General features: G+C 35.5%; 1 protein-coding gene across 1 annotated transcript; it reads right to left on the reverse strand.

Annotated features, from left to right (window-relative positions):
- Nucleotides 1-18,665: 18,665 nt before the first annotated feature.
- On the reverse strand, nucleotides 18,666-205,369 carry LOC149532696 (fumarylacetoacetase-like). The gene is made up of 15 exons (XM_089807770.1): nucleotides 205,108-205,369; nucleotides 187,630-187,708; nucleotides 149,468-149,526; nucleotides 149,234-149,358; nucleotides 124,706-124,780; nucleotides 109,793-109,868; nucleotides 109,030-109,129; nucleotides 108,752-108,811; nucleotides 108,573-108,643; nucleotides 90,500-90,562; nucleotides 90,242-90,306; nucleotides 48,841-48,937; nucleotides 48,501-48,626; nucleotides 19,119-19,189; nucleotides 18,666-19,019 (listed from the first exon to the last, which is right to left on the reverse strand). Exons 1-14 carry the CDS (start codon nucleotides 205,315-205,317, stop codon nucleotides 19,127-19,129), a joined length of 1,269 nt encoding a protein of 422 aa, XP_089663896.1. The 5' UTR covers nucleotides 205,318-205,369; the 3' UTR covers nucleotides 18,666-19,019; nucleotides 19,119-19,126.
- Between the last annotated feature and the right edge of the window lie 82,989 nt (nucleotides 205,370-288,358).

The raw sequence follows: 288,358 nt of genomic DNA on the forward strand, positions 1-288,358 counted from the left end.
AAGAAAAAATTTGTTTTAATTGGATAGCTGATTCACCCCCCTCTTAGATATCTTGGTGGACTTTACTTTCTAACAATTGGTATCAGAGCATTAGGTCCTTGAAGGAAAATATTAATGGCTTAAGGAGATCTATGGCCAATCATTTCAAAAAATAAAGTCTGATGTTTGATGGAGTTAACTATGTGATGTAGTACAAGGAAGGAGAATCCTCAAAGGAAATGTCCTAGCCCCCAACAAATAATCACACAACGGAAACACAACAACAATATACATGATCTGATACCAAATGCAACTCTTTATTTATAAAATAACTATTACATGCAATGTGCCCAGTTGTAAGGCCTTCTGGGTTACGACCAAATATAGTAGAAATTAGAATAACAATTCTACAAGATCCCTCAAGATCCAAACTCAAATCCAAGCCTAGCTAGTCTAGTAGAAACCTCCAAGATCTAAAAATTGTGCTCGCAAGCTACCATACAACGTCCTTGTTTCTAAACTGTAGCCACTAGCTCTTCTCAAACTTTACCCAAAACCCAAGTGTAAACTATCTCACATTCAACGCTTTGTCCACACTTAGGAAAACTTCTCTCACTCAACTACTCCATCTTCTCCATGCTGGATCAATATCATAATGACTTAAGACTCCACAAGACCCATATACTTATACCCAACTAAGCCACAAGTCGGCCTAGCAATTACAATGTGGCCATCACATTAAAGGAATATGATCTACTACTCTTGTTGGGAAAACTTACATTGATGATGTTTATTTTGTTGATGGTCTGAAGAAACATAATCTTATGAGTGTTGGATAGTTATTTCATAACGTATATCAATTAAAATTCATAGAGAAGATGTGCATTATCAAGGATAAAGATAGTAAGCTGATTGGTACTGGTACAAGAATAAGAGGTAATATTTTTTAGTTGATTCCTACTGAGATGACATGTTTAGTTACTAAAGTTGATAACAATTGGTCATGGCATGATATGCGAAGAATGTGTTATGGAAAACTAGAAGAAAAGTTCTTTTTCGAGAAACAATTTTACTACATTAGTGAAGTTGGAGATAGTACACACATATTTGAGCAGTCCTACAAAGACAAGAGCCTTCTATGGTGAGCGGTATTTTATGATTCTTGTTGATGATTTTACTAGGATGATGTAGGTAGCATTTCTTAGAGAGAAATATGAAGCATTTGAGAAGTTTAAGGTATTTAAGAATAGTGTTGAAAATGAATCTGGTTTGAGGATTTAATTTTTAAGATCTGATAGAGGCAAAGACTTTACTTCAAAATAGTAATAGTTTTTATGAAGTCAATGGCATTAAAAGACAATTTTTAGCCCCTAAAACACTTGAGCATAATGGTATAACAGAGGAGAAACAAATCAATAACATAGGCAATAAGAGTTAAGATGTTTGAGAACAATGTTTCAGAGATATTCTAGAGAGAAGTAGTTAATACAACAACATACACCATAAATAGAGTACAAATCAGACAAGGCATTGTGAATAATAATTTGTATTTGAAGGAGATTGAGAATTGTTTACTAATTATTGAAGTGTTTGTGGATGATATAATCTTTCGAGGTAATGATAAATCAAGTGAAGCATTTGTTGGTGAAATGTAGTATTTCTTGGGATTGCAAATTGTGCAGAATAATGATAGTATTTTCTTATCACAAACTACATATTTGAAAGACTTGTTGGAAAGATTTGGTTTGGAAAGTTGTAAACCTATTGGTAAGCCTATGCTAGTTGATCACAAGTTATCTAGCAATGATGAGACACCTACTATTGAACAAAAAAGTACAGATCTATGATAGGAGGCTTACAATATTTGACTCACACAAGACTGGATATAGCTAATGTAGTTAACCTTGTTGTGAGATTTCAAGCTAAGCATCAGTAAAGAGGATTTTTAGATATTTGAAGGGTACGCTTGATTTTGGGTTATTGCATGACTCATCAAATGACTTTACTTTATGTGTATATACTAATGCAGACTGGGTAGGCAATATGGATGACAGAAAGAGTACAAGTGGTGGAACATTTTTCTTAGGAGGATAAGATTGGTTTCTTGGATAAGCAAGAAACAAAATTGCATTTCATAGAGCACATCAGGAGAAAAGTATATAGCAGCAGAAAATAATTGTAATCAACTCATGTGGATGAAGCAAATGTTGAAGGACATTAGAGTTGAATTTACAAAGCATGTTATCATACGTTGTGATAATATAAGTATAGTGAGTATGTCTAAGAATCATGTTTTACATTCAAAGACAAACCACATATCTATTAATTATCATGTTTTGAAAGAGAAAGATGCTTGGAGTAGTTTAGTACAAAGGATAAAATAGCAGACATATTGACAAAGCCTTTACCAAAGGATCTTTGCCAATTCATTTTCATATTTCTTTTTTAACAAAGGGCATTATATTTGATTATGATTGTGCCTCTTACAATGAAAAAATACATTTGAATTAACCCATACTTCAATGTCCCAAAAAAACACTTCTTCATTGAATACTGGAAAAGTTTTACTCGGAATATCAATTTTAGGGTTAAGACTGATAAGAATTTTTTGTCCTTAAATAGGGGAGGGTAACCCTCAAATCTTCAATTTAGAGTTGACCTTGCCATAATTTTCTTCATATCCCCTTTGGCAAACCATGGGAAGGAATGCAACAAACACTACCCAACATTCCAAAATCCTTTTTTAATGGATTCACTCTTGCATGCCACAATATTTGAAAATCACAATGAACAAACCCGTGTGCATTATTTTGCAAAAATTAAGTTAAATCTCTTTTTTTTCCCCAAAACATTATTAACTCATTCATCAAATAACTTAATTGATGGTAAAGAATTAGGGTCCATGAAAGCAAAAAAAAACACAACATAAATCCTAAGTCAATTTTATTCAATTCTAATGGCTTTTATCATTTCCTCATTCAGAACAAGAGAAAGAACCTTCAAAGATGAGGAAGGGTTCTTACCATTTTCTCCCCCACTAGTTTCTCTAGTGTCGACATGGCTTCCATCTCATAATCTATTTCCTACAATCCCCAGTAATCTTCTTGGTTTCACTCCACTAAAGGCCATGATTCATCCATTAAAACCAATAGACAAATGACACGCAATTCTATATTCCTCTACTGAAAGCACAAATTTATACGACAATTATTGTGAATCTCCACAATCAAGCTTCACACCACCTTTCTCATGATGTCCTGTGTTTGATAATCCATCACCACTAGTGGTACTGATTTCCTCCATACAAAAGTATATTAATGAGCCCTAGGTTGAAAGGACATAGTCCCCCCAAGTTAGGGTTGTAGGGTTATAGAGAGAGGGTGGCATAACACCTCAAGGGACCCTACCTGTTATGATTAGATTTTCTCAACTAAATGTCTAGGAATAAATAGAGGTAATTTAAAGGCTTCAACTTGATCTAAGGTCAACTGCTTATAATCTCTTCTCTACACTTCCCTTGCATCGAGGCAATCATCTCATTACTTTTCTAATTGTGGATGATGTGGGTAAGTTTTTCCTTCATGAAAATGATTTTGAATAAAGCTTTTGTTGTCATAGTTAGGCCTTTGTGATAAAATTATCTAGCATCTTGGCAACATCATTGCTTTGCAAGAGAAATCCATCATAGAAATGGAAAATGAATAATCCCCTCATAATATTTTTTACATTTTTTACATTCACTCTTGCCATCTGGAGACACATTTTGAGGAAAAAAAAATAATCAAAAGCATATTTCAAAAATTTAAATGGGTCATTTTTAGAACTCTAATCTTTAGTAGGAGAATCTATCAAACTAAATGAAGTAGCTTTTGTATTAAGTCACTAAGGTTTGTGTGTCAAACCAAGCAATTTCTCTACTGGAAATGTATATCGACAATGAACACATATGGAAAGATTCTCTTCATCTATAACTAGGTAATTGTTCATTTAAATTTAGACTTATTAACTTTTCCCAATCTATATATCAATTGTCATGAGAGATGACTATCATGAACTAGCAAGGAAATTCTTCTTATTCAAAAATCCCCACAACACAGTGTAATAGAGTAGTTGCATCAACAATTTCATCTTTAAGATGACTCCTCTTAAGGAGTGATGGGAGTCTAGATTCAACTTTCTCTTAATTTTCAGCCAACCCATGCTGATACAATTTACGAACCACTCTACTATTAGAAAAACAACCTCATCTCGACTTAACAAATATATTCACAAATTGCACCTGGTCACAAAGCTTGAGTATTTGAGACACAAACTTTGAGACAATTGTAGAATTTTTTTACTCATTAGATATTTGAATTTCATGAGACTTAGGGTGGTACTAGTGTGCACAAGAAATAATTAATTCATGACACAACAAAAACAATTGGGTAACCTCTAGCTTTTAGAAGGCTACTCTTAATATTATTCTTTGCAATAGAGGAATCATATTCTAACCTTGTCCTTTTGACGATCTCATGAAGGCTTACACTGACTAATTTGGTATTTGACATATCATCTAGGCCATTTACAATAGTGGGTGACACTGGAAAGGCCATGACCTAAATTTGATGCAAAAAAATAAAATAAAAATCATTTACTAAAGACTTGATGGTTTTATTTGACAAGGAATAAATGTCCTGAATACTAATAGCAAGTTTGCCAAAAAGGCTCACAAGGAAACTACCAAACTTATTGTATAGGATAAATTTCGTAAAAATCTTCACTTATGATTAAAAAAGGGGTGAAAAAGGAAAGAAATATCTAGTCTAATTTGTTTATGTGTTCATCTACAAAATCCCCTTTAATGTTGAAACATTTCTTTCCTACTTCCTCAAGACAGAATGAGTTGTTCAAAACAACACTGCCCCTCTTAAGGAGTATCGAATTTATTTATTTTTTACTAAGAGAGAACCCTTGTTCTCTATCTCTTACTTTTAACAAAATTGTGCTAACATACTTGCGTATCTTTCACCACGCAACCAACATTAATGAATCACACTAGCTAATATCTTGAAATAATCTCACCTTCAGGAATGATGAATCTCTTGGGAAGTTAGCAATGATTTGTACTTTTAAACTATGACAACGAAGGGGTACAAGGTTTTAAAAATCCTTCAACTATCTGACTATGCAGACTCCACTAACACGTGACCAACAATGAGACATGCACTTGAAAAGTAGTCAAATGATCAAAATATCTAAGAACTCATGAACCATGCAAATAAAGGGGTACAAAGGTTCAATAATTACCCTACTAATTCACTATGCAAACTCTCTTAATACACATGATCAACAATAAGTAAGGACTTTAATCTATGGAATGATAAGGTGATTGGAAATTTTACAAATTTTTGTACCATAAACAATAGGTTCAAAATATTAAGAGCTTGTTGATTGAGTCCAGAATTTAGACAAGGGGGCTACAAATCAAGAATGTGAAGGATGACTTAAATGAAGAACAATATTTGAACTCAAACCTAGATTCAATGAAGGGGACCAAAGACTTCAAAATTTTAGGGTAACAGCAAAATAATTGAGTGCAAAAATAGTTGACCAAATCTACACAAATTTAGATTACAATCGTGATAACCATACTCTAGTTGTTTGTTATATGTATCTATGTGGTAAGGGAACTTTGACCATAGACATTCATAGCAAGATATGTGGAAAACCTTCTTGTTCAAAAGCTTGAAGATACTAATCGTGTTGATATTGTTGATCTGCACATTAATGTTGCAAAGATTGCCAAATCACATGTGAAGAAATTGGTTAAGAATTGATGTAGGATAAAAAACTAAAGGGAGACAATCCTAGGTTGAAGGATAAGTCGAAATATACTATAAGCTCTTACCAAGAGACATTGGATTCAGATAAAGCATTGCACAACATGACAATTGAAAGGATTTTTTTGAGAAGTAAAGAAGATAAATTTCAAAAGAAGGAAAAAATAACTGTAAAATAAAAAATTATAAAACATACTATTGTTTTTTATTTGGTAAAGAAAATATTTGAGAAAGTGATCAAACAAGCTAATAAGTTTTGGGTCATCCACATCAGAGATTACGATGCACTTAAAGAGCATAACAAACTAGAAGAAAGACTACAATCAAAGAAAAACATAACTTGTGTCAAATGATAATATTGATGATGTTGTTTTGAAGACTATGGATGAATGGTTTCAAATACATGACATATCTCTTTTAGTACTTGTTGGTAAACAGATTGTTCTTTTGATTTAACTCTTTAAATGCCCAAATTTGTGAACAACGTTTGGTTACAATAGTTGGAAAGTTATTTTGAAATGACTAACTTCCCTCTGAATTTCTAGGTACAACTCCCTATTGCAATATGATTTGCAATGAATTATGTTTGTTTCTAAAACTAAAAAGGGGTATGTTCTTAACTCGAGAATAGAAAAGGAAAACCAAGCTAGGCCTGTATAGGAACTAACTTAGGCAAGAATCAGTATTTTAAGATTGATTAAATCTATGAATTCATACATCTTATGAACCCACAAGTCTTAATGATTCGGTAATGCAAACTAACTAATACTAAACTGATATCAGCAGGAAACTAACTACAGAGAAGAAAGACTTAGCTTGAAAGAAAATACAAAAGAAGTTTCTCCTGAACCTATCATAACAGTACTATCATCTTTAGTTTGCTACCTCAAAGCAGGGGAGTGAAGCTCTGTTCATTCCTTGAGTTAATTCAAACAAAAGAGAAAACATAAAATTTAACACATAGAATGAAACAGACAATAATTGACACAAAAAACCATTTGATTGTCTTTGCAACATCAAGTATTTACACCAAAAATTAGCCGACCTTTTATTAATCTTTCATTCTAGTACATATAGGATTCTGAGATGATCGTTACAAAGGAATTTAAATTGGTTCATCTCTCCATTCCCTTTTCTGATTTTGCCCTACAGGCCTTGGTGGCGACAATGATTGGAATCAATTCCTCATGCCTATGTACATGTACATTAGTGTATACATTAGTGTATCTTAAAAGCCATATGGAATGCTCTCTGGCTAAATCCTTAACAACATTTAACCGATCTTGTATCTCTTCCATAGCCACGTGTACACACCCATCAAGTTTCTGGAGCTCAGAAACTCTGTTCTGGTGACTGGAAGATATCCTCGTCCAACTGTCTATGTAATTGGAGAAGTTTGTTTGCATGATGGCTACTCCAATTATTCCCTTCCCTTGTCCACTAGTCTTTGAGTCCGGATGTAGACCTCTTAGGAGTTCATAGTCTCTATCTTGATCCTTCTTCACTTCAGCTTATGTTTCCTTAAGCCCTTCCTCTGCCGCCATGATCATCTCAAACTTGAATTGCATACTCTAAAGCCACTCAAATTAAAGCTCATCTCCTTTAGGCAAGATCTTTGCTTCAACAGCCTCCTTAGCCTTCATATGGATAATCATCTTTAGTAAAGAGACACAATCTTCACTTTCAACTTTTTCTACTACCAGGGTAGCTCTATTAGCTGAAATGTTGTCCTTCTCTATTTCAAGCCTCAATATGTTGTTGCCAATCTATTCTATAATGGTGAATCCCTCCAAATTGAGTTTCCTACTCCACTCCCTACCTATTTTCCCGAAGTGTTTATCTTCTTAGAGCTGAGAGATGAGTGCCTAGACATCGATAGTAGTAGGGTCACTAGTGACCAACATTGCAGACATGCTCGCCAATGGGGTAACCAACTGTCTGATGAAGCTGTTGAGTTCATGGATTTCCGCCTTCATTCTAACCATTGATAATTTAAGACTTTCGAGTTGTCCCTCTATTACCTCATTTGTTGACTTCCATAACCCAACCTTGGTGTCATGTCTGGCCTCCTCGAGATCCACAGAGTGTAAGGCAAAATCATTTGCAAACATATATTTGATTCTTCCTTCTTTAGTGGGCTTTGCAATTTCCATGGTCAAATGCCTTGTTTCAGGATCTTGTCCGAGGATGGACATGATCTTCTGCTTTTTGACCTTTCTTAGTGTCGATCTATAGCTGATAGCTAGAGATAAAGTATCTTTGTTAGGAGCTCCTTCATCTCTCCTCTTTCTTTTTCTATCTAAGGTGTCCTCTAGCCATGAATCTGTGTTGATCACCTTGAAAGCAATCCCGAGAGAGACTATGCTAAACATCTTTCTCTTGACTGGGTGATTGTTTTCATGACCGAAGAGAAAGGATTTTTCGAGCTTGTGAAACGAGCTTTGAAGAACCTGGGCCCTTTTCTGCCTCTGAAGTCTTCTTTGTTGCCTCATCAAATTCAGTTGACTCACTCTCACTGCTTGCACCATCTCCAAGATCTACTACCTGCACTTGGGGACTACTCGGAAGGAGTAGTGCAACACTTACAGATGGGATTAGACTACTATGAGGTGAGAGGGCAAGAGTGACTGCACCATCTTTTAATTCCTCTGACTTCTTCTTCTCAACTTTCATGGGAGTCCCAATCACTAGAAGGGAGCCATCCTGACAAGTTCTAGCTAGGGGGATGCTTTTGTCAAGAGTTTGATCACCTCCATCTAATGGTTGTGCTAGCCCTTGGGTAATGGCCAAGGTTGCACTTGATGTGCCACTTTGGGAGGAGGAAGATGCTACAACTGTTGGGAAAGCTTGAGCAGTTTTACTTTTGCTTCGACTCCTAGCTGTGGTCCATTCGACCCATTTTCCAGTCCTTTTGATAGTCTGAGCCATCATTATATCTAGCTCTTCTCTTGAATCCTCATAAGGTTCCGAGCTTATCGAAGTGCCTCTTAGCTTGGTCAGGTAAGTGTTACTATACATGTTCTAACCATCATCTTCTACTCCTAAATCAATATTGACTTTATACATTTTCACTTGATCAACTATTAGTCTGGCGAAAGCACGATCACGGCTCTTGAACTCGTCCTTGCAATCAGCCCAATAGTCTTCAATAGTGGTGATGTGCTTTATAACACTTCCAATTTGCAGAACATCCCTTGTGTACCCATTTGGATCGAACATGGGCCTCAAGACTTTGTGCATTTCCAATTTATACTTCATTTCAAACACCTTCAATATGTGCTTAACATCTGAACAAGTGTCACAACTAAAGGCTCCCACTTTCATGGGAAACTCATACCCTTTCTTCTTCAGACTCTCACTCAGCATGTTCACTTCAGTAGCTTGCCGCATGATCTCGATCAACACAATCATATCATTGGGATATCTCAGTATCTTCAAGGGGAAACCATCGAAAGCTGCAAGACACAAATAAGAAAAGGATGAGAATTGGATGAAATAACTCCCAAATTAGCTAATGGCTACCATGGTTTCAGGACTGAATCTCCTTTATAGACATCCTTGTAGCTCCCTGAAAATTCTCATAGTGAATGCATCATTAACTTTCACGTACTTTGCATAGCTATTTTCCAACTGTAAGCATGGATAAAATTCATAAGACTTCACATCATCAGGAAAATTTTCCATTCTTGGGAGGCCTGGCCATAGTTGTAGTCAGGCTAGCATATAGATGAGGAAAGAGGACATATAGAATGTATTGTAAAACTCTGCGGCATGGAGAGCATTGGACAGAATTTCGCTTACCTCATGAGACCAATCAATATATTGGGTGTCAAAGCAGAGGACTTTCTCTAAAAAGAAATATTGCTCAACAAAATTCAAAGCTTCTACCTCACCTTTCAGTCTATGTAGAAGGACCAAGATATCAATGATATCTGGTTTGAGAACTCGGAAATGGCTCCTCCGAAGGTTAAATCTAAAAATTCTTCTCATTTTGATTCTCGCAGGCAATTCAACACAATTTACCTATCGATTGAAATCTGCACCATGTCATTTGGTAGCACAATTTGCCTTGTATCTAGGTTGTAATGATTTATGCACTCATGGATTAATTCTAGGGCCTAGAATGCAATCGAAAAACTAGTTGCCTCGACTAACCCACATCCTCCGAGCTTCTCGATGATGGGATGAATTTGCTCTGACTTCACTCTCTTTTGGAAATCCTCCATGTCGTAAAAACGAAGGGAGGTATCTGTGAAATTCTACAATTGCAATTTGATTTCGTTGAAACCGTCAAAACCTGCAAACTTGGTGGCCATGGTTTTGAGAACGAGTTTTGAATTAAGAAAGTGAGAAGAATAGCTAATACAACAGATATTGACTTTTTGAAAAAGTTATGCACATTAACAGAATAATAGTTCAAGGGAAAGAGCGGCAGTTTGTCCAATTGTTCATGTTTCCATATATATAGGAGCCTTGGTTCATCCGTTGATCTTCAAAATTTGTGTCACACGAATGAATTGAAGAAGAGATATGTTGAAAAAGTAAATGCATAGGTTTAATGGATATCTAGGGATCTTTTCATTGTTTTGTTGGTTCAATGGTAACTTTCTATCTCCCCATAACTTACTTTCCCATTTTCCTTCAAGTTTCGAGAAGTTACTAATAGAGTACTTTGCGGGAAAATATCCATTGGGTTGAATTTTGTTCATTAACTCTTTTATGTAATGGTTAGATTCCTTCTATTAGCACTCGAAGACATTTCATGCACAAATTGTGGATCCAACTTAACCACAGGCTTGATTTTCTTTTGAATTTGGGAAATTGTCCTCATGTGTTGAAAACTTGTCGAGGAGAAGACAATTTCCATTTTGCCACCAACACTTCCTTTTTAATTGACCTTTAGAGCATTATCCTTTTTGGGTTCGGAAATGTCTAAGTGAGATGAGAAAATTCTGTCTGGGCCCACTTATCATTTCTTTTCACTTTAAACTACCTTTTGCGGAAAACCAACTTCATGGGTTGAACACCTACCGAGGATAAGTTCATCCTAAGTTTTCTATCAGGAATGATTATGAGAGTTGTGACGAATCCTAAACATTTTATGAGGTATTAATCGTAAAGAGAACATGGATTCATCATAGGGTACCTTGCTATTTTCTTGCTTTTGATCCATATGCATCATTTGGTGCCCTTTGTGGGAAATCATCTTCCTAGGTTAGAAACCCACCAAGAAGACAAATTCTAGATTTTCGCAAGCTTCTATTTCTATTGAGAAAGTGATAGACTGAAAGTGGATATAATTTGTAAATAATCATTGTATGAACAACATGAATCTCCATCGGACCAGGCACTAACCTACCTGTAAGATCATTTTGACAAAAAGAAGAACCACCCGGCTATGAAATGTGGAGAAGAGGAAAAGGTGAAATCCGATGGAGACTTATTCCACCTAAGAGGGCTTAGACCTAGACTCAAACACAACTAGGAACTCACTATAACATAAGTATTCAATTTTACTAATTGGTAAGAGGATGAAAAGTGGGGCAATAATACTCATTGAAGATCTTGGTAAATTTGAGTAGTTATTGGTTAAATATCCATTTTTATCAACATTTTGACAAAAAATGGTGATTTGATGGAGCAAAGATAACAAAAGGATGACTTGGCTCAATTATTTCCTTAGGCCCTAAACTCCATCAATGATGCACAAAAGGTCGTTGACAATACCCACTTTTAGCTTGAAAGGATGCTCTAGTGTGTAATGGAGGACATTATGGCCATAGTTGATACTTATGCAATCCAAATATATATTGACCATATTTCTCAAGAATATTCAATTATCATTTGACACAATGATGAATGTGTATAGGGTGAAGCCTCGCAAGTATAGTGTCTTGCTAAATTCAATAGAGTCACATCCATCTATCTGCATGTGTAAGACAACGAAAGTTTGTACCCATATTCACCAATTCTCTTTACAAACTTTTCACTATTCACTATGTCTTTTAGTCCTAGCTTAGTATTGCAACATCAATGTATTTTGATGTTAGCAAGTCCAATTCTCTAAATTGGTGTCACATTTTGAAGGTTGTGAACTAAAGGGTTTTTTGTTTGCAATTGGAATGTAAAGGATTTGAAGCTTATTGGCTTCTTTGTTTCTATAATGAAATCATTATTATATTTTAAGACTCTAGAATTTTATCTTGGGGCAAAAGGGTATAAGTTATACAAGGCTTTCAACACATTAATGAGGAAACTACAATGCCATTGTATTCCTAATTTGGTTTCAATTGTTCGATGAAATTATTGAAACTATATCATTTGATAATCTCCAATTTGGTTTTCCTCTTACCATATAGATGACATATCAAGGGTATATTTGATTCATTGATCCATTTTATCATTTGATAATCTCCAATTTGGTTTTCGTCTTACCATATAGACGACATATCAAGGGTATATTCGATTCATTGATCCATTTTATGTTTTATTTCTCATCTTTTTAATGTGTTTTCATAGGCATAAACTCAATTATACTAAACAGATTTAAATGGTTTGAGAAATCAATTTGGATTAAGAAGGGCTTTTTGATAGATTTGTTTGTAGATTTATGTAATTCAAAAACATAATTCAATGTCAAACAACTAGAATTACTATCGCATAAGTTAGTTTATTCTTGAAAACATATTTTTTAATCAATTGATGCTTTGTTTTATTCGAGTTACTTTTGTTTTGTTTTGGTTTTTGTTTCATTTTATGCTAGTATAGAGTAGAGATAAAAGGATAATTGAATGAGAATATTGAGTATAACAAACCTTTTGAGAAATTGCATATTTACAAAAGATACAATTAAATAATGATACATTTTGTTCGTCCACCAAGGTTTACCAAAGAGTAGAGGAATTTAGCTAGTCTGGTTAATCATGTTCATTGGAAAAATACAACATCGAACCTAAATATAAGAAATTGGCACAATTTTCAGCATTTGATGAATTACTTGATTTGGGGTTCAACACAAGGTTCCTTCAATCAAGCTCAACGAATTAGAAGACACGATCTCCTGCTTGAAATTTCAAGTTAAAGAAAGGGAAATAATTGAAAATTTAGTGATTCCTCCTAACTTGAAAAAGAAATAAGCTCCCAAGGAAAGAATTGGAAGAAGCAAAAAGACTAGGTAAAGAAAGGTCTACCACTTGAGAAAGTTTCTAGCACTCTTGATGAAATTAACAATTGCCAAAAATCCTAAAGGAATAAGGTGGTATTGGACTTTAAAAAGACCAAACTTGAAGTCAAATGATTCCATAAACACTTTCGAGACATAAGAATGATGTATGTGCTCAAGACTCTAAGAAAACAAAAATTAGCATATAAAGGTCAACAGTCAAAAGAAAGTCTTCAAGAGATCCTACCCTAAAAAAATTGAAAATTATAAGTATTCTTAATCTTTTCAAGTCTATTGTCAGTCGTGTAGCACGTTTGATCATAAATTTGTTGATGTAGTAGAATGGGAAGAAATAATCACATGACAAAGCCATTTTTCTGCACTACAAAGGTATAACACTATGTTCTCTCATTCATTGTATGGATACTACCATACACGTAATAAGTTTTTTCATAAGGTATTAGATTGCAAATCTACTAAGAAGAGAAATAGTTTTGCTTAAAATTGCATTATTGTCTACTATAGATTCAATAATTTTGGACACAAAGCCAAGTTGTCCAAAAGTAACTTTGTAAAATTTGCTTACATAGAATAAGAAGATAGAGAATGCCTTGAATGAACAAAAGAAGGAAAATATGAAGGTATGGAAGAGAAACAAGAGCAAAAGGTTGAAAATAAACTTGATCATTGTTTGAGAAAGTTGAAAAATCTCTCAGATGAACTCATCCAAAATATAGGCTCAAGGGCAGTTGCAATCACAAATCTTTCAACCCCTATTGTGCATTAAATGTTGAAGTATTCAAATTACAAATTAAGTGAAGTAGTCTTCAAGACATGAATAGATGTTGGAATGGAGGAATTATCTCAAATTTCAATAGCAGAAAAGTTTTTGATTAGGGAAAACAGGTTTTAAAAGGGTGCCTAAAACCCTTTACAACTCGAAAAAATTTCAATGAAGCCCAGAAAAAAATAGTCCAAAGGTGAAATAGGTCAACAACCAAGTGTGACCAAGGTGGCATCGCATAAAAAACAATACTCATCAACCACCAAAACAAGTTTTAACCAGGCACCTGAAACACCATGGTAAAAAAGATGATAAGACAGTAAGCCCCATACCATGTTAGACTACAAAGAACAAACAGGCCATAAGATCCTATAGAACCAAAAACGGAACAGCCACAACTCAAGCTTTCCCTTTCGGTCCCGTTTTCTAAGATCGTAAAGCCATGTCAGAAGGAGTGGAGGGCTTGCCCACTGTGGTACATCCATCCTCCACCAAACCGGCAGCCTTTTGCCACGTAAAGTCAACATCCCCACAACCAGCCACCATAACCCCCACAGCCGAGGAAGAAACGGGGGCAACAATAGCCTAAAGTGGGGCAACAACATCCGGTGCCAGAGCCCCTGGAGGAGCAACAGGTGAAATGCTAGAAACAATATCCGACTAAGGGAGAACAGTTGTCATGCAATTCGAAATAGCAGGTGAGCTCGTCACCAAAATATCATGAGAAGAGTCACCCTCCCCAACCGAGGGGGCTTTCTGAACCGTGTAGTGATCATCTGAAACCCCCTTCCACCAAGAAGGAGACTTCTTCAGTCTTGATTTTTTAGAGGAACATCGAGCAACAAGGTGGTTGGTCTAGTGACATAGCCTGCAACGGAAGGGGATAGCCTCATAATTAGAAGTTGGATCCAAGAACCAAGCGAGGAGTTCAACTTGATCTTTTCAGGGAGTCCCTTGGAGATATCCATCTCAACCAAGATGCGAGCATATGTTGTCCAAAACACATTGGAAGAGGCAGTGTCAACCAGCAAAAAGTCCCGTAGGCCTTCCCCCCACTGTCTCCAGGACTGAGTCCTGCCATAGGTGAAGGGGGAGATTCGGTAGCCTGACCCACAAAGGCACCTTGTTAAAGGATTCTGTCGATGGATCAAATTCTTGAAACCAAGGTTTAGCCATCAAAGGAAACATTTCCTCCCAAGAGAAACCACAGCACAGGATGGCATTTCTATCGTCAATGGTATCAAACTTCACAACAAAAAAACCCCTTGCCACAGGGTATATTTGAGCAATTGCCAAAATGAGGGGCTCCCAAACCCGACCAATCTAGGCGTGCAGGTCCGAGAGAGGGCTAGAAACCCTTAAAACAAAAAATAGCGAAAGTGGAGGAGAAATCATCCAAATGAGAGATCTCATCCACAATATCAGGCTCTAAGTCAATCATTATTGGGTTGCTGATAGCCAACAGCACAGCTTCCCTGAACCCCGAATGCACATTCAGAACCCCAAGGTCAGCCTCATAACCAGCAACATCCACATAGGAAATGGTAGAGCCACCAACAAAACCAGTAGGCTGAGCAGTGACCAACCCAGCAGTCGCAACTAGAGAACAACCATGTCTAGCACTAGAGCAAGCTTGGGCAGGGGAAAATGGGGCCCCAACTAGGGCATCGCCATGCAAGAAAGAGTCTGGAGCAAACGGCGTTAAAGCAAGCCCAGGAACGGATGCATGCCCAAGAGAAAACGCTCGTGGGAGCATAGGAATAGGCCCAAGCGCAGGCAAAGACGTGGCCGAGGGAATCGTAGCAGAGGTCGGCATCATTTAGGAGCTCCTTTGCAATGTTATCATGGAGTAAAAGTTCAAGAGCAGAAAAGTTACTAGTAGAAAATTGAAGAGTTGTTTTATACCACTACAATAATTTACTGAAGTAGAAAATCTATTTGTTTTCCAAGGACAAATTGAATTAGTTGTAAATCCTTAAGGAAACACATGGAATACTAATGCTTGATTTGATCAAACAAGATCTCATTTGAACCATTCAAGCGTAACTTAAAACTCAAGAGAAGAAATTTTGAGTTCTTGCATTTAAACCCTACCTACCACATTATTAGGTATTTTAAATTTTTTCACACAAATCCTTGTTTTAGAGTAATCTAGCAGGGAAACAACTAGGTTAATTGATATCATAAAGAAGCCTAGGCACAAGTTTAAGAAAAAAAATTTAAAGCAAGAAATGTGTTGATGAGGATGTGGCTTCTCCTAAATTCTAACATATCTAATTTATTATATAAAGATATTTGTGTTTACATCGATGCACCATGAAGTGAACTTGATCATTTGAAATTGGCTGACCTAAGATATACGATGTTAGACGGTAGTGCATATTACAAACCAGAATACACAAACAATTCTACCAATAACCTATGTGCTTGGAAAGATTTTCCAAATTTTAGCACTAAGTTTGAATGTGTGCAAACATGTGTTAAGAAAATTTAATGAGTTAATCTATTTATACAATCCTTATCTAATCAAAAAATATACAATTAGGGCAGTCACAACGTCATTTACCATAGGAATTAAGCCAATGTTAGTAAGGAATGATACAATTACATATGTTGTTGGAACGTAGTCAAACAAAAGAATATTAACTATGAATGATATAATTGACCTAAGGTCTAGTATTTTTCCATGGTCATATGCTACAAAGTCTATTATGCTAACAAAGGACCCAAGCAGCCTACATATCTTCTCATATGGACAATGAGAAAGGACTTTGACCAATCTAAGGTCATGAAGGAACAACTATTGGATTACTTGAAATAGACAAAAAAGAAATTGGATATCCTTGCATGGATGTGTCTCTCATTATTTGTCCCATGTTCTACTTTCTAAATGAGCTAGCGATTAAGCTAAATAAGAATATTGCTAAGGAAAAATTCGAGAAGAACAAGGCGAATCTATTTGAACAATGGGAAATTTCACAAAAAATCTGTCTATCACTACTATTCAAGAACCTCCTCAAAGTGCTCACAGACCTAGGAGGACTAGAAGGCCTACTTTTGCAACAAGTAATGCTGCTCATCCCTCTAGATCACCACAATCAACATTCACCCAAAAATAGGGCAACCTCTAATACATCGACAGAAAAAGAAAAAGAAAAAGACTCTAGAAAGGAAAAGAAAAGAGTGTAAATAGAAAGCTTAGAATAATAAGAAAACAAGTTTGATAAATGTACAAGAAATTGAGGAAGAGGAAGAAGAATCCTCTAAACTCAAAACGAGAGAAAAGAGAATAAAACTCCAAAATCACCTCAACATGAGCATCTAAAGCTTAAGGCAACCTTTTATGCCATCCCATAGTTGGAGGGTTTAAAAGGAGACAAATCTTTACATTGAGGTTTCTTGCTGACAAGGCCAAAATTGAGGAGATCATTGCAACACATAATGAAGTATTAATGTTTAATGAAATCATTGATCAGATTTCAAAAAGTGTAAGCTTACAAGAGGAAAGAGCCAATAAAGGAGGAAGCAATGATAAGGAATTAGGCACTAGACAAGGCAAGAGCTTCTATTTTTCTAGAAGAAATAAATAAATTGTCTCAAAGACAAGCCCAAGAGGTCCAGACCAAACAAAGATTTAACTCTCTAATGAGCATGGATAACAAATATAGAAAGGGAAACTAAAGAAATGAATGCAAAAAACGTAGAAGAAATGAAGAAAGATGAAGTGGCAATTAAAGAACAAACTCTTCAGAAAGCCCCTGATTTGCAAGAGAACTTGTCTAATCTATCCTCACAAGACATTGACCTCTCTTCCTTTGATGTTTATGCATTAGAAAATATTGGACCTGAGAATAATGAGGAGACTGCTCCTCCAGAAAATAATGGTGTACAAAATGTAGGAAAACAGTCATATTTGAATGTTAATTATCTGGAAACATAGAACAAGATGAAGGGGAAAGTATTCATCTTGTTTTAAAGACAATGTCAACTCTGGACCACAGATAAGTGAGGTTAAACAGCTGCTGGAGGCACGGGCATCCTAGATTTTGAAGATATTTGAGGTCACATAAACATATGATCAAGAAGTTGGGATTATTTATTATTTGAAGTCTATTGACAATTCTATACAAAAGTAGATACTTTATGGATGTTATTTTGTTATGTCTTAATCAGATGTGCAGATATGTTCATCAGGATTTGAAGGAACAGTTGAAATGTTGCCAACAGTCAAACTCATCTAAGGAAAGTGCTTTTGCATGACCAATTTCCTGTGGCAGACTTTCAATATTAATAATATTTGTTTTTCTTCTTTAAAAACAAAAGCACTTCCCTTAAACGACTTTTGACTGTAGGCACCATTTCAATTGTTCCTTCAAATCCTGATGAACATATCTCCATCTATGTTAACACATCTCATAAAGAGGTAACACAATACCATCCATAAAGTATACTTTTGCATAGAACATTTTGTCACTAGACTTCAAATAATAAATAATCCCAACTTCTTGGTCATATGTTTCTATAACCTCAAATATCTTCAAAGTCTAGGATGTCCATGCCTCCACTAACAGTTGTTTCGACTTCGATAGCCCTTTTCAGCTTACGAGGGAACAGAGAGAACTGTCAAGATGGAAGAAAATTCAGTGCCTAAGAAACATTAGTCAACTTGTTTTTTTTGCTGTCCTTATTCAGTGGAGTGATATGGTGAAATCATAGCTGTTAACCAAAGCATATTAAATATCTGTATAAAATACTCCTTTATATATCAATATATAATGTGAAATATGTGCTGCTTTTGCAAAAAAAACCTACCTGCATTTTGTAACTGATCTTATAATCCTTCGGGCTTTATTGATAATAAAATGCATCTACTGATTTTAATTGTCTACCCATATATATTATAGACAACACTCAAATATTGCAAAAGACTTGTGTTGGCATTCATATATGGAAGTATTGTTTTGAAATAAAAATCAACAGTGCTAATGCATCCTATCATTGAGAAAGGTCAGTGAAGGATCAGAATTGAGTGTTCAACAAAATAACTGTCGCTCTGAGGGAGAAAATCCACCTTTATCGCCACTATACAAAACCGTACATGAGAATGATAAAAGCACTGGAGCCACTGGAATCCAAAAGAACTGGATACTATTAAGCAGCAGAATGCCTGCCAATCAAGAGATTATATAATAACCAACAAAATTAAGTACAAAAGTAGCCATTTCTTGTACAATCTTCTTTTTCTCCCAAAGATAGTTGTTCCAGTCAATTCCTGCAGAATACACATATATCATGATCAACTATATATACTCATATTTTTTTCAAAGATCTTAAAGATGCACACAGATTTTAAAGAAAAGAAAAAACATACTTCACTAATCAAGAAATCGCTGGAAGAATTTTTCCAGAGCATGCACCAAATCCCACTTTATACCCCTCTCCCTACAAATATAACAAAAAAAGTTAGCAAATAATATTGAACATATTTTAAAAAACAAGAAGCCTTCTAAAATCTTTGGTTCTTATTGATTTGTATGTATGATTACAAACAGATGGCAGCAAGTCAAATGCAGATAATATCAGAATGTAAAACTCGCCAATTTACTTCATAGATTTGGAGTTTTCTTGCAGAAACTCACCTGACAAAAAAGATGAGCCACAGTTCTGCAAAATTGTTATTTTTCCTCATTGTAATCTTCAACAGGTGCAAACACAGTGTTTACCGTACAAGGTAAACGATTTATTAATGCATTCAGACAATAGAAAAGAACATGTACCACAGAAGTATTCCTTTTATTATTCGCATATATACAGAAGATACTACAATATTTGATACGATTGATTACAATGATCATTACAATTTCCATTCCGGATGGTGTACATATACCTTTCCGAAGGGGTGACTCAACCGTCACGTGCCCGCTCGGATACTATTCTACCCGTCGGCTACAATATAGATTTTACCGACAACACACAGCAGAGCAAATTGATTGCTGACTAATGAAAGGTGAAGTTTGAAATTTAATCAGCATTCCAAGTGCATTCGTAAAAGTTTTTTTTTTTTCCTTCTATTCTTTTTTCCCAATTTCCATCCCTGCTGTTATGCAACTGAAAAATTATAGTCTTTCCAACCCCTCCTACTCTAGGGGGAAGGTTCCAGTAGCTGTTATAGCTAATTTTGCATACCACGCTCAACAATAAATCAGATTTTGACATTATTTTTGATGTTGTTGAATCTAGGTAGTTATGCAATAGGATTCATTATGCATGCGAGGGTCAAAAAGTGGTCATTCTGAGTTGATGTCACATACATATTCCTTACTGGTTAATTAACTGTTTGCTTTGACCACCAGAAAAATTGTACAATTGAACCAATGATTATGCACACATGCCTCAATAATCATGCACTATAGGTACCCATAAAGTTGCAAAACTGGTCTAATTACTAATTCTTTTTTGAGCTACTGGGTATACCAGTGGATGGCTATTGACCCGTTAAATGTTATTCTAGTGAGCTTTCAACTAGCAAAATTCAATGAATGGTTATTGGGGCATGGGCAGTAGCCTGCCCAGAGGCAGATAAAAAACATAAAAATAATATTCTCTTTTTAACTTTCATTCAATGCATACTACTGTTACATATCTATAGGAGTGTTGCTTATTATAACCCCTTCCAACCATTTCTTTCTATAGACAAGAAGCAACTAATTGAATTTACAATCTCTTCTAATAATTCGTTACACAGAATATTCAAATATTTAAAATAAAAAACCATGATACATGATATTCCTAGGATCCATGTGAACGCTTACATTATTTCCTAACAATTGGGTCCTTTCACCCTAATGTTTTTTTATTGTTCTATTTTTTTTTTCTTCCTTTCAACATTTCAATTTCAAAAATGAAAACACTACTGTTATGCTGCTGAATTTTACTTTACTTTTTTCAACACATTGCATATAGCGTGCCATGCTCCGTGTAAAGCAAGGCTGTGGCGAAAATGACCTTGCATTACTGTGCAAGTATCGCAGGTTAAATATGAGAGGAGGCATCAACTTATTGATATACCTCATTGCTAAGCCAGAACTCCAATGTCTAGTTGTGTAACTAAAGCACCAGAAGAAGTGAAGAGAGAACATAGTTCCCCTCTTCCTAGTTACAAGGAAAAGAAAAATGAAATGGACAAAGATAAGGGAAGTGGTTGCATCAATGATGAATTCCCCAGCCACCCTTGAATCGTCATCTAGAAATTCTCTTCTTGGCCCATGAATTTGGCATTTCTCCGCTAATGAGAGCTTTAGCTGTCTAAGTTCCCCACCTCCTTTATTTTTTGCCATCAATGTTCTACGTTTACAACCTTGCTTGGAGTGAACTGAGATACTGTCAGGAAGAATGGCCACTACAAATTCTCGGTACTACAAAAAATATACTATTTGATTCCTAGCATCAAATTCAACATCATTACCAAAAATGGAAATTTGTTTTTTTTTTTGATGGAAGGTTCAGACCTGCGAGCTACCAACCAGCAAAGGCCACCACTTGAAGATTTAGGAACCCGATACGGGCCTACATGTGCCTGAAATCTCTTTGGCTTAGAGCCAAGGATTGAGGGGCATCCATGCTGTCAAAGTCACCTGGGACACAATCCCGGCCTCATCCCTTATGGTGTCGGAGCATTGCACTCAGCAAGACTTGATCCCTGGTGGGCTCTTTGTGAGCCATTCAACTTCACCAGTAGACCAAGGGCCCATTGACAAAAAAAAAATGGAATTTGAAAAATATCAGGTGGGTTATTTCCTTACATGTGCTCCTTACTGATCTATGTGTTGGGGACAACAAGCTATTTGGCCAAGGACCCTAGAATCTCATACTCAAAACCCACCAGTCTTTGAATACTTTCCTCAATTACAAAAAGCATGTCAGGATGCATGAATTTTTCGTTGTCAACGGTTCTTTCTTGTGGTGGTGATAAAGAAGATCGAAGGGTTACTAGAACAGAGAATCAAAGCTGCTCCCCTTATCATGCATTATGGCAGCTTTTTAATCCAGATTGACAGTTTTTCTTACCTCAGGATTGGACGATTCAATCAGGCCCCCTATAAACTATCCACATGTGTTAAATTATTTTATACTCATGAAGATTTATAGACAGATGAAAGGGGTAAATGTTAGATATGTTACTAAGATGAAGAAAGATTCTTCTTTCCCAATGTCCTCGTGTCTTTCTACTTGTAAGACTTTTGATGCCACTGCCACCACATAAATACTTCCCAAGTGTAAATTTCAGCACCTAACCCCAAGGGTTTTTTTTATCGTAAAAACTGTGTGCATAATAAATTTCATGGGGATAAATCTTATATACATCAACCTCATATAGAGGATTATTGGGCAAACTGTGCAGATATAAAGGAGGCGCAGAAAAGAGATCTCATAAGGATGACGTTAGAGATCAGGTCAAAATGTCTCAGCTACCTATCATCATACCTAATGAATTAACTGAGGATGGCTGGGATTGACTGAAAAAACATATCAAAATTTTACCCTATTTGTCATGCAGTTGCTGACCTACCATGATATAGATGACATGGATGTGGAGAAGAGAACACCCACATGGTAAGGACCAAACAATAGATTGAGAAGAAAGTTAGAGAATGCATTGGGTCTTTGACCCCTAAAAGTTCCACAAATGCCAAGGAAAATGTGTCGCAGGACCTCAATCCTACCAACACCCCTGCCCATCTCATTATCTACACCATCAGGGGAAGCTTCTTAGTCAAGTGGAATGGTGAAGAACCAGAGAAGCAAGCGAAGTTGAAATCGAAGTGTGGAATGAGTAGCTTATCCTCCCTAAAGAAAGTTGCTGATTTCCACCCGATCCTCCCCTGCCTACTAGTTTACCTTGTACCAATTGTGGTACTCAAGAAAGTAATACCCTCATCTTACACCAGATCGACAAAGATGATATTTCCAATTCCATTTTTTATAATGTTGAAATTGATGTTCTTGGTGGCCCTACCCTTACCAAATTTAATATTTTCCCACCAAGTAATGCCGTTATCAATACTTCTGATTCCATTGCACCTAACTCCTCACTTGGGTCAGCTGAAAAGAAAAAGAGATACATGTCTATGGTCAAAGTAGACACTGTCACCAAGTTATGCAAGGAACCCGTAAGCAAAAAAGAGACAAATGAATGTCTGGGGTGGTGATAGATCTTGCGACTGACCAAAGGTTCATGGAGATTGCTGATCCCATCGGTGAAAAGAATGAGCATATGTTAGAGACAGAGATTTTACCTTGAGCAAAATTGACATGGGTCTGGCCACTTCAGAAGGAAACATTTACCATGCCATCAGTTTTGTCGATGCCCAGGCTCAGAGGATAAAGATGGAAGAACAAAAGAATTTGGAGTCACTAAGACAGTAAAGCTCTCTAGGTTTCTTTTATTTGATTTGTTCTTACACAAAGTGGATAAGAAATTTGAGGAAAACATGCTAGTCCATATAGATGGGCTAGATTCTAATAAATTGAAGAAAACTAGAAGGGCCCAAAGTGTTACTTTGGTAATAGATAAATGGGTGGAGAAACTGGTAATTGATGTGATATCCTTCTCATCCAAGAAAGCATGAAAATGTACTCATAAATAATTGGAAAATTGGAGAAATGGAGAAGTGATCTCCTTGCTCTTAAAGAGGAAAAATGGTAATTTACCAATCATTTTATTTGAGCTCTAGGAAATTTCAAGTAAGCCCCTAACAACTGCAATAGGAGAAGGAATAATAAGCAGACTAATTGATCTCAAGTTTATGACTTTGATGGACACATTGGAATGGAAAGTTGTTGTCTATGAGTTGGATCAACGTATAAGGCAAGCCAAAGCTCAATTTACGCATGGTCCTCTGAACCTAGTGTCCCATTTTATATTGCTAGTCATTAAAATATTTGAAAAAGGAGAAGAGAGATTAAGAAACAGTGTCATCATAATCTGTGAATTCAAAGACAAGGCATAGGAAAGCCTTTTGGCAAAGAAAATAAACAAAGAGGCAATAGACAATTTGTGGATGTTGTCAGTAAAATCTATAGTGTAGCCGATGAGTAGAATAGATGTTGTCGGTAAAATGTATAATGTAGCCGACGGGTAGAATAGTATCCGAACAAGCACGTGACGGTTGCGGGTGCGGGTAGAATAGTGCTTTTCTGAGTACGAAGTTCCACCGAACTGCGGCACCTTGAGTGACATACTTGCCGACACCCACGCGGGAAGCAGTGTCAGAGGAGTTCGTGCAGACACGGAGTGAAGGAGTGCCGCATAGCGTTGTTGAGCATATGGCGGATGCAGTGGAGAAGGCTATGGGTATACAGCAGGAACACCCACTAGCGCAGGAGACAGTGTTGGCGGAGGCAATTTTTCTTGATGATGTCGCAACTCTAGCATCTCGAGCTCGCGAGGTTCTGGCTTCAGCAAAGACGCAAACATTGGAGTCAGTAGGGAAGGAGCTGGAGAGTGTCATATCCTTCATACGGACGGGATGTCCAACTGACTTTACGGTTTGTTTTGAGGATAGGGGATGGCCCGATGTGGAAACCACAGAGATGCGACAGCATTGGTCCATGACGAGGGAACCTGAGAGGGAGGGCTGGATTGAGGTACTGATTCAGGAGATCGTGAGGTTACACAGGGAGATATATTACACCCTTTGGAGGAGTTAGGCGAACCAGCTAGCAGCTGCGGGAGCTCGGGAGGAGTCAACTGCCAGGTTTACTTCGGAGAGGGCAGCCTAGGAGTCGAAGCAGGTGGCCTGGCAATCCGAAAGGACAGCCCTGTTAGCAGAAAAAGAACAGTTAGCAGCAGCAAATGAACAATTGAGGACAGAAAAAGAGAAGATGGCAGCAGAGAAGGAGAAGGGATTGGGAGAGGTCGGAGAGATGATGCAATCAGCCTTAGAGCTCCAGTTGGAAGCAGAAGCAGAGCTGAAGATCGGGAAAGAACAGGTCTACAAGCTAAGGGCAGAGCTGAACGAGTTGCGGAGGCGGACGGCCACTACGCCAAGGACGCATCCCTCTATCTAGTACTTATGCATTGATGCATTTTCTTAGTAAAATTTTGTTAAGGAATTTTGTTGTATTGTCATCCGGAAACGACCTTTCTTTTTGGGGGGGATGATGTTGTCGATAAAATGTATAATGTAGCCGACGGGTAGAATAGTATCCGAACGGGCGGGTGAAGCTTGAGTCACCCCTTCGGAAAGGTATATGTACGCGTCCGAGATGGACTTTGGAATCATCGATTGATCATTGTAATCGGATTGTAATCTACAAGTGCATACATGAATAAAGTACTTGTTCTGAATTGAATCGTGTTATACATGTGTTAAGCTTTTTGCCCTGTACGGTAACCATTTGGCGCCATTGGCAAACGTACCTGGAACGAACGAATGATATGAAGATTAATGCCAAATTTGCCAAACAAAGATCGGAATAAGGTGAAAGATAAGAATGAACTAAGTACAGCAAAAGAAATTTTAATTTTAACACAGCAAGCAGAACACAGACAGAGACTTCAGCAAATTGCCGAGGCGCACCGAAGGTGAAGAGGCACAGACGGAGGGAGTGCACTCACATAGTAGGCTGAGGAGTACCGAGGAATTGTTGGAAGAAACTTGACAACGCTTGAATTTGGTGGAGGAAACAAAGGAAGAATTCCTTAACCTGTATATGCCGAGGGAAGAGTGTCCGAACGGAAGGGAATCAACTTGCACGGCTCGGAGTGCCGAGGGAGCACGAGCATGGAGGGATCTCTTCCTTCCCAATACACCGGACGAACGAATACAAGCGAAGAATAGAACGTCACTCGAAGACTTTTCACCAGACAACGCAGTTGTTGGAAACAAGACTATTGTCCAGAACAGCGCGGAAGTCCAGGACAGCACGGGAACACAGAACAGTGCGAGAGTCCAGAACAGCGTAGGAACACAGAAAAGCACAAGAGTTCAGAACAGCGCGGAAACACAGAACAGCGTGGGAGTTTAAAATAGCGCAAGAGCACAGAACAGCGCAGGAGCTCAGAACAGCGCAAGTACACAAGTACCTCAGAATCCAAGACAAGTAACGATGGCTAGCCCTAAAGAAAAGCTACCCAAGTTTCACGGTGATGGTTTAGCAGACCCTATCAAACATTGTAAAACATGTGAAACCATATGGATGGCAAATCGTGTGACAGATGAGGATGATTGGGTAAGACAATTTCCAGCGACCCTACGGGGTGTGGCGATAGACTGGTTTTCTGACACTAGTCCTCGGAAATTTAATACATGTGAGAATGTTAAAAAAAAATTTATAGAAGAATTCAAATTACTCCGAGATGATAATGAAATAGTGGCAGAAATCTCTAGCACCAAACAAGGAAAGAATGAGATAGTCCGAACCTATGCCAAGCGACTGAAAGAATTGATCGGAAAGATGGAGTCAACCAGCGGATGGGTTGAAAAAATGGTGGTTCGTGGAGGGGCTACGGCCAGCTCTTAAAAAAAAATGAAGATTGTACCATCGTCATCATACACCGATGCATATACTCGTGCCATGGATTTAGAAAGCGAACAGAAGACGAGTAAGAAGAAGAAACATAAGTCCTCTGATTCAGATGATACATCCTCGGAGAGTAGTAGTGATGAGGAATCAAACAAGAAGGTGAAAGCGCTATAGAAAGACATGTTGCAGATGATGAAAGAATTCAAAAATTTGAAAAAGAATCCATATACAGTAAAAGGAGAACTGTAGTGTACAGATTGCAAGGAGGACGGCCATACGAAGGGTTCATGCCCGAAGAAGCAATTTTGTGACATTTACCAGGTGGCGGCGCATTCCCTGAAAGAGTGCCTGTTTAACTTGAAAACAAAAGGACACCAGCAGGTGTTACTAACGCAAGAAGCGTCGTACAATAGCAACAACACGGGCAATGATGCAACTTCAGATGGATATCGAAACAATAATAGACGCGAAAGGGGTGGAAACAATAACAATAACAATGGAGGCCGAAGTAGAATACAATATGATGCGAGTGGACGACCGATGATACAATGTCGGGCATGTAATCTTTGGGGTCATTTCGCGAGGGACTGCACTACGAAGGAGACGCCGCAGCTACTGTGCAGATGGTGTGGTCCAGGGGACCATGAAGATTCAAAATGTCCAAAGCAAAGCGTAAATTTATTAAGTATTGAAACAAGTAATGAGAAGGTGTTGGCAATCACGCGGGAGTAGGCGAGGAAGGCAAATATTCGAATGCGGAAGAAGAGGAGAGGTTACAAAAAGCCCGAACAGAGATAGAGAAGCAGATGAGAGCGAAGAAGTCACAAGTAAAAGACACTACTGAAACTTCGAAAAGAAACTTGGCGGAACAAGAGATGGTGAAACAAATAATGCAAACGGAAGTACCAATTAAATTAAATGATCTTCTTCTCACCATGCCATAGTTACGTACGGCTATCATAAATATCACACCATCCTCGAGAGTGACAAAGGAAGCAAAGGATAGTAAGGAAACAGCCACGGCAACAGCAATAGATCCGATGTTACTAGCACTTATGACAGGTAGACATCCAACAGTGGTGGAGATGGGTATTCTAGGTACGGTGCTAACAGATACAATAGTAGATGGAGGATCGGGAGAATGTGATGCCGGAAGATATCTGGAAAAAACTTGGACAACCAACACTATGGCCACCCACCTTCCAGTTACTTACAGCAGATCAACATGGGATAAAACCCTTGGGCACTTTGATAGCATAGCCGGTAACAATTGGGACACAACCATTTTTACTGGATTTTGTAGTTATTCCATTAAAGAGAAGAGGGTACGACGCCATCCTAGGACGGGGGTGGCTGGTGCAAGCTAAGGTAAAGCATGATTGGAAAAGGAACACCCTGTCAATGGAGAAGGGAGGTAGGAGATTTATAATCGATTTGCATACACAGATGGTAGGAGAAGAAGCCGCGTCATCGGACTCGGAAGGCGGTGGCGAGAGTGATGACGAAGGGAAAAAGAGGATGGAACCAGATGATGAAGGGGTGCTGAGAATAGAAGGAGGGTCAACTGATGACGACCCAGACTCAGTAAACAGATTACTACATTGGCAAATGGAAGATTATGAGGTCTTTCTGAGCTGCAATATTTTGAGTATCGAGGAAGGAAAAGAAGGCCATGAGTTTCCGAAGAAGTACAGTGAGCTAAAGGAGGGAGAAGCGTAGGTGGATGAAACACCTGCCCATACGTTCAGTAAAGATAAACCAATAAAGTATGAAGAGCCGACAGTGAAAACAATGAACTTGGGTGATGAGGAAAATCCAAAGAACATTCTTGTAGGAGATGATTGGAACCCAGTATTGAAAGCGACAACATTCAAAATATTCATGGAGTATAAACATGTTTTTGCTTGGACGTATAAGGACTTGAAAGGAGTACCACCAGAACTATGTGTCCATCGGATACCATTAATCAAAGGTGCGGTACCAGTACGGAAGAGACCGTAACAAATGAACAAAAACAATGCAACGCGGGTCACGGAAGAGATTGATAGGATGCTGGAGGTCGGTATCATCTTTAAAGTGCAGACAAGTGAGTGGGTATCACCGATTGTGATATCCTTGAAAAAGGATACGACACAGATAAGAATATGCGTGGATTTTCGATGTCTAAATGCCGTAACAATTAAAGACCCGTTTCCGATACCATTTATAGATAGCATTCTGGAGGAAGTGGCAGGGCATGAAATTTACTCATTCATGGACAGATTCTCAAGGTATAATCAGATATCCATCGCTGAGGAGGATAAACTAAAAACGACATTCATTGTCGAGGAGGGAGTAAATGCATATAACAGGATGCCGTTCGGATTATGTAATGCTCCGGCCACTTTCCAAAGGATTATTTTACATATATTTGATAAGATGTCTGTTGGAAATTTTAAGGCATTTTTAGATGATTGGTCAATTTTTAGCACAGAAGACAAACATATAACAGCGTTAGGAGAATGTATGGAGAGCTGCAAGAGAGCAAGATTAGCATTGAACCCAAAGAAGTGCAGGTTCATGGTGCCGCAGGGGAAGCTGCTTGGGCATATAGTTTGTAAAGGACTGAAGACAGATCCAGACAAGGTCCACGTGATCTTAGAGATGCAAACCTCGACGGATGTGTCAGAAGTGAAGTCATTTTTGGGGCACATCGGTTATTATCGAAGATTTATTAAAAACTATGCAAAATTTTCTTATCCACTAGACAAACTCACCTGCAAAGGTGAACCTTACAAATGGGAGGCCGAGCAAAACGAAGCCTTTGACAGATTGAAGACAAGGTTGGCTATGGCTCCGATTTTGGCCTATCCGAATTGGGATAAAGAATTTCATGTCCATGTAGATGCCTCAAATTATGCCATCGGAGCAACACTGGCGTAGACTAGCGACCACGAGTTGGACCATCCAGTGTACTTTGCAAGCAGATTGTTGTCGAAAGTGGAGAGAAATTACAGTACCATGGAGCGAGAAGCGTTGGGGATGGTATATGCAGTACAGAAGTTTAGACACTACTTGTTGGCTACTCCATTTGTGTTCTATGTAGATCATTAGGCGTTACTCTACTTGGTCAATAAGCCGATTATTCAAGGAAGAATAAGCCGATAGTTGTTATTATTACAGGAGTTCACATTTAAGATCGTGGTATAGCCAGGGAAGAGTCATGTGAGTGCAGATCACCTATCAAGAATAAAATCGGGGGAGCCACCTGAAGGAGTTAATGATGATTTTTCAGATGCGCAACTTTTTCATGTTACAGTACTACCAGCCTGGTACACACGCATTGGAGAATATTTATCGATGGGGCAATTTCCAAGCGACATGTCACCAAACGAAAGATGAAAATTGGTGCTGAGAAGTCGAACATTCTAGTTAATTAATGGCCTACTGTATAAAATGGGACCAGATCAGATTCTAAGACGGTGTGTCCTCGAGGAGGAAATTTTGAAAGTACTGACGGAAGCACACGAAAGCCCAGTAGGAGGACACATGGGGCCGAATACTACTGCACAGAAGATACTGTTGGCAGGGCTATGGTGGCCAACTGTATACAACGACGCAAGGGAGTGGGTTGTTGCGTGTGATACATGCCAACGGGCCAAAAAACCACTGAAGAGAGATTTTATGCCCTTGAATCCCTCGCATGCACAGGAGCTTTTTGAGAGGTGTGGACTGGATTTTATTGGACCATTGAAGGTAAGTAAAACAAGGTGCCGATACATCGTGGTAGCTACGAAGTACTTAACTAAATGGGTGGAGGCACGCACGTTACCAGACAATTTTGCAGTCAGCACAGCAAAATTTTTATATGAACAAATTATTACAAGGTACGGCATCCCACTCTAGTTGACAAGTGATCGTGGAGGACATTTTGTGAACCACGTTATCAAAGTGCTCACTACTGACTTCAAAATTTACCATTCATTGTCGAGCGCGTACTACCCAAGGGCTAACGGACAGGCAGAAGCAAAATGAACAAGATTCTAGTAGGAGTGATTTATAAATCCTGTGTAGTTGAGGGAGAAGACTGGGAAGAGAAGTTACCATCTGCTTTATGGGCGTACCACACTTCATATAAAGTAACTACAGGACCACCCCATTTCAGTTAATGTACGGACAGGAGGCAATGGTGCCGACAGAATTCATGGTACCCAGTTTAAGGATAGCGATCGAGAATAAACTAGGCGACATGGAGAGCTTACGGGAGAGACAGTACAATTTAAACAAACTCGATGAGCGGCGATTGCAGGCGCAGTGGGCCATCGAAGTTACACAAACAAGGAGGAAGGCGTGGCATGACAAGCACCTAAAATTGAACAACTTTCAACCTGATCAATTAGTACTTAAGTATAATGGACAAAATGAAATAAGGCCTGGGAAATTCAAAGTTAAATGGGTTGGACCGTATAAGATACGGGAAGTTGGATATAACGGAGCAATTAAATTGTGGACATTGGACGGAAAAGAAATACCAAATGTCGTAAATGGATCAAAGTTGAAAATATATAGGGAAAGGAAGGATCCTCCGTGCGCAAGGAAGTGAACAAAGAAAAGATGTTTGTAAATAATGTACATATGTATAATATTAAAGCCGAATATAGTTAAAATATCAAGTGATAAACTATAAAAGTATGAAGTGATAAAATGAAACATGAAGCATAAAACGTATTGGAATTCTGAAAGAACAAAAGCCTGTAGTACGACTATAGAAAACATCATCAGATGAAAAGTATGCAGAAAATGGAGCAAAATAACAAAATGATTATAAAGGGAGGAAATTTTAATAAAGTGAGTTCAGAAAGAATTGAAAAAGAGTCCTTAATGATCGTACGGCCTTCCTTTATGACCGTACGGACTCGAGCTTTGCAATGCAAAGTTAAAAATATATATATATAATACTATACTACCTTGAAGTAATAAAGTTGTAAATTATGAAAAGAAAGGACCGTATGTCTGTTGGTGTCCGAAGAAGACTAAGAAAAGACCATATAGCCCCTGGGAGACTATAAAAGAAGACCATACGGTCAAACCCAGCATAGAAGAGTGAAATGAAAGACCATACGGCCCTTGGAGACTATTAACAGACACAGGAGAGCTAAACGGAAGACCGTACGGCTTGAGAGGAGACACAGGGAAGCTAAATGAAAGACCGTACAACCTGAGAGAGACACAAGAAAGCTAAATGTAAGACTGTACGGCCTGAGAGGAGACTTCGTACAGACTCGACGAAGGAAGGTAATTGAAAGGTTTTCTTGGACCATTGTATGGTAGAATCAAGCCGTATGGCCTGCTACATACGGCCTGCTATGCATGGAAAAGACCGTACGGTGAAATTTATTTTAAAAGAGAAACCGTACAGTCCCAAAGCAAAAGGAAAACAAACAATACGACGTCATTATTTGAAGGGAGATCAAGTGACAATTGCGACCTGTCGGCAGAGAGCTTGATAATCAATCAGGACACTTTCTGAGATTAGTTTTTTTTTCTGTTTAGAAGCGGATGTGAACAATGGATACAGGCCGATGGCACCCTTCATGAAGCTAGCATTGAAATTTTTGAAGCACAGATTTCTGAGGAGATGAAAGCTTAAGACTTGGAGAAGGATTGAATTCATACTAAAGGAATGATTTAATGGCGACTGAAATAGTTTAAAAGTTAATAGCAAGGACAAAAGACCGTACGGTCTGGGCAGCACAAGAAGATGTCCGTACGAGGTATGTGAGATATAGTTGAAGCCATTTGGGAATACAATCTCAAGCAAATTGGAACGGGATAAGCCGCAAAATTGTAGCAGCCGTACCATTAAAAGGAGTAAGCTATCCTTTCCAAGAGGCCGTGCTCTTCTAAGACAAGGTACCCGTACTGAAGAAGCCGTACCACCACCTGGAGGCTGAATCCAATCAAGCTGTCCCATACAAATTGGTTATAGGATTCAAAGAAGCCGTACCGTACGAAAGCCAGAAAAATTGTGGAAAGTCGCAGCTCTAGCATCTTGAGCTCACGAGGTTCTAGCTTCAGAAAAGACGCAGACATTGGAGTCAGTAGGGAAGGAACTGGAGAGAGTCATATCCTTCATACGGATGAGATGTCCAGCTGCCTTTACAGTTTGTTTTGAGGAGAGGGGATGGCCCGATGTGGAAACCACAGAGATGCGACAGGATTGGTCCATGACAAGGGAACTTGAGAGGGAGGGCCGGATTGAGGTACTGATTCAGGAGATCATGAGGTTACACAGGGAGATATATTACACCCTTCGGAGGAGTCAGGCAGACCAGCTAGCAGCTGAGGGAGCTTGAGAGGAGTCAATTGCCAAGTTTGCTTCGGAGAGGGCAGCCTGGGAGTTGGAGCGGGCGGCCTGGCAATCCGAAAAGACAGCCCTATTAGCAGCAAAAGAACAGTTAGCAGCAGCAAATGAACAATTGAGGACAGAAAAAGAGAAGATGGCAGCAGAGAAGGAGAAGGAATTGGGAGAGGTCAGAGAGATGATGCAGTCAGCCTTAGAGCTCTAGTTGGAAGCAAAAGCAGAGCTAAAGATCAAGAAAGAACAGGTCTACAAGCTAAGGGCAGCGGTGAACGAGTTGTGGACGCAGACGGCCACTACACCAGGGACGCATCCCTCTGTCTAGTACTTATGCATTGATGCATTTTCTTAGTAAAATTTTGTTAAGGAATTTTGTTGTATTCTCGTCCGGAGACGACCTTTCTTTTTGGGGTGGATGATGTTGTCGGTAAAATGTATAATGTAGCCGACAGGTAGAATAGTATCCGAACGGGCGCGTGACGCTTGAGTCACCCCTTTGGAAAGGTATATGTACGCGTTCGAGATGGACTTTGGAATCATCAATTGATCATTGTAGTCATTGTAATCGGATTGTAATCTACAAGTGCATACATGAATAAAGTACCTGTTCTAAATTGAATCATGTTATACATGTGTTAAGCTTTTTTCCCTGTACGGTAACCAATAGTATCCGATCGGGCACATGACGCTTGAGTGACCCCTTCGGGAAGGTATATGTACATTGTCCAGAATTTACTTTCAATCATCATTTTAATCATTGTAATCAGTGTATTCGGATTGTAAGCATTGAGTGCATATGACATATATGAATAAAGTATCTATTTTGTGTTGTATCATGCTATACTACATGCATTAAAGTATCTTTACCCTGTACGGTAAACATTTGGTGTCGTTGCCAGACGAACCTGGACGAAGGAATGTTATGAAGATTAATGCTGAATTTGCTTAACAAGTATAGGAACAAGGTAAAAGACAAGAATGAAATACGTAAAGCACAAGAAGTTTTAACTTCAGCACAACAGGCAGAGCGCAGGCAGAAGCATCAGCAGATTGTCAATGGGTTCCGAAGGGGTGAAGAGGCACAGACGGAGGGAGTGCACTCACCTAGTAGGCCGAGGAGTACCGAGGAATTGCTGGAGGAAACTCAACAGGGATTGAATTTGGTGGAAGAAACAAGGGAGGAGTTCATTAACCTATATATGAGGAGGGTAGAGTAGCCGAACAGAAGGGAAGCAACTCGCATGGCTCTAAGTGTCAAGGGAGCACAAGCGTGGAGTGAACTCTTCGTTCCTGATACACCCGACGAAAAGATACATGAAGAGCATCAAACAACTTCACTTGAGGAAGATCTTTTCTCACCAAGTAACGCGGTTGTTGAAAGTAGGACAGTTGTCCAAAGCAACACAGGTTTGCAGAACAGCACGGGTGTTGTGCAGAACAACGCGGGTGTGCACAACAATCCGGATGTTGTGCAAAACAGCACGGGTGCTCAGAACAATGTGGGTACTCAAAATAGTGCGGGTGCTTTGAACAACGCAGGTGCTCAGAACAGCGCGGGTGCTCAACAAGTACCTAAGAATCAAAAGAAAGTAGCGATGGCCAGTCCCAAAGAAAAAATACCTAAGTTTAATGGTGATGGTACGGCAGATCCAATCAGACATTGCAAGACGTGCGAAACCACATGGACAGCAAATGGTGTGACGGACGAGGATGATTGGGTCAGACAATTCCCAGCAACCCTAGGAGGTGTGGCAATTGATTAGTTTTCGGACACCAACCCTCAAAAACTAACTACATGGGCAAATGTTAGAAAAGAGTTCATTGTAGAGTTTTGATTGCTAAAGGATGATAATGAAATAGTAGCAGAGATATATAGCACCAAGCAAGGAAAGAATGAAAAAATCTGGGCCTATGCTAGACGGCTGAGAGAGCTGGTTCGGAAGATGGAAAGTCAACCAGCGGACGGATTGAAGAAACAATGGTTTGTGGAGGGGCTGCGACCGGCTCTGAAAAAGAAGAAGATTGTATCACCCGCGTCATACACCAATGCATATAATCGTGCGATGGATCTGGAAAGCGAAAAGAAGACAAGTAAGAAGAAAAAGCATAAGTCATTAGATTCAGACGATTCATCCTTAGAAAGTAGCAGTAGTGACAAGGAATCAAACAAGAAGGTTCGAGCGTTACAGAAAGATATGCTTCGAATGATGAAAGAATTTAAGAATTTGAAAACAGTGAAGGGAGAACTATGGTGCACAGACTGTAAAGAGGATGGCCATGCAAAGGGCTCATGTTCGAAGAAACAATTTTGTGACATCTGCCAGTTTGCGGGACATTCCCTAAAGGAGTGCCCGTTTAACATGAAATCAAAAGGACACCAGCAAGTGTTACTAACGAAGGAAGCGTCCATCGGAAACAACACAAGCAACAATGCAACTTTGGGAGGATATCGCAACAATGATAGACGCGGAAGGGGTGGCAATAACAACAACAGTAACAATGGAGGCCGGAGTCGAATATAGTACGACGCAAGTGGACGGTCGATGATTCAGTGTAGTGTGTGCATCTCTAGGGCCACTTCGCTAGAGACTGTACTACGAAGGAGACGCCGCAACTACTATGCAGATGGTGCAATCACGAGTCACAGAAGAAATCGATAGGATGCTGGAGGTAGGAATCATTTTCAGAGTGTAGACAAGTGAGTGGGTATCACCGATCGTGATATCCCTGAAAAAGGACACAACACAGATAAGAATGTGTAGACTTCCGATGTCTAAATGCGGTAACAATTAAAGACCCGTTCCCGATACCATTTACGGATAGCATCTTGGAGGAAGTAGCGGGGCATGAGATTTATTCATTCATGGACGAATTCTCGGATTACAATCAAATATCCATCGCTAAGGAAGACAAATTAAAAATGACATTCATTGTGGAAGATGGAGTATATGCATACAACAGGATGCCGTTTGGATTGTGCAATGCCCTGGCAACATTTCAAAGGATTATCTTACATATATTTGATAAAATGTCTATTGGAAGTTTTAAAGCATTCCTAGACGACTGGTCAATCTTTAGCGAAGAGGATAAACACATAACGGAACTCAAAGAATGCATGGAGAGGTGCAAACGAGCAAGATTGGCGTTGAACCCAAAAAAGTGCAAATTCATGGTGCCACAAGGAAAGTTGCTTGGACACAGTTTGTAAAGCAGGGTTGAAGACAGATTCAGACAAAGTCCGCGTAATCTTGGAGATGCCACCCTCGACGGATGTATCGGAACTGGAGTCATTTTTAGGGCACATCGATTATTACCAAAGATTTATTAAAAACTTTGCAAAAGTTTCATACCCGCTAGATAAACTCACCTGCAAGGGCGAACCTTACAAATGGGAAGCCGAACAGAATGAAGCTTTCAAGGGATTTAAAACAAGATCAACCACAGCACCGATTCTAGCCTATCCGAATTGGGACAGAGAATTTCATGTTCATGTAGATACATCGAATTATGCCATTGGAGCAACACTGGCGCAGACAGGTGACCACGGATTGGACCATCCATTGTATTTTGCAAGTAGATTCTTATCCAAGGCAGAGGAAAACTATAGTATGATAGAGCGAGAGGCGTTAGGGTTGGTGTATGCAGTGCAAAAGTTCAGACATTACTTGTTCGCGACGCCATTTGTATTCTACGTAGATCATCAGGCACTGCTATACTTGGTGAATAAGCTGATTATTCAAGGAAGAATAAGTCAGTGGTTGCTATTATTACAAGAGTTCGCGTTTAAGATCGTGGTGCGGCTAGGGAAAAGTCATGTAAGTGCAGATCATCTGTCGAGAATGAAGTCAGGGGAGCCACCAGAGGGAGTTAATGATGATTTCCAAATGTGCAGCTATTTCATGTTATAGTACTATCATCCTGGTACACACGTATCGAGGAATATCTATCGACGGGACAGTTTCCAAGCGAGATGCCACCAAATGAGAGAAGGAAATTGGTGTTAAGGAGTCGGGCATTCCAATTAATCAACAGGCTATTATACAAAATGGGACCTGATCAGATTCTAAGGCGGTGCATCTTAGAGGAGGAAATTCCAAAGGTACTAAAGGAAGCGCATCAAGGACCGGTAGGAGGACACATGGGGTCAGACATAGCTGCGCGGAAGATACTTCTAGCAGGACTATGGTGGGGAACTGTACACAACGATGCCAAGGAGTGGGTCGTTGCATGCAACACATGTCAGCGAGCCGATAAACCATTAAAGAGGGACTTGCATGCCTTTGAACCCCTCGCATGCACAGGAACTCTTTGAAAGATGGGGATTGGACTTCGTCGGACCTCTGAAGGTGAGAAAAACCAGAAGGTGCCGATACATTGTGGTAGCGACAGAGTACCTGACTAAGTGGGTAGAGGCACGAGCACTACCGGATAACTCGGCAGTAAGCACAGCGAGATTCATTTATAAGCAAATCATTACCAGGTACGGAATTCCATTGCAATTGACAAGTGATCAAGGAGGACACTTTGCTAATCATGTCATCCGACTGCTCACTACTGAATTTAAAATCTATCATTCACTATCGAGCCCCTACTATCCGAGAGCCAACGGACAAGCTGAAGCAACGAACAAGATCCTAGTCGAAGTAATTTATAAATCCTGTGCAGTTGAAGGAGAAGATTGGGAAGAGAAGTTACCATCAGCCTTATGGTTGTACCGTACTTCATATAAAGTAACCACCGAACATACTCCATTCCAGCTGATGTACGAGCAAGAGGCAATGGTACCGACAGAATTCATGGTACCGAGTTTGAGGATAGCAGTTGAGAACAAGCTAGGTGACATGGAAAGTTTAAGGGAAAGATTGTATAACTTGAACAAACTCAATGAGCGACGACTATAGGCACGGTGGGCCACTGAAGTTACGCAAAACAAGCAGAAGGCATGGCATGATAAGCACTTAAAATTAAACAAGTTCCAACCCGGCCGATTAGTGTTTAAGTATAATGGACAAAACGAAATCAGACTTGGGAAGTTCAAAGTTAGATGGGTTGGACCGTACAAGATACGGGAAGTTGGCGATAACAAGGCAATCAAGTTATGGACGCTGGACGGGAAAGAAATACTAAACGCAGTAAATGGGTCAAAGTTAAAAATATATCATGAGAGAAATGTTGCCACGCCAACGAACAACTAAAGAACTACTGTAAATATTGTATATATGTAAATATTGTACATATGTAAGATAAGTAAAGACAGAGTTGAACATAATTTTTCAGTGCCACTACGAAGTAATAAAGTAATAAAGTAATAAAAGATTAGAGTATTAAAGGAGTATGGAAGCCACAAGAATGGAATATGATTGTTAAATTAGAACAGTTTGTGGAAACATTGCACCGTACGGCCAAGAAAAAGAAACAACAGTGAAGTGGATGAAAGTAAACTGTATGAACCATACGACGTACGGAAGCAAGAAGAGGAGAAAGAAAATCGAAGAGACACAGAACAAAGGCCGTACAATGTATGGATGAAAGAGTTGGAACAGCAAAGTAAGAGACAAGAGGCTGTACGGTGTACGATGGGAGGGAATTTTTGAAGAGTGAAAAGATTGATATTGTTAAAATTAAAACCATTCACTATAAATTAAAACCATTCACAGTAGATGAGAGTTAAAATTAAAACCATTCTATGTTGTATCGTGCTATACTACATGCATTAAAGTATCTTTTACCCTGTATGGTAAACAGTGGAACTTAGCAGAGAACATCCCTAGATTTAAAGACGAAGCCAAGGAACTTCACACCAAAATTGTTGAAGCAGAACGGAAAAATGGCCAAGCATAAGGTGAAGAAAAGCATAACAGGCAAATCTCAATCCAAGACATTGTTACATCACTAAGTATGGGCTTTATAGAACGGGAGTATGGGAGCCAGAGGCTAGAGCTTAAGCAGTGGATGTAGGTGAACAAGTGGCGCACGTGGAGCAAGGAAATGAAGTGCAAAGGATCAGGAAGACGGAATCAGTGATGATAGACTACTTTCTGACAACTTGATGTTTTTAAGATGTTAGTGAAAAACTAAGGCTCTAGAGGGCCATCTTTCTTCGTGTCATTTGCTAAACTTTGACTGATCTTTGAGGCAGTTACCTTCAAGAAACCGTTGGTCACGAAGTCAATTATGACACTTGATGCATATATATTGCTAAATTCTTGTTTTGTTAGGGGTTAGACAGAGAAAACAGAAAAAGACCTCAAAGATTTTAACAAAATAGCATCTTTAAGTGATCTTACAAATCGTGGACTACGATACAATTTATGGGTTGTATATTCATCTTATATTGAATGCATTACTGGAGGTTATCCTTTATGCATATGTTTGAAATATTTTATGAATATCCATTGTGGATTGTTGTTTAATAATCATATTTGTGTGGGATTACACAAGTAGTTACTAATAGCAATATTAAAGATTTTTACCTTTCAAAACTTTCTAGTTAAAAGTTCCCATATTTTCTCTATGGTTAAAAGTATACAAGTTTTTAGTTTTCATTATTTTTAATCATAAGAAGGTGCACCTTCCAAAATAACCAGAGAGAGTTGACGTACAAAATCATCACAGCTAACTGAACTGTTAGTCCAGATTCCCACTTGTTGGGCACATTATATTGGAGAGTTGAATGGTAAAAATTTGAAACTAACATCGTCCAGGCCAGGTGGCTGGAATTTGAAACAAATGGTGAGGAAGCATGATTTACGGGCAGGAATGTATGGCATGGATTCTTCGTTTCTTAGCCACCGAGAATATGTTACATTTTGATACAACATTACATGAAATAAAATCTTATCATTCTGCCAATATTATGTGTATGGTGTTTATTCTGTATTATTATATTCCTTTTGTTATTGTGTGAATCTTCCTGTTTACTCTGTGTAAAACAAATAACCTGGTAGAGAGTGAACAATATTTTTAGTATATCATGAAGACATGCTCCTGCCAATACTAATGAGGTTGTTCTTCGTAGATACTAAAGTCTGCAAATCAGATGAATATGTTACGAGCTTGATGAGCACTTGCTTCAGTAGCCAAAGCACTTTGTGCAATCTCCCACAATAGTTGATTATTTCAGACATTGTATGCCAAGTCCGAGTAGGTAATGGCATTCATAAATTACCAAGTTTTCTGAAAACCACCACTTGATCCCAGCAAAGGCATGATGTATTATCAATTAAACCACAGTCTTGCCACTAAAGCATTTGTCTTCATTACAAGCTCAATATGGTATTGACCCCCAGAATCATTGCTAGAGGTTGTCCTGTGGCTAAACTCCTCTTATATCTTCACTGGAATCACACTATATTTTCTCTGTTCAGATACTTCAGAATTTAATTATTATTTTATCTATCCAATATTTGCACACACGTATGCTATTCAGCTCATTGATCTCTATAATGTTGAGAACGTAACCTAAATAATGCTACAGGTCTGTTAGTACGGGCTGTACATTCTTTTGTGGATAATATATATCCAATGATTGATAATTAACACATTTATATCTTTCCTAGAGAAGCCGGCGATTTCCAAAGGGTGTTCTTGTTTAGTATTTAGCTTAACTAATGCTTAGTTTGTTAATTATATTTAGACTCCTTGAAATCGGCGACTTAGGAATAATTTGGTGTTATTGCCAAAACTAATGGTCATGTCCCTTGAGGAACATACCCTTTAGATGGGATATATGTAGGGTTGAGAATGTAGTTTGGAGAACACAATACAAGCAGTCTGATCTACAAGCATTCTCCTTCCCACGGATACATAGCAAAGTTGTTCAATCACACAAGTTCGAATTTAGAGGACTGGACCTGCAGTAAGCACATAAGGATATCTGCCTCTCAAATCTGAATATACATATTGCTGGAAAGATCATTCTCAGCAACTCTGAGTCTGTTCTAAGGCTCACCAATTTGCAGATCTGTACATGGTATCAGAGCCAAGTTACCAGATCTAGGGCTCTGCAAATTTTTCAATAATCAGAACTTTTACATATTCAGTAGTTGTCTTCCATTTCCAATGGCATATACAATCAGGCCTGAGGACAGATTCAATGGGAAGGAACACTTTGAAGCATGGAAATTCAGAATCTTGATGATTCTTGAAGAAAACAATGTTAAACAATTTGTTGATGGAGCATCCAAACACCCACCAGTTGAACCTCACAAATCCATATGGACCAATGGAAATAGAAAAGCCATTCAAATCATCTTGGATGGAGTTAATAATGATATCGTACCTATGCTTACAAAACACCAAACTGCCTACGATATGATGAATGCATTACAGAATGCATTTGAAATAAACAATGCAACCAGGGTCCTTACATTAAAAAAGACAACTGAATCACATCCAAATAAAGAAAGGAGAATCAATAAACTCTTATTTCCTAAGAGTTGCTGGCATTAGAGATGAATTGTCAAGCATAGGAACCATCATTAATGACACCGAACTAACACTCATGGCCATAGATGGATTGCCAAAATCATGGGAAACTTTTGCACAAGGAATAAGTGCTAGAGATCAACTTCCGGACTTTAACAGTCTCAAGAATGATTGTCGTCAAGAAGAGTCAAGAAACCTAAAGAAAGGAGGAAAACCAAAAGCAGAAGATGAAGAACTTCACGTTCTTAATGCAAACTCCTATAAAGACAAGAAAAAGAACTTCAAAAAGAGAAAGGGAAATCAAAAGAATGAAAAGCCCAAGAAAGATCTCTCTAAATAAAGTGTTTCAAATGTGAAAAATTTGGACACTATAGATCTAATTGTCCAGAAAACTCCAAACAGGCAAATTGTACAAATGTCATTAGAGAAGAAGAAACTTATGATTCGGAGAATCGTGTTTTGTATTCCTCTCTATTAAATGAAATCTCAAATAAGGCATGGGTAATAGATAGTGGATTGTCCAGACATATAACAGGTTACAAAGAAACTCTAGATTCCTTATTAGAGAAAGTAAATGGTGAAGTTACTATTGGTGATAACTCTGCACACTCAGTTGAAGGAATTGGAAGCTATACTTTGAAACTAAAATCAGGAAATACTCTTCTTCTTAAAAGTGTACTCTATGTACCAGGGATTAAAAGAAACCTAATCTCAATAACAGCACTTGAAGATGATGGACACAATGTTGCATTCGTGGATGGCAAAGTATTAACTTGGGCTAAAAACTCTTCCATCAAGAAAGCTAAATTAATTGGTCAAAGAAAGGGATATTTGTATGAATTGAATACAGAATCCAGTTGATCCATTCAAGCCCTAGTTCACGAAGCTAAAGATCAAATGAAATATGGCACAGAAGATTAGGGCACCTAAACTTTAAAACTTTATCAACTATGGAAAAGATGGTTACCAGATTACCAAAATTAAATAAAGATCACCCTAGTATTTGCAAAGGGTGTGCCCTGGGTAAAAGTACCAGAAGTCCTTTTCATGATAGTACTAGAAAAATAAATAATGTACTAGAATTAATTCATTCCGATTTATGTGGACCTATGTTTGTTCCCTCCCTTGGAAGATTCTGATATTATGTCTTGTTCATAGATGACTTCTCTAGGAAAACATGGATTTATTTCTTAAAATGCAAAGAATCAGAAGAAATCTTACAAAGATTTAAAGAATTCAAAGCATTAACTGAAAAATTTTCAGGGCATAAAATTAAAACCCTTAGAACAGATAATGGAGGAGAATATACCTCAGACTTGTTTAAAAGGTTTTGTAAAGAATCAGGGATCAAGAGAGAGTACACTGTTCCTTATAACCCAAAACAAAATAAGGTAGCTGAAAGAAAGAATAGGGCAATTATAGAAGCTGCTAGGGCCATGATTTTTGACCAAAATCTAGAATACTATCTTTGGGCAGAAGCCTCATGTACTACTGTATACATTCAAAACAGAAGCCCTCACTCCTATCTTAAAGATAAGACCCCTAAAGAAGTATTTACTAAAATAAAACCCAAAATAAGTCACCTCAGAATTTTTGGATGCCCTGTATACATTCATGTTCCAAAAGAAAAGAACCAAATTAGAACCATCTGGGAGGAAAGGTATCCTTGTAGGGTATAGTGAAACTTCTAAAGCATATTGAATTTTCATACCTGGACAAAAAACTATTGAACTTAGCAGAGATGTAATCTTTGAGGAAGATCTTGCATTCAAAAGAGCCTTAAGTTCCAATGAACCTTCTCCTTTATCCAATTCTGAAAGAATTAGTGAATCTAAATCCCAGAGGGAGAACCTAGAAGAGGTTGAAAATGAAAATATGAACCTTGAGGAAAATTCAAAGAAAAGACCACTTTGGGCCATAAAAACAGTTGAAGCAGCTCAAGATTTTGCTGCACCTTCAGGATCATTCAAAGAAAGTAAAAGACCTAAAAGATTCTCTAGTTATACAGCAAATATGATTGATTTATCCAAAACAGAACCAACCAATCCTTCTAATGCTATTAAACATCCAACTTGGAAAGAAGCTATGACAGAAGAATATCAATCAATTATGAAAAATGATGTTTGGGAAATAGTTCCAAGACCAAAAAGAAAATCTGTTGTTTCTTCCAAATGGATATTCAAGATTAAGCGTGCTGCAAATGGGAGTATTGAGAAATATAAAGTCAGATTTGCAGCCAGAGGTTTTTCTCAAAAAGAAGGGATTGATTATGAAGAAACCTTTGCTCCTGTTGCCAGATATACTACCGTTCGAGCTGTCTTAGCAATTGTCGCATCTAAGGGATGGAAGGTACATCAAATGGATGTAAAGACAGCATTTCTCAATGGAAAGATTTCAGAAGAAGTCTATCTAGAGCAACTAGAAAGATTAGAAACCCATGATCCTAATGCCTTTGTTTGCAAATTCAAGAAAGCTCTTTATGGGCTTAAACAGGCTCCCAGGGCCTGGTATGAAAGTATTGATAAATATCTCAATGGCTTAGAATTCTCTAAGAATGTAGCAAATCCAAACTTATATTATAAAAGAGATAAAGATGGTATGGTAATATTGATATTGTATGTTGATGATTTATTAATCACAGGTGATGATCATCTTATAGATCAGTGCAAGAAAAGATCTAACCAAAGAATTCGAAATGAAAGACTTGGGTCTTCTCCATTACTTCCTAGGATTGGAAGTACGACAAAATGCTGACAATATCATACTGAATCAAGGAAAGTAAACTTCAAATATCTTGAAGAAATTTGGAATGTGGAATTGCAAGTCTATGTCTTCTCCAATGGCAACCAATTTGCATAAACTTAAAGAAGCAGCTGCAGAATCACCTCCAATAGATTCTACTCTCTACAGGCACATGATTGGGTCCCTGATGTACCTAGTAAATACAAGACCTAATATTTGCTATGATGTTCATGCTTTAAGTCAGTTTATGTGTGAACCTAAGGAGATTCACCTAGTTGATGTTGCTAGAATATAGAATATTAATTCTTGCTTAACATCTGTATTGATGTTGCTAGATATGATATCTCTCTGTAGAATTATCAGGTTAAGAGGGAGTGTTGAGAACATAACCTGAATAATGCTACAGGTCTGTGAGTACGGGCTGTACATTCTTTTGTGGATAATATATATCCAATGATTGATAATTAGCACATTTATATCTTTCCTAGAGAAGCCGGCGATTTCCAAAGGGTGTTCTTGTTTAGTATTTAGCTTAACTAATGCTTAGTTTGTTAATTATATTCAGACTCCTTGAAATCGGCGACTTAGGAATAATTTTGTGTTATTGCCAAAACTAATGGTCATGTCCCTTGAGGAACATACTCTCTAGATGGGATATATGTAGGGTTGAGAATATAGTTTGGAGAACACACAATAAAAGGAGTCTGGTCTACAAGCATTCTCCTTCCCATGGATACATAGCAAAGTTGTTCAATCACACAAATTCGAATTTAGAGGACTGGACCTGCAGTAAGCACATAAGGATATCTGTCTCTCAAATCTGAATATACATATTGCTGGAAAGATCATTCTCAGCAACTCTCAGTCTGTTTTAAGGCTCACGAATTTGCAGATCTGTACATATAATTGCTCAATCAATAAACAAAAAATTGCTAATGCTTGAGCATTCACATTAGTGCCACCAAATCTCTTGTGATCTGATTTGATTTCTGACACTGGTGTTTCACTCCAATTAATTCTGCAATCACCTAATGGATTGATAAAACAGTGTTCCGTCTTGACTGATTGACTTCACATAAATAATTCTCCTGCTGTTCGCTATCTCTGCCTAATATAGGTTTTCCTCCAGCTGATCCCTCTTGATGTAATCAATATGTTATAAATTCCCATTTGATGCCTCAATTCCCTCTTGGCTGCCTCATCCATTGTGGCTTTATATTTTACCATCCTCAAGATATGCGACTTTGGGAGTGATAGCCTTTCCATTATGTGCCAGTCGCTATATTGATGCTCCATTGCTAGTTTTGCTTATTTATTTATTTACATTTTAATTTTATTATCTATTTATTATTTAATTTTATTCAAAATAATTTATGTTTGTCAATAAATAGTGGATGCACTTATTAAGTTCAAATCATCACTTTAAACTTATTTCATCATACATCTTATAATCATATTATATATTACATTTAATTATTATTTCTTTATTTTTATCGTAATTTTTTCTTTGATAGGTATTAAGCCAAAGAGGAGATTAATTATTATTATTTGTTAAGCTTGAGTAGACTCGAACACAAAACCTACCAGATTAGAGGTTCACAACTTATCATAGTGCTGTAGGCTCTAGCCTTATTTATATCTTAATGTTATCATTAAGTCATTAAATCCTATTTTAGAAAGGGGACATCATATATCCATTCATTGCATAATCAGATAGATATATCAGACATAACAACCCTTTAGCTAAAAGCAATACATATCAGTTGCATAAGCATATTGAAGATCAGGCACAGAAATATTCGTTTAACACTACAAGTGATAGAGCAATAACATTCATAGCATATTTAGTCATTGTATATCAGACTATCCCAATATCAATTTTACGCATATTCATACATGTATATCAGAAATAGCAATTGATATCTTGTGTAACATCTTCACCTGGTTTTTATTGCAAATATTTGACAAAGTAAGAAGACAGAATTAGGTAAGTCCTGGCTTTCTGAGTTCCCCAAAAAGTGGAATGTAAAATCAATACTTGCCTCTGCCATAGATCTTGGGAGAATACCCTTGTTAATGAGAGAGACGCATTTGCAGGTCTTCATAGGTCATAATGAGGTAAGATAATGTAAATGATTATGACACTAGTAGTGCAGAGGAGAAGAAACAGATTGAGGATGCCCTAGTGGCAAAAATGGCAAAATGGAAATACTCTCCTGATGAACTGAAAGCACAAGTTCCTGATGTAATTGTCAAGGCAGTTGCACCAGTATGGGAAAATGCAGTAAATGTTGCAAGAGACATCAGGGAACAGACCTTGGGACAACTCATGCCAAGTCTCGGTGATAAAGAGGTAAAGAAATCGTTAAAGGAAAATGAAACAAAGCTGACACCAAAATCCAATGCATTGCTGATCCTGTCAAAGGATATTGAGTCAGTTGTGAAATCAAACACTGTTGCATGGAAAAACATCTATGGGCTCTACAAACCCAGTGATCAAGTTGTACAGATTGATGACAAGAATGATGAAGAAGAGAATGTGGCAAAAGATAATGAAGATGAAGAAATTGATAACATTGATAATGTTGATGCTGAAGAAAGAGAAGATCAAGAAGCTACAGGAGGAGCTCTTCCTGAGATTCAGAGTATTCAGGAATCTGATGCAGTGAAGATAGCAGCAGAGGTTATGGCCTCCTTCATCATTCTCCGAGCAAAGCCCTACTTAAATTTGTTCTACATCTTTAGTTAAATATATATCAAATTGAAATTTGCCAATAAGAGATGTTTAGTACAAGACTAGTAAACCAATATAATAGATGCCTAGTAACAAATCTTTGAGGCGTCCCTATGTCAAGGGTATGGCAAACTGTTTGCCCATTTGTTTTGATTCCTCTTCAATTGTCTTCTAGAATCTCTAGGAATAACCTCACTGGCATAGCAAAGCCAGAAGTCTAGAAGAGATGCCTGTTCTTGTCATTTTTCCCACATTGTCAACAATTCAATCATGAGTCGCACCTTATCTATCTGAGACCAAGATCTAACCTTTAGTCCTCAGGTATTTATCTTGAAGAGTGTCTACTAGAACTGCAAGATACAATTTGGAGCACGAACAAGGCCCAAGGCTCAAATGCAACCACTAACTTCTTTGCTTGTCTAAATTACCCTGGTGAAGAGAGAAACTAACATTGTCAGCTCACAATTACTAGTGAGTCATTACACAGTTGTTACCATATGTGCTCCCTCTAACCAAGGGAACACTCCAAATTGAAGGAGGATAATGAATGGTTAATAATTTTGCATTTCCATACCCAAAAAAGGGGTTTGTCAGTTGTCAAATGTGGTTAGCCCAAGGAAGGTTTGGTAACTAGAGTGTGCTCAGTCACTATCACTTCTTGAGCATGTTGTCTCCAGACTCTTCACACTGGCCAACCTAGAACTCTGATGCAAAGGTAAGACCATGGCTAGAAAGTTGCCACTGGCACCAAGTTTGCAACTACCCTTGCCATTGGGTAGTATAATTCAAAATTTTCTTAGCTTAATGTACTGATTGGAGCACTTTATGGATGTGGTTGATAGTTATAACTTATAGTTGGGCACACCTAGTATGCACTTGAAAAGTTTAAAACATAGCATTTTAATCACAGTGACTCTGTATGGAGCTCAGAAAGAAAAGAAAATTTAGTAATTTCTCAGGTCTGCCACATGCTTGGTTGAAAGAGATCCAACTAGGAAGAGGAAGAAGTTGAAGCTCTGCTATGTGTAGGAAATGTATAATTCTCACCATTATGCTAACTGGTCCAAGGTCCAAGTCATGGCTATGTACCAATACCTATATGATGAAAAGGCAGAATCGAAAGACAATTACATTCAGAATGTTCAACCAAATCATGTAATGTGGACCGCCTAAGTAAGATCTTTATTAAAGCTATGCCTATTTATGTAGTAATCTCTGTACATTCAGGAACAACCATATCTGCAAACGGTGCTTAAATTAATCATCTCATTCCTTCAGTTGAGTGAGTAGATTTGCATTGCTCCAATGCCAAATCTGTGCTTCATTCGTTTAATATGCAGAGAACTGGTTTATACCTGTGGCATATCTGTTATTTGTACCAGTCAAAAATTGTCTAAAAGTTTGTTGTTCCGACTTTGTTCGATTAATTTGATGCCATCTCATTTATATGCATCTTCTCATTTCTATGTTTGTCAGATCAATGCATGAATAGAAATGATAGCACTTGCTTCTAAAGCCAGTAAATAGTTTGTAAGGTCCTCCAAGAATGCTAGATGCCCAATGGTTCTTTCTAGCTGGTTTAAGCAGTACAATAAAACTATCTACCAACAACAACCAGTACTGTTATAATATCTAACAAATAAAAGATTGATCTAGTCAAGTTCATGGTAGAGGTATTTGTGTTGACCAGAAGGGATATGAATGGGGCACTTTGTACAGAACCAACCAAGAATTATATGTACATACAAAAGTAATAAGTATGACACAATTGAAAAGAACTAATGTATTTCCTATCATCTCAAGCTATATAACAAACAAGCATTTCAATGAGAACATTTATTAGTATTAATTTTATAAAGAAATGAACCTTTAGCTATAGCTGCCAATATCTAAATTTTTTATAGAGAATGGAAAGAATAGCAGTAAGATTTGCCACAACATGTTTGAAAAATGAAAAAATGGATAACAATGTCATGTGTTACCTGACAACATGCAGATAAAATGACCTCATCACCATCCTCAATAAATGTTCGAGATATGTTTTCAAGCTTCACTTGCTTCTTGCCATCCCATGATAGTTCTAACAGAGAACCAAAACTTTCTGGTTCCTGTTCACCCAACAAACAGACGGATAAATATATTTCACTAGAAAATGGCAGACCACAATAGAGCTATAATAAAAGTTCACATGTAAAGCCACTTATAAACTCTGACCTTATGAATTTAAAGTTGATTCCCAAAGTTCGATATGATAGCCAGATTTTTCCTCTATTACTCTGTTAATAATTACACATACAAATTTTTAAGGAGATCATAACTTACTGGTCCACTTATGGTTCCAGATCCTAGCAAATCACCAGGTCTCAGATTACAACCATTGATTGTATGGTGTGTAAGTTGTTGTTCAATTGTCCAATATCTGAACCACAAAATGTGCACCGTAAGAGAAAATCTTGTAATATATATGCTCTGCATTGGAGGGGAAAGAACAAATGGCATTGCTGCCACAAATCAGCATACCTAAAGTAATCATCAGCAAAATCTCCTAATAAGGCAATTTTAGATAGATACAAATTTCAAACCAAAAGTGAAAATACAAGAAACCAATTACAAAAATGTACTTTAGAAGGCAATAGTTAGAACGTGCAATTGCTTTCCAGCCAATGAACTACTATGGTTGGTGAAAGAAATATGTTCCCATCCTATCCTATATAACTCAAGGTTGCACAAAATATCTTGAGCTACTCTGCAAGGGGAAAAATCAAGTTTATTTGAACCTGAAAAAGTCTTACACTTGGGTTCAGGGCATAATAAAATGTTCCAGATCCTTACACGAAAAATTCACATGTTTTCTACAAACTGTCTCTCATAAGCCCTATTTTCAGCCCGGTAGGTTGCAGCAATTCACACTAGTCCAGAGGTCATTTCATTTTCTAGCATCGCCTATATATATTATAGCCATAGCAGGGCCCAAGAATAGCATTCGTCAGTCTTTCAAAATTTGGTTCCCTAGACAGGTCATCTTCTGAAATATTTAATCTCTTTGCAAAGGCAAATATTTTCTTGGATAGTTTTCATGCTGCAAAATGATTCATTAACCTCTGCACTTTGATAGTAATGCTGCATGCTACCTAAAGAAGCATGTCTTCTATCTTTTCTATAACTTAGACGAGTGATGCATAATTCCATGTTCAAATGGTATCATTATTTAGTACTGCAAATTCAAAGTACTTTGAACATCTGTTAAGTTTAGCTGATAGCTCTTACTTGAACATTAGCCAACAGTGAAGATTCCATATCAGGCTGCTCTGTCTCTGGTGAACAAAAACAATAGTTAAGCATTATGTTTATGGAATAAAACAGATAACACTGATCCTTTCAGTCCCAGTCTCATTGCCGCACTTACTGTATGAGCCTCCTTGTGGGAACAAGGGAATTTTTCCACTTTACCTAAAGAGTTTCTCTTAGTGTAAGTTTTATCTTGATTTATGTATGTAACCATTTGTTGCTTTCTACTGATTCATTATTCCATTCCAAAGATAATTCTCACTTGTCCTATAGAAAGCAAAAGAAAATATTTAAATGCCCATAAATGATCTTTAATTGGTCAATAGGAGTGAAATGTACAACTGCTGCAATAGAAACTACTAGAGCAAAAAGTACTAGAGACTCCAAGCAAACAAAATAAAGCAAAGAAACCAAGAAACAATGGAATAGACAAATTGGGGTAAAACTAACATGATAACCCCAAAACAAATTCAACTGCAAATAGTTGTGTGAAGGAAGGACCTACCAATGACATGGGAACTGATGAAAATCAAAGCTTGCAACCAAGATCTGAAGCAAATACTAAAAAATGTTGGTAAATTTGTACCTCAGCGTGCGATCAAAGAGCCAAAAATATTTCCATATTGTTGGTGTAAATAATTATTCACTATTTACACTTACTTAAGTTTACTTAGGTCAATGCATTATTTTAATATTTATTTATTAGTCACCTAGGAGAATGTGCACTCTTGTGAGTTGTCATGTTGACAACATAGGAGTTCACACCTCATTTATGCACATGGTGTCTACAACATAGGAGTTAGCACATTATTTGAGCACATGGTGTCTACAACATCTCCACACGTGGGTCACCTTGTCATGCTTATCCTCTCATTGTTGCACGTACATTCATGCACAATGGAGGACGTGTGCTTAATTGTCATGCTTATCTCCTAGCACCTTCTAGAGACATTCTCAATGCATCTTAGAGGCCTTTATATATAAGCACTCCTAGTGTCTACAATCATCTGAACATAGTGATGTATCAGGACATGCTATGATATATTGATCATACTCTTTTTTTGGTCTACAATTGTGCTTGTGTTCGAGTTCTTCAATCTTGGGTGAATTTGCCCTAGGACAAATTCTTACATGGTATTAGAACTCTTGGAGAATATCTCTTCACATAGCCGTTCGAGACCATTTTCTTGCTTTAGAACCTCGGCTCGAATCCAAAGTATCGCTGTCATTGGGAGCATCTAGAGCCAGATCTGACCTCACCATTGTGTCCGAAACATCGATTCGATGAAAATTGGCTATAAATTTTGCTACCCAAAGCCAAAGTCGATCATGAGGCAAAAAATATTTGCAGATCGGCAGCCGAAGGCCTCGATTTGCAATTTGGATATGGTCATTTTTCAGATCTATTAATTGATTTTCAGATCTGTTATTTTATTATTCTCTGTGCTTTTCTGGATAGAAATTTCAAAAAAAATTCAGCCAAGCGGCCTTGCAAAGAATTTTTTTTTGTACAAGTACCGGGTAGTGACACCCCAACCCTACACACGTAAGGAATTTTCCTGGCATCTTCGCATATTCCTTCTTCCTTAAGAGGCCTACACATTATCCATTCCGGCACCAGCAATCAAAGTCATCCGGCAAGTCTCGGCGTGTAACACAAAGTCCGGCCAAGCCCTCGACGACTGCCTTTACCAACCAATCCCGTGGGCTTCCCTTTAAAACTTGCACCGCCTACCATTCCCATGCATGTGGGATTAGAACAGGCAAATTTCCGGCCGTAAAACTCGCATCCAACAACAACTCTTAGCAAAATCCAGTCCGCTCCATTTTTGAGGTTTCTAGCGACTGAATTATCCCAACACCCGGTGCCCTTTAAATCTTTCCGGCCACATTGCACCATCCCACCGGCACATTGTACCATCCTAACCTGGTAGCAGGAAATTTGAACTCCGGCACCGCATCTTCTTTTCGGCCCCTGCGTCTTCTTTCGAGGAAGACGCAACGCATCCTGAGCAGAGCCATGCGAACCCACTCGAACAACCCAATCAGCGGCCTTTAAACTGTTGCCACGTGAACACAATCCACGTCACCAACCCGATATGTCGTCTGCCACGTGGCAGAAGCCCGACCTCCACGTAAGCACCAAGTGTTGCCGCAGCACAGTGACACATCATCAGGCCACGTCATTTTTCATACAGCCATGTCAACATACATCCCTGCCACGTCAGCGTACGACCCTGCCATGTCATCTAGGGTGACTTTTTGCTAACGTCAATCGAACACAAGGTTAAATTTGACAGTCATTACCATCATTTCCAAGGAATTTATAACTGTTGTGATGGCCATTTGACCGTCAAATTTAAGCTAGCAATTTTTTGCCCAAACCCCTCTCCAGATTCAGTTTAGATATGGTAGCCCGACTTTGAGAGGCCATAACTCGGTCATCCGAACTCCAAATCAGGTGCAATTTTTTTTTGATTTTGGGTAGAATTTCCTGCACTCTTCATTGGTGCTGTTCTTTTCTAGTTTTGGTGAACAGATTTGTCAGAAATTGTGTCTTTTGACAATTGTACCTGTCCAATCCTGCATTTTGCAACTTGAAACGCTCCGTACAGGCTCATCTGGCCACATTTTCAGGTTCCTTTTTTTTGAAAGTGAGTTATTTTTCGTCTACTTTCCAATTTTGCAATCAGATTATAGGGTTGTGTGGACAGAAATACCACTTTCAGCATTAGGGCCTTTTCTACATTGTATTGCTTTTCAGAATTGTTGTTTATCTGAGCTCGAGTGCTTAGTTCCAAATTTAGGCCTCAAATGTTCCATCCCTTGTCGTGCACTCTTTCTCTATATGGATATGGAGGTTATGGATTCACTTGATGACTTGAAGTCAAAAGATTTATATGATATTTGGATCCATCTTTGGGAGACGTATGGAGATCCACACATTCCTACATTCCCGAAAGAACTTTTACCTCCAGTTGCAGCTACATCCTCTTCAAATGAGAACAAACCTCCAGATGCTCCTGTTGCTCCTACTAATCCTGTTCCAGCCACAGATGCTTCGGATTTAGTGCAGCAAGCTACTCCATGTCTTCCTACTTTACCTTCATGCGATAACTTCCTTCCAGACATTGCACAGTTGTTTGTGGAGTTTCATATTGAAGATGTGGGAGACATCCTGGATAATATTTGTCTTCTCTTTGAGGCAAATTCTTCATCCATTGCCACAGTGATTGAATCATGTACTTCAGCACAACAGGGTACACTTTGTCTTCTAGTTCTAGCCTCAGGGGATGATTTCTTGGCAGACATTTCAGGTTTGTTCATGGGGTCACACATAGCCGATTTGGGAGACTTCTTTGATGATATACCGCTTCTCTTTGATGAGGGCGATCCTTCTCTAGTTGTTGCGAGGGCTCACTCTGACCCTCATGTCCATTCTCTACATGATCCTTATGTACAGCAGTTGCAAGAGGTCTCCCTATCATTTGAGGAGACAGATTGTTCTTTGGAACAAGTTCTATAGCAATCCTTGCTAGATCTGCACTTCTTCTTAGCAGTTTTGGAAGGAGCCACCATCAGTATCAACAAAGGGACACTTGAACAAGTTTCAGATACACCTTTCATCATCGAGATTCTTTCCACACCCAGGGCAAGCATCTCACCAGTACCTCTATCATTGTTTCTTCCAATGGGGAGGAACATCATTCAACGGTCATGAATCAACTTCTACATTGGAGCATTTCTCACTGGTCGGCACCTTACTTTTAGGGGGGTGGGGGGAGACTACCTTGTCTCCTTCTTCTTCTCCTTTATGGGGGGGACTTTTTCCTCTTAGGGGGTTCTGTCCTTCTCCCACTTCTATTTTTTCTATACTTGATGTATGTTGTAATGGGGGGGTCTTGACTACTCCATCCATGCATGCATCTTGTCTTTTCATCTCTCTTTTCAAGGGAGGGTTTTTCCCATGAGGTTTTCCCTCTTTCTCCGCTTTATGAGAGATTGCATTTTCATTATGTACATGGGTACTTAACATGGTCTAGTAGCCGGGACCCATCATGCATTTCATCCTAGTTTTCGTAAGCTAAAGGGCATTCCCCTAAGTTGCACTTAAGGGGGGGTGTTGGTGTAAATAATTATTCATTATTTACACTTACTTAAGTTTACTTAGATCAATACATTATTTTAATATTTATTTATTAGTCACCTAAGAGTATGTGCACTCTTGTGAGTTGTCATTTTGACAACACAGGAGTTCGCACCTCATTTATGCACATAGTGTCTACAACATCTCCACACGTGGGACACCTTGTCATACTTATCCTCGCATTGTTGCAAGTACATTCATGCACAATGGACAACGTGTGCTTAGTTGTCATGCTTATCTCCTAGCACCTTCTAGAGACATTCTAGATGCATCTTAGAGGCCTTTATATACAGGCACTCCTAGTGTGTACAATCATTTGAACATAGTGATGTATCAGCACATGCTACTCTTTTTTTGGTCTACAGTTGTGCTTGTGTTCGAGTTCTTCGATCTTGGGTGAATTTTCCCTAAGACAAATTCTTAAACATATATAATTGTGGGAATACCAACGTAGGATCTAAAATGCTCATTGGGGAGCATTTAAGGCTGAGAGGGTTAGGCTAGAGAATTGTCAAGGCAATGAATTCCTTGTAGAACCTTTCCCAACACCAAGGTGAAAGAACTGTTGGTTGCAGAGAACTCGGTAAATGAGCTTACACTCAAAACTTGCATTGTGAATTAGTGCTACCAAGGTCCTTGACCTTGTGAAAAAGTATAGCCTATGAAGGGCGTGGAGTTGATGAAAATCAAAGCTAGCATCCAAGTTGGAAGCAAATACCATCAAGTGTTTATATCTAAACATGCATATGAAAAGACAACAACATTAACACCTATCATTGTGGGAATACCAATGTAGGATCCAAAAATGCTCTTTGGGGAGTGTCTAGTGCCAAGGGGTTGAGGCTAGAAAATCATTAAGGCAATCAATTCCCTCTAAAATGTCTTCTAACACCTAAGCTAAAAAGATTGTTGGTTGCAATGAGAAATTGGTTAGATGATCTCACACTCTAGACTTGCATTGTGAATGAGTGGAGTCCTTGACCTTGAGAGAATGAGTAACCACAATTCTTAGAATATATTTTGAAGTGTTAGGGAACCGTAGCAGTAATAGATCAGAAGGATGAACAATATCTCATTGAAGGAATGAACATTCAAAGGTTGCTTAACAAATATGATATGCTAAGAAATAGAAGTAACCAGTCTGGTAGCTCTTGGGTTCCCCCATGTAATGGCATATGCCTTGAAGTGGTCTCCTCACAAATAAATAAGGTGCAGTGTGCCTAATCAAGCTAGCAAAAGAAAGTGAATAAAGAAACACTCGAGTCTTTAAACAAATACAAGTATCCCTCTTGTGGTAGGCCAGACACAAATAAATATTCCTTGGTCTCCTATTCTTGGAGAAACCGTAGGTGGAAGACTATTAAAGCTGAAGATAATTGGGCCAAATAATAGTTCCATCACCATCATATTAAAAAAAATGCTTAACTTAAAATCTGGTTAGGGCCTAAGAGTAACAAAGGAGAGCTTGTCCAAAGAAATGCAAATACACCCGAAGAGCAGCTAATAGACCAGAAGAGCAAATTGACCTCAAAAAATCAATGTCAACATCTAGTAGAAGCCAATCATGCAATCCACTCTAAGGGAATAAAGTGCCAAATATGGATACCTCTAATAAATTGAACCCATGTCACCCAAAGATCAAAGCTTATGTTTTTACCAGTTGAGTCCAAAAATACTCTTGAAGTAATGAGGGTCTACAAATGTAGCATAAAAAGAACATTGAGGGGCATTCCTTTGCAGTGTTATACTGAAGCATAATTGTTTGAACTCGTTCAACCCAAAAACAATCACTAGAGCCCATGACATGGCCCCAAATCTTTGAACCAAAAGCATTGTGGGCTTAATTGTTGTGTTGAAATGAACATCTTTAAAGGGACATCCTAGAAATGCATGTGAAAGCATTAGCATTCCATGATAGAGAGGTATATCCATTGTAAAAAGACCAAAAAATAAAAAGTAAATAGAAAGAGAACGAAAGATTAAAACCCCTAGTCCAATATCACAGTATTTAAGATTTAGCATCCACCTTAGAATGAGATTGTAGAACCATATTTAATTTCTTCTGAGTCCTTTCTTTTTTCCGTTTTACCATATGCCACCCATCCTCAACTTTAGCAGCCTCCTCCTGCCATTCCAAAGCAATATCCCTTGAATCTCACCCAACATCCACTACATAAGAATCCTCAGCTTTAATCAAACCCTCTGTAGGCTCCCAACTTGTCACCATTGTTCTACTTTTCTCTCTTCCTTTTGGGTTCCCACATCATTTTCTTGAGAAACCACCCTAGCAGCTCCAACAGTCAAAGAATTATCACTTTACTTCTCTGAAGGAGCAGCCTGAGAAGTTGCCTCTTGAGGCTGGGGTGCCTTTTCCTCAGCAACAACCTGAGCAAAACTCCTTTACTTCTCAACCCTCTTCTCAAATGTATAAAATGTTGAATAGAGACATCTTCCCACTGAGATGCCACCTTAGTCATTTTGTGGACAGTCATTTTATGTTGTCCACACTCTGCTGCTACATGCCTTATCTGTATATATATTCTACACCTGAAAGGAATCTCTTCATAGTCCCTAGGCTGAACCCAACATTGTTTTGATGATTTAAGTGAAATTTTGGCAAGAAGCCCTTTAGAAACATCCACTTCAACCAAAATTCAAACGAAAGTAGAATGAAGGAGATTTGACAATCCCTCATCTACTATTAGGAAAACCCCCATAGAATTTCCAATCACTTCTAAAAGAGAATCGAGCCAGAGGTGCAAGGGAAAATTTAGAAGGCTTACCCAAAGCGAAATCTTGTCAAATTTCTTAGTAGCAGGGCAAAAGTCAGGATGCCAAGGTTTTTGCATTAGAATATGCTTCTCCAAACTCCAGAAGTGCTCACATAGAACCTTATTCCTATCCTGTATATTTTCAAAAAAGATGATAAAAAACCCTTTAGCCATAGGGTAAATCTGAATGCACCCATCAAGAATGGGCTCCCACTTATCTGAAATCCAAAAGTGAAAATCATGTAAACTTGGCTGAAGGCCCTTGAACTGCCTGATGGCACCTAACTCAAAAAGGTTGAAAGATTGGGAGCAATTTCATCATTTGCCACTTCGTTCAAATCAACTTCAACACTCTTGTATGATGGGATTAGCGAAACCCTCAAGCCATCCAAAGGCTGTTCTTCAAACCCTGCAACATGCTTAGCCAGCTTACAAAAAACACGACCCAGACTAGCTTTTTCTCTCAAAACTCACTTGTGTGTTCATCTCCAAGGGCGGCGTCTTTCCCAGAGTGTAAGCCCTCATTCTTCCTGCCACTGAACCACAACTTGACGTTGTTGGATACAATTCTTCAAATTGTATGTTGTCATTGATGTTACACGAATGTTAGTATTAACCAAGCAAATCACAGTGTTAACAGAATAGTTGGGTAATGAAGAAATAACAGTATTAGCTGAGTCCAGTCGGGCAATGAAGGAATCACAGTGTTAACCGAGTAGTCGGGCAATGAACGAATCACAGTATTAACCGAGTATCAGTAGGTTAGACTTGTTAATTAATTGACTGTAATGTCCCTGGTAGGATCTTCCTAAATTTACTCTTAACTTCAATTATAACTTTGGTTTTGTGGTATCCTTGGAAACTTATTTGTATGATATCCTTTATTTGAAGTTTGTCTAACCTGAATACCAAGTCAGAATATGATAGAAATTTATAATTATGAACTTCCGTTATGAATATCCGATTGGAGATAATAATGTCTGAAGTCATTTCTAAATGGTTTAGATTTTCTTCACGATATATATATTTTCTTACATATGTCTATCTATGCCTCCATATTTCTTTGAACCAATAGTGTTGAGTGCAACTTACGTACTCACTCGAATTTTATATAGAGTTGACTGTATACCAAAGTTACTAGAAGTTTTATTGCTATAGTTGTCTTACGGTCATTTTTATTTTATATGAGAGAAACATTGATTAACTGAACAAGAAAAATGCTCCAAGGTGGATTCACATGAATGGATAAGGAACTAGCACTCTTCCTTTCTGTTTTCTGGCATCGATGTTATTGCTTATGTGTTTGAGTGTCTTGTAATTCATTATCTTTCATCATCTGTTCCCTAAGGTATAAGTTTGAAATGTCACTGTTATGTAATTGCTGTTAAGTGCTTATTGCTCTTGTCTCTTTATCGCTATCTATTCTCCGTGTTTTCTCACTGTTTAACAATTCTATTTGATTCGTGCTCCTGTCATTTTCTTCTCTCTGCCCATGCTGAGGTTTCATGTAAACTCCTCCTCGAAAATCTGTTTTTCTCACTTCGATTTCAAACTTACTGATTCCTTTGATGTTTCCAGATGTGTATCCACATTGCTATCTATCCTTCACCTTCTCATATAATTTTCTGAGTAAAATCTTTATATATAAAATAAGAATTCTTTCACAATCATAATAGGAGCTGGGTTTGTGTTGATAGGTTTGTATGCTTATCAATCACCCAAATGTTCACAGTGGCCCAAACACTATATCATCCTTACTATTCTTTTGTACAAATCCCCAATCTGGATATGCTGTTGATTGTATCGGATTTCTGATTTTGCTTCTCTGTGATAACTACCTATGTTATTCGCTGCATGTTCAATCTGTGAGTACTGAGTATAACTCAATGGCATTTTGCTCTCCATTCCTCTGCTAATTCCCCAGCTGTCTGTCCATGTGGGTAATCTCAATCATATGAAATCTATGTTTTCAACATCTTTGCTAATCTTCAAGCATTCTGAATATTTCCTGACTATACTTTGGGTCTGTGATTGATGTGCCTCTCAAATGATTCAAGGAAATAGAATAATGAGTTTTGTGTGAAGATTATTTTCCATACTTGTATCCTCTCTGTATATTATTCAGTATTCCTCCCCTCTTGTTATGTGTGCAGTTCTGCAACCTATTATATATATTTATTGTAATAACCATTGCTCTATGTATCATCTGATGCTTCGCTGAATATTTGTTCTTCTATGATCGCCAAATGGGTGTGCAATATTTTTCAGACTTTAGTTACTGGCTTCTGCACTCCTCTCTTTCTGTAATATATTCAATGCTCCATTTCTCAATATCTAATCTATGATCCATAATTTATCCAATCATTTCCATATATATTTGGTGGGGAAGCGTTGCTTAGCAAAGGTCATATCTCTTTGTAAGGAATTCTATTTATTTATAAATATTTGGTTATGTATTGATTTGCATCATATAATTTAATTACTAATTTTTTCATATTTATTGTTTATTAAATTATGTGTATATAAATAAAGCTAAGTTGACTTTATCAAATCAATTATATATGAATATTTATTTATTTATTTACTTATAATAAATTATATTATAATTTATTTATTCCTTATATTATTATTTTATTATCATTTTGATTTATTTCAAAACTCTATTAGAAGAAAATAGGGGACATAACATTGACTAATTAAGGCCGAGTAGTTGGATGTATGATTATTTGAAAACGTATTCAAGCTAACTAGGGAAAACTTATGATATATAAGAGAGATTAAGAAATGTAATGAAGAACAAAGAAAGTGAAACAAGATGGATATGCGATCGAAGGAAGAGAAGGCAAGTGTGGAAGATAAGCAGCAAAGAATTTTCTGATCATCAAGAATCCAAAGGTCAAGCCAAACAAAGATTTTAATCTGCAAAAGAAGTTGCTTCATAAATCAGGTCAAATTATTGTTACCTTCTAACCATTGTAGCAATGAAAAAATCTCCTAACAAAGTTGACTTAACAGTCAGATTGTAAATCCTCTAACAAGGTGACATTTCAAGATTGAAGTGTTTGAAGACCCTCTAACCAGGCCACTCCTAACAGGGTGAATTAAATCCTCTAACAAGGTCATACTTAACCGTATGAATGTATTGTAACCTTTAACAAGGTTGGCTCTTAACAGAGCTCACTTCAGAAGAGTGAAAAATATTGTAACTAGTTGCATGCTGGTTTCCCAAATTGGATTTCCACGTTAAATCCTGGTGTCATCTATGTTCATGTTATTTGTTTTATATTTTATGTTTCTACAACTAAGTTACTAAAGGTTAAAATAGATTAATAATCATAAGATTGCTATGTTAACCGAGTTACAGCAAAAACATAGTTTTAACCAAGCTAAATAAAGAATTGCATTACTAGTGAAAAGTTTGATTTAACGTCTAGGGACAAGGAATTGTTTTTGTGGTAACTGGTTCACCTCTCCCCTCTTAGTTACTCTCTTCATTTCCAACAATTGGTATCAGAGCATTTGGGTGCTTGCAGGAAAGGTTTCAAAGGCTTAAGTTAAAAATCAAGATGTCATACAGAACAGAGATTCTCAAGCTTAACAAAGAACAAAATTCACCATGGCCGGAATTCATGAAGCTACACCTATCAAGCATTGGAGATACTTGTCTGTTCTACTTGGAAAACAGATATGTGCCACCACCTAAACCAATGACTGTGGAACGAATGAAGGAGGCAAAAGATCACAATATAATGACGATTGATATAGCTTCCTCTCTCAACTATTTTGAATATGATGAAGTTAAAGAATGTCCAATTGCGTTTGAAATGTGGGGAAAACTGCAAAAAGTCTATGGACATGAAAAAAATGTAAAAAGAGCTAAGGCAGAAAGTTTAAGAGTCAAATTTAATCAAATGAAAAGGAAAGAAGGTGAGAACATTGTCCAATACAATGGAAATATAAAATAAAGTGTACATGCAACCATAGCTACAAGAGGAAAAATAACTGATGAAACAGTGGTCAACAAGGTATTAAGAACTCTTCTTCCTGTTTATGCAATTAGAGTTTCAGCAATTCAAGAGATGAGATGCAATCCAAAAAATAATATAACCTTGGATGCACTTGTGGGAAGATTGAGTGCTTTTGAATTGGACAACTTTGATAACTATGCTCCTAATCCTAGCAACTTTGAATCTGCATTCAAAGCCAAACTAACTCTTGGTAGAAAAGGAGGAAACTCAAAAGGCAAACAGGTTGATAGTGAAGAAGAACTTGAACTTTAAGTCATTGATGCCCTGCTTGCCAAAAGATTACCAAAAGGGAAAGTTAAATTTAAAGGCAAAGTTCCATTGATTTGTTTCTCATGTGAAGAGGTTGGTCATATTGTTGCAAGATGTCCAAACGAAGAAGATAAAGATGAGAGAAGAGATAGCAGGTTCAAAGGCAAGAAAGACTTTAAAAACTACAAGGACTACAAAGACAAAGGGAAGAATTCTTGTTACATTGCTAAAGATTCTGATAGTGATGATAATGAAGTAATATATTGTTGTTAACGATGAATTTGATAATGAGGAAAATGAAAAGATGGCACTTATTTCTCATGTTAGCAAAAATAATACATGGATAATAGATAGTGGTTGTTCTCATCACATGACTGGTGACAAATCTAAGTTTGAACATTTAGAACACTATGATGGTGGAAGTGTTAGGTTTGGAAACAGTGAACCATGCTATGTAAACGGAAAAGGACTCATGGCATTAACTAAAGGAATCAAATGTGACAATGCCTACTAGATTGAAGGACTAGGGCACAATCTACTAAGTGTGGCACAGCTGAACAACATAGGATATAAGGTAGAATTCATGAATGACAAAGCTAAGCTATTAAATGGTAAAGGAAATCAAGTTGGAGCTGAATCACAAACAAAAGGTAACTTGTTTTACCTAGATCTTACTAACAACACTTGTTTATTGGTACAAATAGAGGACAATTGGCTATGGCATAAAAGGATGTGTCATGTTAACTTTGACAACCTAGTTACCATTAGCAAGAACAAAAGAGTAAGAAGCATACCAAATCTAAAGAAACTTGAGATGGCCATATGTAAAAAATGTCAAATTCAAAAGATGAGTAAAAGAAGTTTTAGAAGTAAGACTTACAACTTTGAAGAAGTTTTGGAACTAATTCATATAGACTTTTGTGGACCGACAGGTATAGAAAGCTATTGTGGAGACATATATTTCATTTTGTTTGTTGATGACTATTCTAGGATGATGACTGTAATGTTCTTAAAAGTTAAATCTGATGCTTTTCAAAAGTTCAAGTAGTATTTGGCTAGCGTTGAGAAGGAAACATGAAAGAATCTAAAATGTTTGAGATCAAATAGAGGAGGTAAATTCATCTCAAATGAGTTCAACGAGTTCTACAATGAAAGAGGAATCAAAAGATAGGTATCAGCACCTAGAACACCAAAGCAAAATGACATAGCAAAAAGAAGGAATAGATCCATCATGGAGTGTGCAAGAACACTAATGATTGAGAAAAATGTTGCACCAAAATACTAGAGAGAAGCAATCAGCACAGCAGTTCATACACTAAACCGAGTTCAACAGAACAAAAGTACAGACAAAACACCTTATCAATTATGGTATGGATATAAGCCTAACGTTTGTTATTTCAAAGTATTTGGAAGCAAATGTTGTATCTTAAAAGATGTAAGGAAAAGAAAGCTTGACGCAAAAAGTGATAAAGGTGTATTCCTAGGTTACTCCAATAAGAGTAAGGGATACAAATGTTTGAATCTTACTACTCACAATGTTATAGAAAGTGCACATGTGAAGATTGATGAGTTTGCAGAAAGAAGTGAAGAACAGAGCAGCAAGGAACCTGAAGACTACTGAAAGTTTGTTTAATATGAGGAGGAATTTTAGATTTTACCCAAGTCACAAATAGTTGAAGCCGAGCAACAGCAAAGTGAACCTGTCAAGTCACAGACAGTGCAACCCGAGTTGCGGTCAGTTTAGTCAAAGGAACCTGAGTCATAAACAGAGGAGCCCGAGCAAAAGGCAAAGGATTATAAGCATGGAGAACTGAGTGAACCTAGTTCAGAAACAATAAGGAAAGAACCTAAACTTGCAAAATATGTCAGAAGCCTCATGCCCCTGAATAAATAATTCGAGGAGAGACAGATGTCATACTGACAAGGAACAAATTAGAAGGTACATGCTTGCTTAGTGAATTTAAACCTAGATCTGTAAAAGTTGCTTTCGAAAATGAAGATTGGATAGAGGCAATGAATGAAGAAATTGTGCAAATAGAAAAGAATAATACCTGGTCTCTTGTACCTAAACCTAAGGATAAGAATGTGATTGGTACAAAATGGATATTCAAAAATAAATTAAATGAGAAATGAGAAGTAACAAGGAACAAGGCAAGGCTAATATGCAAAGAATATGCACAAGAAGAAGGTATTGATAATGGAGAAATGTTTGCCCCTGTTGCAAGACTCGAAAGAGTCAGAATAATACTAGCATATGCTGCACATAAAAAATTCAAAGTATATCAGATGGATGTAAAATCAGCTTTCTTAAATGGAATCTTGGAAGAAGAAGTTTATATTGAACAGTCTAAAGGTTTCATTGATCCAAACAAAAGAGACATGGTATGCAAACTACACAAAGCACTATATGGACTAAAACAAGTTCCAAGAGCATGGTAAGAAAGGCTGCATGGATATTGGGTAAGAATTGGTTTTGAAAGAACAAATTATAATAGTAATCTGTATATAAAAGAAGGACCACAAGACAACATATTCCTAGCAAAAATATTTGTGGATGGTATCGATTTGTAAGACATGAGATGTTATGCAAATCATATGCCAAAGAAATGAGGAAAGAAATTTGAAATGTCTATGTTTGGAGAGAAAAATCTTTGTTGGGCTACAAGTTCATCAAATGAAGGATGGCATATACATCAATCAGTCAAAGTACATTAACTAAATGTTGAAAGCATATAGAATGGAATATTCCAAACCAGTTAGAACACCTATGTCTACTAGACATAAACTGTTATAAGATGATTCAAAGGAGGTAAATCAAACTACCTACAGATCAATGATTGAGAAACTTCAGTATGTGGTACACACCAAACCTAATATTGCATTGGCAGTCGGCATACTTGCAAGATTTTTTACAAATCCTAAAGAAAGTCACATGATGGTAGTAAAAAGGATTTTGAGGTACCGAGAAGGAGGAAACCTTGAGTTAAGAACCTTTACTAATGCAGATTGGGCAGCAAGCATTGATGACAGAAATAGCACCAGTGGAGGAGCATTCTTTCTTGGAAAGAGATTAGTATCATGGACAAGCTAAAAGAAAAATTGTATTTCTCAATCAACAATAGGGGCAAAGTATGTTGTTGCAGCAGCTAATTGTTCTAACATAATATGGATCAAGCAATTATTGTCAAGAATGAATGAGGAAATCAAGGAACCAATGGTTATCTATTGTGATAACACAAGTGCAATCAATATATCCAAAAACCATGTAATGCACATAAAGACAAAGCACATTGCAATCAAGTATTATCACCTCAACGAATTGGTTCAAGACAAAGAGGTAGCATTGAAATATGTCAACACAAAGGAGCAGATAACAAACATATTCACTAAGGCAATACCTAAGGATACATTTATATATCTAAGAGGTAACCCCTAAGTAGTACCTAAGGATGCATTTTTGTATCTAAGAGGTAAACTAGGGGTTATTCCCTTGTCCGATGCTCACTAAAGCACAAAAATGGTGATGCATCAACCAACATTCATTGAAGATCTATCAAGTTGATGCAGATTGTCACACTTCAGATGTGAAATTCATAACATATTGCATATGAATCAGTACAAAAGGTACATAGTAAATTCAAATTATGTATCCTTTGGCATTTGGCGTCAAAGAGGGAGAGTTTAGTATCTCAAGAGGGAAAGTATACAGATGATGAGAATATACAGCAAAGAGGGACAATAATGACAAAAGTACAAAGCAAAGTAATGACAGATGAAAGAGGGAGAATTCATTTAAAGCTGCTGAGACAAATCCAAGCAAAATCATAGAGGGAGATGATATAGATGGAAATCAAAATCAAACTACAGATATTATATAGTTGCTCATACTTTTATCATTGTATGATTGGCATGTTCTGCTTCCATCAATTCCAAAGAGGGAGATTGTTGGATACAATTATTCAAATTGTATGTTGTCATTGATGTTACACAAATTTCAATATTAACCGAGCAAACCACAGTGTTAACCGAGCAAACCACAGTGTTAACCGAGTAGTTGGGCAATGAAGAAATCATAGTATTAGACGAGTCTAGTCGGGCAATGAAGGAATAACGATATTAACCAAGCATCAACATATTACACTTGTTAATAAATTGACTAATTAAACCCAACTAGTTGGATGTTTAATGATTATTTGAAAACATATTCAAGCTGACTTGGCAAAACATATGATATATAAGAGAGATCAAGTGTAATGAAGAAGAGAGAAAGTGAAACAAGATGGATATCTGATAGAAGGAAGAGCAAGCAAGTGTGGAAGATAAGCAACAAAGAATATTCTGATCATCAAGAATCCAGAGGTCAAGCCAAATCGAGATCTGAATCTGCAAAAGAAGTTGCTTCATAAATTAGGTCAAATTATTGTCACCTTCTACCCATTGTAGCAATGAAGAAATCTCCTAACAATGTTGACTTAACAGTCAAATTGTAAATCCTCTAACAAGGTGACATTTCAATATTGAAGTGTTTGAAGACCTCTAACCAAGCCACTACTAACAGGGTGAACTAAATCCTCTAACAAGGTCATACTTAACAGTATGTATTGTAACCTTTAACAGGGTAGGCTCCTAACAAGGCTCACTTCAGAAGAGTGAAAAATATTATAGCTAGTTGCATGGTGATTTTCCCAAATTGGGTTTCCACGTTAAATCTTGGTGTCATTTGTGTTCATGTTATTTGCTTTATGTTTTATGTTTCTGCAACTAAGTTACTAATGGTTAAAACAAATTAATAATCATAAGACTCCTACGTTAACCGAGTTACGACAAGAACTTAGTTTTAACTGAGCTAGATAAAGAATTGCATTATCAGTGAAAAGTTTGATTTGACATCTAGGGACATAGAATTGTTTTCGTGGTTACTAATTTACCCCTCCCCTCTTAGTTACTCTCTTATTTCCAACAGATGTCTTCATCTATTTTCGCATCCCTCCATAATATGATTGTGCAGTGCGCATAACCAATCCATTTTGGGGATCCTCATTCTTGCTAGAAGTCTTGCCATCTAAAAAAGCACTGAAATCACTACGCAACATCTTGGCTTCCAATTTTCATCCTTGTGAGAAGTTGTGCAACATTCAACCCAACATTTTTGCACTCTTGATTAGCAGAGAAAAGATCATTTACCACTTTGGTAACAACTTTAACACACACGGCATAGTAACAAAAAGTAATGTAATGCAACACAATTATCATAGAGCTTGCCAAGCTTTCTATATTATTCTCAAAAAAAGCTTACAACCATATATGTTTCAGACTCACAATGCCAACACAACTTCATTCACATTAATGATGTTGATCGGATACAATTACATGGCATATATAGTGTTGAGGGGGTGTGACTAGCAACCATCGCAACCAATCAAATTACCAACCCACACTACCTATCCCTTCAAATACAGTAACAAACTTAACAACTAGTTTTACCAACAACATCATCCTCCCCGAAAAGAAAGTTGTCTTCAACTGACACAAAACAAAATTGTCACAACCATCTACACAAGAAAATACATCAAAAAGGGTTAAGGAAGCATCCTTGATGGAGGAGTTGATGGTGTGGAAGCTGCCAGCTACTCTCTTAGCTTATACCCTTGCTCTGTCCGATATTTCAGATTGCTCTTAGCTACCATCTGACACTCCCCGACTGATTTCACCATATAAGCAACCTCCAAAATTTCCTTATCCTTCTTATCTACCAATTCTATAGCGGTAGTGACATGAGTCTCCAACATAGCTTGCTTGGCTCTCTCCTCAGCCAAATGAGCCTCTCTCTCTTTGTCAACCTGGCCTCCCTCTCTCCAAGTTGAGCTTTGAACTAGGTAAACTCATCCTCTACCTGCTACAACCGTCTAGCTAGCTCCTACCGAGTTGTGACTACTATTGGTCGTTGGTCCTCATCCCCTAAGGCTACATGTTGAATCCATCTCCACTCATAGTATCCTGCACCAAAAATCCACTCAACTCTCTCTAAGAAGTCTTGGTGCAACTCTCTCTTATAGGCTCATGCGGACCTTAATCCTTTAGCATCTCAAGGGTCTTAGTAGTAGGCCACACTCAAGACTCGAAACACTTAGCAAACTCCTTCCCACAACCTTTGCTAACAATGTCAAGAGATGCTCTACCTATTGGCCTATCCCCTCTCAAGCTCATAGCCACATTAAAGCCAGCTCCCTCCTAGCACCTGCCACCACGTTTGCCAAATACTGGTCCACGTTTAGATCACTAGACTCTCCCCAAGCCTCCTTGTAAAAAAGAAATCTACGGAAGGGATGTTTTTAGCACCCACACATGCATCCTCTCTAGCCAAAACATGAGCCCTCTATGGCTTGACCTCTCTCACGGGTGAGAGTCCAACCTCGAAGCCTACAATGTCAATGGGTGGGGGTAGTTGTTGCCAAGGTGAACATACCCTAGGCCTCATAGGTGCGATGGGAGCAATCTAGAACTGATTGAGCCAACCTGTCTATGTTCATCTTTGACTCATTCCTTGCACTCAACTAACATATCCACCACACTGTCCCCAGTCATGTCCTCATCAGTACACTTTGTCACAGTAACCACCTCCATCCCTATTGCCTCATTAGTTTGCATCAACACTTAAATCTACTCATCTGCAATACCTCCAAGTGATTCTAACATCACTAGTAGTGGCTTGGACGTTGGCCCTAGCACTAGCATACTCTTGCTAACCAACGTCCTCACCTGACCAAACCCTAGCATGGGCAACATGGTCATCAATCCCGCAATCGTCGAGGGAGGGATCAAGTGGGCCTCTGAGAGTAGTGGCAAAGTAAAGAGAACCCACTTTGTGCCACTGTCAACTAGTACAGATGTGGTTATTGAATCCACAACCTCCATCTCCATGGCCTAGCTATGACCTGACTCCATCAAGCTCTCAGTAGTTTCCTCCCTGCCACTGTCGCTGTCTCACTCGGACTCAAAGTTTGAAACCACTAGGCACTTTCAATTTTGTCTTGTCAATGCACTACAAGCATCCAAATGCTGCCAATAAAATATAGGAGGCCCAATGCCCAAGTGCCCTCTGGTTTAACTTCTAGCTTGCTAGGTGAAACTACACAAGAGTAGCAACCAAAAACAACCCAATAGTTTAATGCAACATATCCAAGGTCATGTGTTGAAACGTGAGAAATGCGTACCTCCTCTCTGCCAGTAGGAATGCTCAATCATACACAATACCAATCCTTAGACCCTTCATGAGAAAAATTTGTGGAAGGGCAACATTGGATGCTCTACTCAAACCAGTAAGCATGCTCATCGCTACATCCATAAGAGAACATCACTCTCTTGTAACAATAAATGATTTCTTCATCCCCTGGCTCTTGGAAGCACTCTCTACAAAATCCATCTCTACTAGTGTGAGGTTCCTTGAGACCAATTTTATCAAAAGCTCTTCCTTTTCTTTGGTAATATTTACTTTGCCTTCAAATCTATTTTCTTCTCATTCCTGCCTAGGTCAGTGTGAATGAGATCTTGAGGTCGTACCCAAGATACTTGAAGGCGTTGATTCATGTGAATTCGTCGAAGGAATCAACCCACATGCGAAGGGTGCCTTCATAGTCACAACTGCAAAATACGGGCATTTGTATGGCCCAATGTACCTCAAGCCTACTCTATGTGTTACTTTACCAAATCCATGTCTAATGTTTCTTGCCATCATTTCCTGCATTCCAAACCATTCAACCCTTCAAATACCAAATTTTGTGTTGTGATTGTCTCCTCCTATTGCGAGTGTGCGTAAGATTGCCCTTGCACCTTTGGCCTCACCTTCTTCTTCTTCCCTTAGCCCATATCTATTTTTCTTGCAATTCTTACTCTTGAGGGCAAAACTTGAGCTTCTTTTTTCATGAATGATGAACTACTAGATGGTGACTGCAACTATTTTTTCAAGTGTTTCTTCTTTGTTGGATCCATCAATAACTGTCTCTCCTTTATTGATTTGTACAGTACGAACAAAATCAATTACGGCACTACCTGCCTTGCTATGTAACAACTCCTATTCAATTTTCCGCTCACAACTCCGTACTCGCTACGGCTTTATGGTTTTTGTCTAATGGCTCACAACTGCAATATTGTGCCTGTGAATTATGGCTTGTGACCTGCGAACGACAAAATTGTTGTCTATTTATCTCCTCTTCAATCTTGACCAGTTTTGAGCTTGTGCCCCTGATAATGTTAAATTTATAGTTTAACAACACACCACAAGGAAGGGCAATATCAGATGCTCTACTCAAACTAGTAAGCCTACTCTTCACAACATCCATAAGACAACACCACTCTCTTGTTGCAATAAATGATTTCTTCATCCAACAACTCCTGGAAGCACTTGTTACAGAATCCATCTTTGTTGGTGTAAGGTTCCTTAAGACCAATTTTATCAAACACAATTTCTCTTTTCTGGTCATTTACTTTGCCTTCAAATCTATTTTCTTCCCATTCCTACATGGAATACAAACACTCTCATGAATTTAGTCACTGGAATGAGACTTGACGTCATACCCGAGATACTCGAAGGTGTTGGTACATATGAATCTATAGGAGTCAACATACATGCAAAGGGCACCTTCATAGTCGCAGATGCAAAATACAAGCATTTGTATGGCCCAATGTACCTCAAGCCTACTTTATGTGTTGTTTTACCAAATACATGTTTGGTGTCTCTTGCCATCATTTCCTGCATTCCAAACCATTCAGCCCTTCAAATACCGCATTTTGAGCTGTGATATTCTCCTTCTCCTTTTGTGTGTGTGTAATATTGCCCTTGTACCTTCGGGCTCCTAAGTCCATATCTATTTTTCTTGCAATTCTTACTTCTAAGGGCAAAACTTTAGCTTCTTTTCTCATGTCTGATGGTGACTGCAATTGTCTTTTCTAGTCTTTCTTCTTGATTGGATCCATCAATATTTATCTCTCCTTTGTCGATTTGTGAATAAAATCAGTTAGGGCACTACTTGCCTTGCTATATAATGGCTCCTATTCCAATCTTGCCTCAAAACTTCCTTCACAGCTCTGTCCCGGTTGTGGCTTTTTATCTAGTTATCTAAAGGCTCACCACTGCAATACTGTGCCTGCAAATCATGGCTCGTGACCTACTAACAACAAAATTGTTGTCTATTTATCTCCTCTTCCATCTTGGCCAATTTTGAACTTGTGCCGCCAATAATGTTAAGTTTGCAATTTGACAACATGCCACAAGGAACCGGCCCCTTTGGTCCAAGCTCACCCTGTGGCTCTCCTTTGTTGTTTTGCTTGTCTCCCATGCGCCATCGTTCTATGTCTTTTTGGAGTTTTACTATGCCACTGCATGACCACTTTATCAATCATCTCTACTTTATCTATGCTACCTGTGTTCAGTTTACTTTGTGCAGCCTTGCTTCATGGCCCTATTAAATAACTCTACTCCATGTGAGGTTCCAGCAACCATATGGTGTCGGCTACCTCTACGTGATCCCTTGTCACCTTGTCCATTTTCCCCAAATGGTATTCTTCACCTATGGCTCTCCTACCTGGCACCATTTGATATTTGCTTCTCCTTACGTCGTCGTCTAGTGTTCCCAATGCCCGATATTCTCTCCTTACGTCTACTTCCTCTATTGGCCCAAGTCCTTTCACAATGGGAGTTAAGCAATTTACTTTACATTTCTTCATCATGGTTGTATGTCACTATACCAGTCGTGTGTGCCATCATATGGTACAAGAGTTTGTACTTAATACATGTTCTTCATCCCTCCAACTCTATGACCTTTTTTTCCTTTATAATTTCCAACTTCACCGTGCGATCTCTGTGGGCACTTGTATTTCTTTGTATCATCGTACGCCACAACCTTCGTGCTTGTTTTTCTTTGCTTCCCTGGTCACCATATGTGCACCTTTGTTTTGACGTTGCATCTTTCTACTCTAACAAATCCTAGACTGCATGATGCTTTAAATCTTGACTTTGTGTTTCTTTTACCACTACACGGTGTCTTTGTCGTGACAATTGTATTTTGGGGGCCACCATACAACAATCACCCTGTACAGTGAACATATGGTGGGTCTACTGTATGGGGATCTCTCTCTACATAGAGTTTTACCTTATGCAACACCTCCTTCCATTGGCCTAGGTCAACCTTCCTCCCATCTTCGCCTTTTGTATTAGAGTTTCAACTTTAACCCATTTACGGTGTCTAGAATCTCCCATCCATCAAGCGCCCATAACTTAATAGCCCCATTTTCTCCAACTACTCTCACCTTGTAGGGACCGAGCCACCTGACTTTGAAATTCCCTGGTTTGATCTCATTCCTACCAGTATACTTCAATACCAGTTGTCCTAGGGTGAACCTCATTGGGCTTAGATATTTGTTGTGCAATACCTTTCTCCTTTGTTGAGCTACCTCTATGGCCCATACTGCCATCATCCAATGCTCATCCAGTTTATTTAAGGCATATAACATTTCCCTAAGACTTTCAATATCACCTAGCCTATTCTCAATTGTTATCCGCAGACTCGGCACCGTAAATTTCACAGGTACAATAAGTTCCTGGCCATACATTAATTGAAGTGGTGTGTAGTCGGTAGTTACTTTGTACATCGTGCAATAGTCTCATTGTATGGATGGTAACTTCTCTTCTGAATCTTCCTGCTCCAACCCACATGATTTGTAAGTTATTTTCTCCAATATTTGGTTTGTGGCTTCGGCCTGGCTATTCGCTCATGGGTAATAGGGACTTGACAAGGAATGAAAGATTTTGATTTCTGTGGTGAGCAATTTGATGACATGGTTTACAAAGTGGCCCCTTCTATCACTTGTCAGCTATATTGGAATAGCGTACTTTTTTATAATTTGTTCATAAATGAACTTGGTTGCATTTTAAAGGAGAGTTTTTGGGTAGGGCTTGCATCTCCACCCACTTGGTAAGGTACTCCATTGCCACTACAATATATCTACATCTTCAAGCTTTGCTAGACTTCAGTGACCCAATTAAGTATAGTCCCCATCTAACACATGCCACAACCCACAATCCACTCCCTAACATCGTTGTATAGTGTGGGCCACCACAGATCTACAAGCAACACCTTCCTCACCATTGTATCTGCTCCCATATATCCACCTATCAAGCCTTACTATGCCTCTAGAAGTACACTTGGGACAACTTCATCCATGACAAACCTTCGTAATACCTAATCTGGTTTGATCTTGTATAATAACCCATTAATCAATTGGAACATCCTACTCCTGAGGCCCAACTTCCTTCTCTCTCTAGGCGAAACATCCCTCAAGAACTAGGATGCAGACAGATACTCACCAATATTTGTGCACCACACTGGCACTACAACAATATCAAAAACATGTGTCTGTGAAGTCATCGTTCGCCCCCTCTAGTGGATCTCCAGACTTATTTCGGAAGAGATGGCCAATAATTACAACGATTTGTTTACTCTCCCCTAGTGGATTTGTTGACCAAGTACATTAATGTCTGGTGGTCCACATAGAAGGTGGATGGCATCGTTAGTAGATAGTGTCAATTTCTGAACAACATACACCATTCAGAGAACTTTTTATTGTGTTGTAGTTTCTTGCCTTAGCAACAACCTGCTGGCAAAGTAGACTAGGTGGTTCAACGTATGATTTCCCACTTGTGCCAATGTGGCTCCAATTACAAAGTTAGACACATCCACAAGTACATGAAATTCCTTGTCCTAGTTTGGGTACGCTAGTATTGGTGCACCTACCACCCTTGTCTTCAATAACTAAAAAGCTTCCTCCTACATCATCCTCGTGTATGACTCTCCCTTCTATGTTAGCTTACCCGATGGGTACAATACTTTAGCCAAAAAATTTATAAACCTCCTGTAGTACCCGATGTGCCCGAGGAACAACTTTAACCCTATAATGTTCATTGACGCTTCCATCTTTACAATAGTAGGGTACTTTGTCGCGGTCCATCTTTAGTCCAGTCTTATACAAGATATGCCCTAGCAACTTCCAATGTGGCATCATGAATCTACATTTCTTGGGGTTAAGTGCCAGCCCAACCTCGCTCTTTTGCACCTTTCCATCACTCTCAAAGCTATCAAGTGTGTGTCCTGCACATAGTAGATGGATCAGTCGGTCTAAAAACACTTAAAAAGTTTCAACAGACATTTTGTCAAATATGTGTAGGATTATCCTCTAGAATGATGCTGGTACACTACAAAGTCCAAAGGGCATCCTATTATATACGTAGACATCATCCTCAACCATGAATGTTGTCTTCAATTTATCCTCCTCAACTATGGCTATTTGATTGTATCCTGAAAATCCATCCATGAATAAATAGATTTTGTGTCCTACCACCTCTTTGAGAATGTTGTCTATGAAGGGGATCAAAAAGGGGTCTTTGATGCTGACCACATTGAGGCTTATGAAATCTACAAATGCAAATTTGGTCCACCTCCTTCAATAACATAACTATGGGAGACACTCATTTAATTGTTTGCATTCTGAAAATGATACCCGTGTCCAACATGCGTTCTATCTCTTCATTAACTCGTGCAACATAGTTCTTGTTCATTTGGTATGGTCTCTTCCATACCAGTACGACTCTAAATATCAACAAGATGCGGTGCATACATCACTCCGAAGGTACTCCCTTCAAATACCTATATGTCCAGAAAAACACATTTATATTCCATGAAGATCTTAAACGTTGTAACTTTCAAGATGAGGTTCCAATCATCCCCCACCAAGATGTTTCTTGAGTTTTCCTCATTGTTAAGGTTTGTAACTTGTAATGAAGGCTCCTCGCACTGAATTGGCTTGTCCCAATCAAATTGGTGTGCGAGTGTCTCATTCCCTAAGGCCTCCCCTTCCATATATTCTCCGTACTTTGGTGGGAAAATGTCCTCCACCTCTTCATCTAACTGGAGCATATTACAATGAAATAATAAATAATCTATTTGCCAATGGAAAAAGTCATTCATTGAATCTAGATCGTCCTCCGACCAACCTTGCAGCATCAAGATACCTTCCTGATTGGATTCCATTGGTTGCTTCCCTGCATCTCTCTGTACCTTCTTTGGACTTAAACTATGACGAGGATGCCAAATCCTTGATTACCATCTGTGTTTTGAGATCAATGGTGAACTTTCTCTTGCCTTTCTGCATCAATAGGGTGTTTCTTTTCGAATTGTGGTTCACTTTTGTTGCAAATAGCCATCCTCTCCCAAGAATGCATTGTAGCCCTTCTTTTTCAGTGGTATCACCATAAAGTCCCAACACAAATGGTTGAGTGCCAATCATTGGACCCTGCACCAATAATGTCCCAATCGGCTTGGTGTCGCATTGGTCCGCACCCACCAAATGAAACGTAGGGGGCTATAGTGTAGGTTGTCTCAACTTCCATGTGTCCTTGAGTAGCATGTTGCACCAAACTCTCTATCAACGATGGCATCAGTTAGGATGGTGAGGAGAATGATATCTCCACCACCACAAGATGTCTACTACTATTAATCACCAACAACATAGGGTCTGCTGAAGGGCTAACTGAATCCTCTGTAAGGTCCTCATAGTATGTTGCACAGTTTGGAACCGATACGAATTTTAGAAGAGTTGTGTGTAATTATGGTATAGCTTCAATGTCTTTAAGTTTGATCAAGACTTACATCAGCATAATTTGCCTTTAAATGTTTTGCTATGCCTCTATATATAGTGAAGTGCTTGCCATTTCATGTGTTTCCCTCCTTTAAGCCATCATTTTTTTACAAGGTCGGCCTTGGCATCTCGTACTCCTTGCTTCTTCGTGTGGGGGTCCGAGTATGAGGCCTTCTTTGCTTGTATACAAAAGATTGCCAACACCTCTTCCTCTATCCCAACTTCTCAATCTTCAACAAATTAAAACCTAACTTTGGACAACTGGCATCCTCATGGTCCCCTAGTTCACACCATCTGCACGAGAGTTGTCGTTTTTCTTCCCTTGGACAGTCACGGACTAAATGTCCCCTTTAATTGTCTAAGTTGCATTGGATCATTGGTCGTCCTTTTGCATCATACTGGACGTTGCTCTAACTATTATTGTTATTGTTATTATTTTTCCTTCCTCCATGATGATGATGTCATCATGTTATTCAACAGAGGAGTCACCGCTTTTGTGGATATGGACGACTCTTATGTGAGATACACTTGTTGACCACGAGTTTTCATGTTATATGGGCATTACTTCGTGTAATGTCCCATAATCTGGCCAATATCGTAAAAGTTCTTCTTTAGGCATACGCCCTTGGTGTGACCCAGAAACTACCCTTCATTGTTTTGAATCTTTGCATCATTCTCAGCATATCCTTTTGAAAGGCTTGAACCTTCTTACAAGATTCCTAGTCATTGCTATGTTTAGAGGAATCATCATCCTCGAATAACCCTTGCTTTTTTTTTGGCAGTTTGTTCTTGCTCTCCAATTCCATTGCCCTGTTGCACGCCTCTACGTATGATGACGGAGATACAATCTTCATATTCTTTTTCAGGAATAGTTTCAACTTGTACTGTCTTAAAATGGAAGCACCCATCATTTTTGACCTTTTAGCTCCCACCCTTTCTGATTCTATGGTCCATGCATGCATTTATGCTCAAACAGTTGTTTCTCCCACCTTTTTTCTTTTTTCTAGTTCTATCTATACAGTTTACGAGACCCTGTGATTATCTCTCCTCAGGATAATTCTAGGATAGGTCAACCCAATCAAGCTATATTGCTTTAGGTCGGCCAATTCAACCTATACCCTAACCATTTTTAGTCCTGAGACCAATTTCATCTCAGGGATATAAAAGGAAGCTTGGGCACCTCACTTTGACACCCACTGGCTAACACAAACATCTATATGCGCAAACTCAAGCATTCTTATAGGAAGTAAAGATATTCAAGGAAATTCATCAAGCATTCAAGGTGCTCTCAAGATTCAAGGATCCTTTGTGAGCATTTCTTCTTCAAGATCTAGCATTTTGTTGGCCATCAAGGGAGGAAATCTACATTGTGGCATTCATCTTCTTCTTCCTTTATGCACATCTATATCCATGGCTCCATGCATTTGTGGATATTTCCTACATTCCAATTGAAGGTACAACTTCAACAACATCTAGCAATAACCAATAACCAAACTCTTCCTAACAAGAATTTCTCGAGTAAGGTGAATCAATATGTTTGTCTTACTGTTTTATATGCTTTTTCATACTTATCCCTTTCAAAGTTAATTCTTAAACGAGGGCTTGACCAAGGCAAGCCCCTCCCCCAAACCAAAGTCAATGGTTGTTTTGCGCAGGAATAGGTTATCAGAATTACAAATTTGGATTCAGAAACATTCAGTTGGAAACTTCTAGGAGTTATGGGATCAATTTTGTTTCTTCCGTCTGGGGACATGTCTGTCAGACCATAAACTCACCTATATATGTCGACCATGTCGCCATGTCCTTAAAGATCTGAGATTTTTAAGGTTTTCTAGGTTTTATGGTCTGGTTCCATAGCCATGGTCGATTTTCCTATAATAGTTTTGAATAAGCAGTTTTCTAAGTAGAAAGGCACTTTTCCTTGCACATTTTTAGGTTAGATTTCTCCCTCCTTTTCATTTCATATCATAGAATCTAGTTTCCTAATTTAATTGGGTTGACTACATACATATTTTTCCTAGATCTATTAAATCTAATTATCTCACTTTCTCTTTGTCATTTAATCAAATGGATCAATTTACTTTCGCATTGCACATCTAAGTTTAATGGACATTGCATAAAAGAGGACATGCTAAAGTACATCCTTAGTATAATTTGGGCTAAGTATCGGCACCCCTTCATCCTATTTGGATTTTGCTAATCTAACTTGAGTTATATTAAGAGTTATGATTGAAAGCCCTCTTTGTCTTGTATTGAATGGCTTAGGGTGAATATGTTTAACTAATGAACTCATCTCATTTATTTTACATTGTTAAACTCATTGCTTCCATTTCCCCCTAAACATTTTGAGCCCAATGTCCTACACTTCCTTCTTACATGTTGGAGTTAGATTTTGCTATATTGTGGATTTGGATTGATTTTTATCTTTTTTTTTGCATCTAGATCTACTTTGTATGCTCTTGGTCGCACTATTGGTATTTAGACATTTGTTGTGGTTAGATCTCATTAGACTCTCTTTGTGCGACCTCCCCTTTTATGTGTTTTATTACATCAAGTCCAATCTATAGCATTCCCATTAGAAGAAGTCGTAGACTCATAGGCTCTTTTGATCATGATTACTCTTTCTTTCCTAGGATCCATGATGATACCAACATTTCCCCTCATGATCTTAACCATATCATGGAGAATAATTATTCTCACTCTTCCCATGATGAAGTCGAAGCATCAAGAGTTCCTCCTTCCCAAGTTGAGAAACTCAATCATGAATTTGACAAATTGAAAAATTGGCCTGTGCAAGAAAATCAAAATCTTAATAATGTTGTTGCTATTGAAGCTATAAAGAAACTTCTTAACCATGATGACAATAACATTAACTTTTGCGTGGCATTTCTCATCTTATTAGTACTCATGCTAATCCTTTGATGAAATGTGGTCAAGAGTTATGATACAATCCTCCCTCCACACCCGTTGAACCTTCCATTCCCATTTCAACTTCTATTCCCAGCATTCCCACTTATGTGCCACATCTTATGACAACTTTTGCACAAGTCTCTAATCCTCTACATGTTGGTCTCCTAACCCCACACTTCCCACGAGTATTCCTTGTCCTTCCATACCTTCTTCATTACCTTCATACAATATTGTGCCTTTCACAAATTCTAATATTATTATACTTGCTCCTATCCACCCTATTTATACTAGCAAACCAATGCCCAAATTTGATAAAAATATTTTTTGTCCATATCATCGTCAACACAATCATGATACTCAAAGGTGCTATATTTTGAAAAATGTTATTGATTCTTATACTATATCTCTTGATGTTGTCGTTAATAGTACAAATAAACTTGTTGCACCTCCTAATCAGAACTTGCAAATTTACACCAATTCTTTACCTTCGCATTCAGCTAATGCTATTGATCAACCTTCTTCTATACTAGTATCACTTATGATGACAAAGTGGAAGGAGCTAATCATGTGGTTAATCATGTTGAATGTCAAACTCAACCTCTAATTTACCTCCACCTAAACCTAAATCTAAATCTTCACTTCCTATCACCTTTGATCATTATAATGTGATTAAAGCACTTGATGGTCCTTTTTAATGTGATTAATGCTGCTAGGGTTGCGCGTATCCCTTCCCATGGTGTTGTAATTGATCCCTTAACATCATTTTAACAAAGAATTGCATTTTCTATGACACATTTGAAGTGTGGATTCAAACTTATAATGGTTTCCTTTATCATCCTCAAGATTCCATATCTCAACCTGTGACCCTTTATGGTGAAGTTGTGGATACTACCTTATTGTCATCCCTACTACCGATCGATTTCAAGTTAAGCTTGGTATCAAATGGTAGTTTCTCCTATCCATAGATGCCTTAAATTGCTCTACAATGGAGAGATCGTCACTATTAATCATTCCCTTTATCAACCTTCTTACCCTTGAGGTTGTGTTAAAATAGACTTCTTTTGGCCTTCTCCACCTCAATAACCACCTACTAGTCCTGCTCATCTTCATTGGACCTATCAAAAATTCAAAACTCAAAAGATTCTTGAATTTAGTTAACCTAAGGTTGATCCTTCTAAAGCTATCCTACCTACTCCTTCGCACAACATTTCCCAACCTGTCATTGTTCCCTCTCTAAAACCTATGTTTGTTGATCCTAACCCTTCAACTTTATCTTGTAACACCATTCATAATCAGCATGCTCATAAGCATCTTAAGAACCATCAATCTAAGGTTAAGGTCCATGTTCTTGCTTCTCAAACTACGTCGTCTTCTCAACCCTTGCCTTTCTTCAATCAACCCATGCTTGAGCCTTGTAGAAGAAATGAATCATAACAATAACATGCAAATGGATAAACATGATGATTCTATTTGTATCCTTAGATTTTGTTGTGATTAATCTTGATAAGAAAGATACTCTTCATGATGAGGTTATTGAAGCTAATGAAAATTCACATGTTAGTGATGATGAATATGAAACCATTGATGTTGATCATAATTTGCCTAACATACTTTTTTCATAGATGATACTTACTCCAACTTTCAAGCATAGTGACTCTCACAAGGACGCTTGCTTGGATCTAGTTGTTGTTCCTATTATGTTGGATATTGTTCCTCTAGCGAGTTCCACATTTGCCTAATGATATTGTTACATCCCAATTTTTGACCTTGCTTGAAATATAAACGTTGAGGTTCACATGAAGTCGGTAGTTTAATTTGATATAATCTAGCGAAATGGTAAGTTAGTCGTTATGATTTCAAGTGAAGATGACATATTAGTTGATCATTATTGCGAATACATGGAATTAAGATAAAAGGTTAACTGTTGAGATTGTTTATGATTATATAATTTATAATTGGAGAGTTCATTGCAGGAAGCATGTCAAAGGGGTGAAAGCATTGTCAGAAAAGAATTAGGCAGGGCATCACCATCATTGGGCAGACAGGTAAAAGACCTAGCCATACATCTGTGGAACTGCATGAGTTATTTAAATAAATAATTTAATTAAATAATTGGGTTAAAATATATAAACATATCTCTAAGGATTTTAATATATCTTTTATCATAATATTTTAATTAATATTTATAAACATTTGTATTTATAAATTTAACGAAGATGAAAAGATAATATAAAATAATATTAATGAATAAACTCTTCATCTTTCTTTTTTATTTTATTTTTCCCTCTTTCTTACGTTTCTTTTCAAACCCATTGAATAAAATATTTGTGTATGAATCTTGTAATGGCAAGGAAGCCGTAGGGTCAACTCGAAAATATTATATGTTTGCCTTGTCGTGTATCAGCAATATACAGATATCCAGCTTGTTCTTGTTTCTACCATTTATCTTTCGTTTCCCTTTGCTTTGTTACGGTGCCTTAGCACCTGAATTTATACGTTTATGCATTTCCATTGATCAACTGCATCCCCGTGGACATCAGAAGGAGGCGTTTGAATCCCAGTTATAACAAATTCGACTGCAGAGTAGTGAGTCATAATGCGAAATTGATATTGGAGTCTGCTAATTCGACAATGGTTTGATATTGGAGTTTGAAATTGGAATTCTGAAGCTCTGTCCATGAATTTATTCAGGTCACTTTCCTTGCATTTTTGCTAATCTGTCTCCCCTCGTAACTATATGTTTGGCTTTATATATATCTTGTATCTCACTCAGCATCATGCATACAATAGTCTTTACAAAGCTAATTGTTTTCTATTTCGATATACATCAATAGGGGATCATGAGAGTGCGTGTGCTTTGTGAATGCATGTTCGGATTTATATGTGATTAATATTAAATCAGGAATATGATGGTACAGTATTTTATTGTATATAAGACAGTTCCAAGAGTTTGGTCCCTTATGTTCTATTCATGATAACTTGGAATCTTATGTATAACGGCTTATGTTTCTTTGATATCTTGGTTTTCCATCGTAGCTAGCTTCTCCTTAATAAGGTTTGATGGTTGTCATGTCCTTGTTTAGTGAAACGTCAGATTATATATATATATAATTTTAACGAGCTCTAATTCTAGCGAGTTCGTTCAACTTGTAGAGAATGCCCTTAGTGTATTTGTGTTTTTATATTTTATTGGATTTTATAACTTTAATTCTTGGGTGATGAGTTACAAGATGCTTTCTCTATCACTTATTATATAAATCAAGAAATCATGTAATTGGGAAGTTTTTATTTTTATCTATTAATAGTCTGTTCATTGTATATTCATTACATATCGAGGACAATGTTTCTATTCTTTCTGTGGGTAGTAATTATCGATTACTACTGAGAGATCATATATTGTTTTCGGAATTTTGCTTGCTCCTTATTTCTAGTTCAAGGGAATGTGTGAATCTTGATAGAATTATAATCGGATCCAGTATCTTGTTCTTGTTTTTAACATTTGATTATTCACGAGAATATTCAATTTTGGTTATAGAAACGATAATCAATCCTAAAGTCTTCAAAGAACATAATCATGTAACCACAAAGAGTGAAAAGCTGGATGCATATAACCTTCTTGTATAATTGACAGAACCAATTTGTTTTGAAGATTCCGGATACCTAGAACTCACCCGATTGTGTAGCCGAAAAGATGAGTGATCCTCAATAGTATGAATCAGTATCAGTTATGACATTCAATATTTACCATTTAAACAAATTAATAACTCATGCATAATCTTGTTATGGTGATCTCCTCCTGCCAAGACGTAAGGCGTGTTTATATCTTGAAGTCCAGTGGATGGTAAGATGTTCCCTGTCAATTCTGGGTCACGAGGGCCTTTCTCGTTAGAGATTGTGTGGGGATATATATTGTGGTCCGAGGTTGGGTGGTAAAGCCCCTGGCAATGTTTCACCTCTCTCAAGATGTCAGATATGCGTCAAACAGAGATAAGCCATGAAATCAATTGTTGATCAGAAACAGGTATTATCATTTTTGTTTATGAGAAGGTAAGATTAAATTGAGGTATTTCATTGTTATCATCGTCTTACTTCATATAAATGAATATTGAATATAAGTAATTATCTAATCTTGAGAAATTGTCACAGATAAGCAATCGGAAGGAAAAGAAATCTGAAGCCCTAATTGATTGTGTGACAGTTGGAACCTTAATTGATATGGTGGTATTGGAAGCCCTAACTGAATCCGTGGTATTGAAAACCCTAGTTGAATCCGTGGTTGCGGAAGCCCTAAATTGAATCCGTCGTTGCGGAAACCTTAGTTAAAATCCGTTGTCGCGGAAGCCCTAAATTGAATCCATCGTCGCAAAAGCCTAAGTGGTAAGCAGTACCAGAAGCCCTAAATAAACCGATGGTAATTGATGCCCTAATTGGTAAGATGATATGTGATGCCCTAATTTAAGTTATATTGGTATTTAGTGGTATTCATCAAATGATTTTTGAGATAGTGGTCGATTTGAGAAATTGTTATAGTGTATTGGTGGACTAACTCGGGTGGTTGCAGAAGCATACTTAGATAATTTTCAATCTCAGTTTTTCGAGGTATGTGATTTCAATTTCTGAAGTTATTTCATTTAATGGTATTTCAAGTAATTAGATAAGAAATTTTGTTTAACTGATTTTAACGATAAATCTTCTTCACATGAGCATGAATGATGTAACTGCCTTCCTATGAAATCGAAGTTATAACTAAATTCTATGCTTATGTTAGATGTTAATTTAGACCTGGGAAATCTGGTCGTTACACATATAGACCAAGATGGGGGGGGTGGGGCGTACAAGCGGACTTCTCTAGCATGGTAATTTTTGTGTGTTTTGTGTTGTGTCCCCCCCGTACTATGTTACTTCTTATATGTTTTGTCTAGATTGCTTTAGATGATCCTTGTTGCTCCATTGGTGCAAGGTGATAAGCTAAAAGAACATGTTGTACACATTCTTCTATTTGTATCTCTCTTCTTCTATATGTTGTTAAATGTTGTATTGCATATGTGCCCTTGTTCGTAAATGTGTCCTATAGTCTGCTTGGATGCTTGTAACATGGTAGCAGCAATTCTTTTTGGTTTGCATGATGTTGGTCCAAAAAGACTCTTCTTCATATCTCTTTAATGATTCCTCTCCATTGTGTTGTACTTCTAATTCCTTTAGGGAATGATGGCATTTTATCTTTGATATTATATTGCATATTATCATATGATCATACTGACCCCAAATTTAGTAGATCCCACTTGTGCTCTCTCTTTTGTCATGTGTTTATTGTGTTTTAAGTGTTCTCTCTTGGGGGCATTTCATAGTGGAAACATTTCTAGTGGATGCATGTATGCTTCTATTAAAGCCATTTCTCCCATTAAGGCGTTTGCAATCGCTTTAACATGGGGGCATACACTCCACTCACTTGTGCAAACACACTTTCATAGTATTTTGCGTCTTTTTGGATCCCTCTATTGAATTATTAACAATCAAGGGGCCTGATCCTTGTAGCTCTTTTTGGATCTTTTTATCAAATTATTGACAATTCGGGAGGCCTAATCCCTATTTTTTGATCCCCTCTTTTGATTACCAAACAGTGTTGGAGGCATCGTCATTGCTTTTGGATCCTTCCTTAGATTATCAAACAATTCGAGAAAGCAGATACTTTCCTGGTCCCTTAAGGACACAAAACCTTATGCCTAGGTCATTTTTTCAAATTCCCCTTTTTGAGACGCAAGGTTCTTTGAGGATGAATTGACTAGCATGTCACACAACCACTTGCTAGACCATTCAACACCATCCTTTGTTGCGGTGAGCCTTTTTCGTGTGGTTCACAAGAAGGAACACAAACGTTATTGGTGAGTTGACTACTGTCTCTTTTTCTCTTGTCAGTAACATCTCTCTTGTTATGGCTTTGGATATGGTGAAGTCTCAAGTCTATTCGACGCTTGGTAGTTTCTATGTCTCCTTAATCATGATGAGATCAACTCTTGTTTTTTATCTACTTTACCATATGAGATAGGCTCATACTATCGCTAAAGTGGGGGCTAAATATACCATCTTAAAATCGAAGCACCCATCATTTAAGACCTTTTAGCTCATCCAGATCAACCTATGCCCTGACCATTTTTGGTCCTGGGACCAATTTTTTCTTAGAGATTAAATTTGCAAAATTTGGTGACCCTGTCGACTTGCTTCGTTTCAATCCTGAAAATTAGTACATAAGGAAGCTTGGGCACTTCATTTTGACATCTCCTAGCGAGCACAAAACATCAATACACACGATTCAAAATTTCTTACACCATCTAAAGATATTTAAGGCAATTCATCAAGCATCCAAGATCTTCTCAAGATTCAAGGATCCTCTGTAGACATTTCCTCTTCAAGATCTAGCATTTTGTTGGCCATCAAGAGAGATCTACATTGTGGCATTCATCTTCTTCTTCCTTTGAGCACATCTACATCCATGGCTCCATGATTTGGTATTATATCCATTGCATTTGTGGCGATTTCCTACATTCCTATTTAAGATTCAACTCCAAGAACATCTAACAATAAAATAACTCTTCTTGACAAGGGTTTCACCAAGTAAGATTAATCATTGCATTTGTCTTACTATTTTACATGTTTTTTCATACTTGTCTATTTCAAGATTAAATCCTAAATAGGGGCTTGACCAAGCCAAGCGCCTCCCCCACAAAAAAATCAAATTTTCTTGTGCATGAATAGGTTATTGGAATTGCGAATTAGGATTCGATAACGTACAAACAAAAGATTCCGAGAGATCTAGGGTCAATTTTGTTTCTGCCCTCCCAGAACACGTTCGTCGAGCCGTAAATCTACTTGTATAGGTTGGCCAAGTTGACCTATACCAGTAGATCTGAGATTTTTTGTAAAAACCTTGACTTGGTTATAGTTAAACCACGTCAATTTCCTTTATTAATCAGTAATTTGGCATTTTGTCTAACACTTGGCTAACAACCTTAATCTTTAAAGCATATGAATTCTATATGGATAGATGCATACACTAGATCTAATGGATAGATGGATGAATGCTAAAATAAACATCAACTCTGATATATAATTTTGCCATATGAATTTGTTCATTTAATTCTGAAATAATAACTGGCTCGCAACAAATTCTAAGTTTATTCATTTACATAATATGCTGCAACAATTCATCAACTTACATTTAAAGGATGGAGCTTGTTAATCTCAAAGATGATGCCCAATTTGCAGAACCATTCCCACTCAACACGGCCTAGAAGTTGTAGAAACATAACCCCAAATATATACCCAATAGACACTCAAGTACAAGGGAAAATGATGTCTTATGATGCAGCAAACACACACCACAACAGAGATACCTGGCACCCTTGGTAACAACAAATGAAGTGCCAAAATTGGTTTGCAATATATGTGAAAGGATTGCCCAACTAGGCAATATATCAGACCCACATTAAGATTTTAAATACCACCCAGAAATGAATATGTCAGACACTCACAAATCAGAGGCCAGGCGCCCTAATAATCTGATACAATTTCTCAAAAAATGCAATGACAAACATTCAGCAATGTACAATTCTTTCTCACCAATTTGCTGATTGAAACCATGCCCAGCAGCAAATATGATTGGCGTGCACAAACAGATTTCTCAATCACCAAATTCTCATAAATAATGAAGACCCAATTTGCAGCAGCACCAAATTGATTCTCCAACAGAAACCAAAGCCTTCCTAGCCACAGTATGAACAGTAAGGAAGATATCTAGCAAATATCAAATCCACAATACTTCAGCAGTGGAATGAAATCACTTCTCAACTTAAAAACCCTTATACCTCAGCAAGCGCATCAAAATTTAGGACCTCAAAAAAAGCCGCAAAGGCAACAAAAGAAAATAAATATCCAAGCATGCTTTTCCCAATGAAATGAGCTCATATTTATAATGTCTTTGTTGACAAAAGTTTCCAAAAGAACTCAACTTCTGAAATTGTGAAAGTCTCCCAAAAGAACTCAACTCTTGAAACTTTCCAACTTAACTCTTTTGGCAACATTTAAAACTTGGCTTAGGCATAATATCAAAAAAATAAATGGCCCTTTCAATGATGACTCAACCCTCAAGTGATATTATAAAGTTAAAGTATAACTTTATAATAAGTCATATAATGATTTAATAACAATGGCCACTAAAAATATTATAACTCCCAAAATACTCATCATTTAAATGTGTTGTCTGAAATAGGAGTCACACCTATTATTTCTCCAAGTGACCAAATGCACTTTCCAAAAATAGAAAGGGTCCATCTCAATCAACACCCAACTTACCACAAATAGTAAGTACAGAAAACTAAGCCCAAATGAAGTTCGATTTGAGCCAAATGAAGACCAACCTATAACTTACTGAATTGTGGAGAAGATAAGACCCTCCCAAACCAAGCTATTGCTTCAAAAGACCCTCTATCGACAATAATTAAACTACGAGGATCACAACAATAGGCCAATCTCTCAAACTCTAATACTGGCAAAAAATGGAGACATTACATTTTTAAGTTTTTTTGGTCTGGTTCCAAATACGCAATCAGTTTAATTGTAGCAGTTTTAGATCCACAGTTTTTTCAGCAGAAAGGCACTTTTCCTTGCAGATTTTGAGGCCAAAATTCTTCCTCCTCTTCATTTCATTTCATAGATCTAGTTTCCTACTTTGATTGGTCTGATTGCAAACATATTGCTTTCTAAATCTATTTAACTTAAGTATCTCAATTAATCTTTGTCATTTCATCAAATGGATCAATTTACTTTCACAATGCAGATCTAATGAACATTGCATGAAACAAGACTTATTTGCATACTTCCTTTGTATATTTTGGGTTTAGTATTGGCACCCCTTCATCCTATTTGGGTTTTGCTAATCTAACTTGAGTTATATTGAGAGTTATGCTTGAAAGTCCCTCTTTCTTTTATATTAAATGGCTAAGGGTGAAGATGTTTAACTAATGAAGTCATCTGATCAAGTTTACATTGTTAAATTCATTGCTTCCATTTTCCGCCCTAAGCACAACCTTTCAATGAACCATCATTCCTTTAGGGTGTCAATTGGCTTATTGTCCATCTTTCCCAATAATTCCTTCAACCGCCAACCATATGCTCTAAAGGTCTCATCTTTAGCCTACTTATTTAGATTTATGCCACAATCTCATTGTTGTCTCTCAGCAGTCGAAATTCAATCTGGAATTCCTTTCTCAAGTCCATCCGTGTGGTGACTTTAGTTTTGTCAATTGTCAGAGTACCAATCTATGGCTACTCCACGCAAACTGGTTGAAAATTGTTTTGGCCCATTCATCTTCGTCCTTTACCCCATTAGCGAACCAAATGGTTCTACAGGTTCTATAGTATCGCACGAGGTCTTCCTTCTCGTCACTTGTAAATTTGGGCAACTTTTGTTTTTGAGTCATCATGACAATTTTGGCTACAATCGATCTTGTGTACATTACTAAATCAAATGTGTTAGAGTCGAAGAAGTTGCTCTAGCTACTGTGTCCCTGTGTCCCTCCAACAATCGTGGCTGCATTGGTATCCCTTTCACAACTATTCTTGACTTCTCCTCTCCCTCAAGCTCTACTCGACTTTCCTCCTTCCTCAATGTGAGAATGACATCCCCACCTAGTTTCTGGTTTCTTCTAGTAGTCTATCATGGTTTACTTCACCCCCATTGGTATTGTACCCTCTTATATCGTACCTTGTGACTCCAACTTTTTCACCCCATGTGGCCCCTACTTGCTTCCCTTTGACCATCCCTTGGCAAGTCTTCTCAATCTTCTTTGATGCTCCGCTTTTTCCTCTAGTCTTAGGGCCCTACAAATGGCCTCGAACTCATCTATATGCTCCTTTTGACTTATGTCTTTATTAAGCAAATTTGGCATTAATGACTCCTTTCCAGAGGATTGCCTTGTCTTCTTCTGCTCTCGTCCCTCTCTTCTATCTATCTCCCTTCACCTTTTTCCACAAACCTTTAGAGAATCTATTGACGTTTATTCTCTCAATTGATTTCCTCTTGGGAGTTTTGCAAGGCCAAGAATAACTATGCCAAAAGCCTGCTCATCAACCAATCCACTACAGGGCTTACTCCAAGAGAATGCCACACTATGCTCTCAAGGACTTGTTCGTGTGCAGCTTCTCTCTGCATGCAAGTTTCTATTGAAACTTGCAATAGTGAAATGAAATCAGATGTCAATGCCATTTCTCCCTTGAATAACTCTTGGAATGTGTTTTTGCTATGGCTACTACCTTCGTTTATGGGTTGTCCTAGTATGCGTCCTTTGCCATGTACCACTTTGTCACTCCTAGATCCTTTATAGCCAACAGCACTGAATGTTTTCCACTTTGGGTAACAAGTTTAACACAAACAAAATAGATAGTAACAAAAAGTAATGCAATGCAACACAATTATCAAAGAACTTGCCAAGCTTTCTTTATAAATCTCGGAAAATGCTTACAACCATATATGTTTAGACTTGCAATGCCAAAACTACTTCATTCACAATAATGATGCTGATTGGATACAATTACATAGCTTATATAGTGCCGAAGGAGTGAGACTACCAACCGTCGTGATCAAACTACCAACCCAAACTAACTATCCCATTGGAGACACTAACAAACATTAACAACTAGTTTTTCCAACAAAAAAGACTCTGGCAGCCATGGCAAGGAAGAAGGCCCAAGCACACCTTAGGGTCTGTTGAAAATGTTGAAACCCCAGCAGCGCTGGCAGGAAATTTCAAACACCCCTAAAGCACCATTTCAACTATTGACCGAAACCAAATTTTAAGTGATCTAACTTTATTTTAAACTTTGAATTAGCATAGACAACAAAAAATTTAACAATTCAAATATTTAAATCAAAGTTGATAAATATAGTATTGTTCTATTTTAATATTAGCAAATTTATTATTTAAATTAAGTTTTAAACTTATTAATTTTTTTCTAAAAAATTAATAATATTCTTAATAATTCAATTTTCTTTAAAAAAATAGTAGTTTTTGCTCTCATGTTATTTCTCCCATGTAATTTTTTCTGCATTTGTAAATCTTGTGGGTTAAAATATACATACAAAAGGGTTCCTAGTACATTATTCAGAAAATTATGTGTAATCACATGATTAGGGTTTATGCTTTCATTTGTGGTTCTCCATCAGATAATATTTTACATTAATATTTTAAGTGTATAATAGAATATTTACCACCAGATCACTCATCAAGCTCTGCATTCCCTTATTCCAGTTTGATAAATGCATGTTTTTCTGTAGAAGGCCTGCCACCAGAGTCAGCACATTCACTTTTTGCATGAATTGTAAACTGTACAGCTTGTTGCCAATAAATGAACTATAATTTCATTTGCCACATTCTTAGAATATTTACCTATTTTTGGTCTGATATTTTTAGTGTTTCTTAGTAGTTTTATTAATGGTCATCTTAAGTTGAAGTTGTCACTATTTTTAGTGCTCCAGTCTTAGTTGTTTACTTTGGTTAGTTTCTTTTTAGAAACATTGTCTTGTAATCTTTATTTATGGAGCCTTTGTCTCCTCTGTTTAGTAAATCAGATTACACTGAATTATCTGAACTCACATCCCAGCTACTGTATGCTTTCACCTAGTTCACATCTAGATCTTGGTGATCAGAAAGTGTTAGAGATTGTGCTCTACTTCTAAAATACTGAAACATAAGCTAATATCCCAGCTACATTCATTACAGTTTTATTCTAAGTTGAATAATATTCGAAAGTTCCTACGTACTACCAAGCCTTAACATAAGTCCCAAAAAGATTTAACAAAGTTTCGACACTCCATAATGTCATGGTCCATTTTCTCAAATCTTATATGTTTTGCTAAGCCGACTACCTGGAAGTCACTTATCATTAATAAGAAGTTGCCAGGATGTAATATATGAAGTCATGAACTATCATAACATTTGAGAACCGGGCAGGAACACTCCGATTAAAGGACTGGTCCATCATTATACTAATATTTTTTAAAATGAAGATCATCCTTGAATTATGTGGGATATTCTAAGGGAGCAAACTGCTTTTTGAAAACTTAAGCTTTACATTTCATTTTCGAGGGAATTTTCTTTTCTATGAAGTTTATGTAAAACAATCATTAACTTGTGCACTAACAAATTAAGTAAACTTCATTCCACAAAACAAGGGATAAGACATTGAAGACCTGTTTCAAGGCAAATAAATCCAATGGGTAGGTGGTTAGAATGACAACCAGAGAGGAAGCATATTGGAGGTATTAACTAAAAATTAATGGTTTTAGCCCTATGCACTCCAGAATATTGAGATAATTCTTTTTTTGTGTGTCTTGTGTATTACTCAGGTCAAACTACTCTACATTTTCTAGTGCTACCTGTCATAGTTTGTCTCTACATATCAATTCTAAGTTTCTTTATTTTCTCACCTGCTTTTTAGCATGGTAATCTTCAGAAAACGTAGGCTGAACCCTGAGTTTGTTCTTTTGTAAATATTGCCCCTTCAATTTAATAGAGATAACTCTTTTTGTAAAAGAAAATTAAGTTGAACAATTAAACCAAAAGAGAAATGCAAGTAAAAATTCTTACAAGTGTTTGGCATTGCTTCTACATACAACTGAAGCTTTTTCCTCTCCTGCCGGTCGTATGGCAACCTTTAGAGAAAATATGATTCACAATTTTGCACGCTTGAAAAGGAAGTTTAACCAACACACAAAATAAAAAGAAATTCTTTACAAAAGATATTGTAATCATTCAAACAGGAGCGTACCTCCAGCTAAATTTTACAGTACTTTACAGGCTAAAATTAGAAAATTTTAACCTGGGAATAAAACAGTGTTCATGTACCTCCAAGGGGATATCATAGCTCTGAAGGCTTTTTCCACTTAGATAGCGTGATGGAGGTGGATCCTAGAATAAAAGTTATAAATATTATTAAAATGTTAGCTTCTGATTTTTTCTTCGCCATGTAAATTTTGAAAAACTCCACTTCTGTTGACTAGCAAACACTCATTCCATTGGTTCATATCAAAAACATATTGGGATACAAGTCAAATAGATATATTAATTTATAATATTTGAAACTGAAAAATTGATCCAGCTGTTGACAAAGTAGAGAAACTGAATAAAGCAGAGAACTCCAGAAGAAAGTAATTCAAAGCTTATTTTTTAGCAGTTGCAAATTTAGATCTCAATATATGTACATCTACAACATAACACCTATATGAGTACTGCAGTTCATTGAAACCCAGGACACCAGCCACATGAGAGCTGGGATAGATAGTTTCCTTTATTGCACATATAAAAAAAACTGAAATGTTGAAATTTCAATAGGACATCTCCTGTCCCATGCAAATAACCAATTCCACTGCAGCGTGAGTTCTGTAAAGTTCTGATCAGAAGCCGATCCTACATTAACTGTATCCTGCGGGTTTCAGTTAGGGGTGGCCTGTTGAGACCATGGGCTATAAATTAGAATTGTTTGTCCCTACCTATAACTGCTGATTCTGTGCACAAGCTTTCTCCTGGTGTAGTTCACCAATTTTGCATAATGATCTTTTTTTTCGCTACTTTATGGTACAAACTAACAAACCAGAGTTTAGAATAGTGTGCTACTTGAAAGCTCAATTAACAGTTAAGAAAGGAATGTTGTTTAGACTAAAGGTGAAAATAAAAAAAATAAAAAATTGTAACAAAAACAAGATTTTTATTTTGGAAAACCCTGGGATGGCAAAAGACCAGTTGGCAGTAGCAATCGGTTGTCTACATGTTTCTTATTCCTCATAGCAAAAAAAAAAAAAAAAGATATAGGACATACAACTTCTAGTTGTTCTTCTTACTGTCAAGTCTGCCGCTTCATTCTTCAGCTTTAGTTCTCCTCCTAGACATTTCAATGCTTCAACTAGCATATCTTAATGATAGATTTGCTACGGAACACCTCCAATAGCTCAAATTCACCCACTAGATATATTTAAATAGGTTTTAAATTTTAGAAAACAAAGGAACTTGTGGGATGTGAGTCATGAAGGAACGTGAGTGGTCATGTGTGGGACATAGAGCTATAGAAGGATTAAGTGGCATTTTAGAGCAACTTACTTTGGGTAAATAGACAAAGTAGGACTTTTAACTTTCATCCCTTCTTGGGAAAATAAATCGACAAGTCCTCCTTGGATCATATCCAAGTTGGAGTCCTCTAACTTAGAACACTAGAAAAATTGAGGAATTGAAGAGCTTGATGGGTAAGGAAACAATCAACAAATGGAGCACTATGAATAATGGAAGTTAAGCTGTAGAAATCAGCCAAGATTGCATGCAAGATGAGCTTTGGCCGTGAGGGGAGACAAAAAGTCATCTTCTTCGTAAAGGCTTCCCCTTGTCAACTTTTGTTTCGTGATAGTGCTAGATGCTATTGTTGATTGTTGAATGATTTATTTGCCACTTGATGTTTGTGCTCCTTTTACTTGTGTTGGTCTCGGATTCTGTGTAAAGCCTTTTAGGCCTCTTTTTGATAAGTTGTATGGTAATTGGTGTGTTAAGAGGCACTCTTTGGCAGACAACAGGTACCTCCTCCACCAGGTTTTAATATTTATTTTACTCTTTGGAGATGATGATGTCCTCTTGGCCTCCTCTCCCGAGTGTTTTAAGCACCAATCAGGTGGTCTTGCCTTGTTCTACAACCAATCACATCTCACAATAAACCTCAAGAAAACCAAGTTTATGGTCTTCAATTGCCTCAAGGCCTCTCACATCCACTTCTACTTCAAGGGTGTAGAGGCGGAGTCTGTACATCCTATACATACTTGGGGGTCAAGTTCTTCAGTCCTCGGTTCAACATGAAGCCCCCTATAACAGCGCATCAACAAGGGTTATGGACCTATGGTTCTTTGGCCCTCCTCGAGCAGCATTGTTTTCGGCATCACTTTCAAGACACCATGTCCAAGATGACCCTCATGGACACTCTTGTTCAACCTATTGTCCTCTATGGCCCTATTCTTTAGGGGCCCTCCCTTTTCGATTCAAATTTGGGCTTCACCAAAAAGGGTTCAAATTCTTCTTCTTTGATGCATCATCGGGTACAAGAAGTCAATCGTGCAGCATATCATTCTGGCAGAGTTTGGGGCCTGTCCCTACAAGCTTGAGACCATGTTTGCTCTGGTTTGGTTTCTTCACCGCCCTCGAGGTTTTGCTGATTCCTATGAGCGGCATAGTAGGTATCCTTTCCTTGCCCACTTTTCTCAAAGTCTATTGCCACCTTTGCCTCTTCTAGGAAGGCATATGGCTGGTTTGCAAATACCCTTTTGGGACCCCCTCAACTCCTCCCCCCGAGGCAAGAGTTGAACATGTGCTTCGGAATAGAAATTTGTAGATAGTTCATCCATACTACATGGATCAACGCCGACAAGGGCCTTTGCCCTAAGCTAGAGTTTTGTACGGCACACTTTCTGGAGATCTGGGATGGGATCATTGTCTATCCCCCATACCTATCTCATAATTGGTTGCATTCCCTTAAGATCCCTATTGGTTCCTTCATAACAAGTTCTCATCAACTTCACATTGAAACAAATAACCAATTAGAGAGAGAATAAAGGATTTTCCAAGTCTACAACATCGGAGTGTTAGAGACCAAGGAGCATTTCATCTTTCCTTGCCATATTTACTATGAGATCCATGAGAGATCTTACTGTCCTTTTAGGGAGTTTTAGGATCTCTTCACCTTCAAATTCATTGATCAAAGGTGCCTTGCACTCTACAACCAGACTTTGATAACATAGACGTCATCTTCAAGCCCCTATACAGTCACATGCACAATCTTGTCAGCTTATCACTTCCTTCTTCATGTGGCTTCCCCGAGCTTAGGGTACCAAACATCGATTTGGTCCCTCCCCTAATTTTCCCAAATCAATTAAGCCTTGCATAGGCTCCTCTCAATAATGATACACAACCTCTAGTAACGCCTCAGTTGCAATCGTCCCTCACGACCTCTCAAAGACATTCCAGAGCCACTCATTGCTCTTCGTCCTACCCCTTGGTTCGTAAGTTCTTTTTTGGGACTTCGGCCTCTTAAGAATGACATTCTCTTTGTTGTGCACCACTTTACTCTAGTTGTTCTCATTCTTCTTGCCGTTCTGGTTTCTTTAGGTGCATTGATTCACAGGCACTAGTTGGTGCCCTTGTTGTGGGTTGGTGTAATGTCCCCTTTTTCTGGGACATTATAATTTTGTGTTGCCGGCTCACTTCACCTATGTTTCGAGGGCGAAAAGGTTCTTTACAAGGTTCAGTTCAAGGTTTGGCTTAGACATTTCCAATTTCAGACCCATCAGAGCAATTTTGGCAAGTTATCCGAATGCTTACTATTTTTAGTAAGTAAACAGAGCACAGTATTTTCGGTACCTCAGCGTTGGTTTGGAAGCATCTCGCCGAGAGCTCTCCAACGAACTATTGCATGTGCTTATCTGAGTTCATTTCATCAGCTATTTTAATGCCTAATGATTATATGGTTTACTGACTAAGTGACTATTAAGGTTCATTTAACTTGTCACTTTATTTAGAAGGGTACAATTTTCACTTAAGTGACTAAAGGACAAAAAAGGTGCTTTATCCCAAATTGCTTAAAAGAACATGCATCCCATTGGGAAAACTGATAAAGGTACAATAGGCTCCACATGGGAAGTTATGAAGATTATAATATTTAAAACAAATATTAAGCTACAAGTTGGAAATAGTTACTGGTTATTTCTTCCAGGATGCAAACCCTTGAAGAAGCTTTTGGAGGTTGGACGCAAACCTAACCTTCTTACAAGTTTATCTATATTGTCAATCTAACTGTTATTTCTATCTATAAGATTGGATTTTCTGGATTATTGTGTGTTATTGTATTGCTGTTGTATAATACAGTAACGTCGTTTGGCAACTATTTGTGTTAATTGCTGGTTTAAATGTGTACTTATGAATATTGGAGGAAATAAACAAACTTTTTTGGGTCTTCTCGGATGCATATCTGCTGGTTATAAATCGATTAACGTTCTAGAATTTATATCAAATATTGGTCTACTATTCGGTTTTAAATTTGCTAGTTTTATATCAAGGTTTTTTTAGTAAATATAAGGAAAGGGATATTTCAGTGGTATCAAAGCCATGCATCCTGCCAGCCTGTGAAATTATATTAGCAATTAAATTGCAGAAGGAATTAACACAAGAATTTATGAACTCAAATATTCTGGAATTTTGGTTGCTTTGAAGTGACTAGGCAAACTCTGAGGACGAAACCCCTCGAGTTGTGAGGAAAATTGGACGTCCCCCCAATCCTTCCTGGAAAAAAGTTATCAATATCACGCAGAAATCAGCAAGTTGAGTTGAACTACAAGTGCATTCTATTATTTCTAGAGTGGATTAAAATAAGGCATTTAGAGTCCACCAAAGTGTAGTCGGCATAGAGAAATGTCAAGCTTAAGGCCGTAGGTGGAAGAAGTTAACATTCCTAAAGTCTACATACCTTCTACGGACATTGTATGGACGAGTTGAAATCACAAGCTAGAGTGTTCAGTGAGGAATCATAAACCCAAGCAAACCCACATCAAACTTCTAGAAGGTGTTGGAGTCATCATTTCCAATCAAATACGAAGGACGTGACCACCAAGGAAAGCACGGGCTAAGGACCACGGGGTGAGCTCGGCACTATTTATGAAAGCTTCAGACTGTGCAGTCCGGGTTATACTCTCCACAAGTGAAAGCCGACTCCTGCCTTCAGCGCTATACTTCCCACGGTTTTGAGACCATATCGTAGCCAGTAGCAAGTTGGACGGAAAACCAAGAGTGTTGACAGAGTGTATGCGTGGAGCAGACTAGAGGATTTCAGCGGCATTATCCTTGCACAGGAGTGAGCAAATACCGTCTATGATACAAGAGGAGATGCAGGTTACGCTTGTATGAAATGCATGGTAGAAAAATATTGACTGGGGATCACTCCATATCAACCCATTCTTTTCATCTATGAACACGTGAAGTTTGATATACTGCTAGCCACCAGCTTACTATACAGTCAGGTTTTCTGAAGATATTAGGGAGCAAACATTCCTGGTGACAGGTCGGAGTATGGGAAGAAGTGAGGTGGAACCAGTCCGCCATTGAGATATTCTCCAGTTTGACTATAGCAAGTCTAGCACTTTCTGTTTCTGGAACTTGAGAGAGTTTTGAAGGAAATTCTTGGGGAATGATAGGCTTGTGAACACCAGATATAGTATTAAGAAAACCTTCTTCCTTAGGTTTTTCATCTGGCAATTTAACTAGTTTATTTCTCTAGCCTTTTCTCATCTCTGGGAAGATCTGGATATCTGAAGGAACATCAATCTTCTTAGCTTCAGCTGAAGGTGTTGACTCTTCAATGATAGTGAGACCTTTTACTGGTTCTTTAGTTGTATCTTCTAGTTGCATAACTTGGTATTGAAATTGAACTTCGGGCTCATGGGATGGTTCTATCATTTGTGGAATACAAGGCACTTGGAATGGAGGGATGCTTGCTATAAGTTCTTCATAATGACCGGAGATTATTTGGTATTTCAAATCCCAATTTAATGGGAAGCGAACATAATAGTGAAAGCTAAGAAACAGAGTTCTCTTAAGACGAACAACTGCTTTACTGGATTTGAATTTGAAGCAATACTTACATCCTTGGGAGTGGAAGAAGTTCTATCATCTCTAGAATACCAAACACCTAGAGAGGAGGAATTTCTGCCAAACGTTCTTCAAATTGACCAGAGATAATTATCAGCAGTAGTACACAATAGTGGTATCAGCCTCAACTAAATTCAGGAAAAGAAAAAATTAGACTGTATCCAAAGTGCTTGACAAATTGTCAGTTGAATCAGATTGCTCTTGCGCCTACAATAACTGAGTTGAGCTATCAAGAGTGGCACAAACAATCAGATGGTGAGGTCAAATTATTGGTTACCTCTTGTTTGTTTGAAATTACAAGGATTTTAGCACCTTAGAAACCTACAAAGAAGAGATAATGAAGAAGTACTTCAGCATTGTTGATAGTTTCCAACATCTTGGTGATAGCAACAGTCGTCACTTCCCAATAAGGGCAGCCATTCTGGACTTGCACCAGTCTCACAATGATACGAACCATAGCTTAGGACTATATGTTATCCGAATATTCATTCTAAAATCCTTTACTACAGTAACATATTAGTACAGTGTGTTCAAGACTTGGTTTTCATGATAACTGTTTGACAAAATACCCCAGTTTTAAATTAGAACTCTGTGGTCAGAATTAGTAAAGTTTATTACAATGGTAATATAACATTCTAAAAGTCTATGTTCAGCTTCAAGGTGCAGTTTGCAAAAGTAAGCCTACAGGTAGAACTTATGAAACAAGATTGGGTCGATTTCAAGCACATGAAAAGCTACATGGCAGAGGAAGTGGGACGAGACTTCCAACTCGATATTAAAACTGAAGTAAGGAGACTGTACGATGATTATAACAAATTCCCGTCAAAGCTTCAAAAAGAATTTTCTTTCATTCATTATGTGGACCTTCAGCTACAGCTGCAAAACAAAATAGATACGATAAGGAACAAATGCTATGATTTGGCTGGAGATCTCCTTGCAGAGGACAGTTACAGAAATCTGCATAAGGAAGATATCAATCAAATTGATAATATGCAAAATACTAATGATGGCACAAGTATGCTAATGGGTAATTGGGAGACAGAAGTGACTTATGGAATTGTTTACACTAGTCCTCCTGATGAGCATATTGATAGCCCAGGTAGAAGAGTTGACCAAACCGCCAACATTGGCCACCTCCCCATCTTGTTTAGACATGGAAGACACCAGCATCTTATTTGGTGACATGGAAATTAACTTGGATAAATTTTATGGTGATACTAGGCTGGAAATTATGTCAAATCTTGAGAAGCAAATGGACCGCAATGTTGGCAGGATAGATGATCTAGCACGCGTTGAGTTAGAGGACATATCTGAAAATGTTGTTCCGCTAGGTGATGAAAAATCAAATAATTCTATGGAAAGCAGCCCACTTGTGTTCAAAGGAGATGGTCAAAAACCATTATTGCTCCTTGACTTATTGGATATGCTTTTGGTCGAAGAGGACAAGATTGTCCAAGTGTTGACAAAGATAGATGATTCTTCAAATTGGTTGAGGATCTCATGTGAAAGATTGTGATAGAAGAGAGACATGGTACTGTATGTGATGTCACAAGTCCTCTTTTACATACTATTTTTGGAACTTTAAAAATGATAAAATATGAGTACTTGCAACTATTAATGGATAGAATCCTAGCAATAAAATTTGAAAGGGACAAGGAGAGTGAGGTAGATGAGCTATGCCTTCAATTGAGCTTTACACATTACTCCATCTACAAAGCTGAAAATCAAACGAGTGGGACAGCCATTTATGAAGAAAATAACCATGGTTCAAGGGTACAAGAAATCACGCCAATCACTGAAGAAATTCATAAAGTGGGTAGATGTGAAGGCAAACAATGTAATTCAATCACATGTTCCCCACCTGAGACTTTCTATGATGAGAAAAATTATATGGATCAGCAAGTTGATGAGTCAGGAAATTATGATTTTTATGACAGCAGTTGTACATCTTCACATGAGCACATGGTTAGTGATACAACAAGTGAGGGTAATTCAAAGATTTCAATTAATAGTGAACCATCCTTTTATGAAGACTTTGATATGAGCGAGGGTACTTATGGTGTAGTAGGAAGTTCAAATTTATCCTTAGCATGCTCTGAGGGATTTTTCAGCTTATCCAAAGTTTTATCACCCAGCTCTTATGAGATGGCCACGGCCTACTTGTTGATTGGTGATTTTACTTGTTGGTATATTCCAACTATCAGTCTCTTACCTATGTATGTTAGTAGTATTTTCACTGATTCTGTTTGGCCTTCAAGGGTCAGTGAGTTATTTGCAGATGAGTGGGGAGAACATGTTCAAGATAGTCGCTGCGTTAAAGATCTTTATCTCTGGAAATATGAACGTTATTACCGTTATTGTTACGTTCAACTGAAAAGGACACTTATGTTTAATTGTAATATTAAATGTAAATGACGTGTCATTCTCATGCATTGAGGCATGAATATTCAATGAGTTGTAATTAATTATAGGAGTTATAGGAATCTTAAGAGACCTTCAGTTATAATGTGAAGAGTCTCTCCTATTGTTATATATATCACATCAAGCGATAGGCTTTGTACACTTGAAGTTTATTATCAATAAAATGATCGTTTTGTTGTGTGGCTAGGTTTTTCCCTTCATTCTTGAAGGGTTTTCCCAAGATATTTCTGGTGTTCCTTGTTTCAATTTTGTCTTCTTTTAATTGCTAGTTATCTTTATGGATCTCTAGGTTGTAGATTTAATAGAACACACATTATCCTACGTCTCACATGAGGTGTCTACATTTTTTATGCAGCAGTATCTTGAAGACAATGTTAGCCTTCATGATGTTGGTGATTCACCAACCACTCTTTCCTTAATCCAAGATCATGTTCATTGGTTGATCGAGGATCTAGGTGTTAATAGTATCTTAGATCTAGTGGATTATACTGTGTCGTTACACAGTCACAGGATTATGATCTGTGTGTTTCAGCCTTTTGACATGTCAGAGTTCCAGAGATTAAGATTACTCCGTTTCCACCACCATGATATAGTGGTGGAGTCAGATTGGCTGGATCTGTCATTGTCATCAGTACAAATATTGCAGGAGTGGTGCAATGGTGCAGTGGTGCAGATATTACAAGAGTTGGTCAGTGGTATCTCAAACAGTGCATGAGTTCTCACTTGGGATCCACGGGGAGCATCCCTATGTATTGCCTTTTATCGGGAAGCTAGGAGAGTTTGGTTGTTATCATCTTGTGGTGGATATTGCAGCATATGGCAGTTGGTGTCCATTAATGGTGAGCCTTGGGATCCTGGCATTCAGTTATTTGGCACATCAATTCCTATTGTACTGTTTCACCATTTCGAGTTAGGGAAGATGCATGCCAGGGTACATCGACTGAGGTGTAGAATCTCATTCTCAAGACGAGTATGGGATCCTAGCATTTGGTTTCTGCAGGTATGAATGAATTGCTTGAGGGCAAGCAATCTTTGAGAAGGGAGGCTTTGTAATGTCCCCTTTTTCTGGGACATTATAATTCTGTGTTGCTGGCTCACTTTGCCTAGCTTTTGGGGGCAAAAATATTCTTTCCAGGGTTCAGTTCAAGGTTTGGCCTAGACATTTCCAATTTTAGACCCATCAGAGTAGTTTTGATAGGTTATCTGAATGCTTACTATTTTTAGTAAGTAAACAGAGCACAGAATTTTCGGTACCTCAGTGTTGGTTTGGAAGTGTCTTGCCAAGAGCTTTCCAACGAGCTATTGCACATGCTTATTTGAGTTCATTTCGTCAGCTATTTTAATGCCTGATGATTATATGGTTTACTAACTAAGTGACTATTAAAGTTCATTTAAATTGTCACTTTATTTAAAAGGGTACTATGTTCACTTAAGTGACTAAAGGACAAAAAAGGTGCTTTATCCCACATTGCTTAAAAGAGAGTGCATCCCATTGGGAAAACTAATAAAAGTACAAGAGGCTCCACATGGGAAGTTATGAAAATTATAATATTTAAAACAAATATTAAGCTGGAAGTTGGAAACATGTTACTGGTTATTTCTTCGAGGACGCAAACCCTTAAAGAAGCTTTTGGAGGTTGGACGCAAACCTAGCCTTCTTATAGGTTTATCTATATTTAATATCTAACTATTATTTCTGTTTATAAGATTGGATTTTCTGGATTATTGCGTGTTATTGTATTGCAGTTGTATAATACAGTAACGTCATCTGGCAACTATTTGTGTTAATTGTTGGTTTAAATATGTACTTCTGAATATTGGAGGAAATAAACACACTTTTTTGGGTCTCTCGTATGCATATATGCTGGTTATAAATCGATTAACGTTCTAGAATTTATATCAAAAATTGGTTTACTGTTTGGTTTTAAATTTGCTAGTTTTATATCAAGGGTTTTTTAGTAAATATCCGAAAAGGGATATTTCAGTTGGTTACTTGTTGTTTTCTTGGCAGTCCCTTTGACCCATTCTATGGTCATTTATTGGACATATAGAACTATATCTTATCTACATTCGAAGAGAAGAAATCATACAAGTGTCTAAGTCAATGTTAGTTTAAAATAGATTCAATTATAATGTTGGTGAATCAACCAAATTGATCAAAATTTGTTAAGTCAAATGGACACACTAAAAGCAATGTTTAAGTCGAATTTCAAAAGTTGGATGATCAAGATATATTTTTGTTGCACATTGTAAAGCCAAATTTTTACAATCAAGTTGACATGCCTTAGAAAACAGCGTAAGTCCCCTTAGTGATCCAGCTAATCACATTATTTCAACTGAGCGAGTACCCACATTAAGAAGGAACCTTGAAGTCACCTTACGATCTTTTAGTACAATTTTAGCACAAGAAGTGTCTTTCTACAAAGGATTGGGTATTTGACCTTGAAACATTAAGTGTTTGATTCTCCATGTTCTAGTGGATCAAAAATCAAATCAACATGAGTGTCCATAGTGGTTGCACTGGAATCAAACAATAATGTGGAGGAAACATTTTTCCTCAAGAACATTACCAATACACCACTTATAAGAGGTTCCACAGATAATCTTTCGTCGTCAATTGTACCAATTATTCCTTCCATCACAGGTGAGGGCGCCACAAAGAACGGGGTTATTAATATCTGGTCGCAATTGTTGGGGATTCCACCAAATGCCCCACCAATTGAGTCTAGTAGATTACTTTCAGAGGTTGTTTTGCAAGGGGGTAAACACATATAGGTAATGATGGGTTACACTTAGCATAGGTTGTGTACCAGACCAACAATTAATTCAACACCCACTAGGACCACTACTAGACCCACTTCCAAGTTCACTTCTAGAACCGACACTTGAGCCAACACAAGCAATGGTCCAACTGACTACAAGACCAGTTTTGTAGACACCTCTATCCAGAGCAGAGAAGTCCTCATCTATGGATTTGAAGGAGATTCATGTACATAAATTCATTTGAACCCTCATGACCTAGTTAATATGATCCTCTGGTACATCTATTGGTTATTGAAGATGGCCACCTTTATGGTAAAGTCGGGGAACTTGCAAGAGATCTAGGTTTTAGCCTTGTGTTGCACGCCACAGAGAAAATCTTGGTCTTCATGCAAGTAGAATGTCAATGTGGATTCTTTCATTATTCACCTCCATATGCTAGCCCAAGGTGTTAACACCAGAGATGAGGGACGTATGCCAACCAATATGGCCACAAGTAGGAGGCCTCCACAATTGTGGGCTACAAGTGCTCCATGGCATGGAGCTTTGATTTAGAGGCCTATTTCTACAATACACTTGATCGGCAACTATCATAGATGAGTTCGTTGTACAAAAGGAGAGGACCCTCTGCCAAGCCAAGAAGGATAGGAAGGCCTTTGATGAGCAAGAGATTCAAGGCACAATTGGCCCAAGAGCATTCTCCTGTTACTTCCCTAGAGAAGACCATCACAAATTGAGATGAGCAAATAGTGAGAAGGATCAAATGTTGCAATTAAGGCCACCCAGTTGGTAAGTTGGTTAGCACAAAAGGGTGAATGATTGATGGCAAATTGCCAAATGCCCAAAAGCTAGAGATGAAGTAGTTAATGGACGCAACATATGTGGTGAAGGCATCTTGAAAGCAAGAGTTGGTGGTCAACTAATGCCTTCAACACCTAAAATAATAGCAATCACAGGCATCCAACCCAAATTCTTCTCTACTTTAGGGACATCCTCTCATCTCTCCTAGTAGATTCCTTCGATATTTTTCTGTTCTAGCCCCTGTTGTGTTCCATCATCTAGAAGTTTTTTTTTTATGTGTGTGGGGAGGGGGTGATATGGTTGGTAATTTATGTCGATTGGTCATAAGAAAACATTTTGTTAGCCACAATATTAATAATGCAAGTATCAGTCAATTAATGTAATGTTATCATTCGTTCCTAATCGGTAGTGGGTTTGGTAGTTCCTAGCAATTGGCAATTCAAACCAACCATTGAGTAGTATTTATTATATTCATTGTTGTTGTATTGGGGACTACTTTTGATTTGTACCCGTTGCATATGGTAATAATTTAATACATGATTTGTCTATTTGAAAACTAAATTGTGTATGACATCATTGTTACATTTTGTGTGTTATTCTATGCTCCACGAATGATATCTCTATTTACACAGCATATTACCAAGAGTAATTAATTCCCTATTTTTAAACTTGTGTCCCTTGTCCTCAAAAAAATGGCCCAAAGTACTCCTGCGTACTAGAAACACGTCTTGTCATCCCCATCCCCGAAATTTCGTTGAACCTACCCTAATTTATTATGGTGTAAGGTTTGTTAGCCCTTCTATGTTTTATCATTAAAACTAAAAATGTCAAATATCAAATGATACGGGTCTATTTACCATTCATTCTAAACATGCTTAATGCCTATTTGTTCATGACTTGATCTCTCCAAAGTTAACACAATGTTTGGTATTTAAATCAATAAGTTTTTGAGATGCAAGAAATAGTTGAATATGCCATAATTCATTAAAATTGCATAGAATGCTAAAACATAAAGTGTATAAAAGAGTTATCTGCCACTCAGAAAGTACCATGCAACTTCATGCAAATGATAGGACACTTAAGCAAGCTTATCTCTAGAAAGGGGAACAATCTATATGTGGAGAAGGGAATATGCCACCCTCAATATTGATAAAATCTCAAGGCACAAATAGGCCCTTGCCCCCTCACTTAACTAGTGCTCTAGGAAGCTAGGTAGATCAATTAATTGAACTGAGATTAAGCTTTAATGTGAATGCAAAGTACCTATATGCAAAAATATTTGAGCTACCAAAAGCGAGGGATCAAGATTGTGTAGTGAATTCAGCTAACTCACTATCTTGGATGTCTGAGTGAGTCTAGAACTACAGAGAGGATTTAGAATGTTGGTGTGACACAAGAGCGCCCTGTACAAATAGGGTATGAAAATCAAGACCAGAAAATCTAAGACCAATAACTAGACTCTTAGAATTAAAAGACTAATGAATGTAATACCAAGGATTCATCTACAAAATGAAAATAATAATACGAAAGCAAGGAAAAGAAGAAAGAAGCTCTCACAATCCAAAAGTAAAAGAATCCCACAAAGTTGTGCCATTTCCACCTTCGATCTTGTAGACATAGCAAGAAGGAAAAGTGTAGGTTGTTTGTTTAAGAGGCCTTTCGAAGTCAAGCCCTTGTTTTGGTGTATCAACCTCCATGAACAGCCAAGATCAATAGATACACTAGCAAATAAATCAATAAAAAATAAATCATAAACAACAAAGATAGAGAATGCTCTATAAACTACGATACACCAAATGAATGAAAGAAAATGGATGTAAGATCACTCCTCTTCGAAGCCAAGTAGCTGAAACTTGGTGGATTGAAGGAAACAATGGGCTGATGTGTGTTGGAGAGTGCTAGTAAAGCAATGTGAGATGACTGACAAGTTGTTAAAACTGTCCAAGAATAGTGGAGAAAGCTCAAGAAAGCGTCAAAGTTACCAAGAGCAATCAAGATGTTACATCCCAAATTTTGCCCTAAGCTTTAAATTGATCATAGCCGTTGGTTTAATGAATTATTTCTTTCCTGATCATGTGAAACAAGTTAGTTAATGATAGATGTTGTATCAATTTATTTCTTTCCTGATCATGTGAAGTGAGTTAGTTAATTATAATCATTGTACCAACTGATAATGAGTTATTTCATTCATGATTATGTGAAATGAGTTAGTTATTATAGACATTGATAAAATCTATAACTGCCATTAGATGATCAACAATTATTTGATTGGAATTCACGATTAACATATTTTTTAATCGATGTCTTGGCGAGAATGCTTTGCTTGGATGATTGCAAGAAGAAGATTGAAGAGAGGGGAAGCATTGCTAAACGGGATCATCGGAAGGGGATGGTCAATTGGTCCAATCATCAGGATCCACAAGTATGACCTAAGACTACCTTGGAAAGGATACGGAGACTTGACAACCTATTGCATTATAGGACCGCATGAGCTATTAGAAAAACAATATAATAAAAACTTAAATTATCTAAATTAAAAATATAAAATTCATACCTTGGAAGATTTATTACTGGAATTTCTTATTTAATCATTATTATACACCCTTAAAATACGAACACATGTATATAAAAATGAGGTGACACCAATAAATTATAAGTTTATACTCTAATGATGTCACTTCACCAATACGTACACATGAACGTTTATAAGAATGCATAATAATAAAATAAAAATTAAAACTTTTCAACTTCTTATTCTTTCCCTATTTATTTCTTTTAAAATTTGATTTTGTGAGGCATTCAAATGGCCTTCTTTATAACTGAAGGTAACCGAATAGCCAAGCCAACCATTTAATAGAGTCTCATTGATCGTATTTGCTATAACTTTTTCCTCTCTGCATTTCCGTGACTCTTCTACTCATCTGCTTATACATTAAGGCAAAGAGAAGAGATTATGAGATTAATATCGGCCCCATAAACTTGCCACCCATTTCCGTTCATCTTCACATCATTACCTATCCACGAGGACAGAGCAAGGGAAATGCGGAGTCCACTATTTTCAGCCGCAGGAGTAGGAACAGTCTGATACAAGTCACGTAAGATATGCTAAGTCTAGTTGAAACGTATTGAATCCATTATTTCTTTTTATTCTTAATGCCATGCTAGTCGGTGTCCTGTATGTTCATCATTCCATGTTTAAGTAAATATTGTTGCCGAAATCATATACAGTCTAAATGGGGTATGCATATTATATAATCATAGCTTCCTAGTTGGAATTCATAGGGTTTGATATCATGTCACCTGTTGTTCATTAACCATAAGATTGTCTCAGTCGTAGATATGGAAGATGGAAATTATAATCGTAACCATGAACTAATGATCCTGTCCGAAATTATTTTTGTTCCTTTTATATATCATGCAGAGATGTAAATAATATCATGATGTCCAAACACCGAGGAATTCACCAACAAGGATGTCATCAATGGTGAAGAGGTGTAAATCAAGATAGTGGACATAATCTCTCATGCACCTAGGAATCACCGGCATGGAAGCCTTAAATTTTTTGGAGGTGTAGATAACTTGCAAAAATCAAGATTGAGATCAGATAACTAAGTAACAAACACATATAATAGCTCATGCATGTCCTAATGATGAAACAATTGTCAAGTCGAGTCGTGGAGATCGGGTTTACAAACCCAACTTCGAAATCCTTGGCCAGGGTAGATATAGCCAGATTTGTCGATCATAAGATCGTTTTTTATTTGTCCAAAAGCTTCAGTTATTTAGGAATAACTGATAGGACACTCAAACCACCGGAAAACTCGGATGGCTGGACTTAAGAACATCCCAAGCCCGATCCCAAGGTAGAGAGGGCTGTTCTATTAAGTTAGGATGTGTGGGGATTAGTATGGTCCGCGGTTGGGAGGTTAAGCCTATGTCAATGCTTCTCCTCTCACCAATGCGGAGGCTTGAACAACAAGACAAAGGGAATTCTCCATCACATCTATATGTTCTTTTGCGCTTTTCACTTTGGAATCATGGAAGCATAAATAGATAGTGTGGAATTTATGCATGAATATATTAGATGTTTAAAATGGTAGTTGCTACTTTATTTTTCAGTTGAACATGTTAGATTGATTTAAATGATATCAAAGTAATCATTTATTTATGTCCTTTACATTCGTTGAATTTAAAATGCAATTAGATTATGTAGCAGTTACTTCTTTCTAGTTATAATTAGTTAATGGAAAACATTGTCATGTGAATGATTAGTTGATAGTTAAATACTGTTTTAAACTGGTAAGGAAAATTCGTATGTTGCACAAGAGCCCCAAAAAGGGAAAAATGAAACCAAAAATGAAGTTTGAAAAAGGCAGGAGGATTCTTGATGTCAGTGGACTATCCAAGGAGGCATTACACTGCCGAACACAGGAAATGTAAAGTCCCAATGGTCACCCTCAGTCAGCAAATTGGGGGATGAGTGCATGCCACGCAGACAGCTCTGCAGCGTGAACGCAACCTGAACCAAATAGACCACGTGATCAAGGAACCATACAAGGGAGATGGCAAGGCAAGTGGGATGAGATGGAGGGTTAGGTGGAATTTCGATTTTCGACCAAATCAGAGGCATGATGCAATGAAGAATTATGCAAGGTGCAATTTAAGACATTACACTATAGATAAGAATGACAACTAGAATGACTTCCTAGTTAACTAAAGTTATATCAAATATTAGATTAACACCCCACCTTAAGTGCAACTTAGGGAGCCTATGCGCTCAAGCCAAAAAGATTTTTAAGTGCCTTAAATCCTTTTTTACTTAGTGGATGTTGACGCCATTGTGAGAAAAAATGACCTTGCAGAATCGCTGCAGAATTTAATTGGCGCCTCTTCTGTCACAAGTGCAAATAAATGCCATGAGCTGCTCAACAAAGATCACCTTTCGAAAAGGAAACAAAGGGTACTACCAAGGAAATCTTGTACATCCATGCCACTTAAAGAAAACAGATTACACCTTTGAAGACTCTTTAATGCCCTGAAATGCGAAAAAGTGTCTGCCATGAAGCATCAATGGAGGTAGAATTTCTATCCAGATAAACTTCAGATGCTAGGTCCAAGCGGCTTGTAGCTAGGAAAAATGGCCTCTACAAAGACATTCACCAGCAAAATGGCCCTATAAATAGAGATTTTGGTCTGTCCTAAAATAAGAATGGTCTATAGAAAAATGTATGCTTCTGATGCACCTTGGATCTCAGCCACAGAAAAAGGAAAAATCCTTAAAAACTTACAGTTACTCATGATACAGGGCAGTTCCTCTAATTCACTACAACAGTGCAACTCAATTTATCTTATTTGGCTCTGATACATCAAAATGGCCAAGACCATCTAGATAAAAGACTGATATTGGTTTAGCTGCAAGTATGGCTGCAAAGTATTTAAACACTGAATTCGGTAACTAGTTGAATATGACATAATAAATTAGACTTACATCGAGATGTAGAAGTATAGTGAATAAAAGAGCTATCCACCCCTTAAGAAAGCAGCATGCAAGTCCATTCAAAAACTAGGCCACCTAAGCAACATTATCTCAAGAAAGCAAAACAAACTAGAGATAAGGAGGACAACTGAAAAGACTCCCTAATTAATTTAAGATATTATATTCAATACTATACTTAGGATGGAGTTTAAATATTATATCAACATCCATTTGCGATGGATATACTTTAGGCACTCCCTTGCATTTATAATTTATCGAGATATTTCTAAAGTTATGTTTAATGCTTTTGGTTATTTTGTTTCCAGTCTCGAATATGCAACATAAACATTATCAAACCATTAGTATATAATGGAAGTTTGGAGATAAAATAATTAGTACTTTGATAGACAGTAAGTAATAATTGTCAAAAAAAGCTCAGGTAGGAAAATAGAAGAATGGATTTGTGTAAAAAAAAAACATTGTAATGCTTGCAGCTCTATTCTCAATTTTCTTTTCTAACAAGCATCCTCCATGAGACTTGAGCATCAATCAGTACACCCTTAAAACAAATATGAAATGAGATAGTATTAGTTGAAAAGGATTTTTTAATGTATAATGCAGCGCCAGAAATTTTGAGAGAAAACATTCTTCAAAGATGAGAATTCTTCACATGCCAAAAAAATGATGCAGGTCAGACATATTCACAAAAAGAATTAACTCCTGATAAATAAGAATTTGAAAAAAGTTTCAAAGCTTCAACCATAGACAATAATGAAATGGAACCCACAGCACCTGGATTGGAGCTTCACATGCAAATGGTTCTAATGCCTCTAGGGTGACAATCCAAGGTGAAATGCTTGTTCCTACAATTGTAGATATGTAAACAATAAAATAAATAAGCTACACTTTACAATAATCAGTTACTCTATTCCCCTACATCAGAAAATTAATTATTAAACAGCTAAACCTACCAAAGCTCTTTCCTAAGAAAGGTCCAAGAGGTTGAGCTTCCCATGCTTGTATGTCTCTTGCTGCAAATGCCGTTTTTGGAGGGCTCTAATCACTTTTCTTAAAAGATTAGCCTAGAAAATCTATTTACATTTGAGAACCTATCTATAAAATAGTGAAATAAATGGCATAATTATTCCAACAAATAATTTATTTTGTCCATCTATTTTATTGCCCCAGTCTAAGGGTTTTCAGATAATTCAGAAAGGTCAAAAGGTGAATATTTGTTGTATATGAATACCACTCCAATCATTCATTAAAACCAATCCAAAGATATGATCAGCAGCAGCATCAATGTTCACAGATGTACCCAGGTCGTTTCCAGGACCAACTAGCATAGCCTGGAAGAAAAATACCCAAATCATCAAAAAAAATATATTGAATAAAACATGAAAACTCATATATTTGAATGTGGGGCAAAACCTATATCCTTCTAACAATTATGAGGAAAAGTAAGATAGCACAGCGAGCTCAGAAAAAGTTTATAAATGACTCTAGACAACCAATGTAAGGTGACCTATAAATCCAAAGGTCATAACCATACATTCCCTGTCTTCAGTTTCAAACATCTGATATAAACCTTTTGAGCCTTTTAGCTGTCCGGTCAGAGCAGGCATTTATCTTTCTATGACAATGTTCTCATGATAAATTATCTGAAGAGTGCTGTATAAAGATACCCATGTATATGATATGCAATTGTATTATTGTCATCTCAAACCATTTTTATGAATCTAAGATCAAGCTCTTCTCTAAGATACGTTAATGACAATTGCCTATGTTGCAAGTTATTGAGTAAAAGTATCGATTCTGCTATAATTTTCTGCTGTTAAACTCCTCATAATAATATACCAAAAAATTATTATTTTTGAAAACTAGACTCACTTCTCTTTCTTTCCCTATAATAATTGAAGTTCCAATTGCTTAACAAATAAAATGTAAGCTGTGCTGTAGATATTTTCATGGCTACTAGATTTCACTTACTGCAAGATTGCCAAGAACTTTACCATTTCAAGCTCAAAATCAAGTTTTGCACTTGGCCCAAAACCTGGTGGAGAGTTACCAACTGGACGCTTTTGTCCTCTGCAAAAATCAAAAAAGCTGACGATTTTTAAAACATGTATTTTGATACAAAGACAAGTCATATAATAGCCAAAAACAGAACATAGCTTTTAACTCGCAACCAGAAGGCTGAGTTAATATTGTTTCTACATAGTCCATTAAATCAATCACATATCTTAGTCATTCACCATCAAAATGCTATCCACCTTACTATACTTTTCTAAGATAAAGTTGGTGTTTACAATCGTATATAAAAAATATTAACACCAATACATTATCATGATCAAACCAAGAAAGGAAACCTGCACACAAAGACTCAATTTTGTTCATTTAAAACCAATAATTACCTTGATGGATGTTGCCAGGAGCATGTAAATAATCCTAATGCTAAACCAAAATCAATTAAGATCAGTAAGCATTTTGAAATCAAACATTATAACCCTAGGACTGGGAATATCAATTAAACTTTAGCAAACTAAGGACTAACAGAACTGACTACAGCTTAAATTTGTGTGAAAATAAGATTCCTTCAATGAAACAAGGAGCTGGAGAGGATCTAGGGTGGAGGCAGAGAGTGGGAAGTGACGTCACATTTCTGCAGCAAGGTCTGTGCCAGATGAACCAATGGTACATTATCCATAGCCATGAAATGACAAATGCAAGATATTATAATGTCCACAGAATTCAAAAAAGTGGAATACAAATGCCGAAATTTACAATGATCTCCCAAGCATGTAATAGGAAAATAAGGATTCAATCAGGAACTATAATTGAAAAATAATAAATTTAGTTCATGCCACTTGCGCGATAGCATTTTGAAAGTTATAAGAAGATTAGGAGAAGAAATAGTTCACTCTGAAGTTTGAAATTTTTTTCTTTTTGAGATTTGTGTTTGTGGCTAGATTTCTACTGGTGGGTCAAAACCCCAATGATTGTGTGATAGATGAACACCCAAAAGGCTTAAGTTTAGAACAAAAAGCCTCCACCTCAACAGAGCAATTCGATCCAGGGATCAACAATAAGCTTGGGATCTGGAATTTGAGAACGGAAACCCTTAGATTCACTAGAAGAAATTTCATGCAAAGATGCCCTTGTGCTGAATGCACATTCAATCATTTATAAATTTATCCATGATTAGCAGGGAACCAATAAAGTAATGAAGTTTGTATAATTTTTCATTCTTAGTTGTATTATTTGATAATTCTTCTATTGCTACCACTCCCTTTTGTAATTATTAGAAGTAGCGATTCATGGCAACAATTGTTTGTAATGTTATCATCCAGTCCAAGCTGCACGATGGGGGATGAAACAAATCAAAATATTTTAGATGTGATTGATTAGTCAATGATGTATAGCAAAAATTGTGACACAAGGAAATAGAGATGTGTATATAATGTGCCCATCATTAGCAGGTTTGTGTAGTTGATTGAGTCAGTTCATTATTGCAACCCTCAAGAGCTGACAGCGTGAGTTGGGGGTGTCAGCTGTGGACTTACTATTTTTGGTAAGTCTAATTTGGGTAGTTTCCATATTTGGCAGTGCAGATGGTGGCATTGGCAATTCATCATCACCCGCATCGGATGGGGCTATTTATTGCATGGGTTCATATTTATTGATTATTTATTAAAATTTTCATTACTATAATAGCACTTATTATAATAATGTTATAAAATAATGATGTGTTGGTGAAGCTTCTTAAATGACGTTGCATCTGGGAAACTTTGTGCCAATGGAGGTTAAAAATATGAGCTTATTTTGTTGGAAAGGCATCCGATTATCTCTTTACTTTTGTGGTCTTCTGAGTATTTCTGAAATTGTTGGTTTATGTGCCCTTGCTGAGGAATAAGGGTTTGAGTTTCAGTAAGCATCTAATCTGCAGCTGAGATATTGTAGATTATTTTCAAAGAATTGTTAGTCTCTTTCTGTGATTACTGTTGCTAAGAGGCAGAATTGATTGATAAGGTTTAGACAAATAAACTGTGGCTGGGTGGACTTGGAGTATTGAATTCTGAATTGCAGAAAGTTAGCTCTGTGAATTGTTAGACTGTAAATTGGAGAAGTCTTCCTGATGTATATTCTGCTACTGGAAGGCACAATTTGTTGAAGATTGATTACACTGTCATTTGCATATTGAGGAACAATCTGCATATGTGAGAAGAGTATTAATTTGCTGCATCCAGCACCTAAATACACCTTCTGTTAGGCGTCTTTCCTCCTGCAATTAAGGTATCTAAACCGTGGTTGCCAGGCACCGCCATTCTGCAATTTTTGGTTGCCAAGAATCATTGCTGTTGGGCAATTTTGGCACTACATTGAATGATAACGCGGGGCACATTTACCAGGCAAATTTCCTATTTCCGTGTGCAGCAAATTTGCTGCCTAAGTCGAACACAGGCAGCCACGCGAGGGTTTCCTGCAACAACGATTTGGGGCGGTGTTTTGCAGGCCCTTATTTGCCCACCTGGCAAAGTCCACATTGGGTTGAGCCTTTTTTTGGAGTGAGGAAATTCATATCACAGGGTGTTCTTATCTGATCAGGCGCCTTCTTTTTAGGCATCAATTTGAAGATGTAATTCTGTCTACACACCAGTATTGGTGATATTGAAGGTCTGAGATTGTGCAAACTGATATCTACCTGCTATGAGCAAATTGGGCCAATGAATCAGGTTCCATTTATATTCTGATGTAATTTGTTTATCATTGCAGCATAATTTGTAACTTAATATAATTGCAAGATGATTTCAATAGAGGTGCAAATATTGGCAATGCAATTTTAATGTGTTGGTATTCTGTTCAAACCTTAGTTTATTAACATTTGGCATATTGTTAAACTGTGAATTTTTCTTGCAAGCTGATAATTACCTTGGTCCTTCATTCATTTAAGTGTTGACCTTGCAAATCCAACCATTTTTTTGTTTGAGACATTGGAGGATTTGATGTTAATTGTTCTTAGATCTGATGATGGGGAAGTGCTGTTATTGGAGCTGGCTGGTGAAGTGTTTGACAAAATAGCAAATTATTGAGTATTGATGAAATTTAGCATTAATCCTAGTTATAGCTGGTTCAGGAATTTTACACTGTAATTTGAATATAGTTTACCTCATTCAAGTGTGAACTGCCAGCAATAAGGCTGTAATGTCCAGTCTTTTAATGCCCAAAATCTGAACTAGAGGTGAGTTTGGTTAGCATGTACGGCTACCTCTCTGAGTCACTACGAAGCCAACAATGTAGAAGTCCTATTGAAGAATGGTGCGCAAGACATATGGTTGCTAGTGGACCACACAGTAGACAACCCTAAGGGAATGGTGACCGTATGGTGAGATCAAAGGGCACACAGGATAGATAGATAACCCTGTACAGTGCTAATGGGGCATATGGCACATGTATTAGCAAGGGCGTACAATGATGTAGGATGTTGCTGTGGGGAATGTTTGGAGTATTGCGCATAAAGTTATGCCTTTCAATTTTGCTTCTACCAGCCCATACGTATGTACGGGCTAAAGCCAACAATGGGAGAGCATACAGTCTTTGTGTCTACCTGTGGCTATGAATGACACCACTCCAACAAAATATTAGATGCTTATCATATGACCAATAGAAGATAATCAATGTAAGCCGAACAAATGCATTAAACGTTGACACGTGCGATGAATGTCGAAATGCAACGCCCAACACAAGTGATAATCCTAGATCTAATAATAATTCAAGGTTACAAAGCACAGAGCAATAGATTGGTCTTTGAATGGCAATGTACAACAAATATATTTTGGCGTATCAATGAGATATATGTATGATAACTCCAACAACATAATAAGGTGGCGCTCAACCACTGAAATTGCGACAACCAAAATACGAAGGGTCTTCCCCCTCTGAAACTGTGCACGAACTTCCTCAGCTTTCAACTTCCAGAAAAACAAAGAGTCAAATCCAACCATCCTCAATTACAATGCCAAGCCACTTCATATATAGGCCACCAAAAGTCTAGGGGATTACATAGTTCCTAGCCCATATTTATTATTTTATTGATTTGGCCCTATATTTATTAATTAAAATAATTAAATAGAGGCCCTTTTATTATATAATTTAAATTCTAGGACTGATTAATTAATTGATTAAGTTTAATTATTAAATTTACAAATTGGGGACATCACAAATCCTCGCCGCCCAAAGATTGCATGTCCTTAAGCAATCCGTCGTTCTAACAACACCATTAGCTCCAAGATCCCAAACTAAGCGTACAGGCTAAACAAGTGAATTGGCATCAAGCCTCCCTTGCACCACTCCGTTATCAGACTTTCATTACTCCACTCTATATAAACATTATCATGCCCTTCACCAAGATCCCAACAACGCCAATTGATAGAATCCTTCATCACATCATGTTCAACAATCTCTTCTGGAACACCCACAGATACGGACGTGGATGTTGTGACAAACTTAGCCATGGACACAACCACAACCACGAACATAGTGGCAGAGTCGGACTTGAACATAGACACAGCAACGGACATGACCTTGGCAATAAATAGAGCCTTGACAATGGACATAGTGTTGATGATGGACAGAGCCAAATGCACATCAAGAAGGGCTCCATACTCAACGAACTATAGGCCTAGCACATGAAACAGAGTAGTGATAGATCTTACGTCTCCTTGATTTGTCCATGTTGTCTTGGCAAGTTAGATGCAAGAAGCCTCTTCATTTTTTGATTGTCATATGTTAAGGTGTTCTCCATATTTAGGTCTAGTAGCAAGATTTAGCAGATCCTCATGTGATTGGAGCAAACCTATAATCATGCCTTCAGCCTCCTCATGTAATGCATCACCCTTATAGTCATCATCTACTTTCTCCCACTTGTGCAAATGAGATATTAGTTTTTCTTCACAATGCTTGAATATATTACTAGCCAATCTACATGCTGCCATAGAAGGGACACATTCTAGATTATGAACAGCCCACAACATTGATATGATAGGTTGAGATATTTCCTCCATCTCTTCAATGCACAAAATCAAAAGGCTCTCCATAGCAACAGAAACCTTAGTATCATGATTTTCATTAATGGTGACCAAGAAGACATGAAACATATCATGGACCATGCCTTGCATCTCTAGATCTAAGAGGAGGATACTTACTTTGACATTTGCACAATTCTCCAATATTGTTGATCTCTTGCCAAATGGATCACCATTAATGTCATCAAATGCAATATCTCTATCATAGTATTATCATCATACAGTGTTGTAGGAGTTGAGATTCTCAAGATCTCACTTAGACATGTTGCAGCTGCAAACTTCATTTTATTGTCCTAGTGTCTCAATAACCTAGGGTGACTTAAGGTATCCATAATTGGAGAAAGGATCCTTTGTATAAAGCTTGAAGGTGATCAGTCGACCTTATACAAACATACTTCCAATATATCTAATGGAAGATCAACATTATCAATGAGCTCTTTGCCAATATTTTGTAGTGCATTTGACCACCACTGCCCATTGTTGTTGGGCACCACAGTTTGATCCATAATCCAAAATGTCTTAATCATCCCAACAGGTTGGCTTGATCACCAGCTCTAATACCACTAAAATGTCTCGTCTTTCATTGAGGTCAAAAATCTGAACTAGAGGTGAGTTTGGTGACCACATATGGCTACTTCTTTGAGTCACTGTGAAGTCGACGATGTAAAAGTCCTATGAAAGAATGTTGCACAAGACATATGATTGCTAGTGGAACAAACAGCAAACAGCCCTAAGGGAATGGTGACCATACAATGAGTTAGAAAGGCGCACAGGAAAGATAAGCAAGCTTGTACAATGCTAATGGGGCATACAACACATGTATTAGCAAGGGCATATGATGATGTAGGATGTTGTTGTGGGGAATGTTTGTAGTGCACATGGAGTTAAGCCCTTTGACTTCGCTGCTACTATCCTCTACATTCGTACAAGGTAAAGCCAACAAGAGGAGCTCGTATTGTCTTTGTGTCTATCTATAGCTATCAATGGTGCTACTCCCACAAAGGATTGGATGCTTGCCATGTGACCAATTAGGGATAATTAAAGTACGCCAAACAAATGCATGAAACATCGAGACGTGTGATGAATGTCAACATCGAGACATGTGATGAATGTCAAAATGCAACGCCCAACACAAATGATAATCTCAAATCTAATATTAATTCAAGGTTACAAAGCACAAAGCAATAGATCGGTCACCAAATAGAAATGTACAATAGATAGATTGTTCGCATATCAGTAAGATATTCGTATGATATCTCCAACGACAATATAGGGTGGTGTTGAACTACCAAAACTGCGACAAGTAGAATAGGGAGGGTCTTCCACCTCTGAAATTGTACTCAAATTTCCTCAGCCTTCAACCTCCAAAAAAACAAAGAGATGAGACCAATCCATCCTAAAGTACAATACCAAGCCACTTCATATATAGGCCACCAAAATTCTAGGGGATTACAATAGGTCCCAACCCATATTTTTTATTTTATTATTTCATTAATTTGACCCCATATTTATTTATTTAAATTATTTTTTATTTTTATAAAAGCAAATTGCCACCAAGGGGGTAGTGCCCATTTTTTATTAAAACAAAATCCATTACAAAGGTGTGCAGTAGGATCCAAAACAACAAGGATCTGTGCAAACCAAACCTACATGGGACATAAATATCTAAAAGACAACATTCTAGAATGAACAAATTGAGCGAGATCAGGAACAACCCACGCAAAGGAGAAACATAATCCAAACACTAAGAGGAAAGAAGAAACAACAAATAAATGCAACAATCTCGAGGAACCAAATGTGATAATAACTAGAAGAATTGCCCACGAAATTGCCACATAGATGGAAACCAAATAAGTGGGACACCTCACAAGCACGAAAAACCCAAAAATCTTGAGTTGGATAAATTAGACAACTCACAAACATGACAATTGATAGACGCAAATGAGTGCATCGACATTTGAGGGGGATTGAGCCCTTGATAGACCAATAAGGAGTATTATTTCAATCCAAGGGAGACACGTGCTCCCTTGGAATGAGTAAGGTAAGAGCAAATAAGTGGTTGCTTTCCAAAGAGAGCGTACTCCTATCACTTATGTTTATTGGTTTTCCTTCCCATCTTCTTCCGGATGGGGTCGGTGTGGATGAGCTTAGAAATTGATTGTGAAAAATTCTAGAGGCTCAATAACGTCCAATTCATCCAAACCTAAAGAAGCCCTCTCTGCATCTGAATCATAAGAGAAAGCCATAGGGCCACCATAGCAGAAAGAACATCCGACCCTGACATAGATGTCATGGAAGGAGTGGACACAACAAACATAGGAGAGAAAGTATAAGGCACCAACATATCCAAACCCAACATGCCCAAATTGTGTGCTTCCAAGGGCCCTTGGCACAACGTTGAAGAGGATCGACCCATGATCTTAGGATCCGTTGGGGTAATAGGTGGGGATTGGAATTGTCAATAAGGACATTCAGAGCTTGTTGCAGCTAACAATGGGATCCCCCGGGGTTCAATTACATTAAGTGCATCGACAATGGGGTGATCGAACGCCAGATAGGACCCTGGGTCAACCATCAAACCATGCACCAATCTATCTAGCTCAGATGCAACCACAATTGTCATGGATTCCGCAAGCTTGGGTATTAAAATTGAGGAAGGAGCCGTTGTGAAAACTCAAAACACAGGTTTTTTAGTAGTCCACATTGAGGAGCAGGTCGAGGACATGAATCCATGTGTTATCGGCAACCACAACGCAGGCAGAAAAATATTTTCTTCCCGATTTCAATCGATTGAGACCAAACGCCATTTGACGAGGATAGAGTGATAGAGCATGGAATCTGATTAATTGCCAAGATCTGGATTTAAGCATAAAGGAGTGAGTCATCACAACCTATATTAATTTCAACTTTGGAATGATGATAGATCATTGTAGTCATTGTAATCAGATTGTAATCCGCAAGTGCATACATGAATAAAATACCTGTTTTGCATTGAGTCGTGTTATACATGTGTTGAACTTCTTACCCTATGCAGTAAACATCAATTTCAACATAGAGTACACCTTTAAGAAGAAGAGTATTTCCTGATTTTAGTTTCAAAGTACAGCTTCCAATTCCTTCAACTGAGTGTGCAAAGTTATCATCAATAGTAACTTCACCGTTTACTTTCTCTATTAAGGAATCTAGAGTTTCTTTGTATCCCGTTATATGTCTGGACGATCCACTATCTATTACCCATGCCTTATTTGAGATTTCATTTGATAGAGAGGAATACAAAACACGATTCTCCGGATCATAAGTCTCTTCTTCTCTAATGACATTTGTACAATTTGCCTATTGTTTGGAGTTTTCCGGACAATTAGATCTATAGTGTCCAAATTTTTCACATTTGAAACACTTTATTTTATAGGAGTTTGCATTAAGAATGTGAAGTTCTTCATCTTCTACTTTTGGTTTTCCTCCTTTCTATAGCTTTCTTGACTCTTCTTGAAGACAATCATTCTTGAGCCTGTTAAAGTCCAGAAGTTGATCTCTAGCACTTATTCCTTGTGCAAAAGTTTCCCATGATTCTGACAATCCATCTATGGCCATGTGTGTTAGTTCAGTGTCATTAATGACGGTTCCTATGCTTGACAATTCATCTCTAATGCCAGCAACTCTTAGGAAATAAGAGTTTATTGATTCTCCTTTCTTTATTTGGATGTGATTCAGTTGTCTTTTTAATGCAAGGACCCTGGTTGCATTGTTTATTTCAAATGCATTCCGTAATGTGTTCATCATACCGTAGGCAGTTTGGTGTTTCGTAAGCATAGGTACGATATCATTCTTAACTCCATCCAAGATGATTTGAATGGCTTTTCTATTTCCATTGGTCCAGATGGATTTGTGAGGTTCAACTGGTCGCTGTTTGGATGCTTCATCAACAAATTGTTTAACATTGTTTTCTTCAAGAATCATCAAGATTCTGAATTTCCATGCTTCAAAGTGTTCCTTCCCATCGCTCCTGTCCTCAGGCCTGATTGTATATGCCATTGGAAATGGAAGACAACTACTGACTATATAAAAATTCTGATTATTGAAAAATTTGCAGAGCCCTAGATCTGGTAACGTGGCTCTGATACCATGTACAGATCTGCAAATTCGTGAGCCTTAAAACAGACTCAGAGTTACTGAGAATGATCTTTCCAGCAATATGTATATTCAGATTTGAGAGGCAGATATCCTTATGTGCTTACTGCAGGTCCAGTCCTCTAAATTTGAACTTGTGTGATTGAACAACTTTGCTATGTATCCGTGGGAAGGAGAATGCTTATAGATCAGACTGCTTGTATTGTGTGTTCTCCAAACTACATTCTCAACCCTACATATATCCCATCTAAAGGGTATGTTCCTCAAGGGACATGACCATTAGTTTTGGCAATAACACAAAATTATTCCTAAGTCACCGATTTCAAGAAGTCTGAATATAATTAACAAACTAAGCATTAGTTAAGCTAAATATAAACAAGAACACCCTTTGGACATCGCCGGCTTCTCTAGGAAAGATATAAATGTGTTAATTATCAATCATTGGATATATATTATCCACAAAAGAATGTACAGCCCATACTAACAGACCTGTAGCATTATTCAGGTTACGTTCTCAACAGCAAGCACCATCACCAAAGGCCTATCAATTAAAATAATTAATTAGATTAAAATTATCATTTAAGAGGCAATACATACTCTAGGGTAGTCCCATGACCCATAAGAGGAATCATGAATGTATGGGTAGACATTCCATTGACAAATGATTTACACTTACCAATGTTGGTAAAAGCATCTAATTTAGTAGGACTTGGCAGTCTCAAACAATATAGAGCTCTAAAAACTTGGAGAGTTGTGCAAAAAAAGGAACATGTGGATAAGAATTAATAGGTAATGAAGTTTCTAGAATACAGCAAATCAAACTATATCATGGGACCAAAAATCAGCCACTAACATACAAAAATGAGTCTTCCCTTGGTTAGCACCACCTTATAGCAGCTCACTAAAACTTAACAGTCATATATAGGCATCTGTTGGAACTTGAGCATTTGGAGGCCATCTTGGCACAAGTGAAAACTAACAAAAGGACAGAGACAGGTGGTTTGGAGGATTTGTGGGAGTCTAAGGAACCTTGCTGAACTCTGAAATTGACATACAAAGGTGATGAGCAGAAAATATATGCACTGTGATTGATAACCATTCAATTTGCAATAACAATCCAGTTCTCCTGTTGAAGTCTACATCAGAGGTGTAAGTCTCTGTGCAGTTCAAGGGTGATTATAGAGCCAAATCTGCCATTTAAGAAGCACCACACTTTTTACATCAGCGTAGAATTCATTCCTTGTGCTCTTCCCAACTCTGTGAAGCTTAGGGCATAAGAATTCCATATGATATTTGGAACAGTAAGTTATAAAGTTTACATTTTATTATTACCAATCCTGTCGAAGAAGCTCAACACACTTTTGCCAGCAACAATTGTTTTACATAACGCCTTTGATCATTCAAGGATATTGAAATGTTTTTGTGATGATAATATGTTCCAAAAAATTTAAAACCCTTAAACAACTTGTTCCATGCAATTACAATCAAAAATCTACTTATAAGGCTGTTCACAAAGTGTTTGAAAAAAACCCTGTAACACCAAATTCAGAAAATTAGCGAAACAATATCCCTTGGCCAGGTTACTAAAATAGAGAAGAAGATGGAGAAAGGAGAATTGCCACCAAAATCTGTGGCGTCCAATGAGGAAAAATGGTATTGGAGAATATTAGCAGTATGAATTAACAATTTCAGATTTACACAGTGCCAATATGGACAAACTGCGGCACTATATATAGTCAAACACAGATGAATAGTGATTTAGTTTATTTTTCCCAAAAAAAATTCTGATTTGTAAATCCATTTTGCTGCTTTTCCCTCATTAACAGCCAAATTTAATTTTTTGTTGAAGTCTATTGGTAAGGGCTAAATGTTTTCTGTCAAAGGCCAATTGAAGAAAAACAGACTGTTATAAAGGGGTGTTTTCCAAACTAAAGTGTCTGGGTACCTAGTCATTAAAATCCTTTGCAATTGTTTGCTGCAAATATACAAAGTTTGTAGAATTTTTCTAAAAATTTATGATTGTTTTGCAATTTTTTGACAAGGTCTATCAGTTTTCCTGTGGAATTAAAGTTCCATTATCATGGACAATATTGAAACTCTTACGTTATCCAAAGCACAAAATTCAACATGCCAAACTGTGATGTATTTGCGCATAATTGATTTCTGAGCTTTAAGCTCAGTTTCCAAGTTATTTCCATAAATTTGTTTGTTGGTGAGAACTCCAAACTTCTTCAACAGCTCTAGGCTGGTTCATAGTGACTTTGGTTTATGGCAATGAACTCAGTTGGCAGTATGGAGCACTGTGACACTGTTAGAAGTGTTTTTTGACATGTGAGGTGTTTTCAAAACTTCTTGAAGAGAGCATATATTTTTAGTAAGTCACCCGGTTGGCTCCAATCTTCACTCTACTACTACAGTTTCATCATGGTGAGGTTAGAATTTTCGCCATATGTCGATGAATGATATTGTTATTCTGCCACAATGAGCCTTAAATCTTGGTGACATAATCTTGGGGTAGCTTCATTCCTTCCAGTGCAAGCTCCTCACCTGGGTACAGTTCTTACCTTTCTGGCCCAGATCTGCTTGCAGTAGGTCAATTTATTAATGTTGTCGATTTGAAGATTCTTATTCATTTGAAGCACCAAAATCAGGTGTCCAAGTTCATAATCGTCCCAATAACCTATGCACACCATAGAGACTCTTTCTCACATCATTTTCCGAAGATGATACTATTCATTAGATTTCTACATTGTGGAAGCCATTAGATTTCTGCATTGTGGAAGAGACTGAAATAATACAACGGACAAGGCAACATTTGGATAGCTCCTTGTATTTGAAAAGTATGGTTCAAGGTTTGTGTCACTGATTAGTAAGCGGTGTATTATATCCTATCTTTACAATGGTCAACTTGAGGAATGATTACTTATTGGTCAGAAAATAGAAATAAAAGAGGTTGCATGAATTATTGCTTATCATCAAGTCTCAAAAAAGGAAGCTGCTTGAATATACATTGTTGTTGATGGCTGGGATTGCTTGTTGGAAGCAGTTTAAGAGGACATTGCAGTTCTACTGAGTTGAGTTAAGGAAACAATTAAAGGTGCATTCATGTGTTCGTGTGCACAACAAATTTCTATTGTATGTTTAAATGAAAAAACTGAGTGATTATAAATTGGAATATGTTCATTTTAACAGCAACTTGGATTATTAAATGAATATTCCGTGTGATGATGGTAATCTTTAAGATTAAGTTTAAATGCATTTCTTGGCAATCCTGGAAACAATCATTTATTGCTTTCAAAACTGAAACTGTTTCCAAAATCTGTTTGGCAAAACACTCTAAGATACTCGGCTTAAAATAGGCAAGGCATATTACATCAATGGACAAGAAAGATATGATACCTCTAGTCATCAACAACCTGTGACTCTCCTATGAAGCCTTTCAGGACTTCTTATTGTTGATGTGAATTAGGTATTTTATGTAATTAGTTCCACTACTAAGACCTATTCACATGTTAAGTATACTTAGGTCTTGGGAAAATTTCTAGACGTCTTAATCGTTAAAGGAGATCTTATTTTATCTCATTTACTTCTTGTATCCTAGGAAATTTTAAAAAATTTATGTTAATTATTTCATATCATAGGATTAAGACATGTCAAGAAAAAAAGCTCTTGTCTGGTTCTATCCCTCACCTTGCCTATATAAGCAAGGCTCTTGTACATTGTTGTATCATAAGATCTGAAGAACATTATCATAGATATTGATATCAAAAAAGCTCTTTATTTGCAATACTCTCTTGTGGAGGGCTATCTTCTTTCTTTTGCAGATGACCCTAGATGTGTGAGCTATTCCTCGACTCCTTCATTGTATTAGAGCATTCTATATCCACTCTGACAGTTATACCTACCAGAGAAAAGGCAAAGATTGACCTTGACAGGGTCAGTTCATACTTGTTGCAGAAGAAAAGACAACAAGAGCACATGAATAGTGTTTCTACTGGTAGTTCCCAAAGTGCAGTTGCTGTACAATCTCAAGGTCCAAACCAAGCTTCTCGTTATTCATCTTCACAATCATGAATAAATGTACAATGCTACTATCATAAAAAAACTGAGCATGTAAATGATGATTGCAAGAAACAACACCGTGATATGTCCCACAAGAAGCAACATAATGAATCTAAGGTAGCAAACATTGTTAGTGATGACCATGATAAGGAGTTTTCATTGATGACTTTTCAAAAGTACTAGAAACAATTGTTGTCTCTTTGATTGAGACACATCTAGGCACTTCATCTGTCAAAAGAACTAGAATGTCAGATGTAGAATTAATGATAGTCAGAAAGATTTTATTTCACTGGATAACAGCAAGTCATATCATAGCTAATGAGATAGATGGTGCAAGATTTGCACTCAACAATGGTGTCAAGCTTCTAGTACAAAATATTGGATATTTTCCATGATTGACAAAAAACTACTCCATATGCCAAATTGCAAACAAATCATATTCTGGCTTATTTTTTGGGAAGATGTGCATTGTTTATGATGGAGACTGAGGGAAAGCAATTGCTCCATAAATTAGGGCAGGCAGTGTGTACAAAGGATTATACAAACTTACTATGTTTTGCATGCCACACCAAAGGGTCAAGATAGATGCCAAAAACATGGCACCGTTAGCAAATGTAGTTTCCGGTTCATGGAGTGTTCCAATGCATTAGCCTTTGGGTGGGCATATATGTATTAGCAACATAGAACTGAAAGTGTTTCCACTTTGGCTGAAGTTCATCCCATACAAATCTTCTCTAATCAGGACTTTATTTGCACAATATTTGCCTTTTATGCATCAGAAGAATTAGTGTTATTCTGAGGGAGAGCTTGATGATGACTCCACCAAACCAAGGGGTCAAGATAGATGCCAAAAACATGGCACCATTAGTAAATGTAGTTTCCGGTTCATGGAGTGTTCCAATGCATTAGCCTTTGGATGGTACTTCTGCATAAATGTATTAGCAGCATAGAACTGAAAGTATCTCCACTTTGGATGAAGTTCATCCCATACAAATCTTCTCTAATCAGGACTTTATTTGCACAACATTTGCCTTTTATTCATCAGAAGAATTAGTGTTACTCTGAAGGAGAGCTTGATGATGACTCCACCAAACCAAATGCATTATTTTGGAAAATAGGCCAGCAAATTGATAACTCTACAATAGCAGATGCTCACCATGTTCTTTCTTCACACACTTCTCATGTGCTTGAGGTCATGGAGCTTGCTCGTGCAAACATTTGCTCTTTCTGCACTTCTTAAGGACGCTGTTGTAATTTAATGATGGAACTTCCACATCCTTTTGATTTAGTCATTAAGGGGTATTAGAATATAATGATTATGTGATAAAAAGTGTTCTCACTTCAGCTTACTTGGATAGTTACCTGTAGGTCACTGAATAATGCTGTTGTACTAGTTATAGTTGATGCAGCTCGTAGTCAGCTTGTTGTACTGCCCTTTAATGTACCAGTTGTACAGTTAAATGGGGTAGGATGTCATAACACTTTTCTAATATTATATAATGCTACTACCACTCTTTGTGGGGTAAACTGTTCGACCCAATTTCTCTCATCTCATTTCTAGAAAACTAAAAATCACAGTTTTGTTTACATGCATTGTGTTAAAATTGAACTTTAAAGAACTTTCAAAAAGATGAAACTGAGAAACCTTATTACCTGGGTCTGATAATATCTGTTCCAGATATGACAACAGAAGATGCTCTTCCATGATAGGCAACAGGAAGATGGAACCTGCATCATAACAATATATGTTTAAACTGAGGCAGATCCGACAATTTTAATTTATATTGATTATGTGGATTTGCAATGACAATCAAGTCAAACAAGTAAGCATCCATAATTTTTTCATCCAACTAAATTACTTATAAACAACATGAAATGAAATCCTAAGTTAAGTGAGAAAATATGTATCACCATGTAATAATGCAAACTCAATAAGAGCAGTTCACCATGCAAGACACAACAATGAAAAGTAGACCGAATTTGGTATTATAACAACAACAATTCTCCAAGAAATTTTGCTTTACAAATGAGAGGGGTGGGGTTTGAATAGGAGCCTCGATTACAATGAACGACTAAGATTGATTTCATATCAATAGCCCAAATTAATCCATTACAAACCCTAATTAGAGCAACCAAAAGTAGCCAATAGAAATTAAGCACCACAAAATAAGCCAATGAGAAAATTCTAAGGATTGAGGACCAATAAGAAACAAGGAAGCTGCCTAGTCATCAAACAAATCATCATCTGAGATATATACTTCCTTTTCCTTCTCCCTTTTAGCAAAATCAATGAACTTAAGAAAAAATTTAAGTTCATTCCTCCATGTCAATACTAGGAAAGCTTTTATTCTACAACTCCATGGCCTATAACTTCATGCAATCTTTATCTTAATTCCAACACCTTATCCTTAGGAATTCTTCGTCATTCATGGACTTATTTCTCTTGAATGGTTGGACTTCAAAATTCTTGAACCCTTGGTATTTCTACCTTCATTGTTTGGACTTTAGAATCCAAGGGGGTGTAGAATTTGTGACTACAACACATGTATTTTTTACTCTCTTTTCTTCAAAAATCAACAAATGATATTTCATGTCAATAACGGTTTGACATCATCTCTCTTTGCCCCTCCTGGCGTCCATGTTGAGTGAACTCTTTGTCGCGACTGTCCTGCTGCGACCATCTACCGCGACTGTCTGTCGTGACCATCCTGCCCAACATCTATCGTGACTACCTTCTGTCACGACCATCATGACCTCGACCTTGTTTTTCTTTCCGTCTACGACTACCATTTAGTTTGCGACCACTACTTCCGCGGTTTCTTTTGCCTCCCGTAACCAATAATTTCACGAGTATCTCTGCTATTTTCAACTGGTGCTTGACTAGTATTCGACTCGTGTTGGATTCTCACATCCTATGGTATTCCGCTTACTTCTCTCTACGAGCTTTAAATATTGAGGTTTTCGGGGTGGCTTCGTCTGACTTCTGGCAAAGTGTGGGTGGTTTGATCCGATTTGTGTGCCCCTCCTGGCGTCCGTGTTTTTGCAGTGTCTGTGTGCTTGCAAGAGCCAAGGTTTGAGTGATTGCAATTTATATCTGCAACTGGAGTCTCTTCTTCACATTGTGGGTGTCTTTGTGAGACTTTGGCAAATTGCAGTTTCTTCACAGTTGACTTACAGGTGATTTGCGATTTTGGAGGATGCATGTTGGGCTGTGTTCTTGCTGACCTGTGTTTTTGCATATTCCAGCTATGGCTGACTCTTGTTCAGTGCAAGGTCAGCAGCTTATCACCTACCAACGGCTATGTGACAGGATTTCCAAGCTGGAAATGGATAATCTGCAATTGAGGGAGCAAGTGATCTCTTTGATGAATACCATTTCTGAACTCTAGAATTCCACAACCTCCAATACAACCTTGATCCAAAGGTTTTCCGATACTTTCACCTCTGAAGTTGCAAGTCTGCAAACTAGTATCCAATCCATTATCTCACAACTCGAAGGACTTGAGGCCATCAAAAAACAACAATCAATTATTGAAGCTAAGCATTCCTCTCTGGTTTCTGAAACCGAACAGAAAGTCAAATCGTGGGCGTCCCTTTGTAGTAACACAGATATGACACCTCCTGCTAGTTTTGACAAAATGGTACAAGGTAAGATCAAAGATGAGAGGGTGAGACGAGTTCGCAAGCTCAACCTACGGGTTTGTGGTTTACCTCCTCTTGATCATCTCGAAGCCAGACACTCTTTCCTCTGCGATCATCTTGGCCTTACGGATATCACATTGGACAGGTGTTGGGTCGAACATGGGGATATCCTATTTATCAGATTTTTCTCACTTGCTGAGGCTTCGGGCTCTCCGAGCTAAGAGGAAACTTTTTTCTCTCCCTTATAAGATTTTCTTAGATGAAGATCTCACGAAAGCTTAGGTTGTGGAGCTGAAACATGCTCGTGGGATAGTTGTGGAGGCTAGAAAAGTTGGTAAATGGGCAGTTATCAGGAATCTAAAAGCAGTTATTAGAGATTCTCCACCCAGTGGTTGGGAAGAGAGACAGGCCCTAGGGCCAAATCATGGTCCCACAAGCAATCAGACAAGAGGGAGACCCCCACTTGCTCCCTTCTTGTTAACTATTGGAATGGTAATGGGTCTCTTTGGTCACTGCCTGGTCTTTTATGTGATGTTGTAGGATCTGCAGATATTCTTGCCATTACCGAGACACATGAGAGTCTCGTTCGTCCTCTTCCGAGTGTTTCTGGCTATCACTGGTTATCTTTATGTCGAGAGGAGGTTCGTGCCTCTGGAGGGGTTCACAACTCAAGGGGCGTGGCTTATTTGATCAAGGTGGATATTTTCAGTGGTACTTCTATTGTTCATTCGGATATGTTTGCCAGATTTATGTGGGTCCGCATTGATCGTAAGTGTCACTGTCAGAGGGATCTTTTCTTGGCGACTTGCTATTTCCTGCCAACCTCCTCCCACTATGCTATTCATGGTACCGAGGACAGACACCCATTTGTTGACCTTCAAGAGACTATTTCTCAGTTTGCAGCTCTTGGTGATATTATTATTCTAGGGGATTTTAATGCGAGAACAAAGTAACTCTAGACTCTACTTTTTTATCGTAGCTCAGATCCCATTTGCTCCACTGAAATGGATCTGGCTTCCTTGGGACTTCAACGACATTCTCAAGATGCCCTTGGACCCTTATCTATATATGGTAGACATCTGTTGCAACTTTGTGAGTCTTCAAGTTTGGTGATCTTGAATGGCCTTTCCTGCTTTCCTGGATCTGAGCTCTTTACTTGTTGGCCTCATGGTGGTGGTGCTAGTGTCGTCGATTATGTCCTTGCCTATCCCTCTTTCATCTCTTTCATTCGCAGTGTCACCATTATGCACCTTCCTCTTGTGGATCATGCTCTCCTTAGTATTCACCTTCGCCTCTCCCCTCGTCTTACGTCCACTATTTCGGTCCCTCATCTCTCTTTTGTAATTGCTTGCTCACCCATTCGTTTCCATTTATCGATGGTGACTATGAACTCTTTTCCGCTCATCTTTCGTTGCTCCTCAAGCCTTCATGCTTTTCTGACTCTTGCGAGGCCACTTCCATGTTTGACCTACTTGCATCGGCTATTCAAAAATTTGCCAAGCTTTCCATTCCTCACCGCCCTCCTTTGCCCCTTTGCAACAAATGCTGTAATACTTGCCCTATGAATCAATGGTTTGATGCTAACTGCAAATCTTTCCATCGTTTTATGCGTTCTGCTTTTGAGGCTCGCTCCACTGACTTTATCCACATTCGCTCTTCTTACCTTTGCTTTCTTTGTGGTAAGAAACGTTCTTTTACCACTTCCAAGTGCAAATCCCTTTGTTCCACACTGGTTTGCAATTCCTAGCTCTTCTAGAGCACTCTTTTCCCTCGCAATTCTCCTCCTCCCTCTGCCCTTGACTTCCGCTCCCTTACCTTACATACCATGGCTCTTTACGACATTTCGGGGCAGCCTTCTATCCATCCCAATTCACCTCCTTTTATCCACCTGCTCACCCCTTCCCACATTTATGAGGGCATCAGATCCATGAAGTGAAGTAGAGCTGCTGATGAGGAAAGTTTTCAGGCTGAACATTTTAAGTTTGGGGCCTTAGTTCTGGAACCCTATCTCTCTATTCTCTTTAATAGACTAATCCACACTGGTTTTCTGATTTCTTGGTCCAAGCATTTGATTTATCCTATTCACAAGACCGGCTCGATCTCCGATCCATGAAACTACAGAACCATCATGATCGGGCACACGTTTGCCAAACTTTATGCGACAACCCTTAATACCATGTTCTCTGGTGAGCTTGACAGGATTGGTTGCAGGGCTAGAGGACAGCCTGGTTTCGAAGCAAACTATCAGACTATGGATAACATATTTACTCTACGGGCTATTACTGAGGAGGCTAGACACAAATCAGAGAAGATTTATTGTTGCTTTGTTGATTTTCGCAAAGCGTTTGATTATGTTCCCAGGGTGGCTTTGTTTGAGAGGCTTAGGAAGATTGGCATCTCTGAGATGTTACGTACCGCTATCATGAGACTATACGAGACTGTGATTGGAAGATTCAGGACTCGTGAGGATTTCTTGGATCCGATCTATAGCACCATTGGGGTTAAGCAGGGTCGTCATCTCTCTCCTACGTTATTCAGGTTATATATTGATGAGCTCGAGGATTTCTTATGAAGATCCTCGCTCCCAAGGGATGGCTACTGTCTTCACCAGGTTCTGATTTCCATCCTTCTTTTTGCTGATGATGTGGTTCTCCTTGCTTCCACTCCTAACAGTTTACAGAGGCTTCTTGATGGCTTGGCTTCCTTCTGTGATCTGCGACAGCTTGTGGTTAACTTAAGTAAGACTTGGATCATGATCTTTAATTGCTTAAAGACTTCCCATCTCCATTTCTTTTATTTCAGGGCCAAGAAACTCAGATCACTACACCCTATACTTATCTAGGGGTTAAGTTTTTTGGACCATGATTCAGTATGAGGCTAGCTATTCAGCCCAGAGTTAATAAGGGCATGGGTTCTCTTGCTTTGCTTGAGAAACAATGTTTCAGACATCAATTTCAGCATACCTCATCTAAGTTATCTCTCTTGGATTCCCTTGTGAGGCCTACTATTCTATATGGTTCTGTGGTTTGGGGTCCATCTCTTCTTGGTTCTAATTGGGCCTCGATCGAGTGGGTTCAGATTTTATTTTTGAGACATATTATTAGATGTCACAAGCTCACTCCTCATAGTGTTATTCTTGCTGAGTTTGGCACTCATCCTTTCAGTCTTACGGCCATTTTTTATTTGATTTGGTTCCTCCACCGTCTTCGTGGTTTTGCGGATCATGTTGGTGATTGTAATTAGTACTCCTATTTAGCTTATTGTTCATTTGTGTCTATTGCAAGTGCTGAGTCTAGTTCTCGTGCACTTTGTTGGTATGCATAGGCCTCTTCTTTGTTTAATTCACTTGGGATTAATATTGACCGCCTCCCCCTCTTTCAGTTCTCGCTGGATGCCCCGATTCATCTTCTCCCTTCTAGGTAGGAGTTGAATGAGCATGTCAGACTTGACATATATAGACAGTATATTGTCACTACCTGGGTTACCCTTCTGATGGACTACGCCCATGGATGGCCTTTTACGTGAAGCACTTTTTGAAGATATTTGATGGTATTATTGTTCGTCCTAGCTATCTTTCCCGGAGGTGGTCTCATGCTTTGCGTATCTCTTTGGGGTCTTTCAGAGCTGATTCTCACCGTCTTCAGGTTCAAATTGACCATCATATCGACAGTGGGGAACAGATTTGAAGGCTTTGTACTTTGGGTGAGGTGGAGACGGAGACACTTCATTTTCCGTTGCCCCATTTATTATGAGATCGGAGGGAGATTTTTCTGTCTTTTCTAGGAATGCTTCTTGCTCTATGATTTCTTCTCGCTCTATGATTTCTTTAGCTATTAAGATCAGCACTATCTCGCACTTTATCTTTGGGATGCCACTATGCTCCGTGATGGCATGATCCAGTCACTACTTCCACATCGACACTCGTCTACTAAACTCATTACTGGTTTTTCATGCCATTATCTCCTTTGCATGGTGTGAAAAGGCCTTCTAGCTCCATTAGATCTACCAAGCATTCCAGATGTGTCAAACCTCGGACTAGATATTTGCATCACCGACACTCCTCTATGAGTGATCACAACAGAGCAAGGCTTTTACTCTTTGGCATGCTTATCATTGAGTTACTGATTTCTTTTCGCCTAGAAAGGACTCATAGTCTCCTTCTTGGCCTTCTCTCTGGTTCTCTACTTGCTTTCTCTTGTTTGTATTTATTTTTCGAACACCTTTGTGTGCTCCTGTTGTTGGCAATCTCATTGTTGTAATCCTGCGATCCCATAGACCCTTTGTTGGTCTTTTGTTGGACATTAATATCATTATCTTATCTTATCTTATCTTCATTTTCTAATTTGATCCTCAGAGCAACCCCTTGAACACATTAACATCTTCCTTGGCATATTAAATCCATTTCCTTACATGACTCGATCTTATCAAGATCACAACCTTGATGGAAATCTTGTCCTTAAATTCTTTCATACTCTCAACCTCAGACTTGTCTCTATGTCCTTGTCCATTCTCCTAACTTTGGTGTTAGAACGAACCTTGAACATTCCTTGAGGTACTTGTTTGATCCTTATGGAAAAAACTGAGGTGAATAGGGACAAGTTGGCCCCCTTGTAAGATAGTTGTTTCAAGAATTTAATCAAGTGTAAAGTTGACTTGCATAGGGACACATCAATGTCCATGAGTTGGATCCTTGAACTTGTCCATGGACATCTTTAAATCCGGACTTGTCCCATGTTCTTGCTTGAACAAGGCTTGATCTTGAGATAATTCCTTAAGTCTGATCCTTGAATTACTTTCCTTTGTTTCAGCATTGAAGTGCATTGTCTTGAACTTTTGTCCTTTGAACTCAATCAATTTAAGCTAGCCTTCTTTAATTGCTATCCTTGCCTTGAGCTTGAACTTGTCTTCCACCTCCCTTCATTCATTTCCTTGTGACTACCCCTGCCTTTGATGCAAACATGATTCTTGAAGTCAGTATGGTTTTAAGGAACTTGAAAATAATAAATTTCAGGCTTCACATCATAGAAATAGCCCATGATTTTGTGCCCAAACTTAGTAAGTCTATCAAATGAAAGTTGTAACTAAAATAAGGATTCTAAGACTAAGATTTTGATCAATTCTTAGCCATTAGAATGATAAAATCAGGCCCCAAAGACTTATTATTTTTCTAAGGACAGCTCATTGCAAGTCTGAAGACAATATAAAATCAATCCTAACATCCTATTAAGTTTATCAGAAATCATGATCCATGGATTCATGTGCACACTATGACCTTGCTCAGATCAAAGTCTGGTGATCGGAGAGTGGGAGGGTTCTGCCTTTCAATCTATTATTTGCCAAAATCCAAAAATATTAGTTTAGGGACACAACATAACGCATTCTTTTTTAAAAGTCTTGTGTGCAATCCATGGTTCTCTAAAGGAATTATCATTATTCAAGTTTCTACAACTACATCAAATATACAAACTTGTAAATTTTTGACTAATTAATTGATTATTTCATTCAAGGGTGTTTATCCACTATGATAGATCGGTTCGATTCATACTACTGTATTATGCAAGTATAACATAAACAGTATACGTAAATGTATATCAAAAAACCGCCATATATTTCATTATGTTCTTCAAGTACATCAATCACATATGACATAGCAATGCTGCCCCCTCTTGTCTACAAAGAGTGTACATATATCATATGAAGGGGTGCGACTCAACTGTCGCGACATTAACGAAGGGTGAACGACTTGCTAACAACATACTTAACCATCTCACTGTATGATGCTCTTCATTCTCTATGTCAGCTACTACAGGAATGACGGCTACTATGTGCTCTCCTCCCACCACTGGATCTAATTCACTACCTCCAGAGGAGGTGCATCCCTCATAGGTTAAAGTATAGCACGTCCAAGTGCAATTGATGTTAGGTTGAACCATCAGTTAGGCCAGGCACTCATACTCTCGAGTGAAGGGGTTTGGCTGGTTACTACTTAAGCTACAGGATCCCTTCTTGCTGGCTCTACTAGCAATGTAGCGGCCACTATGCTCTCCTCCCACCACATCCAATCGCACCTAAGGTTCTCCCCCTTCTACTGTTTCCTCGATGTCAAGCACCTTTGGTATCTCCATCACCTCCATCACCTCCTCTATCATGGTTTTGTGTGGTGACCTATCTATCTCGGACTTTGCCACTGTCTCAGCAACCACTCCCTCAACAACCACAACCACTACCTCAGGAACCACTACTAGAGGTCTCTCTGCCACGACTCATGGTGCATGTGTCACTGGAGTCATATCTATTTGTGCACTAGTCTGTCCAAAAGCAGGGATAGATGTGGTGTTAAAGGTCTCTAGTGGAGTCAAATGTGCCTCCGCCAAAAGGAGTTGTGGAGCAAAGAGAACCTCGTCAGGCTCTATCATCCCAAGGGTTGAGGACTCAACTACCTCCTCCAACCTGCTACTACTATCCCCGAATGAGCTCGCACTCTCTGAAGTGGCTTCCACCCATTGCCAATATCCTCTGATTCAAACTCCACGAGGCATTTCCTCTTATTGGAGTGTCCACTATCTAAGTGTCACCTATACATGATTGGTGGCTCGCCCAATGCCAAAGTCCCCTAAGGAGGTACCTCCAATTCCATTACTAGAATCTATGTCAACATAACCTCCAGGAAGCGACTAATAGCATAATGAGGCATGTAAAATGTGTAGTGTTGCAAGGTCCTAAACTTGCACATCCTATCGGCAAGAAGAGTTGCCCAACTATAAACCACTCCATTCAGTAACCCATTCATCAACACAATCTACAATAGTGCTATATTGGACACTCTACTTGACCTTGTTAGTCTACTTTTCACCATGTCCATTAGACATCACCAATGCCCCTCTACCAAATTTTTTTGTATCCTTCGTCCTTTGATTGCAGTTGATACTAAATCCATTTTGTCTAGTGTGAGTTCCTAAGATATCATCTTCACCCAAAACTCATGTTCTTCCCTTTTCTTCACATATATCTTCTTACCATTTATCTCAGGAATACCAAAAACTCGTGTAAACTCTATTGCTCTGAAAGAGATGGTCAAGTTGTGCTCAAGATACCAAACTGTGTGTGCGTGAGTGACTGTTAAAAGTATCCAGCATAATATGTAGGGGTCCCTTATAGTCTTGAATCGCAAAGACTACCATTTGAATGGTTCAATGCTCCTTAACCTCCTTCAAGCTTTGTTTCACTAAATCAATCTCAGGTGTCTCTTTCCACCATTTTCTAAATTCCAAGCCATTTAGCCCTTCAAAGGCAACTATTTGCGATGTCACTCTATCTTTTCTTGTTGGAACCTTCAATGATAATTTCTTCTTTTTCATGTTGTTGCTTGCATGTGTTTTTCTCCCACCTGCAACCCTTACTCCTAAAGGGAGTGTGTGAACATTCTTGTCCATACACGGATTTGTCTGCAACTTTGCTTGTCACTTCCTCTTTCTTGTTGAATCCATAAATAACAGCCTATCTTTTCTTGTCATTTTATGTAGGAGAAAAATAGTTAAGGTATATATTGGCCGATTTGGTTGACTATAGCTTAGCTTCAACCTAAACTTCTCCTTTGTCGTGTTTCCCTTCATACACGGTCAATTGCATTGCTATACAGAAAGTCTCTTATGTTTGGTGTTTAGGTGGTGTGGCTTCTTGTTGCAGTATACTTAGTCCTCTCTCCTCATTTGCTAATGAGAGTCTACACAACTCTTTTCCTCTTTGCAAACCCTTCTACATGCACTTGAGTGTGTTTTCTCCTAACAATGTTGTCTATTTAAAATATTTCCCTGAGGTAGGTGCTCAATGGATGTTTCTACTTATCATGTTGTACAATACTTCAGTGTTTTCTATCTCTTCATCCACTTTGTCCACCAATGGCAACACTTGTCTAATGTGGTTTCGTGTCTTCTCCTATCGTTGTGAGTTCTAAGCTCAAGTTTTGTATAATCTCAATCGAGCATGTCTTCACCTATCACATGTTGCTTATGTGCGGTGTCATTATCTTCGGTGGCACTCAATACCAAAATAGGTTTTGTTTTAATTCTTCATCCTATGGTGGATGCGGTCTCCATTACTATTGGGAGTCTATGTGGTCTTTATTCGTCAATGGTCTTTTTAAATGACAAGTGACCACCATTCAATGATAGCCCAACATACAATGGAAGTGACCACCGTTTGGCAACACCCCCACCATGTGGTGAAAATGACCATTGTTCGATGGTACCCTGTCGTTCGGTGAACTCTTACCCTTCAGTGATCTTTCTTTCTTTTCTTTTCTTTTTAGTTCTTGTGTAAGTCTAAATTGTCATGTCTACCTAGGCGAGCGAGATTGTCTCTTCGATCTTCTTGCCTTTCGTGGTAGATCTTTAATTTGGAGCCATTGAAAGGGTCTGACACTTCCTTCCCGTCCAAAGTCCATAGCTTGATTGCTCCATTATCTCCAACCTCTTGCACCATATAGGGCCCAAGCCACTTCAATTTGAAATTGCGTAGCTTAATTTAGCCTATGTTTTAGACTTTCCATATCCCCCAACCTATTTTCAATGGCTATTGTGAGACTTGGCACCATGAACTTAGCAGGTACAACAGTCTCTTGTCCGTACATCAACTAAAAAGGGGTTTGTCCCATAGTGAGTTTACATGTGGTGCAGTAGGCCCACAATACCGATGGCAACCTTTCTTCCCAATCTTCTCCCTCAACTCTACACGACTTGTAGATTACAAATACCAATATCTTATTGGTAGCTTTCGCTTGCCCATTGGCTCTTGAATAGTAGGGACTTGAGAATGAGTGAAAGATCTTAAACTCTCTAGTGAGCAGTTTTATGCCATGATTGATGAAATATCCCCCTCAGTCACTCATGATTTGAATGGGTATGTCGTATATTGTAATTATGTTCTCCTATATTAACCTCGTCATACTTAAGGATGAGTTTTCAGGAAGGGTTCGTCCATCAACCCACCTGGTGAGGTATTTTGCCACTACAACGATATACCTACATCGATGTGCTCTACCTAGCTTAAAAGGCCCCACAAAATTGAGTCCCCATAGCTCAAACAACTCCTGCATATTAGAGGGGCTTAGAGGCATGAAGTCTCTCTTTAAAGGCTTCCCCACTCTCTGACATGTGTTGCAGCTCACCACCCATTCCTTCGCATTGTTGTATATTGTTGGCCACCATGACCTTGCGAGTAACACCTTTTATGCGGTTGTGTCGAGTCTCATATGCCCTTCTACAAGACATTCATGGGCTTCTCTCACCACACATGGAACTTCTTCCTCCGTGACACATCATCGAAGTACTTGATCAAGCCCATCTTATACAGCAGTCCTTTGATTAACTGAAATGTCCTACTCCTAAAGATCAGTTTCCTTCTCTCACCAAGTTGCATCTCCCTAGGGAACTATCCAGAGGAAAGGTACTCTCCAATACTTGTATACCAAGAAGGTAGGATTGTGATTCTAAAGAGGTCTGCATCCAAGAAGTCATCATTGACACCTTCTGGCGACTCCCCTGATTTGATTCAGGATAAGTGGTCCGCACTTACATGGCTTTCCCTGGGTCGTACTATGATATTGAATGTGAATTTGTGAAATGGAAGCATCATCTGCTTACCCGTCCTTGGATGATTGTGGCTTATACCACATATATAATGGCCTGATGGTCAACATAGAAAACAAATGGGGCTGCCAACAAATAGTGTCTAAATTTCTATACAACATAGACCATCTAGAGGGCTTCCCTTTTTGTGGTATTGTAAATCTTTTCTACCTTCAATAGAAGTCTACCCGCAAATAAAATGGGGTGCTCCAACCCATGGTCACCTATTTGTGCTAGTGTTGCCCCAATGGCAATATTTGATGCATCAACATGGACATGAAATTCCATAGGTGGAAAACTCACCAAAGCCAAAAACTCGCCAAGGTCTGCAAAATAAATTCAGGGAAAACTTGACCAATTTTCAGCAAAAACTCAACAACTTAAAAAATTGCTTAAATTGAATTAGAAATGCATTTTTTGCAAAATTAAATGAGAAGATACATCCAATGAGTCAATAAATGAGAATACAAAACAAGCAAGCTTATTCTAGATGTATTTAAACACAAAGTGGGTACAAAATCACATTCTCCAAAGGAAGACTCATGGCTGGAAGGAAAATAGTAAATAATTTATGTAAAACTAAAAGTAAATATATGATTCCAATTACATCTTCCTCTTTTCAGTTCTACCTCTGGCTTCTCTTGGCACTAGCAGTGAGTCAATGACTACTCATTCAACTCAATGTCATCCAACGTGAAACCAAATCCACCCCCTCCTCCATAGCCTGTGACTTCAAATCATTGATATCATCCTCTTTGAATACTCCGCTCCAAACCCGCTGCAAATGTGCTTCAAACCCGCCTCAAGACCGCTTCAAATCGATCAAAATCAGTTTGCAAGTGTTTGGAAAACTTTTCTCCTCTTAGCAAAATACAAGTGAATAAATGAGAAATGAAACTAATTTGGGCCGTTCTTTTCCTTAAACTGTTGTTATAAAACTACGACCGAGTTGTTAACAAAAACTCAGCAAGTACTTGACAAGTTCTTACAAAAAATTCTACAAGTTTTTTGCGCTAGTAAAAGTCATAAAAACTCGCCAACCCCAAAAACTAGGCTAGTTTTTGCAACTCAAAGAGTACTCTACAAGTAGTCCATCTATGTGAAATTCCTTGTCCCAATAGGGGTATGTCAGGATAAGTGCTCCCACTAGTTGTGACTTTAGTTCCTCGAATACCTTTTCCTACTTTGTTACCCATGTATATGGTTCCTCCTTTCGGGTTAGCATACCTAGTAGCTAAAAACCTAGGCAATTTTTTTAATGAATGTCTAGTTGTACCCAGTGTGCTCCAGAAATGATTTCACTCCAGTCACATCTATAGAAAGTTCTATCTCAAGAATCACTCATACTTTATCCTGATCCATCTTCAGCCCGACCTTACATATAATATGTCCTAGTTCTTTTCCCTAAGGTACCATGAATTTGCACCTATTAGGATTAAGTGCTAGTCTCACCCATCTGCACCTCTCCATGCATTCCTGTAGGACTACTAGGTGTGTGTCTTCAGCACTGAAGATAGACCAATTGTCAAGGAAGGCCTTAAAGCTCCCCGTTGACATTTTTCTCAAAGATATGTAGGATGATCCTCTAAAACGTTGTTGGAGTGTTACAAATTCCGAACAACACTCAATTGTCCATAGACACTCCATCTTCAACTACGAAGTTCGTTTTAAGTTCATCCTCCTTTGCGATGGATATCTGGTTGTGCACAAAGAATCCATCCATAAATGAGTAGATCTCGTGCTTGTGACTTCATCCAAAATGTTATTTGTGAATGGTATTGGAAATGGATCCTTAATGGTGACAGCATTTAGGCATCTAAAGCCCACACATATTTTGATCAAGTTCGCTTCCTTTTTCAATGAGATAACAATTAGGGGTACCTACTCACTCGTTTGCACCCAAAATATAATTCTTGCATCTAGCATTTGTTCAATTTTATCATTAACCCATGTGGCATAGTTCTTGTTCATCCTATATGGCCACTTCCGTATAGGTATGACTCCTTGTACCAACGGGATCCAGTGGACACACAACTTCGGCGGGAACCCCTTCAAGTGTTTGTAGGTCTAGGCAAATACATTCTTATATTCCATAAGAAATTAAATGTCATTTCTTTCAAGATGGGGTTCCAGTCATCGCCCACAAAGATGTTCTTTGAGTTACCTTCGTCCCCCAAATTCATAACCTTTAGGGAAGGCTCCTCGTACCTAATCGGTTTCTCCTTATCAAATCAGTGTGCAGAATTTTCTATCATCTGCTTCTTTGTATTTTCCATACTTTGTTAGGAATGAATGGTTTTCTTCCCCTTCATCCACCTATAGCATGTTGTAGTAGAACAACTCGTAATCTTCCATTTGTCAATGGAAGAATCCATTTAGTGAGTCTAGATCATCTTAGGAGTATCCTTCTATTTCGTGAACTCCTATATTCGGCTCCATCCGCCACTTTCCTTTATCCACTTCTTCCCCGGTGTCAAACTCTGATGAAGATGCGAGGTCTTCACTGACCATTTGTGTCCTTAGGTCAATTGTGAATTTTTGGCCACTTCTTTCCATAGACAAAGTATTTCTTTTCCAATCATGGTTGGCCCTTGCTTGCACCAGCCAACCCCTTCCAAGGATGGCGTCATACCCTTTCTTTTTTAGTGAAACGACCACAAAATCCAAGACGAAAAGTTGGATACTAATCATCACCCATTGTGCCATTAATGTCCCAATTGGTTTGATCCCATGTTGATCGGCACCTACAAGTTAGAAGGTTGGTGGTCACAATGTAGGTCACCCCAATCTCTTCCATGCTTCCTCTAGTACTAAGTTGACACCAAACCCTCCATCGACTATGGTGTTCATCAAGATGGTTTCAAGAATACCCATCTCCACCACAGCAAAGTGTCTAGCTGTATATATTGCCAGTAGAACCGGGTCCACTACAGTCCCAAGAGAGTTCTCTCTCCCGAGGGAGCTTTCTCCTTCATCGTAGGTTCTCTTCGGCTTCGTTCCACTTGACACCTTCGAGGATGTTGTCATGTTTGATAAGGTTGATCCCAGTTGCAAAATGGTTACCAGAAGGTCTTTCAACTTTATTGGTATTTCCATTTGCATCACCTGTCAGGCTGTCATATTATATTTTGTTCCACCTGGCCCCATAACATGTTAGTATCATATGTTTCTCTTCTCTCTGCCATCATTTATTTTTCTAGGTCTGCCTTTGCTTCCCGCATCCTCCTCTTCTTAGCCTTTGGGTTCGGATAAGTGGCTTTCTTCGCTTACCCAAGGGTGATAGCAAACACCTCCTCCTTGTTTCCTTCAATGTTTAGGAGGTTCACCTAGGCTTTGTGTTGGCAATATGGCTAAGTAGGATGAGTTAGGGTTGTCATTTATGGCAACATATATCTCAAGACGAGATGGCAGAATGTACAGTTAAAGATCTCACAGTCTATGATAGAAAATTGTCTAAGTGTTTAATAGTTTCACTGGCAGTACACAAGCAATTCTGGTAATGTGCAATGTACAGAGATATTTGGCACGTGCTCAATTAAGGACAGGTAGTATAGAGTGTCTTGATGACATGGCTAAGTGCGGAGTACACTACAGTCAATACGGCATCAGATATATTAGTTTTACCAATAAAGGCAGTGAACAAAGCAAAACAGAGCATGGCAGAAAAGTGAAGATTACAGGTTAAGGAATTATTTTGGTAACAAAATAGTTAGCATGAGCTTATTTTGTATTTAGTCAAACATGTGAAAGCATTAAGGCCGACTGGACATAGTTTTGTAAAAGGGAAAGGTACAAGTAAGAAATCATAACTTGCGAAGTTGAGTATGTGAATGCGAACTATGTATGCAATATGCGAACATATATGAAGGCTATGTGATGCAAATTTTGATGTAAGATCAGAGATATGCAAAGTACAGCAGTCAGAAGTAAAAAGGTTATTGTATCTATCTCTTTTGTATAAAGGTACTACATTATATAATTGCATGTTTGGGCAGTGGGCTCTTCTTGCATACTATTCAGCATTGTTGGTTTACTTTCATATGCATGTTATAAAGTAATTAACAATATTCAGTTGTGGGCAAAAGTTTGTAGAATACTAATTCACACCCGCCCCCCCCCCCCCCCCACCCCACACCTCAATATTATCTATTTCTAGCAGTTTGGACATTTTGTGTTGTCGTGGTCTCCTAGACCACAACACCTACAAAGGAACTATGGTGCTTCTCTCCTCATGTAGTCTCTTGCAAAATGGCCCCTCTGGTTACACGCAAGGCATTATATTATTGGTCATTTGTTTGCCTCAAATTGAATGTGGCTACAACCCCTATTATTGTTGTCATTATTTCCATTACCTCTACGTCCTCATAGGTTATTCCTATAACCGCCAGATGATATTGCGTTGGTGTTTGTGTTCCCTATCCCCGTCATTGTTAAGGTATACGTCCCAACTTTCATATTGTATAGACATTCCTTGGTGAAATGACCAGCTATTTGGTAAATATCGCAAAATTGTTTCTTTGGGCAGGAGCCCTTAGTGTGACTTTTACATTATGTACACCACAATCCCCTTCCTCAATTCGGCTAGAGTTGTTTTTTATCATTTGAACTCCATCATGAGAAGCATATCTTTCTAGAGAGCTTGTATTTTCTTATTTGATTCTTCGTGGCCAATTTTGCCAGAAGAATCCTCATCATTGTCATCGGATGATTTGCTTTTCTTTTTCTTTGTTGTATTTCTCTTGCTCTCTAGATCCACTACTCTATTGTAAGCATCGACATACCATGCCAATGGCACAATCTTCATTTTCCTACAAAGGGCAAGCTTCAATCCCTCGATGAACCAACATTTCTTCAATCCGTCGGTTAGTGGGCTTTCCATCTTCCCCACTAATTATGTAATGTCCCCACTAGGGAGGACAATAATACCTGCAAAACCAATGTTAGAATTTATTCAATAATAAAATATATTTTACTATTCTACCCTCTATCCTTACCCGACCTTAAAGACGTCTCTAGATCAGGTTTCCTAACCCTTAGTTATTCAACCGCCTTTTATAGAGCGCACCCCTTAAGGCTCACATATGCATATGTTGACAGCATCGAAATATTCTTATCATTATATTTCCTTAGGCATGTTGGTCAGATGTAGATATAGTTTCTCGCATACCAACATTATAGAGGTCATATCCTTTTAGGCAGTGTTTGGCCAAATGGGCATTTCACCCATCTCTGATACCAACACTATATGTCTATCTCTATTGTGTCGGCCAAATGGGTAGTTATACCCATCTCTGATACTGATACTGAGACTTTGTGATCTACTTCATCGTGTCAACAAAATGGGACGTTATGCCCATCTCTGATACTGCCACTATAGAAATTATTATCAGATCTTCTCCTCATAAAACATTTTATTGATTAACCTTTAATGAACATTAAGATTATTTATTAATCTAAAAAGGGACCATCTTGATCTTAAACCATTAACCATTAAGTCATGTGTGTTATCCATTTCGAATTCCACCTTTACAAATACATATACATATACATATGTATATGTATAAATTATTCACAAGTATGATTCATTAATATAAATAAATTCATAAACATAATTAAATAAATATAATCTACAAACATACCTTTCTTACCTTCCTATTTGCTTAGTCCATGTGGCTCTATCCTTAGTCGACCCTTCAATAAATTATTCCTTCTAGATTATCTCTAACTCTATATTTACTTTCTCAAATTCTTCCTTTTCTAATTATAAAGAAATGATAAAATGTACTTTTTGTTTCTTCTTTCCCAAGAGTCACAACCTTTCATAATACAAATCCTTTGAAAAGTCACAACACTTAATAGTTATAATTCTTTCGAAAAGTCACAGTACTTCATAACTAGAATCCTTTGGAAAAGTCCCAATACTTCATAATTACAATATTTTTGAAGAGTCGGACCTATTCCCAATTATAATCCTTTCGAGGGTTCACATCCTTTCAATATAATTGATACCTTTTCAAAAAGTCACTTCCCTATTTTCTTCATATTACTTTCCTCTTCCAATTTTCCTTTTTGAACTCCTATCTTCTCCTCTTCTTTTTCCCTCTCTAAAATAAACTCTCCTTCCTTTTATATCTTAATTTTAAGGAGTCATGTCTATTTGTTAAATATATATTGACTTTTCATTAGATTTAGTTAATTTATATTATTCTATGTTATATTATTTATTTACTTACTTATTTGTGTTTATTACTATTTATTATTAAAATCTGTTTAGAAAGTTAGGATACTTTCTACAATATCATCTCTTGTATTTAATTTTATTTGTTTATATATTCATTGTAATATTATTATTATTTTATTTAAAATACTAAATATTATTTCATTGATAATATAGATCAAAAAATTATTTCTTATTTTTATATTTTAGTATTAGTTTTAATTTAACTTTATTATCATTGTTTATTTAATAACATTGTTATCTAATTATTATTAAAATTTTATCTTAAAATGGGGACATGTAAAATTCTTTCAAACATCTTCTCTACCCTCAGATGGTCTCATTATTCGCTTGTTTGGTGTTATAGATTTTGGCCACAATTTCATTATCATCTTTGAGCAATCGAAACTCTATCTTAAACTTCTTTAGGTCTGCCCATGTGGCCAATTTCGTTTTATCTGCATCGGAGACAGTCAAACGGCTACTCCCCGCAAGGTCGTTGGAAATTGCTTTATCTAATTGTCTTGGTCTATCACACCATTAGCTATCCAAATTGTATCACATGTTTTGCAATGTTGAATTGTATCTCCTTCTCGTCACCTGTGAAATTCAGTAGTTTTTTCCTTTTTTGCCATGGTGACTGGTCTCTATACTAGTGTTGGTACCGCAGGTTGTGCTAGTACCATCAAATTTGGTGTCCCAGAATTGAAAGTGTTTGGCATCCCTATACTTGGTGTACCAAACTACTAGATGTGTTTAAGCCTGGTAGGCTACTCTAATCCAACACTCGTGGTGTCACTAGTATCATCGGCTCCTCTACACTCAACTTCTTCTCTTTCCCTCCTTCAAGCCTCCCTTGCCTCGGTATGTGGCGTAAAGTTTAGTTTCCAAGAAAACTTCATGTTTCCTTAATAAAATACTTTTCAATATTCACCTCACTATTTTTCTCTTCATTGTGGAAAAATTCCTCGCCGTGTTCACTACCTACAGTCTCACCATCACAGACCGCCTCCTCTAGTAGTCCCTTGGTGATCCTCCTGAACCTTTACCTTCTTTCATCTTGTTGTTGCAATAATATTGCCCTTCCGGTAACCTTTCACTCTTCTATCTCCTTTTCAATATTCCTATTTTTATTTAATTGATTTGGCATAAATATTTGCCTCAAACATCCACAATAAAACAACACATGATAAAGTGAATAACACTTTTATTCATTTATTTTTTATCTACAATTTATGTTACTTTAGGGACATAATTATAACATGTGTTCTCCTTTATTCATCTTATCGTTTAGGGTTCACTTCATATGTCCCCTACGATGGGATTCATCTTCTTTTCCTCACGACAACAACATTCCTCCCTTTCATAGTAGAAATTATCAAGAACTTCTTGTCATCAATTCTCACAATTGATTTCTTCTCGATGGTTTTGTAGTGCTAGGAATGCCTATACTAGCAATCGTGGGAGACAGCACATCAAGTAGTCTACAACCGAACTGAATCCAAGAGCACTCCAGACGACACCTTCTAGGATCACTTCCTGTGTGGTTTCTCCTCGGACATGTGTCATAACAGATGCTTGGAGTATAGAAATGAAGTCCTTTGTTAATTTTTGTTCTCCTTCGAATAACTCAGGATTCTTGTCTTCTTGACTGCTATTGCCATAATCTATTGCTTGCCCCATTGGATTCTCTTCCCCAGTCACTCTTTCCCAGAATCTTGACGACAATAGCATACTACTATATTATGAATATAGTAGTATTATATATTATAATATAGTAGTATGTATTTTTCTATATAAACAAATAAAATTAAATACAACAGATAATATTGTAGAAAGTATCCTAACTTTCTAAACAGATTTTAATAATAAATAGTAATAAACACAAATAAGTAAGTAAATAAATAATATAACATAGAATAATATAAATTAACTAAATCTAATGAGAAGTCAATAGATATTATGCATGTATAACATAGACAGTAAATATAAATGTATATCAGAAAAACCACTATATTATAGCTGGTTCAATTCATAAATAAAATTAAATACAAGAGATAATGTATAGCTGGTTCAATTCATACTACTATATTATGCATGTATAACATAGACGGTAAATATAAATGTATATCAGAAAACCACTATGTATTTCATTATGTTCCTTAAGTACATCAATCACATATAACATAACGTTGTTGCCCCCTCTCGTCTACGTAGAGTGCACATATACCATTGAAAGGGGTGCAACTCAACCGTCGCGACATAACGACTTACCTTCGATTACTAACGACTCCCCAACAACATACTTCACCATTCCCGACAATTACAAGTATACCTATTAATAAAGATCTTTTAAAGAGAATAATCTAACTTGTCTTGCTCAGAACTGAAAACTGGTTATGGATATATGCTATTTGATGTTCCTTGTTATCTTTGAATATTGTCAGATGTGAGACTGAATGTTTGATCTGCTATTAGCGATGACTGCTATAACAATGCAATACATTTGTGATTGATTGATTGACTCTAACAGTCATTGATCATATAAATATGAGATCTGGGGGTCACGACCATGAAGGGTTGTGACCCCCTTATATGATCGACTCGGGGTATCAGGTTTATTAACAAAAACATTTAAGCCGATTCAAGCTATTAATTGAATCATCCGATACATGTCATATCAAATATATAATTATATTGTGGTTAACAATACTCTATATATATATATATATATTCATCAATAGATTGGATTCATATTAATGATAAGAATGCTTCAATCCGAATGAAGCTATATTCTTAACAATACCGACAACAAAGGCAGTCAAAACTATTCTATTCACTTTAACAAGTTTAATAAATGCAAGATAAAACTTTACTTCTATACAAATGAAAATGTATCATGTTGATCTTATACAAAATCATTTGTTGTGTTTGATTATCTTGTAGTGATATTTTCCTTGAAGATAAGAATGAATTGTTTCTATTACAACCCTTTTTCCATCAAAGATAGAATTATTAAAGTTATCAACTAAAATACCAAAAAAACTACGACCATCTTCAATTCAAAACGGATGTAAAATATGATGAGAGAAAAAAAAAAATCTTGCACCAAAAATGATGATAGTTTCAGGCTTGTCAACACAAAGCAAGAGCAATTTCTTCTTGTATGTAATATTGCCTCTAGTAATTAAATTCAATATTAAATCACAATAGTCAATATCCCTAAATAATTGATCAAAATGAATAATTGATTATTAGATAATAACTTATTCAATATGTCACGATTAGACTTTAAGTAATGCTACTAATAATTACATAAATAATGTTATTTAATTAAATCAATAAATAATAGTATACCTAAGGAAGAATAATCTAAGGAAAAACTAAGCAATAACATTAATAATAATAACAAAGTCGTTTAATAATAATAAAATGGACATTGTGCCTGTTAATGGGCCTTCAAAGGTTGATCCTAAACTAAGAAAGGAAAAGTATTGTTGGCAACCACCAGAGGAAGGATGGATAAAAATAAATTTTGATGGGGCTGCTCGAGGGAACCCGGGTATATCTAGTTGTGGTTGTATAGCAAGAGACCACAAAGGTAACTCCATAGCACTGGTGGCTAAACGATTAAGGGATGGAACATATAATGTGGCAGAATGTGAAGCAGCCAAGGAGGCTCTAGTTTCAGGAGTTAAACTGGGTATTCGTCGAGTCCATCTGGAAGGAGATTCAGAGATTATTATCAATGGAATCAAGAAAGGGAGGATGGAGTCTTGGCATCTTGACAAACACATTAGCCAGATCAAGTGCCTATTGACAGAGTTTGAGGACTTTAGGATATCCCACGTCTACATGGAGGCAAATTGGGTGGCGAATAAGTTGGCCAACTTGGGAGTGAATGTTTCTTTTGGGAATCAGCATGAAAATTTTGAAAACTTTAGGTTTCTCAATTTGGAATAAGGATGTAGTGTGATTAAGTGGCTTCATGAGCATATGTCTCCCTTTTGAGGGAGTACCTCTTAATTATGAATTTTAACCCCCAATTTGATGGACACTCATGAGGAAGCTCTCCCCCACGCATGAAAGAGGATCCATAATTATTAAACAGCAACTCTCGAAGTGGGGGCCTCCAGATCTTTTGAGGGTGTGATTTTGAGAAGGGTGGGGACTTTTTCAGCAGGGGAAGTTGTAGAGTAATCAGAGATGGAGGCCAATTTTGCTTTGGAATTAGATAATCAAACTCAAGTGTATGAAGAAAGGATCACAGCGAGGCGTTTGAAGAACATCTTTCTTTTTGATGACCTGAGATTCATAAGTGGCATCATGGAGATGTTTGGCCCGAAATATTTAGACACTTTCTGGAGGAGAAGGTCAAATTTGGACGTAGTGTCCCTCTTTGTGGCTCTAGCTCTGTTAGTTGGAGAGACAAAAGAGGAAGTCTGTAGGGTTGTTGCTACATGTGTGGACCCACAATGGTTGTTGGACATAGATGATGTTATCAACAAAACCGTGCTAGGTGTTGTGTTGGAAATGGGGCAGGAACCGTGGAGGCTGATTGGGGGCGGTGATTCATTGGTAAAACCTTTGGTTGTCTAGTCTTTTGCATCTCCTCAAGGGGTGCACCTACCAAAAGCTATGGAAAGCTAGAGGAAGGTGGTCAATTTTTTGTAGGAGAAGATCTGGGTACTAGACAATGAGAGGAGGGGTTTTATGAAGACAACACCATGGAAGAGTGTGAGGCTACCCGGAGAACCATTGAGATGCCAATTGGAAAGGAAAGGACAGGGTGCTTCAGGGGAGTCCACAATGGCAGGAGTTTGGATTGATGTGTCGTTAGCAGAGGAGGCAAGCACGAGTGCAACTGGCAGGAAGCGTCTTCAATGGCATGCAAATACTTCTTTGTTTTGGGATGGGCTGTGTTCATGTGTGTTAATACCCTTTGTATGTTTTGACTTTAATGTCTATGGGGGAGGGTATTTAGGACTTTGGAGACTTTGACCACTTTTTTATGTGGTATACTTATGTAAGCATTATCTTTTTTATAATCAATACAAAAAACTTGTTACCTATCAAAAAAAAAGAACATCATGAGTCCTCACACGTCAAACGACATGACCCTTGCACATGAGTGCGAGTGGTATATTAACCAGTACCACTCAAAGAAATAAGGGAGGATATAGATTATCATAATATACCATAAAAGATAACCAAAAATATCCAATTGCATAACTGGCAAAGAAGCAGATGAGAGTTGGGTAGAACGAATTGTAAGCTAACCCACCAAAAAGGATGTGATATTCACAAAGAAAAGGCAATCCTACATGCCATGAAAGAATTAGAAAAGGGAAGTTTATTATTATGGAGGGGGATAAGAAAAGAAAGGCTATCAATCAAATTAAATTATAAAGGTTAAGTAAAGATAGAAAAGCCGAAATTTTAGGAGACAAAGTTAATCACAACTTGGGATAAGGATTTTATAAATAGATAAAATTTTAAGAGGTATGAACTAATATTAAGGGGAGGCATTCTTCATTGCATAAAGATGGCAACTTATACACAGAAGGAAGAAATGACGTGGTCAGCAAAGGACATGGAACCTTGCATTAATTAAAGGCATTGATTAAAGGTATGTTATAACTTCCTTTTATAATTCTTTGTCTTTCTTTGGAATAATTATTAAATATATATTATAATTATATATGTATGTATGTATGTATATGTATATGTATCTTTAGATAGTATATATATAGAGGATGTTATATTTATAAAAATATATTTGACATTTTATGCTAGATTAAAAATGGTTTTTACAGTGAAAATGGTTTGATCTCAAGCTCTGCATATCAATATCAGAGATGGGTAAATTCCCATTTGGCTGATACAATAGATGGAACTAAGACTCCTACTATCAATATCAAAGATGGGTGAAATTCTCATTTGGCTAACACTATGGATGTGGAATACAAACTCTCTGTGCTAGTGCCAGAGATGGGTGTAATTACCCATTTGGCTAATATGACAGAGATGGATATTCAATGTTGGTAACAGAGATGGGTGTAGTTCCCATTTGGCCAACACAACCTAAATGGATACAACCAATGGGCGTAATTCCCATTTGGCCAACACTGCCTAAATGGATACAACCTCTATAATGTTGGTATGTGAGAATCATCCCCATCTGGCCAACATGCATGGGGTTAGTATAATGGGAAGAATATTCTGATGACTTCAACATATGTATATGTGAACCTTAAGGGGTGCACTCCAGAGAAGACGGTCAAATAACTAAGGGTTAGGAAACACGATGGGGTTAGGTTAGATGTTAGAATAGTATGTTTAAACTTGTTACTGTTGAATTCTAACATTTATTTTGCAAGCGATATTTGTCCCAACTAACCTTGATGGTGGGGACATTACATTGTAATATAATTTGAATACAACTTTTGAAGAATCAAATCCATTACTAGTTATTGGTTTCCACGACTTCTGTCTTTCAAAACTTTTATTCCATATAAACTAGAAAAGTATGAATATTTCAGTCTCCTCTTCCATCATTTCTTAGAAAGGTTGACATATGTAACAAAGCTCATGCACTTCACTTTAAAATGGCAATTGACAACACATAAAACAACTCCTAGAAAAATAAATAATGAATTTAAAATTTAAGTCTACCTCAAAAAAATAAGCATTTACCAGTTTGGGAGAATTGGATTTTCTGGACCACGAAAAATAATGCCACAGTTCTTTGTATGATGCATCGATGCAAAAAAATCTGTATAGTCCCCTATAACACAAGGAAGAGCCATTTGTACCTGACTCTATTGATCAAATGGCACCCCATTCATTAGATCTATGAACAATCCAAAGCAATTCTTCACTGCTCTTTTGAAAATTTATTTTAAAAGAAAAAGAAAAACAAGTTCTCACCATGGGGAACAATGCATTTTTCTGCAATTCGACATTATCTTGCAATGTTTGCTCATCTACTGTAAGAAAAAAATATTAAGTACTATTAGCTTTGATCCTTACACTAATAATAAATGGGCAAATACTAACTAGTATAGAGTTTTACACACTTATCGTCAAGAATAGAATAATGGTATTGTACACTGAGAATGAGAGAAAGATAACAAGAAATAGGACTGCATTATAATTATCACATCATTTAGAACATATGAGTTTTGTACAATGATTTGAAAAGTTGAATATGTGTATCCTGAAGGGCACACAATATACAATGGGTAGAGGGTGAATCAACATATACCAATTTACAACTCAAATGAACATTAATTACCATTAATAACTTCGCAAATTCTGATCCCTTAAAACATCCATGCAACTCTAGCAAATTTTTTAAGATGTAGTGGTTAAACAGCATATGAATAGGAATAATCATGGTGAGAATAGCTGCTTGGATATACTGCCCAAAACCAGCCTCATAAAATAACAAACCAACTTACAATTATGAAGTAGGCACCAACCTAACAGAGACAACAATCTCCTATTGTATTTGCAGACACCAACCTACTAGAGATACTAATCTCCTTTGCCCTTTGCCCAGATGTGAGCATCGACTCAATAACTAGGACTTCAATCTCAACAACAAAGATATGAATTGAGGGCCTTCAATATCAACGGTCAACTTACACTTAATCTGATCCACCTTCCAGAGCATTATCCCACACAGAAAATATCTTCTAATAACTCTTACTATGATTGGAATAAAACACACAATGTGTAAAATGTTGATGCAAAAATAGTTACACAATCGAATCCAAAAACAACATCGCAGAAGCTCTTCAATCATCAACACATGGTGAATAATTAGTCATGTACATTCACATAGATTTCCAACATACCAGGACAAATCCTAGAAACATATATGTGTATTATACAATCTGCCTAGAATAGAATTAATACATCTGCAAGCTAACCACTTAACCTAAATGAAACATGTAACAGGCTAGATCTAATAGCCCACACACTACTCAAGAAGAAAGAACACTGTGCATTTCCCAATGTAGCCCATCTGGTTCCAACAGTCACCCACATGTTATCTCTGGAAGGCAAATGCTACAAACCTTTGCTGCATATATCCAAAACTACATACCTGATTAATAGTCACAATAACACTTCTGTCACTTCAAACTTACTATCCTATAAACACCAACTCTAGAAATTCTAGGATACAGTAAAGCATATGTCCGCATACTCCCATTTCAAACTGCAGACCATAACTCACAAATATGAAGTAATCCAGATCAAAACAAACTGTCACTGCAAACTCACTTCCTAGGTAACTTGCCTTATACAACTCTGAAAACACTTCCAGATCACCTCTGCCAAATGGACTAGATGCATGAAAAATATTACAGATACAATGCAACTGATTCAAACATCATAATAATCCATAGGGCTATTGCATCTCAAAATCCAACCTAGACAAATCTGACATGTCATGACAAGTATTTTACACTCCTCCAGACACCTTAACACAAATGACTCAACTTGCTTACTCTTTTGTCACACCCTTGCCATCCCTCCTTTGACATCAATAACAACAAATGTTCAATGTATCTATAAGAAATTGAGCTAACAAGAAATATATTTGATAAATTGAAATATTCTGACAATGATTTCTCAGAAAATTGACTTTTTCAATTTGATTTAATTCATTACAAACTCAATTTATGAACATGGTGTTTCAATATGAACAATAACATTTACTGAATTTAAAATCAAATTACAAGGAAACCATTTCTCAACATGCACAGGTTTCAACGAAGAAAAAATACTGGAATAGCTGACCTTAGCCAAAGTCTGAGGTATGTCAAGATTATTACAGCTTGCAGCCGAAAATCTGAAACTATAATGAACTCACCCTTGACACATATATTTCCTATGACTAACCAATCTGTTCCTTGTGTCTAATGAGTGAACTGATTCTGATTTGGAAGATGTTGTCTACCTGTTAGAAACTCAGAACAGACTCTTTGAATCTTTGGCAGATTGCTGTTTCTTCCTTCCCACTGAAACGATCTGTATTTGCAGCTTGTGAGATTGTGGCCAGAATAGATGCAAACAGATCAGGAAACTTGGGGTTGCCTCCAAGTTCAATCCTCAAGGGTTTCGTCTTGAGAAAATGCAGGCAAATCACCTTCTTGCAGAGAAATATTACAAAACAGATTGATAGATAGCATAATAAATCCTTCTAATTTCCCCCAGTCCCCTTTATAAAGACTATCCTTCCAAAAAGCAGTGAACTTCTCCATAGATCCTGACTTTTAGGTAACTTGACCTAAGCATTAAGTTTACCATTTATTAGAAATCCCTCCCAGAATTAGTCAGCAAGAAAACTAATTTATAACTTAGAGTGGCCCCACATCTATGACTGAAAAATAGAAACTTTAGATGTGGCCCCACAATAATTAATTAAATTAATATTTGCTTGGACTTTACCTTTTTGGCCTCTTGTTTAATTAATCATTTTAGACCCTTACTAATCTCTTCGCTCAATATCGGAAACATTACATAAAGCATTTTTGTACAAAATTATAAAGTGAGGATACAAAGAAATAGCTTGATAGTTACACAAAGAGCAACTAATCAACTTCGCTTAATTCAGATTACACACTTCGTCATTTTTTACCATACCACAGACCAAATGTTCTGAAGAAACCTGACACTATTGATACTATCTATATCACACATGACAAATTAGGTTCTATGGTTTGAGTTCTTATTCTTAAAAAGATAATAAATCCTATAATGAAAACTTGATTTGTTGTTACCCTCATGATGTGGAAAGATAATGGAAGTCTAGTACCATCTTACATCAATCTTGACACTTTGTTTTTTAAAGGACCATGATAAGGCCAATAATCCTGAGTATGAACATATATTCAGATTACTTCTCAAATTTAAATACATATATTTAGCTGCTCGGAATACATGTTAATGTATCATGCTTATGGACACATCCAAGTTAGTCAGCTGCAGACCAAAATCCCAACATATGGACAACATTTGCTGATAACCATTGGTCCTATGTCGTCAATTTAACTACAGTCAATGATGCATATAATTTAGTCGTCTCTAGGTTAACATTCCAATGCATTGGTAACCTTTGCTTGTAATCATAAGGCTTATGTGTCAAGAGAGAGGAATTGATATGTACAAACAACATGTTCTGGCTTCTTCACTCCCAATTTATTGCACTTAACTAGATGCTTAAAGGAGCATGAGATAAGAGAGATGAACCTGAGTATCCTTAAGAACAAAAGTAATTTGTGGAACATATCAAATTGTGTTTGGTTATTACAAATTGTTTCTCTGGACTTTACCATTTTAAATAAATTTTTCGCGTTGTATATGCATTTCTTGATCAAAGGTTTCATGTACTCAACCACAATTGTATAACAAACAGATAAAAGCAGCCTATAGCTCATATGGTGGAAAAAGTGAGATTACAATCACTGGCAACCCTTTACTGTATCCTTTTTTAAGGACGAAGGTCACCAAGAGACAGGTACTTGGAGACTCTATAGGTACTCCTATCAATAGAGCTAATTTTTTAAAATAGGAGATGAAGCATGTTGATGTGAGTTTGTGTACCACTACATAACATATTAGTAATTGAATATCTGATACGGAGTATCAAAGACACAATTCCCATCTTGAAAAGTTAATGCTCATGGGACATGAGAATAACTCCAATGTTCCTTACACTTGTGGATACTCACTCAATTTTATCGATGTGATTTGTTGGTAATCACGTAGGCGGCCTTATGTTGTTCATTCAAGGATGACTTGGGTTTTTGGTGAGATGGTGATGATTTTGTATGAGTGCCAAATGATGTTGATGGTGATAGTGATGGTGGAGGACGTAGTGCCAGATAATGTTGATTGCACGAGGAGGCAATAATCCTTCTAATGAATTCTACTTTCCTAACTTTCTTAGAGTGAAATTCGACCACTCAACTACTCACTATTCTACTCCTACTCCTATGGATGGAAGATTAGCAAATAGACGGCGATTGAATCTAATGAAAACTTACCGACAGCTCCACCTCCATAGATGCATTGATTCAAAGGAAAAGGGAACTAGTTTACCACACACAGCTCCCTAAACAACGGCTAAGATGCTAGTGGCCTAGTTGTAGATCCCTATCAAACATTCACTGACATCACCATACAATTAGCCATCTACTTCTACTCTAGCAACATGAAATGAAATCCTACTTTAATTTGAGAGATGAGAAGAACCATGCAATACACCAAAATGATCATGTATATCCACCATGCAAGCCACAACAATGAATAGAGAACAATTTTGATAGTATTTTGGCAACAATTCTCCAACATAACTCCCTCACAAATGAGAGCAAAATGGCCTTATAGAGAGGCCAAAATTACAACTGACAGTAGAGATCAAAAGAAAAATCAACGATCTAGATTGGATCCTAGAAACCCTTAATAGGGTTGCCACCCCATCGGCCAATGAGAAGACGCCACCTCGTCAATGGACCAATAAAAAAAAAGAAAAAGTGGCAACCAATGAGAAGACACCAAAATGGTAGCCAATCAGAATTAGATAATTGTCCTACCCTAGAAGAAAGAGAAATTGCCACTTGGGCTTACATCGAATGATCTTATAATATAGTTCTACCCCTTTCTTTAATCCTTTTAGCCGAAGCAATGAACTTGGCTAGCTTGTCATTGACTTCCTTCATGGAAGGGCAAAGCATGTGCTTCATCTTGAGCTCAACTGAATTCATCATGTTGCTTGCTACTTGCAGTGTCTTCTCATGATCCTTCTCATACTCTTTTGCAAATCTGATAAAGGCATTAAGGGAGGAAAGGGTGCCCAAATGTTTCTTCTTGATAACAACCTTTCCTAACTCATCCAATCTTGATCCAAGCCTAGTCTCATTGATGTCCTCTTCTCTGATGTCTTCAAAATCAAGTGCCACCCCAACGTCGCTCATCATGGTTGAAATAGAAGTGTCGACGCTTGGACTGTGATGTGCAACCGCCTTCTGTATCTTCTTTGCCAAGGGGGATTGTCCTTCCTTTAGTCTGTCCTTTATCTGTAGCATATTTACTGTACCGACATTGGTATCGGTTATTCGCCTCATTTTCGAAAAGAAAGTTGTTTTGGGTATCATATCCTCTTTGTCTTTCTTAGTGTTTGTTCCCTTAGGGTTCTTGCTTGCACTAACATCTACCATCTTGTCAACCCATGATGGGATGGTTAAGTGGTGGATGATGAATGCAAGAAGAACCAAAGGAGATAATGTCTAGACAAGAACGAAAGAAAGAAATCTGCTTAAAGGCCCCTTTCAACTCTAAATGATTTGAAATTACCTTTACCAATAGCCGAGTCTTCTTTTTGAAATTTAGGATCAGACTTGAGAATTTCAAATCCCTTGCAAACCTTGATGTCCTATCTGGAAAAAATTAGAATTTAGTGCTCTCGGAATTGTCCACCATTTGCCCAAAAAAATCAGACCTTTGATCACAATGACCTCCAAGTAAAATCGCCCAAATTAGGGCAGAAATCGCAGCTTCCGAGCAAAAATCAGACCTTGCAAAAATTGCCAAACAATGGAAAGTTTCAGATCTGCCCTCCAAAATCACCTAGGGCATAAATCGCAGCCCTAATAGAAGGAGAAAATCACCCAGCAATGCAAAGTCTACCTCCACAAAAAATTGCCAAGGTCTGAAAATGTTTACAATTGCAAGCAAAATTGCCCAACAATGAAAATATGCTCTCCCAAGAGAAATTGCCAAATGATATAGAACCGCTCCAAGTCAAAATCGCTAACACCATGAAGAGGAAGAATGAGATGTGAGGAGAAAAGGGGAAAGAGCTTCCTCTTATACCCAACTTGCCTCTCCTTCCTAGCTGGCCGACTGGGACCCTGGGAGCAAGAAAATATTAATCAGAACACCAAAACTGGCCCCCAATTAAATGCTTAGCCAAATATTAACTTTGCCAAGATGAAATTTACTTTTTTTAATTGCCAATTGGACCAAAATTGCAAAAAGAAAGTAAATAATGCCTTGGAGATGTTAAATATTTCCATTTAATGATGATTTAGCTATTAATAAGTCATTAAAATCGGATTTTGGCTAGCCAAAAGCCATTTTTCAATATTAAATTACCAATTTCATTAAAGGCTTAAAAATTTTCAAGGCAATTTTAATCCATTAAAGCCAATTTTTGCAATTCAATTCAAATCGATTTTGCCAAGCAATTTAAATTTTTGACAAAAATAAAATCATTTCTAGAATCTAAAATCGATTTTGCAATTTGATTTCATCTTCAGAAAAGAAAAAAAATTCTCACCAAAGAAATTCAAGATTTTCCAAAAAAACTCAAATCTAACAAAATTATCCAAATTTATACAATTACATCCAAATTTTCAAACAAATCGTCTAAGTACAAAATTTACAATTTTATCCTGCCAAGTGTTGCTCTTTGAAATTTGTCTGGCCTAAGGATGAAATTGGTTGTTCTAGAAAATCAAGTTGAAACCGAGTGAAAATAAGTCTAACCTTCTCCCCACTGACCCTGAAGATGTCCAAGACTTAGAATTCTCATAAAAATTGAATCAAAATTTTTTTGGACAACTCAAAAATTTGCCAAGGTGATCGAAAAAGGGGGTCCCCAAAGTTTTGGGGCGATGGTGTGAGGACCTCACAACAAAGCACTCAAAGACACCATTTTTTAATATAATTTAATAATTTCTATAAAATGTCATGACATAGAAGTTAGAGCTTTGAAAACAAACGCCAGTAAAGTTTAGCATTAACATTAAACTTTAAACTTTAAATACACAAATCAAAATGGCAATGACTCAAATGACATTGTGCCCCAAAGTCAAAGAGTTCAAAATATTGCCAGAAGAAAACAGAAATCTATTGTCTACTCTTCAATGTTTTGATCATCTATATCAAGGTCCCTACTCTCTAGATAATCATTAGTCTCAAACTCAAGTTCCTCAAATATGGTAGAACTAGTGGTAATTCATTAAGACCATCTAGTTCAACCATTTCATCCACCATAACAGCAGCTTCTCCATTAGGTACAATTTGGTCCCATCTTGATTAAAGACCATGTATGCAAGATAAACATAAGAGAGAAGACAAAGTGAGTAATGAATGTACACCAAGTATTGTGCTTCCTTCAACCGTAATCAATTCTTTAGTGAACGTATAAAACCAAAAGTCCTCCAATTTCTCTGACAAGATGAAGAGCTAGCTATTTGTGAGAGTACTCTTATTGCAAATGATTGCAATTTAGGGGAATCACCTCCATGTTTCCAACACCACTCCATAGGGTCTTTCATTGCTCTCATATCATACAAAACTTCAACTGAAGAAAAATCATCATGCCCACATGAAAAAATATTCTATTGATGCCTCATAATTGAAGCATCCTCTCCTCAACCACAAATCTTTTTTATTGCAGCACGAAATCCCTCCATTGTCTTTCTAACCTTATGCCAAGCCCTCTTATTGGTCTCGTGTATTATGCCATTTAGGATTTAAAACATAGGCGTGCAACACAATGAAGGAGTGTACTAAGTTTGTTCCATCTTCCATGTAACTTTTTATCTATCAAAGGATATAAAGAAAGTGGTTGGCCCTTATCAGATTAATCGCTACCTTTCAATTTAAAGTAGTTGGCACTCTTCATATAATTAATCACCGACAATTTTCTTTGAGACTACCTCTTCATTCAAAATTCCTTTTTGCCTAAGTCGGCCCAATTTTTCATTTAATTTTATTGCCCTCATCTATCAATTATTACTGTCTATGACTAGGATTAGGTTTGTGCTACTTAGGCAGGGGTATCACAATTCATAACAGCAATAATCCATTTAATACATTCAAAGGCCTGATTGGTAGTTCCCCTTCACTCTAAAATGTAAATGCTAGCCTTTTCTTAGTGAACAGTTACTGGAATATCATTATCCCTCATCCCTGCACTCACAATCTACAAGCAAACATGAATATATCTGCATCATTGTTATTAGAATATTGTAATATTTTTTCAATGGTTATCTTAGTAAGTCTTTAGTTTATTACATAATTTCTCTTTTTGTCTTTAATTCATGATTGTTTCATAATAGAAACATGGTCTTTGTAAATTTATATAAGGAGCTTTCATCTCTTTTGTTTAATATAACATTGATTTAACATAAAATGGTATCAAGTCAATGGGATTTCATAAAATTGGCCAAACCTTTTAGGAAAAATCTGAGCCTCTTCTAATCTAGAATTTTTTCCAAAATTTTGTTTTTTAATGTTTGAAACAAAAATTGTTCGATGTGTTTTATGAAAATCTTGTGGTTTGTCTTCAAAGATTGTTGCTGAAAATTGAGATCTCGGTTTAGGGTATTGATCACGCGATTTCCTGCTTAATTTTGAAGCATGCATGTAAGTTGCATGTTCTTGCATTTTGCTTGCATATGCAATTTGTGAGTTGCATATACTTTTCATGTTCTTGCATGTGTTGTTTAACCGCATGAAGTCTCATGTTTTGCCACATGAAGGTTTCTCTAATGAGTTTTCTTTAAAAAATTCCTAATCAAATTATTGATGAGTTTTCATTTTTATTTTTTTCCTTTTAAACATTTCCGATGGGCTTTCATAAATTTTCCCTTAAAAAATTATCTGTTGAGTGAAAATAATTTTTTAATTAAAAAATATTTGTTGTGTTTTAAATTTTTTTTCCTCAAAAATTATTTGTTTGGGTTTTACCAAAGCTTTATATTCTCTTATCCATGTCTCAAATTTTGTTGTTTGATTTTAATCCATTTTTCACCTCAATGGTTGTCTAGTTTTTCTATATTTTCTCCTAAAAAATTCATTGACCTTTTGCAATCTATTTTGAGTCCTAGTTCTCATCTGCAAAAGTTCTTGGTGAATCATCTTGCAGTCTATTTTGGGTTGTAGTGCTCATCCACGAAAAGGAATGGAATTTTCCTCAAAATGGTAATTTCAGTTTCATCCCAGTGTCTCCGGTCATTAAAATTTTGCAAATCCATGGAGGGTCTCAACAATAGCAGAATATTCTAAAGAATTTGTGACCATAAGACATTGTATCTTCAATATGGTAATTATACGGTGACTATTAAGGGAGAGTATTAGAATATTGTAATGTTTCTTTAATGGTCATCTTAGTCTTTAGATTATTAAGTAGTTTCTATTTTCATTTTTAGTTTACAATTGATTCATAATAGAAACATCATCTTTGTAAATCTATACTAAGGAGCTTTCATCTCCTCTGTTTAATACAGCATTGATTTACCATTACAAACCCATAAAATCTGATCTAAAATAAGGACTGAAATCAGGTCTACACTAATTCAAAATAACTAAGGTGCCATATTCACTCGTGCCAGGGAAAATTCGAAAGTCGGTTCTGCCAAAAGTCTGCTGCGGTGCAAATTTGTTGTAAATTTGTAACAGACATGAAAAATTCATAGTAAAGTCTAACAAAGGGACCCTGATCGACTTTGGGAGACTTTCGTTTGTGGTCAACGTGCCCGGGAAGAGTTTCGTGCATAATGACGAGAATCATGGCAATTCATGCAATTCGGCGATTCAATTCAAGCCAAACCATTTTTTGTGAATCAATGAATCAAATCAACGATAAAGGGTTTATGAAATAAGTTACTAAATTTCAAGGGTTTTTTAAATTTGCAGATTCAATTCTGAATCATGGCTGATTCGCAATTCAATTTGGCCTTGTCGATTCTGATTCTCGTTACTTTGCTTTCGTGTGACATCGACAAATTTTATCCAACTTTGTTTGGACGTAATGTTTTAAAAGTTATTTTTTGATTTTTTTGCCATGTCAGCCCTAAAACGGCGGACATAACAAAATAATAAAACCACGTAAACCACGGACAAACCACGAGACAAGCAGCGAAAGCATTGACACAAATGTTAGAACTGGAACATTAGCACGCACAAGGAAGAGTTGGAATATCTCAACTGAAGCATTCAGGCAAGAGTCTTCGCTGTTTACTATTTGCTGGAGTATGCTTTCTGTGTAGGATTTGAGCAAATACGCATAACAAATCCATGAAGCCCCAAAAAACTTGCATGCAGAAAATTTGTCACGGAGAAGAAAAAGACAAGAAGAGGCAAGGGTTTGATCTGAAAAACATGAAAAATTGTATTCAAATGAAGAAAAATATTATTCAACGGATTCAAAGAATTACAAAGAGATCAATCCTTATAAAGGAGATTGAAACCCGTAAAGGGTAACCTAAAGCCTAAAAAAGCTAGGGTTGCACATTATAATTAATAAAATATTAATTATATGCACCTACGAGATAGCTTAAGCAAACTAGAGTAATAGGTAACTTATTTAATTAAATCAAAGTGATTTAATTAATAAGTGAAAACAACTAATTACTCTAACACCCCCCCTTAAGCGAAGCTCAGGAGGTAAGCTAACCTAGCATAGCTATGAAAGCAAAAAAATGGGTCCCGACAACAAGGCCTGACCAAGTACCCAATACAAGGAAATCTCTGTAAACTAGAGAAATAGAGAAAACCACAACGGAAAAACCCTACTCCAAAAAGAGATAGCAAAAAAAGTTCCAGAAGAAAGGAACAAAGAGAGATCATGAAGAGAACCACTGAAGCATGAAGAAGCCGCAAACTTTGTCAAAAAGAAACTGTTGATCTATAGAACCTCGACGGAAATAGAAGGCATGAACCAAGCGTGTCTATATGGTAGATGATCCATCTCACAGAAATGCATAGGTAGCCAGCCACTGCAATCGCCTAGTATGTCGGATCAGGTACAAAATACATAGCTCACACTAACGAACCATCGAACCAAGGAAGCATTAGAACCAACAATATAACCCCCCCTTAATGCAGACGGGGTGAGGTGACAGGCAACTGAAAAGATGGGCCAAAAATCTCCTGCAAAACAGGAACCAGACACATTGAGAGTGAGGTACAGACACCTATAAAGGCACGTGTCACCGACACTGCATGAGGCAAAAGAGGAAGAGGGCACAAAACCGGCAAACAACTATCCTCCCCCATGGCACTTTATAAAATAGTGCGAGTACAACAAACCACAATGATGAAAAGAATCCCGAAACGCAAGAGTGGCACTTTATCTTAGTGCGTTTGCAAAAAATATGCTTACAAATGATATCAACAATGATCAGAAAAGACATAAGACTGATACAAAATAAAGTACAGCCCAAATTGAAGCAACTGAAGCAACAAAATCGATCCCTGGACCTGAAATAGCCAAGATATCCACCAGCATGCAAAAATGCAGAAGACTGAATAAAATGTGCCTAGAGCAAAATCTAGAACAACAACTAGCATCACTGGAAAGAGCGCGGAAACAGCTTTCCAACGATATAAAGAAGTCCAAAATCAAAGATCGAATGCTCAAGATACACCTCCCAGAGTGCAAAACAGAACAACTAGCTTTGACTGCCAAAACAGGCAACCAAACTACATCAAAACCCAAAAAACGCTTGTACCAATATCTCCGTCTCAGAACCAGCTTTCCGACGCATTTTTCAGATTGAAAAAATACATCTGTATGCTCAAGTTACGGAAAAAAAACCAACAGGGCCCCTAAAAGATGCAAAAAAAAAATTATTTATTTTTTTAAATAAAAATCCTCAAAAAACACCGCCGCCAGCTGAGCGGTGGCCGGGCGGTGCAGAGGCAAAATGCTGCGGTGGAGCCACCGCGGCGCTGCTACGGAACTGCAGGCGGAGCCGCTAGCAGTGGCCACTGAGCGAGCCGCCAACGGTGACCGCTAAGCGGGCCGCCCACGATGATCGCTGCAGTAACCACGGTGGCACAAAAATGCCAAATTATTATTTTTTTTGTGATTTTTAACAATTTTCACATCTCGGATTGCGTGCAGAGGCCATACAGCCCTGCTCGACAAAAAAATTTTGCCTCCCAGATCAACGTTGTCCAAATCAGACAAATTTTATATGGAAATGAGGGTTTTGACGCCTTTTGAATCCATCCATGGTTTCCGTTTGACCTCAAACTACTTCGAAAATTGGTGAACCCCCCTATTTTCTCAGAAAAAACACTAGATATGATTCGCCAAACCCTTGTTCTCCCTTTTCTTCAAATACCGAACAAGCTATAGCAGATCTGGCTCTGATACCATGTAGGATTTGAGCAAATATGCATAACAAATCCATGAAACCCAAGAAAACCTGCATGCAAAAAACCTGTCATGAAGAAGAAAAAGACAAAAAGAAGCAAGGTTTGATCTGAAAAACATGAAAAATTGTAGTCAGATGAAGAAAAATATTATTCAACAAATTCAAAGAATTACAAAGAGATCAATCCTTATAAAGGAGATCGAAACCTGAAAAGGGTAACCTAAAGCCTAAAAAAGCTAGGTTGCACATTATAATTGATAAAATATTAATTATATGCACCTACGAGATAGCTTAAGCAAACTAGAGTAATAGGCAACTTATTTAATTAAATCAAAATGATTTAATTAATAAGTGAAAACAACTAATTACTCTAACATTTTGAATAGCTCATCACCTTGTACAGGTGCCATAGTGTCACTTGCCTCTACGTGAAACAAATTTACATGATGCTCTAGTCACTTACACAAGTTTCATAAACCCTTACATGTATCTTATTACCCTCTATTCAATCTTCACCATTTACAAATTAGTGTACACTTATTCTAACTTGGTCGCACAAACATTATTCAATTTCACTTGAAAAAACAATTGTGGAAGTACAACTTCAGGAGTATTCGCTATTAACTGTTTGCTGGAGTATTCGCAGCGGTATCTCTTTGCAAGTTTTCTCGAGTATTAAGTTTTATTTATTCGCTTGATTTCCTGCACTCACACAAGCCAAAGTTGAAACAACAAGAGCTCAAGCACAACGCAGCAGGAGAAATGGGAAGCTGGAGTATATCCTCTTAAGGTATTTACTATTTTATTAATCTATAGCTATGTGCCTATATGTCAGCATGAAGTATTTAAGAACTTGAAATCACTATAACATTTATAACATTTTAGATACAAAGCATTTATCCTTGGGCAAAATTCTTGGGTCTGAAACACTTATAAATCACCAAAAGTTAATTAAATCTCCAACATTAACATGAATCGTAAAGACACAGATCAAAATTACAGGATCATCATCTATTCTAAATATTATTCATTCAATTCTAGATCATCATCTATTCAAAGATGCACGATGATCTATTCTAAATATGTAATTAGTTTGAAGCTTTCTATGATTTAATTCCACTGTAGAATCACCACCGGGCATTAGTTAGACCTCATCAAATTAAATTTTTCATTTTTTTTTTGAACTTTTGTTTGTTCATAACTTCTTTGTAGATTCACAAAATGGTTGCAAGTGCTTTTGTTACTAGATACTCCCGCTTCAAAATAGACTGATGCTCTCCACTATGAAAATATGGAAAATGGTTCAACAAATTCTAGGTGGAGGAGATTATCTATGGATTTGCAGCCATTGCAAAGAGGAATTTAGTAGTTCTAACAGTAGAGTGAAAGCACATTTGTGCTTTATTCCTCAAAAAGGCATTAAATTTTGTACAGGGAAGCCAAAAATTGACGGGGTGGCACCTAAAAGCTTCCTTCGAAACCACATTGTGAACAAATACATTCAAGAACAAAAGCAAGTAGATGAAGCTATTGGGAGGGCAAAATCTTCTCAACCGTTGCAAAGTGGTAGGCCTTCAAGAAAGGAAAGATATCATCTATTTCTTCAACTTCCACTACCAATGAGCCACACGTAGAGGGTCATCCATTCTTGTGTTCCCCTCAACAACAAATTGTAAGAGACCAACGAGAGCCTTGGAAACATCATTTCAAAATTAAGCTAGAGACATTGTTGATCAAGTCATTGCTAGATGTGTTTAAATAAATGGATTGTCATTTAATGTTGTTTGCTCACCGTAGTCGCAATACATGGTGAGAGTTGTTAATGAGGCTCCAAAGAGGTTCAAGGGCCCTGGATATGAGAAGATACACACCACTTTATTGGATAAGGAGGTGCTCCATGTAGAAGCTGCCATGCTGCCCATCAAGGATTCATCAACCGAAACAAGAGTGATAATACTTAATAGTATCAAATGGATGGAAAAATGCAAGGAACCGTCCTTTAGTGAATGTTATTGCAGTATCTACAAGAGGTGCAATGTTTCTAAAAGATGTGGATTGTGAAGGAGAGGTAAAGGATGATCCTTTTATTGCAAACATTCTCATCCAAACTATTGAGCAGGTTGGCCCTCAGAATATTGTTCATGTAATAACCAACAATGCGAAGAATTGTAGGGTTACCAGCTTATTGGTTGAGGAGCGGTATGAACAAATTTTTTGGACACCTTGTGCTATGCAGTCACTCAACCTAATGCTGCAAAAAGTTGAAACTAAGGTTGAGTGGATAAAAAAATGTATGAAGAGGCACAAGAGATCCAAGTGTTTGTCACAAACCACCATATGACACAAGCCATATTCAAACAATTCTCGAAATTGGAGCTCTTGAAGGTAAGTTCAATTGTTTAAAATTTAAACATGAATTAGAAATCTATTCACTTTAGTAAACTTTCTATCTTTTCAAATGTTTAATCTATTATTGTTTTGATTTTAAAATAAATTGTTGAGACCCGCTTTGCCTCCAACACTATTGTTTTGAGATGCCTTCTCAAGGTTAAAGAGTCATTCTCTAGAATGGTAACCACTTCTAATTGAAGTGTATGGAAGCAATCTAATAGTGCCAAGGCAGCTGCCATAAAAGGATTGATACTAGATGCATCTTGGTGGGATCATGCTCAGTATCTTCTAAAGATCACCAAGCCTATGTTGAGCATGATCCAATACATTGACATGGATAGACCTTGCTTGGGTGAGGAGGACATTAGAAATATCATAAATGAGAAAGAGCAAGATCCTAATGAAATGTTATTCAAAAAGCTATAGGTAATCATGGTAGAGCGATGGAAAAAAATGATTACCCCTTTGCATTGAGCCCTAGGTTCTATAGTCAATCGGTCCTCAAGAGGAGCACCACTAGAATTGCCCCGTACAGAGATCCTGAAGTTGCTCAAGGGTACAAGGCAGCCCTTTGTAGACTCTTTCTTGAGCACCTACAACCTGTAGTGAGGTCTGAATTTATGAGCTTTGTGACCACTGATGATTGTGGTCTTCACGTTATTGCAAAGAAGAACAATGTTGATGCTCATAAATGGTGCTACTTCCATGGACAAATGTACCAACACTTGCAGCCCATTGCCATCAAAATTTTATCACAAGTAAGTTCTTTAATCTTAAGATTCTAATTTCTAGTTTCTTGTTGGTCAATATTCAAAACTCTAATTTCTAGTTTCTTGTTGGTAAATTTGCAAATCTTGATAGGTTGCTAGTTCATAATCATTTGAGAGGAATTAAAGCACATACTCCTCCGCCCACTCAATAAAATGCAACCGACTAAATTCGAAGAAGGCAGATAACTTGGTGTTTGTGCATTCAAACTATAGGCTCACAACTCACAAAGCGAATAACTACAAAAAGGGGGAGGCAAAACAATGAGATGTCAAACTAGAGGCTGTGGAGTTGGAAGCCCACTTTCATGCAATTGTGATTGAAGATGGTGATCCTGAGATACATAGTGATGATGGAGTTGATCCTGAGGCTACAACTGAGACTACAAATGCCAGTGGCACTAATTGTGCTTCTAATCAGCAACTGCCTACTGATGATGAATTCTTTAATTATTTTTTATGATACATTGATATTTGATCACTATGACTAATTACTGATCAGTAATGTTGACATTGCTATTTTAAAGTTTTTGAACTGAAATATTCCTGTAGTGGTGTATTTTGACATTTTGTAATGCCATTCGAACAAAAATTGAAATTGTTAAGAAATGCGGTGGTGTATTTTGCTAATTTGCTTTATATTAGCATAGTGGTGTATAGTGGTGTATAAACTTATTTGCTGCAACATAATTTTACATATATGTAATAAAAAAATATTCAAAAAAATTTCTTGCACGAACGAACCCAAACCCAGCCCAAAAAAACTTGAGCAAATTTCGAACCCACATCTGAACCGGCAACCTAGCAAAATAACATCAACTGCAATCAATCAAGTAGCTATGGTGTTGGAATCTGCACACAAAGAATAATGCTAGTTCTCTCTCAAAATATCCATGCTATAGAAAGGAGTATAGCAGCCAGCACCAGTAGCACAAACCCATGCCAATGCATTCATTAACCTTCTCTCGCTTCAAAACAAAAGCGTACTCCAAACCCACACCAAATCTTCAAAGATTTAATGAGAAATATCATGTCAAGATTATTAAAGCATTGAAAAAGGAAGTTCATTTTTATAGAAACATTGCAAGCCTCTTTTAATTCTATGAAGTGTTTATATTTTCTCCTCAAGATGAAATTATTAGAGAGGAAATATGAAAATATATTTTTGGCACTAAGATATTATTTCCCTCAAGAAAATTTTCAATTTGACTAAAAAGATAAATTTCTTCCAAAGAGCCATTTTATATAAATATTTCCATAAATTTTGATATATCATTGAATGTAGGAAGGAGCTACAAATCATTTTGGACAAACTTGGATGAAAGGTAAGGCTTCAATTTATTTTAAATTATAGTATATAATTGAATTATTTTGCATGCAAGATATAATATTAACACAAGGAAAGAACAAATACAAGAGATTTATTTATCAAATCAAGGGCATTGGAATATTCAGCACATGAAACAAAAGGAAATTACAAAAGCATCACGAAACACATATGATTATTGAAGATTTAATTTTCTCAAACCAAAGGACGTGACCCTCCAGAAAGATGGCGATAAACTTTCAGATGGATTATCCCTTATATTGTAAATAATGTGTTCAATTGCATTTTGTTATAATTAGGAATAGTCACAATGCTCTAAAGCTTGTACGCATCCTTTTATTTTCTATAAAGGATACCACGACCATTTGCATGATATACAATAAGAGGTTCGCATTATAAATATCATAAAAGGAGATAATGGCTAGATGATTTTGCAGTTCTGAATGGGTATATGCAACAGGATACGACTCAGTTGTACTTCCTTATTTTGAATCAATAAAAGGACTCAATTTTTGTCTCAAATTAAATAATTGGTTTTTCAATCACTTGCATGAAATATTGTCCTTTTGGATAAACACTACTGTTTGATAGATTGAATTTGATATGAGCTCTTGATTATCAAATATTGCATGCAATGTAATGTTTGTCTAATTTGTCTTCTATGGTTGGGATTGAACTCATTTAGACTTGGCTTTCATGTTTTAAGTTTTCTGTCCAATAGTTGATGGTTTGCACGTTGTCTCCAAAGAGTTGATGATAGTAAGTCCATGTAAGCTTGACTCCATTTGCCCAATATTGGATTAAGGACTGGTCTTGCCTAATTCATTTAAGTTGATATAATTTTGTAGTTGGTTAGGTTTTTTGCCCAATCAATCTGCATATCATTGAACCACTCTCATTTATACTCTCAACTTATTTTGAAACATTCCAAAGCATTCAAGTCACAATTTGATCTCTCTTGAGAATTACTTGTCATTCCAAGGAGAATCACCTGACGAAATTTGCAATAAATTGAGCCCGTTTTGGAGGTTGAAGGTATAGGTGCACCCACCTAGGTTTTGCAGAGCCTAAAGAGCAAGGGAATTTGATCTTTGAAGATTAATCTCGTTTGTTGGCCAAATTCTGTTGGATATCCCAACATTGAGTGGCAGGTTCATAGGAATCCAACCAAAGATTTGAGGAACCAACAAAACCAACTTCAGAAACCCCAATATAAAGAAATTCAATAAAATATTAAGGCAACTCAGCAAATTAAAATATTATAACATTTGCCCTTTAAAATATTTCACTTATCACTCCTCAAGTGTACATCCATGTTTTTGCTCATTTAAAAAATGATTCTTAATTCCTATATTCATCTCTTCAAATCCAATGTCCACAATATAAGCTCTCATCAAATAGTAATAAAATATTATCTTCCCTTCCCATTAATGGGCCTCAAACAATTAAACCTCTTTTGAATGATGCACAAAATAGCTTTTAGAAGCCACTTGAGTACGGATGGATCAAAATCAATTTTGACAAGGCCTCCAGAGGTAATCTGGGACCGTCAGGGGCTGGCTATCTAGCTTGTAATGAAAATGGAGGCATTTTGGAGCTTAAAAGTTTGCCCAAAGGGACTTATATGAGGTTGAGTGTCTAGTGGTTGTTTTGATGGCCACGAAGTTGAACTCTCAACTTACTGTTAATGGGATTTGCTAAAGGACAGATGGATATTTGCAAACTTATACGTAAGGCGGATTTGGGCGCTGCTAAAAGAAATTGAAGACTTTAAGGTGACACATGTCCTAAGGAAGGCTAACTCTATTGCTGACAAACTATCCAATATTGGGAGGATGGGTCTTTGTCGAAGAATTTTAAGCTATTTGAGGATCTACGGGATTTGGCATACCTAGATCTTTCTTGTCAGAGGTAACCTTTTGAAGGAAATCAATAAAGCTCACCACCCTTTTTGAGGAAACATTTATGAATATGCAGGCAGAATTTTTACTCGTTTCATCCCTTACCTGATTAAGGACAATTGGGTGTACGAAATATGGGGAGGGATTCTTTCAGATCACATAATGATGTAAAGTAGTTGATAAGAGTTTTCAACAGCTTGCACGAATTGGAGCAAGGTTTGAGGCATGAGCTGGCCTTTAAGTGGGGAGGTGACTCATTTTGATATCAGGGTTTTGGATAGATGCATTGTTGTTCAATAGTTGCAATTTCAATGGAGGCAAATTTTTCTTTGCAAACCTTTGGCTAGATCCCTACCTTTAAAGGCATCATTTCCATCGACAGGAAGTGAAATATCTTCAAATTTGATCAGTGGATTTCAAGCAAGTCATGGTACTAATAGTTGGGGATGAATTCTATGAGTAGGGAGTTGAGGCCACGAACAAATCTAGACATTCTATCTCTCTTTTTGGCCCTTGCATTGATGGCGGGCTCAACCCGTAAAGGGGTGCTTACGGTGACTTGCGCTTGCCTAGAACCTAAATGGGCTAGCAAATTTTCAAGCATAGTGGCGCAGGCTAAGGTTGGAGTTGGTTTGCACATGTACCATGGGCCATTGAGGCTCATTGGTGGCAGTAATGGAGAAGTGCAACCACTAGTGGTGTGGTCTTCCTCCAGTTTCATGGAGGTCCACATGGTGAACAAGCAGTAAGGGGTGGAAGGTTCCTAGAAGAATGGAGGCAGGTAAGTCTTTGGGTAGGTCTATAGAGGCTTCTGACGAGGGAGGTGAAGGAAGATAACCAAGTTAAGTCATTAGTGCCCTTGGATAAGGATGGTCGTCTAGTTCCTCGCAAACAACTTCATCCCAAGGTGAAGGATGGTGGTGTTGTTGGAGCTGATGTTCCTATTTGGGGTATTGATGGAGGTGGTAGGAGTGGTCGTGGAGGCTTGGCAAGTCGTGATTTTGAAGCTGGAGAAGATAGTGGCACCTAGTATTCTCTAAATTTTTCTAGGGAAGAAGTTGTGGGTTGGTTCAAATGAGGATTGGTTGTTCTATCATCTTCGTGCCCTGTTCACTAAGTATGAGCTAGTTCTTACAAGGGAATCTGTGTTTTGGGATGGTTTTCTAATATTTTGATAATAGCTAGAGCTTCCACTTCTTCAAATGAGGAGTTAGACGAGGTACCGAGTAGTTGTATCTCGGTTGCAAATATGTGCGAGGACAAGAGAGCACAGGAGCTGAGCGATCTTGTGGTGAGCAATTCTAATTCATTTTCCTATCATAGTGCAGCAGTTAATGACCTCCCGAGAAGTCTCGGTGCTTCACCCCTGTGAGCATCACATAGATCTAATGAGTGTTAAGTGTTCCATTTATTCCCATGAGAGATGGATTCATGTTGAATCATTACTCATGAAACATGGGTCAATGAGTTTGACTCAAAATCACACAGTTAAATCCTGATAGCAATATTACAATTTGACATGTTGTGTAAATTATCTCCTACTTATTAGTTGATGAACTTAAGGGGCTTTCTAATGAATGGTTCATAAGGCACAACACTTGGTGAAGGTTTTGCAAATGGGGTTGCAAGCTTTGGGTTTAACCATGGAGGAAACTTCGTAGTTAAGCGCGCTCAGGCTGGAGTAGTACTGGGATGGGTGACCTGCTGGGAAGTCTCAATGCTTCACCCCTATGAGCATCACCTAGACCCAATGAGTTCTAAGTGTTCCATTTATTCTTATGACAGATGGATTCATGTTGAATCACTACTCATGAAACATGGGTAAATGAGTTTGACTCAAAATCACACAGTGAAATCTTGATATCAATATCACAATATCATGTTGCAGTTAGTGAGGCAGAGAGCTTGCATGGGAGGCAGTGGTTACAAAGGCATTATGATATTATTCGTTAGATGTTGGTCGCATCTAGTTAGGGTGCTCCTATGTTAGATGAGCATGGTGATAGTAAACTTTCCCTAAGAGAGGTTATGCGCTTCGAGAGGCTGACAAGATCTTGAAGCATAATTATTCACTGTTAGTTGCTGATAGGGATTACCTTGTGGAGTGGGTAGCACATGTTATGAGGCATTGTTAGGGAAAGAGGAGGAGGTGGTTGAGCTCACCCAGGAGCCTGAGGTGACTATGGACTCTCTTTAATGTACTCAGATGGCTCTTCAGGTGTCATAGTCACAGTTGGATAAGTTTTGGAGTGGATACAATCAACACCAACCCTAGACCTTGTTTAGGTGCATATTGTGGTTGGTGGTGAGTTTGCCTCTACAATTGGGAATGAGGGATGTGATGATGTGGCAATGAAATCTGACAAAGATATGGGTGCAGTAGGTATGGAAGAGGTGAGAGCATCGATGGAGGACTACAATTTGATTCCTATTGTACCACATTCTCAAAGGAATCAATTACGGATTGCAAAGGAGCGGGTTGATGCTTCCACATATCATTTTTGTTGCATTGTCGTTCATAGAGTATTTACTTGAGAGTTCAGATTTGCAGGAGGATTCATACAGAATGTCTAAGGGTACTCTCATCTAGGGCTCTCATGCTATTCGGAGGATGGTGAGAAAGATTGTAGAGACTTTGTCTATGACGCTTCCCCATAGGAATCTTGTGGCCAAGTGTGCTGAGAGAGTTTCCTAGGATCCTACCCGACTAGTAGTTCGAGGTCAAAGATTGGTGCCATCTCCTAATTCCCAATTTGGTATTGATGAGTCACATCTCCTAATTCCCAATTTGGTATTGATGAGTCACTAACAAAGATTGGGGCTTTTTACAAACATTACATAGTGAAGAGTGTTCATCATTTCCCATTTGACCCACAGATAGAGGATTTGGTTTCATGTCGATGTGGGATGGCTCGAGTTTCATACCATCCATTATGGGATGGATTAGCACTGTCTCTTGCAAATGGAATCAACAGCTGCAAGTTAAATCACTTGTAGTATCGACACACCCGGGATGATCTAGCAGAGGTTAGTGTTTCAACTACCAATGGTCGTTACCATCGTCTTAGAGCACTAGCAGTGGGGTGTGAGTGTCAATTGGATGGGGACTCGAGTGTTGATAGAGTTGGTGTTTCAATTGGGGGATGAGTTTCGATGGGTTATTACCTCCATCAACGCCTACAATCGGTTTTTCGATGATTCGGCTATTGATATCCATTATTTGGGTGTTGGTGCTTCAGGAGCCAATCGTATGCGACAATGATGTTGCACAGGTTCACCCTTGGGATCCAAGTGGACTATGATGTACATATTTGCTCTGGGATTGCTCAGGGACGAGCAATCTTAGGGAAGGACTATAACGTCTCCATTTTTAGAAGGTTCTTGTAGTTGGCTTGGTCAATCATTGTCACAATTGTTGTGAGTTGACAATGAGATTTCAAGGTCTCAATTGTAGGGTTATAGGGTAGGCTATCCAACAGCCTATGGTGAGTTTTGGCCCAATTTTGAGGAACTTACTATTTATAGTAAGTCAACAGTTGATTCTGATGAGCTCAATTGAGTTAGAGGAATTGAGTGATGCTCTAAGTTTTTATTTTGGACTTCTAGTTTGGGCTCCAAGAATCTTGAAGGGAGCGTCTATTCACCCTGACCAGTTCATCCATCGTCTTTCTTCATCAAGATCACTCTAGTGTTGTCAAATTTCGATTTTGATGTTTCTTCAGTCATTTTTGCAAGACGGGTGAATTATTATTATTATTCATCTAAATATGTTGAGGTTGCTATTTTTGCTACTATTGTACTTTGGCTACCATAGTGTCATAACTCATTGTGTTACATCCCAATTTTTGACCTAATTTAAAATATAGCCATTGAGGTTCACATGAAGTCAATTGACAGTTAATTTAGTTATAATCATGTGAAATGGAAACACGTTGAAGGGGTGGAAGCATTGTCAAAAAAGAATTAAGCAGGGGCATCACCATCACTAGGCAGATGGGTTGAGGAACTAGCGACTTGAAACAGGATACATCTGTGGGACCCGCATGAGCTGTTTAAATAAATAAATTGAGAACATAAAATAATTGAGTTAAAATATAGTACATACCTTTAGAGATTGTTTATTAATTTTTATCTTATCATTATAATAAACACTTACATACGAACACATAAATATAAAAATGAAATGGCACCAATAAATTATAATAATATAATCTAATGATGTCACCTCATCAATAGACGTATGTGAACGTATATAAGAACGTATTATAATAATAAAATAAAGTTTATAACTCTTCAACTCCTTAATTCTTTTCCCTCTTTATTTCTCTTCTTTTCAAATCAAATTAATGTTTGAATTTAAATGGACATCTTGAGAAACCGATGGAAGCCGAGGAGTCACAGCTAACCTTTAAATGAAGCCATGAACCGACTAAGGAAAAATCATTCTTTCCTCACTTTTCTATTATCTAATCCATTTCATAATAAGCCGAGCTTAGACGTTCTCATCCGAACATTTCCCAGTTTTTGTTTTCTCAATCCCGAATTCCTTATTTCCTCTTTATTTTACCAGCAACTAAACTCTGAGATTTGGTATCAATTAGCAGGTGAGCTAGTAGCCAGCAGGAGTTCCGGCTAGGGCAAGAGGGGCCGCATCTTAATCACAGGTCACGAATTTTAAACAATCACATGTCATACTTTACCTTTTCTTTTCTAAGTTTTAAGTTCGACTGTAGTCGGCTACTCATTCCAAGGTTGAATGAGATATAGTAAAAGCATTTGTAATTTCATAGTTCGATTTCCACTAAATATAATGTCTATTGATAGTCAGTATAAAATGATAGGCTGAGATTAAAACAAATATGTTTTCAAGAGTATAACTCCCTTCTAAAACAATTTACTTGCTTTACATTCCCAATTTATTCCTTCTTCCATGAATATAAGACTGACTGCGGTCGGCTTTTACAATGCTAGGTATATGAACTGTAAACATGTGTAATCGATTTATGCTTTCCTTACTAGAGTAAAGGTCTGACTGCAACCACTCATATATTAATAGGACTGTGAGCGAAACATTTCATGTAATTATATATCATAAGTCTACCTTCATTAGGTAGCAAACCGAATGCTTCCAACATATTTATGCCTTGCTGATGGTCTTATGCAAATTCTTGGAATCATTGAGATCTTTTAGTTTTACATCTGTAAATTTGTAACATCTTTATGGAATCGAATTGTAGCTGTAGTGAGTATTGAGATCAGTATCAATAAACATGTTGTCATAATCTTCAAAACAATGAACAGAATACACATGGACTCAGAACACCGAGGATTCACCTGGGCATAGAAGCCATAGAACGGTGAAGAGGTGTATCAATAAAATCAGAATGTTCATAATCTTACTAACACCGAGGAATTCAATAGCAAAGAAGTCATGGAATGGTGAAGAGGTGTAAATAAAACAAAATGATCATAATCTTTCAGGCACCTAGGATTCACTAGCAAAGAAGCCACTGAAATGGTGAAGAGGTGGAGATAACCTGCAAGAACCAAGAATGAAATTAGATATGAATAACTAAGTAATGAAACACTTAATAGCTCATGCATGATCCTGTTATTGTAATCCCTGCTATCAAGTCGAATGGTGTGTTTAAATACCAAGATGCTCAGTGGATAATAAGATGATCCCTGTCTATTCCGAGTAAGGAGGGCCTTCTCGAAAGAGATTGTGTGAGGATAAGTTATGGTCCGAGGTTGGGTGGTTAAGCCCCTGACAATGTTTCACCTCTCCCCAAGTTGTCGGGCATACAATAGACAAAGATAAGCTATACATTCAATTGTTATCAGAAACGAATATTGTTACTTTTATGATGTATATGCAAGAAGGTAAGATTAATCGAGTTATTTCATCGTTACAGTTATTTTACACCTAGATGCGAGAGATAAATTTATGGACTGTTTTTTATTCATATGAATATCGAATATGAGCATAGCTTCTAATCTTGAGTGATTTCCACAGTTAAGAAATCGAAAGGAATGATACAGTGGTCTCTGAAGCCCTAATTGAAATCTGTGGTAATTGAAGCCCTAAATGATACAGTGGTATCTAAAGCCCTAATTGAATTCTGTGGTAATTGAAACCCTAAGTGATACAGTGGTATCTGAAGCCCTAAATGATCCAATGGTAATCAATGCCCTAACTGATACAATGGTTTGTGATGCCCTAATTTTATATAGTGGTAATTAATAGTAATCGTCATTTGTTTTTGATATAGCTGTATTGAATAATAGTCGTTATATGAATTTGTTATAGTGGTATTTGTGGACTAATCTAGGTGATTGTACCTACAATGATTTCTGAATTCAAAATTCCATGGTATGTGGATTTTAATTTCTATAGTAATTCATTGATAGTGTTTTAAGTTCTTAGTTAAGAAATTTTGTTTAACTGATTTTAACCGTCAATCTCTTTCATATGAACAAAACTAATTTAAGAGACTTCCTATGACATTGAAGCATAACTGTATTCCTTTAAGTATGTCAATTGTTAATTAAGACCCCGGAAATCGGGATGTTACACATTGGAACCGGGTTGGAAAGTTTTAAATCTTGGGCACAAGAAATGGTGGCCAAGTGTGTAATAATATTATGATATAGATTAAAAAGTCATTCTTGGGAGCCAAAAGAAATTAATAAATTATATTATATGGCACGTTAGAAAATGATATGTTGAGGAAGCTTCTAAGTGAAGTTGCATTTGAGAATCTTTGTGTCAATGGGAGTTATAAATATGAGCTCATTTTGATGGAAAAGCATCCGATTGCTTAGTTGTTTTTGTTGCCTAGGAGTTTCTGAGTTTGTGCCCTTGCTGAAGTATAAGGATTTGAGACTCAGTTTGTGCATCAATCCACTGCTGAGGTAAAGTTGTGTTCATTTAATTTTCAATCTGAATTGAAGAGTTGTCTCAAACTGTGTCTACTGTAGCTGAGAAGTATAGAATTCTGAGAATTTGTCTGTCTTCCAATACTGTGATCACTGTGGCTTGGAGGACTTGTTTCCTGCTGAAGATATCACTCATTACATCCACAATTCAGTGTTTAATTGTAACTGAGATTTGTATTCAGCATCACTGTTCAACGTGAGAGTTTCTCACATTAAAGATGCCAAATCTGGGTGTTGGATCAAGCTGCAATACCAACGTCTGGGACTGTATGATTGTTAACGCAGGAAATACTTGCAATCTGGGCATCCATACAGCCCAAACTTGCTAGCTTTTGCACCACAGATCAAGTGCCAATTTGTTGTGTGGGAAACTGGGCATTGGGCAGCATCTATATCTGTATTAGCACTCTGATTAGGAGTGCAATCTGCTGGTTAACACCTTTTCCACAGGTGGTCTCATCACTGCATTTTAAGCATCATTGTTGCTGACTTGAACGTGATTATTCTGCTGATATCTAAAGGGTGATTAAGGGTTTAAACTGCCCCTAAAGGCTGTCTGTTATTGGCACAGCTGAGAGATCTGCTGCAAAATCGTCTCATCATCTCTAAGGAACACACAGGTACTAAATTCAATTGTAATTATTTTTAATAAGGTTCCAGCAGTAGCTTATGGAATGTTTTTTAAATTGCAAAGAAGTGCAGTTGGCATCCTAGCGAACTATTTCAGCTACATTTTACTATCAATTAGAGTGTCTTAGCAAAAGCAGTAATTGAAGTAAGGATTTCCCTTTTGCTATTAACTGATATACTGAAATTGTAGAGTGAGTATGGTGTATGTGTAATGGCTTAAAATTGATGAAATATATTGCAAGATTTCTATTGTCGAATTTATATTGTGCTAGATAACTTAATTAGCTGTGAGCAGCTTATTGCATATCCAGTATTGTGTCCGAAAAATTAAGAGATATAATATTTTCAGTAGTGTGAACCAATTGAGTTCATAACACAAGAGGTGGTCAAGAAAGTTATCTTTAAGAATTGTAGAACAAAGAGAAAAAACGAGAAGATTACAATATACATTTGAGAAAATACAGTCAGACGATTCCGAGTCGGAGCCCTTTCGTACAGTCAACATCGGAGAACAAGTGCAAAGAAGGAAATCTTGAACTGACAAACATATTGCATAGCATTGAGAATCTATCCATCTTTGGATGCCCAAAATTAGAGGATCTGAATCGAGGATACTCGAACAGAGGGAGTACGAGTCAGAGCCTGAAAGTAACTAAGGTGATGGAGATGTTGGAGGCGGATGAGGATGCGCCTGTGTCAGAGTGCAAGGAAAGCACTAGAATGTACCAGTTGGAATAGTCCATCCACCCAGATCAGATGCACAAGGGAGCAAGCAAGTGAGAAAGATGGGGACTCCTCTGACAAATTCAAATGTGAATTGGCAGAAACTGCCAAAGTTCACGAGAAATGGGCCGGAAGACCCTACAAGGCATTGAAGATGTGCGACTATCTAGGTAGAAGACTGGTGCAGGAGCACCAAGTGTTTAATCATCAAATTGGTCGCATTTTATGTCTAGTTGAAATTGATATATTAATTTCCATGCCAGTATATGTTAATGTTTTGAATACATAAAATTACAAAATTGTGCAAATGAGCCAAATCACAACTGGGAATGTGAACCGAACAGTCTAAATGTAACTGCCCGAAAGCATTATAAATGGGCTAGAATTTTTTCGAGTTGAACACATATTCCAGATGAAATGAATGAAAAATTCTAAATAGGCCCTCTGGTTGTCAGCAGCCAAGGTCATCTGTAATTCACAGTTTAGAGTGCATAAATTAATAAAGTTTTCAGTTTGGTGTTTAGCTCTTTTTCAACCTGTTTTTGTTTGTTTCCTTTCAATATTTTGGGCTGCAGAGGTTTAGTGTTTGTGGCAGTTTATCATGCAAATCTATCTGTTGATTTAACAGAAACTGGTCACTATGATATTTTCTTTTCGGGTGATTTTAATGGACCGGGGATATTGGTTATGAGATAATGGCATCAGTTTTAGTCTTATGTGAATCTAGGTTTATATTAGCTGATTAGCAGCATGTGAAAACCGATTCAAGAATCGGCAATGTCATAATAATGGCTATCATGTTAAACTGATTCCAAAAACCGTTTACTAAGTAACTTCATGATCGTTTTTTATGTTATCGGCTCTGGTTTTTTCTTCATGGCATTGATTTTTTATTTTCATTGCTTGGTATGGTTTTGATATTGAAGTCCAATCAATTCAAGTATCGAGAGAACACAATGTTGGTATTAAGGGTTTTCGTTGCCCGATGAATATGGTATGCATGCGTTATAATTGAGATAGTATTGGCTGCATACCCAATTTACAGATTTTTGGTTTTGATTGGAATATGCTTTGAATAAATTCCAAATAGATTAAAAGTGGGACTGTTATTTAAGTACTAAACAATATTAAAATGTGCCAGCTACAAATTGTACAAGAATATTGGTTTCAGTTTTATGGGCTGAACAATCACTTGTTTTTCAAAATGTTTGAAATGTTTGAATACTCAACATTATAGAAGATTGTATTATGTTCCAAGAATGCTCTCTCGGGTTATTAATAAGAGGTTTGGCAGAAATTGAAATGCGACAAAGACAATATTTGAGTTTTTTTGGAATGATGGTGGTCTTTTTTTATTGAAGCTGAATGTTTATAGAATCTTACTGCAAGCATATATGTGGATAATCAGTATTTCATATTTGTGAACATGTTCATTGTTGTCTCTATTTTGTCAATGTTATGACAGTAAATGCAATTGCATTTTGCATATTTTGAAAGGTTTCAGTGCACTTGCATCACAAACAGTCAGGATAACAAGGACTATTGCCGAGAGCAATTCCAGCAACACTACAGGGTAAAACCATCAATTGGTTCACGGAACTAGATGCTTCATCCGTAGCCTCTTGGGATGCACTCAGGAGAGCATTCAAGGCCGAGTTTAAATTGCTATGAGTTGACACTGAGATTGTCGCCAAAATTTATAATATCCAACAAGGGAAGAACGAAAGTGTACGTTCTTGCAATCATAGGCTCAAGGAATTGCTAGGCAAGTTGGGCAATCAACCAACCAACAAGTTGAAGAAGAGGTGATTCATTGAGGAGTCGATTCCCTCTAAACAATAAGATGAAAGTGGCCCCCACCCTCGTACATTGATGCCTACAATCAGGCAATGGACGTTGAGCATAAAAACAAAAGATCCTCCTAAGGGAAGAGGAAGATGCATGATGATGAAAGCACCAAGAGTAGTAGTGATGATGAATCAACAATAGTCTAAGCCCTATGGCGAGATGGGATGAGAATGATTTAAAGAACTAAAGGGTGAGAAAGGGATCAGTAAATAACGTAATGAACTATGGTGGACAAAGTGTTAAATTGAAGGTCACACAAAAGGTAATCGTCCTAAAATGATGTCCTATGAGATTTGCCAAGTGACAGGTCACTCAATAAAGGAGTGTCCATATATTTGAAGACCAAAAGTACGCTTCACGCAGGGAGAGTCTACTGCAACAAAACAAAAAAATGTATCGTTGAGTGGTTATGGAAATCAATAGCAAAATCAAATATAGTACGACTCAAGAGAACATCCTATCACACACTGTTGACAAAGCAACAAGTCAAGTCACTTTGCATGAGATTGTCAAAGTGGGCAAAACAACAAGAATTTGTTATGCAAGTCATGTGGTCCAAGGAAGCATGAGGGTATTGACTACCCAAAGCAAAAAGGAGTAAATATGTTGGACATAAAAGACTTAGAGAAGCATTGGCCATCACTAGACTCCAAACCAAGAAGGTAGCCTATCTTGACCCCCTCACAGAGAAGGATGGACTTTGTGGAGTGAGAGGTGACATTGAACGGGCGATGGCAAAGGAGAGAAGGGTCACAAATGATGCCGACAATACCCAACTACAATTAAATTATGAGGTCATAATAAGACAAATGTTGTAGGCCAATGTACCCATACAAGTATCTAACCTCCAACAAGCTATACCACAATTGAAGATGGTCGTTGCCAACATAGTGGTGATGACACATTGGGCAAAAACCATGGCAAGCTCAAGGAGAAGTCAACAGACAACCTAGCCATTGAAGCTTTCCACCTTCAAGATGGAGATAATGGGGAAAAAGATAACAAACACTATCGTTGATGGAGGCTCGGGTGTGAATGTACTATCAGAGGAGACATGGAAGTCCTTCGACAAGCCAATACTCTAGCTACTAACCGTCCATCTGGTAGATACCCACCAACGCAGCATCAAACTACTTGGGACACTCATGTAAAAAAGATCATTTTTGGAACTCAACATTTCTTTCTAGACTTTGTTGTAATCCCACTCGAAATAAGTATGACACCCTCCTCGAAAGGGGTTCGTTGACCACTATGAAAGCAAACCACAATTGGAAGAAAATATATCCATTGAGAGTGAAGGGAAGGAGTATGTCATTGACCTAAACAGCTAGGCACTGGCAGTAAGCCATAAGTTGGAATTGACTTCAGAGTCTAATGGCAAAGAGTTCGGGATGGAGGAATGTTCAACAATTGAACCCGATGATGAAGGGATGGTGGAACTTGTAAGTTACTCGGAGGATCAAACAAGTTCTCTCACAGGACTATTCCATTAGGAAATGGAGAACTATAAGGTGTTTGTGACAACAGGTAATTTTCTCAAAGCTGCAACTGTCTATGAAGATAAATTGATGAAAGCATGTAAAGTTATAGAGGATACATTTGACAATACAAAGACGAGAAATGGAAGGCAAAAAATAATGAAGACTATACAGAGGCCATTGGTTGATTCATACTCTCGACAAATTTATAAAACCCACTCTTGGCAAGGGAATGATTTCTTTTGGCAAATTCAAGATTCGGCAAAAAAAAGTAAAAATACGAGTAAAACTAACTAGATTGAGAATTGGAAGGTTGGCAAGCAGATTGGAAGCGTAGAAATTTGGAGGAGCCATCCATGCGACAACATGAACAATGTACAAATCCTACGTTCCATTCATTGTACGGACAATCCAATTTTAATCATATTGTATGTAACCGTATGACAATTGTATAGCACCCCTAAACATTACCTAGTGAAGCTTCCTCTCGTATGACACTCGTACAATGCCTTTGTATGACACATGACAAACATACTCTCGTACAAACATTGGCACAACACTATTGTAAATTGCATGCATCATCTCGTACAACAAGCATATCATCATGTACAAGCAATGTAATTTCATGTATGAACACAATAGTTCCACCGTATACGAAAAAGCTAGCGTGTTCATCATGTGTGGCAATTTCATCCCATGTGGACCTTTAAACAGTCGTATGTGCCTTCAAACTATACGTCCTATAGGCATTCCAATCAATCGTATGACACCAACAGTGATCAGCACAGGGGAGTTTTATTATGTCATACGCCATATGGCCAGTCCACAATCATTCTTTCGTACAAGCAAAGAATGGCAAATTTTGATGGTTCCATATGTCATATGTGTTGAAGTATAGCATTAGTCGAAGTGATATACTCATTACATTGGGTATTTGTATTCATGATCTATATGAACATTGTTTTATGTCTTATATTATTGATAAGAATTATATATATATATATATATATATTATTATATTATATATTATATATGCAATATAATATATATTAAATATATATTATACATTATATAATAATATATTACATATATGGTTAATATATTAATATTAAATATATGTTTAAAGGTGAGTTATACATATAGTTAACTAAAGATGATTAACTATAGGAACATGTCTCTTGAAGAGACATCTCTCCTCTTCTCATATTTATATGAGATCCAAATCTACGTTTGGAAAGTATCAATCACATTGGCCATGTTAATACATTTGCAGAGAAGATCCATGTTACTTAACATGGTATCAGAGCCTAGTTGCTGCAAATGTAATAAAGTTTTCAAATACATTTTATAAAGAGCAGAAACAACTATTAAAGCCTTCATATTCTTTGCATTCAATGTCATGGGAGTTGGTGGTAATGTTTTATCCAAAGTGGAATTGTTGGGTTTCCTAAACGCATAATATCACACTTGGAAAACTTAAAAGTCTAAGCTTGAGTTTTTCCGGAGCCTGAATTTTTATTGCTTACGAACGATAAAGAAGATAAAATTGAAGTATTAATTGGTAGTTTGAATTAATCATGGGCATCGTATAAACAAAACGAATTTCACAGCAAAACTTTTAGAATCTTTGAATTCATGAGGCACTCCAAAACAAGTTTAAACATTGTAGCATATAGCAACATAGATGCCCCAAATCTTGTGCTTCAAATTGTACTGAGACTTATGGTAGCCGTACGGATTCCTATGTATCATATTAGAATTTGGAACAGGCTAATCTCCCACAAAAAAGCACCAAAGACAAAACAAAGTCAAACTTTAATTTTTTCTAGATTCACAAAAACACAATGAAATTTTTCCAAATTTTTTGCAGCTTTCGACTACAAATTATATAGATCATGAAGATCAAACACTGAAATTTTCAAAAAAAATCCACGATGTTTTTTATCTTTTGAAAATTAGTCAACTATACATTTATGTGGGAGGATAGCTATGTCCTTAGAATTTAATTAAGCTTTCTCTAGTGTTGCTCTATTCTATATATGAACATAGGCAAATATTATGAGACTCTCATGGCCGCGGTTCATATTTTATGATCTTCAAATGCGCCTCTATCAAATCATTGCAAAGTTCCATATCAAAGACATTTTTTGTTTGTATTACCATGATGTAGTAAGTTTCTGGTAATGTAGTATGCCAGTGAATTTTTCCGGAACATGAAAAAGCTCTGTGACTAGAAGCTTAGAATCTCCTAAGTACGGTATTGTTTAGTACCTTGTTAACGATCTTTGTTGAGAAAATGGTGCCATAGGATCTTCGGCTGGAAGCTATCCAACTAACGAATGCTCCTAAGCAAAGTATTTGAAGTCGAAACCTGTCTTTCAAAATAATGGTTTATAGACCCACAAACATTAGCTCGCGGATCCGATGTTAGCACCTCCACTTTGGTTCAAGCCAATGATGGTGGGAGTTATTTCGTAGTGATCTAGGCCGAGTTATTAATGTCATATTACAACTCGTCGTGCTGGATTTGAAAACACATCTCTAGTATGTGCAACACCGATGATGTTAAAGTGTCGGAGGGAGCTTGACAAGATGGGAATGCACGATGACGATAGGGAAGGGCATTTCCATTGGGTTTGTACCGAATGGATTGAGCGTCCATGGGTGACAACTCTAATTCGAATGTCGTTGGTGTTTGGTGGTTGTCTGTTGTGAAAATATAAATGACAGGAGAATGTGGGATCACACTCAACAACAAAAGACCCAAATTGAGGATGCTTTGTACTGTTGCAGGTATTCAATATCGAACAAGGTCTCCAAAATAAATAAATAAATTACTGAGATAACGTAAAGACACAAATGGAAGGGTGAGCCACCAAGTTCACAAATACGAAGACATTGATTAATATAACATAAAGTTCAACGGCTAGGTGGCATTGGGCCCATGCACCCGCTAGGGTAAATCAAGAAAAGAAAAGAAAAATGCATGTCACACCATGGTGAGAATAATCACCCTTTCTAATAATAGAAAGGTTGCAAAGAAGGGGGATGTACCGAGTGATAACAATGGGGAGTAGCGTATGATATTAACATGATACTTGGGTTTCTAACCGTAAATTTATAAGGAAATTCTATGCATGAGTGAAGGACCACCAAATATAATGGGAGGACAACCAAAACCCGAAATTATAGAGGGTAAGTAACATGATGGTTGTAATATCAAAGGTAATATCTTTTCTTAATTAAAAAGGCTATCTTTTAATTAGGAGATTTATTTCTTCACATTAGTGATAACATTATTGATAGGGATATCATGGTGATATTTAATTAGTTTGATATTATGCTCAAAATTAATACTTGGAGAAAAATAATATGATGATATATTATGGAGATAAAAATATATTGGAATAATGGGGATCATTTTCAAAGTAGGATAAGAGGGAATGAAATTAGTTAATAATTATCTATAATGGAAGATCTTATATTGAGAATTATATTATTCTTTCTTTTATTTTATGTTTAATATATACTATTAGAGCTATTTGCTTGATCTTTTCCTCCGAAAATGTTCTTGCAGGAAAAGGAGGATTAATATCAAATTCAGAGAAAGTCTAACACTTTGTTAAAGGGAAGTTTATTTTAGAAGCTTAGAAGGTTTATATTCAAAAGGATTCTAACACATCCATCAGAGGGAGCAGATAGAGGATATGGTTTCATCAACCGTCAGTGATATTGATCATATTGATTCAATGGGAGTAAACCAATGTTGTGATAGAATCTTCAATGATCGATAAATTGTAATAGTCAAGAGGACTGTAATTCATGCAACTATGTGAATGGGCCTACCCCTTGTGTACATCTTAAGATAAGATAAGAAAATGATATTAATGCCCAACAAAAGACCAAACAAGGTCTATGGGACTGAAAGATTACAGTAGTGAGGCTGACACCAACAGGAACACACAAAGGTGTCCAAAAATAAATGACAAAACCAAACAAAAACAAATAAAGAGACAGAGAGAATGCCAAGAAAGACTAGGAGTCCTTCCTAGGCGAGAAGAAATCAGTCACTGGATGATACGCATGCTGATGTGTAGAGGCTTTGTACTGTCTCTGGCTACTCGCAGAGGAGTGTCGCTGGTGTAAATAGCCGGAACAGGATCTAACACATCTAGAATGCCCGGTAGATCTAGCAGAGATAGAGGGCCTTTTCAAACCACACAAAGGAGATAATGGTGTAAAGAAGGTAGTAATGAGCTAAGTAGATGAGTGTCAGTGTGGAAGCAGTGACTAGATCGTGCTATCACAGAGCATAGTGGCCTCATGAAGATAAAGTGCAAGACATCGCTGATCATAGTAGCTGAAAAAGTCATATAGAGAGAAGCACTCCCAAAACAGGCAAAAAAATCTCCCTCTAATCTCATAATATACAGGGCATCGAAAAAAGAAGTGAGCCTCAGTCTCCACCTCCCCTAAAGTACAAAGCTTACAGATCCGCTCCCCACAATCAATATGATGGTCAATCTAAGCCCAATATGGTAAGAACCAACTTTGAAAGAACCTAAGGAGATACGCAGGGCGTGAAACCACCGCTAGGAAAGATAGCTAAGACGAACAATAATCCTATCAAAGATCTCCAAAAACTGCTCTGGGTAAAAAGACATCCGTGGACGTAACCCACCAAAAGGGTTAACCAAAGTAGTGGCAATGTACCGTCTGTAAATGTCAAGTCTAACATGCTCATTCAACTCCTGCCAAGAGGGGAGAAGATGAGCCAGTGCATCCAATGAGAACTGAAAAGGGGGGAGACGGTCAATGTCAATCCCAATCGAACCCAGCAAAGAAGAAGCCTGTGCATGCCAACAACGTGCGCAAGAACCAGACTCAGCCCTCGCAGTCTCTCTTTGATAAATGAAACTTGACGTATGAGTTGTAGAGTCATTCAAGCGACACAATCATACTCAATCAAGATATTTGTGTGTTATGGACTAGCTTGTGTTAGCTTCTACTATTAAGCTTAATGAATGTTTGGAGTTTCAATGGATGAAAAGAGCAAGTTGGAACTTAGAAAGAAGTCGTTAAATTTGATGTGATGTAAAAGTGTTCAATGATATAAGAGTGAGAATTTTACATTGTGGGGGGAATAACAGGCAATGTTTCATTCCCACTTGAACTATCCTTAAAAAAGGAGACATTCCATGACCCTCATGAGCAGATAAGTACTTGAATCTTTTAATTTGTAATTCTATACATACTATAAAGGTTATTTGTTTTGATCTTTTCCTTTATGCTTCAGGATATTCTTATAGGAAAATAAGGTTGGTACTTCACATATGCTACCAAAATTATGCAAACTAATTCTAATGATAGTAGTTCCAAAGACTCTGATGATTAAGATGGATAAACTGAGGCTCTTGAAGAAAACATCTTTGATGATTAAGATTATGAGATTCTTCTACATTAAGAGGGAGTGTGACACTTCTTCGAAGGCAATGCAGGAGGTTAGAAGATTGATACTCAAAGGGAGTCTTGGGTGACTGTATGATGTTTATGGGCCGACCTCTACGTATATCATGAGGGATTGATTAGTTTGAGAGGCATCCTTGGGTAAAGAGAGTTTCTGAGGAAGTAACTAGAGGACTTGACTTCCCAGGATCGATGTTCAAAGGAGAAATTTTGAGATACAATCCTTTGTGGATGATATCTTCTCTTTGAGGAGAAGTTCTCAGAGAAATTATTTACAATGCGCTCTCCTCTATGAGAGAGAAGAATGAGGTGAAAACCCTTTGTACCACCCTCTGATTGGGTTCATGGTGGTTACTATTTCACATATGATATGTAATGAAAGGTGACGATCTTTCATTGACATATATAAACAGAAGGTAACCATTATAAGATGACGATCTTATAAATGGTAGACCTGTTATCATGGTTCTTTGGGCCGAATTTTGCCGAACACCATGATAACGAACAAACAGAAGGTAATCTTTGTAAGATGACGATCTTGCAAATGATAGGCCTATTATTATGATAGTTTTTCTTCCGGATACGCCAGAAGTCATTGATAACAAAAGCATTATGATTACTCTAGATATTGTTTTGGACAATTGCAAATCATAATATATGTTATGATGGAGTTAATAACATTGCGATTGTAGTTGTTTGACAAGTCACTATTTCAGAGTGTTGAAGTCAAAAAATATGTTGTGTATAGATATCCTTGATACTGATATCTCATAAAATGTTTTTGTCACTTCTCCCTTGCTAAGAGGGAGTGCTGCAGTATAGCATCAATCGAAGTGATATACTCATTACATTGAGTATTTGTATTCATGATCTATACAAATATTTTTTTGTCTTATATTATTGATAAGAATAATATATATTATATATGTAATATAATATATATTAAATCTATATTATACATTATATAATAATATATTACATATATGGTTAATATATTAATATTAAATATATGTTTAAAGGTGAGTTATACATATAGTTAACTAAAGATGATTAACTATAGGAACATGTCTCCTCTTCTCATATTTATATGAGATCCAAATCTGCATTTGGAAAGTATCAATCACATTGGCAATGTTAGTACATTTGCAGAAAAGATCCATGTTACTTAACAATATGGTCATTCTTCTATAGGAGAAAGAAACAATGGGTTTTGATGGTTCCACACATTGTACGGCCATCTAAGCATCATTTGTCTGTATGGGCAACTCAAATTTTCAACATTGCACAATTCTCTTGTCATTTGCCCATACAGGCAGCACAAACTATTGACATTGCACAATTCTCTTCTCGGATATGGATATAGTGGCCTCCCATACGAAGACTGATGTGGATGAAGCATGACTTGGTACAACAACTTCTAGTTTGGCAATCAATTCTAAAGTGGGGAGTACCATTACAAAGGGCAGACATGATGAAGAGGTGTGACTCTCCCCCAAATTGGAAGATATAAAGGGCAGAAGGTTGCATTTGACGACATCAAAGGGAGAGATCAATTGGGGAAACTATATTATTCTCAAAGGCAGCAATGGAAAGAGGTGACTCAATTCTTATGGAAGATGGTAACCCTTTCACCAATAAGCTATAAAGGAATGTTCATTGCAAGCATTGAATGACTTACCAAGCATCACTTCTTAATCCATCCAAACAAATCCTTCATCCATCAATCATTAATTCCTCAAGTAATCAAGAAAACAATCATAAAATTCACATCAATCATCACTTCACCTTGGGATCAAGAAAACATGCAATTCAGCAATCACGCATCACTCTATCAAATCAGAGCATTTGTTATCCATTCAATCATTCATCTACCAATATATCAAACTAGCATTCATCATATCATCACTTTCCAATCATCTAATTAACAATTAAGCATAACTTGCCAATTCCGCAGATCATCAAATCAAAGGAATTCATTCAATCAATCAATCATTCAACAACAATCAAATGAATCTGCATTTGCACTTACCGAAGAGCAGATAAGATTGTTATAAGACATCAGTAATCATGCAGATATATATCAGTCAGATCAGAGATTATTGCAGACAACAGAAATCTTATTCATTTGCAGACCTATTTCAGGGTTTATCACGATATTTTATTGGTGAAGTTATACCTCTAAATATATTACACCTCTTGTTTTAATTGAACTTGTGATTCTAGATCAAAATTTAGAGAAATCTCAAAAAGGGGCATTACATCAAGACATTAATTTGGTTTTTTCAAAGCCAATTTTCAAATATGCGAACTCTAGCTGATAAATAAAAAACAGTTTAAAACATAACTAAGCACAAAGAACAGCATTTATTAGGTAAGTAGATGCCTTAATACACTTGAAAAAGCAACAACAAAAAATAAAATATCCTGCTTACTGGATAAAAGTTTTTGAATTGTTGCCCTTGCCTCCTTCCATGCTGGTCTTCCCATTGCCATGAAAGAATTCAAAGATGACTGTCACATTATTTTAAGGGTATGTCAGATCCAACTTTAGAAAAACAATTAAATTAGGGCAGAATTATAAGACAGTGACCTTCCAATTATTATAATTCTAATTCCCTTTAACAAGCTAGTACCAAAAAATATAGAAAAACTTCCTATAAGCAAATTCCTGTGCCACATTTGAAAATAGTATCTAAGTAATTATTCGACTGCATCGATGCTATGGATAATCATAATAAGAAGAAAAAATTGACAGTTACATACAGAGAAACTAACCTAATCCCACCACATGGCAGGAAGATCAATAACATTACTAAAAGGAGGGGATTTTAAACAGAACTATTAAAATTTAGATAGAGAAGGAAGGATAACCATTAGCTGTCTAGCACTGCGAATAAAAAGTGCAATCTGGCATTAACAATGTCAAAAACAGATAAAAAGTGATAGACTCGTTGATGAATAACCAACAGAAGCTTGCTATTATTGATGAAAAATGCAATAGGAATGACATATAGTAACTAAGCAAGTGGCAGAATACTATCAGTATTTGTTTGGTCATAAAGTTGTAGCAAACTAAAAGGCATACTGACATTAAGTCAAAATATGTCAACAATTAACCTGACTAAGTGACCATCCAAAAATATGTCAAAAATATTTCAATGGTTCCCAAAAATGGAAGAAACAGGTTGCAAGCTCCTAGGGGATATTTGTACTTCATAGAAAATACTCTTCAGGCAAGGCATCCTAGCCCAGAAAAGTTTAAGTCTAGTTGGCATAATAGATCTGATCTGTTTGATGATGTGCTTTGTCAGTTATGATGTTGTCATTGATGTCAACTTATGTGTCCTTTGTTGACTATGTTCTTGATGTGCTAAGTCATGATGGAATAGGTGAAGTGAAGAGTTATGTTGTGAATTGTGGTGCATGATTGTACATATGGCCTAGAGGTGTTCATCATGCTATCTCTACAGCTGCATGTGTCTATGATAAGTTTGGGACAAGTTACAATCACTTTGGTGATGACAGGAAATTGATTCAGCGGTGCAGAAGAAGAGAAGAAGATCTGACCGGTATGTTCAACAGGAATGGAACCAGGTGTTGTGATTGGAGGTGTTTGATATTGATGTTATTAGGTTGTTGTTGCAATCATGACAATATTGGTGATCCATGGACAAAGTTACAGGATTCTGAAATTCTAACAGTAAAGAAGTGAAGAACAATTTGTTAGATTCTCGATTGGAGAAGGCGGATCAGTTATTGAAGCCGACTGAGGATTGCAGGATATGTGATGACATGTCCAAAATTACATGGACTGTTAGGTATGATTCTTATTGGTCAAAATGATCGATAATTCATAGAGGTGATGAACCTAGGGAAGTGTAATACATTTTAACTTTCTCTTGTCAAATCAAAGTGTGATTGGATCTTGATGGTGGGGTGAGCTGAAAAATGATTTCAACTTGCTTGGCAGACTTCTAAGGGTGGAAATTTGAATTTCAGAGGCAACGTTGTGGTAGTGGAATGTCCTAATTGTTGAAATGTATTTACATCATTTTACGTATGAAAGAAAGGAGAGAGTCTAGAGATCGTGTGTATGACAGTGATAGATTGTGAATCAAGAAGCGTGATTCGAAGGAGAAGTTAATCCCCATGTAATTTTTGCACAAGCAAGGCAACAGTGCTACTTTTACATCAACCTTCTTGTTGTTTTCTAACGATTACAAAAGGCTAAATCCCTTAATCAGGTAGATCCTAACAAATCATTATCGAAATCCTTTAACAGGGTAACACTTTAGCTAGTGTTTGAAGTCCTCTCACAAGGGTACTCCTAACAAGGTAAAGCTCCTAACAGAGCTAAAGGTAAATCCCTTAACCGGGTGGCTCCTAACAAGATCAGTTCTTAACAGGACATATTGTAAGCTCCTAATAAGGCTAAGCTCTTAACAGAGGGTGCTTCAGAAGAGTGCATTCATATTTGTGGGCATCCCTCCCATTGTGGTTTTTTCCTATGAGAAATATCCTTGTGTCATGCTTTGAATTTGTGTGGATGGTTATTTCCTGTTCCATGTTTCATTGCAACTAAAAGTTCTGTATTGCATGCATGTGGTGAAGGTTTAAAGGATAAAGTTTTATCAGATCTGAGTTTTGATTTGTTATAAATTACTGATTCCCACCCCCCAAGTAATCTTAGGGTCTGATTATTCCAACATTTTTGTGTCCCTATTTCTCGTCTGTTTCATTAATCTGATCCAATTCTGTGTTTTCCTCTTCCTCACTGTCTGAAATCACCTCAATATAATGTATTTTCCCTTTCCCCATGCACCTGTGACCTGGTTCCCATGATTCCCTACAATTGAAGCATAATTGCCTTCTTCTAAGTTCATTGTGTTCTTCAATATCTAGCTTGTTCTTGGGAGGTGTTTCTTGGCAAATGGTTGCTTATCATTGTCCTATTTAGGTGGGGGACCTTTGTATTGACTTTTTCCCTTTGATGTGGGTTCTAGTTCTCAAGCCCTTTTTATTGCATTTTGTAAAGTAGGCAGGTTTAATGATTTGACCCATCCCTTCAAAGAATCTGCTAAAACATCAACAAATATAATTGTTTTAGGCCTCTCTGAAATTTCATTTCCTAACAGAGCCAATTTATAAAATTCAGCTATATATTGATCAACTGTACTCCATTGCGTGAGTTGTGTCAGTTCTTTCAGTTGTAATTCAGGATAATTACTGTCAAATCGGTTAATAAGATGTTCAGTGAATTCAACATAGGTATCTACATGGTTTAAGTCCCAAAATTATTTGTCCATGATGTCACCATTCATAAGCTTTCCTATCTAGGTGTAAAGTAGTGTATTTAACAATATCCCGAGACTCTGGGAGTCCGAGGCAGACACGGCCTTTCTAAGGCAAATGGCCTCTGAACTCTGACTCGACCAAGTCCTGGCAGAGTCCGCGTGGACTCGCCGAGTCCAGGGGCTCTGTCGAGTCCCAAGCCCAGGACTCTTCTGAATTTTTTTTTTTTTTTTTTTTTTAAATTAATTTTAAAAGATAGAGATTTTTGGAAGGTGCTTTTTTTTTTTAGTGTATATTAATTTTGAAAATGATGTTGTGGTATGTTAGGAATTTATTAAGGATTGAATCTTAAATCTTAAATCTTCAACTTTATATTATGTTAGTCAGTTTTTTTCCTTCATAAATTCATTGTTATACTTATGTGATCTATGCAAAAATGTGTATGAGTGTTAAGTAGCTTCTATTTATCTCAATTATTGTGTATTTGATGTTAATTGACTAAATGATGCATGAAAAACTCGTTAAATCCTTTAAAATCTTTGAATTTCATGGGTTTTTCGATTTTCCGAGTCCTTGCCAAGTCCTAGACGAGTCTGGTCACTGAGTCCAAGTCCTAGTCGGATTTTGACTTTCCGAGTCAGAGGCAAGTCCGAGTCCCGTAACTATGGTATTTAATGACTTGGTCCTCTAACACAGAATTCAACTGAAAATATGTGTCTAATTTATGAACCCAAGCCCTGGCAATAATTTTTCTAGTCCCGTCAAAGTATGGTAGAAAGACATTTCCTGTCTATCTTTGCCATTCACTATTATGATTTTTACCCGTGTCATCTATGTTTCAACTGACATCATTGTATTCTCTAAAAGTCATTTCGGACCGCAATTCTTCACCTGACATTCTCCACTCATTCAAAATCTCATCTTGTAATTCACAGAAAAGTGGTTCCCGTTCTGGTTGATTATCTCTAGGGATAAAGTTAGGCACGTAAGGCCTGGAATACACTGTGTCTACTCTGTCTGGTTGATTATTATTTACTGAATCATCTTTTCTACCATTATGACCCCCATTATTTTGATTCTGGCTTATGGTAGCAGTTATACATTGACTAGTTACATCCCTTAATCTGTTAAGATTTTCCTATAACTCCGGTTGACAAAGTATGGTAGAAAGACCTTTCCTGTCTATCTTTGCAATTCACTATTATGATTTTTACCCCTGTGCAATCTATGTTTCATTCTAACATCATTGTATTCTCTAAAAGTCATTTTGGACCGCAATTCTTCACCTGACATTCTCCACTCATTCAAAATCTCATCTTGTAATTCACAGAAGAGTGGTTCCCGTTCTAGTTGATTATCTCTAGGGATAATGTTAGGCACAGAAGGCCTGGAATACACTGTGTCTACTCTGGCTGGTTAATTATTATTTACTGAATCATCTTCTCTATCATTATGACCCCCATTATTTTGATTCTGGCTTATGGAAGGAGTTATACATTGACTCGCTACATCACTTAATCTGTTAAGATTTTCCTATAACTCTTGTTGACCTCTGGCTAGTTCTGTAATCAATGTTCTGGTATTGGATTCTAGTTGTTCCCCCATGTCACTTAGTTCTTCTATATCTAGTCCTGGAGTCGATTTATTTCTTCTCAGACACTGTGTGGGCTGGTTTTCTATTCATAATCTTTCAGGCCCTCGGGTTAGCAAGATGCACAGCTCTAATAACAATGTAAAATTCCAAACATAATATATGCTAATGAAAACACAATCAACACAATCTATACCTTGTCTATAAAATGTATGTGAGTTTAAGAATCGAATGATAACACTTTCAACCAAAACATTTGTTGCAAGAATGGACAGTACATAAATGGTTTATTTCTTTAACCAGAAATACTGGTTACTTATCCAGTACAAAGATATTAAATTCTTCAGCAAAGGAAAATATCATGTGCACCAGGTACTGACACTTCCATTGACTGTCGTATGTATGAATGAATGCTCTAAGTCAAGAGCTGGATTAAGAATGATGTGGCAATCTTTGACGCCCTTCAAGAGAGATGTTTGGAGTTCTTAATTCGACCCGAATGGTAATCACACCAACCAATGTGCACAATAGTTTGTCATGTGTAATCTCGCCTCTGTGTATTTCCATGACCACCTCTATTAGCCATTTAACATGATTAACTCCATCTCCATGTATTCCCGACACCTCCAACAAATAGTAATGCTCCCTTATTTTGTCCTTTACAACCAACATCACATCGTCGTTTATTACAAGCACAATACTTTTGTCACCAAAGGGATGACTCAGCACAACTCATCATTTTCCTCCAACTACAATACCGCCTCACCAAGGGATAACTCAAAGCATTTGCCTTGACGATTGTACACCGCGTCTTCTCCTAGTTACAAATGTGGCCCATCTCCATTCTATACATAATTACTAGAACCGACGTAGTATTTGATTGGATATTTTCATCCCTGCATGATGTCTTCAAAATTCTTTGCCGGCAACTTTTGTCACGCAATTCAACCACTAGGTCAGATATTGCGCTGACGAAATGATTTTGGCTCCCGTTCAAGAAATTTACAAACTTTGATAAAATTCACCCTTGTTATTGATCTGAATGTTTGCCAAATTTATTAAAGGCAATTCCATAGAGAAACTCCTAGTTTAATTATTTAAATATTACGTTATAGTATTTTACTAATGTCTGAACTGTTAACATGATTTATTATAATTAATTATTCAATCTTTTGACAAAATTAGCTAATATTAAATAATTAATATTATATATCCATATTGTATTAATATTTAATGTAGGTGTTACATCCCAATTTTTGACCTAATTTGAAATATAGCTGTTGAGGTTCACATGAAGACAAATAAATTTGTTATATTTCTGTGAAATGATAAGATGGTTAGTCGTTATAATTTCATGTGAAGATAATATGCTAGTTGATTATTTATCACGAATTCATGGAATTGAAAAGGCAGCTAACCCTTATGATTATTTATAACTTGTTATGATAAGATGATTTAATTGCGGAGAATTTTCTTGCAGGGAACACGTCGAAGGGGTGGAAGTATTGTCAGAAAAAAATTAGGCACAAGAGCATCATCATCATTGGGCAGATGGGTCGCAAATGGGTTGAGGACCTAGCGACTTGAAAACAAGAGACATCTGTAGGACCCGCATGAGCTATTTAAATAAATAATTTAAAAAGCATAAATTATTGAGTTAAAATATAAAACGTACTTCAAAAGATTTTAATCAATCTTTCACCTTATTATTATAATAGATATATCTATATACGTACATATAGATATAAAAATGAAATGGCACCAATAAATTATAATATCATAATTTAATGATGTCACCCTATTTATATACTTGCATGCACGTATACAAATATATATTATAATAACATTTGAAAATATTAATCTTTCCAATTCTTCTTTCCAACTTTTTCCATAATTGAATTAATTATTGGAATTTGAATGGATTTCTTTCTTTGAAACCGATGGAAGCGGAGAAGCCACTGCTAGTCAATAAAATAGAAGCCGTAATGGAAGTTAGACATCACAAAATCCTAGCCTTACTATCTTTCGGCTACCATTTCCAAATACCCTGCTTTACAACAATCCAAGTTCCATGATAATTCAGTATTAGGAAAGATTATCATATGTAGCATTGTTGTTGGTCACCTTCGAATTTCATAGAGCCTTCCATTTTTTCTTTTCATTATATATTTTCAATTGGTCTCAAGAACTTTTTTTTTTTTAGTCATAGTTAGTGATAAGATATACTAATCAATGAATCCTTTTAGAACTTATGCAAAGAGCAGATTGCTCAAAATTTCCAAACACCTGGGATTCACCGGTTGTATAGCCATGTAAGGTGAAGAAGTGGAATGAATCTACAAGAACGCAGAAGAGAAATCATATATGATTAAATTAATTAATTAATTAATAAATTTTGCAATCTTTAAAAATATCTTTTTCAAATCACAGATTGTGATAAGCTAGAACATATATGTTATTCATGAATTTGTTGGGAATCAACAAGCAGAGCCAATTGTTCTGAGATCCGAGCACCTAGGATTCACCGGTTGTATAGCCATGGAAAGGGCGAAGAGGTGAGATGGAGTCTGCAATGACTTAAAAAATAAAAGTCAGATATGAAACATTAATTCTAGAATAATATCATTTAATAGCTCATGCATGATCATGTTATTATCACCTGTTGTCAAGTCGAATAGTGTGTTTAAATACCAAGATGCTCATTAGATGACAGATGTTTCAAGTCCAATTCCGAGTAGAGAGGGCCTTCCTCGTTAGAGATTGTGTGGGGATTAGTTTTGGTCCAAAGTTGGGTGGTTAAGCCCCTGACAATGTTTCGCCTCTCCCCATGTTGTAGGACGTACAACAGACAAAGATAAGCTACGCATTCAATTGTTTGTCGGAAACAGGTATTTTAACTTTTATGAAGTATATGCAAGAAGAAAGTAAGATTAATTGAGTTATATTATCAGTGCAATTATTTTATACTTAGTTGCAAGAGATAGATTTATCTAATGGATTGTTGTTTCAGTCTTTCACTTATATGAAAATTAAATATGAGCCTATCTTCTAATCTTAAGTTATTGCCACAGTTAAGAAATCGGAAGGAGAGAAATGATACAGTGGTATCTAAAGCCCTAAATGATACAATGGTATCTGAAACCCTAATTGATTCAGTGGTATTTGAAGCCCTAATTGATTCAATCGTATCTGGAGCCCTAAATGATACAATGGTATCTGAAGCCCTAATTGATTTAGTGGTATGTGATGCCCTAATTTTATATAGTGGTATTTTATGGTAATCGTCATTTGATTTTTTTTTATATAGCGATATTGGATGGAAGTCGTTATATGATATTGTTATAGTAGTATTTGTGGACTAATCTAGGGGATTGCAGAAGCATCCCTACAATGATTTCTCGGTTCAAATTCCATGGTATGTGGATTTTAATTTCTATAGTAAAATCCTTGAAGGTGTTTTAAGTTCTTAGTTAATAAAATTTGTTTAACTAATTTTAACCATCAATCCCTTTCATGTGAATGAAACTGAATTAACTGTCTTCCTATGAAAATGAAGTAATGACTGTATTTCTTTGAGTATGTTAGTTGTTAGTTAACACCTGAAAAAAGTGGTTGTTACAATAGGGGACATTACATTAGTTCCCTTCACGATCTCATGATTTCAACATTAGATTCCTATGGTTCCCCCATTCTGTCAATAGAACAATACCCCTTCTCGTGTATTACCTGTATCACTACCTGACAGGCTAGCAAGATCACCAACTTTGGTACCACTATAATGTCCCAAAGGCAAATTGACACAAATTGCCCCCAATTTCTCCACATCGTACAACTAGATGTCATACGTAGCCTGCTGACTCTACCTTTAGTATGGTAAATCATAGTCTATCTATTGTTTATCAGTTATGCACCTTATTGTATAGCAAGTTAGACCCAAACCCGTACTATAGACCATCATACCGTCTCTACACCCGAATGTTTATATAGTGCAATGATCTTCCAACCTAGCTCATATGGTAATCCTATCGACAACACTACTTTGCATCCCACGCATACTGTCAACACTCCTTACATATGGTTATCTCTCCCCACACACTGTATAGAAACACCTCCATATGACAATTCTCTCTCTTCCCACACCCCCATACATGACACCTTTGTATGGTTGCTCTATCTGTAATCTCTTCCACATGACAGTTCCCTGGAGGCTTTGGGGAATAGCTTGACATCTAGATGCAGAGATCTATGGAATGAACAATACAATCTTCGTATATGTAATACTGATTGCATAAAATTAAGCTCTAAAACATTTGCTTGATCTAGAACTTGATTACAACTTATCTTCAAATAAAGTTATAACCGATTTGGACCACAAGCAGAATAGGGTGAGGAGTGACTCCCACCAAAACTGCAGATGTAGAATAGGGAGGATCTTGCACCTTCAAAACTACCACAAAACTAAACTCCAATTGGAATTCAGAAATACAAAGAAAACGAAGAATTCACCCAGCTTATGACTATGCCAAACTCGGCCTTATAAATGAGCTCTAGGAAATTTCCTAAAGGGTAACAAATGGCCGACACCAAATAATTTATAACTAACTAATTAATTCAAGGGGCCCAAAAAATATTATTAATTTCAGGACCATACAAACAATTTTAATTGAGCCATTTAACTATATTAGGGGCATTAAAAGATTTCTCGCTCAAGTTCTTCCCCATGTGACAGACTCTATTGGATTACCCTAAAAACACAAGATAGTACTACTGGTATTTGTTCATTATATGCCTCAAGTGACTATAAAGAAAGGGCCATTTTGTGGAGCTGGATGGCCACTTCTTCCCAAAAGCCGACTAGATTATTATTGATGACTTTAATATGATTAAAAACAAGGACAAAAAGGGAGGGAATACTGTATGTCGGAAAGGAAATAAATTCTTTTTTGGTCCAAAGCTAAAAGAATCATTAATCTTGTGGACACTCTAGCCAATAAGAAAATCTCTCCTCTTCAATCTAGTATACTTTGTGCAGAAATCAAGCTTCTGATCAGAGGATCTATTGCAGGTTGGATAGGATATATGCAAATCCTTCAGTTTTTGCATTTGTTCATAATGATGAGAAAATGCAGCACATGTTTCCCCAACTTCATTGTCAGATCACTCACCTATTTCAGCCACAATTTTGATGGAGCTTCATCCCTCCCACTGCATCCTAGAAAGGATGCTCTTTTCAAGGCCAATGTCTCTTTCCTACATGACAAAGATCTTTTGGATGCTATTTGGAATTTGTACTGCTTCTTGCCTATCCAAATTCAGTAGTAAGGACCTTAATCCTATTGGACAGTGGAGATATCTGATTCTTTTGTGGAGAAAGATGTTGCAATTTGTGGGGAAAAAGAGAGCAATGGATAAGAATATGTTTGAGGGCATATTACAGCTTAAGCTAATGTATGTTGAGAGAAGAAATCAAGGGTTGGGCACAATGAAGCATACAAGGCCAAATTGGTTAGGACTAAATCCTTAACGATAAAAATTCAGCGGTATAAGTTTCAAGGACAAAAAATTTGAGGTAGGATGACATGGATCAAGGAAGGAGATAAAGCATCCAACTACTTTAAATTGATGGAGGGAAAACAGAAAAGAGAGTTCATTGAAAAAATCCATCATAATGGAGGAACTATGAAGAACCCCCACGATACAAAAGAAACACTAAAAGAAATTTAACATGGTCGTTTTACCTCAGAACAGAACAATGACAGTTTGGAGAGCACGAGGGAATGCTTGGGCATTATTCCAAGGAAATATTTTGCTAAGGATGCTCATGAGCTTGATAGGGATATCTTGGTTCAAGAAATTAATGATTCTATTAATTCCCTGGCTACAGGAAAATCACCATATATACATGGTCTGCCTGTTGAATTTTATAAATCTGACATTGAATGGATCAGTCTTGAATTGTTGGAGGTTTATTAAGATAAGGGAAGGAGATGAATAGAGGTGTGATAACATTAATCTCTAAAGATGGATACAAAACACTAATTAGAAAGCGGAGGCCTATTACCAGTGTAACTTAGAGACTCACACCCCACCCCCCCCCCCCCCCCCCCCAAACCTCGAAGTACCCGTCCTAAGACGTACCCGCACCAAGTATTTGAGTACCTAAGTACCCCCACCTCTATCATTTCGCAACCATGCTGCCGCTAGGATGGGTACTTGAATTTCTATTTGAATTTTGATTTTCGAATGTTACCATTGGGTATGTAATATGTTACTATGTTGAATTTTCAATGGTTCTAGTTCATGTTGCAATTTTTCTATTTTTAGGTATTTTAATTTGGTATGTTTTACCATCATTTCATAACTAGCATTCCAAGTTCTATATGTATACTATACAACACCCCTCCCTGTCTCATCCTCCCCTTGCCACCATCCCCTAGCCATCCCTCTATTCCGAAAAATGAGGCCCATTTTTCCCCGCGTCTTGGAAACTTGTCCCATCGTCTTGAAGTACCCCAATAGTGGTGTTACATTGTCATTACCCTCCTCAATCTTGCATATAAGATTCTGGCCAAAACACTAGCAAGGAGGTTAACAGGTCTTTAGGTACAAATTATCTAAATTCCTCAAACTGGATTCATAAAGGGAAGATATATTCTTGAAAATTTGATTACAAGCTAGCAGGCCATTCATTGGGCTAAACATTATTCACAATATTCTATATAATCCTACTAGATTTCGAGAAGGCTTATGATAGAATTGAGTGGCCATTCATACTAGGAATGCCTAAGGTTTTTGGATTTCCCCATAGATTTTGTACATGGATTGAGATCTTGTTTAAGGATTCATCTACTGTGATAGATGTGAGTGAACTCTCAGACCATTGAACTTCAAAAATCAATCAGGTAGGGATGTCCAATGACCCTTGCTCTCTTTGTCATTTCAGTTGCTGCCTTATACTATATACAAGGCAAAAGGAGTTAGGACCACCAATGAAATGAATCAGATTACCTAATGCAAACTCGTAAATTAATGCTCAATTTGCTGATGATACAACTCTTTTCATGGAACTGTCTCAGGAAAATTTTCATAATGTTGTTAAAAGGATTCAAATTTTTTTGTGAGGCTTTAGGTTCCAAAATTGCCCCTCACAAATCCATTGTACTTGGGTGGTCAGAAGTGCATACTGGATTCTCCAGAGGTGAGGGTGGTCAGGGCCCTCAAGCTCAAGGGACGAGGGTGGTCAGGCCCCTCAAGAAATGTCAGATACTTGGGTATCCCTTTTGCACTTGATCCCTCAATCAAGAACATGTGGGATTGGGTGTATAGGAAAATTTAAAGTAAACATCTAAAATGGCAAACTCACCTTTTCTCTCTTGTTGGGAGGGTCCAAATTCTTTGAAAGGTGTCATCTTCTCATACCATTTACTATTCTTATGCATGGCTCTTTCATGGTTATCAAATTAATAAAATTGAAATTATTATCAAGGACTTCCTATTGTCAGATTATTAGAAAATTGCAATGTTTCTTTAATGGTCATCTAAGTACTTAGTTTTTATATAACCTAGAAACTTTCTTGATAGCTTTTTAAAAAAATTCTATTTCTTCCTCAGTTATTCTCTATACAAGGAGACTGTCTACATTTGTAATTACTCACTTTATCAAATTTTATAACATGGTATCAAAGCAGGTCAATAGGATTTCATACAATTTGGCAAAAAATTTAAGAAAAAATTGAGCTTCTTCTGATCTGAATTATTTTCCTAGATATTTGTGTTTCAATTTTTTAAAATAGAAATCGTTGCAGGTATTTTAAGAAAATTTTATGGTTTATCTTCGAAGATTTTTACTGAAAATTGTGAGCTTGGTCGAGGGTTTTGATCACACAATTTCCTGGCTTGAGTAAAAGTCTCCGATTTTCGAAGGTTGCATGTACTTGCATATGCTTTTTGTGAGTTGCATGTTGGTTACCACATAAAATCTCATTTTTTTTGTGTGAAGGTTTCTCTGATGGGTTTTCATGATTTCTCCCTTAACAAATTTATGATTATGTAATTTGCACTGTTGTGAGCCATTCCTTTCTGGGTTTTCACAATTTCTCCAAAATAAAAACAATGAACTGTAATCTTGGCTTTGGTGATATTTTTCTAAAAATTGCAACTTTATGCAGTCCATTTTGGGGCACCATGCTCTTCTGCAAAAATTTAGAGGGCTTGCCTTTTTTTCCTCAAAATCGTGCAGCTGTTCTTAGTGTGTCTTTAGCTAAAAGGAGGGGCAGCTTTGTTATCCAACATTAGTTGGACATTTTGTAATGATTTCTGGTTAGAAATTTTGCAAATCTTGGGAGGGTTAATGGCAGACTCATCTTTGAGGCAGTGTCAGTGGCAGGCTCTTGCCTCCTGTTGCAGAGCATTCTAAAGAAGGGGGCAGCCTTTTCTATTTTTTCTGGATGGATTTTGGTTACTCTTGGTCATTAAAATTCTGCAGATCCAAGTAAGCTCTCAACAGCAGCAGAGTTATCTAAAGAATTTATGACCAGGAGACATGTAGACTTCAGCGGGGTAATTACAATTACCATTAAGGGAGAGTATTAGAATATTGTAATGTTTCTTTAACGGTCATCTTAGATAGTAGTTAGTTTATAGATAACACAGAAACTTTATTGTAAGCTTTTTAGAAATTTTCTATTTCTTTCTTAGTTATTCTCTGTATAAGGAAACTATGTCTCCATTTGTAATTACTTGTTTATCAAACTATCAAGTTTTATAAAACAGATATTATTTGTTGATCTCATATCTTTGATACTATAGTGGTATTATCATTAAGCTTATCCAGATGTAGTAGTGGATTTCCTCAAGAACACCATACTTTAACTGTTTATCCTTTTGCAACTTTGTCTCTTTAGAGACTTGACAGAATTGAATTACCGAAATGGCATGATGTGAAAAGGATGGGGATATCACAATTGGGGTTTGAAACGGGAGACATGACACTATCACCCAAAAACCTTTCATGTTTGTAGCTCAATTTGCCTCACCTTTTTAGGTTAATTTTTGGTGAGTTATTACAGGAGGAAATTTTGATCAAAATATGGACAAGAAATTCATCTTGTCAAAATGCTTTATGGGTTCCTACAGTTCAAATTTAATAGAATTTGGATGAAAGTTGCAAAGTTATGGAGCATCAAGATTTGATCATCCTCGGGAATAGAGATGCGGTGTTCATGCACAAGGGTGAAACCCCTTGAGGCTGAACCTCAATAAGGGAGGAGAAAGTGATTGTCAATTAAATCACATTCAATCACAAGCATTTCTGAATGTTAACGTAAAAATGTCAATTTTACAATCAGAATTAAGCCTTGGAATTGCATATTCTTTAGCCAACAATTTAGGCCCCTTGAATGGAACAGAAAATAGAAACCTCTAAGTTACACATGTAAGGCCAACTATGTTCCGCCCTTGCCTTGCCACATTCTTGCTAGGGTTGATGGATTGTGCTCTCAAAAGTTTAGGCTATGAGAGTATCTGCACTATTTATCTCTGATGACATTAATTATCATATTTATGCTAACTTCATTTGGATATGACTTTAATAATTATATTTTTACCCTAGTATAAATGCTATGAGTTATTAAGGCAAAATTTTGGCAATTGTTAAGCGTTTATGGATTTAATCTAAAAATTAGTTGTGTTTGAATTCGAAGTAGAACATTTTTATTTTAGAATATGACATAATGAGGTTTCTGTTTAATAGAACACGATGATAGATTAGCACCACCTATTGCTTCAACTATGATTCTGATATTGGATTTGATGTGCACAATTGACTCTGCAAGTCACAAAGGTAGAACCGCCGATGTGGCATGTGAAGAAGTAACTAGTGGATTTGTGTTGAAACTGTCTCATTTCACCAAGGAAGCAACGACACTGTCCTTTTTGTGTTGATCTTGTCACCTCAACACTAGGGGTATAGAAAACTAAGTAGCATATATATGTGCCACATCTGTTCACCATAATATGTTTGTTTATGTCTTTGTCTGTGCTTCTGCACTTCCGGCTATGTCACAGTTTGCAGTTGCGCCAAATTCATAAAAATTTCAAGATTTATTTCACTTGATCTTTCAGTGTTTCTAACTAAATTCACTTCATTCCTCTGCTCTTAGGAAAAAACTCATAGGACATTTCTGAGATTCAGCTATTAGAAGTTCATTAACTGTCCTACCTAAACAGTGGGGTCTTCCTGTTAGAAATAAAAACACAAATGCCCTATATAATGTGACGTTGAACAAGCCTGCAAATTAAGTTAACAGTACGAAAACAATCGATTTACCTGCTTCCAAACCTTAGTTGAGAGGAATTCATGTACCTGCTTCCAAACCTAGTTGAGAGGAATTCCTCCTTGTCATTAAGACATAGACAGGTATGTTGCCTTGTGATGAAGAGATAACAAGAATAAATTCTATAATAGCTTCTCTATGAGATGGAAAGAAGAAACTGGAGAAGACTACAGGAAAAACAACAAACACGAACAGCACCTTACAGGATGCATCTATTCATTCATGGCAAGCACATAGAGATGCTGCCTTACCGAACACATGTTTCTTCAAATTGTAGCATGTTCCTGCAAATGACCAAAAGCAAAGTATGGTACATTCTTCCTACCTGTTCTTGAACATGTGCTGGTCTGTTCACATGAAGATTACACAAGCAGGAGACATGATGTCTCAAAATACTTTCCAGGCAACAGTCCAACAACCTGTGCCCTACCTGTAAAGATCTCGTTACAATATTAAAAAAATTAAAAAATATCAAGGTTGCACGGGTACGTGGGTACGGGAATGGGAACGGGTACGGGTACGTATATTTTTCAAAATAGGGGACGGGGGTACGTGTGTATGCCTAATTTTTTCTATATAATTAATATTTTATAGAAAATATAAAAATCAAAATATATGTCATGAGTCATGACATTGAGCATTCAAAACAAGAAATTTGAAAATATGAGCCATAAGTCAAATTATAATATATACATACATACATACATACATACATATATATATATATATGCTATTGCTGAATGTTTAATGTTTAACTTATTTAAAAATTATACTTTTATATTTATAAAAAATCTGAAATTATAAGTCATGACAATGGTTTTTCAAAACAAGAACAGTGATAAAGTTTGCAAATGTAATGTATTGTTTCCAGTTTCAGATTTGCTATATGTTTGAAATAATAATACATGATAAATGCTTAGATGCATAACAAAGAAGGCAGACTTTAAACATGAACAAGAAGATCCTAAATCATATGACAATGACATATTGCAAATGATAAACTTATGACTTGAACAGTGATAAAGTTTATTGTTAATGAGTATCAAAGTTTCAAACTGATTTGGTATTGAATTAAAATTGATAAACAACAAGCTAATACAAAAAAAAAATCAGAATCTTAATCAAAGTCCTTAGCTATGATGCTCTCCACTGAGTACCTGGTACGTGGGATACGTGTACCCGGTACTTGGGTACGTGGGTACGAGTACCAGGGGTGTGGGTACGAATACCCATGCAACCTTGAAAAATATATATTGGGACTCCACACAGATTTTAAACAAAATAATAATAAAAACAGTAATTACGAGAAAATCGGAGTTTTTTTTTTATTTCTCTTATTTCATTCCACAGAACTTGAATCATATCATTCAACTTCTTCCTCAGTCTTCTTCCCACCAGAAAACAAAAAAATTCATTCCGTCTCAAAGGTTTTGGAGAGAATATACACAAGTAAACAGTTAAACCACTGGATCCGTAAAGATTTTATTTAATCCTTTACAAAAGTGATAACAAAACATTAAAACATGCTCTAAAACTGAATAATAACAAAATCTTAAAATACGCCCTAAAATAACAAAATATTAAAATACCCCCATAAACAATATGGAAACATTGTTCCTGTGTCAAGCACATGTAGTTGCTCCTGCAACAACTTGTCATTTGTACTGAGGCGGAAAATCTTAAGTAGGTGCAATAAGAACAACGCCATACGTAAAAAAAGATTGATGTCAGTTTAGTTTCATTGGAAAAGCCTGAGGATTGTTTAAATATGGAACTCACAAACTCGAAGTTATAAGATTGCAAGGAGATTTTATTTTCATTTGACATATATGTTGTTCAAATGTTGCATGTTGATTTTGACCCCTACATAAAACTCGGGAATAAACCCAATTTCTAAAAATAATGTATAGCTAAGGGCCTGATAGGTGACCGGACGAGATGCCCCAATTGTTGGGTGTAAGACTGTAAGTTTAGACGGCGTTGATTGATGCTATGAAATGATACAGCACATCAGTTCAACCCCATCTCTAGACGCCAATGCAATGTGACCTTGGTTATTGGTTGCAAGTTTAGTGGTTCTCTGTTAATATACAACGGTTCATTTTTCCAGTTACAATCCCAACTTTCAACAGCACGAAATAATCATCGATTTGATCATTTACTCTCACAAGAGACACCTTAAAGAAAAAATAAGTATTAATGCTACATGAATAATTAAATGTGGGTCACAAAAGAAATAACTTTTAAATTGAATGCTCAAAGCAGCTGATTCCCAAGAACAAGATAAGTGAATGAAAACCAAAGACAACAGAAAACAAGATTGAAATGTTGTTTCTAGACCACCATTTTCATGGATTGAGCATCTCAGAAGTAAAGTTAGTCGAGCCATTGATCCACAGAACGCCCAAAATCGCGATAAGCACAATACGCACAACACAAATGGAAACAACTAGCTCCAAAAAAAATAGAGTGCACTGGGACCTTTGATGTGATTGTAAATTCCCTAAATAATCTCTGCATTTACCAATACTACACTGAATCTCGCAAAAAAAAAACACTAACCAATAGCTAAAAACTGAGATTCCATTCTTAATAAAAGAAATTAGAAAGGCCGAAATACATGTCGAGTTCAGATTGAGCTTCTCGTATAATCACTAACAAAACAGAGGAAAACCAAAGAATTCGAAACTGACCTGCAAAAAACAGTCCGAATGTTTAAGCAGAGGGCCGTTGAAAAGACATGCTTTAGCAAGGACGCTAAGGTCCAACACATGCTCTCCGATGGCCACTCCCGGTCTTGCCTGCTGGTCAGCAGTTGGCTTGAACACTCCATATGGCAAATTTTGTAATGAAAAATGTGAATCTGCGGGAACGTTCACAAACGATGCCAATCGGGTTGCCATTTTTGAGGATCCTTGTCGCAGAAGAAGAAAGCACAAATAATTAAAACCCAGTGAAAAAACTTAGTTGGCAAGGACTTTAGTAGGTAGGTAGTTTGATTCCGCGACTCTTCTTGTCCTTCAGACAAATCCAAGATTAGACGCAACTGTCCACGCAGATGATTATCTGCCTGGGATTTATGTAAATAAAGTATTGGTGGGAGAGCTGCCAGATTTTGTTGCGTATCTATGGGGTCATGACATTGTTGCGCTTCTGCGAAGAGATCTTTATTTACCTGGTTAGCTGTGGGGTCCTACGGAAGGGACTGCCCTTCCTATTTGTTTAGAAACATGTTTCTTCGTAGTGGATAGGTATTTGTAGTGGATAGGTATTTGTCCACGTTTGTCGTGCTTTTTTTAATATATATTTTTTAAATTGACAAACTAGTATGTATATCTTTGATATAAATCTTATATAAATGTCATGCATATCTTGAAGAATTTATTTAGTACTTTTTAATTGGAATAAATTTATGAATATAAAATTTGATGGTAAATTCAATTCATATGAGATAGTTTAGAGAAAAAAATCTATAAATTACATTACATGTTAAGAGAGGTGGTCATAAAGAGATGACATATATGGATAAATATGAATATATTTATAGTAATTATATAATTGAAGTCATTTTTAAAACTTCATTTGTAACATATAGGTTGGGTGTTTTGCAAGTCTCTTTGTGGGCCTTTTTGCTTCCTTGCTTTTTTTTGCATCCTTAGCTAGGGTTTCCGTACATATTGCATTTAATGCGAGAAATCTTGATTGTGTTTTAAAATCGACCACTCTTAGCAAAGCTACTAATGGTGTTGTTGAAGTGTTGCATGTCGATGTTAATGGTTCCTCCTTCAAGCAAGCATCCCAGGAAAGTCATTCCCAAAGTCGTCCACAAGGTAAGCCTTCTAGCCTAGATGACATTTTACTAGTGTCTGGTTTTGATCAAGCTTGGGAATGACTTGAAAATCATATGTTGAATGGCTATTTTGTTGGAAAAATTCCTTCTGAAAGTGTACACAAGAATTGGGTTTCCAAGTCTTGGCTCTCTCATGGGGTTCGCCTTAACGGAGTGCAAAACCTTATTAAATGCTTTTTCCTTTTCTAGTTTGGCAACCATTTGCATGTGGATGTCTTTCTTAAAGACAACCCTAGTTTATTTGTACCTCTCTTTTGGTTTTCCAACCTTGGTCCTAGGACTTTCAAGTCTTTGATGATAAGAAACTTATAATTCATGTGTGGGTTGAATTCCCAAATTTGTATTTGTCATGATCGTCTTTTTTATCCAACATTGTCCAATTCCTTGGTCATGTCATTTGCCTGGAATTTGAAAGGTTTAACCATATCTACCCCCAAAAAAGGGTTTGTGTTGGAATGGATCTTGCTCAAGACCTTTGTGAGTCATTCGAAATTCAAGTTGGTGATCGCTCCTTTTCACAAAAATTTATATATTTAAATTTATCATATACTTGTTTTTAGTGTCATTTGGTGAGCCATAAGATCAAGGATTGTCCCTTAATAGCCTTATAGCCTAGGGTAACTTTATAGGCTCTTAATACCTAAGGATTATGTTCTTGCTCATCCCTCAGACACTCTGAAGGATGCAAAAACTTGAACAATTGTGGTTCGTAAAGGCAATGTCAATGCTTCCAAATGGGTTCCTTTATTGCCTCCAACATCAACTTACACTGCCAAGTTTTCCACCATGGTTTCAAACTCGATCACCCTGAGGAATGTTCTAGCTCCTTCAGAGCCACCAAAAAGCCAACCACCATCTTCCTTGACTCCTCTAGTTTCTGCAATTCTAGTTTCTACCCCAATTGAGCTTGTTGGTTCTTTTCATTGTTGTTCTCACAACTGTTTAGGATGTGATGAATTTAATGTTGCAGGATCCACTAAGACACAATTGTTTCCAGGCAACCTCTACCCAGCATTCAACTCTAAGTTGGCCCTGTATAATAGTTTCTCTTCTCTAGGGAGTAAGGATTGGTAAGCCTTTGCAAAATCTTTTTTTTTAAATAGTTGGGGCCAGAGACACATTGTGTATCCTTTGTCAAGTGCTTTTTGCCAATGACAATGTATACATTACTATCAATGGCTAGTAGACTACCTCCATTAGGTTACATCAATCCATTAAGAAAGGTTGTCCTCTTACTCCTACCTTATATGTTTTGGCGGTGGAGGGGTTTAGTTATCTCCTTGCCTCTGATACCTCTGCAGGGTGTGTTTGTAGCATCTCTTTACCCATTCTACTGTCCAATTCGTTAATGGTCATTTTGCATATGATTCATTCCTCACTCAAATTAAGGACAAAGCCAACATTCAAAATTTCATTCATTTCCTTGATATTTTTTGCTTGGCCTCTGGTTCCTCTATCCAATGGCATAAGACTCTTTATTTTCAATAACCCTTTTGTCACTCCTCAATGGGTTTTAACTTATAATGGGCAATGGATTCTCCATGGTCAAGTTTTCCAATCTTTTGGAATTCAATTTTTCTTTCATGGGTCCCCAACTGAACTATAGAATACAGTTTTGGCCAAAATTGAGACCAATGTTGCTTATTGGATTACCAAGCCTCTTTCCCTTCCTAGTAAATTTCAAATCTGTTCCAAGATTATTTTTGCTACTCATGTTTATTATTCCTCTTGTTGGTTGCCTTCTAAAGAAGCATATGCCAAATTAGATCACCTTCTCTAGGATATATGTGGGCCTTTGATTCTCAACGACATGGTTTTCACTGAACCTGGGAGTATTTTGTCTCCCTCGTCATTATGAAGGTCTAGGTCTCATTTTGACTCACAGACAAGGCCAACCTCTTTGTGTTAAATGGATTATCTACAACATTTCTAGCAACAAAGAATGAAAAGTTTTGCTTTGTTGTCGCATTGCTTCTGGAAATCCAATTCATCATCCAACATAGAGAGATTTGGGGTTTCACAACATCATGTTCATGACAAAATTGGAGAAGATTTAAGGCACATTTATTTTCAAGAGTATTTGGAAAGGTTGTGATGAATGATACTCCCCTTAATAATACAAACACATAGCTAAAATAGAGAAACAACAAAAAATTACCAAAAAATTGGCTTCTTATTATCTCCAAAACTATGGAATTACAAATTCAAGAAATAATGCATGCAAAGTTGCATGGATAATTTCCTTATAGTATTCTATAAGCCATAGCCACCACCAACATCCCAGAATTATCCCAAAGAACCCTATGAGCCTTCTCTATGGTTACAAAAATGTGGCCTAAATTACAAATATCAGTATGCAATTTTGTTTCTATAGGGTGGCATGACTAACATGATTTTCTTTAGGAGGATCAACGTGAGCTTTTGGATTATTCTTTCTCTTGGTGATAGGATCAAACAATATTCTTGGAGAAAAATCACGTAACAAATGTCTTTATTATAATTTTTTTTTTGATATGAATGAAAACACGTATAAACTTCTTTGATACTACGAATAAGAGGAGATCGAGGAAGAGTAGATATAGGTCTTTCCACCACAAGATCACTAGGGAGTTGATCTTGACAGGGAATGGTAGACAATTTAAAAGTAGGATTAGGAGGATTGACATTATCATTAGACACATTCACAGAGGCCTCTAATCGATGTATTTTGTTAAAACTTAAAGAAGAAAGCCACATGATATATTGATAAAGATTTTGGAATATGATTTATAATTAAAGGATATATTTATTAAGCTCATAATGTCATAGGTAAGAGTGCCATGAAGGAATGAAAGCATTATTACATTCGAGAAAGAAAGATTCACTTCATGGGATTGATAAAGAGAAGTGAGAAGGAATGTAAGAACATAAGTGATGGCACACTAATCCAACTTAGAAATTTCCATAATGCACCACAAACTAGAAAAAGAAGAACAACAACAACAATAAGATATATCCACCAAATCATAATGTATACCAAAGTGATCTATATGGACAAATGCATCAAAATTATATAAATAAAATCTAGATATCTAAATACATGCAAAGGGAATCTAACACCAAAATCATAATGGAAATTTTATAAGTCCAGTTCACCAAAATGTGACAGGTGGACCTAACACAGGAGCATCTTGCATGGGAATTTTTTTTTAAAATAATAATAATAATTGGAGGAGAGAGAAAGTGACGAAGAGAAAAAAATTTAAAAATAAAAAAAAGGAGAAAAAGGAGAAAAGAAAAGAGGAAATTCTATTTTCGAGGTGCAAAGGTGGCATAAATAGAAAAATAATTTAAAATGGTTGTCATTCCATTTATCGAGGTGTGTAGGTGGAATTCTAGAAGTTTGTGGACATTTTATTAAATCATGCATTTAATATTTGTTGGGTCATGTGGTGGTGCTTAGTTGTATTTGGGTGGGAATTAAATATTTGTTGAAAGGTAGTTGCATTTACCTTATATCCCACATTGGTTGTGTTGGTAACATCTTGCATGGTAAGTGCCTATTTAAGCAAGGCATATGAGCATTTCTAATCAAGCTTTAAGGTGTGAAAGCTTGAAGGGTGATCTCTTCTTTGTAGAAGCTTGGAGAGAAGGAGGAGGCAAGGAGTGAGTTTTCTTGAGTCTATAGACAGAGTGCCGAATGTGAGGCAGTTTACAGCAGGATTATGGTGGAGTTGTGAGTGTGTGGACAAAACGCCAAATGTGAGGCAGTTTACACTTGGATCTTGGATAAAGTCGGAGAAGAGCTAGTGGTTGCAGTTTAGAAACAAGGAGGTTGTTTGGTGGCTTGTGAGCACAAGTTGAGATCTTGGAGGTTTCTACTAGAGTGTGGATATGGACTAGCTAGTGTATGGGTTGGATCTTGAGGACTCTTGTAGAACTGTTATTGTAATTGCTTTGTATTTGGCCGTAACCGGGAAGGCCTTACAACCTGACACATTGCATGTAATAGTTATTTTATGAATAAAGAGTCGTGATTTGGTATCAGATCTTGCATTGTTATTGTGTTTCCACTGTGTGGTTATTTGTTGGGGGCTAGGACATCTCCTTTGGGGATTCCCCTGCCTTGCGCTATGTCAGGGCCTATATATCTAGAGGCTTCAATGTGAAAAAGATATAAATGAAAACAAGGAGGTCTAGACACCAAATCAAAATAGGGATTTACTGTCTTAGGTTTGTCAAAACATGATACAGAAAATGGTGATCAGTGTTGGATCTCACTTCCTAAATACATTGAAATACTTAAAATTGTTGTAAAGTAAAGCCTGACAGACTCAAAGGTTAATTTCTCTCAATTTATTTGGCACAGTTTCTCCTCAGATTATTATTACGAGGGTCAAGGGGTAACACTCCTTATGGGGTCCTGGGGCAGTGCTCTAGATGCACTCCTTGAAGCCAAAAATGAATTTACTATTATAAAAGGCATCAACCGTTATTTTTCTATTGGATGACTTATTCTAGCCTTAGTATTGTAAGCAGCAAAAAGCTTGCATAAAATGGCTCAGGGTTAAGGATTTCATAATGTATAATGATATTGTAGCTTCTTGCAATGATATTGAGTTGTGAGGGATTGTAGATTGTAATCACTGGATAATAATAAAATTGGACTTGTTGTTGGTGGACGTAGCCCAGGGATTGGATGAACCATGTTAAATCCTTGTGTCTTGTGTTCTCTTCTATGTGATTTATTATTTTTTGATATTGGTTATATTTGCATGTAATTATTATTTTTGTTCATGGTTAATTCTAACAAAAACCTCCAACAAAGTGAATCCCCTTAGTAGAATCCAAGAGTAAGGGTGGCAATTTGTGATCTATACAATGTAGCTTTTAGATTTTCCTAATGAAAGGGTTGATAATGATATTTAAATCATATATGTAATGTGCATCCGATCTATTAAAATAAGTACAAGAGGGAGAAAAGAAAGAGTAGACTTACCTTGAAGAAGAAAGATGCAAGTAAATCTTCAAATCTGATCCTAATTGTTGTAAAGATGTAAAGAATTGAATAAGATTCTAGATCTAGAACTTTGATGCTTGTAATTTGAAAATATCAGACACAAAGGGCAACACAAACCTAGTCAGCCTAGTCTTAGACAATGTTCCAAAATTTTGACCTTGTCCCTTTTTACTCCAAAACTAACAAAAATTTCAAGGGATCTGCAACTGTGACTAATATTTTATAATCTAGACGAAAAAATCACTTGTTCCTATACACAAAAAGAAGGAAAAGAAGGTTGAGGGCCTGAGGGGTTTTCCTCGGTTAACTCCCTATTTAGGAATTAACCTTGAAATTAAATAAATGTAATTGAAAGAATGGTGTCATGTAGAAGAGATTAGATTAAACAATGTAATATATCATATCATGTAGGTCCAATTATTTCTAAGTATGTGATCATGTATGTTGATGCAATAGCTTCGACTAAACACAAAAATCAAAAGGAAAACATCTAAGACAAAATATCTTGCGGTAGATATTGTAATTTATCAAAATGTTGGATCAAGGAAGAAGAATACTTGATGGATGAATGTAGATCTCCTTCCTCAATGTCAAAATCATGTTCTTGGCTTGCAATGGGAGAAACTAGATAGATCTATAGAAGAAAATGCATCGAAATGCATGATGGGAAAGGTGGAATTTTTGTTATGTGGAGCCTTATCAAACTTAGAGGTTTTTTTTTTCTCACTTCCTTCGATGTGGTTTCCCCCAAATTTTCCTATGGGGGTTTTGGGGCAATGCTCCTTGTCAAAAATGACTTTAATATTATAAAATGTGTTGGGAGTTATTTTTATATTGGATGACATATTCTAGCCCTAAATTTGTAACCCACATAAGTATTGCATAAAATGGGTCAGAGTTATGGATTTTGGAATGAAATGATGATTTAGTAGTTTCTTCCAGTGATATTGAGTTGCAAGGGATTATAGACTATAATTAGGTTGAAATAATAAATAATAATATTGGACTCACTATTTGGTAGGCGTAGCCCAGGGATTGAGTGAACCACATCAAATATTTGTTTCTTCTATTCATTTATGTGTGCTTTATTCCTTTGTGATATTGATTATGTTTGCATGTAACTATTAATTATGTCTCTCCAATCCTAATAGGAATGAAGGCTTCAAATGCTAGATGGCTCTCGATGGGTTCCTTGCACTTGAATTCTTGATGGGTTTGGATACTTGATAATGAAATGCCTTCAATAATGGATGCTTTCTTGAAATTGAATATGTTGAATGCATAATATCTTTCTTAAGAAATATTAGACTACAATCTAATGGATGGACGTCAAAATGAGATGATATGATGTCTTTTTATACATAGTTATGTGCACAATATTTTGCATGGTTGACCTTAATTAAATATCTAAAAAGAAAACTCATGCATTGGGACAAGAGCTCACTTAAGCTCAAAGCTCTAGGACAAGGCCAACCAATGTGGCCTTATCCAAGCAAGCTTCTTTAAATTTTGCCTAAGACCATGTAGAGTGACCAAAAAAGGGGTATTGAAAGCTACAGTCTACCAGGAAATCAAAGAAAGTCCCAAAATCCAAATCCATGCATGGACCTAGGTTGAAGATAAATTATATGAATGGATGGAAAAATGGGAAATCATGCATAAAACTTGGATCCAACCTCGATTTTAATTAATATTGAAGGAGAAGGAGGACTTTCATTTGAATTAAATTTGCACTTAAGTGTCATGTGAGATTCTACCATAAGAAACACATAAAAATAGGCTCAAAATTATCTAGAAATGAACACAAATTAAGTGCTTACTTTTTAGGATGGTAGAAACACAACTACAAATAATTACAAAATAATTCACATAAACTATACTTGATTTATAAAAGCCAACACTCTATGTTAATTAACAAAAACTAAAAACGAAAGTGAAAAAAGCTAATGCCAATCACAAAAAGAAAATACCACATATATACCCATCAGTGTGGGAAAAAACTTGTAAATGTTGGATCTTCTATTTAGCCTAACATAAAAATGTTTCTCTTTGAAAATATAATAAATTTTTGCTACAATAGTCTTACATATATTGAGCTCAACTACTTTACTTAGCTTGCAAGAAAAGATTTTTTCCTTTCTTTCCCTGTCTTTAAATCACATATAAAATCACTCTTGATTTTACACTTCCTTATAAACTTAGAAATATTCTTGTACATAATAGAAAAATAAACTTGTTGCTAAATATCCAACTTGGGTTGTTTTAAAGTAGTCAAGCTAAATAATCTCAATATCCACCTTTTGAGTCAAACAAAAAATCAACAACCTTCTCTAATTTACATAAGAGAAGATCCACGCTAGAGGCTATAACTAATTGTTAAAAAGGAAACAAAAAGTAAACCAAAACACTCTATTTGAAGCACTGATGAATATAGGCTAAGGCATTCATTTTATAGATGAAGATATATTAAATTTTATATCAACTTTAACATGTCTTTAGTTGGACATTAATAGAGAACATGAATGGTGAGAATATGGGGTGGCTAAGATTGTGTTGGGTTTATATATGTGAAGTAAATGATCTAAAAATATATAATTAGTTTATTTTAACATTACCTATAAATTAATTAATTAAGTCAGTAGGCTTCACTCTTTGGAAAATAATGACCGGTTTGTTCGGATTTTCTGACAGTCTTACACTGGAAAAAATGGATGGGAAGTATCCAAACGTATTCATCCATGGAAACATAAAGAAAAAGGAACTAGAAAAGAACACATAGATAGTAGATGATATACCATAATATCTTTTCCTCTAGTACGTTCGAAAAAATTAATAACAATAGTTTTAATTACCAAGCATGGTTGGATAAAGAAAAATGGCAGCGATATCTTCTACCATATACATGTCATCAGTAAACCCTCTAGCATAGGTAATAGTTATTTAAAGAGAAACCTACATATCACAAACATATGTTCAAATGGACAAAAGGGCGGATTAGGAGATAAGAGATGATTACATTGAGATTCCTTGACATTGATTATATCAAAATATAGATTAGAAATAATGAGAGATGTTGCTTGCTTAATTTCTTTTTTAAGGATTATTCTACGTGTGGTCTATAATTCAATTTCATCATTTCCTTTGGTACATTAGAATGAATTAATAACAATAATTTTAATTACCAAGCACGATTGGATAAAGAAAAATGGTAGTGATATCTTCTATCATATACATGTCATCGATAAACCCTCTAGCAGAGGTAATAGTTATTTAGAGAGAAACATACATATCACAAACATACACTCAGATGGATAAAAGGGAAGATTAGGAGATAAGAAATGATTAACTCGAGATTCCTTGACATTGATTATATCAATATATAGATTAGAAATAATGAGAGATGTTGCTCAATTCAATTTTATTTTTAGGACTGTTCTGTGTATGGTCTGTAATTCAATTTCAATTTTTTCAACGTTTTAAAATTTCTTCTTCCCACTTTTTTGGCACTAATTTTTTGAGAAGCTTTGTCAATTTGCTACCTCCAAATATCCTCTCAACCACATTAGCAAACTTGTGAAATTCTTTGGGTAGAAAATAAAATAAAAATATGCATTTTAATGTGCATTTCCTCCTTAGTAGCTTGCATATTGAGCACAAATGATTTAATGAGTCATTGCCCTCTCTTTTTGCCTCTCATTAAGCCATGGATAGTAATCATCATTGTACATACATCAAACCCTAACTTTGCTTTATTCAAGAAACCCTAATTTTAAAAAATGAGTAGATTTTTATTATTTAAGTTCTATTTGTCATTTCTTGTAGTTAATTCATTTGAATGTAAGCATTAGGTGTTCCAATATTTAGAATATTGGAGACTTTAAAATAAAATAAAAGCTTCTCTTTGAAAGAAACAGAGTAGCAATAAAATTATGGTAGTAATAATGATGTAAGAGAGAATAGTTCAATACTATTAAAAGTTGTAAGCTCAATAATAATATAAGAAAACTTAATTAATTGTAATTGTAATTTTTTTTTGAGAAAATCATCAAAATGATTATTAAATCTATTATTTAGCATCATTGTATCAACTTACTTAAAAAATTCTTTTTTTCATTTTGTCTTTAAACTATGAGATGGGGTACAGTGGAAAAGGTATATAGACCAGTATTTACATAAACAATGCAACAACACTATTCAATAAAAATAATACCATTAGCTTAATACAACCGCTTTTGATGTCTTTGATAGTTGTGGTGACACTTCTTAATAGGAGTTTCAATTTTAACGCACAAGTTGTCTGCCACGATCAAAGGTGAGAATAATGATTATATTAATTACGATATTTACCAATTACTATGCAATTATACATATTGTCCTATCAAGGAGAGAACTAAGAAACATATATTCCAAAATGTTTAATAATTGTTCACTTAATCTTTTTGCATAATGTGTGGTTGAAGTGTGCAATGCATAAGATCTCAATTGTGGTTGATTTACGAGACTTACATGGTTGTTACTAATAAAGAAATTGAAATCAGAGTAAAATTCTAACCAATAACAAATCATAAGTCCTTACGAACATCTAAATGATCCATCCATATACACATATTATTAGATCTATATATTTTGATTTGTATGAGTGATTTATTACAAATGATAATAATTTAGTATATTTTTCTTATATATCAATATATCCAATCTATTAACATGATTCAAGATGAATTACCATAGTAAATCAAAATATTTAAAGAATAAAAAATAATTGAAATTTAGAACCAACATTCAGTTTTGCTATCATTATATTAACTAAATTTGCATAATGTGTTGTTGACGTGTGAAGAATATGTAAGATTAAATTGTGGTTGAATAATAAAATTTCTGCCATTGACAAGTCATAAGTCCTCATGTAGATCTAAATGATCCATCCATGTTCACAAGTCATAAGTCCTCATGTAGATCTATTTGTTTAAGCAATTCATTGAAAATGATAATAATTTAATTAAATATTCTAATTTTTAAAATATTAATATATGCAATGTATTAACATGGTTCACGTTGAATCACCATAGAAAATAAAAAAAATTAATGATTAAAGAAGCAATTATTTTCATAAATTTAGAGTCATGATTAGTATTGCGGGGCTATATGTGGCTAAGGTATAACTCCTGATAAATAATTTGCAGCATGCGTGCGCAGAGAGAGAGAGAGAGAGAGAGAGAGAGAGAGAGAGAGAGAGGAACAAAAATTAGGTCAGTGAGATCTTTCATTTAGGGAAAAGAGGTGGATTATGATGTGGCTTTGGAGATGGAGATAATTAAAAACTTTATACAACTTGTAAGCAGAGACACCATTATGCTGTATGTATGTATGTATGTATGTATATATATATGTATGTATGTATATATATGTATGTATATATGTATGTATGTATGTATATATATATGTATGTATATATATATGTATGTATATATATATGTATGTATATATATATGTATATATATGTATGTATATGTACATATATAATATATATAGATACACATATATATATATATACATATATATATATATGTATATATATATATGTATATGTATATATATATGTATGTATATATATGTATATGTATATATATATATATATATATATATGTATATATATGTATATGTGTATATATATATATATATGTATATATATATATATGTATATATATATATATATGTATATATATATATGTATGTATATATATATGTATGTATATATATGTATATATATATGTATGTATGTATATATATATATGTATGTATGTATATATATATGTACATACATATATATATGTATATATATATATATGTACATACATATATATATACATACATACACACATATATATATGTGCATACATATATATACATATACATATACATACATATACATATGTATATGTATATATATATATATATATATATATGTATGTATATATACATATACATATATATATGTGTGTATATATATATATATACTTACATATATACATACATACATATATATATACATATATATATATATATACATATATATATATATATATATATATATATATATAGAGAGAGAGAGAGAGAGAGAGAGAGAGAGAGAGAGAGAGAGAGAGAGATCGATTTCTATCAAGGAACAAAAATATGTTAAGTGAGATCTTTCATTTAGGGAAAAGAGGTGGAGTATGATGTGACTTTGGAGATGGAGACAATTAAAAACTTTATACAACTCATAGGCAGAGATGCCATTATGCCTATACATAATGTTTCCAGTGAAATATTATCAAAAGTGATTGAATACATCAACAATAGATGTATTTCTTTGTACTTAATTTGCACAAAGAAAACATGGGGATTTCATAACCATTCTGATACGACTGTCAAACATATCACTGGTGAAAACTCAATGGACTAGCTTCATACAAATCATTGTTCAGAAGCTTCAGTAGTACATCTTGGGTAGATGCACTTTGTGATAACGAATCCTCCAACTGATGCTTCTATATTCTAACTTTCGTCGTTTTAAATTTTTTAGTTTTATTCTCCCAAGAGATAGTCTGCCAAGAGATAATGTTTTGTCATTTATGAATTATGTTTTTAAGATCAAATTGGGGTTAGAACCAAAAAGAACCACAAATGCCATGCTACAAATCATAGAAAACATTTGCATTGGCTTTCAATTTTAGTTTAAATTTGGAGTCAACACAAAACTAGACCCCAAAAGTCTTGGAGGAGGGGAGACCAAATGCATAAAAAAGAGTCAAAAGTGGGTTGATTATTTCTAATGTTTCCACCTCTGACTTGTTGAAATAAGTTAAATATACTATTGGCACAAACCAAAATGTGAAACACATGCAACCACCTTCAATTGTTCATAGCCACTTAAAGCTTTTCATACCAACTACACTCATTAATGTTCAGTCGACTATCAATTTACAGTCATTGTAATATTTGTTATATATTTGCCTATAAATTTAATGCATGAGCTTGGGATATTAACACTTAATTTTGGATCCATATCTTCTATAATGTTTGTCTTCTACTTTTTCTCATTAATTACTTGAAAAAATTAAACCTTCAATTGTAAATATAGAATAAAGAGTGAATTGGAAGGGTTTCAAAAAATTATAATTGAAGGAGAATTTAAAATGCAAGTGTAGGAATTGTATATGGTAAAATATTTTGACAAGGACATGAAACCGTCAATGTCTTAGTTTACTGAACACATATGTGAACAGAATAGAGCTCAGAAAATGTATCTGTCATTGCCTCAAGTAGAATCATGTCAATATATCGTAAACATGCACTTGCATTCTCCTCACACTATGTCAAGGAAATCTAAGTGATTTCTATTGTTGATGTTGTAGCTTCAGTCAGATTGATTCAATCTAGACTTAATTAAACATTGTTGCATTACACACACACACACACACACACACACACACACAATGTCTAGTTACTATTAGCTTACTATAAACAATATGGATTAACATAGAGACATGTCTCTTCTACTCCTATTTATTTACACTTGGATCTGCATTTGAAAAATACACACCAAGACAAATGGTAGTGCTAACACACTTGCAATGATCCTACTTCCTCAACTTGGTATCAAAGCCAACTTCCAAGCTTCTATGTGAAAACTATCTGAAGTTGTTTGTAATAAGTTCAACACAATAGACATTTGAAGACTTTTGAATCACACCATATATGATTTTTAATCTTCACTATTGAGTTTGAATATGTCATATGAAGTCAGAGTTTAATAGATAAACAGACTATAATTGTCTACATGGCACATTGATATATATGAAGGAATATGGATCAGGTTGGACCTATATAAAGTTGCATATTAATATAGTTCATAGAAAGTAATTAAAATTCATTCTGGATGGGAAATAAAGAATAATAAGTTGTTCGATATTCCACCAATCCCATAGATAAATTCCTTTTGTTAAAGAGGCACTTTTCCTCATCTACACTGGTTGGAATAAGAACAAACCAAGAAGAAACAAAAGCCATGGCCGAATGAATGATATCACCAATTATAGACCCATCGAAGAGAAGAGGAATTAGCCAAGAAAATAATCAACTACTATTATGGATGCAACTAAAATCATGGTGTTTTTCATTATGTCACCATTCCATTTTCTCTTGGCCAACGACACAATAAGGGCAAGATTTTAAATATGAAACTTTTGTCAATCTAAACCTAAAAATAAAATGGAGCAAAATGTTAGGGGAAGAAGGTTTCATTTTATTCCAAATGTGTGGATAATAAAAATGGTTTGATATCAAGTGGGCTTGGCCAAAAATTCACGCGATGCAAGGATTCAATTTAACAAAATGAAACTAGTTGAGATCTAATATGGAAAACGAGGTGGTTGACTTGGTTGGAAAGACAATGGCTCTTTGCTCTAGCCCTTGCGTCACTCCTCTTCGCCTTGCCTTGTAAAGACTCTAAGCTTTGCCTAGCATAAAGATTCCAAACTAATGAGAGACTAGGTTACAAGCCTACATTTCACTCTTCACTAGTGTATGTGACCAAACATCAAAAGTACACATATAATACTGACATGAAGGGATAAATATAAAATAAATATATCATCAAATATATAAAGGGCAATACAAAATAAAGAGGAAGGCTTCAGAAATTAAGGGTGGCTCAAGCATATTACTGCCTTACCAATCAATTGTCCCATGTAGATACCACCATGTGGAAGAGTGGAACAATTTTGAAATCAAAAGCTCCCTACCACTTGATACATATATTGATATTTGTGATCCCATGAAATAAGGGACATTACATATAGGAAGCTCTTGAGAACACATTAAGATATAATAAGGTAAAACTAGCAGTTGCACATTTTTGTAAGTGCAATGATAAGCCAATAGGACTTATATATTTGATAAGGATGAAAATGTGACATAATTAATAATATGGGTTTGATAAAAGAATAGACTTCAACATGACATTAAATATAATAGTTTGAATCTCAGACAATCAAAATGAAAAAAAATCAAAACTATGAGAATGCATGACTTAAATTGAATTGTAATATTAACCTAACAGACATCTTTAGATATCATTTGGATATTATTTCTAAAGATACTTGTAACAATTTTATTTTAGATTGACTATAAAAAAAATGTCATGAAAATTTGAGACAAACTTATTATTGAAAAATAACATATTATTGATAAGCAAAAATTTGCATATCAATGCAACTTCTTAAGTACTCTTACTCTCATTTTAGAAGATGATCTATATATGTATACATATGCAAATGTTGTTGAGTTTGGCTCATTTCTATATCCTTTGCCTCTCCCTACACACACATGAATTTGACATATTTAGCCCCAACTTATCGACATAAGTATTATAAATAGTTGGATATTATTCAATTAATTACATATGCATTCATACATTAACCCTATTATAGTTCATATCCACCTAAATCAAATTATCTATCCTCCTAGGATCATCTTTGTGGCCATCAACTCAACCGTATAGATGTAGACTTGATCATCATCTTGGCAATATTAAAATTTTAAAATTAGACAACTCAACTATATTATGTTTTTTCCTTGAGTTGAAATTAAGCACATGTTTTTTTTTTAAATGTCTAGTATTTATGAAATCTAGTTCACTTATCTCGTATATTTTATTCACATAATTTTACATTAAATCACTTTAATTGAACTTAATATTTTCAAGACAATTGTAAATATTATTATCATCTAAATTTTAAAAAAAAGATTTAAGATAGTGAATATAAGTTAGAAAAATAAAAGAGAAACTCTATATTGAGAAGGTTCAAATCTAGATATAAAGAGAAAATCCAAAACCTAAACTTTGACTTTAATGTTTGATATCAAATAAAATATAAATTCAACAGGTAGTGTGTGTTAGATGTACTTTCCACAAATAGTTAATCACAGGTTTAGGTTTATGTATAAAATTAGGGTTAGACAATGGGTTTATACAATTCTTGGTATGATGGTTAAGGATAGGAAGGTTTTTACCAAGGTTAGTAATTAAGGTTATAGTTTAGCAATTGTGATTATGGATTACCATTAAGAGTTAGGGTTAGGGTTTAACATCTAGTATTTAACAATATGGATAGGAACAGGGTTACGATATGGGTTTACATCATTGTTAGAATTATGTTTATTTTAGGGTTTGTATTAAAGTTAGCACTTAGGATAAGAGTATAGTGTTAGGATTATAATTTTTAAAACCATACTTTATCATTTAAGATTAATAATAAAATCACTTATATTTTATGTTATACATATTTAAATAAAATATTATTTACTACTTTTACTTTGTAAGATAGGGCATCATTTTAGTTGTAAAATACAAAATAAATTTAGATTTAAACAAAATTACCATTCTATTTTTCTTTTTGACACGCAAGTCAAAATATTCTAAAAATAAAACTTGATTCCATTTTTAAAAAGAATTAAAATGAGTATCACCTTTCTAAAATTAATTTAAAAATATATATTTTTATTTCAATAAAATCTTTCTAAATTTTAACTAAAATCTATGAGATTTTTAAAACATATTTCCCTAATAAATTAAAGATTAAAATCTTGATAATAAAAAAATGTTTCTATATTTTAACTATAAATATATTTATTAATGTATTTAATTTTTTTTTAGGGTTATCAATAATTTTTAAAATTAAAATCTAGATTTCAATAAAATCTATCTATATTATTAACAATATTTAAGAAACATTAAGTTTATCAATTCTTTTTAATGGAACATTGCTATTCTACTATTCTTTCTTTTCAAATTCCATATTAACTAAAGTTGCATTCTTTTAATTTTTAAATGAAAAATAAATTAGATTTCAAATAGATTGATTTTTAAATTTATAATTGACAAATAAAAAACTATAATATTAAATATTTTTTTTTGATTAAATATAGATTAATAAAAAAATAAAGTCCTCTTCCTCTATTCAACATTCAAGGTGTCCTTGTTACAAGTTCTATACAATTCTCAATTCAGAATATTAAATTTTCTATCTTAACCATTCCTTTATATTTTCTTCATTTACTTGTTGGAAATGATTGAAAAGATCATGAATGAAGAGTAATAGAACTGGTAAAGAATGTTTTCAATCATTGTTTTGTCATTGATGTCAAACTTGCTACTTGCAGGAATGACAATTGCTTTAGTGATCCAAATACTATCAATTGGTCGATTAACAAGGAGGAGGTAATTAATAAGATGTAACTAGAGCACCTAGAGAAAGGTTGAAGTTATGATGTTATAATGAAGTATAAGGATCAGCTAAGCCATTGATGAAATAGTGTATTGATGTCATACTCTAAGACCCAGAGAATGGGCACACTAAAACACATCAAAGATGTAAGGTTTAGCTAAGTCATTTGTAAAGCCTAACTAAGTTTATTAGAGAGAGCCGACCAAGCTATTTAGTGCCGAACAGATTCTCAGTTGAAGTCGAGCAAAGTTTAACTTTAGTAAATGCCAAGTGATCTTCAGGTGTTGAGCAGTCTTTAGGTGCTGAGCAGTCTTCAGGTGTCGAGCAGCCTTCAGGTGCTGAGTGAAGATCAGGTGCCGAGCATGATACAAGTGTCGAGTAATACAAAAGAAGTCGAGCATAAGTAAACCAATAATGTCAAGTTGCTGCATTATTTTGAAAATCAAAGATTCGCCAGATCTGAGCCAACATGGTAGTTATCTAGAATTTTGTGAATCAGATAGAAGATAAGAGTGATGAGTTGGTGGCACAAAACACTATGTAAAACATTTTTGGCGAATACAATTGGATTCTAGACGAAGTTTCTAGATAAGAGCAAGATATGGGATAGATACATTGTATCCTACCTAATCTATTGAAACCCTAAAGTTGGAGAGGGAGAATCGAGTGGAAAAGGTATTCCAGATTTCTATTTAAGGAGTCATAAGGTCACGAAGCAGAAAAAGGATGGTCAAGCATGAAAGCATGAAGTGTTGAAGAAGGTGCTAAGGAGAAAGAGAGGACAGATACTCTGTTTCGATAGATGACCACAGATATGATTGCATTGGTATGATGAGCAAGAAGACTCAAGGAGACAAAGCTTGAGATGAAAGCTGTCAGAGCTAAAGTGATTAAAGCCAAGCAAAGGATTGAACTGAAGTATGATCTGTAATCTGCAAGATAAGTTGTAAGTTGTATCATATCAAAAGCCATTATTGTTACTCTCTAGCAATTGTAACAGTTAGTATAAATACTATGGACTTAGGTTGGTTTAATAGCCATGTTGTAAATCCTTTAACAGGGTGACATTCCAAGTGAATGTTCAAAAGTCATTTGACTAGGCCCATTCCTAACAGTATGGTGAAATCCTCTAACATGGTCACATTTAACAGTGTGTTGTAAGCCTTTAATAGGGCATCACTTCAGAAGAGTGAGAAATGAGTAGCATGTTACTGGTGGTTTTTTCCAAATTGGGTTTCCACGTAAATCACTATGTCATGTGTTGATCTTGCATGTTTTATTCCTACATGTTGATTTGCTGTACCTTGCTAAGATGGTTGATTTAAGCTTGGATGGATGAATAGTTTAATGGGCTCACTATAATTGGTGAAAAAGTATTATTAGGGCATTTAGACCTTGGATAATTGATTCACCACCCCCCCCCGCCCCACCCCCCTCTCAGTTATTCTAAAGTATTCTAACAATTGGTATCAGAGCCTAGTTGCTGACTTAGTTTAAAGGGACTAGAAGCAAAAAAGATCAAAATGCCTAAGAGAGAAGTTCCCAAGCTCAACAAAGACAACTTTGTTGCATGGAAAAGTTTGACGAATCTAAATCTTGGATCCATAGGAGATTATGCCCAAAATTCAATTGTTACTGAACATGTTGATCCAACTGGTACTCTTATTGCAGAAGATTTGAAAAACAAATAGGAACACAATAAAACAATGCTGGAAATTGCCTCTACACTCAACTACGCTAAATTCGATGATATCAAAGGATGTGACACTGCATTCAAAATGTGGAAAAACCTATTAGACATTTATGGAGGAGATTTGAATGTCTAGAGAGCAAAAAGAGAAAGCCTCAGAGGAAAGTTTGATGATATGAAAATGGAGGAAAGTGAGAATGTTGTACAGTACGCCTCTAGAATAAAGGAAGTGGTAAGTGCGATAAGATGTTTGAGTGGTCAATTAGATGATGATACTATTAATAGTAAGTTCTTAAGAACCTTGCTCCTTATCTATGCTATTATAGTATCAACTAAACAAGAGCTAAGATGTGTGCCAAGAAACAATCTAAGTTTTGAAGGTATAGTGGGTAGACTCACTGCATTTGAGTTATCTAACTTTGACAACTACAAACCTGAGAATGTTGAATCTGCCTTCAAGGCCAAGCTATCACTAAAAGATGCCGAACAGGTGAAATCAAAGAAGGGAAGAAAGATGAAATATGTATCCAGTGATAGTAGCACTGATGAGGAAGATGTGGAACAATTGGAAGCATTGCTAGCCAGAAGATTTCACAGAGGCAAAGGAAAATTCAAAGGTAAGCTACCTATCATCTATTTCAATTGCAATGAAGTAGGACATATTACTACAAGGTGTACACAGAAAAATGAATACAAGGAAGGCAACAAGTACAAATATAGAAGAGAAGATGATAAGAAAGATTACAAAGACAAAGGCAAGAAGTGTTATATTGTTGAAGAGGATTTCGATGATAATGATGATGAAGTTGTTTATGTGGCCATAAAGGACCAGTCTGATGAAGAAGAACCTACAACACTGGTAACATGTATGAACAAGAATGACAGATGGATCATAGATAGTGGATGTTCACATCACATGACAGGAGACAAAAGTAAGTTTGTTAACTTTACTCAGTATGATGGAAATAGTGTTAGATTTGGTAATGATGTTCCATGTCAAATCAAAGGAAAAGGCTCCATTAAGCTTATAGAGCAAATTTCATGTGATAATGCATACTATGTTGAAGGACTAAACTACAATTTGCTAAGTGTCTCACAGTTAGGCAATGTAGGGTGCAAAATAGAATTTGGAAACAAAACTGCAAAAATCTATGATACTGATGGTAAATTGATAGGAAAAGGAGATCGAACAAGAAGTAATCTATTTTATCTTGATATGAAAAATGCTTCTTGTCTTGTTGCAAAATTTGATGATGTGTGGTTATGGCATAGAAGGCTATGTCATGTCAACTTTGATAGTCTGGTCAATATCAGTAAAATGAAGAAAGTCAAAGGTTTACCTAAACTGAAGAAGCCTGACAACATCATGTGCAAACAATGTCAGCTAGGAAAGATGACTCGGTCAAGTTTTAGGAGTAAAAACTATACATCTAAAGAAGTACTTGAGTTAGTCCATACTGGCTTATGTGGTTAGAAGTACAAAGCTACAAAGGAGATAAATATATAATGTTGTTTGTTGATGACTATTCCAGAATGATGACTGCTATGTTCTTAAAGCAAAAATCTGATGCTTTTCAAATGTTTAAGTGGTATGTGGCTAGAGTTGAAAAGGAAACAGGAAAGAGTTTAAAATGCTTGAGATCAGACAGAGGTGGTGAATTCACATCAAATGAATTCGAGACATTTTGCAATGACAAAGGAATCAAGAGACAAACATCGGCTCCTAGAACTCCCCCATAGAATGGAATTGCTGAGAGAAGAAATAGATTTGTGATTGACTATGCCAGAACATTAATGATGGAAAAGACTGTTGCTCCAAAATACTGGAGAGAAGCTGTAAGTGTGGCTGTTCATATACTGAATTGAGTACAAGTCAAGAAAGGTACAAGTGCAACACCTTTTGAATTATGGTATGGTCACTCACCCATTGTAAAGCATTTCAAAGTATTTGGTTGCAAATGCTTTATCCTTAAAGATGCTAGAAATGGAAAATTTGATGCAAAAAGTGATGAAGGCATATTCCTTGGTTACTCCACTAGAAGTAAAGCATATAAGTGTTTAAATACTAACACCGACAAAATTGTGGAAAGTGCAAATGTAAACTTTGATGAGCATACAGATGTCCAAGATGAAAAACCAAAGAGAATGGATGAATACAAAACCTTTGTGTATTCTTATGAAGGAATGCCTATTGATGAGGATGCTCTCAATCAAATTGGGATTCAATAGAAAATTTCAATTTCAACTGAGTCACAACTAGTGAATGTCGAGCTGCATTCAAAAGCTGAGTTGCAGAATGAAGAGAATGCACATTCTGGCTTTGAAGTTAGTACACATGAAAGAGATATAGAACTACCTGACAACGAAGTGCATAGTGACCCTGAATCTGAAAGATCAAACATGGAAACAAGGACAGAACCAAGATTATCCAAATATGTAAAGAAACATCACCCTACTAAACATATAATTGGTGACAAAGATGCAAGACCAATGACAAGGAATAGACTAAGAAATGAATCATGTATGTTAAGCAAATTTGAACCTAAAACAGTGTATGATGCATTACAAGATGGTGACTGGTATAAAGCTATGGAAGAAGAGATTGATCAAATAAAGAAGAACAAAACCTGGAGTTTGGTTCCCAGACCAGTTGACAAGAATGTGATTGGCACCAAGTGGGTATTCAGAAACAAGCTAGATGACAATGGTGAGATTACTAGAAACAAAGCCAGACTAGTATTTAAGGGTTATGCTCAAGAAGAAGGATTAGACTATGGGGAAACATTTGCCCTTGTTGCTAGAATGGAAGGAGTAAGAACTTTACTTGCATATGTTGCATATAAAGGTTTTAAAGTCTATCAGATGGATGTAAAGTCTGCTTTTCTAAATGGTATATTGGAAGAGGAAGTCCATATTGAACAACCAGAGGGATTTGTTGATGAGAACAACAGGGATATGGTTTGTAAACTACATAAAGCACTCTATGGTCTAAAACAAGCACCTAGAGCATGGAATGAGAGACTTCACAAGTATCTAGTGCAAATAGGATTTGAAAGAACTGATGATAATAGCAACATGTACATCAAATCAAAAGAAGATAAGTATATTATTGTATCTGAAATCTTTGTGGATGACATAGTGTTTGGAGGAAAGGAAGTGCTTTGCAAAATTTTTGCTGACAAAATGAAACATGAGTTTGAAATGCCTATGTTTGGAGAGATCAATTTTTTTGTTAGATTACAAGTACATCAACTAAAACATGGTATATTTATGATACAATCAAAGTACATCAAAGAGATACTTAAAATGTTTGGATTGGAAGACTCCAAACCAGTCAGCACACCAATGGCAACAGGACATAAGCTATCCAAAAATGATGTATCAACTAAAGTTAACCCAAAAATGTACAGATCTATGATTGGAAAACTACAATATGTTGTACATAGTAGACCAAACATAGCATTAGCAGTTGGAATAGTGGCTAGATTCTCTACTAATCCTAAAGAAAATCATCTCATAGCAGTAAAAAGAATAATGAGGTATCTCAAAGGAACTGATGATTTTACAAAAAGAATGAGAAGTTTGAACTCAATGCATACATAGATGAAGATTGGGGAGGCAAAACTGATGATAGGAAAAGCACAAGTGGAGGAGCATTATTTTTAGGTAAAAGACTAGTTACTTGGACTAGCAAGAAGCAAACATGCACATCTCAATCCATTACAGAATCAGAATATGTGGCAGCAGCAGTCAATTGCACAAACATTGTATGGCTCACACACCTATTGAAAGGGATGAAAGAAGAGGTAACCAAACCTGTGATATTGTATTGTGATAATACAAGTTCTATAAACATATCCAAGAATCCAGTAATGCATGCAAAAACTAAGCATATTGCAATCAAGTATCACTATGTCAGAGAATCGGTAGAAGACAAACAAGTGAAGATGGAGTACATTCACACAAAGGAACAAACTGCAAATATCTTCACCAAACCATTGCCCAAGGATGCTTATGAATATCTTAGAGGCAAGTTGGGGGTAATACCCCTAACACAAGCAGTTTAAAGCAACAAAGAAGCTGTCCTGCATCAACAGGAACTAATCACTGAAATATCAGAAGAATGATGCAGAGGATGACAACAGGAGCAGAAACTCCAAATCAGTCATAAGCATGGTGATAGAGGGAGAAAACATGAGATGCAAAGCTTATATTTTGCATGTTAAAGATGCTACATCTTTGGCATTTATGTCAAAGAGGGAGATATATGCAGAAAACTGATCAATACAAAAGCAAGAGGGAGATATATATGAAAGAGGGAGATTTATGAGAAACTGAAAGGTAAAGATATGGAGATATATGAGATCATTAGTAAGGTTGCAATAGTCAAGAAGGAAGCAAAAAGTAGCAAAAAATGTATATAATTTTGGTGGTAACTAAGTTGATCAATTGATCAGTTTGGTTTGCCATCAATGCCAAAGAGGGAGATTGTTGGAAATGATTGAAAAGATCATGAATGAAGAGTACTAGAACTGGTAAAGAATGTTTTCAATCATTTTTTTGTCATCGATATCAAACTTGCTACTTGCAAGAATGACAATTGCTTTAGTGATCCAAATACTATCAATTGGTTGATTGACAAGGAGGAGGCAATCAATAAGATGTAACTAGAGCACCTAGAGAAAGGTTGAAGTTATGATGTTATAATGAAGTATAAGGATCAACTAAGCCATTGATGAATAGTGTATTGATGTCATACTCTAAGACATAGAGAATGGGCACACTAAAACACATCAAAGATGTAAGGTTTAGCTAAGTCATTTGTAAAGCCTAACTAAGTTCATTAGAGAGAGTCAAGCAAGCTAGTTAGTGCCAAACAGATTCTCAGTTGAAGTCAAGCAAAGTTTAACTTTAGTAAGTGCCAAGTGATCTTCAGGTGTCGAGCAGTCTTCAGGTGCCGAGCAACCTTCAGGTGTCGAGTGAAGATCAGGTGCCAAGCATGATACAAGTGTCGAGTAATACAGAAGAAGCCGAGCATCAGTAAACCAATAATGTCAAGTTGCTGCATTATTTTGAAAATCGAAGATTCGCCATATCTGAGCCGACATGGTAGTTATCTAAAATTCTGTGAATTAGATAGAAGATAAGAATGATGAGTTGGTGGCACAGAACACTATGTAAAACATTTTTGGCAAATACAATTGGATTCTAGATGAAGTTTCTAGATAAGAGCAAGATATGGGATAGATACATTGTATCCTACCTAATCTATTGAAACCCTAAAGTTGGAGAGGGAGAATCGAGCGAAAAAGGTATTCCAGATTTCTATTTAAGGAGTCATAAGGTCATGAAGTAGAAAAATGATGGTCAAGCATGAAAGCATGAAGTGTTGAAGAAGGTGCTAAAGAGAAAGAGAGGATAGATACTCTGTTTCGATAGATGACCATAGATATGATTGCATTGGTATGATGAGCAAGAAAACTCAAGGAGATGAAGCTTGAGATGACAAGCTGTCAGAGCTGAAGTGATTAAAGCCAAGCAAAGGATCGAATTGAAGTATGATCTATAATCTGCAAGATAAGTTGTAAGTTATATTAGATCAAAAGTCATTATTGTTACTCTCTAGCAATTGTAACAGTTAGTATAAATCCTATGGACTTAGGTTGGTTTAATAACCATGCTGTAAATCCTTTAATAGGGTGACATTCCAAGTGAATGTTCAAAAGTCCTTTGACCAGGCCCATTCCTAATAGTATGGTGAAATTCTCTAACAAGGTCACATTTAACAGTGTGTTGTAAGCCTTTAACAGGGCAGGCCTTTAACAAGGCATCACTTTAGAAGAGTGAGAATTGAGTAGCATGTTACTAGTGGTTTTTCCCAAATTGGGTTTCCACGTAAATCATTGTGTCATGTGTTGATCTTACATGTTTTATTCTTGCATGTTGATTTGTTGTAACTTGCTAAGATGGTTGATTTAAGATTGGATGGATGAATAGTTTAATGGGCTCACTATAATTGGTGAAAAAGTATTATTAGGGCATTTAGACCTTGGATAATTGATTCACCACCCCCCCAGTTATTCTAAAGTATTTTAACATTACTTCCATTTTTATTTACAATCTATCTGTAAATCTTTTGACAATTAGCCTCTAAAATCATCAAATCGTGTATTGAAAGTTTTAGATTTCAAAATATAGCTAATAATGTCAATTAGTATAGTACAGATTTCCTAAAATTTTCTTTAGAGCTTGTTTTAAATATCATTGAAAATAATTAAAAAACTTTCTAACTCAAATGAATACCTCTAATATTTTAAAAGATATCAACATAAAATTCAAAAAGATATGGATATCTTTGATTTTTTTTTTCATTCCAATCTAGAAATCATTATATCTCAACAATGTCAACATATACAAATAGGAGAAAAATGCATTTTTATTATATACATTTTCTTTTCCTTTTCTATAATAAATAAAATTTAAATTGACTTTAAAATATAAATAAATATTAAATATGAAAGAAATCCCCACATAATATTCATAATTAAACTATAATTCTTGACCTTTCCTCTAGAATTTATGCATGCAATCCTTAGCATTGAGAGAATTGTAGGATACTGAGAAATATATGATAGAGTTTTAATCCCATATCTCTCCATTGTTTGGTCATTGAAATCTCACCATATGTTTGATAGATAAATTATATTATGATAAACATGGATTTGAGCTAAACATTAAAAGTCAATGAAAGGAGTGCTCATAGAGGAATGCACAATGAAAAAACTTGAAACAAAACACAAATAAATAATAAAATCATAAATTTTATTCCTTACTCATGCAATCTTCATTTTGCATCTTGTAATCATCATCTTGATTTGCCGCTTGACCTTTGACTTGCAAATAAATTCATAGTAGAAGAGAAATTTAAATACATTAGAACTAAAAAGTTTATGCATGGAGAAGGAAAAAACAAGTTAAAGTGAACTATTTTGATACAACGAATCTTCAAAGGAGGAAAAAAATAGAAACAAATAGATAATTTATTCAGTTAATGTGGTACATAAATAAAATAAAATCAAAATGAAATGAAAATAATTAGAAACAAGCAAAATAATAACTGATTTAGTTTTTTCCGACTAGAACTAACATTTTTTTTACTAGAGCTAACAATTTCCCAATAAGAAATTGTAAAATCCAAGAGCAAAGCTCCCGCATATAAGCCTATCAGCTTAATTAAGGTTAGTATATTAGTTTGTATACATTGAATTTATTATTGCTTTGTTTTATATATATATATATATATATATATATATATATATATATATATATATATAAGGTGGGGAATTATCAAATACATATAATGAAGAGTTTTCTTATGATGTCATATATATAAAAATAAGATACTTACATTTGTTATTAATTTTCTAATATTATCATTAAACTTATTATTGAAATTTATAAATATTGTATGCTTAAATATAATAAGTCCCTTTTTTTATTTTACATACTATGAGAGCTATTTGTCTTGATTTTTTTCTTCTACAATATTATTTCAAGAAAAGGAAGATTGATATCAGAGGGAGTCCGACACATTTGTCTTAAAGGAGTGGATATAAAATATGTTTCAGTCGATATTTGAAGATCTTTGATCATATTAGAATCAGAGAGAGTTTTGAATTCATGTAAATTTTTGGTATCATGTGTGTGACTACATGATTCAATGGGCCTACCCCCTGTGTACATCACGAGGAAGTGACAACTTCTAAATGATTATCACTTCTATTTTTAATAGTTATTTAAAGGTGATGACCTGTCAATAACTTAATCTATTGTGATAGACATCTTATGAAAGCTAAAATATATCATAATAGATTACATCTTGCATGGTGGATTAAGTTTCTAAAATAGACCATGGCCATCAATTTTTATGGACATCTTACGATGTCTAAATAAATCATGATAGATGATTCCTTGCATGGTGGATTAAGCTTCTTAAATAGATCATGACCTTCTATTGTGATGGACATTTTATGATGTCTAGGCATATCACAATAGAAGATTGGTGGATTAGTTCCTTAAACAAACCATGTTTGTTCATAATGTAAGCATTATGAGAATGCTTGTACACATACCTTATGAACATTTTTTATATGATAATAAAATTGATATTTTAGAAGCCAATACTGATGATATCAAAATGGTGAATATCTTCTTATCAAAGATATTCTTATATTATATTGAAGTAATATACGGTCATGTGTTTATCCTGCCTATCTAAGAGGGACTGTTGATGTTGTAGCTTCAGTCGGATTGATTTGATCTAGACTCAATTAAGCATTATTGCATTATATATATATATATATATATATATATATATATATATATATATAATGTCTAATGACTATTAACTTACTATAAACAATATGGATTAACATAGAGACATGTCTATTCGTGAGACATGTCTCTTCTAGTCCTATTTATTTACACTTGGATCTGCATTTGAAAAACACATACCAAGATAAATGTAGTGCTAATACACTTGCAATGATCCTACTTCCCCAGCATCTATATATAGAAGACATATCAGTACTAGATTCTCACATCTTACCAAAGATTTATTAGCCTCGACTTTAGCTCTCCCATCACTTCTAACTATAACTATTTGTCTCCTACACCTTAAGAGGTGATGTCTTGTGTACATGTTCATAAACTTGAATTCATTTAAATTGTATTATGGAGGGTTGCATAAAAATGGATTCTACAATTGGTTGTCTTCATATTTTCTAGGATCATACATGAATACATTTGATAATTTAGGCAAAAGTTGAGTGAACATAGCATTATGCTCTTTCGAAATAAAATGCTTACGACTTGTATGTAAGGTTGAATTATATATTTCATTATCTATTTGAATTATATGTTAAAGAAATCTGTAACCAAAACTACCTCTTTCTTAGTCAGACATGCCCATCAAAGAAGAAGACAAACAATCTCAATTAAGCGTCATGTTAGATAAAGCATAAAGTGAGGAGGAGAGCTAAGGAGAAATAAAGGCTCAACATAATAGATTGTGGATAAGAATGGTGCAAATTCTACCAGACATAAATTATTTTTTCAGAGCCCTAATAGATAAACTTAAGGTGACTAAGAGAAACACTTAAAGTATCATAGTATGGCAATGGAGTACATTATGGAGAATTGTTTATAAATTGAACCTTTCTTTTCTGAGAAAGTGACATGAATTTTGAAGAATACTACAAAAAAATTGTAGAAGATGGAACTTGGGTAGACCATTGTGAGATTTATGCAGCCTCCATGGTGATTCAAACTAACATTCAAGTGCACTACTTGAAGGGCCAAGTATCCCAAATCTACAATATTGTTATCTTAGAAACACCCACACTTTATGTCTCACATCATGATGGAAACCACTACAATAGTTTGTACTTCATTAATAACAATGTCAATGCTCATGTAGCACCCATCCTTTTGGAGGAGGATAATCAAAGTACAAGCCATAATGACCAAGATCTTATAAAGTTCGTTATATATGAAAAAGGGTGCAAAGATACTAACAAAAGTTGCATAGAAGATAAATTATTGAAAAGGTACAACAAACCTTGACAAAAGAAAAGTTTCATAGGGTGTATTCCATGGTTAACAAGGAAAACAAAATAATAATAATAAATTAAAATTATCTTTCAAATGTTCTACTATGTACAGAAAATATTATTAGAAAACTTTATGTGTCAACATTTAGTGATATTATTTGATACATATAAAACTATTGACATAACCCTTGCACCTTTCAAAGATGAAAGTGCTAAGTATACTAATTACTTAGAATACCTCCCCATAATTCAAAAGATATATATGTGAATGATTCTTTTTAAAAAGTTTGGATGTGTGTGAGAGTAGTGTTGTAGGAGAGAGGCTTGTGTAAGATGTGGACTTCCTTATTAGCCAATAGGCTATTCTACAACAAACATAGACCGTCAAATGTAATGTCTTACTTGATAAAAAAATGATATAAATTTTCCAATTGAGAAAAAATAGATATGACAAAAGGATTAATGTGTTTGGTCCTTGCGAACTGCCTCAACCCCTAAAAGTTGCCTCTAAAGTAGATAGCATTGAATATGTCATAACACATATCTTCATAATGAAAGCAAGCTGAGAGGAAATATCTTTTCATACAAATCAATTGCCTCATGTATTTTTGGTGATTCAGCAAAGTATCTAGTGACTTTAGAGGCTTGGGCAACACTGAAAGCAACTACACTCAAAAGAAGATCCATGACTCCAGGGGAACTATTGTGACAAATTTTCCTTCATTGAAGAGACCAGTAAGATTTTTTTCTTATTCTAGGTAGAATATCAGGCAAACATGATATGAGACAAGCGCAAACTTTATGATCCTCTACAGAGAGTGTGATGTTCAGAGTAATTTGCAACCTGAATTGCATATTCTCCAAAATAGGATACTATCCCTAATTTTTAGTAGGACCGAAATACCCACAAATCACTTGAGTGAGGCCATTTTTTGTGCCACATTAGCTAATGGCTATTGTAATACATTAGTCCATGACTTTTGCACTCAAACTAGTATCTAACACTTACCACATAGTCATATGAGAAACAATACGCCCCCTATTAGCACCCATTTTTCCTATGGCTTAACTTCAAGTGTAGGCTTTCTCTTATCTTGTTTGAGAGAATTTTCAATTTTTGTCTTTTGTATTTTTTTTTTATTGGAATGTTTGTTCAAGTCAGTATGCCTCTTGAATCTGAAATAAATAGTTTAGTTTTTTCCTCCAATATTTTCATAGCATGGAATTAGAGCAAATAAGAACAAGTACCATTAGTGGCTTGTATTTGTCACAAGTATAATAATTTAATTAGATAGTGTAGTAAAATTAAAAATTAGATAATAATTAATATAATTTAATTAAGATTTTAATATTTGATTAATATGTAACATTTTTACTCTGTTACTTCTTATTTATAATATAATACAAAGGCTTCGGTCATTTACTAATCAAACTTTTAAAAAAAAATGTAACATTTTTAAATAAAACTTTGCAAAGTACACACATATTTATATATTTGGAAAATAATATTTTTTATATAAAAATTTATAATTATAATTTTATAATAGTAATATAATGCTACTATTATAGCTTAGTTGTATTTAGTGTACGTGTATTTTATTTAAATTTAAAAACTGTTCAATAAATTTTATCTTTTTGCATATTCAATTATTATTTTTAGGCATGATTGTTAAATTACTCTATTAAAAGAATAGTAGCATAAGAATTCTGAAAATTTGATTAAGATCATTAAACTACACATGCTAAAATATTGCCTTGTAGTATGGGTAGTGATTCCTATAAATTAGTCCTTATAAGACCTCATATATATGAGCCAATCATATTTAAGTAAAATATTTAAATTGATTTTTATAAATTAAAAAAGCTCACAAATATACATTAGAATAGCAAAATATTGAAATTCAAAACAAAAATACATAGATCTAATTGGTTGAAATTAAAAAGATTAATCACTGGATGAGTAGAAGTGAATGAAATAGTATATTGCCTATGACAAATACAATAATGTAGTTTGATGCCTGACAAAATATTCTTCAAATTCATGCCCCGTTTATAGTTATTATTATTTTAATACCACTCATGTATATCCATTCATTTCGGCCATAACACAAATTTGTAATTAATTATTGTCAGTGGACTTTATAATTTTCATTTTCATTTTCATTTTTCGTATTCTTTATTGAAAGAAGTTGGAAATTTCAATGAAGATTGAGTAAAAGAGTTAAAACAAGTGCCACATAGTGGCATGTACTCATTGTTATAGTAAATTGTAATGCAAATATAAATATATGAATATTGTATTAATTTTTAGTTATGCAATATTATTTTAAAACTTTAGAGATTGAAAAGAGAATATACCAAAAAATGATAACAAGCTATACAAATGAATAGATGTATTATTCATCTTTAGTAGGAGACATTATGTAAAGACATGTTTTTTTTGGAGGCCATTATATCATCAATTTTATTTCAAATTTATTGTCAACATTTATTTTAGTACACCTTTCATGTTAATTTTGACAATAGCTTGTCCACTATAATAATCTCTTTTTCTATCAAAGCATGGAGGGTAGATTTAGCTAGAATTTTATTTTCATTGTTGGATAACTATTGAGCAATAACAATTGCCAACATGGAAAAAGAAACTCCCCCTCCTTTTACTTGATTGATAAAATGAAGGAAATATATTTTTTCTACGAATCAAAATAGAATAGACCTCCACAATCTTAATGTTTATGTTCATCATTACAAAATTCAAGTTACAATTTTTGGGTAACCATTTCTTACCCATCCCTACATATTAGTAAGTTGACTAATAAGATAATCATGTTGTATGGTTGTACACTACATATATGAAAGTAAATAATAATTGTACTATTTTATTTCTGATCAAACTTACAAATGAAGCAAAATAAAAATTAAAGTTTTCCCAACTCTTTTACTTCAAATAACATTTTCATTTTGATAATAATAATTACAAACTTTATAATTAAAGAAAATAGTTATGTAGTTGTTTAATAATATCAAATTAATTTTTTTTGATAAAATGAAATCTTTTCAATACAAATTTAATATTCTATTACAAATTTAGTTTTAAAATATACTACATAATAGAAAATAAACAATTGACCTTGTAAATTACTTATAAATAATTTTTTACTTCTTTCTTATCGACTTATATATATATATATATATATATATATATATATATATATATATATATATATATATATATATATATATATATATATATATATATATATATATATATATATATATATATATATATATATATATATATAAAATTTAAATTCTAATTATTTGAAAATAATAAAAACTAATAAGTTGTTACTATTTTTTTATGTTCAAAGTTTTAAACCGATAAGATTGGGAATAGGTTATGTTGAATAAATATTATGATAAACTATTTTTTTCTTAAATGTAGGGAAAAAATGTGGAAATGAATCGTGCCTTCTAATGAGCCTATAACACAAATTGGTATAAGTCAATCATGTTTCATATAAATCATTATATTTTTTGAATAAAAAGAAAAAATTAAATGGAAACTTTAGAAAAACTATAATCAGTTATATTGTAAAGAAAAAATAAAATATTTTCATTGGTGCAAATTAATTCACTAATTGATAGAAATGAATGCAATAGTATTGCCTATGACAAGTACAACAAGTGTTACATAGTGGCATGTACTTGTTGATTGATGGAGGAATAAACATGTTAAACTAGATACTGGGGGTGAGGGGGGGATGAATCAAAATCTTAAACACTTTTTACTTTTCACAGATTCATCCATATCTATCAATAACCTATGCATGTAAAACTAGTAATATAAATTTTATGTAACATCTGAGCTTGATCAATCACATGCATTAAAGTAAAACACATAACACAATATTTGTTACCAAGATAAAATTGGGTGGGGATGACACCCACAAATCTTCACTACTACAGTAATAAAGTTAACCAATTAATGTTACAATGTTTGACCATAAAATATGATCTACCCTATGAGGGGTCTACCCTGTTAAAAGTGTAAGAGATTACTAGGTCTCACCTTATTAGAGGATTTAACATTTACAAAAAAGTAAGGACTCTATTAGGAGATTTACAAAGATCTGTTAAAACCACTCTATTAAGTCCGTTAAAATTGATTCAATACCTATCTCTCAGTTTTCTTTGTAAGTTGATTTTGAGTCTTCTCCTTGCTAATTGATCCTCTCCTTTGATCTGATATGCTTCTCTTTCCCTTTCTAGTTCACTGCAATGAACAGGTCACTCAATCTATTAGATGATAATACAACCCTTCAAATGACTTCTAATATGACCTCAATCCTTTTCTATCAATAGCTTTATGTTCACACATAAACTCTTTTTATCTTGTTCACTGCTGGCATATGATCTAGGTTAAGATCATCGCTATATAAAGAGTTTTGTGAAGAGTTTTCTAGATGATTCCATGTTTTGCCTCTTCATCTTGATCGTCGAACACACAACATAGGGATCTGTTATCCACAACATGTAAATATTATGTAACAACCTTTGAAAGTATTAAATGTTCTATAACAACCTCTTCAAAAATTAAATGTCCCTTCCAAGTCAATCTGATAATCATTTTTCCTAAAACTCTATTCTATTCCTAAATTTCATGTAAACTCTACATAGCTTGGTCATTATTGATTCCTGATGCTCGACATTGCTATTGTGCTCAATACATACTAAGTAACTCAAAACTTGTATTCTCCAAAACTTGCTCAGTCGCTAATGAGCTTGACTCATATACAAAAATATTTTATAACCCAAAAAACTTACTTGGCTCCTATAGAGCTAGGTACATACTTTTGTACATGACTCAACCTATATAGAGTAGCTCGGTCATAATGATGACCGTTTGACTCTGCCTTGTAAATGACTAAGTGGTTGGCACTAATAAACAAAAATGGTTAGAGATACCAAAAGTAATTTTCCTTATAGTAAATCTTAATGCAAATATAAATATATGAATATTGTATTAATTTATAATTAAGCAATATTATTTTAAAACTTTAGAGATTGAAAAGAGAAGATACCAAAAATTGATAACAAGCTATAGAATGAACAGATATACTTTTCATCTATAGTAGGAGACATTATGTAAAGACATATTTTTTAGGAGGCCATTAGATCATCAATTTTATTTCAAATTTATTGATAAGTAGGAGATGATTTCCACAGCTAGTCAAATTGTGATGTGAATATCAGGATTTAACTGTGTGATTTTGAGTCAAACTCGATGACCCATGTTTCATGAGTAGTGATTCAACACGAATCCATCTCTCATGAGAATAAATGGAACACTTAGCACTCATTGGATCTAGGTGATGCTTACAGGGGTGAAGCACCGGGACTTCCCGGGAGGTCACCCATCCCGGTACTACTCCAGCCTGAGCGCGCTTAACTACGGAGTTTCCTCCACAGTTAAACCCAAAGCTTGCAAATGGGGTTGCAAGCTTTGGGTTTAACTGTGGAGGAAACTCCGTAGTTAAGCGCGCTCAGGCTGGAGTAGTACCGGGATGGGTGACCTCCCGGGAAGTCCCGGTGCTTCACCCCTGTAAGCATCACCTAGATCCAATGAGTGCTAAGTGTTCCATTTATTCTCATGAGAGATGGATTCGTGTTGAATCACTACTCATGAAACATGGGTCATCGAGTTTGACTCAAAATCACACAGTTAAATCCTGATATTCACATCACAATTCAAATTTATTGTCAGCATTTATTTTAGTATGTCTTTCACATTAATTTTGACAATAGTGTGTCCACTATAATAATCCTTTTTCTATCAAAGCATGGAAGGTAGATTCAACTAGAATTTTATTTTCATTATTGAATAACCATTGAGCAATAACAATTACCAACATGGAAAAGCAACTTCCCCTCCTTTCACTTGTTTAATAAAATGATGAAATTTTTTTTTTTCTAGGAATCAAAATAGAATTTACAAAATCCAAGTTACTACTTTTGGATAACCATTTCTTACCCATCCCTACATGTTAGTAAGTTAACTAATACAATAATCATGTTGTATGGTTGTACACTTCATATAGGAAAGGTAAATAATAATAGTAATATTCTATTTCTAATCAAACTTACAAATGAAGCAAAATATTATTTATACGATAATTCAAAAAAATTAAAGTTTTCCCAACTCTTTTACTTCAAATAACATTTTCATTTTGATAATAATAATTATAAACTTTATAATTAAAGAAAATAATTATGCAGTCATTTAATTATATTAAATTTAAAAAATTGATAAAATGAAATCTTTTCAATATAAATTTAATATTCTATCACAAACTTAGATTCAAAATATAATACATAATAGGAAATAAACAATTGGACTTGTAAATTACTTATACATACTTTTTGACACACACACACACACACACACACACATCAAAATCTATACATATATAATAATAATTAAAATTATAATTATTTCAAAATAATAAAAACTAATATGAAGTTGCTTTAAATTTTTAATAGATGAAATATTACTATTTATTTCATGTTCAAAGTTTTAAACCAATAAGATTACAAATAATTTATGTTGAGTAAATTTTATGATAAATTTATATAGTAAATTTTAAAAAAGTGGCTTGAAAAGTAGAGAAAGTGAAAAAAGTAGTCTATAGGAAAAATATATTTTGCGCAAATCAAAAACTTCCCTACGACAAAGGTAAAGTAGTAAAGCAAAGTTGCCCTAATAATGCAATAATATCAGCACAAGCTTCTTCAAGTTTGATAACAAAGAAATTGAGTGGAAGGTAGGTGCACCCCTGTATTGCAATCAATAACAAATTCCAAGCACTCGCAGATGGTGATCAAAAGAATAATTCATTCCAAGACATGGTCAAAATGCATGGAGCAAGGAATGAGAAAATTAAAGCTATACATCATACCCAAAGCTCGAACCCTAAAGACAAAGATGGATGGAAAATAGTAAACTCGAGCAGAAATAGGGAGAGGCAAGCAACCCAAATAGCCACAAACAATAAAACAGAGAAAAGCAAAATTGTGAATGCACAAAAATTCCTCCAAGAAAAAGAGAGAAATATCTAGGTACAAGCAAAGCAACCACTGCCCTATATTGACACAAAGGGAAGAGGTTTAAATCATCATATACTCAAACCCTCCAATATCTCAGAGGCTAACAACATCCTGCTAGGTCAAACCCAACAACGAGTGGCAAGAGAAAAAGAAATTAGGGCATCCACACAAAATCATAAGATTTATATTCCACCACACAAAAGAACGAATGAAAAGATAGACACTCGACAAAAACAATCTCCAATAACAAGGTAATTACATCTGATAAAGATTTATTTTCTGACATATTAATCATAAGTGACAGGAAAGTAGAAGAAAAGTGGGAGCAGTGCACAGAGCTGGGCATTTGTGCATACTAGAAAAAACCTAAAAAGTATATACCCAACTTATCGAGCAAGTTAGCAAAGATTGGAAGCCATCAGATAAGTATCAACAACTACTCAAAAACTTCCCTTTTCATTCAATGAAAAATTAAGGCAATTATACAGAGGATTTATAGTTAAATTTTTAGCTTGGGAACCTAACTAGAATGAAGAAAAAATTAAGAAATTGTCCATTTGGATAGAAGGGGAAAATTTCCCACCTAAAATCAAACACCTTCAGACGTTAATTAAAATTGTTAACTCATTGGGGCATTTGCTAGGAATAGAAGTTGGATACAACCAAACCAACAATATTAATTTTTTAATAGAAATAGAGGAAGGGAAGAACGATGTAATAACAAAAAAATTGATAACAAATAGATCCATTTATAATCTTGAATTCAGAAAGTATGAAGGGAAAGTAGCAGGAATCATTAAGCCCAATCTCTATATCGATTACAAAATGTCAAATATAGAAGTAGTAATCAATAGCATAAAGCCACACAAAAAGTATAAAAGAGTAAAGAAACCAAAGAAATATATGGAAGAGAAAGAAGGAGACAACACAGGTAAGTAGGAAAGCCAGAAAGCAGAAAGTAGAAAAAACTAATCAGCAAAAAATATTAATAGAAATAGATAAACAAAGCACATACCTCAGATACAAGGGAAAAAATGAGGTAAAAGATAAACATGAGGAAGAACTTAAAAAGACATATATCAGAATATCTAGACTAAAAGAATGCAAGCTTTTCCAAGCAAAGAATAAAGGGTTGTAGGAAACTATAGATAGTATACAGGAACTAAAAAGAATGAATCATGACTTGTGACTTCTTCAGAATGATATCGAGGACCAAGTTGAGATCAGTGAGAAATACCATATTGAGCATGGGGATGGAACACCAATAGTAGAACAAGAAAAAATAGAATAAGTGTTAGAGATGTACAAACCATCAAGGGAATGCGTAGAAGAAATGGAAGGGGATATCAGTATCTACCAACAGCAAGAAAAGAGTAATCAAAACAATTCAGACAAATAAATAGAAAATTCAGTCAATCAAGGAAATAGTTAGGAATATGATGAATTAGCTTGCCAAAATTCAAAGATTCAGAAGGATGGAGTATATTACCACCGACGGATTCAACTCAATGGAGTAATATTACAATTAGAAAGAAATCAAAGAAAAAGAGCTACAAATTTTGGCAAACACCTACAAATGGGAAAGACATATTTGGAGAAGAAATGGATCTAGAATATAGTGGAGCAGACCAAAATTTGATTCCCCCAGAAGTAGCTACTATTATAATCCAAGGGACAACAAACTATCCCCTACACGTAGAAGATAAATTAGAAGTAGAGCAGAATCTTGGGAATTGTCAGAATTGGGAAGAGTTTGGAATAATGGATGATTTGGATAGCATTTGTCATGCCCAAATTTTTAGGGCAAAACACAACTAATTTTTAAAAAAAATTTTTGAATACAGTAAACTTATGATTTTTTCTAAAGAACTATACATGTTACTATTAGATTATCGGGTAGTTGGGTGTTTTTAATACATCTGCTCATGGTCTTTGAGTAATGGTTATGCTCATTAGGAACATACATGCTTCAATCATTTGATGGACGATGATCCTTAGGTTGGTTGATAGAATATACAATTCTAGTCGGTGTCGTGAACATATGGCTCAAATTATTTGATACCTCAAGTTTCCACAACATCATTGCATTGACAGAAACAATATATTATAATAAGTTATGATCCTAACTTATATTAGAGTTTTTTTTTGTTTTTTTTTTTTGACATGTGGGCTAGGTGATAATAGTTCCTAGGATAAAAGGATTGGAGGGTTGCTAACAATTCACTTTTGTAAAGGTATTCATTTAAAATCTTGATTGAATAAAGATTCATGAAGTCCCTTTGATAAACAAAATCAATTATTCAAGTCAATTTCAATATCATTTAATTACCCTTTTTTTTTACTACATACTATATCTATATCACACAAGCCATACTCCTAGGCAACCACCCATAACATCATTACAAGGCATCTAAATGAATAACTTCCTACATTGCCTTCATCACTTCATATTATGTAATGTGTGTGTGTGTGTACCCTTTCCCTTATAAAACTTCTTAATTGTTGCCTATGTTACTTTTTTTTTGTGTTATTATAGTATATAATAAATAGAGTTTTGCATGTCTATCCAAATTTTGAATTATGGTGATAATAGAATAGATGGTTAAATATATATGATAATTATGACATCTCACCATTTAATTATTAAACCATAAATCCACTATTCCCTAACTAAATTGTTTTCAACTATCATTTGTTTACTATCTTACCACCCTTCAAGAAAGATGTGCATTAAACAAAGTACTATAACTTGAATGTTAGCACTAACTAATTTATGACTCTACTAAAAACTTTATAATCATTTCTTCTCTATATGATATTATGTCAATGATCAATCGAATGATATACTATTATACCATGCAAGTTCTACTATCTCTTTACCTATGGCAATCACCCATATTAAAACATTACCTAATCTGACATATCTATCAGTACCCAATAGTTGTACATGTGTTTTTGTGTGTGTGTGTGTACCCATATACTTGATTTCTTTATTTCTAAATATTCCATTAGAATATATACTGAGAAACTATTTTTCCACATAGAAAGAAATATAAGAAGCATAACTCCTTAAAAGCATCTCTCAATCATGATACTTTAAATCAACCTTCACTATACAAAATGAAACAAAGCTATCATATACCAATTATTTAAATTGATTTGTCATAACTTGTCTTAAGGTTAATGTAATTATGTTATCCCAAATTCTTATACAGACAAACAATATCAATACTTAAATGTTTTTAGAAGTCATTTTTTTCTTAATGGTCTTTATTATGACTATTAATTAATTGATTAATTTATTTTTATTTTCCTATTAATCATTGATTTCCTATTATCATTATCTATCACCTTACTAACACTTGCTTCATATTAATTTTCCATCTAAATCTAATCATGGCCCATTAACCAAACATCTCATCAAAATTTGCACCATTCAATTTTTTTTTATAAACTCCCAAATCTTTCCTAACACCCTTCCCTTTACACTTGTCACGTGTTTCCTATCTAACGCCCCACATGTGCTAGGATTAATGTGCATGGAGTGGGGGGGGGGGGGGGGGCAACAGTTACCCAGCCAGTTCCTTCGACATGGCTGGGTATGTCCATTGATGCCATATACATACATTAAGTATCGTTGATAAAAACAAAACAAATGTATATTGTACTATTTGTAAAGTAATTACCAAACACTATTGTCAAAAATGTACTATTAGGAAAACAATAGCAGTTTCAAGACATAAGACTCCATTAAAAATTTAAACATTAATGTTTCAATATATATTTTCAATGCTTTTAAATTTTATTTCTTATTTATTATATTATAAAATTATAAATAATAAACATATTTAAAATTAAATCTATATTCACAAATTTCAAATTTTGATAAAGTATATGATAATATATGTAATATAATTATATAATATTAAGATAGATATTATATGAGATATAATATTTATTTTATTTTATTTTTTAAAATTAAATTAATTTTTTGCTTATTTATTTATTTTAAACATATAATCTATGATTCAAAATATTTAAATGTACAATCAAAATTAGTGTATTTGTTAGGTGTATTATTTTTTATCAATATAACTAAGTTTAAAATTTATATATAAAATAAAATAAATTTGATAAAATATTCATAAAATTTAAACACATAAATATTATTTAACAAGTTAAATATATAATTTTATATGATATGTTATATTTTTAGTTTCTTAATGTAGATCAAAATAAAGTATTTTTGAAAAAGAATGATAGTATTAAAAAAAATCAGTAATCGAATAAAAAATGTTTAGTTTAAATTTGTATAAAAAATCAATACTAAACCAATAATGAATCTATTTTATTAAATGATTATTTAAAAAAATAAAATTACATATTGTACACATTTGATAAAATTAATTAATTAGTAATGATGTGTATTTTTAAAGAGAACCTAAAGTTCACAACTCAGAGATTTGGAAGTTGTTGCACTACTAGAGATAGAACATTTCTTGGGGTGATTTGAAACACAAGGTTGAGGGTAGTAACAATGTTGTAGGATAATAGGACGTTGAAAGTGCCTCTCTATTAATCACCATTTTTTTATATTAAAGATAATATATTTTTCATAATTTTAAAAGGAGGTAAATAAGGGATAATATGAAAAATCAATTATATATATCTTGGTAAATAGTGTCTAGATTTAATAAATATTAACATTGTAAATATATATTAAACTTTTACTATATTTATTGTTGATTAAGTACAATTATTTGAATCAATTATAATTTATTAAGTTATCTCTATCATTTGATTAACCACAAATATTATTATTAAATATATGATTTAACAAACACTTCCACTACTTTGTTATTTTACTAACTATTGAAATATATTAAAAATTAGAATAGTTAAAATATTCAATAAATATATCTATATAAAATGCTTAAGGTAAATTTTTTTTATTGCAAAATATCTTTAATATTTTAAATTTAAATAACTTAATGTATACTTTATCAAAATTGATGAATATATATTTAACTATCAATATGTTTATTAATTATAATTTTATAGTCTAATAAATAAGAAACAAAACGTTAAATATAGATAAATTATTTAAAATAATGAAAACCATTTTGACTTAAGTGCAAAATGTCTGTTTCTTCTAATTATAAAATGTATAAATTTTTAAGAAACTAATGTTATACACTCATTTGGGAAAAACAACTCTATGTTATGATTTCTTCATGGTAAAAACTTTTTTTTTTACAATAGTTCAAAACAATACAATTTACAACATACATGTTCTGTTAATTGTACTTTATGGGGCATATGCATGGCGCATGTATGGGCCATACCCAGCCATGTCGAACGAACTAGTTGGGTAGCTGTTGCCTTGGTTAAACAGTAGAAGATTTGCACCTCGGCCAGTACCCCACATTTGACCTACCCTGCACGTGCGCTGCCCGTCCGTCCGCTTTAACAGCACAAATGTATTGCCTTTGCTTTCCTATATATATATATATATATAATAAGAAAAGTTTGTTGTAAATGATTGTATATTCATATTAAAGGTTATTTAAATTAAAAATATTGTAGGTTTTGTTTATAAAATGAATATTTTAATCTATCTTATTTATTTAAATATTGTAATGAGATATTTTTAAATGAAGCCGTTTCAATAATTATAGAAAGAAATCAAATAAAAAATCAGAAGTCACTTTAGCTTTTAATTATCATAAATCTATTATAAATTTTAAATATATTTTTCAAAAAGATTTCATGACTTTTTATTGACTTATATTGAATAATAGTAACAAAATAAAAATATTATTAGCATTGAAGTAAATATATCTTATTAGCTTTATTACTATTCACTTGTTATATAACAAAGGGAAAAAATATTTTTATTCATTTGTTAACTTTATTTACTTTTATATTCTATTAAATTTTTAAAATAAGTAAATAAAAAATATTTTTTTTTGTACTCACTTAATTTAATTATTTCTACCTTATTAAATTTTCTAAAGAAGTGAATAATATTTTTCTTCTCATTGTTATATTTATATTTTTCTCTCATAAATTATTATAAATGTTTCGCTAATTCACAAAAATAAATAAATATTAGTGATCCTAATATAGAAGGTAACATTCACCCTCATATATTTTATAAAATATATTTATATTAGGAGTAAAAATTAAGAATTTAGTAAATTTTGAAATTTATAATTAATAAGTAGTTAATATCATAAATATAAATAAAATTAAAAAAATTATTTTTATTTTAAAGGCTAAAAATATAAACTATTTTTACTTACTATAATGAGTAATTTTATCCAATTTATATTTTATAATATAAAGTTATATATTTTCCAAAATTTTATTACTTAGTAGTATCATAAAAACAAATAAAACTTGTTTAAATATATTTACTTTGAAGGACTTAAAATCTTTTTGATTTTGTTGGTTTCTACTCACTAACCTTCTTTCTCATATTTTATTTTATAAGTTAGATTATATAAAATGTTTTTACTTATTATTAAGATTATTTTTACTATTCTTATAATACATCAATACATTTTTTTCTAAAATTAACAAGATATATCTAAAAGATTCTCATTTGTCTCATAAGAAAAATAATTTAGAAACATTATTACTTAATGAATATCATAAATATAAATAAAATTTATTTACTTTCTAGATTTTCTTTAATTTCTTTAATTTACTTCAATTTTAAAAATTATTCTACATATAAATTGTACAATAATTTGATAAACTAAAGAACATTTTATTATTTTAACTATTAATTTTAAAAAAATATATTGAGAACTTCTTTAGCAAATACTATATCTACATATGAATGTAGAATAATAATATCAAATTTAAATATTAAATCAAATGCAATATTTTTAATATCAATTTAATAATTATTATAAATTTGAATGAAAGATATAATTTTCATTTTTTATTTTTATTTTTATTGGTAAACAACCAAAGTCTATTATTTGTTGGAATTAACTATTATTATATGTTAAGTGAAGGTAGATTCAAACCCAAGACCTCCCACATGAGAGGCTCACAAGTTACTGTTGTGCTGTAGGCTTTTGCCTATAATTTAAAATAATATTACTATTAAAATATAATAATAATTTCTTACTAGGCAAGAGCTTGCAACACAACGGTAAATTGTGAGCCTCTTATCGAAGAGGTCTTGGGTTTGAATCTACCTGTGCTTGATAAAATAATAATTAATCTTGGCTTAGGCCTCTTACCGATGAAAAAATAGTAATCATTTCTTACTAGTCTTATTCTAATATTTTTTTTTAAAAAAAAATTGAATTATAATTTAGATAATGTTTTCTTAACTTAAACTATTCTATTTAAATTATATGTTTAAAAAAATATTATAATGTTTAAATATACAACAACATAAAACATAGCTAAAAGAATTTTTAGTTTTAAAATAATTTAATATTTTAAAAACAAACATACATAATTTTTAAATTAAAATAATAGTATTATTAAATAAATTTATATAATATATTGTAAAACTATAAACTTACATATTGTATTATAATATACTTATTATTATAAAATCAAACTAAAGAATGCTTAAAATGTTCAAATGTTCTTTAAAAAAAATTCAATTACTAAAATGATTAATCATAATAATAATAAATTTTGGTTCAACACTTAATAATAAATATAATAACACTTACAAAAAAAACTTTTTAATATTTTTCATTCTACCAACCTGACACTATCTGTGAGTTGCATGCAATACAATAATATTTGGCAGAATACGAAATACGAATAACCTCTGTCATGTATACCATCAAATTGCATGAGTGGCATGGCATCCATCCAGCCATGTCTAAATAACTGGCTGGGTAGTCATTGCCAAGTGGGGGGGGGGGAACGTAAGGGAGAGGAGGTGCTCCGTGGTCCCCACCCTCCAAGCCTTGCATTTCATAGCCCTAACATGGGTGGCGGTTAGATGTGGGTGGAGAGAGGGTTGTCAATCCAAAGTGGCCCCTCTCACCTATACTTAATTTTTTATTATTATTTAATTTTTTATATATTTATAAACGTCCCCATCTCGATTGAGTGTGATTCCCCAATTTCATGTGATGGGTGTTGGGTAAATGGACCCCGTAATATGTGCTTGAACTTATATATTTCAAGTTTGTTGCATTGGGGGGGGGGGGGGGGCATAGACTAGGTTTATAACACACACACACACACACACACACACACACACATGTATATGTGTATACATACATACATACATATATATTTGGAAACAATTACGTTCTATAATTCCCATGGGTCACATGATCTCTGTGGGTTTCCTTACACATAGATGTATACATACATACATATATATATATATATATATATATATATATATATATATATATATATATATATATATATATATATATATATATATGTATGTATGTATGTATGTATATGTGTGTATACATACATACATACATACATACATACATACATACATACATATATATATATATATATATATATATATATATATATATATATATATTTGGAAACAATTGCGTTCTATAATTCCCATGGGTCACATGATCTCTGTGGATTTCCTTACACATAGATGTATATATACATATATATGTATATATATAGATATATATGTATGTATATATATATATATAGATATATATATACATATACATATATATACATATATATATATATATATATATATATATACATATATATATATATATATACATATATATATACATACATACATATATATATATATATATACATATATATGTATATATACATACATATATATATATATACATATATATATATATATACATATATATATATATACATATATATATATATATGTATGTATATATATATATATATATGTATATATATATATACATATATATATATATATACATACATATATATATATATATATGTATATATATATATATATGTATATATATATATATATATATATATATGTATATATATGTGTGTGTGTGTGTGTGCATACATACATACATACATATTTGGAAACAATTATGTTCTATAATTCTCATGGGTCACATGATCTCTGTGGGTTTCCTTACACATAGATGTATATATCTTTTTTATAAGAACTATGTGTTACCCTATTGTTATATTTTCTAGGAGTATTTCTTTTTATTATCTCTTATGGAAGATGATATATATATATATTTTTTGGCAAGAGTGGATGAGCCACTTGATATATATATATATAAACTGGTTCAAGAGCTCAATTGGGAAAGAACCAGAAAGAAAACCCAACATCATCACTATGTACAAAATACAAGCATCAATATTGACAAACATAGATCGATGGAAAAAACATAATTTCACCAAAATTCAAACTTTATTGAATTTTGGATTTTCGAGCGTACCAAAATAGCAGGCATAAGGGACTAAATATAGCCAAAGTTTTCAAAAGTTTTACAAAACATTCTTGAAGTTTAGAAGAAAACACCAAAAAAATAGAAGAAATTTGATAAACTATTTTTGATCCATGTCCTCGACACCCTCTGCAGAAGTAGATGCAAAACTAGGTTGTACCGAGTGACCCAATCCAAAATCTGAGCATGGTAGTGGAGCCACCTCCCATCTCGAGCTAGAGCCTTCAACAACAACATCATAAATACCACCCTAGACTGTTGATTTAGAATGATCCAAGTGGAGTTTTGGGACAAGGTGTCCCGAGCCAAGAGCACTTAGAGTAGGAAATGACTAGTCACTCGGATCACGAGCCGACCAAATTAAGGGAGCCAAAAGTGTCTTCTGTTGAGATAGTGCACGTGCATCAGAAATTGGAAGACCCAAGATGTCAAGTAGTGCAAATCCAACTTGCTTCACACCATCAGTCATCTAAAAACCCAAAGCTTTTTTCGTAACTTGCAAGGTCTTGGTCAAGAGTCGTGAGTTGTGCTTTTCACATGACTTCTGTAATGGAAGACGATACTTAAGAATATTCTTTTTGAATATTTTATTGATTTGTAATAGGCAATGGGGTATTTTTTTCTCATCCCCATACAAAATCTAGAGAACTAAAATGTATACTTCCAACTATCACTTGCCTTGTATGTTTATACCATGACTTCCTCTAAACTATTTTCTCTACTTAACATAATTTTGACATGAGATTTAGTTATAGTATTGACTTAAATGTCAATACTAACATTCTATTTAATGTATCAATGTGAATATTCTATTGAAGACTATTGGAATATTGAAACTAAAAACTTAAGGAAACCATGACATACTAATCTCTTGCAAAAAAAAACAATTTGAAACTTGTAAAACTTATTGGGCAAGGTCATTTATGAATTCAACCTATTACATTCTTACAAGACTACAATGAGACTATGAATAAAATTACTAATTAAATTTTAATGGTCACTTACAAGAATAATTTGAATGAATACAAATTTTTCCACAATATATTCATAAGGCCAATAAACATAAATCAACTCGCTTTTTAATCTTTCCAAAGAAACATTGAATGTGTTAAAATGTCTCCATGACCAACCTTCTTGCAACCCTTTCAATATTTCTACAATGATATTTCCAACCTTTTAATTTCATTACATACAAATGCATATTAATGAAATAATGATACAACTATGTATGACCTTCCTTTCTACTATGCAATCATTCATTGAAACAACATGAATGAGATAAAGGGAGGTTCTCCAATACATGTACAGTGCATAGAGACAAGTTTTCTCCTTCAAGGAACATCCACAAGATGACCATTCCAAGCTTGTTTCCATTGTTTCCACGAGCTCAAAATCTGCAAATGCATCACAACAAAACAACAAGAACCATGGGTACTCTCCTCCCAACCATAGGCCTCCAAAGAGACCACTCCTGTGCTAGGGGAACAAGGCTCAAATGAGGTTCCACATACAATCTTACAAATGCATATACATCACAACTAAAAAATTTGAACAATTCCATCCCAACGATACTTCACAACTGTTCACCAATGGAACCATGAACATAGGGTGAAGGTGTGCTTTTCAAATGGAGAACTGCCATATCAAATAATGTTTGCAATAAACAAATTTCATGCCCTTTTTGAGGCTTCCACAAAAGCAACAATTCCATGCCCTTTCGGGGCTTCCACAATCATCCTCCAAAACAAACTATCATCAACTGTAGCTCCCTTGGAGCCCATACTCCATAAAAATTCCTCTATACACCATACTTCCCTTTTCACCCCCAACGAGATATGAATGAATATGGCATACAATGGAGCCCCATACTCCACAGTTCTCAATACATTTTCAAGCCCAACTAACCCCTTCACCCTAGACTTGTCTTCCCTTCCGAAAGGGTGAGTGAAGTCCTTACCCCATAAACAACATGCATAACAAAATGGAGAAACAAAGAGAAATTCAACTGCAACAACACATTTCATCTCAACCCCACAATACCACAATCTTGTCACAACATGGAACACCATTCAAATATTTGCATGAATAATATATCACAATACAACACCATGAATTCTACTTACAATATGAACTCACACTCCTTCACGCTCATGAATGCAATGCCATTATGTAAGTTTTGAAGAAAAATACTACATGGGCAAAAATAAACCAACCTTGACTCCTTTTGCAAAATGGTAATGAATGGTTTTAGAAGAGCTCCCTCCTAACTTCCAAACTCTAAGAGTCTCTAAAATTAGAGAGTGTGTAGACACCCACTAATTTGATCCCAAGTCCTCTAAAAAGGATCCCCAAAACCCTTACTATCTAAAAAAATCATAACATAAGCTTCCTTACACCATTGTTTCTTTCTAAAAATGTAGCCTTGAACAACTAAAAGGGTTGTGGAAGGAGTCATGTGACACTCCAAATTTCTAATTTCTTTGAAAGTGACTTGTTTGGAGGGTTCCCAAAGTCATCTATGCCTACTAAAGGTTAAATTTAGATCCCCAACCCATACTACTATCATGTGAGCACTTATTTTTCACCAAGGTAACACCCTAGGACCACTTTTTGATCCCCAAAAGTTAGTAGAAAGTTGGAATTCGAACTTCAAATGGATAGGGACTTATCCTAACATCTTTCAATGTGAGGTTAACTTGGATACTATGTTGGGGTTACATTTAGGTCAGGTTACTTTTTCAAAACCCTAAATTCCATGTCATTTCCATGTAGACAAAACAAGTGTCAAGTGACACAAACACAACATATTACATTTAAAGTGACTTGTCTCCAATAATACATGCATTCAACTATCACCCACATACCGTTCACATTACAAACTAAAACACATTACAAGGAGGCTTGAATCTTTCCACAAATCCAACCTCAGTCATGTCATGTTCACATGAGTTTGAGCCTTAGTTCCCTAGTTAATCCCATGGTTAGTTTCCTAGACACTAAATTCGAGCATCAGTAGTCCAAGAAAATAATATAATTCAACATATAAATAAGTGCAATAAATCATTATCGCATTTAACATTAGGCTTGCATATTTCTTCATTTCGAAAGAACTTTCCCTTTTAAATCATTTTCACATAAAATGTTCCAAACATTAAAATTCCAAATTCTACTTATCAACATTAAACTTTACTTAACATGATCAAATTAATATTCTAAATAACTTTATGATCTATTTTAGAAACTATCATGGTGACAAAATATTAAATCCATGACTATTGAGTCCCTAGGCATGTGAATTAGGTCCTAGTTCATATCACAACCTATCCTTTAACTTTGATTTCTATTTGAACAATACAATTTGACGTTTCAAGCATTTCTACTATTTGGTTTCTATTAAAGCAATTGAAATAATTTAGAACATAAAATATAATCATTAATTATACCAATTAGGTCCTAATGTGTAGACATAAGTGTGGATCATCCAAATGCAGATATTAAAATGACATAACCCTATAGTCTCAAAAGTGTATCAAAATGTTGAATTAGAAGTATCATAAAGAAAATATGTCATCTATGCTAGGGAAGATCGGGTGAGGCCTCACAACATTTAGGAAAAAGAAAAGAGTGAAAAAACAATAGAGAAAGAGATTAATGAAGAGGATAATATATTAGTTGATCAAACAATTAAAGAATTGATAAACGAGGATGAATATCAAGAAGAAGGTGTGGTTCTTCTTGATATACATAATAACATAGTAAACTTGGGACTATCAATGAACAAGGAAGGATTCAACACCCCAAAATGTGGCAAACAAAACAATAAAAGAGGAAGGAAATCACTTAAGGAATTAAGAGCAGTAGATGGACAAGTAAAGGAGCAGAAAAAGATATTTGAAGTTCTAAATATAGGGAAGAGGAAGAACCTTCCCAAAAAACAATGAGGATCATAACATGGAATGTTAGGGGCCTAAATGCCCCTAGCAAGCAAATATTGCTAAAACACAATCTTAACCTTTTTGAATCAAACATCATTTTGCTACAAGAAGCCAAGTTAAATAAAGAAGAAGGAGACAAGTTAAGAAAAAGATTAGGTAAGTGGAAAGTGGAAATAACTATATCAAATGGTGCCTCAAGAGGCATGAAAATCTATGGAATTCTAGAACAATAGATATCAATACTATGGTATCCAATAGTAATTGGATGGGAAGCAAGGCAAGCAACAATAGACACAGTATGCAGTTTATTATAATAAATGTTTATCGACTAACCCAAACTACTGATAAGGAAAAAGTATGGGAAGAAATAAATATTTTAAATAAGAATGTACCCAAATGATAACATGGTAATTGGTGGAGACTTTAATGCTATCTTGGATATTAAAGAAAAATTTGGAGGTTCTCAAACAATAAGCAAAGAACTTTTAGATTTTAAGGAATGAGTCAAGGAAAACAAGCTAATAGAGATACCAACTATCAATGGAATCTACACTTGGAATAACAAAAGAAAAGATTTCAACTATATAGCAGAAAAACTAGATAGGTTTTTCTTCAAAGGAGAACTAGTAGATCTAGATCTAAATGTTACATCAAATATTCTGCCTATAGCATGCTCTGATCACTATCCTGTTATAATAGAATTCAAAGAACCTAATAAACCTAATAGGAACCCATTTAAATGTGAGAATATGTGGTTTCTAGACAATAGCTTTATGGAAAAAATAAAACAATGGTGGGTAGAAGTAGAGTTCATATGATCTAAAATGTATTACTTTATATCAAAATTAAAACTCCTTAAAGAAAAATTATTGAAATGGAATAAAACACACTTCAAAAACATCTTTAAAGATAAATTAGACATCGAAGAAAAGCTTAAGAATCTAAATAATGAAGTATTAAAAATGGAATGGATAATGAGAAATTCAACACAAAAAAGAATTATTAGCTAAATAAAAAGAAATTTTAGCAAAAGAATATTTTTTTTGGAGACAAAAATCTAGGGAAAAATGGCTTGAAGAAGGTGACAGGAATACAAAATTCTTCCATAATAGCACTATTCTCAATAGATCTATCAATACTATCAAACAGATCAAAGATTCAACAGGTAATGTGATAGAAGACCCAAACAAAATAACACAAACCTTTGTTACATATTACAAAAATTTACTAAACAATTATGACTTCTCATATCATGACAAGAAGCAAAAAGTTCTACTAAACATCCCTAAAGTGATTACTGATGATGATAACTTAGCTTTAAACAAACCTTCCACAATAGTAGAGATTAAATCAACCCTTTTTAATCTTAGCCTAGATAAATCTCTAGGGCCAGATAGTTTCTAGGCTTTTTTTCTTTCAAAAATGTTGGGACATCCTAGGAGAAGAATTATGGATAGCAATAAAAGTAGCGAGAAATGGAGGTTCCATTCTAACTGAAATTAATCACACCTTTTTAGCTTTAATACCCAAAAAGACTATAGTAGAATTATCCTAAGATTGTAGGCCAATAGCACTCTACAACACAATTTATAAAATTTACTCCAAAGCTTTAACAAATAGAACTAATAACTTACTACCTAAAATTATCTCAGAAGAACAAATTGGATTTGTCCTAGGTAAATCTATTCTGGATGGAATTTCAATAATTGAGGAAACTATGCATTCAATAGTAAAAAACAAAGAAGCTTGTATGTTTATGAAATTAGATATTCAAAAAGCTTATGATGTAGTTGATTGGCGATTCCTTTGTAAATGCTTAGAAGCTTTTGGTTTCTCTCAAAGATGGATTAATGGTATCTTCAATTGCATCTCCACACCTAAGATATCATTGTTAATCAATGGAACTCCTGAAGGTTTTTTTAACACATCTGGAGGAATTTGGCAAGGTAACCCCTTGTCACCCTTTCTATTTATCATAATGGTTGAAGCCTTTGGAAGGTAAATCCAAAAGGCTCAAGCAGATAGCAAAATCAAAGGGGTTACGATGATAAAATATATCCCTAATATTATACATCAACAATTCACTGATGATACCATTCTTCCCAGTGTTAGTTAGTACCAAGGAAGAAACTGTAGCCTTTAAACAATTTATTCAAGACTATTCTCCAACATCGAGCCAAAAAGTAAATGCAAAAAAATCAGAAATCTTCTTTTTAAATAGAACAAAATGAGATGACAGACTACATATTCAATCAAATGGGTTATAAGAAAGACTCTTCCCATGTAACTATTTAGGGATTCATTTAGAAAAAGGAGTAAGAAATAAAAAAGGATGGGATAATATACTTAATAAACTAGATAAAAAATAGAATCATGGAAAGGTAAGTGGTTGACCAAGGCAGGAAGAGCAACTAAAATTAGATCTAATCTTTCTACTATACCATCCTATCAACTCTCTTGTCTACCCTTACCTAGGAATATCAACAAAAAATTGGAAGGGAAACTCAGGAATTTTTTTTGGAGTGGTACAAAAGACAAGAAGAAAAATGCACTTATAAAATGGGATAAGATCTGTTGCCCAAAAGAATAAGGAGGGCCGGGAATTAAGAATTTAACTTGGCAAAATGAAGCATTGGGTGCAAAACTAGTATGGAGAGTTTATCAAGAAAGGGAACACAAATGAGCAAAGATTATTTATAAAAAATATCTGAATCTTAATCACCCAACATCAATATTCATAATTAGGAATCCACTTGTAGGATCTGAAACTTGGAATTTCATGATTAAATGCAAGCCCCTAATTAGCAATCATTTAACCTAGGACCTAGGAAGAGGGGAAGAAGCACTCTTCTAGGAAGATTATTAGGATGGGCATCCACCTCTTCTCCTTTCAAACTTTCCCCATACTATCATAGATAAGCTGACAAGCACTTGGGGATCGAAGGTTTTTGATTATAAAACTTTTAGTAAGATTGAAGGGGAAGAGAAATGGGAATGGAAAAGTCTAGAGACTGCAGACATCTCTCTTGTAGACAAAGTAAACCTAGAAAATATTCTCAAGGAACGAATAATCAACCATAAAGATAGAACAAATAAAATTATTTGGGGAGTATCCAAAGATGGAAAATACAAAGTAAAACTAGAATATAATATCATAATCAATTCAAATAGATGGGATAAACTTAAAATTCCTCTAGATCTATGCTAGGATGTTGCTTGCCTACCAAAGGCTGGCATCTTCTTATGGGCAACCTCCCAAAATTGGATATTAACTGCAGATCATTTTACAAAAATGGGTTTTGAATGTCCTTCCAGATGTTGTCTATGTAAAGAAAACTATGAAACCTCTGAACATCTTCTTTTTGAATGTTCCTTTGCTCAAAAATTTTGGTATTGACTTAAACATAAACTTGTTTGGACCTCACCTCTATCAGGTGATCTCACCAATCAACTCTATGATTGGCCTACCAATCACAAAAGTTGTATCTATGATAAATTGTGGAATATTGCTCCAGCCATCCTAATGTGGAAAATCTATAAAGAAAGAAATAGATGTATATTTAACATCTCTGAATTAATTTTAGAATCCCTCTTTAATAAAATTGAGGCATCTATAACAGAAGTAATGAATAGTTATCTTAGAAAAATGAGTAAATTGGAAGGATCCTTCTTTGAATGGGATGGAGCCATAAAAAAGAAATGGCAACACCTTATCAATCTACCATTAATTTATGAAGAAAATCACCTTAAAGCTAGGAAAGAATGTGTATGGAAAGCCCCCCCTAAGGGTTGGGCAAAGTTAAATTTTGATGGAGCATCCAGAGGGAATCTAGGAAAGACTAGAATTAGATGTATAATTAGGTCAGATTCTGACCAATGGCTTATCAAATGAGCTAAACCTTTGGGCACTATTTTAAATAATTTAGAAAAATTAGAAATGCTACAAGAAGGTCTTCAAATAAGTTTAAATTAAAAATTCACAAGATTAATCATTGGAGGAGATTCTCAAATTGTCATCAATATCATTAGGAAACGTCAGATGCCAAACTGGGTTTTAAACTCCAAGCTTGAAAGGTGTTAAGCCTAATAAATCAGCTTGAAGAAACAAGTTTTCAACATATTTATTGTGAAGGAAATATAGAGGCTGATGAATTAGCCAACAAAGGAGTAGAGGGTAAAGATTTTGCCTTTCTCTCATCTACACTAATCTAATTTTTTCAGGCTAGACTCTTATATAAAATTTTAAAAAACTGTATATTATAAGGCTATAAAAGTCTGGCACTCACTAGATTACCTCATAAAAATTAGGCACATTACCTCTTAGACTAATCAATATTTCAAGATTAAAATAAAATCATCTATTACAGATCTAATTATATGATTAGTTGGAAATTTAAAACCTAAACACTAAATTCTATAATGTATAATCATACACTACAATGAAACATTAAGAAGATTAATATATCATGATTACTAGTATCATTACATGGCGCTTTCTAAAGGGAAACTAAAATTAAATAATTAATATTAACTTGTCATGATTTTTTCCTTCTAGAGGCTTCAACTCTATTTCTTATATTTCTAGGGTCACTTTTTGTGTTTGCTTTGTATCAGTGTCATCCCTTAAGTTTTGCCCATTTCTTTCTTAAATGGAGCATGTAATGGTTTTCTTTCATGCTTTAGAGGTCAGGACTATGGTGTTTGGGGGAAATGTCAAACCTAAGAGGTGGAATAGGCTTCTAAATAATGTAGATGATTTGTTTAGGGTTGTAGTGAGCAAGATTTTAGGCAAGCATGTTTTTTACTACAATTTCACATGGTGAACGAACAACTCCATTATTGGGGCATTTATCGCTTGCCTAGCTAGGGCCATTATAGGGCAAACATATATTGTTAGCCTCTATCACAATATTTTCAACCCTACTTGGCTAATACGGCTAGAGGAAGTGGTACTAAGTATCAATCAAGTGCAAAGGATACCTCTACCAAAGACCTATATGCATCATCCTCCAGGGAGTTTGGCCTTAGCCAAGGTGTTCCAGTGTCCTATTCTGACTATCAGAGACACTCCTTTTCTTACAAGCTTGGCCAAAGATGGAAGCCAATATCCAATTTCTACTGCGGTGGTGAGGCGTTTTGGAAGAAGAAAATGTGGATTGGCTTCAGATCTATTTAAATCTTTATTTGGCTTACATTGACCTAGAGGTTGATTTGAACAATTTAGAGAATGTGGAATTCATCCTCCCTAACCTGATCAAATTGAGCAAAGATCATACTGCCTTTTTTTTTCCCCCTGGGTTCTTGGTAACAAATGACAAGGACGCCCTGGAGATTATCATGGTTTGTATTAAGAAGGATGAGGTCTAGGTATGAGGGTTTGACTAGTTTGGGTTTCGCCTCTTGTCTATATCGATGCTAGCTATGTAGTTATGTTTTAGTTTATTCCTTTGTTATGTCCTATGTGTCCATTTTTGGTCTTTGTAGTCTCTCTACTTTATGCTCTCGGTCCGCTACTAACCCCTTCTCCTGGATCCTTTTGTATGATCTTCCATGTTTTGTTTGGATCCCTTTCCCTTTGGTCATGTTGCAGATGTTTGTAGACTGCGTTTTTAGCAACCTGTATGTAAATACTTCTATCATTAATATAATCATAAGTTTTATATACATTCTAATCATTTGGTGAAGATGGTTAATGCTTAGTTTTATAATTTATTAAACATATTTGGAGATATGGAATGGCTTACATTTTCTTCTTCTTTGTCTACAACTAGATAGTAGATGTAGTATCAGTATTATGATCTATCAATTTGGATTATCCTATTTTCTTTATTTAATCTATAAAGTAATCATTAAATTACTAAGCTCCATGAATAGAATCAATGGAAGATCAATTATGGTCTAGATCCAATTAATAGATAGGGGTAGAAAATTAAAGCATAAATCAAGGGAAGTAATTAGCAATAAAGGTTATCATACTATAACATAGAAATTAAATTAATGAAGAGATTGTATAGGTACATAAATTAATGTCTACAAGAAAGTATATACATTAAATCTACAAATAGGATCAATAAAACATATGATTAGAAGGAATCAATAGGAAGATAGCACGAAACTAGCCCTATTAGAAATCTTTAAGACTAATAATAAACCTTTGATGTTAAATTCATCTAAAAAAAGGTAGGAAAATAGAAAGTATAAAGAATAAGCATATTAGATTAATGTTAAAAACATTTGACAACCCTCATCAGTTTAGATTAGATCAAGTACTATTCGATACTTAGGCCTAATAATAGATAATGTCAATTTATGATTTCAAATAACAATAAAAGTGTGGAGATTTGTAATCAGGATAATTTAGAATAGGAAGGAAAGAGAATCATTATTAAAGGGCATTATGTGTAGATTTTTTAAATCTATTATCTAGTTTTTTTTCTCACATATTATTAATTTCCCTCATTTTTTTGGTATTTTGGGTTACTTATCCCCTATTGGAAGTTTAGCTGTGTGTTTTCAAGATGTTGATATGATCTCTTCCCTCAAGATGGTCTTCCTTTCCTTTGAGCATGCTTTCTTACCTCGAGTATTTTCTCCCCATGTAGTGAATGTATTTATATTGTACAATAACTCATCAATATTTGTATAAATTCATAAGAAAGAATTTACTAGGGTATGCCCCTTTTATAATGTACTATATAGGACTTTGGTCCCGGGCAAGACTGAAGGTTTTCTTACTTCGTTCTTTCCTACTAGTGCCCGTTTGAATGAAGATTACTGTAACAATTCCTTTTTATAATTTAATATAATACAAGGCTTCAACCATTTATCGATAATTTTTTTTTATTTAAAAAAATGAAATTAATTTGTCCTTATATGTAAGGAAAAAATGTAGATATGAATCATGTTGAAAAAATTGGTCCTGTAATACAAATTCATATAAGCCAATCATGTTTCCTATAAATAATTATATTCTATGAAAAAAATTCAAAATTAATTTTTTTATAGAAAAAGTATAATTAGTTATTGTAAGGAAAAAAAATAAAATCTTTTTATTGGTGCAAATTAATTCACTAATTGATAGAAGTGAATGCAATAGTATTGCCTACAAAAGTACAACAAGTGCATATAGTAGCTTGTATTTGTCGTAAGTTATAACAGTTTAGTTACTTAGAGCAATACAATACATTTAATTATTATATAAAAAATCAACCAAAGTAATGGTAAAATTCAACATAGTTTAATTAAGTAGGCTAATGATAATATTTAACATAGTTTAATTAGTATTTTAATATTTATCATAAAATTCTAATTTTGAATTTAGAAAGATTAAAAAATTATCAATCTATGTTTTAAAATGATTTCATATTTAAATATTTATAATAAAATATAATTTTTAATTTACTATATAAATGTAATGTTACTATAGATTAATTGTATTAATATTTGGTTTTTTTTTTAAAAATTAAAAAATCTTTATATATAGAATATCTTCTCACAAACTAAAGCTTAATTGTATTTATTGTGTTAATATTTAGTAATTGTTATTAAAATAAAAAAATTATATTATATATATTTGATATATTTCATATATGTGCATCCAAGAATATTGGGATAGTGCTTCCTAGAAATCTGCTCCCATAACACCCCAAATATTTGAGCCAATCAAATTGAAATAAAATAATTTCATTGATTTTAGAAATTAAAAATTGCATGCACGCACACGCGCGCGCGCGCACTCACACACACACACACACACACACACATTACAAAAATAAACAATCAACAACCAAAATAAAAATATGTAGATGCCATTGGTTGAAATAAAAATGATTAATCACTACTTAAGTACAAGTGATTGCAATAGCAGATTGACTACCACAAATACAATAATGACATAATTGTAGAGGTCAAGATATTTTAATTATCAAGATTCCACAACAAAAGGTGAAAAAACTGATGATCAAAAGGTGAAAAATCTGAACTAGGAACTCCATAACAAAGGGGGAATGAGGGAGGCTTGAAAAAATCTGACCTAGAACAAAGGTTTTCCTAATACAAAGGTTATGTTGGATTTTATTTTCTCTAGACTGCCAATGCTATTCTTCAGTAAAATGTTAATGTGAATAATGGAAATAGTTGAAAGATAGAAATTTTTAATTTGAGAAAGAAAATGAAAAAATTAACAATTATATTTAGCAATGTAACTTAAATGTTTATTAATATTTTAAATACTTAAAGTAAATTATGTAAATTTTGTTTGACATGGATATTGATTTTTTTAATTTATTTTTTTGCTAAAAGTGGGCAAGCCACTGAATATATTTATTAAATAAAAATTGATTCAAGAGCTCAATCGAGAAAGAATTAGAAAGAAAACCCAGAATCATCATTAAATACAAAAAGATTTAAACATTGATATTTACAAATTACCATATCGATGGAATAGAAATACCCTGTTTACAATTTGGAAATAGTACTTCCTCCAATTATATAATCGAACTTTAAATGACTAATTATCAAAATTTCAAAAAATTGATAACAATTCTTAGCCAAGAAATCTCACTCCTCCATTTTGCACTTTCGAACCAATCACACAAAATTGAGGGATTCAAAGCATGAGAAACTCTTCTCCAACCTGAGTCAGGAATGGACAGAGGTGAAGAATCCCATCACGACCCATGAAACTCACCCCTTGTGTAGATAGGCACGACATTAAAATCCACATTCCATCCATGCTCTTTTGCACCCTGAAATGATTGTGGCCATTCCAAGCACTAACCATCTTTGGGGGAGCACCCATCATGGACACGAGGTCGTAATGTGTAGCCCCTACAAGGTAGATAAACCCACATCCTAAGAGCTGACTGATCCTTCCTACGAATCAAGGGTCGATCGAGGTGAAAGCATGTGACTGGACAACTGTGAGAAATGTCTGTTTGGAAGCTCCAAAAGGTCCAATAATGCAAACCCTATATGCCTTACATGCTCTTCAAGTTGAAATCCTAGGGTCCTCATGGTAACTTGTAGAGTGGATTTAATGAATCACGGGCTTTATTTTTTGAAGGATTTTTGGAGTGCATCAAAAGTTGCCATGAATTCATGTTTTTGAAGTAGTTGAGATAACAGAAACAAAGCACCCACCAAAGTGTGACCTGCCCAAATATTATAATGTTGCATAGCAATTTTTAATTTATTTCCCCCCCAAAATCACTGGTGAACGACTTTAGCAGCAAGTATCTCCAAAAGTGAAACAGACTGAAGCAAATCCATTGTATTGGACAAGAAAATTGATACCAAATTGGATGGAAAGAGAAAATTCTTGGAAGAGGGGGAGAGAATGTCATCCCCAGTTACATGTCTAACAACTCATTGAATAGAAGGAGAGTGTACACAGGACATTACATCCACGATAGAGTAATCAATGTGTAGTACAGAACATTCTCCTCCACAGACGGTTGGAGCCAAATCCTATAGTTTTTGGTTAGAATTGTCCTATGGAATTGAGAGCATGAATCACATTTAACACAAACCTCCATGGAAGTCGACATTCTTAGGCGAGCAACTTTGTAATGCACTGAATCTAGAAACTTGAAAGGTATTAATAAGTCAGGCAATGATAGTTAAAAGCACAAATATGGGAGAATAAATTTCTATTAGTTGGCAACACACATGAAGGATTTGAAGGACGAAATTCCATGTGAATATATTGCTTGAGTAGACGCTGAATTAACTTCACAGCATGTGATCTATACCACACATCCTTTAAAAGAACATGAAGTACAAATGTGATGTCCATTTGACTAAAAACTTGGCGGCTTTAACCAAACGAAAGTGAGCAATGTTTATTATGTATATTACCAAAGCAATCATGATATATGAACTAGAATGAGAGATAATTAGTGCTGAGACTTCACTAAATCTACCTTGATCAATAATTGTAGCTCCTTGTATTGATCAATGAGTGAGCTCAGATGAAGTGTTGAAATCATGATGCCATTACACCCTAAATTTGAAAGGAAATCAACAACTTTGTTTCCCTTCCGTAGAGTATGAGAAAAATAAAAATATCTTGACACTGGTCTAATAGGTTCCAAATCTGATGGAGGATATACTTAAGCTACCAAGAGTATGTCTTTCTTTTAATGCATGCATTAATGATTACTTGAGAGTCACCTTCAATTTGTAATCTATGAAAGTTTCCTTTCTTGGTAAGGACTAATCCAATGAACAAAGCTTGAGCTTCTGCTAAATTATAAGTACCATTTAGTAAGGGGGCAGTGGTAAAAGATAACACTTTCCCATTACAGTCTCTAATACATGCCCCTAACCCTGATTGACTAGAGTTTCCTCGAGAGGCTCCATCAAAGTTGAGCTTCACAAATCCTATGTTGGGAGGATGCTAATGGACATTAGACCGATCTACTTTAGATTGCAATTTGCAGGTTAGTCCCCATCTTGGGGGAATAAATAGTTTTTTCCATTCCCTAAGAACATTTTCATCCCAAGAGGTAATTACATGATTGATCTGACATCTACTAAGACTTTCAAAAGTTACTTCTGCAATTGACTTTTCAATACCTTCTAATACCTTACCAATAGAAGAAGATTCTTTTCTAAAGATCTGCTTATTTCTTTCCCACAAAATATCCCATATGACTAAAGCTGGGGAACATTTCCATATTCCTACAAACAAGGCTCAAGGGTGGATGGTCGACCATGATTAAAAAATATCCCATATGTTTTTTTGAAGAGGGGTAAAGAAACTTAATTTTCTAAGAACAAACATCCACATTGATAGGTAAAAGGACAACGCACAAAAATATGATCACAAGATTCATATTCATCATTACATAACACACATTGAAGGCTGGAGTAATGTCTATGTAATCTATCACTTCTTAGGATCTTGTGCTTGATTGCAATCCATGCAAAGCAACTAACTTTCGGTAGTATGACATTATTCCAACAAAATGAATATGCTCGTGAATGACTCTTTTCTAAAGCAATTCTTTGGATAAGCTTATATCTCTCTTTGATTGAGTAGTTGTCATCCTTGGTTGGGGCCCACAACGATTTGTCTTCATAATTTGAAAGGAAGGCTTGTTTTTTTATCTAAGATGGATCGAAAATAATCTCAGTCTTGTTTAGAGAGAGGAAGCTGATCCGGTTCCTTCCATATGACTTTCCTTGAAAAAAGATACATCGTAGATATAAAGTGAAAAACTTGAGTCCCCCCATAAAGATTTTGAATTTAATATAAGATCTTGTGTGTTGGGAAAGGTGATCAAAGGTGGTTGACCATTCCAGGAGTCTCTTCAAAAGCTAACTCTTTCTCCACTATTTACTTCCCAAGTAACATATTTGAGAACAATGTCTTTTGAAGATACCATAAAATCCTAGATCATAGACCCCTTTAGAGTATCAAGCATTGAGAATATTCTTGATGGATCATTATTATCTAGATACGTTTGTTGCATAATTTGACACTTGATAGTTTGAGACTTGCTATACATTTTTTAAACTAGCTTGTTGCCAAATGCTACATTCCTTTTTGATAATGAACTCCAGTGCCACCTACTGTAAGGGTATGTGCCATGTCTTGGAGAGATATAAGAGGGATTTTCTTATCTTCTAACATATTTCTTGTCTAAAGGAAACCTCTAATTAGGTTTTCAATTTGTAAAAGAACTAAGGATGGAGCTTTGAGGATTGCTAAATAGTAATTCAGAATAGCTACAAATACTGATTTAATGAGTAGTATTCTGCCTAATAATGAGAGCTATCTAACCTTCCATGCAACTACTCTACTTTTGATTCTTTCAAGGATAGAAGTCTAAAAACTTGTCTTATTTAACCCCATGAAGAATGGTATTCCAAGATATTTTGAAGGTAAAAGGTCCTTTGAAAATCTCAGAATTCACACAATTCGATTTGATATAACTTTGTTAGTATTAAAGAGATTTTATTTTTATTTTTGAGGATTAATTTTTTGTCCTGAAACATTAGAGTATAATTGTAGAATGTGTTTGATCTATCTTGCCTCTGAAAATTGTGAGCTACCAAATAGCAGCATGTCATCAACAAATAAAGAGTGAGTAATGGATATAGTACTTCCCTGAATGTTTTCTCCCTTCCACTTGCCTAGAAAGTTGTGATGCTTAATGGTTCTACTAAAAGCTTCAACCATAATAAAGAATAAAATTGGAGATAGGGGGTCTCCTTGTCTAACAACTTGTGTAGAGGAGAAGAAGCTTGATGCTTTCCCATTGATGATAATAGAAAACCAAGTTTTTGAAATCCATGTGTTTTTATCCATTTGCACCAACTTTTTGAAAAACCCATTTTTTGAAGAACTTGAAAAAGTTAAGTTCAACACAATCTATCATATGCCTTCATCATATCAAGTTTGATCACAAAATTGGAAGACTGAGAAGTGTTGATGGAATGCAGAACTTCATGGGCAACTAAAGCTCCATGCATAGTTTCCCGACCTGGAACAAAACCTCCTTGCTCAGGAGAGATAATGCTTGGGATAAGATGCTACAATCACAAATAAACAGCTTTTGTGACAATCTTATATGTCAAATTAAACAATGATATGGGCTGGAAGTCAGTGAAAGTTTTAGGCTCCTTAGTTTTGGGGATTAATGCAATATTGGTAGTATTGAAATATTTGAGCATGGTTCTATTCTTTTTGGATTTCTCAACAATAGCTAACAAGTCCCAACCAATAATGTCCCAACAACTTTGGAAGAAAAGAGAAGTGAATCCATCTGGTCTCGGAGCTTTGTCTTAGGGGAATGAAAAAACTATCATTTGGATTTCTTGAATGGAGAATGGGGCCATGAGCAAAGAGTTCTTTGAGGGAGACATCATTGTAGGAATAGCCTTAAGGAGATCATTCACTTGGCAGTCCAAACATGTTGGATATTTGGTTGGCGCAAGAATATTTTTGAAGAATTTAACTCCTTCCCTAATTTGCTGAGCATTAGTTAATATGTTTCCTGATTCTGCATCTTTAATTTTAATTTTTTTTTTTGCAGCACTCTTTTGTTTGGCTGAAGTATGGAAATATTTAGTATTATTATCACCTTGTTGAAGCCACAATTCCTTGGATTTCTATCTCTGATATTCTTCTTCCCTACTACGTAGCTCTTCCCATTCATGTCGAAGTCTCTTCTACTTAACAACCATACCATTTTGAATGATATTGTTGTATACATCATTCAACTGTGATTTGACAACCTCTTTTTGTTTAAATAAATTCTTGAGAACATGATGATTCTAGTTCTTAATAAATACCTTGACATGCTTCAATGTGTTGGAAAATTGATGCATCTTGGAGCCTTGGACAAAGGGTACGCTAACCCACCATTGTTTTATCAACTGAAGGAAATGAGGGTGGCAAAGTCACATTCTTTCAAATTTGAAAGATGAGTTAGATTCAATTTTATCCCCATTGACTGCCTAAGTGATAGAGAGAGAGAGATTGGAAAATGGTCTAAACCTCGCAATGAAAAAATCTCTGACTGGATATGAAAGTTGTGAAGTTTCCATTCTTGAGAGAGGAGAAATCTTTCCAAGTGAACAACAATTTTTTCAAATCCAGCTCTCCTATTTGTCCAAGTATATGACCCTTGTATAGGATGGATATCCATTAAATTGTTGTTGTTGACAAAAATAGAGAAAACATGAATAATTTTGACCAGAGGGAAGATCCCACTAGATATTAAATTAAAGTAGTGATAAATTGTTAAAAAGTTAAAATTATCGCTAGGGTATTTGATACTTAAAAATGACTATAATAGACCATCAAGTTAGAGTTATTATTATTATAATTGTAATCTAAAATTTATAAATTTTAGTTACTACTTTCTTTTAAATCTCTTATATATTACTATTAGCCTTACTCATGCATCTCTTTTTCATGCAAATGCTAGTTTATGCATTAATTTAAGAAATGTGAGTTTTTTTTTCTTTCACGTTTTAAATAGATTTATTTTCTTGGTTGTTTGGTCATATGATGTTCAAACATAGTGAAGAGTCACACTTGTTATCACTATGTCGAAAGTGTGATTCAAAAGGTACATGTATTATTTTTGTGGTGTTAAGTGTTAAAGAAATTAAAAGCATAAAATGACCAAACTCTAATATTTGATGAAACTAGTTTAAATTTGAGATTTATAAAAAAATCAAATGTCTTGTTTTCTTGGCTCATAAGTAGGCCAACATCAAGGCATGATAATACAATTTTTTCATGTGTAGTGAGAGGGGCTTTATTTTAGTTTGAGCTTGGGATTCTTTTTTCCACAACTACTTCTGTAGAACTCTAATTGTGAGGTTAGTGAAAACATAAATGGTTCTAGCTATGCTAGTTAGAAATGTTGATGGAATTGATTCTACAAATGAGATGTTGTAAAGTAAAATTAAAATAAATACCTATAAATAAAAGCAAGCATGAAAAATGGGATAAAATGGATATGAATGTACATGTTAAAAGTTTATGAAAAATTCCTCTAGGTGTAAGGTCTTATGTTCAAAATCTAAAATCAATAAAAAATCTATGAAATTTTTTGTAAGCAGTATATGGAAGAATAAAAAATTTATAACTAATGGAGATTAAAAGATAGTTAACTCATTTGAAAATGAAGGAAGGATATAGCATGAATGATCATATTGTAAAATTGAAATATTTAAGAAATCAATTTGCAATGATGAAGGATAAGTATGAAGACCCTAAAATTTTAGATTTCTTTGTTAAAATTCTTCCAAATGGGTACCATAATTTCATCCACACTGGAACTAACTAAAAATTTGGAGAATATAAAGCTAGAAGAAGTGTATGGTGCACTCCTAAATGGAGAGGATACATTTAGAAACTTACTGGTGAGCCTATTAAGAGTTAACAATAATCTATGGCTAGAGACATAAATAATAATTACAATCAAGGTAAATCATTCAAAAAAAATTAAAAAATCAAGAGAATCAATGAAATAACCAAAGGCAGTTAAATCATCTAAGGGGTGATCAATAGAGACATAATTTTCAAAAGAAAAAATATGAATGGAGAAATGACAATATTAATTCTAAAGAAGAAAATACAATGAGATGTTATAATTGTAGAAAGGCATAAAATTATTTAATCTTATGAAAAAGAAAAAAAAAAAAAACTAATTAAAGAAAGTTTAGCCTTTTTTTCTTAAGAGGAGAAACCCTTAAGAATGAACTCTAAGAAATGAAATGTCAATCCATTCAATTTATAATAAAATACATATATTGTATATGTCCAGTCTAGAAAAAAAGTAGGTGAAGCATTAATGGTGGATATGAGACCTAACATTATTAATATCAATACGGTGTTGTCGAAGATCATGTAGGACAGTAGGAGGTGGACCTTTAGCAGATTGTTAATATCTATTTTTTTAAAATATCCTACCATAAATTAAATCTAAATAGTGTATTCTAACATACTACCATAAATTATTTATGTTAATAAGTTTGAATAACCCACAACCTAGAAAAGATGAGTCCCTACTAAAAGCCTTAATAAATTCCCCTTTATAATCACTTATACGATGATAGGGATGCATAATAATTTCCCCTAAATTTCAACCACATTGAGATTTTGTGGCTTATCCCTAACCAATATAATTCTAAAGTGGTCCCTAGTTCACCATAAGTCCCTTAGACATATGGTTTCAACTAGCCACAAACCTCACATACAAGTGGTTTTGGATGAGCACAAATGTCAAATACAACAGGTTTTAGCTTACCATGAACCTAGCACAGTAACAATTTTTCATGACCATTAACCTAATATAAAAATATTTTTGGATGACTATGAACCTCATACAATAAAGTGTCACCTTCACATTCGATTTTGTAATCTCTCATGCCACAATGCTTTACCAATATATATGCACTATCAAATCTAACTTGTCTCTCTTGAATAGAGAAAGAAAACCAATACAACAATAAATAATAGTTGCAAATCAAACATCACACCTACGAATGTTTGCACAAATATTCAAAATGCCTCATCCTTACTACTCCTCTAACATAACGATTTATCTTCTATGAAATTTACTTATTTTTTGAGATATGGGTTTAACTCTTCTTTGTTTTCTTTCTCAATTGGTAAGCATCTCCTCTTCTAATATGTTCTTTCCATGTAAGTAAACTCTTGGAAAATATGCCACCAATTACAATAACAATACCATCAACAACAGAGAAAAAAATATAACATATCACAAAAAGGATTTAATCTCAACAAATAAACTTGCTTCCAAGTTATCCTTCAGTATTCCTCTGCCATGGCTTTCATACCAAGAAAAAAAACACAGAGAAACAAGTAGAATATGACACTCAGTTTGGAGCACTAATGAATAATGTATGCATTAAATTTTCTACCAACTTAAGACATGTTAGCAAGTCTCTGATAGGTAACATGAATAGTGATAATGCAAGGTGATCAAAGATTGTAGTGGCTTGCTACATTTGAAGTACATGGTTCAAAGAAGTCATAATTAATTAATTTTTGCTAATTTTATTATTTTCTTCTTAAAAATCAACTTTACCACTTCCTACATGGGTCACTCTACATTTTCTCTATCGTTATATATATATATATATATATATATATATATATATATATATATATATATATATATATATATATATATATATATATATATATATATATATATATATATATATATATATATATATATATATATATATATATATATATATATATATATATATATATATATATATATATATATATATACTAGGGGAAAGCAAATCAAATACATGATCATGAGGATCTCCCCTTCTTTTGTAAACATTACTAAGATCCTATAAGTTACCGAGCTATTTATTGTCCACTTTCTAAATCCAAGCGATAATAATATGGTGAATATTACATGACCATTCATATCTTTAAGTCTCGAGTTTATGGTGCCTCTCACGATTTTTTTTTACAAAGCCTTTTTTTCCCTCTCTTAATTGATGCAACTCTTAGTAAGTGTCACTCATATTGATGCATCATCATATATTGGTCAGTTGCAACAGTATCTTCCTTAATTACTCAACTACTGACGTCATTTTCTTTAGATCAAAGTACTCAACTAGAGTTTCCTGCATCTTACTATTTTGGATACATTCTATGCTACTCAAGGAATGATCATTTAATGTACTTCCAATCAAATTTCCTCCCTACTTTGCATATTGTTAGGGCCTTTCTACTAGAACCCCCCTCCCATGATTTTTTTATAGAAAATATGTATCAATCTCATACTAGACTGGAGAATGAGATTATATCGATGCGTGTCTACTTTTCCTATATTTGATCCTTGATATCCATAGTGTTTCTTACCTTTTGGTTATCATTATATATGACAACTTGGATATATGGTGTATATCTTCATCTTGTTTCTTTGAGTTCTTTTCTTTGTCTCATAACTAATGATACTTATTAGTTCCTGCCATAGGCAGGAATACTTATGCATTCATGTCACTCTAATATGACATTAACATTGGCCAATCAAATCAAAGAATTTAAAACATTATATGAAATTTCAAATGTTTATATCATTTTCTAATTTTTCATTATTTTATAAATCATATTTTTCATCCATTCTATTGGTCCATACTATTTTTGGTGGGGGATAAAATTAATTTTCTTCCACAAAAATACAAATATTTTCTAACTTCATCTGGCATTAATGAATGCATTAATTACAACTTTATCTTCACATTTGTTGATAAGATTTTTTTTTTCAATCATTTTATCTTCGACCTCACACAACATGTCTAATCAATATTAATTCTCACTAACAATATAATTTCAATATGTTATATCTTTGTATTTGACTTTCTAATTTTTTTAAAACTTTGATTTTTTAATAAATGTAATTAAATTATTACTATTATTTTACTTTTTAAAAATAAATTAAGCAATATTATTTTTTAATTATATTTTATAATAGTGTTTGTAATATGTATAATTGATAAGTGTTACAATTTGTAAATTATATCATTTATTATTATTAATATTTTATATTTAAACAATTTATCATTTAGTTTAAATATATTTAAAACTTAAATATATATTTTAATATTAAATTAATAATTATATTTTACATTAAAAAAACATACTAAAGGAAATAATCACAAAAATGAAATAATTCAATTCTAAAAGATATGTAAATTATTATTAAGTTTTTATAAACTATTTATTAAAATTAAATAGTTATATTCTATTTCTTATTTATTACATCATATTTATTCATCAACATCAAATTTATATGTATTAATCATTGAGGGAGTTTTTCCAACTACTTATGGTTCTCTAGTAGCATGCATAACATGCTTAAACATATAATGTGATACTCCAAATGCTTCATCACTTCTTCAAGTTCTATAATTTAGATTGGTATGGATAACTTTCCTCATTGCACATATTTTAAGTTGACAATGTAGAAGGTGCATATTTGTCTAAAGCATATGTATTGATCGTAGTATGATATTAGGTAGTTAGTTCCATATTGGGTACTTTGGCCTCTTATTCTTGAGCTTAAATACCCAAATATATAATAATATAACACGAGAACTTAATAACAAAATATGAGTCATTCTATCAGATCACAAGTGCATTTCTAGGAAAAAATTAATGCATTCACAATGTTAATTTAGAACTATTTAACCTTATTCTCACTCATCTACACCTCTACAACCATTATGCGTTAGGCAAGAACTATGACGCATCGCGTCTCTTGTTCCATCTGCCAATGATTTCCCTTAATGTGCAAGGTTTTAGGCTGATTCAAAATCTTTATTATTATTATATAAAATAACAAAAGAATTAATGTTATTGTTGCTTATTTTACAACCTTGTTGTTAGCAAATTTAATTGTATCATTATTGTTTGTTTGTCTTGGATAACATGCATACTTGCTAATATTATAAAAAAAAATTATCTCCTTTTAAAAGCCCTCCTTTACCTTTAACAATATGTTTTTATATTCTTAATAACATTATTTCAATCTCGTGTTCATAATTTGTTCTAGTAATGCACATATCTATTATATGCATCTAATATTTTAAATTTAATTTACATTAATATTCTCATATTGCAATAAACATCAAGGTCCTCATTATTGATCATTTTGTTTAACAATCGATACCAAACAACATTAGTTGAAAGACAACCATTTAAGTAGTTTAAAATTAGACTATCATGATTTTGGGGAAATTGATTTCCCTCATAATAATATAAGACCCTACTTTGAAGTGTCTTTCAAATATGGCATGGTCAACCAAGAATGTTTTGATTTAACAATATTCAAAAAATGGCTTGATTTGATAAATTATCATAAATTATTGACATTGCTTGAAATTCTTTGATGAAAGAAGGATTTTCAATCCAATGTGCACAAAATAGTAGTTGCTATTCGTATGCATTTCATTTACAAATAGGAATGTCCTAAAAAAATCTGTATTTAAGGGAAAATTGCTTTTGGGCTTAAAACGATTTTTCATATTTCAAACTACTTACTAGGTATTTTCCTATATCTAGTTAAGGCTTCCAAATCCCCCTTTATTTATAGATTGGAAAGTGACTCCCTTCATTAAAAATCCTCATGGTCATTTTCTCTATAATATTGGTTTATAGAATAAATGTTCAAATGATGTTTTCTAGAATTTTAGTTGGATTTCATTTATCAAAGGAATTGCCTAAAGGAATTTGTTGAAGAGTTATAAATATAGGCATCACTACAAGAGTGAAAGTCATCAAAAACCTTGTTAGCATGAATGTTGAGTGTATTACAAATGGAGAGATTGTTAGCATGTTGGGAGATTGTTGAAAAATGGTTGAGTGGTTAGCACTTGGATTGATTGATTATGTGTTGCATTCAAGATTTGGTTTGTCATTGATGTCAACATATATGTATTAAGGTATATGTCAGATAGAGTTATAGTATATCAAAAAGGCAAAATTGATCGGTGAGGATTGAGTGTAGAGAGTTAAGCTATGTGGGCTTAGATTCATATTCGTCAATCTGTTCAAATCCTACATCTGTGTTCACTCAAGTTAGTATGAAGATTGCGATGAGTTATAATTGATTTGTTGAAGACTAGTTGCAGGCTAGTGTGAAGGAAATATTTTACTAGTAATTCAATTGTATATGTTAAGTGGGATGCAATGAAGTTGATGTAGTTTAAGACAGGAGAATTCCCAAAGGAGATGTCCTAGCCCCTAGTAAATAACCACACAATGCAAGAATAACAATAACATAGAGATTTAGATCCACATAATGCCAACTCTCACAATAGAATCATAAAATATGCATCCAATATGCCCGACTGTAAGACCTTCTAGGTTACGGCCAAATACATAAGAAATTACAATAATAACTCTACAAGATCTTGCAAGATCCAAATCCTAGCTATCCCAGATCCATAATTTGGTAGAAAACCCCAAGAAGAGTTTATACTTGTGCTCGCAAACCACCAAGAAAACTTCTTGTTTCCCAAGCTGTAACTACTAGCTTTGCTCACACACTTTTATCCTCTCAGCTACTCTTCTTCTCCATGTTGGATGAATATGACTCTAGGCTCCATAAGACCCTCTACTTATACTAAACCAAACCACAAGTTGGCCTAGCATAAAAGACATTAAATAAACACTCTCGTTAAATACACCTTTAGGCTACAAGTCATCTTGGGAACAAACATTAAATACATAAAAATACATAAAATAAGGAACTTTCCACTAACTCCTAAAATGCCACCTTGGTAAATGAAATGCCTTCACTTTTTTTTCTCCATTATTTTTTTAAAAATATATTTTCTCTAATTTTTGTCACTTTTTCTCTCCTAAACACTTTAAAAAAATAAATAAATTATATTATGCCTCATTTTGTTTTGTGATGCAAGATGCTCCTACATCATACTCCCAAGGTAGATAGAAAAATATGTCCCATACTTTTATGCCAAAAGATATTTCTCCAGCCAACTTCATCTTCACTAAAGGTTTCCAATCCATCCCAGATAGAAGAAAAAATCTAAAAATAAATCATCTATGCTTAATTCACTCAAATATCATAATCAAATGAATCTTAGCAACCTAATCAACAAGCTCACTCCTAGGAGCAAAGTGAACATAATACTTCACCAACAATCTTTGTAATTGAACACAACCAACAATAGAAGTATCCTCAAACATGAAATTCATGTCATCATGAAACTCCAAAACCAAGTCAACAACATGTAAATCCTCAACCATGTCAATAAAGGAAGATCAAGAACATATAGTTTTGTAGTATCATGTAGATCCTCAACCAAATCAGCAACATCTAACTCTACATCAGTAGCAATTTCCATATCAACCATATCCATAAAAATGAGTACATCCTTAATCATTTCAGCTACAACATATGAATGCAAGTCCTCATCCATATGCAAATCTTTATAACCAACAATATCATCATCCACTATAAGATGCTCTACAATTTTCATGTCAGATCCATCTAACTGATCATGAAAAAAAATATCATTTCTAGCATGAGCAAGGTTAGAAACCTCTTTAGAAATGACCACAAGTTTCTCTGTAGGTTTCACATCACACTCCTCAAATTGATCAACAAAACCAACTTCTACCTCAACCTTGCCATGCCCTTTTTTGTCTCAAACAAGTCTTCTAATCAACTATACAACTCACTTCCATATCAATAAAATCCAATTCCATAAATCTCTATGAAACTCAACTATCCCTTCCTTAACTTGATTGGTCAATTTAGGTTCCAACTGAGAAGACATCTCTAAAATCTTCTTCTCCACCACATCATAGAGATTTGTAATCATTCTAGGGTCCAGTCTTCTTAGAGGCATCTTTTGAGATCTTTGCAAACCATTTGCAATAAATCCACACTCTTAAAAACCATCAAATAGATCAAAATTTTGGTCAATAAGATCAAATTTCCATTTTTGCAACCACCGATCCATCTGCAAGTCCTCTGTAATTGTAAGTCAGAACCATGATATGCTAGCTCACAACAAAGATATCTAGGACTTCAGAAGGAACAATCCACCACAAGATTGAAGGAGATGTCCTAGCCCCTAGTAAATAACCACACAGTGGAAGAATAACAATAACACAAAGATTTATATCCAAATAATGAAAACTCTCATAATAGAATCATAAAATTTGCATCCAATATGCCCAGTTGTAAGGCCTGTCGGGTTACAATCAAATACATAAGCAATTACAATAGTAATTCTCTAAGATCTCACAAGATCCAAATCCTAGCTAGCCTAGATCCACAATTTGGTAGAAAACCCCAAGAATAATCTAAACTTTTGCTCACAAGCCACTAAGAAACCTTCTTGTTTCTCAAGCTGTAACTACTAGCTCTGCTCATAAATTTTTCTCCCCTCAGCTACTCTTCTTCTCCATGCTGGATAAATATGACTCTAGACTCCACAAGACCATCTACTTATACTAAACAAAACCACAAGTCAGCTTAGCAGAAAAGACATTAAATAAACACTCTCATTAAATACACCTTTAAGCCACAAGTCGTCTTGGCAGAAAATATTAAATACATAAAATAAGGAACTTTCCACTAACTTCTAAAATACCACCTTGGTAAATGAAATTCCTTTTTCCCTTTTTTTCTCTATTATTATTTTTTCTCTAACTTTTGTCAATTTCTCTCTCCTCCACAATTAAAAATAATAATGCCCCATTTTTTTATGTGATGCAAGATGCTCCAACATCAAAAGTTAAGTTAGCTTAGATCATAGATGAAGACATGTTTGTGATGCTAAATTTGTGGTAGTAGATGTTGAAGATCATTATTTGGAGGACATTGAAGTGTATTATGTGATATGTTCACTAGCAAACAACTTTTGTATTGAGATTTATTTTGGAATTTGTAAAGTGTATTGTAGCTTGTGGAACTTAATTGTAATATCATATAGAGGTCCTATACTACTCATTGTATATTGGGAAATCCCTCAAGGCTAAATCAATTAGTTTTTAGGATAAGGTGTAAAGGAAACATTGTTTCCTTGGTTGTAAGTGTGCAATTATGTATTGTGTATTACTATTGATGCTAAGGACATGCATTTAATTTGATCAAAAAAAAAGATGATGATGTGATTGGATTGAGAACTTCAAAGGAATTGTATTATAAAATAAGTTGTTGTATTGGTCAGCTGACTACTTGGGATACATTATCCTAGAGATTTGTTTTGTGTAACAGTTTTGAAGCAATTTAAATAGTGGGTTTAGTCGTCTTCCATATTTTTCATTATTGACCCTAAAGGCTATTGTCTATTAGTGAAAATACTTAGTCTTTTACTAGGTAGAGTTGGCTGGTCATCCCTGCGATCAAGCTACCATATAGGTTGAGCTCCAAAGTGAAGAACTAAATAAGTTCAGTATGTATCGAGGAAGATATAGTTCCCAAGTGCACATAAGCATTGTCAAGAAATCTAATTGTTGTCGAGTAGTTCAAAGGGAAACACACAAGTTGAGTTATCTAGAAGGAAAGAATAGTGAATGTTGAGTGTTACAATAGCCAAGAAAAGTAGGGATAAATAATATATGTCGAGCGAAGTTCATGCCAAGGGACAACATCAAGAGAATGCTAAGTCAAACATCAGGAGTCATATATGTTGAGTTACATAGTTTTTGTATTTGAGTCTGAAATGGTATAAACTCATATGTAAACCATTTTTGTCAAGCTAGAAATGTGTTTCTATGTTTGACAAGAGAATCAAGGAGGTAATAAAGCATGTGCAAATCATTAATCCCTATGTTGTATGATCAGAAAATAGGAATCACCAAGCGACCAAAAGGACGAATCCTAATCATTGATCATGATCTAGAAGTTTCTTTAGATAGCTATAAAAGAAGGGTTTAAGACATAATTTTGTATTATTGAAGTTGTTAGCAAGAGGATTGTGTAGTTGAAGGTGCATCAGAGGTTGAAGGAGTAAGGCAAATGAGCAGTGTAGAGAGGAGATATTGCATATCAATCACATTGAGGTGATTACATATTAGAAAGAGCAGATTAGTCATCAGTAATAAAGTTCATACCGAAGGATCACGGTACTGATTACTTTCTAGTTAGTGTATCAGGTGAATCTCTTAACAAAAAGGTCCTAACAGGCCTATTGTAAATCTCCTAATAGAGTGTTCACTTTATTGTGATGTGTAAATCCTTTAACCAAGGTAGACTTAATAGTCTTATAAGATTTTAATAGAGAAGACCCCTCATAGGGTAGACCATTAGAAGTGATCAAAATTGTAGCCCTAATAGGCACACTTTATTGTTATAGTAGTGAATATTTTGTGGGTCCCATCCCCACCAAAGTTTTACCTTCTTGTTGGAGGGTTTATGCATTACCACATCTTGTGTTATGTGTTGATCAATTAATTATGTGTGGCATCATGTTATTAGATGTTAGATATGATATTACATGTCATTATATGATGATGCATGTTTAAGGTTAAGGTTGAGATGTGTGGTAAATATGGTTTATGTTTGAAGTGGTAAAAGTTTTAGTGATCTTGATTCAATCCTCCTCAAAAAATCTTACTTTCCCATTAGATTTACAATAATTGGTATTAGAGTCAAGTTCTCTAAGAAAGAAGTCTAACCACTTGAGAGTGAAAGATCTTGGAGATGGAAGCCTACAAATTGGGAAAGGTTCTTGGGAATCAAAAGCTCTAGTTGCAACTTGCATATGAACAAGTTAAGATTGCAAAGGAGGAACTGGAGAAATCCTTGAAAAGAAGGAAGGATATGGCAATCCAACAAAATGACACATAATACAAGGAAGAAAGAATTGAGGACTTATGTGATCAAGGTAGATCTAGTGAAACTGATGTAGCAATAGTAGATATATTCGAGAAGAACAAAATTCTAAATGAAGAAGTAAGAGCACTGAAAAGAGAACATGAAATACAATCAGTGAGACTATGTAAAGTTACTAAACAAAAGAAAAAAGCTTGAAGGAGATAAAGGAATAGCTGATGAAGACAATAAAATGGCTACAAGTCTTGATGAGAGGATCAATGAAGTACACAAGCTGACATAATCAATTTGACATGGTCAATCAATTATTAAGTGCTAGTCATGAGATTGCTAGGAAGGTGGAAGAGATTGCAAATATAAGATTAGAGAAACATCAATTGAAAAATGATTTGAGAGCTGAAAATAAAATCATTGAAAGAATAAAAAAATATGGAGAGGGTATGAGAAAACTTGATGAACAATTAAGGGCACAAAGAAGACCTCATGATGCTACTAGATTAGGCTATACCAAGTTCATATCATCTATCAAGAAAGGAGAGTGATAAAAGAATAGAGAACAAAGGAATGCAAAACCAAAGACTGAGAAGCCTACATGCTATCACTTTGGAAAACTAGGTCATACAACAAATGTTTTCAGGAGAAAAACTGGTAAGTCCAATCCTAAGACAAAATTAAATGGTAATTGTTTTAATTTCATCAAGGATGGAGATCAAGAACATGAGTGTAGATCAAAGACACCAGTTGCATCTAGATTTGAAAGTTATTGCTACATATGTCAGAATTATGGTCATAAGGCACAAGATGATAGATTGGACACCCAAACATCAAGGCAAGCAAATGCTATAAATTGGGATTAAAATACTTGGGCCAGTTGTCAATTATGTGGAAAGTATGGACATATTGCAGAAAATTGTGCAAGAATACACCTCACAAGAAGATTAGGAAATTGGAGAAATTTTGGTCTAGTATGTTTCAATTGTCAGAAAGTTCGTCACCTAAGTAAAGATTGTATAAATTGAGCACCAACATCCAATAATGAAGAGAAAAATGGATAGCCAAAGGTTATTGCTAAAGAAGTGAATATCTAGATTAATCAAACTAGGAAGAATAAATTTGATGGAGGCAACAATGCAAATGATGAAGTTGTGATCACCCAATCCAATGGGTTAGGTGATTCCCCCATCACAAACTAAATAACGAGTTATGTACTGAATTGTATTTTGAAGTGTTGAATTACACATCAGTTCCTAAGATTGAATGCATAATAGACAAATTAGCATATGATTAGATACATAAGGATAGATTTGAAGTTTGAACCAAGCAATGTGTTTGGGTGTCATGTTGTTAAGTTAGTGATGGCTGAGCACCAACATTGAAGGATGAAAAGTGCTAAGCAACTGAGTGAAATTATAAATATAGACGAAGTTGTGATACTAGCCAAATTAAAGGAGTGTGAAGTGTTATGACCGAGCTTTACAGTATTGGCCGAGACAATTGTTTAATTCCAACTATGTGTACAAAATAGTTATGAGGCCCTAAAATTGAATTTTTGAACTATATAGTGAATTTTGTTAATCATTTTGAGCACCTTGCATTTGAGTTTTCAAGAGCTAATAGAGTTTGAGCAATTCCTGAGCACAGGTGAGAAAATTTGTGAAGATCTAAGCGCACATTTTTGGGAGTGATTTGGAGTAGATGTGTTGATATCGTGTGAAGCATAGTTACAAGATCAAACCCTAAACGTGAAAATGGCATTGAGTTTGACTTGTAAGGTCACTTCTCTATTGCCTTATTATAAACCCTAAATGTTATAGATATGATAGAAAGCTAAGAAGGTTAGAGACATAAGGTGATATGTTATAGTCATATTAGGTTGATAAGTTAAGACCCTATGGAATAAAGACTTGAGATTGTTGAAGAAGGAGACTAATGAGAACAAATTAATACAAGTATGATCAATATGTTTCAATCATTATTTGGTCACTAATGTCAAACTTGCTATTTGTTGGTAAGACAACTGCTTACACGATTTAAGTACTATCACTTATTTGATTGGTGAAAAGGACTTAATCAAAAGATGTAACAATAAAACCTAGAGGAAAGGTTGAGTTATGTTATGTAAAGAAGTACAAGAATCAACTAAGACAATGATAACATGATGTATTGATAATCTACTTAAGGTTACAAAGGCTAGTTACACTAAGCAAGTTTAGAAGAACAAGTTAAACAAAGTTTGTCTACCAAGCTTGACCGAGTGGATAGTAGGTGCCGAGCAGAGTCAGTGCTAGCCAAGCAGTGAGTTAGTTTGAGCTGAGTAAAAGACTATTCCAATGTATGCTGATCATAAAAGTGGATGTTGAGTAAAGTTTAGTTGATGCCAAGAACCAATAAACTTTAGTTCGTGTTGAGTGATTCCACAAAAGATGTTGAACAATGCAGTATGTGCCAAGCATCAAAAGAAAGTTAATGTTGAATGGTTGCATTATTTGAAAGATCATGAATTCAATGGATATGAGCCAACAAGTTTGTTTTCTTGGATTGTATGAACCAATTGGAAGATAAAATTGATGAGTTGGTGGCACAGAATTCAAGGTAAACCATTTTGAGGTGAATTCAAAGAGGGTTGAAGGAGAAGTTTCTAGAAGAGATATGAAATATGGGGTAGATTCATTGATTCCTACCTAATCTATCCTAACCCTAAATTGGATGATGGAGAATGAACAAAAAAAGATCTTAATTTCCTATTTATAGGGATGGCTAGTTAGAAGTAAGGGTTGTCATGTGCGAGAACCTAAGGAAGACAAGAAGTAAAGGACATTGCTTCATCAAGTGACCTAAGAGAAGAGTTTGCATTAGCATGTTAGGCAAGAAGGCTTAAGGGTATGAATGCCTAAAGGGTGAACAAGCTATCAGAGCTAAAATGTGTGAAGGCTAAGTAGAAAGGAGGATTGAAACAAAGATCTGTAATCTAGAAATGAAGTTATAAATTGTTATCAGATCAAGCCTTATTGTTACTCTCTAATAATTGTATCAATCTAAGATAAATCCTTTGGATTAAAGTTGGCCTAATAGTCATTTGTAAATCCTTTAACTAGGTGACATTCCAAGTGAATGGTCTAAAGTCCTCTCATGAGGTTCACTCTTAACAAGGTGATTGAAATCCTTTAACAAGGTCACATTTAATAGTGTGTATTGTAACCTTTAACAGGGTTGGCCTTTCACAAGGCATCACTTCAGAAGAGTGAAAAAGAGTAACATGTTACTGGTGGTTTTTCCCAAATTGAGTTTTCATGTAAATCATTGTGTCAAATGTGTTTCTGAATTTGTTATGTTTCATGTTTACATTTCTACAAATTGATTTGACAGTAACCTACAAGTTTTAAGTGATTGCATAATCTTATGGATGCATGCATGATGATAAATGTTTTATGGGTTAACTAAGTTGAGAAAAAAGTTATTTATAGATCTAGACCTTGGATAACTGATTCACCCCCCTTCTTAGTTATACTAAAGTATTCCAACAGAGATTTCATAACCCAAAAACTATATTGATGGATTCATGGTATTTTGTGAACTATTAAGATAAGTAATTTAGATGGTTATTATGGAAAGATGAATCAACACCCATCCTTGTGAGTACTACTAATAATGTTAGATGAAAATTGTTATCAAAAAATAGATAAGGGTCTACACAGTAGAACTCAATATGATGTCAATAGAATAAGTCAACTATTGTGCAAATAGTATTAGGTGGATATGTTGTGGTGGATGATAATTAATATGTGATGATGATATAATATATTGACTAACAAGATGTAAATGATTTATTTAATGACTACTTTTGAACCTATGTAGACATGATTATGCAAGCATCCTGATTACCTCAACATAATTGATTTTAAAGACATATACCTTATGATGTGTTATCTCATAATGATAATGAGATACTGTTAGTAATCTCAACATGTTTAATTAAATAAAAGATACTAGTTGTGATGTTTACATTTTGGTGAATTTAACTAATGACACGTACTAAGACTTAATTTACATACTTGATGATTTAATAGTTATGGATTCAGTATCTCATTACTATGACAGAAAATTGATTATAATTATTTTTAGAATGTTAATTTGGTTATGTTAAGTATAGATTTATGTTGAGATGCAATTTTTGATATCTCAATGTTTTGAATATTTCATATGAAAATGATTAGAAAGGAAAGTTAATTGTAATATGTCAAGATGCTAGTTAACATGAATTATGCAATATTAATTTGTAATGCACATATATACATGTATTTTATATGATTTTCATTGGACTACTAATGCTCGAGTTTAGTGGATACGAAATTGAACCATGGAATTTATTTGAGGAAACAAGGTTCAAACTTATGTGAACATGGTATAGCCAAGGTGAATCTTTCGAAGATTCAAAACCTCATTGCCACATGTCTATTTTGTAAATGTGAATTTACATCTGTATAATAAATTAAAATTCATGAGTAATCAGGGACATGTTATTGTGATGTATAATGTGTTTTGATGTGTCACTTGACACTTGTAACTGTCCATGTGTAGATGACATGTCACTTAGGGTTTTGAGCATGAGGTCACTTAACCTAAATCTAATCCTCATTTTATACTTAAGAAAACCTACTTGGGAGAGTGTTAGGATGGGTCACCATCACGTGAATTTTTAATTCAAACTCCATAGGGATTTTAGAGGGCCTAAATGTGGTCCCAAAGTGCCATTTTTGTGAAAATAAGTCACCCACATGATAGTATGACATGTTAGGGGTCTAAATTTAACCATTTAAGTGCCTAGCTGACTTTGGAGACCCTTCAAATAATGCATTCTTGAACCAATTCGAAATTGGATACACCCCATGACTTTATCCTCACATTTCCACTTAGTCATAGTTTTATTTTTGGTAGGGACAAGAGTGTAAGAGATAATGGCTTGATGTTTTATCCAAAAGTATGACAGTAGGTCGGATAGTGGATGAACCTTTTTAGAGAGATTGTGAAAAACTAGTGGGGTGTTCACCCACTCTCTAAGTTTAGAGACAATTAGGGTTATTGGAGGAAAAAAGCTAAGGAAGGGAGCTCTTAAACAACTATCATTTCCATTTGCTTGGATTCAAGGTTGGTGCCCATGCTATGGTGTCTTATTAAATCTTGCATTATGGTGTTGAATCTATGTTCATGGAGAAATATAATTGTGCATTATGTGTTGTGTTGTAAATATTATGGCATGTTATTTGTTGCATTTTGTTTTCTTTGGTTTTACCTTATTTTTGCAATGAATATTGTTTTGGGGTGTGAAGGCTTTGCTCACCCTTGGGAGGGAAGAGAAGCGTTGCATGAAGAGTTTAGTTGGGCTTGGCAATGTAGTTGAGAGCATTGGAGTATGGGCTCCATTATAGCCATAATCATTCATATCTTACTTTGGGGGTGATAAGTGAAGTATGGTGGAGAGAGAAAGTTTATGGAGTATGGGCTCCAAGAAAGTTATAGTTGATGGTAGTGTGTTTGAGAATTTATTGTGAAGAGGAGGATGATTGTGAAAGACTAATTGTGAAAGCCTCGAAAGGGCATGGAAATTCCTTATTGTAGATATTGTTTGATATGGCAAGTCTCCTCTTTAAAAAGCACACCTTCACCTTATATTCATGATTCCATTTGTGAACCATTGTGACAAATTTGTGTTGGGATTATTCAGGTGTTGCATTGTGATGTTGATGCATTTGCAAGATTGTATGTTGCATCTTATTTTATCCTTGTTTCCCCTATCTTGGTGGCTGATCTCATAGTGGTTGAAGATGGGAGGTGAGCCTCCATGGTTATGGTGTTTTTAAATATATTTGCAGGTATTTTCTCAATGGATTCATAGAAGAAATCTTGGATTTCTCTAGGGTTGAAGTAACATGGAAGAGAAACTTCTCATTTGTGCATTGCATTTACAATGGAGAAATCTCCATCTTGTTCACTTGTTGCGATGTATGATTGCATGTTGGAAATATAAGAATTTTTAGAGATGTAATTGTATCATTATTTAGTGATGTGCATTTATAAGTAATCTATGAAGAGTTAGATATCATTGGTAATGTGGTTGGAATGTAGAAAGAAATAAATTTATATAGATCGTACTTAATATTCATAGGAACAATTAAACTTTAGTTGTATCATGTTAATTCTTGAATCATAGGTAGAAAATACATTCAAAGGTGATTGCACATGTAAAGATTTCAATAATGAACTTAGTTCAAAAAGAAATTTCTTTAGGATTTCAACACATGAATAAAGCTCATTGATGTTATAATGGATCTGGTTCAATATAAGAGATGAAATTGATAAGTGTACAAAATAACTTGTATGAATAAATTGTTAAGTTGTAAGTTTATATTCCCATGTTTCTACTGAATTTAATGAAGGATTTGAGCAAATAAGCCAATCAAATCCACAAAGCCTTCGAATCCCTGCATGCACAAACCTGTCACAAAAGAAAAAGACAAGAAGAGGCAAGGGTTTTGCTAAAAAAATGAAGATAGAAGAAAAGTTGCTCTCAAATGAAAAATGCATAAGAGATAATGAAGAAAGTACAATGCTCATCCTTATAAAGGTGAGATAGAAACCCTAAAATAAAAAGCTAGGTTGCACAATATAATTAATAAAATATTAATTATATGCATCTACAAGATAGCTTAAGCAAACTAGAGTAATAGGCAAATTAATTAATTAAATCAAAGTGATTTAATTAATAAGTGCAAAAAAATAATTACTCTAACACCCCCCCTTAAGCGAAGCTTAGGAGGTAAACTAACCTAGCACAGCTATGAAAGTAGAATTAGGTCCCGGCAACAAGGCTTGATCAGGTACCCAATTACAACAAAATCTCTATAAAAAGGAGAAATAGAGAAAACCACATGGGAAAAACCCTACTCCAAAAAGAGATAGCAAAGAATGTTCTAGAAGAAGGAACAAAGAGAGCAGAAGAGAATCATTGAAGCATGAAGAACCGCAAAACTCTGTCAAAATGCTGATCTGTAGAACCTCCATGGAAATAGAAGGCACGAACCGAGCGTGTCTATATGGTAGATGATCCATCTCACCGAAATGCATAGGTAGCCAGCCACTGCAATTACCTAGTATGTAGGATCAGGTACTAAATACATAGCTCACACCAACGAACCATCAACCAAAGAAGCATAGAACAACAATATAACCTCCCCTTAAGGCAGGTGAGGTGACAGGCAACTGAAAAGGTGGGCCAAAAAATCTCCTACAACATAGGAACTAGACACATTGAGAGTGAGGTACAGACACCAATAAAGGCACGTGTCATCGACACTGCATGAGAAAAAAGAGAAAGAGGGCCTATAAGCGGAAAACAACTATCCCCCCCATGGCACTTTATATAATAGTGCGAGTACAACGAATCACAATGATGAAAAGGATCCCGAAACGCAAGAGTGGCACTTTATCTCAGTGCGTTGCATAAAAATGCTTACAATGAATATCAACAATGATCAAAAAAAAAATAAGGCTAAAAAAAACAGAAGGTAGAGCCCAAACGAAGCAACTGAAGCAACAAAATCGATCTTCGGACCTGAAACAATCAGGATATCCACCATAATGCTAAAATGCAAAAGACTGAATAGGATGTGCCTGGAATAGAATTTGGAACAAAAACCAACATCACTATAAAGAGCACAAAAAGATCTTTCCAGTGATATAAAGAAGTCCAAAATCAGAGATCGGAAGCTCAAGATATGCCTCCCGGAGTGCAAAATAGAACATCCAGCTTTGACTGCCAAAATAGGAAACCAAACTGCATCAAAACTCAAAAACACCTATACCAGCATCTCTGTATCAGAACCAGCTTTTTGGCACATTTTTTGGATTGAAAAAATACGTCCGTATGCTCAAGTTACGAAAGAAAAACCTCAAGGGCCTCTGAAAATGCATGAAAAATTTATTTTTTTTAATAAAAAAATTTAAAAAAATCCCACCACCCTCGCACCGCTGGCGGAGCAGAGGCCGAGCGGTGGTTGGGCGGAGGGAGGGCTGAGCGTGGCGGGGCCGCGGCGGACATCGCCGGCGGACCGCCAGCGGTAACCGCTAGCGGTGGCCGTCAGCGATGACCGTAGCGGTGACTGCTAGCGGCTCCGCTGTGGGTTACTAATCGCCGCCGTTAAAAACCACGCAAAACATATTTTTTTTGTGATTTTTAAAATTTTTTTGCCTCGGAGTGCGTGCAGAGGGCCGTACGGCTCAGCAAGCAAAAAAAATTTGCCTCCCAGATCAACGTTGTCCAAATCGAACAAATTTTATATCAAAATGGGGGTTTTGATGTCTTCTAAATCCATCCGTGAGGTCTGTTTGGCCTCAAAATATTTTGAAAATTAGTGACCCCCCAGTTTTCTCAGAAAAAGCTCGAAAAAACACCAGATCTGATCCGCCAAACCCTTGTTCTCCCTTTTTCTTGAAAGACTAAACAAGCTACAACAGATCTGGCTCTGATACCATGAAGAATTTGAGAAAATAAGCCAATCAAATCCACAAATCCTTCGAATCCCTGCATGCAAAAACTTGTCACAGAAGAAAAAGACAAGAAGAGGCAAGGGTTTTGCTAAAAAAATGAAGATAGAAGAAAAGTTGCTCTCAAATGAAAAATGCATAAGAGATAATGAAGAAAGTACAATGCTCATCCTTATAAAGGTGAGATAGAAACCCTAAACTAAAAATCTAGCTTGCACAATATAATTAATAAAATATTAATTATATGCACCTACAAGATAGCTTAAGCAAACTAGAGTAATAGGCAAATTAATTAATTAAATCAAAGTGATTTAATTAATAAGTGCAAACAAATAATTACTCTAACATTTAATAGTTTTATCATATTTGACACATTCATTAAAATGTTGATAACCATCAAATTAACTATCAAACTCAAAAAAATTATGTCACAATAGTTGAATAGAGAAAATTAATTAAGTAGGGGTCATAGCACTAAAGAAAAAGAACATGAGCAAACAAGCCTAGAATGCATGTTAAATATAAGAAGTGAGAAGATGACCCACTGTCTGATATAGTCCATAAAATATTAAGTTGGAATATTCTTTAGAATCTTCTAAATGAAAAATTAGTAAAATAATAGTAATAGGGTGCAATAAGCAATAACATTATCAAGTGACTAAAACTAA

Source organism: Cupressus sempervirens, chromosome 10, assembly GCF_028749045.1.
Source record: "Cupressus sempervirens isolate cs-2001-9-10 chromosome 10, ASM2874904v1, whole genome shotgun sequence".
NCBI lineage: Eukaryota > Viridiplantae > Streptophyta > Pinopsida > Cupressales > Cupressaceae > Cupressus > Cupressus sempervirens.

What these genes read in the sequence shown, in the direction of transcription:
- LOC149532696 (XM_089807770.1), bottom strand. Translation starts at nt 205,317, where the DNA reads ATGGCAACCCGATTGGCATCGTTTGTGAACGTTCCCGCAGATTCACAT. An exon ending in TTTAATGAATGATTGGAGTG is followed by an intron (nt 108,812 to 109,029) that starts GTATTCATATAC and finishes CGGCATTTGCAG; the next exon opens with CAAGAGACATACAAGCATGG. An exon ending in CATGTGAAGCTCCAATCCAG is followed by an intron (nt 90,563 to 108,572) that starts GTGCTGTGGGTT and finishes CTTTTATTCTAG; the next exon opens with GATCCACCTCCATCACGCTA.